The 215,019-nt window shown below is 43.4% G+C and overlaps 10 protein-coding genes across 21 annotated transcripts; 6 read left to right on the forward strand and 4 right to left on the reverse strand.

Moving 5' to 3' along the window:
- Window positions 1-7,802: 7,802 nt before the first annotated feature.
- Window positions 7,803-14,797, forward strand: LOC142499407 (putative transcription factor Ovo-like 1). Its single transcript, XM_075608731.1, has 3 exons — window positions 7,803-7,857; window positions 11,017-11,200; window positions 13,840-14,797. Exons 1-3 carry the CDS (start codon window positions 7,819-7,821, stop codon window positions 14,139-14,141), a joined length of 525 nt encoding a protein of 174 aa, XP_075464846.1. The 5' UTR covers window positions 7,803-7,818; the 3' UTR covers window positions 14,142-14,797.
- Window positions 14,426-17,799, reverse strand: POLR2I (RNA polymerase II subunit I). Its single transcript, XM_075608732.1, has 6 exons — window positions 17,622-17,799; window positions 16,958-17,012; window positions 15,829-15,902; window positions 15,274-15,348; window positions 15,012-15,063; window positions 14,426-14,573 (listed from the first exon to the last, which is right to left on the reverse strand). Exons 1-6 carry the CDS (start codon window positions 17,678-17,680, stop codon window positions 14,511-14,513), a joined length of 378 nt encoding a protein of 125 aa, XP_075464847.1. The 5' UTR covers window positions 17,681-17,799; the 3' UTR covers window positions 14,426-14,510.
- A 13,690-nt stretch (window positions 17,800-31,489) lies between these two features.
- On the reverse strand, window positions 31,490-42,326 carry LOC142499409 (sphingolipid delta(4)-desaturase/C4-monooxygenase DES2-like). 3 transcript variants are annotated; one of them, XM_075608734.1, is made up of 4 exons: window positions 42,220-42,326; window positions 39,649-39,793; window positions 38,037-38,779; window positions 31,490-33,087 (listed from the first exon to the last, which is right to left on the reverse strand). In XM_075608734.1, exons 2-4 carry the CDS (start codon window positions 39,728-39,730, stop codon window positions 32,944-32,946), a joined length of 969 nt encoding a protein of 322 aa, XP_075464849.1. In that variant the 5' UTR covers window positions 39,731-39,793; window positions 42,220-42,326; the 3' UTR covers window positions 31,490-32,943. The 3 variants fall into 3 exon arrangements, with proteins under 3 accessions (XP_075464849.1, XP_075464848.1, XP_075464850.1); XM_075608733.1 differs by lacking the exon at window positions 42,220-42,326 and adding an exon at window positions 40,405-40,503; XM_075608735.1 differs by lacking the exons at window positions 39,649-39,793; window positions 42,220-42,326 and adding an exon at window positions 40,405-40,479.
- Window positions 42,327-42,532: 206 nt separating this feature from the next.
- TBCB (tubulin folding cofactor B) lies at window positions 42,533-49,634 on the forward strand. The gene is made up of 6 exons (XM_075608737.1): window positions 42,533-42,821; window positions 44,493-44,636; window positions 45,140-45,236; window positions 46,459-46,650; window positions 47,183-47,255; window positions 47,443-49,634. The coding sequence occupies exons 1-6, from the start codon at window positions 42,705-42,707 to the stop codon at window positions 47,558-47,560; spliced, it is 741 nt and encodes a 246-aa protein (XP_075464852.1). The 5' UTR covers window positions 42,533-42,704; the 3' UTR covers window positions 47,561-49,634.
- Window positions 49,635-56,049: 6,415 nt separating this feature from the next.
- LOC142499411 (NTPase KAP family P-loop domain-containing protein 1-like) lies at window positions 56,050-64,326 on the forward strand. Its single transcript, XM_075608738.1, has 5 exons — window positions 56,050-56,229; window positions 57,525-57,592; window positions 58,067-58,198; window positions 59,641-61,427; window positions 63,281-64,326. Exons 2-5 carry the CDS (start codon window positions 57,580-57,582, stop codon window positions 63,578-63,580), a joined length of 2,232 nt encoding a protein of 743 aa, XP_075464853.1. The 5' UTR covers window positions 56,050-56,229; window positions 57,525-57,579; the 3' UTR covers window positions 63,581-64,326.
- A 4,865-nt stretch (window positions 64,327-69,191) lies between these two features.
- Window positions 69,192-78,056, reverse strand: BLOC1S3 (biogenesis of lysosomal organelles complex 1 subunit 3). 2 transcript variants are annotated; one of them, XM_075608739.1, is made up of 2 exons: window positions 77,857-78,056; window positions 69,192-69,965 (listed from the first exon to the last, which is right to left on the reverse strand). In XM_075608739.1, the coding sequence occupies exon 2, from the start codon at window positions 69,958-69,960 to the stop codon at window positions 69,403-69,405; it is 558 nt and encodes a 185-aa protein (XP_075464854.1). In that variant the 5' UTR covers window positions 69,961-69,965; window positions 77,857-78,056; the 3' UTR covers window positions 69,192-69,402. The 2 variants fall into 2 exon arrangements, with proteins under 2 accessions (XP_075464854.1, XP_075464855.1); XM_075608740.1 differs by lacking the exon at window positions 77,857-78,056 and adding an exon at window positions 77,595-77,740.
- Window positions 78,056-90,186, forward strand: TRAPPC6A (trafficking protein particle complex subunit 6A). 4 transcript variants are annotated; one of them, XM_075608742.1, is made up of 9 exons: window positions 78,056-78,212; window positions 81,191-81,461; window positions 85,727-85,898; window positions 87,752-87,900; window positions 88,465-88,532; window positions 88,738-88,855; window positions 88,997-89,080; window positions 89,289-89,382; window positions 89,694-90,186. In XM_075608742.1, the coding sequence occupies exons 4-9, from the start codon at window positions 87,820-87,822 to the stop codon at window positions 89,723-89,725; spliced, it is 477 nt and encodes a 158-aa protein (XP_075464857.1). In that variant the 5' UTR covers window positions 78,056-78,212; window positions 81,191-81,461; window positions 85,727-85,898; window positions 87,752-87,819; the 3' UTR covers window positions 89,726-90,186. The 4 variants fall into 4 exon arrangements, with proteins under 4 accessions (XP_075464857.1, XP_075464856.1, XP_075464858.1 ...); XM_075608741.1 differs by having other exon boundaries at window positions 81,191-81,368; XM_075608743.1 differs by lacking the exon at window positions 78,056-78,212 and adding an exon at window positions 78,270-78,292 and having other exon boundaries at window positions 81,191-81,368.
- Window positions 90,187-106,041: 15,855 nt separating this feature from the next.
- CLASRP (CLK4 associating serine/arginine rich protein) lies at window positions 106,042-136,228 on the forward strand. Of its 5 annotated transcripts, none has more exons than XM_075608745.1 (21): window positions 106,042-106,198; window positions 109,182-109,309; window positions 109,984-110,081; window positions 110,234-110,335; window positions 110,998-111,077; window positions 112,298-112,382; window positions 113,656-113,798; window positions 114,273-114,369; window positions 118,010-118,088; window positions 118,668-118,741; window positions 118,854-118,895; window positions 119,876-120,082; window positions 120,975-121,241; window positions 121,563-121,721; window positions 121,997-122,036; window positions 122,670-122,730; window positions 130,979-131,037; window positions 131,420-131,466; window positions 132,362-132,441; window positions 135,330-135,354; window positions 135,617-136,228. In XM_075608745.1, exons 2-21 carry the CDS (start codon window positions 109,193-109,195, stop codon window positions 135,657-135,659), a joined length of 1,905 nt encoding a protein of 634 aa, XP_075464860.1. In that variant the 5' UTR covers window positions 106,042-106,198; window positions 109,182-109,192; the 3' UTR covers window positions 135,660-136,228. The 5 variants fall into 5 exon arrangements, 4 of the variants coding, with proteins under 4 accessions (XP_075464860.1, XP_075464862.1, XP_075464863.1 ...); XM_075608746.1 differs by having other exon boundaries at window positions 106,058-106,198; window positions 109,186-109,309; XR_012802668.1 differs by lacking the exons at window positions 135,330-135,354; window positions 135,617-136,228 and having other exon boundaries at window positions 121,997-122,040.
- An 8,613-nt stretch (window positions 136,229-144,841) lies between these two features.
- Window positions 144,842-175,930, reverse strand: LOC142499416 (galectin-4-like). Of its 2 annotated transcripts, XM_075608750.1 has the most exons (12): window positions 175,824-175,930; window positions 160,782-160,870; window positions 160,332-160,527; window positions 158,708-158,827; window positions 156,850-156,891; window positions 155,761-155,802; window positions 150,768-150,809; window positions 148,497-148,538; window positions 147,006-147,038; window positions 146,475-146,563; window positions 146,045-146,210; window positions 144,842-145,835 (listed from the first exon to the last, which is right to left on the reverse strand). In XM_075608750.1, the coding sequence occupies exons 1-12, from the start codon at window positions 175,851-175,853 to the stop codon at window positions 145,692-145,694; spliced, it is 1,035 nt and encodes a 344-aa protein (XP_075464865.1). In that variant the 5' UTR covers window positions 175,854-175,930; the 3' UTR covers window positions 144,842-145,691. The 2 variants fall into 2 exon arrangements, with proteins under 2 accessions (XP_075464865.1, XP_075464866.1); XM_075608751.1 differs by lacking the exon at window positions 156,850-156,891.
- Window positions 175,931-209,702: 33,772 nt separating this feature from the next.
- On the forward strand, window positions 209,703-215,016 carry NKPD1 (NTPase KAP family P-loop domain containing 1; the record flags this gene model as incomplete). Its single annotated transcript, XM_075610047.1, is given in 6 exon segments — window positions 209,703-210,215; window positions 212,580-212,663; window positions 212,879-213,010; window positions 213,499-213,714; window positions 213,717-213,797; window positions 213,800-215,016. Coding segments are annotated over 5 exon segments (1,668 nt in total), but the record flags the coding sequence as incomplete, so codon positions are not given.
- Window positions 215,017-215,019: the final 3 nt, after the last annotated feature.

Below are 215,019 nucleotides of genomic sequence, written 5' to 3' on the forward strand. Positions count from 1 at the left end.
TTTGTCTATATATTATTCTTATTATATATTATACTAGATATCTCACTGCAATAAATTGAAATGTACGGGATCTGGGACTGTACGCATATAATAATGTGTGGGATTGAGCTGGCCGTAAAGGGTTAATATAATGAGAATCTCAGCTAACAAGCTTTGTTAATCAAATCAGGTGCAGGGAAGAAGTCAGCGGGACATTCAAATGAGGGTAATAGGAACAGCTAATGACATCCCGTTAAAAAAATTCCATTCTGCAGAAAGAATTACACTATATACAGTATGTATAAACTTCTTTTAATTTCCAGAATTAACATCCAATCTGCCAGGTAATAGGGTAACTTAATTTTAAGAGGGTGATGTTACTAAAGTTTATGGAGTATGATTTGTGTAAGATGGTGATCCTATTAAAGGTTATTATTATTATTATTAATAATTATTATTCTATTAAAGTTTTGTAGAGCTTGAGAAAGGGCCAAAATGGCATGAAACATTGTCTCCTACAGGCAGGGTTGCCACCTTCTGCTGAAGACCAACCTGGAGATAACATTTTTTAATTTAGCGCTTATCTTCTTTGGTGGTGTCCCCCAGCATCCTTCGGAACTCCTCCCGGCAACTACCCCTACAAGCTGTCAATATGGCCACACAGTGTCAAATGGTGCTGCGTTGCCATAACAGCCTGGCGTCTAGTTGCCATGACAACGGGACGCCTTATGGCGCAGAGGCATCATGTCATGGCAACGCCGCGTGATTTCATGACGTGTCTCGTTGTCATGGCAACGCGGCCATATTGACAGGAGTTGAAGGAGAAGATGCCGGGAGGACAACGGGAGACGCCGCCGCCACCTGGGGGTTTACTGGATAAACCCGTAGCCTGGAGATACATGGTCAAAACCCGTAGTCTTCGGGCCAAACCCGGAGTGGTGGCAACCCTGTCTACAGGATATGCATACTGCCCTCTGTGGTTCTGCTTTTGTAGTCTTGATGTTTTACTTTTTTATTATTGTTTTCATGACATTTAGATTTTTTTTACATTTAATATGGTTCGGATGGAGGGGGGAGAGAGGGATGGAGGGGGGACAGAGGGATGGAGGGGGGAGAGAGGGATGGAGGGGGAGAGAGGGATGGAGGGTGGAGATGGATAGGGGGATGGGGAGGGGAGGGGAGAGGGAAGGGGGGAGGAGAGAGGGAGGGGGGAGATGTGAGAGGGATGGAGAAATGGAGGGGAAGAGGAGGTAGAGGGAAGGGAGGAGGTAGAGGGAAGAGAGGAGGTGGGAGGGGGTAAAGGGAGGGAGGGAGAGTTAGCTCTACACCATCGCTGTTATAGTGAATCTTTACAAAGAGTCAGTTAGCCAGGATAGTGCCTTGGGCCCAGGGATCGCAAGGGGAATGCAACTAATGCAATTAGAAGGGAAAGCAACAAAAAACACATGGCACTTTCCTGGTGAGGACTAGTCTGGGGAGAGCAGAAGGGTCCTGGCTTTGAAAAGAGGGCACGTAGCTTGTAAATCCAGTGGTGCAGCATCATGGGAGGTTTAACACGCAGCAACCGATTAGGGTTCCCAAAAATACTGGACACAATGGTGAAAAATGCAACGTGCTCAACACACACCTCTCAGCTTCATGCTGTTTACTCCTCTCCTTGGCCCCACCCCCAGGCACCTGAGACGTCGTCCTGATTGGCTGGTGCAGGGTAATGCAGCGAATCAGGATTGAGGAAGCTGCCCAGCCCAATAGCAGCAGCCCTTCTCTGGGAAATACCACGGCCTGTCAAGCCGGTCAGGAGAGGTAATATCAGACACATACACATGTCCAGTATTACCTATAACATTTTACTGGAGAGAGTGTCCAAATACAGGATAGTTCGGTTCAATACTGGACACCTGCCAACCTTAAGCCGGGCTAATGCGGTGTTCTTCAGATTAAGTAATGGTTTGTGTAAGATACTGATCCAATTAAAGTGTATGAGATAATAACGTGTAAGAGGGTGCTCCTATTAAAATGTATGGTATTATAATATGTATAAGCTGATGATCCTATTAAAATGTATGGTATTATGTGTTAGAGAGTGATCCTATTAAAATGTATGGTATTATATTATGTGTTATAGAGTGATCCTATTCAAATGTATAGGGTAATAATGTTAAGAAGTTTATAGGGAAATTATGTAATAGTGTCATGTTAAAGTGTTTGGGGTAATTATGTGTCTAAGGGAGGTAGCCCTATAGGTTAAAAGGATGATCCTACTGCAAGGATGATTCTATTAAAGTTTGTAAGGCAATAATCTATAATAAAGTTTGAGGTCATGATGTGTATAAGAGGGTGATCCTATTAAAAGTTATGTGGTCAGGATTTGTGTAAGAGTCGTTACAACGGATCGGACTAATAATACTAGGGGCCTGCTACATGATCTGATCATACTGATTGTACTTAGTTTACGGCGCATATATTCCCCATAGCAGGCGACGGTACGGCTCTAGCTGCCACCAATCCAGCAAGTTGTTGCAGCAGTAGCTGTATTTCGGTCATTGTCAATTCACTCAGGGTCCCTCAACTGTTGATACCCCTATCACAGAGGTGGACTCCACAGCGCTAGCTGTGCTCTGAGTGGGGATATTTTCCTGTAACTGTAGCCACACGGTTCTGCTGCCAGCAACCTCATCACACGCCATACTTAGAATTTACCCCTTGAGATAAGTGCATATTGTCAGGGCCTCTTTTCTCACTAAGAACTGTCACTTACCTTTTAGTAACTACAGCCTTCTCATCTCTGCATTATTCCCCATTAGACAGTGCCCATTCGATTGAGACTCGTGATTATTTAAAGGGCTATCAAGCTGTTATTTCACATATTGTGTCCCATTGCATTTTTCCATTCTGGGTGGCTCTGCCCATGTACTAATTTTTAATTGAGTGATTTATGTTTTAATTATGTCTTAATAAACGCTATATTTTAGTATAGTGGTGTGTGTATATAAGTGTTTTTCTTTTGTGGGACCTTCTTTAGCCCTCCATCTTTTTCTGTCATGTCACCACAATCATACATTGCACCCACTAATTATATTTAAGAAAGCGCTGTTAGAGCGTGAAACATGTGGGAGGAGAGTTTTGTTTGTTTTGTCCCAGTATGTCCCCAGTTTGTCACTTTTATTTGTAGTTTAATAAAATGTATTTTATTTTTGTTCCTACCCGGTGAGTTGTGAGTGCTTGGGGCTTGTTCAAGTGTCTAACCAATCCTCTACAGTGTTCTCAAGCATACATTGCACCCACTAATTATATTTAAATCAATTGTTTCAATATATCACACCATTTGAGGGACGAAGTTGATCAACTTCATTCCTTGTTTCTGTTATTATGTATGTGAAAGAGTTATTCTGTTGAAGTTTATGGGGTAATAATGTGAATAAGTGGGTGATCCTATTAATGTTTATTATTTGTAGAATCCTATTAATATAATGGTGTTAATGATGTGTGTTAAGAGGGTGATCCCATTCAAAGTTAACCGTCCCCTACACACCCTGTTCCCCTCCCTCTGTGGGATTTGCATGGAGAGGAAGAATCCGTTCTCTCACTATTTGCAAAGAGGGGCTGACCTGAGCTCCCTATGCAAAGTCCCCACTCTCTCCTGCCCCGGACATTCAAATCATCTAAGAAATCAATCCACACGCTACCCATCCCTGCTGTGATTTCCTCCTGAGTAACATCTCCTTGTATCAGAACGGCTATTGGGAATCCCATAGCTGCCCCAACGTACCTTTGCTTGAGTACATCTAGGTGTATTGACTCTATCTTTACCCCTAATGACCGGTTTGATGTAGTAGTGCTGGAGGTTCCCGCTGTGCTATAATACCTTACAACAATTCTGCATGTCTGGTTGGATCTACGCAGTTCTGGATACTGCTCCCCAAATACGTGATCTCCTCATGTTTAGTCAGTCCGGATGCTTCTTGATTTCTCCTTAATCAAAACGGTTCCTTAAATTCAGTTAGTAGTTACCTCCAGAGTAACTGCTTCTGACTACTTGATGTCCAGTAGGATCTCAGTGGTGGACGCCCGTATCTTGATTCCTCTACAGTAACGGAATACATCTCATCTGGACGGATTCTGGACTTTCCACACACCGTGTCACTATTAACAAAACGCGGACGCTCCCCCCCTCTGAGCTGTGATGTCTCCTCATGTCTGGGTCGTGATGCAGACATCCGTAATATAACACTATCCCTCCCCAGTTGTAATGACTGACTGACCTCAGTAATCTAGAACTTCCTCAAAACATCTCCAGAACTTCTCTACATCATCTCCAAAATCACCAGGTGAACCTCCATCTTCACTACATCTATCTTCTGCATCATGCCCCGGTCATTTTTGGTGAAGCGGCAACGCACCATTGTAGGGGTCACCGGCTGGGGGCATCTCACGGACAAGGAGCGGGGGGACTCCTACATCCCAGGTGAGTGGGATTTTATATATTTTGGGGTCCGGCACAGGAGGTCACATCTCCAGAAAGACATTGGTGGAACAGGATAAAGTCTGATAAAAGGGGCCGGGGGATGGGAGTAATATAGACTCTTGAAAACTCCAGTTGTGAGAAGCAGGAAATGGAGGAGTACGATAGAAACATGTAAATACCCCAGGGGTATTAATGAGGAGCAGACGAAAGAGGGGGAGAATGATACAGATTGTTATACACTACATAGAGTAATAATAAGAGCAGGCCAGAAATTATGAGTATCATGAAAGAGAAGGTATATTAGAGGTTTTCAGCAACTGTAGGGGTATTAGTGAGGGACAGGAAACAGAGGGGTTGTAAACTAAACTTTTAGGTACCCCAGGGGTATTCAAAAGTACCAGGTGGAGAAGGGGTTCCCCCTGGGGTATTAGTAAGGGACAGGAGGGAGGGGGTGTATTATGCCCCAGGGGTGCATCAGGAAGATGAAGATCTGACTTTACAGCAGGCAATAATATTGTGCTGATGCAATAAGGTACCGGTGTTAGGTTATTATCGGATACATTTCTCTAAAGTCAGGAAGAGATTGTGTTGCCCTCAGTTCATATCACCCCAAGGTGCAGTACAGAGCCACCACCAGGACAAGACACCACCCAGGAGCTGAGTTACCCTCACAAATATACACCTGAGGTTAAACTATAACTGCTGGGGCAATAAGGTACTTAAGAGCTGCTTTACCACCACGACATATACCATAGGGCATTATAAACTATCAGGGCAATGAGGCACTCAGGAGATGGGATATCTTATCTGATGTAAACCGGATGGTACATTATTACTGATGGGACAATAAGGCACTCAAGAGATATTATCACCAGTAAATATATACAAAGGGGATATATAATGTGACTACCAGAGCAGAGAGGGAGAGAGAGAGAATAGATACTATAACATAGGAAACAATGTAAAAGAATATAAATATAATAATAGTTACAATTACCGGTATCTATAATATACAGTAATATATAATAATCCATATAATAAAATATTATTATAGATAATTGTATAATACATATGTATTATCTTTATATACGTATATGTATAATATTGTATCATATAATATATATTATAGATTACTATATCTATATTTTCGCTTATATAATATATACATGATAATTATTTTATTTTGGAAACTCCTGAATCCTTTTATTCCCTGTAACCCTAAAACATTTGAATATCCCACTAATTTCCATATATTCCTGCCTAACACTGGAAATCCTTTCTGAGCACAGAGAGAACCGGACAAAACAATAACCTCAAATCCCACACTATTCATCCACACAACGGATTTATCCGTTCAGTCTTTTCATCTGTTTGTCCGCTCAGTTCATTCATCTGTTCAAACACAAACTCTTGGTTAACTCCCAGACACCATTATTTTGTATAGTATTCAAATAATTAACGTTCTCTCTCTCTCATCTGAATATCTGTTTATCTATGTGTCTCTCTGTATCTGTCTGCCTCTGTATATAACTTTCTGACTGTTTCTCTCTATCCCCGTCTCTATTTAACCTGTGTGTCTATCTATGCATCAGTCTCTCAATCTCTCTATAGCTCTAGCTGCCTCTCTATGTTTCTGGCTCTGTATCTATCATCTGCGTATCTATCTTTATCTAATTTGTCTGTGTGTCTGTGTATCTGTGTATCTGTCTGCTTCTGCATCTCTCTGTCAAATCTATCTTTGTACAAAAAAAGACAAGAAGATAAGCACAATCTTCTTACTACACCTAGAACACCTAGAATACGTATTGTATGAGCCACAACAGCCCCAATTCTTACTAAAGCTGCGCTTATAGTGCCGGCGACGTCGCCTGAAAAACAAAAGCATTGCCGCCGTCGCAAGCGCTTACAGTAATTTGATTTTTCAGAGGCTGTCGCCAGATGTGACAGCCTGTGAACTAATCAATGGCCAGGTTAACAGCGACGTCACGAAAGTTAAATTATAACTTTTGCGGGTGGCGATGGGTGATGTCACCTGTCGCGTTGCAGTGCGCACTATAAGCGCGCCCTTAGGCTGAGTTCAGACAGGCTGCGATGCGACGTGCGCGCGCACGTTTGTCACTCTTTGAGGCTAGTGGATGACAGTTGTCACACTAGAAACTGCTTGTGGCGGCAAACTACAGCGTTGACGCTGCGACATTTTGCCGCCACAACCCAAATTGAAATTTGGGGCTGCAGTCGCGTCACGTGAGCTGGTTCAGCCAACAAAGGCGAACCAGCTCTGTGACGTGTTCGTTATGCCCCCCCGCCACGCCCCCAAACGCCGCGACCCAACTCCTGCAGTTTCAGCACAGATCGCTGGACTGCAGGAGCGTGCGGCGGAGGCGCGGACGTAGCAGCCAGTCTGAGCCCGGCCTTAGGCCGCGTCCATGCTTATCGCGCAAGCTGTGCCATGAAACACATTAGGTGAATGAGATCGTCTATTGTGTGTGCACGAACCCGAGCGTCGGCAAGAGCAAAACTTGAGGAGACAAAAAAAATTGTCTTTGAACCAGCACCGTGACGGCCACGCCCCCCCTACAGGACTCAAAATCTCTCTTGCTACAGGTGTGCTTGACGCCGCAAGAACACTGACGCGCACGCACTAACCATGGACGCGGCCTAAGGTACTTCAAGCACGTTATGTCAGAAAGAGACAGGTGAGTAATCCACACTATATATTCACTGCTAGGTTCGCTTGGTGGTGCTGTGTTGCGTTAGGGGAGACGTCAGCTACACGTGACGTCAGACGTAGACATACGGTGTGAACCCGGAAGCCGATGGAGAAATGCATGCGGCCACAGGATCTTGCTGTACACCGGCTACTGCAGGACTTCAATAAGTCATCAGTCTTCCAGATTACTCGTTCTACACCCAACCCGGATAGCGGTGAATATATAGTGTGGACTACACACTTGTCCCTTTTCTGACAGAACACGTTTGATATTTGCGTGTCTTCAGGGTAGAGCCGAGGAACCCAGCCTTGGAGAATAAAGCACAAAGACCCTCTTAATATACGAACATTTTTACCTGGAACTTTTGAATAGAGCACTGAATCTCTGTGTTAATCTATCTTTGTATCGATATATATCTCTATCTAATCTATCTGTGTATCTTTCTGTCTCTGTCTCTCTGCCTTTTATATCGATCATCTATGTGGGTATTTATATGTATCAATCTGTGTCTATCCATCTATTTGCCCATCTGTATGTATGTATGTATGTATGTATCTAGATTATATGCTTTTGGGCTCAGTGAATAACCTTATCACTCCCTCCTCCCACTCCTCCCCACCGGCAGACTGTGGCTCTCGGGCATGCATTCCTGACACTGTGGCTATGGAGGAGAGACCAGCGCCTACCCCACCACTTCCCAAAGTAAGAAAATAAATAAGGAATGCAAAGGCATGACCAGAGAGCAGCCATCTTGGATTTATGATGTCACTTCCATCCAGGGCCGCCAACAGGGGTGGGGGGGGGGGTAGCCAGGACTGCTGTCCCAGGCCCGGTGTGTTTAGAGGCCCATCCCCGTGCGCGCACTTTAATTCTCTGCGGGGCGTGAGATGCCGGAAGCACAGAGGGAAAATCCCTTCCTCTGCAGAGCCTCCATATATGGGCTAAGCCTAGGCCAAGAAGTGGGGCCTATGTCACGGGGCGGGGTCTCAAGGAGAGCAGTGTGGGGCTGGAGCTGCAGTCTCAGAGACAGGCTGGGAAAGGTGAGAGGGAAGGGTTAAATCATGGGGATAAACAACAGACATGAAAAGGAAGAGAAAAACACAGAGAAAATAAAGTACAACATAAGAGGGGACAGAAAGACATGAGGGGAGAGAAAAGAGAGACAGACATGAGGGCGAAAGAGTGAGAGGGGGAAAAAAGCTGCTGGGAAAAGATATATCAGATTGTTAGAGAGGATGATGAGGAAAATACATGGGGGATTAAATAAAGAGAATGCCATGTGTGAGAGAAGAGAATAGTGGGGGGAAGAAAAATACACGGGAGACGAGAGAAAGAATAAGATAAATAGTGTAAGAAGAGCGACATGCAGGGGGGTGAGAGACATGCTGCGGGAGGGGGGGGGAAGAAGAGAGACATGCTTGTGGGGGAGAAGAGAGACATGCTGGGGGGGGGAGAAGAGAGACATGCTGGGGGGGAAGAGAAATGCTTGGAGGGGGAAGAGAGATATGCTGGGGGGGTAGAAAGACATTCGTCGGGAAAAAAGAGAAACATGGCAGGAAGGGAGAGCAGAGACACAGAAGCGGAAAAGATGGAATGACAAAGGGTGTGGAGTGTGAGAGAGACTTGAGAGGGAAAAGGAGAGAGCGACAGCCGGGGGGAAAATGAGAAATATATTAGAGGGAGGGGGGAACAAAGAGACATGATGGGGCAAAGTAGACCGAATGTGATTGTCGTAACGTTTACAGAGGCCCCATTCTCCAAGTTTGTCCTGGGCCCCCCAAAATTCTGTTGGCGGAAATGCTTCCATCAGAAACTTTCTAGTAGAAATATATAAGGATATCTGGGAAGTAAGGCACTACTCTTTGTAATTACTAAGCCAGGTGCCACAGATGTGGCAGTGTGTGCATCAATTAATAAAAATAGATCCAGCACTATTGGGTCTTTCATTCAGAAAATATTTAATGTGCTGATCAACGTTTCGGCCCCCATAGGGACCTTTGTGGACTCACAAGATTTGATCTCAACTCCCAGACAGCTACACTGAGTATCACAAGCTTCTCTCAATCAACCTGGTTTCTTATACGAATAATACATTTTGCATTTGTTTAGCCCTCTCTGAGTATGGCTGTGCCTTGGTTCTGTAAGAAGTTCAGAATTAACATTACATTAATATAAGCTTGTGATACTGTCCTTCGGTGTGGCTGTCCGTGACGTTTCCGTGAGGAATTGAATCTTGCTTGTTCAGTGTGGGAGAAAGCATCCAAATTAGACTTGCCTTCACCTGCTAGTAATCATTCAAAAGACATGCCACTTCAGAGATAGTTGTGGAGATGGGACGGGAAGTCTCCAACACGCTGTCCTTCACTATCTGTGGATGTACAGAATCTAATCCTGGGTGTCCCTGGTCTGTCTGCTAGTTACTCCATCCGAGAGACACCAGTACAAAAAAAACAGATGCTGTGTGGTCTGGTTCACATGGAATTAGACATGAATAGTTTGTAATTGTGTATATATTGCTCCAAAATTCTGCAATTACGGTAAAATAAAGACCTAAAATGTTTACATATAGTACAATGAGACAGAGCTAAAGGGAGAGAACAAGGTGGGGGATTGATAGGAGGGAGAAAGAAGGTGGGGATAAGAGGAAAGGGAGAAAGAAGGTGGGGATAAGAGGAAAGGGAGAAAGAAGGTGGGGATAAGAGGAAAGGGAGAAAGAAGGTGGGGATAAGAGGAAAGGGAGAAAGAAGGTGGGGATAAGAGGAAAGGGAGAAAGAAGGTGGGGATAAGAGGAAATGGAGAAAGAAGGTGGGGATAAGAGGAAAGGGAGAAAGAAGGTGGGGATAAGAGGAAAGGGAGAAAGAAGGTGGGGATAAGAGGAAAGGGAGAAAGAAGGTGGGGATAAGAGGAAAGGGAGAAAGAAGGTGGGGATAAGAGGAAAGGGAGAAAGTAGGTGGGGATAAGAGGAAAGGGAGAAAGAAGGTGGGAGTTAGGCGGGGTTTGAAAGTGTGGGGGGATTAGGAGGAGAGGGAGAGATAATGAAGGGGGATAGAGTGAAAGGGGGAATGAAAAAGGAAGGGTTTAGAGAGGGGGAATGAAAGGAAAAACTAGGTGTGGAACAGACCATTTCAACAGCTGCTTCCCCACATGAAACAGCATTGCATTGCTGTGGCTGCAAACAAGACCGCCAACAGAGATTTGTGGGCCCAAAAATGTGAAAAATTATGCCTGCGCAAATGTTATAAAATAATAATACCTTGGTCTACTTTGCCCTCTCATGTCCCGCTCTCCTCTTCCCCCTAAAGTGTCTCTTACACTTATCATGTCAGTTCTTTTCCTGTTGTCTCTGTTGTCCCCTTCCTCGTGTAGTTCTCCTTTACCCCTCATCTTTTACCTTTTCACCCCAGTTTCTCTTTTTTTCCTCCATCTCTCTTTTCTTCCCCTTAACAACTTTTGTGTCTCTATTCCATCACATATTTCTACATGTCTTCTTCATTTTCTGTTATGCCTCTCTTCCTTTCTGTATTTCTTTTCCCCCTTTCATGTCGGATTTTCTGCGCCCCCCACCTTTTTAGTTTCTCCAAGCATGCTCCAGCCCTGCGCTTCTCTCCGAGGCCCTGCCCACCAAATGCTCAGTGGGTGGTACAGAGCGCAGAGCGATTTGCATCTGCAGGGGGCCCATTGCAGATAATAGATGAGCTGCAGGGGGCTGAACTCCTAAAATATACCCCATCTGGGATAGCAGTACCGGCTGACCCACACTGTTGGTGGCCCTGGTTGCAAAACCTAAGAGTGTTATTTCCCTCATCCCACCCACAAAAAGTTCTATAACCACACCGCTCGGTAACCTCTTTCCCCATGCAGAGTTCTGGGTCTCTGGCTCAAGAGAACTTCTCCTGCCGCTCGTGCCGTAAAGTCTTCCCCCTGCAGCGTATGCTGACCCGTCACCTGAAGTGTCACAGCATCCTGAAGAAGCATTTCTGTCCCTGCTGTGCCAAGGGCTTTAATGACACCTTCGACCTAAAACGTCACATGCGCACACATACAGGTGAGAGGGGACAGTTGTGTCGCCCTTAATGGTTACTTTGTTGATATGTCCGAGTTTGGCTTCTTGGCCTAGGGTCTGTCTGCATTTGAATGTGTATAAATATATAGATAGCAACATGAAAATGATCCCCTCTACCCAAGTACCAAGGAATAGGTGCTAGATGACATTCTGCGTTATCACAGCCATTGAACCCTTTCGAAACTGTGATAACCCAGGTTATCAAGATAATAACTACTTTGTGTGTGTAATCTATACACGTTTGTATATATTATGTAGACATGCGTATATAAATACAGACATGTCTATGGATGCCAGGAAAAGAGTAGATATAAATGGCACACCACGGTTTAGAAAAATAAATTTACAGAGTATTCCCTTTTGGTGCTCACCTTCTGCTGATCCCGGCGTCCCAAAACTGGATCCACGTAATAGCAATAAACAAGAATGAGAAGGAGCACACAAAAGACTGTGGAAGAGTAAAAAAACTTCAAAGTGTATTGAATTCATCAGAGCCAATGACAAGATAACGTTTCTGGACAAATGTCCTTTCTTCAGACCAAACAGCTAGCATGTGATAAGTAACAAACATCTATATATACCCCAGCAAGGTAATAAAAATCACCTACCCCCAGCAACATCTTTAGTGAAAGGCTGTGACCATTCTGCAGCCTAATTGAGTCCGCCCTCGGCGTCTGACGTCATCACGTGGCAGAGCGTCATGACGCACGTGATGTCACGACGACGTCACATTGCTAAGCAACACCAGCATAAACAAGAGCACAGAGAAAGGCTGTGTCCCTTCAACAGCCTAGTGGATTCTGCCCCCAACGTCTGACGTCATCACGTGCCGAAACATCATGACGCACGTGACGTCACAACGCAATGACGTCATGTTGCTAAGCAACAACATAAACATGAGCAATAGAACAGAGGAACCAATAGGAACTCGCACACCAAAACTGCTGGGGAGGGAGAAGGGGGAGGAGAGCAGATGACATCATGGTCGTGCACTAATGCACAGGAGATATGAAAAATAGAGCTGGAACCAGTGGTTACTGAAGGTTAGAGTCCTTCCTTAGTACAAAGTCCATGAATATGAGGAATAAAGCTGTAAATGAAATTAATCTTTGTTAAGTCATGATAGACACATAAAAGCTTACTGTATTTTGATCTTAATGAACTTTGTGTAACAAGGTAGACAGCCCACAGGAGAGAAATATCAAGGTAATTGGGCAACACATTAATAAAAGTAACCGGTAACGCAAAGCATAAGGGTGGCAATGTGATATTAGTTTAGGACAACAGATTACAAGGCACCAAAACGTATCTTAAAGAACTTACACAAGACCCTTAGCAGTCCTGGCCCTTTTTGGGACTGGTAACAGCAACCAAGACACTGTAGGAATCATCCGCATAGAATTGAATCTATATTGGAGGCTGACCCTTATCCTAGGAACCAATGAAGTTCCAATCGTTCATTCAGACCCCAGTCCCAAAAAGGGCCAGGACTACAAAGGGTCTTGTGTAAGTTCTTCAAGATACGTTTTGGTGCCTTGTAATCTGTTGTCCTAAACTAATATCACATTGCCACCCTTATGCTTTGCGTTACCGGTTACTTTTATTAATGTGTTGCCCAATTACCTTGATATTTCTCTCCTGTGGGCTGTATCAGTAAGCTTTAATGTGTCTGTATCATGACTTAACAAAGATTAATTTAATTTACAGCTTTATTCCTCATATTCATGGACTTCGTACTAAGGAATGACTCTAAACTGCAGTAACCAGTGGTTCCAGCTCTATTTTTCATATCTCCTGTGTATCAGTGCACAACCATGATGTCATCTGCTCTCCTCCCCCCTGCCCAGCAGTTTTGGTGTTCGAGTTCCTATTGGTTCCTCTATTCTTTTGCTCATGTTTATGTTGTTGCTTAGCAACATGACGTCATCCTGTCATGAAGTTTCATCACGTGATGACGTCAGACGTTGGGGGCAGACTCCACTAGGCTGTTGAAGGAACACAGCCTTTCTCTGTGCTTGTTTATGCTGGTGTTGTTGCTTAGCAATGTGACGTCACGTGCGTCATGACGCTCTGCCACGTGATGACGTCAGACGCCGAGGGCGGACTCAATTAGGCTGCAGAATGGTCACAGCCTTTCACTAAAGATGTTGCTGGGGGTAGGTGATTTTTATTACCTTGCTGTGGTACATATAGATGTTTGTTACTTATCACATGCTAGGTGTTTGGTCTGAAGAAAAGGACATTTGTCCACAAACGTTACCTTGTCATTGGCTCTGATGAATTCAATACACTTTGAAGTTTTTTGACTCTTCCACAGCCTTTTATGTGCTCCTTCTCATTCTTGTTTATTGTTATGTCTATGGATGGCTACTAGTTACGTGAATGTTTGTAGGCATGTGTATAAATATTTCTATTTGCAAGACCTGAATCTGTATTATATGCTTAAATACAAATGTATGTGACCATGTATAACTGTATCCAAACATGTATGGTCCATCAGTAAATATGTCTATATATCATCTTTCTGTACCCATCAGCCCACCATCTTTCTGCCTGCCTGTATTTTCCATCCAACCACATTCCTTGACTCTGAGATTATAAAAGGTCCTGTCCACCCACAGGTATCCGGCCCTACAAATGTTACACGTGTGACAAAGCTTTCACCCAACGCTGCTCGCTGGAGTCCCACCTCAAGAAGATCCACGGGGTTCTGCAGAGCTACGCTTACAGGGAACGCCGCTCCAAAATTTTCGTCTGCGAGGAGTGTGGCTACACATCCCCAAATGGGGAATCCTATTGCCGACATGTGCGAGAAATGCATCCTAACAGCCCCATCCTTTCCAAGTATTTCCGGAAGCAGATTGGCAGCACTCTACATGGCAAACTCGAAATCCTGTTGTACCCCAAAACATACTATGCATAAAATCTTACAGATTTATTTGGCGATGTTCAAATAGGACATTTTAAGTGTTTCAGAGGAAACTTGCAAGTCTGTCTGCCAGCCCTTCCTTCCATTCCCAACCCCCCCCCCCACCTCCAGGGTGACCATGACTCAGACACATGGGAACCGGAATTTTTGCCACACACTACCCTCCCCAGGGTGACAGAGGAGACCTGGGACTCTGTACCATTACACAGGGCAGCCAGTGACAAGGGCGCCTTCCCCTCCCCCCCGCAAAATGACAGGAGAGCTGTAAACCAGACAGATTAAATAAAAACCCATTTATTTCCCTAAAAATAAACTTTACAAAGTGTATAAAATTAAAAGGGGGACCCCGACGATCCTTGTGTTTCACTCTGTCCAGCGATGACCACAATGTGGAGCGGTACAGACATAATACAGCCGCATAGCATCCTGCAAGAGAGCAACAACCCATTTTTACTGGGAGCTTTTAAATATGGCCACCCTCTACTCCTTACACACTATAACCTTAAAGCTGCACAACTGCAGTGTCCAACCCTATAAAGCGCTGACATTGTTATTGGACTCTAATAAGAGCAGTGTGGGGTATTCTTTGGGATTTGTGTTAGGTTTTAATTTGTAGTCACAAATCCTATAAATTGAACCTTGCAAAGTATTAAATATGGACAAACATATACATTTCAAGTAATTTCACTTTAGCAAATGTTATATATAGTACGAAGGTGGGATAGGGAGTTTTTAGAGTAAAGATGTAAGATGATGATCCTATTAAACTTTAATAGGAACACCATTTTACATCTGTGTTCTTATGTTTAATAGTGTGCATCAGAGGGCAATTCTTTAAAGGTTATGGGGTTTCTCAGTACGTACCTCAGCTCGAGCACTGTGAGACTGGAAGAATACGGCTTCTTTGTGTCCACACCTGTCGGGTAAAGAAGAGATTTTGAGGGGGGGGGGGGGTCAACAATTGAGACTGTGTAGAGCGCAACAAGACAAGTGACGGTGTGGGCTTGGGGGGAGGGGCGCAATTAGAAAAATTACAAAAGCGGGAACAGAGAATGGGGTCCAATCCAGAGTCGGCTCCGGGTCAGTGTTCCATTACACTCTGGGACCCTACATGTGCGAAACTCACTTTTGACACGGGTGATCCTCTGTGCGGGGTAAGGTGGGGTCCTGAGAGACGTCTGCTATTATCTGTGTCAGCTCACTGAGGGTGGAGGGAGATTACACAGGAGAGGGATATTTTTATTTTATTTATAAAATATTGTACCAGGAAGTAATACATTGAGAGTTACCTCTCGTTTTCAAGTATGTCCTGGGCACAGAGTAAGACAAATAATACATGGTTACAAATACAGTTACATAAATGAACAGGGTATACATTATATACAAGACATTGCGTGCACAGTTAAAGAAAATATATATTATGGGCGTATGAAACAGTTACAGACCACATTAAAATGTGAGACAGCCTTAAGATTTGAAAGAACTTAAACTGGTGGTGGATGTGCGAGTCTCTGGTAGGTTGTTCCAGTTTTGGGGTGGACGGTAGGAGAAGGAGGAACGGCCGGATATTAGTAAACCTACCATCATAACCCCTTATTCCCCCCCACTTGCCCCACCCTGAAACAGTGTCTTTACCCGTCACCCACCATCACCAACAGTTATAAAATTTCACATCACTTACTCCACTTCATGTGTTATCTTGTTGACATATATACAGCTGTTATCGGCTTCTTGTTGATAATCACAGTTTCGACACTAAAAGAAAATATAAAAAATATATACAACCTGGTATGGGTCCGCAACACTTCAGCATGCACCCGCCCAGCCATGGTCCACACCCCTACAGCACGCATCTCCTCTCCCCCCCCTCTCATGTGTGTCCGCACCAAGTGTTGTACTGGGTCCTGAGGATTGCTGGGTACCGGTTATCAGTTGAAATTTGCAGGATTGGTAACAGGTAGTTTTGGCTTACCTGCAGACGGCAGTGAGGGTGAGGAGGACCGCTGCGGAGAGTGAGGACCACAGCGACATTGTGGGAGCAGTGCAGGCACCCAGGAGGTGGCAGCAGAGGACGCCATTGTTGAGCTGGTGGGAGCAGCGGAACACATCCTATCACAGCTGATGCCGTAGGAGATGAGGAACATGTGACCGGAGCAGGAGCGATACTATTGGACAGCCGGGGAGGCGTTAGCTGTCCAATAGTAACGCTCCTGCTCCGGTCACATGTTCCCAGGCTCCCACCGCCATCAGCTGTGATAGGATGTGTTCCGCTTCTCCCACCTGCTCAACAATGGCGTCCTCTGCTGCCACCTCCTGGATGTCTGCCGCTGCTCCCACAATGTCGCCGTGGTCCTCCTCACCCTCTGCAGTAGGTAAGTGTTCTGATGCTCTCCTCCTGCCGTTCTTCAAGAGGAGGACCGAGGGAGGGAGCAGAGCAGAAAGGAAATTACCAGGAACCGGGTCCAGGCCACTGGTGCCAAGTCCAGGTAATTTCTGGGTAGTTAAAATAGAGCGGGGTACTGTGTAATTTCTAGGTACGCTGTAAATCACTTGTCCGCACCCCTGTATGTGTCCCCTCCCCTACAGTGCACCCAGTCATATGTGTCCCCTTCCCCTACAGCACACCCCTGTATGTGTCCGCACCCTGTACAGTATATGCCCCCACCTCTCCAGCGCACACAATTCTGAAGTCATACATCTAAAAGTGTATATAAAAAACAATTAAACTTCCTAAATAAAACGTATTGAAATATTATATATTTGCATATCTAGTGCGTATATAAACCAAAATATATATATTTTAATGTTACCGCATAGAGCAGGATCCGATTGTCTTTATCTTCTTTAGGATACAACATGTTGTTACTAAAAAATAATCCAGAAATAGGACTATAAATAATAATATGCATCACAACCTGTAGAATACGGAGAATAAGTACTGGTCATAATGGTGATAATCTTAGTTGTAATCATAACCATTATTACGATTAAAATGCCCCCTGTATACCACCCCTCCAAACTCCCTGTACTGTACATAGACGCTACAGGCGGTATACAAGCTCCCACCCTTTACAGAAACTCTGCACAGTATATACGTCACACTCCCCCAGAGATGCAGCAGTGTATATACCCCCAACTCCTTGTACAGGCACTGCACACATATACATATACATAACCCCAACTCCTTGTACAGGCACTGCACACATATACATAACCCCAACCCCTTGTACAGGCACTGCACAGCATATATACATAACCCCAACTCCTTGTACAGGCACTGCACAGTGTGTGTGTGTATGTGTGTGTATATATATATATATATATATATATATATACACCACATTTTGCATATAAAAACAGACCCCACTGTAGTTCCTCTACTTGTATTGGACTGATGTACTTCTAAACATTTCCTATAGAAGTCCTCCCCTAGATACAAATACCGCGCACTGCATACAGTCGCCATCCTCTCACCATTCCTGACAAAACCGAATCCCCACGAAACCCGGCTCGTAAGAACCGTCCACCTCCATTATCCACCAATAAACCGCCTGGCGCTGTGAAGTGACATCACTACCCCCTCCCGTCCTCCGCGCTCAGCTGTGACGTAACCACCACGGAGGTGCGTGCAAATTAGACAACGCCCCTATGTCCTCAGCTTGCATGTGGTCGTGAAATGTAACCACGCCCACACTCCTGAGGCAAGAGACCGCTCACGTTGAATCCCACTTACGTTGTGACCACGCCTACAATAGAGAATACGCTGTGTGCGCCACATCGTAGGCACGCCCATTGACTGTTGCTAGATGCGGTTGCCATGGGACCCGTCTCCTAATGTCTGCCACGCCCACCTTCCCATACCTAGTTTGCACATGACCTGATATCAAAATGGAAGAGAATTCAATGGCATTATATTAATAACAATGAAGCTAGTTTGTTGACCTCAAAGATAATAAGACTTTGGAATATCCATATATAACATCCATAATGATTTAAGAAACTAAAATTAGATACAATTTCACATTCTATATAAAAATATAATACAAATTAATAACAATATAGTATGTTATTAAGGATGTTGTATAACAAATGCAATATAAAATATAAATAATACAATATACTACATAATTTCATACATATCATTATACTAAATGTAATAATATTAATATCAAAATATAACATAATACAGAAACAGTTTGTGATACAATGTAATATACAATAATATAACACGTGTTAATACAATAAAAACGAATTAAGTATAATAAAGTTTAGCCCCCTTGCCATTTTGTTTCTTCAATAAACTTTATTACTGTAAAGAGAGAATAATGTTTTTTTCATAGAACTTTATCAACAAAAGATTATTTTCACTTTGTATTACTTGGTGCTTTGCAAGCCGTGCAAATAGGTACTACTACAATAATGTAAGCGCATTGTGGTGTAAACCAGGGGTTCTCAACTCCAGTGCTGAAGGTCCCCCGTCCCCCAGCAGGTCACGTTTTCAGAATATCTGAGCTTCAGCACAGGTGGCTCAATCAGAGCCTCAGAAGACTGAGCCCCTGATTAAGCCACCTGTGCTAAAGAAGGGAAATCCTTCAAACCTGACCTGTGCTTGCAGCAAGGAAAACAGTGATCGTGAAATGGATAAAGGCTGAGCCCCCCACTCTAGATATTTTAAACGATTTATCTGAATAAATTGATGATGATGATGGACAAATTAGAAGCTGAGACAAAGAACTACGAACCAAGAATTGTTTTTAAAAATGGGAAAAGTTTATTGATACTATGTCACAACAAGATAGGGATTCCATTTTACAGACATTTGAGCATGCCTCTTGGGGTCTCCTTTGACTGATTGCGATGGACCACAGATAATGTCACCCTTGAGTAAAAATATGATATTACAGGGTTGATAGGGGAGATAGTAACTGGGGAATCTTATACAAGATTCTGGTAGGAGGCTGTGTGGTGACAGCTTTGATGTTAACCTTTGAAAATGCTATTATCTGTTTTTTTAAATTATTATTTGTGTTAGTATGTTTAATTTTAAAATGATAAGTAGGATAAGCAATATTCAAATAATTTTGTGTAAAGGTATGTTTTTCTTTGTATCTTTTTTTTCTGTAATGTAATGTTGTAATGATGTTTAATGTTTGAAAACCCAATAAAAAAAACTATTAAAAAAAAAACGTGACTTGTTGAGGGGTCTTGCGGACTGGAGTTGAGAACCCCTTGTTTAAACAAACAAAAGTGGCTGAATCTTCTCCCTTTGTGAGTTTTCAACTGGGAAGAGGGAAATACTGATAAGCCCTATATTTTATTATTATAACTGCAGCTCAAAAACTCTACTACTGACGTCTCTGAGACAAGTCTCCGTTGCGCTAGTGACGTCGCAGTGTCTGACGTCACTGGAACCCTACGCACGTTTTGTTCGTCAGAACTTCGGGACTCTGTGAGGGCTCTAAGGGCCTCATGCAGAGAGCAGCGCTAGCAGGTAAAGCGGCATTTTTTGGCGAAGTATAGCTTGAAAAAGGCAGGTAATGGAGAGTTTATTAAAAAGCGCCATTTTTTTTTTTTCTTTACAAATCTCGCCGCGCGGCTGGAGAGAACCTAAATCTCTCCAGTGTTGAAAACGGCCGTATGCAGAGAGGCGCGAACGCCATCTAGTGGCTGTTCGCGGCAAAAAAATGGCGCGATTTTCAACATTTTGCTTCGCCAGCAAGAAGCTGGAGCTCGGCGGCCGGTGGGGGAGAAGAAAAAAAACGCGATTTTTTTTCCACTAGTTTCAACAGCGCTCATATCGCCGGTTGAAACTCTCCATATGCAGACAGGATTCTAAATGCAGTTTTATGCCCTTTCTGCATATGGAGAAAAAAACTCTCCATTAAAGCTACTTTTTCTTAAACTCTCCAATTTATTCTAGCGCTGCTCTCTGCATAGGCCCCTAATTCTTAAGCAGACTGTCTATTACTCTGGAAGCTGTAACAATGTGTTACCCTTAGTAATATAGTGTTACATATCAGCTGTAGCATTTCACTGACAGCAGCATAAAGTCAGAAGGCGGCACACAATCAAGATTTTTACAGCTGTATAATAGGAGCACAAAATGATTGTCAGTTTAGGGAAGAATCTATACAACAAAAGTCAGAAATGCCCAATGCTACATCCAATGTGACAAAATATATCGTAAAATACTTCAATATTCTCGTGAGTAAGGGTCATTTAGTTAAACCCTTTGGCCAAAGCGTTGTAAGCCTGCAGCCACGTCCCGGCATGACCAGTAAGCAGGTCCTAACACTACCTGTGGAAATTCTCATTCTCCAGCAGCCCCTCCCTTCACCCCACCCCTCTCCCTCCCTTCACCTCACCCCTCTCCCTCCCTTCACCTCACCCCTCTCCCTCCCTTCACCTAACCCCTCTCCCCCTTCACCCCACCCCTCTCTCTCCCTTCACCCCACCCCTCTCTCCCCCTTCACCCCACCCCTCTCTCTCCCCCTTTGCCCCACCCCTCTCCCCCCTTCACCCCATCCCTCTCTCCCTCCCTTCCCACACCACTCTCTCTCTCCCCCCCTTCACCCCACCCCTCTCTCTCCCCCCCTTCACCCCACCCCTCTCTCTCCCCCTTTGCCCCACCCCTCTCCCCCCTTCACCCCATCCCTCTCTCCCTCCCTTCCCACACCACTCTCTCTCTCCCCCCCTTCACCCCACCCCTCTCTCTCCCCCCCTTCACCCCACCCCTCTCTCCCCCCCCTTGTTTTAACCATTGTATTTATTATTTTTGTACATATCAAAGAGAGAGCTAGAAGATCCCTTGTTCCGTACTCTTTCAGATACCTCCAGACTACAGATGATCTAGTAAAACGTCATCTTTTAATCAGGGGCGTAGCTATAGCCCGGGGGCCTGCTCTCCCCCCCCTGTTGGCGGCCCATCTCTTTCTCTTCTCCCCCAGATCGAGGCATGCGGGCTGAGATGATGGTACGCGGCGGCGATTCGCCAGCATTAAGCACAAGAGCAGCCGGCAGAGGAGTTAGGAGTTGCACAGAGGCAGAGCAGGACGGCCGGGGAGGAGCGCGCCCCAGCGGTCTGACCCGGAAGTCTTTCTTACTTCCGGGGTCAATGCAGCTACATTACAGTGAACGAAACACGTGTCGGGTGATGATGACATTACTGTCATCCGTCTTACAGCTTGTTTGTAACAACAGTTGCATTCCGATTTGACCAGATACTTTATAACTCCTAGCTAGCGTAACAAAGATGTGGACCGTGAAGGAATCCACGAGCAGCCAGGTCTGAGTGATACATACATAGCAAAGTACTAACAGGATCAAAAGTATAAAAAGTATAAACTAACAGGATCACACTTAGTATAAACTCACTATTTGTAAAAGTCTTTTATTATAAAATATCACATGAATATCCACAATTTATTTTGACCCACTTACATTATTATACCAACGCCTCAAACATGAAGTACTTAGGCTAACCCCAGGGGGATGTACTAATACATTATGTATTAACTATGGTCGTAATCAACAAATTATTCCTATTTATCTATAGGTCTATTTGTGTCACGCTGTTTGACAACAGGTTTTAATAACTTTTTTTGTGCTAAAATAAAATATATTAGTGGAGATGAACATTCATCTCTTTAAGTAAAAAGAATAAAATAAGATTTCAGTTCTGATATGAGGTAGAGTGCAAGCATTAAAGGGATCCGTCTTCTTTAATAGTAGGTAACCCAGAGAATAGTGTGATGAGGGAACGTTTGTGTAAATACCATGCAGTGTACCTCCCCAAGAGCCCGGCAAGGGATGAGAGTAAGATTTATGTGATTTATATGTTAATAAAGTCTATTTTTGTTCAAAACTACAAAACCCCTGGCATCCATCATTTATCATTTAACACCTGGACAAATGTCCAACCCTCAAGGACTATCAAGTTGGACTAAGGTATGCACCCTGAGATGTTCTATTATCCACATGTTGTAAACTCCCTTATTAGCCGGGCAGGGAGGGTTGCACACATATATCTTTTGTGTATTGGAAACAAGCTATGTACTGTATATTGTTGTTCTTTTGCTCCCATTTGGTAATATAGTTTCGTAGACACCCCAATTAATTTGGTAAAGAGGAAACACCCTCTGGGTCACTCAGAGTTGTTAATTTCCCAAATGTATGATGACAGCTGTTTTCGCCCTTATTCAAATTATTGCACATTATAACAATGTCGTAATATCACCCTGTTGGATCATTTCCTTGGAGTAAAAAAGTACCCTATATCACTCTCAGAGAATGAATCCTGAGTAGTTATATATTTTGAAGAACTGACCAGTTCTGTCAAACAGTTTCATTAATTAGTGAAAATGTAGTTAGATTATAGTGCCACAAGTATTTTCATGGAACCAGATTACTATTGTGGCATCTGATAGTGCCTTCTTTCCAAGCAGTGTAATATAACTAATAATAAAGGCAGTAAAATGATAGTATGTACAGGAAATCAGGGGAGCAGTTGCACCTTAAAATAAAAACAAAATCTACATGGTGTAATAATGTTAACACAGTGAAGTGGTTTCTAAGAAAACTTAGAAAACTAGATAAGGAGGCTATAACACGTATAACCAGCCAGACATAATGGTAAAACCATAGGAGGATCTGAGATCTCAAGTAGAGACAAAAACACAGGGATAAAACAAACACTTTATCCACAAATATAAGAAATGGAGGCTTACAGGATCCAAAAGGATATACAGCATAGGGAGTATGTAATCTTCAGATCACTTCTCATCGCCTTTCACTGCTGCTGCTGCACGCCACCCAGACTGCGTCTCGAACAGCCGTCACGTCACTTCCGGAATTCCGGCCGGTTGGAGATGACGTCACGGGCTCAACGTTCTCTCTCTCTCAGTCTCAGGGTCACACTCAACGCGTTTCGACGCTCTAAAGTGACGTCTTCATCAGGAGTGCTTGTGACCTGCTCTAGGGGTCTTTATATACCCACTGGAACTAACTGTTAACCCCTCCTCCAAAAGGTTAACTATTTAAAACACCATAGCTTTTGGGCAGCTCTCATTTCTATCCCATATGTCTAGGTGAGGTTTTAAGTGCATGAATATTTATATAATTCATAAAATATTCTAATAAAAAGATTCTCTCTTTAAATACATAAGAGAGAAATCATAGTAGGATTAAACATACAATTTTTTATTATTATACACAAATTCAAAAAAATCAATAAAATATTATGTTATTAAAATTAATTATGACTAATTTCTATCTTTAAGGAACGACGATTGATGTATCTTGAAAGATATGAAAGATATGAAACAAAGAGTATTTAGGTGAAGAAACTCAAGGAAACAGGAATCACATAACTCATATACCGAAATACTCAAAAGACTGTATACATATACAGAGCAGATAATAGCAAAATCATTATAAAAATATAAAAATCATTAATAAAAATATATAGTCATTAACATATTTAAAATACTTTTATAATTTTATAAGAAAAACTTTAATTAAAATATTAAAATTCTTATAAAAAGGCACCCAATTCGAAATCAACATTTAAGCCCTGAGGAATTAAAGTTTTCAATGAAAAAATCCAAAAGCTTTCTCTTTTCTTTAGCGCTGTGTTCCTATCCCCACCTCTCCAATGGGGCAGTACATGCTCAAGGACAGTAAACCTCAGGCCAGATGGGTCGCCATTATGTTTTAAAATAAAATGATGAGATAAAAAGTGGGTCGTTACCCCCCTTCTAATATTACCCACATGTTCTAAAACACGTGTCCTTATGGGCCGTGTGGTTTGACCCACATATTGTAGCCCACAAGGACATTGTATCAGATAAATAACATGATCAGATTTACAAGTGGTATGTTGTTTAATTTGAAACTGTTGTTTTGTAATATTAGACATAAAACCAAATTTATCATCTGCTCTGTATTTACATGCTGTGCATGATGTGCATCCAAAAAATCCCTTAATTTGTGGCAGCCACCTGTTAGTATTATTTTTAATCTTAGGTAATGCACTTGGTGCTAGTCTATTTTTTAAGGTATTGGCTTTTTTAAAAATTACCATCGGTTGGTCTGGGACTATGTCACCCAATATTGAGTCATTTTTAATGATATGCCAATATTTCCGAACTATTTTTGTTATCCTCTCTGACTGTCTATTATAGTTCGTTATAAACGTAAAATCAAAGTTCTTTTTAGGCTTCTTATTCACATTTTCAAGCAGTAGATTCTTTCTTTCCAGAACCTCCACCTTTTCTACTGCATCTTTGATGATCCCATTTTCATACTTTTTTTCTTTAAATCTGTCCTGCAGGAAAAGAGACTGTTCATGGAAAGTTTTGTCATCCGAACAGTTTCTTCTAATGCGCCTTAGTTGTCCATATGGCACATTTTTTAACCAGTTTGGATGGTGACAACTATGGGGGGATATATAATTATTGATATCCACCTCCTTAAAGAAGGTCTGAGTACTGATTAATCCACCATCAATGATGACAGTTATATCAAGGAAATTAACCCTTTCCCGACTATATTCGCAGGTGAATTTTAAATTAAGGGTATTATCATTTATCTATTAAGGGTATTATCTCCCTATGCTGTATATCCTTTTGGATCCTGTAAGCCTCCATTTCTTATATTTGTGGATAAAGTGTTTGTTTTATCCCTGTGTTTTTGTCTCTACTTGAGATCTCAGATCCTCCTATGGTTTTACCATTATGTCTGGCTGGTTATACGTGTTATAGCCTCCTTATCTAGTTTTCTAAGTTTTCTTAGAAACCACTTCACTGTGTTAACATTATTACACCATGTAGATTTTGTTTTTATTTTAAGGTGCAACTGCTCCCCTGATTTCCTGTACATACTGTTTCTGGACCTTGAAACAGTCCATCTAAGGGTTTGAGTGTTTTATTTGTACCCCTACTTGCACTTGTTGATTTTTATTTATTATCACATTGCACTTTTGTATATTATACTATTTCACCTTGATTAATTCTAGTATTAGAGCGCCATCTACTGTTTGTTTGCTATAAGTAAAATGATAGTACCATGGTATTTTCATAACGTGGGTAAAAAAACTCTGAATCAGCCGGAGGCTGTTTCCTCTTTACCAAATTAATTGGAGCTTCTACGAAAAAATATAATTAAAAGGGAGCAAAAGAACTACAATATGCATAGCTTGTTTCCAATACACCAAAGATATCTGTGTATATACAGCTGTTCATTTGTAGACTTCGGGGTATATTAGGAGCTTGATGATAAAACTGATTTAAATCTGCCATCTAGCACAGGGCAATCAGTTCACTAGTCTGTACTCCACTGGATCTCTCTAAAAGCGAGTCTCAATACACATTTTCATGGGATGTAACTTTCAACCCAATATGAGATATAGATGAGAGTAATGATCTCATTATATTATAGAGACTGAATTAGATACTTAATACAGCATCCACTAGATCACATGGAGGAATCTAGCAAGCCCATAGCTGTCTCCCATTTAATTTCTGGACATCGAAGCCAGCTAAGTTATACTGTATATGAGTACTGATCGCATAAGGGAATAATTCAAATTATTGGTCTGAGAATACCCCCTCACACTTTTAAGTTATTGTAAAGGTTCAAGCGACGATTTATGTATGTGCCTTTATTTTATATTGATTCATTATCCAAAGATTACGTTTTACTGGATCATCTATAGTCTGGAGGTATTTGAAAGAGTTCGGCACAAGGGATCTTCTAGCTCTCTCTTTGATATTTACATTACACAGATCCTCGCCAACACCTCCTCATCCATTTTACATAGTATATTACACTTCTATATTTGTGAAGCAGGATTATTCCTGCTCTTTCATTTTTATTTTTGAACAGTACAAATATATACATTGAGTAATACCGAACATTGAAACAAAATGTTTACATTTGTACAGATGGTAAATAAATGAGTGAAAAACAAATTGATACCTGCAACTTAAAGCTGCAGATCAAGCAATATCCTACATGTTGTTTTTTTTTGTTTTTTTTTAATAAATCAGTTCTGTACTGTGAGAAAATACTTGCAGCATTTTTTTTTTAAATCTCTGAATTAAATTTTTTGTTTCTATAGCAACCATTTACAAAGTCACATCCACTTCCTCTTCTGAAACAGGCTCTGGCAAACTCCTTTTTGAGCCCTGCCCTCTCTCTAGCAGTGCACCAATTGTATATAGTGACTGCCTGGTCACATGATCTTCCCCACAGAACGATGCATCTTTGGTCCTCTTCTGCTGCACTGACGGCCATTTAGTGAACCCCAGAGCCGAATCTTCCCCGATCGATCAAAGGAGAACGGATCAATCAGCAACTTAGCTAATTACTTATTATTGTGGGGATTGTATTGATGCACATATTAAAGGGGAAAAAAAGGGGGGGGGGGGGGAAACCCGGCAGCATGGACTGCTGCTTTAAAAGAAGACGGATTATGTTACATATGGGGGTTGTGTCTGATAGCTGGACCAATGGGAACATTTTACAGTAATATTAATGGAACATCTCTACAAGTTTAACCAGACACATGGAGCCAAAGTGTCCAGACTCTCTAAAAACTTGCGCAACAAGTCATTAAGGTAAAATGTCAATTTCTCTAGTTCAATAATCTCCCAGATTGTGTTTATTATGAGATAAAGTAGTGGTGTAACCACAGTGCTGCAAAACCCTGCAATGCGGGGGTGGCCCGGGGGTGGGGGAGCACGTGCAAAGGGGGTGAGAACAGGCACGGGGCATAGGGAGATGAGTTTTCGCACCCCTGGCCTAACACTTGGCCACATTATTATCCTCTACTTTTATTGCGTTCTACTTTTTTTTTTAACTACCGAGTTGAGGTTAGAGTGTTGTATGGTGGTCTGGGGATATGTGATCAGCCTCCATCTCGCACTTTGTGCTGAGTACTAGCCTATTGTGAGCCTATTGCCACACTTAGAGGCTGCTAGGCATCCTTGCAGCACTCACTCTGAGCACAGCTTTCCTTCTCCCACTATAAACATTTAATGACTGATCTCTCACACCTTTAACCTCTACAGGTACACCCTGTGACTACCTCCAAATCAGCAGCACTATGGGAGATTGTCATAGTGTATGACCAGTACTAACATATACTGTAGGCTAGTTACCTCTTTCTGCACTATTAAACTTGTATATCACCACACCTACCCTCCTACGTTGGCTGCCATTATAGGCGACACAGTATTACGCTTCCACACATCTACCTGCCTTGCTTTTAATATTTTTTCCTGTTGTTATTACCCTTCCCCATTATTTTATGCATATGTAATAAAAGTTATTTTTTTTAAACTTATTCACTACCTCCCATCTGTCAGACTGGTTATGAGTGCACACAATAGGGGCTTTCTTTTCTTTCTTTCTTTAACTCTATACTTGGGTTATTAATCTAAATACTGTATCAAGTCCCAGATCAGTGTGTTTTGAGGACAATATCACCCAATGTGCAAAAATGTTCTGTTTTGTTCGCAGCGTCTCCAACATAAGTTTGAGAAAGATGTGAGGTTTTGTCAAAGTTTTAATTAAATATTGTGTTTATTGATGACTGTGCTGCTGTCTCTTAGATTTCAGCCCAATGTTTAATATCGAATTCCTGAGCTAGCACTCTTGCCCATAGCAACATGCAGCCATCTTTAGCGTTATCAACAGAAGAGATGAGTAATTGGTAAACTGATTAGGTACTGTAACTCCTCTAATATCAGAGTTATAAAAACATAAGTATTCAAAATGGGTGTTAGAACTCTTAGGAAGAGTAGTTTACAGAAAGTGTCTAAGTTGGATATAGCTCAAAAACTCAGATGTTTGCAATTTAAAATTGCGAGTGGGAAAAAAAATGAATATCTTGTCTGTCAGCTGATCAAAAAACAAAATGAGCACACCTGTTTGTTTTTAGCAGGAGAAAGCTCCTGCGGTGTTACCATGACAAAAATGATGGTTACTAAATAAGTGTCAGAGGAGAAAGAGTGAGAAAGCCCGCTGTTTTACGGAGATCCTATAAATGGCACATATTGTTAGTGATAGGGTGAGTACCTTGTGTGGGTCAACGTCTGTCGCTGTGCCCCTAGTCAGACTGTGGCATTGTGGCTTTCTCCAGTGCAGTGGCACATATTGTTAGTGATAGGGTGAGCAGATATTGTAAGAGGTCTACGTATTTTTAGGTACCCACAAAATGTCCTGTGGTCTTTTTGGTTCGCAGATTGTGGGTTCAATTTCTAGCCATGGTCTTTCCCCAGGATTTGTGTGCAAATAAATCAGCTGGTCAAATTGAGTCACTTTCCACTATTTTGTGATATTCTGAGCTGCCAGGCCACCACAATGAAAAGGTCTCTAGAACTGAACTTAGAACTCAGGTTATTTTTTTGCAGACCCATATTCATTTGTTAAATTAGTCAGATAAGGCAGTTGGCACTCCAATAGGTGCTGGTAAGCCACAGGTGCACGTCCCATATAGAGAATGTAGTTATACGTTACCGTTCCAAGGATTGGTAAACAAGAGACAGCACTCAATGTTGAAGATCAAAGTTAAATTATCAATGGATATATAGAGTAGACAGCACTCTATACATTTAAACAGGATAATAGTGTGATGAAAATGTGGTGCAGCGGGAACATGGGGAGACCCTAACCTAACCCCTGTGGTGCAGCAGGAACATGGGGAGACCCTAACCCAGTGATTCCCAACAAGGGTTCCGTGGAACCCTGGGGCTCCTTGAAGCAGTCGCAGGGGTTCCTCCTATGTACCACAGACCCCCCATCCCCCTGGGGGTGTTGTTTTTTTGGTATGTATTTTGTAGGGTGGATTGAGAGTGAGTGGGGTAATTGACGGAAGGTAGGGGCGAGAGTGAGAGAAGAGAGGGGGGCAGGAGGGAGTGAGTGAGGAAAAGAGGGAGTAAGAGTGAGACGCATGGGATAAATACATGCGAGGCGGGAGGGGGGAGAGTTAGTGAGATGGATGGGAGAGAAATACATGGGTAGAGGGTGGGAAATAGAGGTGGCTCGTGAGGTATGAAATGTAGTGACTGACCCCTGTCGAACCTAATATGTGTCAGCCAGATAGGGGTTCCCTGAGATTTTTCGAAATACTTCAAGGGTTCCTCCAAATAAAAAAGGTTGGAAATCACCGCCCTAACCCCTGTGGTGCAGCGGGAACAGGGGGGGGGACCTTAACCCCTCCAAAGTAATAATAATAACAGTTCCCAGCACTCAATAAGGTAATGGCCTAAAGATAAGCCAAAAGAGAATTTAATGTGAGCACACACGAACAACAGGCACATACTTATACTGATGCAATGTAATTGCACAAGAAGCAATTACTGCAGGTGAAAACAAGAAGACACCTATGGATGAATCTCAAGCTAACCGGATGACAAAAGGTAAGGGAGGGAAAAGGAAAAACAGGGAGGGAGGGGGGGGGGGGGAAACAGGAATTTAGGCAAACGAGGGGGTCAACATTTTGGGGGGTGAACCCCTTCTTCAGGCCCGTTCCCAATGATCTGTGAGATCAAAAGTACTTCCCTTACCTTAAATTGTAGCCTCCTAAAAACACACATGTTCGTGTGCACTCACATGAAATTCTCTTTTGGTTTATTTTTACACCATTACCTTATTGAGTGCTGGGAACTGTTCTTATTGTTATTTGTTAAATTATGTTTGAAATTTATTTCGTAGGTATCGTGATAGGTAAAACAGGGTAATATTAAGAATAGCTTAGGAAGGGTGTTCATTTGTAATGCTGTGATGCAGCTTAGCCACAAGATTTCATATGCTCTCCTATCTAAAAGACTATTAAAGATTTCCTTGAAGAAAGCAAGATCATTGAATTTATGTAGAGTACGATGACATATTTGACATATTTGTAGGACTCAGAACACCATTTAGAGTTAATCTACAATAAATAGTTTGATAGTATTAGGAGGTGGATTGTCTCAGAGATACCGATTGCGTTATTCATTTTTAAAGCTGCAGTTCAAGCAACATCCTATCTGTGTGTTATTTTAATAAATCAGTTCTGTACTATGAAAAAATACTTGTAGCATTTTTTTTAAGCCAACAATTTTTAAAGATATTTTTTTAATGTATTCTAATGTAACAAGCATTTTTGTTTTCTATAGCAAACGTTTACAAAGTCACATCCCCTTCCTCTTCTAAGACTGGCTCTGGCTCTTGAACCCTGCCCTCTCTCTAGCAGTGCACCAATTGTATCTAGTGCCTGCCTGGTCACATGATCTTCCACACAGAACTTTGCATATTGAGTAATTTTCTGCAGCCCTAACAGTGATATAAAGAAACCCCAAGCCGAATCTTCAACGAACAATTACAGGAGAATGGATCGATCAGCAACTTAGCTAATCCCTTGTCACTCTACTTCTTCCTAAATCTGTCTCAGCGTGTCCCCTGCTGAAATCCCTCTCCTGGCTTCCTATCAAATCCCGTATCACACACTCAATTCTCCTCCTCACTTTTAAAGCTTTACTCTCTTCTGCTCACCTTACATCTCAGCCCTAATTTCTCGCTAAACACCATCCCCAGTCTTGCGCTCTGCTCAAGGATGTCTTCTCTCTACCACTCTTGTATCCAAAGCTCTCTCCCGCCTTAAAACCTCTCACTGACTGCTCCACAGCTCTGGAATGCCCTTCCCCTCAATACCCGACTAGCACCCTCTCTATCCACTTTTAAGACCAAAGTTAAAACACACCTGTTTAACGAAGCATACGAGTAGCTCCATGGCTGATAATTTACACCTCATACACAAACCTTGGGCCTTTGCAGACGCATTTACTAGAATGCTATCCTACTGTCTCTGTACGTTCTTCCTACCAACCAATTAGACTGTAAGCTCTTCAGAGCAGGGACTCCTTTTGCTCAATGTTACTTTTATGTCTGAAGCACTTCTTCACATTGTGTTATTTATATGATTGTCAGGTGTATTACTGCTGTAAAGCGCTATATACATTAATGGCGCTATATAAAGACATATATTGATGCACATATTGAATGGAAACATTTTTTATTTTTTTTCCTTTAAAACATCAGCTTGAACTGCAGCTTTAAGTTGGCCAATCTACCCAACATATCAAGCTCTTGGTATAGGATGGATAATGTAATAAGCAGCCTGCTCAATGTTAGTACACTATTATCCACGAATATCACCATTTTATATTTTCACTTGTCTAACATAATTCCAGCGCTCTGTCTGGTGTAATTTACAGAAGACATAGTAGCTGTTAAAGTGACCTCCAGCAGCGGGACTGGGCACCCCTCACCCAAATGTTTAATGAATCAATAATACAATATAGGAAATCTTATTTCTTTATTAGAACACACACTTTATTACAGAAAACAGCAATCCCGTACAATATTTTCATCTATTTATTATACTTTATAATGGAAAACCAACAATTTGTTCAGTGCAAACACTTCATTACATGGAGATATTCCCAAATATGAAATATTAACTTAAATTTGAATCATCATGAATCAATTGCCATACATTCACATTTCACCTATAAAAATCCCAGAACATTATCTTTAGACCCCCCAAATTAGCTGAAAAACCGAGACCATGATGTCAAAGGTGCAGTGAGGTGGCATGGAACAGCATGGAAACTCCTAAATCACTCAACCTCCTGCTCGTATTTCAACCAAACTTTGCACATCAGAATAAACCTTGTGTTCGAATGGAGTCACCAAATGTTAGACTCGTAGTTGCCAGAGGAGAAGAGATATGTTCTCCTTTTTGCACCAAAACATTCTCGTTCTTGGTCATTGCAATCTACAGTATATTAGATCAACAGAGTAACAATATAGGTACCGGTCACCGGAGTATCACTATGTACCGATAGTTTCTATACACGGATAATGAACATGCAGAAGCAATGATGCAGAGTGTACACTGATAATTAATATGCTTTGCTGTATAATGATGATGAGTATCTTCACACACTGATAATGAGCACACTGCACCATTATTATATAAAGCGGTATGACTTCCTATACATCAGATAAACCATATATATTATAAACGTATAGGCTAAATGGATTTAATTTCATTACTTTTGTTGCTTGTGTGGAAGGGAGGTCTGTCCGTGGTGCACAGAAACATGGGTTGGTTGGGTGGGAGGTCTGTTGGCCTTCCAAAGGAGCCATTAGCAAGTGTTAGGGAGGTCCATCACAAGTCTGGAGGAGTGAGTGGATGGTCTGGAGAAATGGGGGATGGTCCGAAGGAGCATAACGTCCATCTGGGAGGGTCGCAGGACTGTCCATCCATTTGGAGGAGCGGGAGGGGGGCCTTTGCGGATCATCCGTCCAGGGAAACAGGAGGTAGTGGGGGCCGCAATTGGTACATGAGGTGGGAGGGTATTATTATAATAGAAATGGTAACTCTTGTCATATTCCTAATAATCCCTTTAGGATAGTGGATTACCAGACCATTAATGTCTTGGGGGGGGGGGCGAGGGTTCAAGTAATAAGGCAAAACTTCTTTACACTTGGCATTAATGGGGAGTTATTGCCCTGTCCTGAGGGGCTTATTATTTAAATATAGATGTGTAACTTCTTATACAAACCACATATATTAGAACACAAAGCAGTGCAACCTTTCATTACATAAAACGTATATATTATAATATAAATTGATGTGACTTCCTATATGCAAAATAAACAGTGTATATTATAATATAAAGTAATGTGACTTCTTAATCAGTTAATAAACCATACATATAATAAATAATCTATTTTGCATAGGTCCTCAGTCTTTTTTCGCAAGTTCACACACTCGTTTGACACGAGAAAAGGGTCCCAGTTCTTTGCAGAATATAAAATCCCATAGTACTCGCCCCCATGATGTGTGGTAAGGGAGGGTATCATAATACTCAGCAGCGATTTGACGCACCTGCAGGACAAGAAGTGAAAAGTTATATGTAATTTCTTATACATCAAAAAAAAAAGGTTAATATCTCTATCTCTATCTCCAATAAAGAATATCACTTGTGAGCACATTCACATGTCTTAGACAGGTCTGCAACCCTGCCTTTCAACCATTATGACCTCGCATATAGTGCTCCCACTGCAGCAAGGGATTCTGGGAAATGACATGCAAATGAGCACACGTGTCACCTTTTGCCTGGAATATCCATTCACATGGAGCTCATTTAAGCTGATGCATCGCCGTTCACACAGCATGGGACTAGCAAAGCAAGTACAAACCACTCACAGACATATTTCAACCTTGATGGGTATCATCAGTGTGAGGTTGGTTTATACTTGCTTTTAAATATTTCTAGGCTGGGTAGGTTTACCATATACATTTTAAAATTTCGCGCTTACCTTCAACGGCAGCGTCTCCCTGGCATCCTCCCAGATCTCCCGTCAATATGTCCACGCGGCGTCACATGGGACCGCGTTGCCATGACAACGTGATGCTAAATCACACTGTGGCAAGTTGCCATAACAACGGGACGCCTTATGGCGCAGAGGTGCCACGTTGTCATGGCAACGGGCATCACGTGATGCTGTGACGTCACATCGCATTCCCATTGACAAGGTGACGCTATTTGACGCCGCGTGGCCATTCTAACAGGAGTTACTTGCAGGGGTGGATGCATGCCGGGAGGACTCCGGGAGATGCTGCCGTCACCACCAAATGACACCACCCGGAGGTTTACTAGGTAAACCCGGAGCCCGGAGATCCGTGGTCAAAACCCGTAGTCTCCGGGTTAAACCCGGAGTGCTGGCAACCCTGTTTATACATAAACACACACACACACATAGTGGTGTGACTTCTTATTCACAAGATAAACTGGATATATATTATAAAATAAAGCTATGTGACACAAGGGGAGTCACAAGAAGTGATGGACATGTCCCTTGTGTCACCCAGGTCCCGTCCCCACAGAGCACACAATACAAAGTCCGGCCTAGTTAACCTACATGAAGCCTGAGCCGCACTTTGCCCTCAGTAAGGAGCCAGACATGTCGCCGCTAGCAACCAGTTAAAGTGTAACCATAAAACTGTGTATTACACATTGCTCCCTATACACAGGGAGGCACCGTGCCTTTTATAAGCTTGTCAGCTCTAACCAATACATGTGTGAGAGATATATCAAATCGATATATCTATTCCTTACACATATATACATAAAAATAATATTCTGTATAAGTTCCATATACTATTATTACAATAATCATAAACATACATATCACTATTCGGCATAGTATTAGCACTACCATTATTTTACATTAGTATTACTACTAATAGTTTATTATAAGCATTGTTAATTTAGATTATCATTATATATATATATATATATATATACATACATATACATATACACACACACATACATATATACATACATACATACAGTGTTCGACAAACCTATACATTTGCACGCCCCGGGCGAGTGGATTTAACATCGTGGCGAGCTCCTATTGGCCCAAGCAGCACACGTGTGGTACTAGGCGGCGAGTAGATTTTTTGGTGATTTGTCGACCACTGTATATACATATACAATTTGCACCATGAATATTAATATACATATTATCATCATTATGCATCTTACTACATTAATAATACAATTATTCACTTATTAATATAATTATGTGCTATTATTAACAGCATTATACATATTTTATTAATAGTATGCATATTAGAATTATTCATGTTATTAAAATGTTATACAGCAGGGCCCCGCTTCTCGGCGCCCCGCTTTTCGGCGATCCGCTGATACGGCGGCACCGAGAAGGGGGCCGCCATCTTTAATTCCGAGTCGCGCTTGCGCAGAACGGGCGGTTGTGCCCGGCGTGCATGCGCAGACCGTTGTCTGCGCGCACAGACCGTAGGCTGTGCATGCGCAGAACGGCGAAAACGCTGTTCTGTGCATGCACAGAACTGAAAATCACCGGATCTGCTTTCTGGCGAATTTCACAATACGGCGGGCCCCTGGAACGGAACCCGCCGTATTCCCGGGGCCCTGCTGTATATTACAATAAGATTATGGATATTATTAATTATGTTATTATGCATAGTATAAGAATACAATTATCAAGCTCTATTATTTATATTGTTATGTATATTATTATTTGCATTCATATCATGATTTTCTATGATAATCTTATCATTAGTATTAGCATTATATTAATGGTGCATATTAGAAATATTAACATCATGATTAATATTCTATATTTTACTGATATACATACATCATTTTATTACCTTAATATTCGTATATTTTTATTCGTAATATTATACATAGTTATATTTATTGATATTACTATTAATATTGTTATATTCATTAGCATGATATACATTTGAATATTTATATTAATATTCTAGCTATTAGTATCAATATGTATATTGTTATTAGCATTCTTATTTTCGATTGTTAAAAAGGCAATCCAAGTATCTTAAAAAAACGGTTTTAATTTTTTTTGTATAAAACAAATGCAATATTTGATTACCTTTATTGAAAACTAATGACCTAAGCTACCGATTGGTTTTCCCGTTATCGATCAGCAAAATCCTGTTTCCCATGGTTCACTAAATGGCTTTCTTTCAGTTTCAAATGAATCCTACAGTCAGTGTAACTCAGCGGCTACAATGTATTCTTACATTAAAACGGTAACATTATCTATTGTTCCAGTTTACAGCTCAAACTGCTGGGAATATTGGCAACAAATTATCACAAACAGGAAATATTTCCCCCTATTATCCCATACATTCTTGGCCACCCTGACCCTATTATTCTATTAATTTACTAAGCAATAGCCCCATTTATACCATAAGAGCTCAGCCTCCTGACCCCATTATCTTATTAATCAGTGTAGCCGAGTCCCCGTCTTTACCTCCAGTGAAAGGGGAACTGTGGTGGTCCGGCCGGAGCTACGCGCAATAGGGAGTGTGGGGGCGGCCATATTGCTAGTTGCGCATGGGCTCCGCACACACAGCGGCGGGACTACATGTCCCAGAATCCTCCGAGGGAGGGACTGCACACATGGGACTGTCCCAGCCAATGGAATTAGAGCTGATGGTGAAACAGGCTATCCTCTGGGACAAGGAGCCAGCGTGCTCAGTGCCGGAGGAGGCAGAAAGACAGCAGGTAGTGTCCAGGGAGCAGTGCCTCCTGGACTAGGCCTAGATCTTGCCCCTTAGCCAACCTAAGTTCAGTGTTATAGGGAAGGCCCCAGATAGGGACTCTCCCCTTGTCCTGGAACAAGATGTATATTTCTGTTTATCCCCCTCCTTAATTCAGCTGCATGTACATTTGCTCTGAAAACACACAGTGCCTGTGGAACTGACACATTTGTTGCATCTGGGCTTTCCAGTTAGCTCATAACCAGGTTGTCTTGGCAACCCCCTTAATCCCCCTGGCTTAGTGGAGTTTCCCTTACTCCCCTGTCTGTATTCACAGATAGTCTCATCCTCAGACTATTCCTGTTCCCAGAAAGCCATATACTGTACTTCCTTTCCACCCAGGACACTGAGTGAGTGAGTACCTTCATGAAATTAGCCCCAGCAAGGCCTTTCTGTTTTTACACACGCCTTACCCGGTGATTCACAGCACTTCTAGAGAAGCACACTCTACCATACTACTCCATCTACAAGAACCCTTTGTTTTCTTGACTTCGCAATAAAACTTAGAAAGACAAAAGGACTTGTTGTGCTTTGGAAGAGGGAAGGCATGAGTTAAGCTAACTGGAGCTATTCATGCATCACACGTGACCCTGGTTCCAGGATACCCCTTTAGTACCAGTGTTACACCAGTGGACAGACTGCCACACACACTGTGGGACCAGGCCGCAGTGCCCCAGAACATTCAGGTGAGACTCTCCGGGTGGAGCTCACCTCACGAGGAGGATCCGTTAGGAGAGAGGGGATTTGTGTTGGAGGACCCGCTGCGTATGACCAGCTCCAACTCACTACACCAAGCAGCACCTGGGTACTGGAGTACCCAGGCAAGTACCCAACGTGCACCTACATCCACAGGGGGTAGCGCTACCTCTCACTTGGGTGGGAATTGCTGGGACAGGACGCCAGGGGTATTGGTGCCACAGCACCCCCAGTACTTTGGGGGAACAACCCCGTTTTGGGTCATTGGGTGTACACTGTGGGTACAGTTATTACCGTTATTGTACAGTAAGTGTGTATGTGTTGGTAGGCGTATACAGTAAACCTTAGTTATATACATAGTGTGGTGTATTATTCTTTACTGTGTATCGGTTCCTGTGATGGGTTATCCCACCAACGCTGGGATCCCTGATGGGTGGAGGCTCTGCACTGCAAGGCTTAGGCCTCCTGTGAGCAACAGGTATAGCAGCACGTGTAGTTGCCACGTAGTTCCCTTAGGCTGCGCTTATAGTGCCGGCAACACCGACGCGACATTGCAGCAAAACAAATGCATTTACGCCGTCGCTTGCGCTTATACTAAGCGCGGTGCAGCGACGGATTGGTTGCAATTGCTGGAAGTCATCTCTGTTTGATTTTCCAGCGACCATAGCCTGACCATTGCATCGCCGGCACTATAAGTGCAGCCTCAGGCATAGGGTAAGGGGGCCACATCAGTAAGCAATTCCCATTCTTATCCAATAAGAGCTCAGCCTCCTGCCCTCATTATTTTATAAATCTGCAAGTGATTACCCCATTTATCCCATAAGAGTTTGGCCTCTCTGACCCTTTTAAAGCTTATATATTGGCAAGTGAGCCACTCCTCAGCCTCCCTGACCCGATTATCTTCTAAATCTGCAAGCAATGTCCCCTCTTGTACTTTAAAGAGCTCAGCTTCCTTGACCCTAAAATTACTAAACAAGGTCCTCCTTTGTTCTCCCCCAACCCCATTATCTTACCAACGGTAGCTTGCTGCCAGGGATGCTAGGAAAGTCATGGTGCTCCATGTGGTAGCCAACATTGAAGGTCAACCAGTTGAGGGGTCCATAGTAGGAATAGGTCTCGTAACCCCGTAAAAACATGTAGTGTTCAGCTATGAAATGACCCGATATGGGGTGGAAACCCATGGAAAGGATGGACCCGGCTAGCAGGTAGACCACAGGCTTCAGACCCCACAAAGAGTAGACCACCAGGTCGAAGGAGAACTGGACTGCAGCATTGATAACCTCAAGGTAGGTGATGGTCTTGGGGTTAACGTAGAGTGGACGAAGGACATAGAGTAAAGGCTGTAGGACAATCCATATGACCTTCCGTGGCGGGTCGCAGAAGAAGCGTCCCTCAAAGTCTGTAGGGATGTCTACGTCAAGACCGTCCCCACCAAGGTACCGGTGGTGGTCAATGTGGTACTTCTTGAAGGACGTGGAGTAAGGCATGCCGATGGGAAGGTTGGCAAACATTCCAAAAAAGCGGTTCCACCGTGCTGCCTTGTTCCCAAAGGCAATGTTGTGGGAGATGTCATGAATGGCCAGGGTCAGCGAGTGGTTGATAACCCCGCCCAAAACATAGGACCAGAAGAGCAACCACTTCCATGGCAAATCGCGGACAAGGAAGCAGGAGAACAGCTGAGTGAGGACCATGCAGGAGACAATCCACTTGAGGTTGGGGTCTGATCCCATCAGGTTCTTGATCTGAGGGTACTTCGCTGGAGTGGAGGGAGGGGGAGAACAGTTATTAGATCGGCCACAGGAACACATTTAGGGGTCAGCAGAGGGGACTGTATGCTGTAATTTGGAATGTTGTATATCCCCACAATTAATGGAAGCTCAGCCACATGAAGACATTTTGTAATCAGATAAGAGCGAGCCTGGCTTACCGTATTATAGGCTAATAGAATCAGGGAGGCTGAGCTCTTATGGAATAAGAGAAGGCATCATTATAAGGTAATGGGTGTCAGGTTGGCCTAGCTCTTCTGGGCTGAGAGGAAGAATCGCTTGCAGATTTATAAGATAAGGTCAGGGAGGCCAAGCTTTTAGAAGTTAAAGGGGTATCCCTAGCTGATTTAGGAGATAATAGTGTCAGGAGCTGGAGCTCTTATGGAATAAGAGGTGTAATCGCTTACTAATTGATGTCAGGGAGGCTGGGAGTCTGTCCCTCCCCTACACAGGAAGACAGTGACATAAAGGGAGCAAGTGAGTTTGTTCCCCTACCCCAAAACTATGCAGCAGCTCCTTTCTCTTGGCAACCGCAAAACCAGTCGGTCTAGTTTTTGTGATGTAGTCTAAATTTTCTAAGCAACCAGTTGACAACTGTGACCCCCACCACATGACAATGACATCCCTGCCCTCAATACGAATATGGAATATCTACTGTATACACTGGGAATTAAGGCAGTCCTACTATAAGATAGTGCCACTCATTACAGGGCAGTCTCACTCACTCAAAAGGATGTCTCATTAGGCTGCAAAACTCTTGCGATCATCTCATAGTGCTGGGGAATTATCTTAAAGAACACCTAACCCCCATAAAAACTGTTTTTTTTTTAAACCTCCATAGACTTCAATCTATACTCACCCAATATCTCTTTTCTCCGTTGTGAGTGGGGCTGGTCGGTGTAAGCCCACTCGAAGTCACCCCGTACGACCCTATTACCCATGATGCTTTTATAGTGTCACCCTGCAGAGTGTATAGGGCCACGTCATACAATTAACAGGGCCACCTGTAAAAAACATTAGGTAATATGTAATTAATGGGAGCTGCTTTAGAATTAGTAGGATAAACCATAACTAAAATGGTCAGGCTTACAATTCACATGGACACCCCTTAGTTTATAGCACTAATACGGTCAGCCGTAGTTAATAAGCTCCTTTTGTCATTTAAAGGGTCAGCTTCAACAGTAACGCAATCTATTGTGGTTAATTGTGTCATCCCGACAATTAATAGGGTCACTTGTAGTTTGTAGGATCACCATTAAAATTATTAGGATTGCCTGTAGTCCTTAGAATAGGGTATCCTGTATTTAATAGGGTTACCAGTAGAATAGGATTCCCCATAGCGTATATAAAAGGTAAATCTTAGAATTATTAGGCGCACTTGCAATAGAAAATGCTACCCTTAGAATGTATAGGATCACCCATATTTAATAGCGCCACAGTTAAAATTAAAAGGACCACCCATACTTAATAGGGTAACAATTACATTAGGATCTTTTGTAGTTAACAGGGTAGCTATTAGAATTTAAAAAGCCCACCCTTTCTTAGGGTCACCCTTAAAATTAAAAGCGCAGGCTGCAATTAAAAGAATTGCCATTACAATTTATGGGTACATCACCTTTAATGTTTATAGGAACCTCTCCAGTGGAACGACAAAGCAAGACAGACAGAGAAACAGAGTGACAAGGTGTGTGACAGCGTAATGGAGAAGGGAGGTGCTATCTCACCTTATAATCAGCACTATTATAGAATACGCCCTCTGTGTAAACTAAAAAAATCCTATAAGAGATAAGGCGTCCATGTGACTATGGGTAGAAGTTGTTAAACCTTTAGAATACGCTGCTAGAGAATGTCACACCCTATAAACGGTTAACCTGTTAAACCTGTTCAGCTACTCCTTGTGTCAAAATCCGAAATACTCAGCAACTGTATGGGGTGAAAGCACTAGCCCATAAAACATCGCCCAACTGTAGTGTGTACTGGGTGATCACAATTTTTAGAGTGATCACAATTTTTAGGGAAATTGTGATTTTTACAGTGTGATGCTATTAAAGTTTATGGGGGTACCTTCTGTGTAATAGGGTGATTTTACTAAAGTTTATGGGTTGGGGTGGTGATGTGTGTAGAAGTTTGATCCTGCTAAAGTCTATGGGACAATTATGTCTCTAAGAGGTCGATCCTATTAATGTTTAGAGGGTAATGCTGTACATAAGAGTACAATTCGATTCACGTTTATGGTAATGTGGGAAAAAAGCAATCCTATTAAAATGTACAAGAGGGCAATCCTATTAAAATGTACAGAGTAGTAGGCCATTTTTTTTAAATCCCCAAGGAAAATATTTTTGTTATGTAAAAATTACAGCTTTATGCCTTTCTGATGCTATAAGCCTTCTGGTGTCATCTATTATCTATTATCCCGTCACTGCTCTTTACGCGTGTAATAAAGTGCGCGTGCGTGCGTCAATTACAATTGGCTGTGGAAGGCTGACGTTGATAAAGTCGAGACGCGCGCACACGGCTATGAGGCTGCGATCCCAGTCATGTCTGTGACACGCGTGCCCGGCACATGCACAGCGCTAACCGCGATCTGAGGGGAGAGGGAGCTTGCGACAGGAGGGGGCGTGGTCGGGGATTTGCCTCCGTCGCAAGGTTTAAACTCAATTTCATTGAGTTTAAAAAAAACTTGCAGCACGGTGCGGCAGCACGGTGCGGCTGCACCTTCAGCGTGAAGGTGCGTACTGGGCCCTTCCCCATTGAGGGGCGGTGCACGCACAGCGCACGGCGTGGCAGTGACTGGGACCGCAGCCTGAGCGATGGCGCGGCAGATCACAGCAAATACATGAAAAATTATATTTTTGCGCTGCTGCTGCATCACGTGACACTGCCAAGCCAATCACAGCGTGACTGTGATGAGGGGGGGGGGGGTTCACTAACCGCCGACGCAGCTTGATTAATTTACCCCTTGGAGGGGGGGAGGTCTGTAAGGGGAGGAAGAGGGTGGTAGGAGTCACTGAGGGAGAAAGGGGGAGAATAGGTTGGTAAAGAGGAGTGGGACTGGTATTGATGTGCAGGTTGAGCTTGTGGTTGTGTGTGAAGCCGGGTGTGACTTTATAGCCACGCCCACCTGTCACGCACAGCAGACCTGTACACACAAAAAGTGTGCTTCACGTGCACGCGCATTAGCGCACGCATGTGTGAACGAACTATAAAACAAGCCTTATTTTGGGTAGCATAAAAAAGAAGTTGGAGAGGAAACAAGAGAATACGATATATAGTATTGAGGTATATAGCTTTAAATTTAAATTATTTCAATTAGTGCTTCCCGCACTAATGTGTGTTCCTCTTTAAATTCTCCTAGTCACGCCTACTCTGTCCGCCATTTCTGTTTGCGTTTCAGGTGACGTCGCAGCGGACAAAACCGCCTATTCCTCACCATTGAGGCTGGCAACAGAAGTGGCGCAGTTTCACCAAGCCTCCTGCCAATTGGCGGAAAGAGGTGACATCCCGCCTCTTATCTCTGTTCTAATTGGCTGCGCCTGGAACCTTGCCCACTTCCCATCTGTAATTGGCCGCGGAAAGGGAGGCTTGGGGGCGCGGATTGGCACTCATCTCTGATTGGTTATCCTGCATTCTGGTATGCCAGCAGCCCACTGTGATTGGCTCTTCGGTAAGGAGATGGCTCTTAGGTCAGTCCCGCCTCTCTACCTTTCCTCCTCTCTAATTGGCTTTACTTTAGCCAATTTGCAGGCATCAGCCAGTGATTGTTTGTCCCGCCTTCAATTACCCTGCCCTAATGTCCAATTGGCTCCGGTCGCACACGTCCTCTCACTGATTGGCCGCTTCGTTCACCCTGTAGCTCGCCTTGTTCACGCTTGTAGCTGAGCTCTCATCAGCCCCGGGTTTGAGATCTGCCTCAAGATGAGCGGTGTTACCGTCAGCTCGGCGCCTACTGTCAACGTACGGATTAGCAGCAGCCTTAACTCCTTCACTGCCGACAAACGACTGAACCGCGGCATCACACTGGCCGAGCTTAAGGTGGGAACAAAAAAGATGGAGGTTCCGTGGCTATATGCAAGGGAGGGGCTTGTCCTGCAATGGGGGTAGAGTATTGGTTTCATGTGAGAGTCAGGTTACCGGGGGACGGGGACGAAAAAGGGGTAGAGAAAACGGGAGAGGGGCTTGGTTATACGGGGATGTTTTTTGGGAGTTGTCGGTGAAGGGGCCTAAATGTAACCCATCCCGAGTTTTAAAGCCGCAGTCCAATCTGTCATTTCCCCCCATTTAATATGCACATCCATCAATACAAGCCACACAAGTAATTGGCTAAATTGTTGATCGATCGGTGAATATTCGGCTTGGGGGTTCACTAAATGGCTGCAGAGGAGTATTGACTCGGTATCTGTGACTTTTGGTAAATGGTTGCTATAGAAATAAAAGACTTGTTACATTAAGTCATTCAGAGTTGCAGTTGAAAAAAAACAAGTATTTTCTCATAGTACAGAAGTAATTTCTTTAAAAAAAAAAGCACACGTGTAGGATATTGCTTGGTCTGCAGCTTGCGGAGAGCCAATAATTCTTCTTGGTCCTATAATGTATCTGGAGGAGTTATAGGAGGGGCTTGTTGGAAAAGACTTCTGGTGGTTACCAGGGGATTGGGCAGTAGCTTGTGGCTTGAAGGTAACATTTTCTGGTGTTCTACATGTAGCCCCCTTTCCCTATGACTAAGTGAACTACGTGTGCTGATATCGGTTTGCTCACAGGAGGCCTAAACCTCTTCCCTCTGGAGCCTGGGGTGAGTTTTCTCCTTTATGGTACAGCGCCTCCATAATGAGGGATCCCAGCGTGGGCGGGATAACCCTATACAGAAACCAATCACAAAAATAGTAATGCACTACCAGGTATAACTGTTTACTGACGCATACAATAACAATATAATTGTAACCCACAGTATGACCACAATAACATGGGTGAGAACCCCCAAAGTACTTGGTGTTCGGTGGCACCAATATCCCAGTGTTAGTCCCACCCAATGTCTGAGGTAGCGCTACCCTGATGAACCGTTGGTCCATTTTATACCTGCCTGGATGCTCCAGGTGCAGCTGGTGAAATAGAGGATCAGTCTGGTCCCACGCTTGTAGGTCCTCCAACAATCCCCTCTCCTTTTATGAGTCCCGATCTGCTGTGTGAGTTTCAGCTGGAGGGTCTCACACAATGTCTGAGGTGGCCTGGTCCCAGACCGCAGGGCACCGTGTCCCCGTCCAGCCACTACAACAGTAATAAGGGGAGGGTCCCTATCTGGGGCCTTCCGTACAATACTGTTTCTGATGTGCCTGTGGGGGAAGTCTGGCCTAGTCCAGGGGCTACTGGCACTGCTCTTGTACCAGGGGATATCCTGTGTCTCCCCTCCTCGAGGCCCTATTGGCTCAGACTGCCCATGTGTGAATCCCCTCCCCCCCCCTAAGGATCCTGGGACTTGTAGTCCTGCAGCACTATCTGCGGAGCCACCTAAGATGGCCGCCGCACAACCTGACTGCACATGCATACCTCTTTGTCTGCGCATGCGCAAGATCCAAAATGGCGGCCCTTGCACTCCCGGCCCGCTCCGGCGGCTCCTTTCACCCCTGCAACCTCCCACCCTGCAACGGAATTAACAGGGGAGCTCGGCTACATCAATAAGATAATGATTTCTTCACCAATCTATTGCAGTGTAAGCTGGAGCTGGTAGTAGGGACTCCGGCTTCATGTATGGATCTACAGCTCTACAATATGGAGAACACCTTCCTCCTCAATCTGGACAGAGATGACTCTCTGTTGGGGTCTTATCCTGTGGACGATGGCTGCAGGATCCATGTGGGTAACATTAACCCTCTAAATACCCCCATAACTCCTCATGATCCCATTTATTAAACCCCAAAACAAGTAAACATGTCTTCTGATCCCATGACTTCCTGACCCATAACTCTTCTGATCCTATATTTAACCTCTTGATCTTATTGAAACAAAAAACATAACTCCTTGTAATCATATGGAATTCGCCCTATGCTGTAGAAATTAATTGTTGGTCACAACCCTAGGAAACCTTATATATTTATCATTATTATTTAAATAGAATCCTATAACACGTTCTGTTTAATATCATTAATTTAGGATAATATATGGTTTAAAATTCCTGGCATTCATTTAATCCTAACTGGGCCAGTTCTGCTGTGGGGGGAGGTTGGAGGTGGAGGGGAGGGGGGGTTTATTAATGGCTAATACCAGCCCTATAACATTAAGATGCCGATCAGTCCTTTAACTCTTTATTAATAAGTTCCTTAACATCCTTTTGCCTATTAATGATTAATTACCTGCAGGTGATAGATAAGAGCGGAGCAAGGATTGGGGAGTACGAGGACCTCTCCAGGGTGGAGAAATATGAGATATCCCAGGAGTCCTATGAGAAAAGACCAGGTATATACCCTGACTAATCCCTCTGCCGGCTCTTTATTGGCATTACATAAAGTAGTCACAGGGCTGAAGATAGTCAAGTGACTCATCAGAGCTGCGCATTGTTTCTACTCTGCTGAGGCCCCAAAAGAAGCCCCAGCACTTGTAATACAAAGCCTAGTAATATTACATAAAGTAGTCTATGCTTCCGTGTGGGAATTGTGTTTGTTGCTGGTGACAGGCAAGTGACTGATCACAGCTGCGCATTATTTCTACCCCATATATTGACTCGCCCAAATGCAGTAACTGCACTCCTAACACAAAGTGTAGTAATGTCACAAAGTAGTACCTAATGTAAAAATAAGACTAAAGGCACTTCAGTGCATATTGAGAGCTCTCTCTCTCTATCTATAATATATATAAATATATATATATATATATATATATATATATATATATATATATATATATATATATATATATATATATATATATATATATATATATATATATATATATATATATATATATTCCAATGCACAGCCGGCACACCATATGCAAGTAAATAAGTTTTGGTGCTTATCCCATAAAGCAATAACAGACCATACGATACCGGTTGCAACACGACATCAAGGGACAGCACGCAGGTAAGTAAATCAAAAATGTTCTATATTTGATAGAAGACACAAAAACCGACGTTTCCGTCCCCCAGTGGGACCTTTCTCAAGGTGGTGCACCACCTTGAGAAAGGTCCCACTGGGGGACGGAAACGTCGGTTTTTGTGTCTTCTATCAAATATAGAACATTTTTGATTTACTTACCTGCGTGCTGTCCCTTGATGTCGTGTTGCAACCGGTATCGTATGGTCTATATATATATATATATATATCTCAAAGTAGTTCTGTGACTCCACATAGGTTTGTGAATCGATAGTGTAGCTGTGCATTAATATTTCTTATTGTAGAAAATGGTTCTGCATATTAACATTTCTATAACGTAAAATAGTTCTGAACTGCTCTGTATTGTTTTCATATCACAAGAAGTACCGTACTTCTGTGTGACTCATATCTATTGCTGAAAGTTGACCCATACAGCTGTGTATATTGATATCAATACACGTAGAACTATTTTCTGTAATAGATGTCTATATTACAGAAAGTAGTTCCTTGTAATTTTTGGTGCCTCTGTGGTGTTTGAATGTGCATTCACCCTCTGGCACCTACACCTTCCCCCTTTTTCCTCCCAGACTCTGTGCGCTCCTTCCTAAAGCGGAACAAGCTGGGGAAGTTCAACGAGGGGGAAGCAGCAGAGAAGGAGACGGAGCATGAGCGCAAGATGGAGGAGGAGAAGGCGGCAGCAGAATCTATCCTTCCAGGGTCGAGGTGTGAGGTGCAAGCAGCTGGACAGCCTTCCAAGCGGGGGACTGTCATGTACGTGGGTAAGTATTGCATGGCGGGTAGGTAGCACATTGTTATTCGTCTGGTTGTGATGACCTCAAACCTTTGTCAGTGGGGGGCATAGTGATAGACATGATGGAGCACTGATACCCTTTGACACTGACACAGCTGGAAAATCGCATTGTGTTCAATACACTGAACAGAATGAATGTAATTGTACATTATTGTAAATAATATCCATCTGTATATTATCAATCCAATTATAACTATAATTTCCACTTGCATTGACCTTTATTAGCAAGTAATTTAAGTAAAGCATTCAATACCCACTATTAATAAAGGAATTCGTTAATAATTGTAGTGAGATTAAACGCCATCATTCTAATTACTATTCATTTTATTACAATCACAATTTTAAAATGGTCAGTTAATTTGAAGTTAGGGGAATCAATGTACATAAGTAGTTGGCTAATTAATGATAATTACAAGAGAGGATAATAGTTATTATTTTAATATGGGTCTCTGGGCATTGATAAGGTCCCTATAGAAATTCTATGCCATGTCCTTTTTCAGGTCTAACTGACTTTAAAGTTGGTTATTGGGTCGGTGTGAAGTATGATGAACCTTTTGGAAAACATGATGGCAGGTAAGTGGTCTTTTCCTCTTTCCCCCTCCCCCCCTCACCCTCACCCCATCCCACAGGGTGATAGTGACAAAGGGGACCTGGGAATCTGTCCCTCTTTCTCCTGCAGGATGACACCGTTACTCACACAGAAGAGACCTGGGAGTTTGCCACTCCCAAGCATGGTGACCTTGTCCTCTCTTCCTTCCAGTGTCAACGGCAAACAATATTTCACATGCCTGCCTAAGTACGGCGCATTCGTCAAGCCTCAGTCCGTCACAGTTGGAGACTACCCAGAAGAAGATTTTGGTCTTGATGATGAGATGTGACCCCTCCCTCTACGCACCATTCATTTCCAACCGGTTGTGCCCCATCCTGCCATTTTCCCCTTCGGCATATTGATAGTGAAAACAAGTAAATCTGTGGGTTGTTAAATGTTTTTTTTTTTTTTTTTTTTTTTGCTCAAAGCTGCAGTCCCACTTGGCCCAAAAAATAAAACGACACAAGGGGACGCAGGTATGATGCAGAGGTGATTTTCATAGCTGCAGTAATCAGGCTGTACAACTGCCTGCTGGGAAATGAGATGTATAATATATATATATTTTTTTTTCTGGTGTGGTGTTAATGGGACTGCAGCTTTACATGCTGTTTTGAGGTGTATAGACTGAAAATGTTTTATATACAGGGGTAAAAGAAACACAAACACACATACACAGACACATAAGGAGATCAATGTTCAAGTCAGCGCTCTGATTAAGATCACTGCAATGAGCAAAACATTCATTACCTATCAAATTTCTAGCGCTATTAGCAAATCCTGTGAGTGCCTGTCTGCCTTTTATACTTCGGGATTGCAGATTGAACTGAAAAAAATCATCTTTTTATTTCTGGTTAAAAGCAAACTGTCACCTCTTCTAGCAGCCCAGCTCTCAAGACAAAGCCAGTACAAGGGGAGTAGTAAGAAAAACTGGTAAATGCATTGTTCAAATGTCTCCCAATTCCCCTTCCCCAGAAACCCACACATCCTTACTTATACTCCAGCTCTAGTGTGTGGGGGTGTGCATTTAAATGGATACACACTGTATATACCGTTTTTCCAGACTAATTTTCCTGATGACCAAATGTATGGTTTTTGTATAATGTATTCCTTGCTCTGTTGGTTAGCTGTGTTTTGTTAACTTGCTGGTTCCCTTGTTTGTTGGCAAACTCGTTGGCTGTTTAGACGGAGTTGTTAGCTGGGCTGTTTAGTGTTGAGTCCATCCCAGCGCTCCACAACTGTCTCGTAATTGTGTCCGCTGTGTGATGAGAGAATTAAAGTCCCCACCAGAGATATAAATACTCAAATGTTTTTGCCATCACATCCTCCTCTCCCCCACTACCCTCTCCCATTCTCTCTCTTTTTTTACAATAGGGTTATGTAATAGGATTTCATACAAAGCCCTATAGCAAAAAAAGTAATGCCTTTGATGCCTAAGGCTAATGTACTGCCAAGGAATGCAGTCAGGCACAGAGTGAGGAAGTATACAATATAAAACTCTACAAATAAAGCGACGCGTATCATCTCTGGGACCTATGTAGTAAACATTGCAAACTGCTTCTTTGGCATAAAAATTGGCTCATGGAAAGCTCATTTTACAGTGCACTTGCGCGCACAGAATAGGATTGCGAGGAATACAGATGTTATTGGTTTGTACTAAAAGGAATGTTTTTGAGCTCAGAGTGGGTAAACCCTGAAGTCTGTATAGTTAAGTTGCTATGCATCCAATTAAAAATGTGTTTTGACTCCACGGACGTTTCATTTATAGGTTAACAAAATGTATTTATTTTGGCTATTGTAAATTATTTTACACTAATTTATATTTACTAACTAGTTCTAGCCAGTTTTGTTTTAACTTCCAGTAAATTATATCAGATTTTCAACATAATGCTATGTGTCAAACTTCATTTCAAGTAATGGATTGTGCATGATATGAAAGCCGCCGCCCCCCCCTCACACACGACGCAAATTTTAGGATGCGTTGTACTACTTTTTAGCACTAGAATTTTGATGCACAAAAAAAAAAAAAAAAAATCTTGGTACCCCTATGTATGCAAATATTAAGCCATTAATAACCCAAGTGGCCATAGATGAGTAAGGTTTGCACCAGCCTGAGGTAGGTGATTAAACATTGGCTTTTTTTCCCCCTGTTTATGGTAGCCTGATATCACCAGATATGAGTTTAGTGAAATAGTATATGAATATTGTAATTATCCAATATTTCATCATTGCCATACATTTGCACATAGTACCATTTAAAGTACTCCTAATATATTGGCATGGAAAAAAGCCCTCATTGTTTCTTTAACACTTGCTATAAGGCTTTTGTGAAATACTGTATGATGAATAAACAAAATGATGTTAAATACTGGTTATACACTTTTTTTTTTATTGGTGGGTGGTGGGGGGGAGGAATCTAGGGGAGCGAAAAGACGACTGCACTCCGGGGGGAAACAAACAAAAACCTGCCTTTGAGGGCCAGCTGCTATGCCAGGTAGACTGGTAGGTTCAGAAGGGGTGTAAGTGCACAAAATATACATTAAATAACGGCACTGACAAGTGTTTTGAAAAATTTAAATTGTTAATTTATTCCAAAGACCACTAAGAATCCCGACTTCAGTCTCCAGAGGGGACCATATATTTAGTATGTAAATATGCAAGGGGCGGTCTATAATGTTTTGGTGCGGCCAACTTGCTGCAGGGGACAGCTAACCCCCGGAAGTTTCACCGCGACGGTAAATAACTAATATTAACCCCTTACCCTAAAAACCCTCAATACCTTACCGATGAAATGGCAGTGCCAAAACGTCCCATTCTGTGCCAGGGAATTGTACGAGAAAAAACACCACCATATGACATTCATATAAGCAGTGCTTGACAAATCACCCAAAAATCTACTCACCGAACCCAAAAAATCTCTCCACCTAGCCCCGTCTTTTTTTAAAAAGAAATTGAATACATTCCTAGAAATAACTAATAACATTCGTTTTTGACATTGCAGTTTATTGTATTACGTTTATTCTTTACTGCAATTAGGTGTGTGTGTGTGTGTGTGTGTCGGATGACCTCACTAATATGGGGAAAAAAAGCCAGATGTGAATGACTAGTTAAGGATGAAATCAGGAAACAGCCGCTCCTCATACAAACTAAGACTCACCAGCAAAGTAGCTAAAAAAAAAGGGGTTTATTTAACTACATAACGGATACTGGATCCACAGACAGAAAAAACAACCTCCTCCCATACGTTTCGAACAAAACTGTTCTTTCTCGAGTATTTTTTTATTCCTGTGAATGACTAGTTTCCTGAACCCCTTAACCAGTGTCAGAATGCCCCCGCTTCACAATTTTCTAAAGCAGCAATCCCGCCTGGGATCTTACTTGATCCGCAGTCCCTCCATGTCCAGGTACCCTCATTCCCGCAATGTTATATATTGGAGGGGAGGTGTTCCCTACCTGTATTCTGGGTTAGGAGGAATTCCAATGTCTCCTGTGTGAAGCTTGAGAGTCAGATCTGGAAGAAAGCAGTGTAGGTATAGAGCAGTTAAGAGATATATATATATATATATATATATATTAAATAAGATATTGAGAGTGTGTGTGTGTGTGTGTGTGTGTGTGTGTGTATGAGACAGGGTGGGTGATACTCTCCCACTTACACACTCCCATACTCTCCCACTTACACACTCTCCCACTTTACAATCACACACACAGACACCAGCCCCCCCCCTCTCCACTCTGCGAGAGAGAGCGCCCACCCTCTCAAATTTCTCTCTCTTCCTCTTATCAGCGGTGCCGATAGGAGATGAAATATAGCAGTGACAGGGCGGCTAATCTTATGGCTGAATCCGGCTCACTGCAGTGGTATGCTGCATCTCCCTCTCTTTCTCCCCCTCCCCTTCTTTCTCCCCTCCCCTTTCTCCCCCCACCCTTCTCTTTCTCCCCCCCCTTATTTCTCCCCCCCCCCCACCCCTCTCTTTCCTGCCATATGTGTGAGAGAATCCCGCCTGGGAGGGCTCCTGTCCGCCTCGCCCATGATACACAGAGGCAGCAGCAACCCGAGCAGCACTTCCTCCAGCCACAGCAACCACACAGCGCTGCTCCGCAGACACATCCACAAGCTCCAGGCCTCTCTCCGCGCCTCTGGTCACGGCATCGTTGCTAGGAGATCCTTTTAGCGTGGGAGGGCGTGCCTGTATGCGCCTGAGTTGCTGTGTCATCAGTTCCGTGCGTAGCGTCACTGCAGTGCCTCCAATGGAGGTCTGGTCTGCGGCTGGGTTATTCTTCCAGTGTCCGCATTGCTAGGTAACCAGCTTGATTGTGTCCCGGCATCCTGAAAAGGGCAGCGGCACTCGACTGGGTAAAATGCACTCGCCCCTGGCAATCGGGCGACTGCATTTGTCGAGCACTGCATATAAGCATAAAGACACATTTGACTCGCTTATCTAAATAGCACCTATCCTACTTTCACTAAAGTGAATAATGGGAAAGAGTGTAAAACAAAATATCAAACTACTATTCCCCAAAGTGATGTGAAACGAACAAGTGAATACAAGTAAGTGATCCCCAACATATATAAAACGAAAGAGGAATCCTTGCTAAAATGAGAAAAAGTTCACAAAAAACATGTTCAAAACTATATACGTTCAGTGTTCAAACAACGTCTGTAGTTATGTCTTGTTACCAACAGCACAAGTAAGAAAGTTAAAGATGTGGAATTCCTCCATATCCTTCAGAATTCCCATTGTTCATTCAGAACCCTCGGATATCTCCAACTCTTCAACATGCGAGGCTTGAAATCCCACCCTGTAATAAGGATATCAAAAGTAAAGGCGAATGTGTGCAATATATATATATATATATATATATATATATATTTTAAATATTAATATAAAAACATGCACTTGTCTTTTTTCTTTAGAGAATGCTGTAGCTTTATGTTTCATCTATCAGACAACCTCATCAAAGGTAGTTCAAAAAAACCAGAATAAAGCTATACTATGGAGCTGGTTGGTCCATGGGGAAATAGATATTCAAATACAGTAAGGAAAAGGTCCCAAAACAAGCAATTGGGTATACCAGAAAGTAGAAGACAATTTATTAGAAAAATAAAGACAGCTTAAAATCACAGGACCCCTAAAGACAGACTTCTGAGCTTTGAATATGATCTCACGCATGCCGGGGTCTGAAGAAAAGTCTAACAGAAGCACCTGTTCTCGCTTATGTCGACCCAGAAAAGCCCTACATTCTCCATGTAGACGCAAGTCTCAACGGCTTTGGTGCCGTCCTGCACCAGAAATACCCAGATGGACTCTGACCAGTAACCTACGTCAGCCATAGTCTGACTCCCAGCACGCTATCTTGTACCCAAGCTGGAATTCCTTGCTCTCAAATGGGCAATCGTGGATTAACTCCATGATTACCTCTATGGCGTCACTTTTGAAGAACGGCGGATAACAATCCGCTCACTTACATATTGACCACCATTAAGTTGGATGCTACCGGCCATTGATGGTTGGCGGCCTTATCAACTACAAATTTACCCTGAAATATAAACCGGGGCCACTGAATATTGGGAGCGTATTCCCTATCCCGAAGACCAGGCCTGAGCACCACTCCCGATGATGACCTCTGGGAGATCCCTGGACCAGGAATGCGAGCCATGTGCCATACCGCGGCGATCATAGAAGATAGAGTGGCCTTCTCAGAGTTAAGGGTTGCGGACTCCTTAGGGTGCCACTCCAAAGCAATCCCCGCTGCATATTGTGACCCTGAAGGGTCAATATCACTCATGATAAGATCTCTAGATGGAAATACATGGTAGAATACCAGATGCGGGACCCTGTGGCAGGCATTTTTCACCAGGCCGTCCAGAGGATCAAGCCTGAACTTCTGAAGCGTGCCCCCAGCGGCATGGTCGCTATACTTATGTGCGAAGCAGACAAATTTAAAATGGATAACTGCCTACTCTATCGGGTGGTACAGTATCACAACCACCCGGATAGAAGACAATTGATGCTGCCAAGGAACCTACAACATATGGTTCTGAAAGCCTTGCATGACGAGCATGGACATCTTGGCATGGAGAAGACCTTTGGGTTGGTTCGAGACCGATTCTTTTGGCCAAAGATGCATGAGTCGGTGGAAAGTCCAGCGCAAGACGCTTCCTACCCGAGCCGCACCAATGGCTCACTTGAAGAGCTCGGGCCCTATGGACTTGGTGTGCATAGATTTCCTGTGCATTGATCCTGATTCCCGAGGTGTCTGTAACGTGGTGGTCATCACGGATCATTACACGCGATATGCCTTCCCCACCAAAGACCAGAAGACCATCACGGTGGTGAAGATACTGTGGAAAAGGTACTTCGTACATTATGGCCTGTCCAATCGCCTTCATTCCAACCAAGGCCGGGATTTTGAGAGCAAGTTGATCCGGGGTAATGCTCTGCGGGAGCGATTCAACAGGACATTGCTGGATATGCTCGGCACATTGAAAGGCGCTCAAAAGTCTGAGTGGAGCCGACATGTGGAAACCTTGGTACACGCTGTGACAAAAGTACCTTTTTGCTATGTACGTTTCGTCCAGGGATCACCACTTTCACACAGTCTTCCAGGTAGGGGAGACAGAGCAGAGGTGAAAAATAAAGCTTTGGCCTGTTTATTTTTCCATTAAGATGTTAGAGCAGAAAGTATAAATATATAAAAACAAACAAAATCCTTGTTCCACCGAGCATTAACTACCCATTTGGTAAGCCCTATCTACCAGGTGGACGGTTTACCCGTTTACCAACCTAATACAGGCCTTTTGCAAGCAAAAAACACAGCTCCCTTAGCACAAGCTTCTTTGAAAATAAAATTGGTCTGTATTGCTCTGCACACCGGCAGATTTTAGCAGCTGCTCCTCTTCATTAGCAGTTGCAGCTGTGTGAGACCAGGGAGAGCTAAAAGTCCCAGTCTGGATTCTACCTGGCAAATCTCCAAAACGTGGAGTGGAGCACTGGCCCACCCTACTCTCCAAGTGCTCCGCCCAGGGACCCAAAACACACCCAATAGGAGTGTAACAATCCAAAATGATACACTGCATCTCCCTGGGGCTTAAATATAGCAGAAACCCTGCAATAATTGAGGGGCAACATATACACACTCCAAAACCATCCCCTTATATCTGTCACAATGCGTACAACTGTACTCGCCACGAGTCCACCGGATTTTCCCCGTACTTTCTCATGTTCGAGCGAGAAGCCAGGCTATCCATGGATGTGCGTCTGAGGATATCAACCGATGGGGTACCCAACCCGACGCATTTCAAATACGTGCAAAGGCTTCAGGAGAGACTGCCATATACACACACCGTAGCCACACATCTCTCAGGGGGTGGGGAAAGTGCGCTACATTTGTAATAAATTGAATTACACTATGGGCGTTCTCTGTGCTTTCCTCTCTCTTTGTATATATATATACACACACACAGTGGTCAACAAATCACCAAAAAATCTACTCGCCGAACAAAAAAATCTACTCGCCACCTAGTACAGTACCACACGTGTGCTGCTTGGGCCAATAGGAGCTTGCCACGATGTTAAATCCACTCGCCCGGGGCGTGCAAATGTATAGTTTTGTCGAACACTGTCATATATATATATATATACACACAAAAACTGAAGCTGGGTGCACACAAGAAAGGAACTATACTTATACAAATTGTAATAAATACTTATCAGAAATCCAGGTGCTGGCAGATAGACAGGAAACACCGGCCAGTCTGTGGGATATACAAAAAAGAATCCGCAGCACACTCAAAATGAAAAGTTGTCCAATCCACGATATACAGCAGGCAATCACAGAAACTCTAGCAGAGCTCTGCTAGAGTTTCTGTGATTGCCTGATGTATATCGTGGATTAAACAACTTTTCATTTTGAGTGTGCTGCGGATTCTATCTTTATATATATAATCAAAAAATAGATAGATGATACCGTTCTGTTTCTAACGAAATGCTTTTATTTGTGCGAGCTTTCGAGATACACTGATCTCTTCTTCCGGCGATGTAACATCGCCGGAAGAAGAGATCAGTGTATCTCGAAAGCTCGCACAAATAAAAGCATTTCGTTAGCCACAGAACGGTATCATCTATTTATTTTTTGATTATTGAAGCTCGGCTAACACGGTACTGATACCTCTACATATATATATATATTTGTATTCACGGCTTTAAAACATTGTTTATTACCTACACACTTGATAGTCGATTAGCGCAGACTACATACACCCTTTTGTTTTTATTTATATAGATAGATACATCTATATATATATATATATATATATATATATATATATATATATATATATATATATATAGATGTATCTATCTATATAAATAAAAACAAAAGGGTGTATGTAGTCTGCGCTAATCGACTATCAAGTGTGTAGGTAATAAACAATGTTTTAAAGCCGTGAATACAAATATATATATATATGTAGAGGTATCAGTACATCAGTATATGTATATATATATATATATATATATATATATATATATATATATATAGTGCAGAATAAACGAGTTCTTCAGTATTCGGTGATACTTTTTTTATTGGACTAACAATTTATGTCATAGGACAAGCTTTCGAGAGTTCTCCTCTCTTCTCCAGGTCAATATATATATATATATATATATATATATATATATACACACACACACACACACACACACACATGCAACACGTAATTCCCTTCTGAATACTGGGTCCTATATCCAAGCCCCTCCCCTTTTAACATTCACCCTTTACTCCCCCTAATCATACATTGTAAGAAACTGGTTAAAGTCCGTCCCTTTCACTGTTGACTTAACGCTGGTCTCAGTCACTTTTCGATTATACCATAAACCTATAGGCAAACAGGGTGAGGCAGATCCTATTTAATGTGGGACAGATAAGGGGGCTTAGTGTCAGTGCGCCGTATACCTGGTAAGTAAAATACCTGGAAAAAGTGTAGCGTATATATATATATATATATATATATATATATATATATATATAGACTTCTCTTTTTAGTCTGTATATCTGTCTATCTTCCTATATATGTATAACTAGCTGAGAGACCCGGCGTTGCCCGGGATGTAAATGCGTAATAGGTAGTATTATTTATAAATCGTGGAACAATAGATGACTATTTGTTGTAAAGGTTGGATAATAATGTTGAAAAGAAAGATGGAAGAAAATGTAATACGATGTTGTTTAAAAATGGTTTATTGTAAACACACCACAGTACAATGTATATTTTGGTGACATAACAGATGTAAAAATGTGAGGCGTGTGTCCTGCTAGGGTGGTGGTGCGTGTGTTGTGAGTGCTGTCTGTATATGAAGGGCAGTGTGTGTGTGTGTGATTACATATGACAATATTTTATATATATATATATATATATATATATATATATATATATATATTTTTTTTATATATATATATCAGTAGCATGTATATATATGTACTGTTGCTATAAATAGGTATATATATATATACATACAATAGATAGATACTGTAGATCGATATATGTATATATACATATGTGTGTGTTTTTAATATACAGAGCATTGTATACCAGTATCTGTGTATATACAGAGCTGAGTGTATATGAGACTGCCTCATATATATGTATATATATATATATATACATACCGGTATATATATAAATAAAACGGAAATAGCCATGGTAGTCCAGTTGCAATAGTGCAGAATAAATGAGTTCTTCAGTATTAGGTGATACTTTTTTATTTTTGGACGAACAATTTATGTCATACAGTAGGACAAGCTTTCGAGAGTTTTCCTCTCTTCCTCAGGTCAAGCAATACTGATATACAAAGGTTTCTGTGTCTTAGACAGGAATTGAAAAAAAAAGAAGAAGAATATAGAACAGAGAGGCACTATATATATATATATATATATATATATATATATATATATATATATATATATATATATATATATATATATATAACATATATATATAACATATATATATAACATATGAATAGACGATACCGTTCTGTGGCTAACAAAATGGTTTTATTTGTGCAAGCTTTCGAGATACACTGATCTCTTCTTCCGGCGGTGTTACAATGGATAAAGCAAGAGAGGTTTTAACTTAAAAACAAAAAGCTTGCTTGAGTAGAAGTGAATGTGACAGAAGCTCTGGTCCTGATGTCACCATAAAGTGACAGTAAGTTGGGATGACCAGCTCTTGTAACATGTCATCTCCACAGGTTCAGCTGACACATTGGTGGTGACCTCTCATGTCACTATTCATCTCATGGTGACATGGTGTGCCCAGGTAAGGTCTCCTTTTGCCCCACCCATTCTCACCTCCTCTTCTCTCTCTGTGCCTCTCCCCCTCTCTGTATATATATAAGGCATTAATCTCATGTTTTTCTATATTTAACACACAATGGGAACCAATGTAGAGACTGTTCATTAATCAATAAATGGGGAATGCACAAAACCTTTGTTTGTACCCATCTGTCTGTCTATACACATGTTTATCTCTCTGTCTATGTATATTTGTCTGTCTATCTATTTACCTACTTGTGTATCTATCTGTCTGTCAGTCCACTTCTGTAACTCTCTGTTCTGTCTGTATCTGTCTCCCTGTCTCTCTCTAGTATGTCTATCCATCATCTCTGTGTCTATCTCTTTCGCACCATCTCCCTTTCCATCTCCCTCACCATTAACTTTCCCTACTCCGCCTCTCTCCCAACCCCTTCGTCCTCCGTCCTGACACATGTTCTGACTTCTCTCCCTACTAAAGGTTTTCAGACCAACGATGATGTATACTGCTTTTCTCTGGCCAAAGCTCTGTACTACGTTCTCACTCCTGTGACAGTTGGGTTCTATGCCCCGTGGGGCCGTTGTAAAGACATCCTCCTTAACAAGGTTGAGAGTGAGTAATTCATGGACCCTATTATTGCATTAGGACAAGTGTCTAATGCGCCACACTTATTCAAAGGGCATTGTGATTGGCCGAGACGGTATATATACTCTATATCTTATCGCTCTCACTGTATCTTTCTTCTTTCTCCCCGTTTTCCTCATCCTCCTTTCTTCATTGCTAGCTCTGCTCCATCCTTTCCGCTTGTCTGTCATCTGCTCCTCTCCCTCCTTTTCTCCTCTTTCTTCTTTCTCTCCCACTCACTTGATCTATCTCCTTTCTTCTTTTCCTCTCATCTGGTGTCGGCCCCCCTTTTTCCCTTCCCTCCCTTACCTGATAACTCTTCTCTTCCTCATTTTCTCCTCACATTCTCTTTTCCCATCTCTCTCCCTCTTACTCTCCTATCTCCCTATCTGTCGCCTGCTCTCTGCCTCCTCCGCCCACTCTCCCTCTCACTTTGCCCCCTTCCTCCACTCTCTCTCTCTTTCTCTCTTCCCTTCTTCCACTCTCTCCCATTTGCCTTTTTTTACACTACCCACTTCTTTCCTCATTACTTTCGTGTCCTTCTCCATCCCTCTACCCCATTCCACCCTCTCTGTTTCTCTCTCTCTTCCACTGTCATTTTCTTTCTCCTCCCCCCTTTCAGTATCCCCCATTCTTTCCTCCCTCTCCATTCTGAATGGTTCAGAAAAATACATATCAGACAGTAAGATTTCTTTCCACTTCTATCACTCACCCTCCATTTCTCCCCACTCTCATTATCTTCTTCACCCCCCTCTCTCTCGATCTCCATTTATCCCCACTCTCATTAACTTCTTCATCCCCTTTCCTCTCCCTCCCTATTTTATTCTCCCCCTCCTTGCATTCTATCTCTCCCTCTCTTCACTCTTCTGCCTGATTCCTTTGACAGGTCCTGTTCTAGGGGAAGAATAGGGATGGTTTTTGCTTTAAAATCACATATTTGATGCGTATCATAGCATCTTTTTTATGAAAGAAGTTAAAAGTTCTAGTAGCCGTAATGGTGCTGGAAAACAGCAGATTTGTTGTAGGTTGTGATACCTTTGAGCGGACCAGCTTTAGCGAAGAGGAGGAAGAGAGATAGAAGAAAGATAAAGAAGGAGAGATCAGGAGACATAGAGAAGAGGAAAAAGGGAGAGGCGAGAGAGAAGGAAAATGTAGGGACAGAAGATATAGCAGATGAGAGAAGGCTGAAGAGAGAGAAATGAATAAAATAAATAAGGGAGAGTAGATTACCAAGCACACAATGGAAAGATAAGATATTCAGAGGCTGAGAGCTGTCACTGTATTGCAACTTTAGTAGCATCAATAAAGTGTGAAGTTGAGTCTTGATGTCACTGGATGCATCGTCTCCGATGCTGACCCCACGTTCGAGACATTTATTGTTATTATGGCTTGAACATTAATCATTTTCCATTCCCTTTGTCTTATGGCAGCGTACTTGTGCGCAGAAACATGGAAGAAGGAGCAGGAGGAATTCCAGAAGACGGGGCAAAGAACGAGAAGAAGCTCTGGAAAGGACCTCCTTACCCTCCTCTTCCTTATGGTTTTCCACCACCCTGTCATCACAGAGAAGCATAAAGAGAGGAAAAACATCCGTTATATCTTTATACGATTCAGCGCATGGGAATATACTGGGAGTGACCAGCTTTGGGCTGGACTGGTCACTACTCTTTGTGATGGTATCGAGAGCTACTTCGGGCTGATGCCCATGAGCGTCTACCGAGTGGTGGGCAGGAAAACCAAAATTATAGAATATCCTCTCAAACAGGAATGGGTCAGTAAGAAGTTCTTATGCATCCCCTTGTGGCTTGCTACCATAGCAGTAATTTTGGTGGGAATCGGTGTTGGTGCCTTGATTTTTATCTTTGGTTTCCCGATTGGTGATGTCTCTGGAGATATGTTGGTGGCCGTGGAAGGCATGGGAGCGGCGGTAGTCGGTATCTCCGCAGCCGGAATAATCAGAGTAGTCATCTTGGTGCTTAGGAACACAATTATCACCCAGAAGGGAAAGGTGGAGCAGAAGATGAACAGGATGGACATGAGCTCACAACTTGGCTTCATGAGCGATATCAAGAAGGAGGTCAAGATCATCACCCGTTACGTCCAACTCATGGAGGTCTTTCAACGGCAGAAGATACGAGTGGTGTTGGAGATCACCAACTTGGACAAGTGCATGCCAGATAAGGTGGTGGGTGTCTTGAATGCCATGAACATCCTTCTCTCCGACCCCAAAGCTCCATTCATTTCAATCCTGGCCGTGGATCCCAGCATCATTGTGGACTGTGTGGAGAGCTCCCGGCTCCTGAAGGGCATGGCTAATAATGGATACCAATTCCTAAACAGGATCATCACCCTGCCCTTCTCCATGCCCAAAATGGACTGTGACACCAAGCTCTTCTTGCTGAGACACATTATCGAGGGCAAAGAGGAGCTGGCCGGAGATATGGAGGAAGGAGACATGACATTAAATCATGAGAAGTTGCCCAATGACAGAGACTCCACCCTGGTTCGATACCGTGCTTCCAGCTGCAACGAATATGGTGACAGTGACATTCCTCTGATGGTCTCAAGTCCTGAGTGGCCAGGTCGACCCAACAACTTGCGATTCGAAAAAGGTCCCAGGACCAAAGCCTTAATCGAGGAAGCCTTCAGCTACCTCTTTGATGACAGCATGAAGGAATACATCACTGACAACGTTGTCCACCTCAGAAGGGTGGTGAATACCATTGCCATCACCATCAGGTTGATGATCAGAAAGGTGCCAAGGGACCAGATAAGCCCTCAGAATGTGACAAAGTGGGTTCTCCTTGCCACCCAATGGCCCTGCCGCCTCAGCTGGGTCCTGCAGTGTATTGAAGATGAGCAGCAGAGAAGGTGTCTGGAGGAATGGGACTCTGAAAGCAGAGGATCACCCTATGCCAAAGCCTTGCTATGGGATATCTTTGAGAAGTCTTTGGAGGAGCTGGATGCCATCAAGACAAACCTCAAGCGCCTTCTGGAGCTAGATGGGGACCCCGAGCTGTTTCACAAGCTGCTACGCAACAGCTTTACAGTGAGCGACGCCAACTCCTTTCTGCCATTCACTGTAAACCTAGACTATTCCTTGAAGAGGCAGATGGAGCTTCTACGGGGTAGTAATAACCTATGGGAAGCCAAGAAGACAAACAGATTGACCATGCTCTCACTGCTAAACATGAGTGTGGCGGAGGTGTGCAAAGAGGTACACATGTCCCATTTCTTGTTACTGTTTTTGCCCCTTGCCTCTCTATCAGGCTGTTCCTACCACTCACCTGATTGAGAAGATTTTCTCGTCTTTCTGAATTTTTTCCCCTCAAGATTTAGTGTCATATTATTTAAGGACATCTCTCTTTCCCTGGGAGATGCTTCCTTAATGCACCTTATTCATAACCCTGGGGTATTTGAAAGTACCTATGATACCTCCTCTCATTAAGATTATGTCTGTTCAAGTCTCTGTCTTCTACACCCCGAATTCACTGTCTTGTTATACCTATATCTTTGCACCCCAACATCCTGCTGCCTTGTTATAGCCTGCTCGATACACCCCAACACCCTGCTGCCCTCCTCACTGCTGTTATACCCCTCTCTATACACCCCAACACCTGCTGTCCTCCCTACTGCCGTAATTGCCCTTCCTATACACCCAACATTCTGCTGCCCTCCTCACTGTCTTCTTTTACCCCTCTTTATATACCACAATACTTTGCTGCCCTCACTACCTTTTTATACCCTACCTACATACCCCAACATCCTTCTGCCTCCTCACTGTTATGCCCCTCCTTTTCTACCCCAACATCCATCTGCCACCTCACTGCCTCGTTGTTGTACCACTCCCTATACACCCCAACAGCCTTCTGCCTCCTCTCTGCCAGTTATGACCCTCCTTTTCTACCCCAACATCATCTACCCCCTCACTGCCTCGTTGATATACCACTCCCTATACACCTCAACATCCAACTGCCGTTATACCCCTACCTGTACCCCCCAACATCTTGCTGCCCTCAGCCTTCCCTATGCACACCAAAATCCTGTTGCTCTCCTCACTCCCATGTTATACTCCTCCCTATACACCCCACCTCCTGCTACCTTCCTTACTGCCCTGTTATACATCTCCCTATACACCACAACATTCTGTTGCCCTTCTCTCTATGGAGTGTATAAAAGGGGAATGCCAAGTGCTTTTCATATCATTTCTATTTCAGTATACTGTATGCAAGACCTATGCTTCCAGTACAAATTAAGTATGTCTCCTTAATATTATGCTTTGGATTTGAATTCAGCTCAGCGTAAGGCCATTGGAAGCACATACATTATTATTGTTTTATTTAGAAAGGCCCACAACCTGCAGTAGAGTACCCAGAATTCTTCTGCTAGAACCACAGAATTTGACAGCAGATAAAAATCACTGGGCCCAGCCATTCTGCCCCTTTTCCTATCTGGTAAAACCTCAGACCATAAGATCCTTATATATTTTTCCCCATCTATTGTAAGAAGTTTTGAATGCTCTTCATATATTAGATTCTACCACCACGGTGTGGAGGCGTTTTCCCAAATCTACCACCCCTTGTGTGAAGGATTTCATCACATTTGCCCCAAGTCTCCAGTTTCAGAGCATAACCTCTTTTTCTAGCATTTCTCTGTCTCTGAAATAAGTTTCCCTCCTGTACGTTGCTGAAACCCTTAATAGTGTGACCCTTTCCATATCCACTCTCTCCCTTCCAAACTGTACATGTTCAGATCGATTAGTCTTTCCTGACAAGTCGTATGAAGTAGGCTATAAACACAATTTTTGGAACCCCTTCTTTGTACAATTTCCAATTTGTTGATGTAATTTGGAAATTAGGTTAGGTCGTTGAAGTCCAGTAATATCACAAAGTGGCAGTCCTTTTAATTTTGGTTTAGGCTTATTTGTTAGGAATCATAGCACACCGTTTGAAAATCAGTGTACAGTATGGAGAAGACAGACCTTGGAAGATGTTGAATTATGAAACAATTACATAATTGCAGAGTCTGGCTACATGGTGACATTTTCAACCAACTTCTTTTTTCTTCTAGATGAGCAAACTTGGTTTCAAAGAGGAGAACCTCCAAGGCTATCGGGAGAAATTGTGGGAGCACAATCTGAATGGCAGAACCCTAGTTTACAGCGATAACAATGAGATTAAAGAGGCCCTGGGTATGGGTCTAGGAGACTGGACACTCTTCAGTGTTTACTTTTTAGGGGTTCTTCCACCACATCCTGCTGCCCCAGTGTTTGGCAGGCAAGATGCCCTCAACGTCAGTGCTGGGTCCAGAGAGAATATCCTACAACAGAGCAAGCTGTCTCTGAACATCTCCAAAGAGAATCTCCAGTAGGGTCGGCTTCCCTAGGTGGCTGTGTCTTGGCGATATAAACCGCAGTGGTGCCTCTGTTGAATCGACTTAATCATCCCTTGCAGTTTCCTGTAAGGTTGTGATGACATCAAAGGAAGTTGAAGCTGATTTTCATGATGCAGTCTTCAATAAGACAGCTATTTCACCACTCATACACAGCTCACCATTGTGATATCATTGATACATAGTATTATTCTCGTACTGTTATTCTCGTACTTTCTAAATAGTACTTCTTTGCCATGAAATATCAGATCAATCACTACTTCCTGTGCATCAGTGATGACATAATTGCTGCCAATTCAGGTCCATCATTGATGTCATCACAGCCCATTTCCTCTACAATGCTCCCCGACCTCTCACACTTCCCTCACTATACTGTATGTTATTGATATCACAGAACAAAACAACTCACTCCATCACTCAGCCACTTCAATGTCAAACAGGCTGCTCAATTTCTGAGTAAGGTCGTCATGATCTGGAGTAAGTAGAGAAAGGGAAGGGTAGAATGAACATAAACACGAAGAACAACAGAATGTGTTCCACGTGAAATTACTCAATCGGAAATATTGTAGGAAGACATACAAAGTCCGAAAATATGAGACGTCAAAACACACAAAATAACTTGTGCAATATTTCTGTACACAAAAATAATATAACCTTTGCACAAATGTCTTGTGTCCTTCAGTCAATTAAATTGGTGATAGTCAATTAAAGGTATTAAGAAATTTCCCTTGATAAGTGTGACCCTATGTGCAGTAGTCGCCAATCATTCAGGGTAACGCTTCCTCTGCAGGGAGTGGGTAGTTAATACAGATTTGGCCGAACATGGGCTACCACTCTGCAGTTCCATGTGCTCAGGGGGAATGGTGGTTAGACACACACTGAGACCTTCTGCAGTCACATGTGCTATGAGTAGCATGGTGGGGGAAAAGTACCAAAGTTGTGATCTTTGCAGCTACCTGTGCAGGGAGTTGGATGGAAAAGGGGGACGAAGGAAAAAAGAGACAGACTAATATTCTCTGTGCAGTTCCCTGTACTGGGAGTGAATGGCAGTTAGACAGACTGAAACCTTCTGCAGTAACCTGCACTGAAAGTGGGAGGGGGAGCAGTACAAAGGACAGACTATCACCCAGTAGCTCCTTGCGGGGGGAGTGGGAAGAAATAGTTTTCTGTGCTTGGATTGGTGGGGAATGGAGCAACATCATAGACACAATCAGATGCTTTATTAGGGCTTGAATATAGTAGGCTCGCGACGGACTGCATGGCGTCGCGCGTGCCTGCGGCAGAGGCGATCCCTGGCCTGTGGGATTTAAAGGTGGAGACGCGACGGGAAGGCGTGCCAATGACATCACGTGAGCGGTTTACCCTCATTGGCTGAACCGCTCACGTGACCCGGAAAAATCAGCCGCTCCGTCACTCTTGTGCACACACACACACGCTCTATGGCCTTTTGTTTGCGGCGCACGCGATGACGCGTTGACTATGGACGCAGCCTAAGGCTACGCTTATAGTGCCGGCTACGAATGACGTCACCTGTCTTCGTAGCCCTTGTGAAAGTTGTAATTTGAGATTTGAAGACGTCTCATGCTTCAAAGGGAGGGACGTCAGGCAAGGGGGGAAGGCAGAGGGGCGGAGACAAGAGCAAGGGGGAAGGCAGAGCGGCGGAGACAAGAGCAAGGGGGAAGGCAGAGCGGCGGAGACAAGAGCAAGGGGGAAGGCAGAGCGGCGGAGACAAGAGCAAGGGGGAAGCAGAGGGGCGGAGACAAGAGCAAGGGGGAAGGCAGAGCGGCGGAGACAAGAGCAAGGGGGAAGCAGAGGGGCGGAGACAAGAGCAAGGGGGAAGGCAGAGGGGCGGAGACAAGAGCAAGGGGGAAGGCAGAGCGGCGGAGACAAGAGCAAGGGGGAAGGCAGAGCGGCGGAGACAAGAGCAAGGGGGAAGCAGAGGGGCGGAGACAAGAGCAAGGGGGAAGCCTGAAACGGAGAGGAGTTGTAATTTCTGTTTGTATGCTGAATTTACTTTACTTTTACTTTAAATTATGGGAGACTTTACTATTTTAAAGTTGTTAATATAGTGTGTTTCACTTGACAGACACACAAACACACAAACACACACACTTCCCCCTCCACACACACACACACACACACACACACTTCACACACACACACACACACACACACGTCCCCCCTCTCTTTGCATCAGAAGCTATCTGATTGGTTTATAGCCTGTCACATGGTGAGACCGTCGCTGTAAAAATCTAATTCTACTGACTACAGAGATATAGGTTGCTCCGTTGCGCCTTCGGCACTATAAGCGCAGCCTAATACAGCACGCTGTGCTACAAGTGGGATGGGGAAAAGAGGGATAATGTGAACACAGACTCATGTTCTCTCTATAGATTCCTGTGCAAGAAGTAGGAGGGATCAAAAATAGCACAACCTAACACAGGGGTGCGCAAACTTTCTGCCCTGCGCCCCCTGCCTGCTCAGCCCTAGTGCTCGCGCCCCCCCCCCCCCCCTTACCTAGGAACCGGCATCAAATTATGCCTCTTGGTCATGACCCCCGTGGCTTCCTTTGATGCTGCGTTGCTTGCCATGGCGACATGTCGCCCGAAGCCAAGGTAAATCAGTTACAGAGGCCTCGCTCGCTCCCCGGCATTTCATTTAAATGGTTTGGAGAAGAGCGTGGAGCCTCTGTAATCTCTCTCCCCCCCCCCCCCCCTGGCTGCACACCCCTGACCTAATACACGCTCTCTGTAGCTCCATGTGCAGGGAAGAGGAAAGGAATGTGTTCTGGATAAAGATGAAAGACCAAATAAAACTTTCTAAATATATTTTTACAGTTCTTAAACCAATAGTTCAGGTATTTGATGTTTCTATAATCTATCCAGAATTGAAATGAGTGTATATCTGAATAGAACTATTCCCAGGTACCTTTCTATCACTGCCCAATTTCCCAGGGAGTTTGTTAATTTGTCACATATCCTGTTTCCTCAAGAGAAGCACGAAATGGTCAAACAGAAAAAAGACAGTGTCATAATGGAGGGGGGTAGGAGGACAGGGCTAGAGAGAGGTAAGTCCCAATGAGAAAAAGGGGGAGGTGGGGGGGGCGCCGAGCACACGCATTTGAAGTGAAACTTCTTTGTCTTTTGTAAGTGTTTTGTCACAGAAATTGTATTTGTGATGGTAATGTTTTTAATTAAAAATCAAAACACAATTTCAGTGACAAAACGCAAAGAAGTTTCATTTAGACCGTGCGTGCTCGGCTCACACCCATTTTAGCTATTTGGACTTCTATATTTATACTAACTGAATTCCTCGTGTCTGTGTGTGTCTCTGTGTGCATGACAGGGTGGGTGACTGACTGGCTGACCAGGTGGGTGTGTGCTTAGTGCTGAGAAGGGAGGAGGCCCACCTATGCAGCAGAGAGTTCGGTGTGAGACAGGCATAGGAAGGGGTCCAGGCGGCTGATCATGTTGCGGCCTACTTCTGGGATCTTGCGCCCGGGCGGGTCTGTGCGGTAACGCGCGATGCGCCGGAGGCCCGAGCATCCTTCGGCGCATGCACGTCTGAGGCCTGCGCACGTGCGATGTGCCGGAGGCCCGAGGATGGTTCTGCGCATGCACGCTGGATGCTTCTGTGCATGAGTGATGTGCCGGAGGGCCGAGAATCCTTCTGCGCTCGCGCCCGTTTCTGCGTCATGACGTCACTTCCGTCATGCGTTTTTGTGACAATGAAGGAAATGTTCCCCATCAAAACCCTGTAGGTGCTGGAAAAGAAGTTTCACTTCCATACAAGGTACAATCACAGTGAAGAGGCATATACAGAAGAAACATGGAACAATGACAGTCGGGGTGAGAAGTGGTAGAGGGAACAGTGATAGAATCAGGAAAGGAACATTCAGAAGGAGCAGAGACGTTAATAATAGGAGAAAATCACAATGAGGAGGGACGGGGACAGTGAAAGGGAGAGGCTGGGGCAGGGAGTGTAAAAGCAGCATAATGGACAGAGACAAAGCTGTGGAGGCTCCTCTCGATTTATGCTATAATTTTCTAGTAATAAATTAATTAGCAACACTCCAAAATATTAGGCAACGCTATGATGTTAAACAAGTTTCAGTGCCCTGGAATTGGTACACAAGCTTTAAACTGGGTTCCCTTCTAAATCTCGAAGATCACAACTCAAATCACTTGGATGTTACTTGTTGGGTCCCCCGAGGCCCTGTTCAGGTGCCCTTACTCTTTTCTTACTTTATAAGTGACCTACCCATAGTTTGTAAGAGCGCCTCAAAGCACATGCATGTTGATGCATCTCTTTCAGGCAGCTCCAGCCTCTCTGATCACAAATATGTACTGCAAACTGTTTTTCTGATTTTTTTTTAAAAGATCCAAAAGTGAATCACACAAATCAAACATTTTTTACACACTGACAAAGCAGTAACTATAGTACTTGGGACTGCGGCTACATTTCTAAATCTTCCAACGACAGAGCTATTGATTACAGCCAACTCACACTAATTTTGACTCAGCCAACACTAATCTAGCTTCAGTTGCTAGCATTACATTGGTTTGCATATTGACATGCTGACATCCAAAATCTATTCCAAATGTGGTGCACTTTAGAGAAATAAATCCTGCCTAAGCCCTTAGTGCGAAAAGTGCCTTGGAGTGCAGATGTTAAGGCCAATTACGGACTATGGGGACGCAGAGTATGGTACAACACCCCACCGCTGCATACTTGACATTCTTTACATCGCAATTTGCCTGTGACAAAGCGCACAAGTCTAAAGAGAATAAGCAGTGGAAGGGTTAAATGAGTTACCAGTGACTGGGAACAAGGTATATATAGGTACTGCTTGCAATGCAGAGACTACAAGCAGCCAGCTACTAATGGTCAATTGATTGCCAACAGAAAGAAAGGATTTAGCGGGGATCAGTACTCTCGGATTCCTACCTGCAAGGAGACAGGCTGCCGAGTCCCCAGAGCGGCTAAGCTAAATAGCAGCAGGGAATGCCACCGTGCCCTTATGTTTATACTTTGTTTTAGTTTAGCACACATTTGCTGTTTGTTTGCTTTGTTAAAACACCTAAAAAGTGTACCCCAGCGTGGTTTTCTCCCAATCATGTGAATAAATAATACTCTTATTGAGAAGCTAGTGCGCTGTTCGACTTCCTGCCCAGTTCCTAAAAGGTCACGCTGTTGCCATTATGTCTCATTATGAAACTACAACACCCATCGCAATATGTTAATAGGATTAAGTTTGCTATACTTTGTACACAGCACTTATCACCTTAGATCTGCTACTAGAAACCTATGTATGGTTCCAATGTTCAATAAAATAATCGAGTCACTCTTCCTTCTTTTAACGTGCATCCCACTTCTGGAACTATTTACCAGAGTCCCTCAAAACTGCCTCCTGTTTAAGATCTTTCAAGACTGTTCCATACTTTAAACAAGTTTGTAACAGTAATATATAATATTCTGTATCCAGGACATACTTTAAAACTAGAGGTAAACCATATATATATATTTTGTCCCTGGTATAAATAAATATTTTATAAATATTTTTTTACTTTTTCAATAATGAGGCATGGAAGATGAGGGAGGGATTTTATTAAAGAATGCCAGAACCACCTGAAATTATAGTTACTATATTGTGCCAGTTACCATTTTCTGCGAAGCACAAAAACAACCAAAATCAATGCTAGAACTATTGATATGGAAGTCAATATTTCTGAATACAATTTTACGTCATAAGCTTTCTTTCGAGGGGAGTAACAACAGCAACTTAAAAGTAGCAATTGATTCTATGCCTTGGAAACCTCGATCCGGATGTCAGGAAGGAGGTTGCAGCTGGTAATAATATCAATTTTTTCTGACACTGCTTTTAAGTCCTCAAGGGCCAGTCGGATGCTGTGGGACGCGTTGATGATCCCGTTCTGGGAGCTGCTGAGCTGGTTGGTTAAGGTTCGAATTTCAGTGGTGGCTGTATGATACACTTGTCTGATGGTGTTGTTGACATCATGGTACAGACGGGCATTGCTCTCTAGAAGTTTTTGCTGCAGCAGTGTGCTGTAACGACCCTGCTGTCGAATGTTGACAGTGGGTTTTTCTTCTATCCCAACTGGAGAACCTTCTCCCTCGTTTCTGATGACAACCAACGGGGGAAAATGCTTTTCCAAGGTTCGGGAAGATGCCTCCATCTTCTCCGCAGACTCTTCTTCTTCGTCTGTCTCTGAGGCTTCGCCTTGGACTTTTAGACCGGACAACGACCCAGGTAGGATGGAGGTCACATATAACTCTTCCTCATCATCACTCTCTGAAGCTTCTCCCTTGACCACCGTTTGGTAACCATGAGAAGACATCTCTCCTAACGTGGGCAAAAAACACAGGACGTTACGCACGAGTAGTAGCACTACTTTTAGTTTCAAACCTAAACTTTCACTTCCTTCTCTCTCTATACCAAATATGTGATTATCTTTTTATAGCCAGACTTAATGAACATTTATTTATTTCTATTACTTTTCATACAAATTTGAAACAGCAGTCTGTGTTGAGTCCTGTTTTTTTTTTTTTGCATTTTATTTTTTACTTACTTGAAGACATCTCTTCGTGCCTTTTCCATAGCTATTTCTATTTTTAATGGTAACCATAGACACTAGAGCATTGATTCCCAACCTTTTTTGTATGGAGGAACCCTTGAAGTTTTTCGAAAAATCTCAGGGAACCCGTTTGATACATATTAGGTTAATTTCACACCTCACGAGCCCCCTCTATTTCCTACCCTCTACCCATGCATTTCTCTCCCCTCTGTCTCACTCACTCTCCCCCCCTCCCGCCTCGCATGTATTTATCTCCCCCGCATCTCACTTACTCCCTCTTTTCCTCCCTCACTCTAGCCCCTCTCTCGCCCCTTCCTTCCGTCAATTACCCCTCTCACTCAATCCCCACAAAATGCATACCAAAAAACCCCACCCCCCTAAAATACATGTAACCCCACCGCGCAATACATAATAAAAATACCCGCCCCCGTCAATACATATTAAAAATGCCCCCGCCACCTCAATACATTTTAAAAAGACCCCACTGCCCCAATACATATTTAAAAAAATTGGGCCGCATGGGTAAAATCATCATATCTCCCCCAGCACCCCTCATCCTCCTCATATACCCACCCCCCTGCATGTCACATCAATCCCCCCTGCATGCCACATCACTCTCCCCCCCCTGCATGTCCCCCCATCCCGCCCGAGCATCCGCCACCACCAGGGATCCTCTCCTCACCTCAGGCGGCAGCAGCAGCGGGCAGGAGGCGAGAAGACTGCACACGCTCTATAGCAGCAGGCACCGGAAGTGTCAGCCTGCTAGAGCGTGCTCCTAGGGAGGAGGAGGAGGGAGAAGGAGGAGGAAGGGCCAGGAAATCCGTTGCCGGGCCGCAGTGAGTGTGGGCGGCATGACGGAACCCCTGGGACTGCTCCATGGAGCCCCAGGGTTCCGCGGAACCCTGGTTGAGAAACACTGCACTAGAGATTAAGAAAATCATTATTTTAAACGTGTTTTTTCTTTTTAAAGAGCAGGACATGCTCAGAGGGCAAAAAGTACAATTATAGCTGTTAAACTCATACAGGCTTCTGGGGGAGGACACCACCACTACCAGCAATGGATCGACAAGGGCTGATGCCAATATATAATGTATATTATGTAACAGTCATATAAAAGTGTATATTTACTCTTTCCTCCATTGCTCTACTGCTAAAACTCTTAACACAGGCCCTCATTCTCTCCCGTCTCAACTATTATAGGAGAGTAGGTGGTGTGGATGGAGCACAGCTTCAGACGCCCTGCAATGTGAAGCAGGGAAAAACAAAACCAGGCCACTCCGTGTAGTATCAAAAAAATGTATTAAGCCAGAAAACACATACAGGGAACAAAAATAGGACAAGTGGAACGCACCTACGCGTTTCGTACAATAGTACTTTATCCACCTACTTGCCTGGTTTTGTTTTTCCCTGCTTCACATTGCAGGGCGTCTGAAGCTGTGCTCCATCCACACCACCTACTCTCCTGGACTTCTCATTGATGGATTGCACGCTACTGATCCGGAGAGTGCCCCCTGGATGAGCAGGTAAAGTGCCAATGTGCCTTATAAAATCCTGCTGCTCAATGGACATAGTTCCTTTTTATTAACTCCTAAGGGTAATCAATGTGTACATCACGGTGGTTGTCCCAACTGACTCCACTTGTCACTCAACCCTACAGTTGTTATTACATTATTGAGGGGGCACTCCTATATCGTCAGACCACCAAGCTTATGGTCTTATCTACAATTATGTGCATGAAGCTACCGGTTCAATTCTGAGCACCACATACACCACGTCCCTCAACTATTATAACCTATTTCCTGCCTCTCACCTGTCTTCCCTACAATCTCAGTAAGGTGAATTAATGGCCCATCGGGATTAACACAGAAGGGGCCCCTTACCTGTGTGTTGCCTTCACGCACAAAAGTGTTTTCCGGAGTCTGGTGGAGGTTCCTGCAACCCTGCATCTCATACAACTGATTCCTCTCGTTCCCTGAACATTTTTGGCGTCTGTCTCATGCTGGGACTGCTACAGCCATACTGTACATCTACTGGTGCTGCAGGGGCGCGAGTAGCGGTCACTACCTATTGTGGATGCCGTTGGATCCTCCCTTACTCCGATTTTCAAAAAAATTATTCTCACAATGCGTATTTACTTCTGTCCATCTTGGAGGATTTAAAAAATTTTGGTACCAATACATTTTTAAACCGGATTTATACTATGTGGTGCACGCGCTCCCTCTCTCTCTCTCTCTCTGGGTTTATCTGGTTACCTCCGGATGTGGCGCATCATCGCTGAAAGCTGCGGAATTACTGCTGAAAATTGGACACCTTGATCTTCATATGAAACTCTGGTTCTTTTCTCACAAGGATCACTGCAGGACTGTTCCTGCATCCATTTTATGTTTTTATTCTTATTGTTACACTGTTTTGCACTTAATTTCACTCTCTGATCATTTACTATTATTGTGTCATTATACTATTTCTCTCACATTTATGTTTCTATAATTACCAGTGATCACATTTCAGTAGCGACATTATATATACATACATACATACTTTTATTTATATAGGGCCAACTGTGTATGCAGCGCTTTACAAAATAGACAATGCAATACAGGAAATTATATTACATTACAATAATTACAACTAACAAAAATCAAACAATAGGACAGAAAATGCATGGCCCGAAAAGTTTACAACCCAATTAATATATTAGGACATTTACAGCAGGTAAATGAGTAAGGGCAGTACAAGGCAGTGCTTGGCCGAAGCGACTGTGGGACAATAGAAATTAGTCCAGGCTACTGAAATGCTCCATTTAAAAGATGTGTTTTAGGCTTGACTTAAAAGGTCAGGAGAGAAGGTGCTTGGCGTATACCGAGTGCGTGGGAGTTCCACAGGTAAGGGGCAGGGAAGGAAGAAGGTTTAAGGCGAGAACAAGCAGTAGAGGTGGAAGGGATGGAATAGATATATTGCAGAAGGGAACACACTTATTTAATTTGCACTGCTGGGTGTCTATTCAAATGCAGGTATTCTAGCTGCACACTGAAATCAGTCTTGTATTTAAAGAAAGGCACACCAGTATTATAATCATCTAAAATCTTGCTTAATTTCAACGTTTCGGTGTATATTTACACTTTCATGAGGACACTTATGAGCAGAGCACCACAGATGAGCAGGAACATAAGGAGAGATCTAAAGCGGACGAGTAGGGAGGAGCAGATAAGTGGAGAGCTTTGATGCTAAGGAGAACTTTGTAGATGTTTTGAAACTTGAAGACCAGGAGAGGGATTAAGGAGATGAACAAAGATTGTTTGGATATAAGGAAATGTTTTTAGCTGCAAGATTTTGGATAGATTGCAAAGAAGAAAGATGCGAGGCAGGGAGGCCTGTTATCAGTTTGTTACAATAATCCAAATGGGAGAAAACAAGTGCAAGCATTAAAGCTTTAGCAGTAAATTGACAGAAGATAGGATAGATCTTGGCAATGTTATGGAGGAAGAAGCAACCAGTGTGTAAATGTGATTGGAGAAGGTAAGGGAAGAAGTCAATGGTCACGCCAAGACAACATGCTTTGGCAACAGGACAGATGGTGGTACTGTTTACAATTATGGAAAAAGGGGAAGCATGTACGTATGTATATTTTTTATTTATAAAGCACCATCTATGTACATAGTACTTCACAGCGGTAATAGGGGGGGGGGAGAGAATGTTAAAAAGGTTGAGGTAGAGCCAATGAGAGCCAAGGCCCGCCCTGTAGTCAGGCAATGAAAGTCAATGACAACCAAGGCCCACCCCACAGTCAGCCAATGGGAGAGCTTGACAGCCAATGAGAGCGAGCACAAACCCACAGACAAACATCCTGACAGACAAACACTTCAGTTTTATATGTATAGATTTCAGCATAACATAAGAAAGAGCAAATTAAAAGGCAAAAACCAATGTTGACATATGGCACATAAACAGAACAGTTATAGACAATACAATTGTGGGAATTTGCATTTGGCCATATTCTATATGCATAGATGTCTAAAGGCAGTTTTGGCGGGCCAAGTTTATAGATACAATATACTAAAGACTAAACCCAATGGGCGCAGAAAGGCAGGAGCAGCTAAGGTAATAGTACAGACTGAAAAAAACCTTAAATGCACACTTGCTAATGCAAGAAGCCTGACAGATAAAATGGGGGAGCTTAAATTAATAGCTGCAAGAGAGCAGTATGATATCATAGGCATTACTGGAACATGGTGGGATGAAACTCATGACTGGGCAGTTAATTTAGAGGGTTATTCTCTTTTTCGGAAGGATCAAGCAAATACAAGAGGAGGTAGTGTACTTACATATTAAACCGGATCTAAAACCTCCACCCCCCCCCCCCTTGTCTCCAGTCACCCAAGTGTCAGTCAGTCATCCCCCACACTTATTAGGAATTAATTCCATTTTTTTAAAGTGGGGGAGGGGCTAGGAGGGGAGTAGATTTTTTTGGTCCGGAGAGTAGATTTTTGGGTGATTTGTCAAACAGTGTGTGTGTGTGTGTGTGTGTGTGTGTATACATATATTTATATTACGTATACACACATATTTATATTATATGTGTGTATGTATACACACACACACACACACACACACACACACACACACACACACAGGGCCGCCAACAGGGGGGTCTGCCGGGGTTGGCGTCCCTGGCCCCGTGAGTCAGGGGGCCCGGCCGCATGGAAAGCAGGGTGTCCGGTCTACTGCCTGTGGGAACGCTTCCCCCCCTCTCACAACGTGGGACGGAGATGAAGCGCCGTGGCGAGCCCGTGCCCGCCAACTCAGATTCTACCGCGCGCCCAGCATCCCAGCCGCGAAATTCGCCCGCCAGTCTCGCGCCCGCCCACAAACACAACATTAGCCAGGCAGCATAAATAAAACCCGCTCTACTTAACCCTGTCAATGTGAAGGGAGTCCTCGGCAGTTTACTGCTGGTCCAGGTCCTCAGTTGCCAGAAAGAATACATAGCAAAATACAATCTAATAGCCCCTAACCCATTAATCACCTTAGCGGTTAATAACCCCTATACAAGTAATTAAGGGGTTAACCCACCCTGCCCTGCTACCTACCTGGGAGGCCTAACCACTCACCCATTGGTACAGTGGGCACATCATGCCCATATAGTATGGGCATGATTTAACACTACAGCAATAAATGGTGAAGCTAAAACAAAACAGGCCCAAAATACAACACATTACATATAAAAATCAACACACAAAAAATCCCAATAAACCAAATGGGGATCACCCGAGGACCCACGGGCACCTGCGGGAAGGAACCGGGGACCACTATGGGGCCCGCAGGGACCACCCGAGGGCCCCCAGATACCCGTTGGAACCACCCAAGGGCCCGCAGACACCAGTGGGGATGACCCGGGGACCCCCAGACTCCCGTGGGACCACCCGTGGACCAGGGATCACCTGGAGGCCCACAGAGCCTAGCCCGCAGACACCCGTGGGGATGACCCGTGGACCCGGAATCACCTGGAGGCCCACAGAGCCTAGCGGGGACCACCCGAGGGCCCCCACACACCCGTGGGAAACCCCCGTGGTGCACTGTGGGGCCTGCGTACACCCGTGGGAAACCCCCGGGGTGCACTGTGGGGCCTGCGTACACCCGTGGGGACCACCCGGGAACCCCGACAGCCTGTGGTATTAATTCTGTGTGTAAAAAAAAAAATGGTTTTATGTGGGGGCACGGGGTGGGTTGTGTTTTGGTGCTTATTAGATATTGTAATGTTTATTGGGGGCCTAGGAGGTGGGTAGTGGGGCTGTTGTGTGTATTTGTGTTTATTGTGGGTAGTGAGGGTGAGAGAAGGGGGTACTAGCCTCTAAGGATGGGTGTTTTGTCTGACCTGGTGGGTAGCGGGAGAGCTTAACCCCTTCATTACAGTAGCGGTATTAACTGCTAAGATAATGAAGGAGTTAAGTCCACCCGCAATCCCCTTCAAGGCCTAAACACCCACCAAGGGCCAAATACCACCTTCACCCATCCCCACTACCCAGAATAAGCATTGCACTGGTGGTTAACACCTTCGTTGCCTTAACGGTTAGCTGCTAAGGTAATGAAGTGGGCTATAAATGCATTTTTCAGGCATCTGATTCATGCCAGTGGTCTCCGGTGCTGATATTAATGGATATCAGCTCCGGAGACCCCGGCATCAATCCAATGCAGAAAATAATGCCTGATTTTATCTACGTCCCTTCTCGCCGATCATTGGCAGCTTCTCACCACCTTCTTGTCAACTTTTTGTGGCAAGGCGATTTGGAGACAAAATCTCCATTCTAGAGCGGCGATCAGCTGATCGGGGCTACTAGAAAACAACGAGTTTGAAAAGTTGGCGATGAGCGGCAAAAAGTGGCTTATTGCCGAGCGGTTGGCGTTTTATTTATTTTTTCGGCAAAAAAACCCCAAAAAAACTCATTTTTGCTTTTATTGTCATCTTATCGGGGCTTACTGAATCGCTTTAGGCTTTTTTTTGCTGATAAGCCGCTTATAGCATGAGGCCCAAAGTGTTCCCCGCACTCCAAATAAAAGGCGAAAGAATCAGTGATTCTTGAAATGCTGATATGTAGTAATGAGCAAAAGTGAAAAACATGAATTGACAATGTGCAAAAAAAACCCACAAAATCACATAAAAGGAACAGGAGGGATGGTGAGGGAAGGGGGAAATGTAATATCACTAAAAAGTGAGGGATATGATAAAGAAATCCCTAACGGGGAAGGAAGTGGGTGCGGTGAGAAGCGGGGGGCAATGTTTTGGGGTCACTTACCTAATTCTACAGGCCCATTCCCATAGTCACCACAAAATCGGGACTACACTACTTCCCGACTCCCTCACAGCAAAATCCTCCCAGTGTAAAAACAAATGCAAGCAGTATTGAATTCAATGAATTATGTCATCTGATATATGCTTGTAGGCCTTGTAGAGCCTAAGAGCAGAGAGCACATAAATAAATGAGAATACTACTATTGAAAATCAATGTTTACAAGTAATGGCAACAGTCACTACCAATGAATCTCTTAGGCTGCGCTTATAGTGCCTGGCAACGTGACGTCGCTCCAAAACAAATACATTGAATCCGTTGCATGCGCTTATAGTAAATGCAACGGAGCGACGTCGCAACCAAAAATGTTGTAGTCAGTGTTATTTTATTTGAGACATGTGACTGTCTGTAAACCAATCACAGAGCGCCTATTGCACTCTGCCCTCCCCTTCGTGATGTCACTGGCCTTGTCGCCAGCAACGTTGCTCAAAACTAAAGTTCAACTTTTGTCAGTGGCGACAGGTGACGTCATCGGCCGCATCGCCATTCGCCATAAACGCGGGCTACGGCAGCGGTGTGCAATCTTTCCAGTGTGCGCCCCCCTTCCCTTACCTGCTCTCCAGCGTCGTGGGGTCACGTTATGTCACATGATGCCGCGTTGCCGAAGGTAAGGTAAGTTGAAGAGGCCTCGCGATCCCCCGGCATTAATTGAAATGCCTTGGGGAAGAGCGCAGGGCCTCTGCAACCGCCGAACCCCGCCCCGCCCCGAACAATCTTGCACCCCCCAGTTTGTGCACCACTGCTCTAAGGCACAAACAGGTAACAGTCCTCAGTGAGAGAAGCCCTGCTAAAGTAGATTTTGCAAAGGAAAAACCTGTTGTCTGGGGGTAATTCTCTAGGGGTCCTGCTCCTTCAGCCAGATGGGTGCTGATGTGTGATCAGCAAGCTGGTTTAAAATGCTCTGCTCCTGGTCACTCGAGTACTTCCTGGTATGCGTGCACAGTCCGTGACATCATCGGCATTTGCATAACAAAACAGGAGACATCTTCTGCCAGTTTAGCATACTTTGAAGCAAGCCCCGCCCACTGTGACGTCACGGACGGTGTGCACGCATACCAGGAAGTACTCGAATAACCAGGAGCAGAGCATTCCAACCGGATGGCTGATCACACATCAGCACCCATCTGGCTGAAGGAGCAGGAGCCCGAGAGAATTACCCCCAGACAACAGGTTTTTCCTTTGCAATATCTACTTTAGCAGGGCTTCTCTCACTGAGGACTGTTACCTGTTTGGGCCTTAGAGATTCATTGGTAGTGATTTTGCCATTACTTGCAAAGATTGATTTTCAATAGTAGTATTCACATTTATGTGCTCTCAGCCTACAAGGGTTTGTCAGGTGTTTAGTGCATCAGTTGAGCATATATCAGATGACATTAATTGAATTCAATACTGCTTGCATCCGCCTGGAGTTTTGTTTTTGCATTTGTTTTTACACTGGGAGGATTTTGCTGTGAGGGAGTCGGGAAATACTGTAGTCCCACTTTGTGGTGACTATGGGAATTAGCCTGTAGAAGGGGTAAGTGACCCTGAAATGTTGCCCCCTGCTTCTCACCGCACCCACTTCCTTCCCCGTTAAGGATTTCTTTATCATATCCTGCATTTTTTAATGATATCACATTTCCCCCATCCCTCCCCCTCCTGTTCATTTGATGTGATTTGCGTTTTTTTTTGCACATTGTCAATTCATGTTTTTCACTTTTGCTCATTAATGCATATCAGCATTTCAAGTATCATTGATTCTTTTGCATTTATTTGGAGTGCGGGGAACACTGTGTGTTCTATAATTGGCCGCATATTATAGTACATTGAATTTAAAGTGCAAGTTAAGACAAACATACTAATTTAATTCATATAAACATCTGTATTGGAGCATATATAAAATATTTAAGGACAACAAGTTACTATCCTAACATTATTACAAACAATAATAAAATGGATTAAACTTTGAAATATAACATTTAAAATGACCTATAAATCAATCATTAACACTTAAAAGAACGGGACAATATCAACATGTTCATTCAGACCATTGGGAACACTTATATGTAAATTATAAATCCATTGCTGTTCTTTCTGCATTAATTTCTTATTGCGGTCACCTCCTCTTATATTATGGTCAGTATTGAAAATGATCTACAAACAGAATACCTAGGAGGCTCCGGATAATTAAAGAACCGACCTATGGTAAGGATAATAATATATTTTTACAAGAATGGCATAGAATACAAGATAACTATTCTTTCCAACTCATGCGATTTATTGATTCAAGGGAGAAGTAAAGATATAGAATCTTTAAAAAAAAAGAAATTAATGATTTAAAATTATTAATAACAGAACATGGAGATGAGGATGTTACATTTACAAAAACTGGATTAAATTATTGATAAAAATATGACAAAATATGAACAGGGAATTATTGAAATAAAACGCTGGGGGGCGCAGCCTGTGCGGCGAAACCTGGGGGCAGAGCAGAGCAGTGGCAGGCAGAATCTCCGTGCTGCTGCTGTTTCCCTGTGCTTGCAGAGGGGGCGGGGCGTCCCTCTGCACACAGACACAAGCCCTCCTCTGTGTGTGTGTGTGTGTGTGTGTGTGTGTGTGTGTGTGTGTGTGTGTGTGTGTGTGTGTGTGTGTGTGTGTGTGTGACAAATCACCAAAAAATCTACTCGCCACACAAAAAAAATCTACTCGCCACCTAGTACCAAACGTGTGCTGCTTGGGCCAATATTTACTCGGCCGGGGGTTAAATCCACTCGCCCGGGGCGAGCAAATGTATAGGTTTGTCGAACACATATATATATATATATATATATATATATATATATATATATATAATGTGATGTGTGTGTAATATATATATATATATATATATATATATATATATATATATATATATAGTGGTGTGTGTGTATGTGTATATATATATGTATGTATGTATGTATGTATGTGATGTGTGTGTGTATATATATATATATATATAGTGATGTGTGTGTGTGTGTGTGTATATATATATATATATATATATGTATAGTGGTGTGTGTGTGTGTGTGTGTGTGTGTGTATCCCAAACTCTATATTTTAACTGGAAAAGTTGGGGGTCGTCTTATACGCCGGAATATACGGTAATCCAATGCACTATAAGATACAGAACACAATAACCAAACCATTGCAATGTCATTAAAAGAGGATCCAATATTGGGTAGTATTGTTGAAAATAAACCAAAAGTCTGTTTTAGAAAAGCTCTGTCCCTCGGGAACATTTTAAGTCCAAGCCTTCTCAAAGAAATTCCCCCAAAAAATAATGGCGTGGGTTGGTTGACCTCAAAACCGTTAGGGAATTATAAATGCAATAACTGTTATGCAAATATATGGATCAAAAAAATGAATTTTTGTTACTATCAGGGAAGGTGGAAAAAATAGAGGCCTTTATAAATTGTAAGTCAAAGTATATAGTTTACAACATTTCTTGTGCCTGTGGCCTTGATTATATAGGCAAAACCAAGAGAGAACTCCATGTTAGAATTAATGAACATGTTACTCATATAATAAATGCACAAAAAACACTTACAACAAAATAAAAAGCTGCATAACCTTCCCAAGCATTTTTTTTTAATGAAAACATGATGATTTAATGGCTTTTAAATTCCTTGGTCTTGAGCAAATCCCCCCCTAATATAAGAGGAGGTGACCGCAATAAGAAATGAATGCAGAAAGAACAGCTATGGATTTATAATGTACATACAAGAGTTCCCAATGGTCTGAACATGTAGATATTGTCCCATTCCTTTAAGTGTTAATAATTTCTAGGTAATTTTATATTTCAAAGTTTAATACATTTTATTATTGTTTGTAATATGTTAGGATATTAACTTGTTGACCTTTAAATATTTTATATATGCTCCAGTACAGATGTTTATATGAATTAAATTAGTAGGTTTGTCGTAACTTGCACTTTAAATGCAATGTACTGTAATATGCAGCTAATTATGTTCATCATTACTGGGGGAATAAAAGTATGAGCAGGAATTACAGCCACTATCCCCTGTCAAAGCTTTAGGAGAAAGCAATACTAGTTGGGTCACTAGGTGGCGCTGTACCATTGTAAACGGAGTCTTGCAGAGACTGAGTTTCTTTTCCTGGCACACGGACAGAACTGAGGCTGTGACGTCAGATGCGAGACGTCAGCTGTGGGAGAAAGTACCCGGAAGATACAAGAGGATCCCAGCGCGGGGAGATCTGCGATTGCAGACGCGGATCCTACCGGGCACCCCTGACAGACGACCACACAGAGGAACAACGGTACATCACGGCAGGCTCCAAACAAGAACGGTATTTACGTGCTATGTTGATGGGACTTTGTTCTATACTGTGGTGAAACTCACCCCTGCATCTCTCTGCTGCTGCACTTCAAATTATTTACCTGTAAGTAAGGATAGGGTCTTGTGGCCTAATATTCATATTTTTTCTTTTTTTTTCTCATCTAAGAGGTCTGTGTTTGTCTTTGTTATATATCTATCTCTCAATATATGGTAATAAGTGTAAAGTTTAAATACACTAATAATATTTTCTTGGTTATTTAGTTAAACCCTTTGGCCAAAGCGTCATAAGCCTGCATACCTACTATAGTTGTTACCTCTAATACAGAGGTAATGGGGAAGGTTCACAGTGTAGTTGTTAGGACCTGCAAATTTGGTTATACCTTGACGTTGGTATGCAGGCTTATGACGCTTTGGCCAAAAGGTTTAACTAAATAACCAAGAAAATATTATTATTTAAGTATTTAAACGTTATACTTATTACCATATAGGTTTTGTCAATTGGATGTAGCATTGGGCTCCCCTGTCTTTTTATTTTTTATTTTTTTAGACTAATCTATAAAGAATACATTGGGATGATTTTATTTATTTATTTATTTATTTTTTGTAGGGAAAAATGTAGAGGACAAATGGGCTGTCTTTATAACATTGTTAAAAAAGCACACCTATCAGTGTATACCCTTAGATAAGTATGAAAGAAAGAAGTCAAAACCAATGTGGCTAAATAAACAGGTAGGGGAGTAAATGAAAAAGAAGAGGCAGGCATTAGATTCTTTAAGTCAGAAGGGACAGAGACATCGTATCAGAATTATAAGGAATGTAACAAAAATTGCAAAAGGGCAATCAAATTATCAAAAATGGATAATGAAAAATGAATTGCAATAGAAAGTAAGATCAACCCTAAAAAGTTCTTTAAAGTACCTTTTTAATAACAAAAAAATCCGAAAAGAAAATACAGTACACTTTCAGTGTGAGATGGGCAGGCAGATTATTGGAGATAAGGAAAAAGGAGAGGTACAGGCATGCCCCGCATTAACGTTCGCTATGGGTCCAGAGCATGTATGTAAAGCGAAAATGTACTTAAAGTGAAGCACTACCTTTTTTCCCCACTTATCGATGCTTCGGTACAGGTAGGGAGCCGGTATTGCTGTTCAGAACGGGCTGACGGGCGCATGAGTGAGCTGCCGTTTACCTATTGGGCGAGGGGAATCAGCGCGTCACTACTATGGCGGTCTGTAGGGCAGAATAAGTGTTTGGTTGCAATAGTTGAGATGGGAGAGAATAAGGGCCTGTGCTAAGAGTTTTAGCAATAGAGCAAAAGAAGAAAGGGCATATCTTTGCAATGTTACAGAGGGAATAAACTACAGGTTTTAGTTACACTGCGATTGTGACAGGAGAATGTAAGGGAGGGGTCAAATGCGACACCATGGCAGCATGCTTGTGATACTGGGTATATGATAGTGTTGCCAACAGTAATGCAGAAGGAGGTAGTAGGGCCAGGCTTGGGAGGAAGTATGAGTAAGTTACGTTTGAGTCGGTGGAAGGCCATCCACGATGATATAGCGGAGAGACATTCAGAGACTTTGGTCTGTACAGCAAGTGTAAGGTCAGGGGTTGAAAAGTAAATTGTCATCAACATAGAGGTGATATTTGAGCCCAAGAGATGTGATAAGGTCACCTAGTGTGTGTGTGTGTGTGTGTGTACAGAGAAAATAGAAGAGGTCCCAGAACAGACCCCTGGGGTACGCCCACAGAGAGAGCGTGACAGAAGAAGAGGTGTTCGCAAATGAGATACTGAAAGTACAATAGGAGAGGCAAGACATCCAGGATAGAGCTCTGTTTCGGATACCTATGTGTATGGAGAATGTGAAGGAGTAGAGGGTGGGCCACAGTATCAAAGGCTGCAGAGAGGTCAAGTAATATGAGCAGTGTGTAATGACGGGTAGGGAGGGCTGTTTCAATGGAGTTAATAGTTTATTGTAGAGGATCTAGGAGAGAACAAAGAGGTAAGAAAATGAAGCAAGAGAATACAAGGCACTCAAGGAGTTTAGAGGCAGGAGGGAGACAGGATGATATTTAGAGGGACAGGCAGGGTCGAGCTTGCTGTTTTTGAGTAAGGCCTCGGGCATGGTGCCCCGGGCCGCTCCTGCTCTGCGTCGCCTGCTCAAACTGGAGCTTTTTTGTGTCCTGGCAGGCGAGGCAGTGAGTGCGCTTTGTGGGCGAGGCGGAGCGGAGGCGTGCCGGGAGGCAGGGCTAGTCCCTCGCTCCCATTGGATGTGAGCGGTCACGTGACCGCTCCTCCGCTTCCCTGAGCAGCAAATTTTACATTTGCCTGTCTGCTGAAATTTTCTGAGCCTCCGCACGCATGCGGAAGCGTGCGGAAGCAGCTGCTAAAGCCGCGCTGATGACAGATGCATGGGGCAAGTGCATCTGCTCAGCGCGGCTCAGCACAGCTTAATCTACTATGTCCCAGGCCTAAGGGTAGAACTGTTGCGTGCTTGAAGGAGGTGGCAAAGGTACCATATTAGGCCAGGTTTAGGAGGAAATATGAGCTCAGTTTTAGACATATTAAGTTTGAGGCATCAGAGCACCATCCACAAGGCTATAGCCAAGAGGCAATCCGAGACTTGGATATGCCCTTGGAAAGAGAATAAACATTTGCTCCTGTTATATTGTGTAATTTTATTTAGCTCAGCTTGCAAAACATATATACCAATTTGTGTATCGAATAACAATTGAATTGCTGGAATGCGAAGTATACGCCCCATGTTGTAAGACCTTGTGAAATCATGCATACACGTCTCTTTGCTAGTTTTTATAAAGTAGATGTTTGAGAATAATGCTGCAGTATTATATTTTATTCAGACCCAGGTGTTTGATAATTTGATGTACTCTTGTTGTAGCTACACTATGTAATTAAAGTCTTCTGACAGGCTGTTACCCTAAAGTACAGAGAGGGGTTTTATTTCTTCCACACAAGCCTATGCTGGTAGCCAAAGGGTGCATGCCATTTACTGCTGTAACTACACCGCACCTGACAACATACTGGACTAGATCAAACAACCACATAAAGGGACTCTCTCTACTTTTCATACCCTGGACCTGCCCAAAGAGAGGGCTTTTTCGAGAGGGTTCCCCTCAAAAGTTCTTCAGCCGCAGTGTGTATGATCAGCAGAGCAGTGTGCATAGGGCTAAGTGGCACTGCCTGTATTTGTCGGCCTTCTAGCCACAAACTTGTATGGCTCTGTATTTCCAGAAGAGATCTCTACCCAGCTGCACCTCACCACACCCTGGGCTGAACTTGCTTACGGCAGCAGATAAAGGGCATCCATTGGGTGCTAGCCGCCTACTGTCATTTGTCTGCCGTTTGTTCCTTCCCAAGCCATTGGAATGTAAAGGAAATTATGGCCATTTCTTCTCTTCACCGTGGCATTCATTTTCCCGGAAAGGGAAATGACTAAAACACTGCCAGCATTCCGCTGCCGGGTACTTCTGCAGGGCAGCTCACCGCTAGACATTTCGTCACGATGACCGCTCCTGTGCCCGACCGAACATGCCATGTCTGCCGCTCTGACAGCTGCATGTTTTAATGTCCCGCGTGGCACCGCTACACGGCCTAGACAGGCTGCTCCGACTCAGCATCTTTAAATGACATTTTAAGGATGGTGTGTCATAGTGGCCTGTCTAGGCACTGCAGCGGTCCTGCTCTGGACATTTAAACATGCAGTTTGGAGCGGGCGGTCGGGCGTGGCAGACCTGGTTTGACGGGTCAGGGAGCGGATATCGCGGCGTAATGCCAACATTTCATGCTCAGTTTACTTTTTATACATTCCCTATCAAATCTCATTATCCATCCCTAATAGTTCTCAACTGCACCCTAACTCTGCAATTTTCTACCACGCACATAATCTCCCCTACCATACATATATTTAAAAGTTCCATAAAGACACACTTTTTCAAGGAGGCCTACCCAACACTCTCCTCTCTTATTTTCTTCCTAGTACAGCACATTCAGTCCTCATTTTGATAGCCAAACCCTTGCTACTAAACTTACTCTTCACTCCTAGATTGTAAACTCCTTGGGGCAGGGTCCCCCTTCATATTGTCTCAGTTTATCTTAACCTATATGTACTCCTTTGTCATATGTGATTGCCCGCCCTCCCACATTGTTCTGCGCTGCAAATTATGTTGGCACTATACAAATAAAAGAATAACTGTGTGTATGCATTGAGTGAACATATGTATATAGTTTTAAAGCATATGCAGTGCGTTTCCTTTGTATGTATGCTCTTATATACAATAAGCGTATAAATAGAACCATTCTAATATGTAAAAAATAATAATATATATTTTATCTATCGCTCCTCATAGGCCTCCCCTGAGCTCAATGTCCGAGGGTACATCGTAGTTTCGGGAACGACCAGCCACTAAGAGCACAGGGAGGAAGGACCGTGACAGTAACTAGGAAGAGCGGCTGATCGTATCCAGGAAGTGATGCTGCAAAGGACGGAAATGGGGCACCTACATCATTCTTTTTTCTGAAGTGCGGCAACTGTTTAAAATTTTAGTCAGAAACGGGGCGGCTATGGAGCAGGAAGTGGGGAATCACAGATAATGGTGGTTGTAAAGACTAAAAAGGGAAATGCTAAATATATTTTTGTTCAATAAAGCTTAACAAACAAAAATACGGGAATAGGGCATGGCTAATACGGATAAGAAAAGGGTAACAAGGAACAGGAAGTGGGGCAAAATGTAACTAAACAGCGATGTTGCGGAAGTGGGGCGGTGTGTAACTAGGGAGAGAGACCAAAGCAGCAGAGACCGTTTGGAGTAGATTAAGAAATAGAAAACAGTTGATATGGAGAAACTGTTGATGAGTGAGTTTTTCAGAGAGACTCCTTAGGCAGCTTATCACAGAGCGAGAGGGAGCGCTGATGAGCTAGAGACATCTCATCAGCTGGCAGACATTTCATAGAGAGTTCTTTAAACAGACTGCTCATCGGATAAAGAGCGACATTATATGAGAGATAGTAAAAAAAAAAAAGTGTTGGGGTGCTGAAACAATTAGATCCTGTGTATCGTGTATATATAAACAGTGAACTCCATGATGGACTATATCCAGTGGTGGGATTCAAAACATTTAGCAACAGGTTCTCTCTCAGGGGTAAGGGGGAGGGGATATATCTCCCAGCCCCCTCACATCTCTCCCAGTCCTCCCCCTCCATGCCTACCTGGGTGGAAACGGGCATGGGGAGGACTCCCCCAGCTTAAATAATTAACTGGTAGTAGAATCTCTTGAGTCAGAGCAGGCGCAGCATGGGGCGAGGAGCGCTCTATAACAGCAGACACCGGAAGTTCCGGGTCAGATTGCTAGATGGCGCACCTCCCCTGTAGTCTGCTCTGACTCTCACGCAAGTGATTCTACTACCGGCTAATACCTTAAGCCAGCCGCATACCATCTCCCACAGCCGCATACCATCTCCCACAGCCTGTTAAAGCTGCAGTTCAAGCGCCTGTTTTTTTTTTTTTTTTTTTTTTTTTTTACTTCAATAGTTTCATGTGGGCAATCTCTACTTACCTAAAGAACTGCATAGCTGCCGGTCAATTCGTTCTCCGTCTATTGATCGGCAAAGTTTGGCGACATCTTTAGATATGGGGAATGTAAATGGTTGCTATAGTAACAAGCATGCTTGTTAAAATATAATACAAGAAAATTGGTCTTTCAAAAGTTGCATTTTTTTAAAATAGAAAATGCTAAAAGTATTTTTTCTTGCTACAGAACTGATTTTTTTTAAAAACCACACATGCAGGATATTGCTTGAACTGCAGCTTTAAGCACCGGTTTGGCGAACTTCACAAATCCTAGGACCAGGTTCGTGCGAACCGGCTGTATCCCACCACTGCCTATATCTTGAAGAATACATTAGTTATATCCAATTCTGTGAAGTCATTCTTAGCAGCAATGTGACATATATCCCCATGAAGGTTCAGAGAAGGTGGGGTGTCCCACACTTACCAGTAGCCTCATTAGGGGTGTCTATAACCTCATAATTCAGGACGGTACTCACTTTTGTTTTGATAAAGTCACATGTCCATATCAGGAAAGGTATTTGTGGCGTGCAAGCCTTTGTAGTAAAATCCAATGAAAAAAAGAAAAAATTGCAGCACAGAGCCAGGGGAGTAGGGTCCAAAAAAAGAAATGTTTATTGAAAAATTGTTTAATAATAAAAAAAAGAGGTACACATTTCTCCATTGAAAATAGTTTAAAAAGGGAAGTACTGTACCTCCTTTTAATGAAGAAATGGTAAAAAAAAAAAAACTTTTTTTTTTTGGTGTTTAACCTTTTGGTGTTTATCCTGGCTGTGCACTGCAATTTTTTATTTTTCTATTTTTCAGTGCTCATGAGAGAGACAGCAGCGAGTGCAGAAAAAACAACTTCTGGCGTAGTAGTAAGGACCTAAGACATGGCGGACGAGACTCTATTTGAACTTTTGCACATGGAGATCGTCTCTCACTTATATAAAAGCGTCGGACAGGAAGAGGAGGTGAGACAGACAGACATAAGTGCATGATTGATCAATCATGATGCACATTCAGATCCTGATCACTCCTGCCGATGGTGGCTTCCATAGTAGGAATATTACACACCCCTCTCATGCTGCTGCCAATAACACGCGGAGTGTCGTATCTTATAAACCTGCACAATTCCCGCTTTTATGTTATAAGAGCTCGGCCTCTTATGTAAATGTAAATCTACAAGCGATTTCCCTCTCCTATCCTGTGAGATCTTGGCCTCCCTGACCCTTTGATCTAAATAATCTCCAAGTAATAACCACTTTTATCCCACTAGTGTTTAGCCACCCTGACACCTATTTTATAAACCTGGAAGAGATTTCCTCTCTTGCCTCAGAAGACCTTGACCACGTTTACCTTATCTTATAAACCTGCAAATGTTTCCTCCTCTACATAAGAGTACCCCCCTATCTCATTTACCTATAGAAGGAGCTGTGTGTATAGTGATAGTATTGCTCAGTACTGGTATACGCTTCATCATGGGGATCAACTTACTAATGTCCATAGAAGTAACACCTTGTCCTAATTCTTTATAGGATCAGGGTAAACATATACGTGTCCTAGAGAGTATGGGTTTTCGTGTGGGTCAAGGACTCATTGAGAGGTAAGAATGGGGGCACACGGGGAACTGGGAGTGTACATCCCCCTGCAGGGTGACAGTGACAGGCAGTGGGTAATTGGGAATCTGTTCCTTAACTACACAGGGTGAGACAGACAGAGGGCATGTGGGAGTGTACCTCCCCATGCAGGGGACCTGGGTGTCTGTCCTTCTCCACGCAAGTTGACATTTTTGTCTTGTCCCCTATAAGGTTGACAAAGGACAGTCCCTCGTTCAAAGATGACTTGGAGGTTGTAAAGTTTGTATGTAAAGATCTCTGGATGAGCGTTTTCAAGAAGCAGATTGATAATCTCAGAACCAACCATCAGGTATTAAAGATCTTGTAAGAGTTTGGCCTCCTTGACACTATTATCTTATAAATCTGAAAGCGATTTGCCCTTTTTATCCCCTAAAAGCACAGCCTCCCTGCCACTATTAATTTATAGAGGCTGCTGTTTTTCTCCATACAGGGTACCTATGTCCTACAAGATAATAGGTTTCTGCTGCTGACGCAGATGTCATGCAGTAAGCAGTATCTAGAAGAAGCCCCAAAGGTAAATCCTATGAGTTTGTAAGGTCAGTGACCTTTCCCTTGTGTGATAAGAGGGTTTTATATACTGCACAACTATTAACCCCTCTCCCTTGTTCTCTCACCCTCTCCCTCTCTCATCCCCCCCCTCTATCTCTCTCCTCTGTCCCCCTCTTACCCCCCCCCCCCATTTCCCTCACTTGCCTCCTGCTGTCTGTCTCTGTCTCTCTCAGTTCCTAGCCTACACCTGTGGTCTCGTTAAAGGTGCCCTTTCTAATTTGGGAATCAGTAGCACGGTCACAGCTGAGGTTCCTATCATGCCAGCCTGTAAGTATTGTCATTATGTAACTGTCACTTTGTTCCTACAGTACATGGGACTGACCCTTTCACCCATCACTGTCATTAAGTCATTTTGGTCTTCATGGGACTGCCCTCTTAACTGGTTAAATACGTCGCTGTCATTAGTTCACATTGTTCTTACCTGGAACTGACCCTTTAATCCATTAAGCATGTAACTGTCAGTAGGTCACTTTCCTCCTCTGTGGAACTGACCCTTTAACCCATTTAACAGGTTACTTAAAAACCTTACCTCTACTGCCCCCTAAATGTTATTTATTTAATAATTTTCCTTCTTGTAGGTAAATTCCAAGTTGTCATTATAAGGTTATAACGGGAAAGAAGATTTGAAGAAAATTCACCATTTCAACTGGAAAAATTACATTTAAAATGTTACTAAACAAGGTCATTTTTAAGGTTTAAACCAGCTATTCCGGCTATGCAAAAGCCACTATTTTTCTACGGATTTTATAATGGATCACCATACAGTTTAGTGGCTAAGAGGTGGAGTCCAAAAATCCTGCGCGTTTTGCTTGGGAAGATCGATCGACATCCGAAATGGAAGGGAAATGGCATCATCAGTGACGGCGCATTCACGTGACTGTAACATGATCGGAGTGCCGAAGGGGGCTGTGGCTCTCTGGCCCTCCGGCAAACAAAGGGTTAACGGAAATAAAAATGGGTATTTTACAGTCCATTTGGGAGAAAAATCTTCATGGAAACGCTTAGATTTTTATTTGTAAAAAGGAAATAAATACTTTTCTTTTTAAATAAATACATCTCTTTTTAAATCAATGGCCAACGTTTTACCTCAGGACTGTGGCTTTAAAGGGGGTTGGGGGAGAGTTGATTTTATTTGACCCCCTCCCTGCAGTGCACACCCCAAAATAATTTAACCCTTAAAATATGCCTTTTAAGTCCCTGATGTCAAGAAATTCTTTTTCACCCCCAAAGAATGACGATGCATTATTATTGTGATTTGATTATAAGAAGATTTGGGGGTTATTCATTAAACCGATTTCTGTGGTAGTTGCCTTCCGATGTCCTGATCAGCACTATCACAGTTTAAGAAATAACCCCCCCCCCCCCTAGTATTAATAAAATAATACTGTTAAAATAGAAATACAACAAAAGACAAAAATACCCAATGCTACAATTCTCCCTCCAGCAGAGGTAACTGAGAATTTTCACAGGTAGTGTTAGGACCTGCATACTGGCTGCAGGCTTATAACACTTTGGCCAAAGGGTTTAACTAATGACCCATACTCATTAGAATACTAACGTTGAAGTATTTAACTATGTATTTTGTCACATTGGATGTAGCATTGGGTATTTTTGTTTCTTGTTGTGCAGTAGGGCCCCGCCTCTTGGGTGTTTCATTGTCGGCGATTCGCCAATATGGCGGTACCGAGAAGGGGGCCGCCATGTCTACGCATGCACAGGAGGATGGCCGATTTCGCGCATGCACAGAAGGGGGAGTGGCAGAGTTTGTGCACGCGCAGTATGGGGCACTGCAAGTCTGTACCTACGCAGAAGGGTAGGAGACTTCGAAAATCTCCGGTTCTGCTTTGCGGTGGTGCCATGGAACCTGCCGTATGAGCGGGGCCCTAATGTATACATTTGGCCACGCTCAGTAGCACTCCTTTTGACATATATCCATAAAGAATATCATTTGAGCACATTCACATGTCTCAGACAGGTCTGCAACTCTGCCTTTCACCATTATCACCTAGCATATAGTGCTTCCACTGCAGCAAGGGATTTCAACTAGCATACAGTGCTTCCACTGCAGCAAGGGATTCTGGGAAATGACATGCAAATGAGCATGCAATGTGTCACCTTTGCATCTAATCCCATGCTGTGCTAAAAGGCTGTGTGAACAGCGGGCATTTGCTTATATGGATTTCAGGCAAAAGGGGACACATTGTGTGCCCATTTGCATGTCCTTTCCCAGAATCCCTTGCTGCAGTGGAAGCACCGTATGCTTCTAGGTGATAATGGTGAAAGGCAGGGTTACAGGCCTGTCTAAGACGTGAATGTGTTCACAAGTGATATTTTTTATTGGTTAACGGTGGAGGTTTTTTGTCGCCTTTTTCACCCACCATAACTTAAAATGTGTGTTATATGTACAAATATATATAAATGAGTTCTTCAGTATTAGGTGATATCTTTTTTTATTTGGACTAGAAATTTATGTCATAGGACAAACTTTCGAGAGTTCTCCTCTTCCTCAGGTCAGGTCAAATAAAAAAAGGAATCATCTAATACTGAAGAACTCATTTATTCTGCACTATTGAAACTGGACAAACACGACTATTTCCGTTTTATGTGTGTGGTGGGTTCTAGGGTTAGAAATCGCTGGGATTGTGTGTTTATTAAAATAGAAATACAATAATAACTTGTTATAATGTTTTGCATTAAGGGTGATTATCATTACAGAATAAAAAATATTAGTGTTAATATTTATTTATATATTTTTAAAACCCGAACAAGTAATGATTAAGATCATGAACTATAAATAGTGATAATTTCTAGTAGGTTTATTATTGTATATTAATTATGTCTAATGACAACAAATAAAACAAATGTTTGTGGTGACTAATATTTAATATTTATACTAAAAATAAAGCGGTTATAATTATTGATAGAAATACAATAATATGAATTATAATTAATGATCCTTAACATTAAAAAAAAATGTTTTGCTATAATGATCAATAATATTAGATTACAATGTATTTTCAATATTCTTATATAGTATATAATAATTACGGATCATAACAATTGTTGGGTTAATGGAAATTTACCACTATTAATAAGTAGACATTTTATATTATTGTGTATTAATTATTGTAATAAAATATACAATGTATAATTGAAATAATTTTTCACAATGCTATTCTTACATATTGATATAATTATTATTAATTCCAATAAAAGTTATAAAAGTATTTCACAAGCAATATTTACTTTATTATATTTATGAACAGCTAGGAGAATCTTAATGGATAATTACGATTATGGCTGTTATATTGTTTACTAAAGAACATTTGACGCTTGATTTTAAAATCCCCTCTGCCACCAGTAATTTTATACATTCAAAACCGGGAAACTGACCCGGACTGCACCAAATGACCGGGAGAAAGGAAAGAACCAAACCCCAGGGGTGGGAAAACGGTGGTTACTTAGGCAACAGGCTGAATGACAGCTCTACTGCAAAGAAGCATAGCAACAGGGGCAGGACTGAAGCAAAAGATACTGTGATACTGTGCAACAGCAGAGAAAACAAGGGGAAATACAAAACGGAATACGGAACACCGATATTCGTCAATATGACTATAAGGGCTCGCTCGGCTTTGTCTCGGGCCTTCAACTATTCCAGCCAGGGCATTATTGGCCAGTAATGCCCTGTTCTGAGGGTATTATTACTTAAGTTATTATTTATGTGCAGTTGGTCAAATTAAATATATATGTATGCATGTCTGGACATATGTAGATATGTATGTTCTGAATTTTCATCAGCCAGCCCTGTGGCTAATATACACGAAGAATGATACTGATCTTGTTTACATTAAAAAGAGTCCAAAGCGCACTCTCATCCAGGTGAGTATAAAATAGAGAACAAAAATAGTGTAATACTGTAATATGAACGGTATAAATCGTAGAAGATATAATACATTTACTCATGTTATGTGAGCAATATAGGCATTTCGGTTGTTCCAAGTAACCAACTTATGTAATGTACTGGGTCATCACTGGAGGGACTGGATACTCCCGGCAAAGCAGAGGACACAAGGATAATGTACAGTGGTTGACAAATCTCCCAAAAATTTACTCGCCACTTAGCCCTGCTTTTTAAAAAAATAAATTGAATAAATTCCTTGTAAGAACATTTGTTTTTGACATAACAGTTTATTTATTGTATTACATTTATACTTTACTACAATTAGTCCTTGTTACATAATTACACGTGTGTGTGTGTGTGTGTGTGTGTATATATATATATATATATATATATATATATATATATATATATATATCTCGGATCTAGAAATAAAAGCCAGGTGTGAATGACTAGTTTCCTGAACCCCTTAACCAGTGCTTGGACGCCCCCGCTTCACAATATCTAAAGCAGCAATCCCGCCTGGGATCTTACCTGATCCACAGTCCCTCAATGTCCAGGTACCTCATTCCCGCAATGTTATACATTGGAAGGGATGTGTTCCCTACCTGTCTTCTGGGTGAGGGGGGATTCCGATGTCTCCCGTGTGAAGCTCGAGAGTTAGATCTGGAAGAAAGGGGTATAAGTTATGTCGGTGTAGTATAGGGCAGTTAAGATATCCAGAGTAAATAAGATATCTAGAGTGTGGGTGAGAGAGAGTGTGTGTGTGTGGGTGCGACAAAGAGGAGAGAGTGTGGGTGATAGAGGGTGGCAGAGACAGAGTGGGTGGGTGTATTCACTCACAGACACACACTCTCAGACACACATACAGGAGACCAGGGATGTCCCACATGAGACAGGTACTGAGGGTTTGATCTCCCCGGGGGCCCCGCTGTAATTACCTGCCCGGGGCTCTCTCTCTCCTGGTCCTCCTCGGCAGCAGCACTTCCACCTATGTCGCCATAATGTTACGCAACCCCCCGCCCCTACTGGTCAATACAGATCAAGTTTTAAACTATATACCATTCCTTCTCATTCCCATTGATGTTCATATCATAAGGTAAGTATTAACACAAATGTGAGTCTATTCAATTATGTAATTATGGGGTATATATAATGACTACATAATCTCATAAAGACCTATGTATATAGTTCATAATAAAATAAATAAGTGCTGTGCAGGCGTGAAACATTTCCTGCAGGCCAGAGATGAAAATTCAAAATTGCATAATGAATTTGTTTTAAAGCTTTTGGACTACACTTTAAGTAACAATTTCTTTCTATTTAACCACACCATATACCAACAAATACAAGGTACCGCCATGGGGACCACCTGTGCTCCCACCTACGCCAATCTTTATCTGGGCTGGTGGGAGGAAACGGTGGTCTTCATGTAGGACAAAGAAAGATTCACTATACATGTGGTTAAGTGGTTGAGATATATCGATGACGTGCTACTGATCTGGGAGGGCACAAGACATTTATATACCATCTCAGACCCCCAGACTGAACCCAGAAAGTCTCGATACCCATGGAGGTTCCTGTGACCGGGGTTACTACTTTGCTGTATAACTGAGGAAGTGGAGTTACTTTATATGCAGTCAGGTCTATGTTACCATATAAATCTCGTGTAGCCATTTATACGAAATATATAGTGTACTATAGACCCTAAGGAGGAGAGTATATGTTATATCAACATTATAGTACACAGAATGGCTACATACAAGTAACAGAAGATTTGACCTTAGACAGCATATTATTTGTTCAGATGCAGTTTCTTGGATTGTATATAAAGAGATAGTATAAGGGTGTAGGTGCAAGACTGTGTACCGATATATACCCCTTATACAAAGTTATATCTACCTTTATTTGAGCTGTCGACATAGAGACAACATTTTCACCTTAGACACACATATTTATGTGGAAAAAGTCTATTTAATATTGGTTGAAAATTCATGTCTATATACTCCAACATGGATTTTAAACAATATACACTGTAAATAAAAGCACAGAGTCACTTATACTGTATTTTGATGTAATAAAATGTTATTGTTTTCATTTTAAATTCTGGGTTTCTGATCTAGCACCAATCATAAGCCAAAGCATATCAATAGTAATATGCTAGAACAATAGATCTAACAGATACTCTTACATAGTAACATAGAGTGCAATTAGTGGAGGATTCTTTCGGATCTTCTTTTTTGATCTGACCCTGTATAATTATTGAACCAGTAATTTCTAAAACTGTGCTGCACTATTTGCCATCTTCTCTTCCTATAAATATGTGGTACCCCGCTCCCTCACTACATCCATCCACTTCAAGCAGTAATTGCCTTCAAAGGATTCTCGACAGTATTACAAATGAACATTTTATTTATGATTGTGTTAATTTGTCCAATTACATTTGAGCCACTGAAATAAGGGGACTGTGTATGAAAATAGTTGCAATTCCTAAACGTTTCATACGATATTTTTGTTCAACCCCTTGAATTAAAGCTGAAAGTCTGCACTTCTACTGCATCTCGGTTGTTTCATTTCAAATCCATTGTGGTGGTGTACAGAATCAAAATTATGAAAATTGTGTCAGTGTCAAATTATCTCCGGACCTAACTACATCAACTGAAAAAAAGTATCTATAGTACTCAGGGCTCTGAAGACTGACTATGACCTCACTATCTGACCCATTGTGACCCTATAGAGTCACAAACTGAGAAGGAGTCTGAGTGGAAGTGCTGCATACAGACCAAACATACAATCAAACAGTGGTTAGAGAAAGTGAAAAAGCAGCACAGTAAGTCAAAGTCTGATAGAATATAAATTGATTCGGTCACCAAATTTGTTTTGGGTAGAACAGTATCCAACAGATGACAAAAATAGTTAAAATCGTGTCCATACTATAGCCAATAGAGACTGATATAAATGTATCATGCGCAAGATACTAAAGCCCAGGAGGGGCACAGAATATTCCCAGCTAAGAGCAAAAAGCAAGGATAAGGAGAATATACTTATCCCTCCAAGTATATGTAGTCTCTTTTCACTACCCTGACGAAGCGTCTTTCCGGTGACGTCATCAGGAAGTGCGGGAGCGTGGAGATCGAGTGATTTGAGACTGAGGAAACCAGGTCGTATGCTAGTATTAACTAGATGACACAAGCTGACAGAAGCTGAATACATTAGCAAAACAATAAGACACTATTGGTATAATGTGTACAATGCCTTCTTTGACTGAACATCGTTCATTGGATAAATAGTCAATAGCGATGTCATAGGATTGCGAGTAACTCGCGTTTATCCAGGGGGATATAGAGACATTGAAGGATTTTAGTATACTAGTGGTAAGCTGAACTTTTAGGCTGTGTATAACACTAAAACGGACAAAAAATATTCTTTATGCTTCTATGGCGACAGAATAGCATTGATCACCCTCATATATATGGCAAAGTGACGTCACTACAGTGTGAAATATTCATGTGTAGGAACTATTATGATGGATGGATCAGCTACTAGTATACTTTGATGTAACAATTAACTAAGGTACATCCTCTACCCCCCCCACCTATACCAATTCTGGGATTATATCCCACGCGTCTTTATTATTATTATTAGAAGTCTCCCACTGTTTTGGTGATTACACTAATACTCCTTCCCCGCAACCCGCTAATTATCCCGTTTTTAGCCAACTAGTGGTTATTTTATTAATTGTTCATTTGTTACATATATGTTCAATAAATATGGTTTTATAAATGTTATGTATGGCTATGGGGGCAACTCCAAGGATTGAATCCTAGCCGAGCATCTGTAAAATAGTGAGTGCAAATAGGATTCTTTTAGGCCACATCTGTGACCTTTCCCCGGACTCCAATATTACCTATTCCCGTATGCACCCTATTTTTCACACACCTTTGCATTTACACATAGTTGGAGAGCGGCAGCCATCTCTTCTATTTGGTCTCTTTTCACTGCCAATATAATTTGTGTGTGTGTGTGTGTGTGTGTGTGTGTGTGTGTGTGTGTGTGTGTGTGTGTGTGTGTGTGTGTGTGTGTGTGTGTGTGTGTGTGTGTGTGTGTGTGTGTGTGTGTGTGTGTGTGCTAATGTGAATGTTATGTAATATTTGTGAAAAGTGTATTTGTAAAACAACAACAGTAGAAAGCACATGTATATGAGGGTAAGTGTATGTTAGTTGTTACGGTTGTTAGTTGTGAAAATGTTAGTGTTGGAAAGTGTTGGTGAAAGATGGTTATGTGAATTTTTGATAGTAGTAATGGTGAAGTGTGTGTTGTTGAAATTAATGTCAAGAAAAGATGAGTGCAGTGAATTCAGTGTGTTTGTGGTTTGTTGAGTGTGTGTTTGTGCGTGTGTGTGCGTGGCTGATGGCATGTGTGCGTGCTGGTTGTGGTAGAAGGGGAGTGTTGGCATGCACGTGGTATTTAGCATTATATTAAGTGTAGTGTGTGTGACCACGGTGAAGGTTGGTTGTGTGTGTGGATGAGGTAGTGTTGTGTTGGTGAGTGGTGTGTGGGTGTTGTGTGTGTGTGGGTGAGATGAGTGTTAGTGCAATAAATGACACAGACGGCTCAATTTTAATTGTGTTCCAAATATATTTTATTTAAAGAAGAGGTGAGTATTGGTGGGAGGTGTGTTTCCAGCGGAGGGGGTGTGTTGGTGTAGACGTACGTTGAAAAATTTTTTTGTTTCAATTTTTTTTATTGTTTTAGAGAGACATAACAAATAATAAGTCTTGGAATACATGTGATGTTTTAACAGTGTCACTTGTCCATACAACAAAGGGCATTAACAGTTCGTCATCATTACTGAAATAAAATAGTTGCTATAACACTGTTTTTGAATAAGTGTGGTCTGTCTTCCTATTTCCGGTTGTGTTAGGGAAGCAGCCGCTTCCGTAGGCGTCTCTCATGGGCTTAACAAAGGAAAGAGAAGAACGTAGAAAAGAAGAAAAAGAAGGGTGGGAGGGGTGGAAGGGGGGGGGGTAGGACGAGCCCATTTGTCTGGTCTTTCTGTATTTATTTCTATGGGGTCCCTAGTTTCCTGGCCATATTTCCCAAATTTTGTGAAATTTGTCAGTTTTCTGGTTCAACTGTGCTGTGAGGAGCTCCATCATCTTTATTTCCCTTAGTCTCCGTAGGACCGTCTGCCTAGAAGGCGCATTCACCTTTTTCCAGGCAGCCGCAATAACACAGCGGGCAGCTGTCATTACATGAGTGATCATCTTACTTTCTGCCGTTCCTAATTCATCTATTGGTTTGGCCAGCACCATGGTCAGCGGTTTCACCTCAACCTCCACCCCTAAGTACTCTCTGATCAATGTTTGTATCATGACCCAGAATACCTGAATTTTTGGGCAACTCCACCAAATATGAACCATATCTCCTTTTTGCCCGCATCCCCTCCAGCACAAATCCGGGGACCCGGGGAAGATCTTAGCCAGCCTGCTCGGGGTTAGGTACCAATGAAATAGAATTTTATAAATATTCTCTTTGATAGTGGTACAGATTGACGTTTTTGCAGCTACCTCCCAAAGGTAAAATCCATCTCTAAATCCTCTGCTGTGTGTATTATATAGTATATGCAAGTGATCCAATGCTAGGTAAAATCCATATTTGAATGCTGTTTTCTGTCTACCCCTAATCAAATTAAGTGTTGCCACCTAGGCAGGGAACACCCTGTGTAGAAAACCATTTGTTTGAATGTGCCTCAGATGTGCTAATTAAACAGACAGAACAACATTGTCAGGTGACTTTTTAGGCCTATATAAACCCAGTCAGAACAGCTAGTCTGCTTGCAGCCCATATCCAAGTAGCCCATTATAAGTGGCATGACTATTGAACAACTGAAGTTTAAAAGGAAGTTCAAAAGAAGTGGACACCCCATCTGGCCCTGATTCCTGCATTTGAACTACGCTGGAAAGGAGGATATCATCAAGACCAGACTGCATCATTACTGCTGTGATGCTGCCTTTACCATTTATATTTGCTGTGACTTCACTTCTTCTCAAATTATGCACTTCTTTTTACCAGCCTCAGTATGTCTCAAACTCTATTCATATATCTCCATCTCTCCTTTCTTCACCACTTCTCAGTTCACATGAACTCCTTTCTTACCTGCGTCCTCTCACACCATACAGCTATATCCCCTGCACTAAAAAACACCCCTACAAATCATCCTCACAAATCCTCTTTCTATCCATGCTTCTCCTCCTTGCTTCTGGGGATATCTCTCCCAATCCTGGTCCCTGTCTTATTTCAACTTGCTCTCGTCCTCGCCTCCCACATGCAACTTCTACTCCTTCTGGTGTCAACCCCTCCAACCTCATACCCATCCCCTGCCACCCTCCCTCCTCTCTCCCTTTCTCCTGTGCCCTTTGGAATGCTCGCTCCCTCTCTAACAAGTTCCTCTCTGTGCATGACTTCTTTCTCTCTCACTCTCTGCTCCTATTTGCTATAACTGAGACCTGGCTCACTCAGTCTGACTCTGCTTTGGAAGCTGCCCTCTCCTATGGTGGCCTTTCCTTCTCCCACACTCCGCGCCCTGATGGCAGGGGTGGAGGCGTGGGGCTCCTGCTCTCCTCTGTCTGCCGTTACCGAACCCTTCCTATTCCCCCCTCTCTTGCTTTTCCCTCCTTTGAGGCTCACACTGTCCAGATCTTCTCTCCTCTCCCTGTTCATGTGGCGGTCATCTATCGCCCACCTACCTCTACTCATCCCCCTTCTGCCTTTCTCTCTCCCTTTGAATCCTGGCTCTCTTTCTTTCTCTCCTCAGACTCCCCTGTTCTTCTCCTTGGGGACTTCAATTGCCACATTGATGACCCCTCTCTCTCTTGGGCTTCCCGCTTTCTTTCTCTTACCTCTTCTTTTGGCCTTCAACAGTGGACTGCAGCCAGCACCCACAAGGATGGCCACTACTTAGACCTGGTTTTCACTAAAAACTTCTCTCTCTCTGATTTCTCCATTTCCCCTTTTCCTCTCTCTGACCATCATCTCATCTCATTCTCTTTATCTCGCTTCTCCCCTTCTCCACCTCCATCTACCCCCCGGTTCTGCAGAAACCTGCGCTCTATTCACTTACCTGACTTTGAGTCCACTTTAAACTCCTCCCTCTCCTCTCTCAGCTCTGCTACAGACCCTGACAACCTTGTCAGAAAGTACAACTCTGTCTTGTCCTCGTCTCTTGATCTACATGCCCCGCTTTCTCTCTGCCGCCCTCGCCCTTCTAACCCTAGACCCTGGCTAAATTCCCACACGCGCATGCTGCATTCCTCCACTCGTTCCTCTGAACGCCTCTGGAGGAAGTCTCACACTCTCGCAGACTTCCTTCACTACAAATTTATGCTATCCTGTTTCAACTCTGCCCTCTCGCAAGCTAAACAAGCCTACTTTTCTGCACTAATCAACATGCATAAGTCTAACCCACGCCGACTGTTCTCTGTCTTTGATACTCTACTCAAACCACCCTCAGCTGCCTCTCCTTCCTCCATCTCCGCTCAGGACTTTGCTGACTATTTTAAGGAAAAGGTGGAATCCATACGGCAGAACATCCCCTCTGTTTCTTCCCCCCATCCTACACCTCTTCCTAACTCTCCTCCTGCCTTCCTTGAGTCTTTTTCCACTGTCTCAGAGGAGGATGTGTCGCTGTTGATCTCCTCTTCTCCCTCTACCACTTGCCCTCTTGACCCCATTCCCTCCCATCTCCTAAAACCTCTAGCTCCTACTATAATCCCTACGCTTACACACATTTTTAACTCCTCCCTCTGCTCTGGAACCTTTCCATCCTCCTTCAAACATGCAACAGTCATACCATTACTCAAAAACAGCAAGCTTGACCCTACCTGTCTTTCTAACTATCGACCTGTCTCCCTCCTGCCTTTTGCCTCTAAACTACTTGAACGTCTTGTATTCTCTCGCTTGCTCCATTTTCTCAACACCTATTCTCTCCTAGACCCTCTACAATCTGGCTTCCGCACTGCTCACTCCACCGAAACAGCCCTCACCAAAATAACTGACGACCTCCATGCTGCCAAAGACAGAGGTCATTACACTCTGCTCATATTACTCGACCTCTCTGCAGCATTTGACACCGTGGACCACCCTCTTCTCCTCCACATTCTCCATACTCTAGGTATTCGGAACAAAGCTCTATCCTGGATCTCATCCTACCTCTCCCATCGTACTTTTAGTGTCTCTTCTGCTAACACCTCCTCCTCCTCTATTGATCTCTCTGTGGGGGTACCCCAGGGCTCTGTCCTGGGACCTCTTCTATTTTCTCTGTACACACTCTCTCTAGGTGACCTAATAACATCTTTTGGGTTTAATTATCACCTCTATGCCGACGACACACAAATATACTTTTCAACACCTGACCTTACACCTGCTGTACAAACCAAAGTTTCTGAATGTCTCTCTGCTATATCATCCTGGATGGCCCTCCGACGCCTTAAACTCAACATGGCTAAAACAGAGCTCCTCATACTTCCTCCCAAACCTGGCCCTACTACCTCCTTCCACATTACTGTTGGAACTACAATCATTCACCCAGTAGCCCAAGCACGCTGCCTAGGGGTCACACTCGACTCCTCTCTCACATTCGCCCCTCACATTCAAAACATTTCTAAAACTTGTCGCTTTTTCCTCCGCAATATAACTAAGATACGCCCTTTCCTCTGTTGTTCGACTGCTAAAACTCTGACTCAGGCCCTCATTCTCTCCCGTCTTGATTACTGTAACCTCCTGCTGTCTGGCCTTCCTGCCTCTCACCTGTCTCCCCTACAATCTATCCTAAATGCTGCTGCCAGAATCACTCTACTCTTTCCTAGATCTGTCTCAGCATCTCCCCTCATGAAATCCCTCTCCTGGCTTCCGATCAAATCCCGCATCTCACACTCCATTCTTCTCCTCACTTTTAAAGCTTTACACTCTTCTGCTCCTCCTTACATCTCAGCCCTAATTTCTCGCTATGCACCATCCCGACTCTTGCGTTCTGCTCAAGGATGTCTACTTTCTACCCCCTTTGTATCTAAAGCCCTCTCCCGCCTTAAACCTTTTTCACTGACTGCCCCACACCTCTGGAATGCCCTTCCCCTCAGTACCCGACTAGCACCCTCTCTATCCACCTTTAAGACCCACCTTAAGACACACTTGCTTAAAGAAGCATATGAATAGCACTGTGGATATTCTGAACACATGATACATAAAGCTTGGCCCCCTGCAGACGCACTTACCAGAACTCCCTCCTACTGTCTCTGTACGTTCTCCCTACCTACCAATTAGAATGTAAGCTCCTCAGGGCAGGGACTCCTCTTCCGAAATGTTACTTTTATGTCTAAAGCACTTATTCCCATGATCTGTTATTTATATTATCTGTTATTTATTTGATTACCACATGTATTACTACTGTGAAGCGCTATGTACACTAATGGCGCTATATAAATAAAGACATACAATACAATACAATACAATGTCCTCCCAGTCTTCTCTATCGATCTCTGTATTCAAATTTTCTGCCCATTTGATCATATAGCTATGTTGGGAACAACCCGCTGATCGCGCCAGGCCCAGATATATCTCCGAAATCAGCCCTTTACAGTAGTATCCTTTCCTACACAGTCTTTCAAAATTTGTTAAATCTTTGAATGCCGAATCTTTGGAGACTGATTGCAGGTAGTGCCTGATTTGGAGGTAACCAAACACTGGTATATTTATGATTTGGTGTTTCTTCTCCAGCGCCTGGAGTGGTAGAATTATACCGTTATCTACAAAGTCGTCAGCTACCATCAGCTTTAACGTCTTAAATTTATTGAGTCTCTGTGGGAGCCAGCCTGGGGGGAATTCAGGGTTATGGAATATAGGGGTTAGTAGTGTTGGACTGGCTGTTAGACCATATTTATCTTTATTTCTAGACCATATCCGCCATGTACATTTCATTGCTCCCAGTTTTAATGTTTCCAAGAAGGTCTCTCCTCCCCTCTCGGTCCACATAGCGGCCGGGAGAGAGAGAGGTCTTGTATAGGTAGACTCAAGTCCCACCCAGCAACTGGTGGCTGGATCATTGTTCCACATTATTGCTTGTTTGAGTTGGGCCGCCAAATAGTATTTAATGATATCCGGGACTGCCAAGCCTCCGCAATCTTTTGGGGCTAGCATAATAGATCTAGCTACCCTGGGTCTTTTATTTTGCCAGATAAATTGGAAAATTCTGTTTTGTATGTTTTTAAGCTCCGGCATTGGAATATCTATAGGAAGAGTCTGGAAATAATACAGGAGCCTTGGTAGGATATTCATTTTGATCGTGGCTATTCTTCCTAACCAAGATATCTGGTATTCGTTCCAGTTCTGGAGGTCCTTTTTTAGCCTCTCAAATAAGGGTGGATAGTTATGTTTGTATAGCGTATTATACTCCCTTGTTATTTGGATTCCTAAGTATTTGATCTTTGTGGAGTTCCACCTATATTTAAAATTTGCTTGTAGTAATTTAACTTCAGAATCCGATAGGGTTAGGTTCAATGCTTCCGACTTATCCATGTTGATTTTATATCCCGATATTTTGCTAAATTTATCTAGTTGTGAATGTAAGTTCGGGAGTGGGGGGACGACGGGGGGGCGGGACAGACGGGACGGGGGGGGACGACGACGACGACGGATGATGTGTCCCCCTTCTGGCCGATCACGGTGGCTGCCTCCCTGCACCTCACAGACCTCAGCTGCGGCCACGTGCGGTGTCCGTTGGTGATGTGAGTATCACACAGCGCTGTTGCCGGGGTGTGTGGGGTTTTGGGGGGGTGTGGGGTTTTTTGGGGGTGTGGGATCAGACAGCGCTGCTGCCTCGGGGGGGGGGGGGTGTGCGGTGTCCGTTGGAGAGGTAAGGATGAGACAGTGAGGTGAAGGGGAGGTGTGTTGGCAGTGTAGGCCGTGATCGCCGGAGGAGCTGCGGCCACGTGCGGTGTCCGTTAGTGATGTGAGTATCACATAGCGCTGTTGCCTCGGGGGGGGGGGTTAATGTTGCCTGGGGGGGGGGGTGCGGTGTCCGTTGGAGAGGTGAGGATGAGACAGTGCGGTGAGGTGGAGGTGTGTTGGCAGTGTAGGCCGTAAGAGGCGGTGTGAGTGTGCGGTGTGTGTGGTGTTGTGTGAGGGTGTGGAATGTTGCAGTGCTGAAAGCAATAAGACTGTGTACCTGATTGTGCAGTTCTGTCGTGGTAGCAGGCGGTCAGGGTTTTCTGGGTTGAGAGCAGTGAGGGTTAGGTGCAAATCTCTCAGAGCAGTGAGGGTTAGGTGCTGGCAAGAGTTCCCAAAGCTCAGTGAGTGAGTGGTGGGAGAGTGTGTCAGTGGTGTAGGTCAGTGAGGGGTGGGAGAGTGTGGCAGTGGTGTTGGCTGCAGGCCAATGAGAGTTGTGCGGGGGCGGACCGCAGACCAATGAGAGGTGTGCGGGGGCGGGCATGGCCTGAGGCGGAGTGACAGGCCAAAGGTGCAATCAGATTGTCCGTAGGGACACAGGAAGATGCAGACAGGCATACAGTGCTTTCACTAATATATAATATAAGAAGATATATATATATATATATATATATATATATATATATATATATACACTTGTAGGGATAAGTATATGTGTGCCGTACGTGACAGCACGTATAAGTATTTCAGGTTGGGCATGGTGGCATCCGGGAGGCTTTCACGGACAAGACGCTTGCCTTGCGTCTACCCCCAGAGACTTCTTATTCTACATTATACTATATCTATATTATTCTGGCATGATTAAAGCTCTTCTAGGTAGGTCTAAAGACAGGCAGAAGAGTTACAGGGTTATTTCTGTCACTGCACTTTTTTTTGGCAATTATAACTTTGTTTTTTTCCTATTGTATGTTTTTTCCTAACCTTATTGGTATACAATTATTGTCTTATAAGTTTACTCACATTACACCTTCCACTGTCATTAACATTGACTCATTTTTAACTAATTCAATTGTTTTCTAGTGTTCAAAATTGTATTTTATTACTGGCCAAAGGTTTTATAGTGCAATCGTGTCTTTTACTTATGTACAGATACTGCATGCCTTACACAGGCAGGCTATATACCTGGGGGTGGCAACCTCCAGTCCCCAAAAGCCACAAACAGGCCAGGGATTTCCTTCCTTCAGCACGGGTGGCTGTCACTTGGACTAAACCACCTGTGAAGGGAAATCCCTAATACCTGTCCTGTTGGTGGCACTTAAGGCTACGGTGACGGCGACGTCAGGCTGCGGTCGGTCGCTGGAAAAATCAAATAGAGATAACTTCCAGCGATTGCGACCAAGCCGTCGCTGCGCGCTTACTATAAGCGCACGCAACGGTGGCAATGCATTTGTTTTGACATGACGTTGCGTTGCTGTCGTCGGCACTATAAGCGCAGCCTAAGGACTGGAGTTGCCCCCCCCCCCCGTGCTATATACACTTACTGTGCGTTATACAGGTACCGCATATGTACACGTACTGTATTACATATACAGGCATTGCATACTATATAGTTAATGTGCATTATATACAGGTACTGCATACTATATAGTTACAGTGTACTACATAGTGTGGGCTCTTCATGCTATATACAAGTGCTACACGTGTCACACTGTCACGTGGACACAACTCCACTAGACTTCCCACCCACTTTAAAACATGTTATAATCTGTCCCCTTCATATTGTTGGCCTTTCCTGCCGAGGTCGCCTGCCCCGGCACACCCGCAGAGGGGCAATGTCTCCCCCTGCAGGCCGTTCTCTAAACCTAACTTTATAACGCTATCACTTTTACACTTGTAACGGAGCAGTCATGGAGAACGTTGATTGGGCTGGATTACGTCACCAGGGTGCGGGTCTGTGGGGCGGGGCTAATGTAGCGGAGCGGCGTGACCCCGGGTATTGGAACCTTTACAAAGGTCGAGGGGGGGGGGTGAACGTGAGGTGAGCTTTTTGGCGTCACTGCGCACGGCGTATATTACTCGACAACGTAGGTGGTGCTGACGCGTTACGTCACCAGAAGGGTGTTGCGTTCTTGGGAAAGGGGTGTGTAGCTGGCGCGCAAAAAAAGCCGACACTCACTGCAGGCGACGTCCCTGGGTGGGCGGGGTTCCGGCGTGTCTGTTCCGGTCCGTGAGAGCAGGAAGCTGGTGAGAGGAGGGCGGGAGTAATATTACATAAATTTCTATAGCGTGTGTATATAGATATATATCTATATACATACTGTGTGTACATCTATATACAGTCTGTATGTATACTTGCAAACGTGTGTGTGTGTATATGTATGTGTATATATATCTATATAATACACTATATTATATATATATATCACTTGTGCGCACATTCACATGTCTGCAACCCTGCTTTTCACCATGATCACCTAGCATACAGTGCTTCCACTGCAGCAAGGGATTCTGGGAAATGACATGCAAATGAGCACACAGTGCCACCTTTTGCCTGAAAACCATTATTACATGGAACCCTTATAAGCTATGCTCGCTGTTCACACAGCTTTTAAGCACAGCATGGGAATCGGATGCAAAGCCAGAGAAACCACTCTTTGACATGTTTCATCTGATTCCCATGCTGTGCTTAAAAGATGTCAACAGTGAGCACTAGCTTATGAGGGTTCTATTTAACAATGGTTTTCAGGCAAAAGTGACACGGTGTGCTCATTTGCATGTTATTTTCCAGAATCCCTTGCAGTGGAAGCACTGTATGCTAGGTGAGAATGGTGAAAGGCAGAGTTGCAGACCTGTGTAAGACATGAACGCGCTCACAAGTGATCTTTTTATATATATGGTGGTGGTTTCTTGTTGCCTTTTACACGCACCATAACTTAAAAATATATATTTATTTGTGCACTCACTATATTTATTGAAGGTACAGTTATGTCTAAATAAATATAAGTAAAATAATATAAACATCACTTGTTCTCCATATGTTTTGTGTATTTAGAAAAATACCTGTCTTCAGACCTTGAAGCTTGTTTAGAATCTCCTGAAGCCCTGTCAGAGTTGTGACATAAGACGCATCATTGACTTTGATGTCATGCTGTGCAATGTCACTACAGCCCCATTTAATGATCTTTATTTTATATAAAATAAACAATTATTTTTCTTTTGCTTATCTGAGCTGCGGGGTCACATATAAAGTGACCCTCAGCCACTGATAATTGAATTCACAGCTAGTAATTTTGGGTGTCCCTTGAGATTGGGGGAACCGCGGACAAGCTCCTGGTTCAGGTGAGCAGGTCTTAAAAAAAACAAACTAAAAAATGAACATTGTATTTATTTAGTACAAACTGCTTTGTGGTGGCTTTGAGCGTGTACTTGAATGGAATGCATATGCATTTCAGGGCTGTCCCTTTTACATCTAGTGTTTAACTAGACCAAGGAAGATATGTTTGGTCTGACAATACTAACAAGCAAAAGTCTATTCCATTTTTTTTTTCTTTCTAAATTTGAGTAAGCATGACAAGTAAAATAAATAACGACCGTTAGGCGGAAATGCTTTAATGGTTATATACTGTTTGTGTATATATTTCTCTCGATACATAAATCTATACCCACTGTATATATGGTTTTGTGTTCGTTTTTTTTTGTTTTGCTCCGTCATCCCCGGTGATCTAAGAGCTACAACTCTTATATGGGTGATATACGGCGCACTGCTTACACACAGCATACTCATTAGAGTACTATCCCTCCACTATGAGGAGTATATAAACGAGGGAAATTCAGCTGCTATTTGCTCAGTGACGCCGATCTGTGAGTCCCTGTGATACAGAGGCTTGTGTGCACATAGCTAGATTAGCCTAGCATACCGCCGAATTACACCATACAGACCTATACCATAGGGTCTATAGGCAGTGTCACTTACATATGGGACCACCGTGATTGTACTGTATATATCCCTACTGCTATATACCCATATACCTCACCGTGTTTGCCGACCTACTCCGTCATCACTTTCTTTAGAGATTTTAGATTACTTTTAAATTAGATAAACAATTTTTGATAGATGTGTACCCATTAGTATTTAATAAATAATTTTTTGTTTTGTATTTTAAACCTCCTGGTACCCATATGGTTTAATATAAATATATATATATATATATATATACCTACACTCAGAGTTATATATTAGTTGAGTGCAAACCTATGGGATCTCCTTTTGTTGGTCACCTTTTGACCAATCCTATCCACTTGTTAACAATCCCATGCACCACTTTTTACCTTAGCATTTGATTATTAAGGTGAGCAGTGTTCATACAATCCTTATCCTGAATTATATATTAAAAAGTATACACAGATGTAGCAGACATGATTGCTCCCATTAATGCAACCCCTTGGTCACAACAAATGGTATTGCGTGCTCAACTTCCTTAACGCACGCGCACTTTCTCGTGCTATTTTGTGCACTGCTGACACATTAACTGGAGCAATAACGTCTGCTACTTCCATATATGCTGTGGCACGCCGGGAGGAGAGAGGCACTGCAGCTGGCAAAGGAAGCAACAATCGGATGCTAGAGAAGGAGATTTTATCTTTAGAGGCTTTATCAAGGCTTGAAGAAGCCACACGCTTGAGTGTGCAATTTATTGTTTGTATACACTATAAAAAAAATATTTTTTAATGCACGAGTAGGGTCTGCTTTCCGCTAATTTCTTAGAGAGATTTTCTCCATCCTTGAGGTCTCGTTGGGAACTGAATTGTCAGTTAAAGAAGGCTTTTTGTACATTTATATGGAGTGCCTGTACAGTTATTTTTATTGTACACACTGCTTTGTGGCTGTTTGTTGTATATGAGCACCAACATCAATTATTTTTACCTATAGGGTTGCCTTGTATCCCATGTGTGTGTATATGTGTACACATCTGCTGGTCTTTGTCTAGCTTGAAAATGTTTTTAGAGGGTTGTAGTGTTGCACCGTTATCTGATTCATTGTTTTATCTATTTATTTATTTATTTATTTAATTCTAGAGGCCTCTGTCCCACTGAGATTGTCATGTAGTGTGTCTATACACGTGTGTAATGGATTATATATACAGACACACGTTCACGTCGTTTCATAGATTTTTATCTCTCTTCCCCCTAACCTCCTTTCTCTCCCCACTCTACACATCTCTCCCAGTCAGGTATCGGATGAAGACCGGCTCAAGCATGTGGCATGAAGCTCGTAAACACGAGCGGAAACTTCGCGGGATGATGGTGGATTATAAGAAGAGGGCAGAGCGTCGGAGGGAATACTACGAGAAGATTGTGAGTGACCCTCCTTTTAAATAGGACATCAGATATGAATTTATAGGGTCCTCCTGTATATTGAATTGCAGAATTGATATCACAGGTTTCTTCTAGGGATGTGACCTCAATTACCGTATCATTGGGTCTAGACTTAAGATATGACATTCCTGTTTTGTTTTTTTTTAAGTCCAAAAACAAACAAATGGATAGAGGCGCTCGCTTTCCCCCCCCTCCCCCCCCCCCCCGGCAATGGAGGATTGGGAAAATCCCCAAAAGGCTCCTAAACTGATGGGCAACATTGGTCTCCACGGCATCTGTGGGCAATAGTCTTTCCAGTGAAATAAACATTTAGAGATTTAATTTTGCAGAGTTATAAAAATATACAGCTTTTCAAGGGTCAGGCGCTGGTGCTAGTACATGTATTTCTGCTAATTAAATTCTCTAAATCGGACCTTAGAGATATGGCATCTCAGATTTCTCCTGTAGAAGGGTCATCGTTATTTGACACTTATAAGGCCACTTCTGGTTATGTGACATGAGATATAGAACCCTGCCGTTGTTTGCCATGGATGTGGCCTCATGGATGTCTTGTACATTCGTTTCCTGAGGATATTCTGTCATTGGTCACTTGTTCTAATGAATCGTCAATCAGCATCCTGAACATACCACTAATTCCTTCTTTCATTTCACAGAAAAAGGATCCTGCTCAGTTCCTACAAGTTCATGGGAGATCCTGTAAGATCCACCTCGATTCTGCTGTAGCCCTGGCTGCCGAAAGCCCTGTTAACATGTGAGTGTACAAATCCCCCTATAAACATCACTATAATATAATGGTGTTCTGTCTATTAGATCAGTAATGAGGGGCCTTGATTACTGACTAAGATAATTGATGTCAGAATTGAGTGTTTTTTTTTTTTGGATAACGCTTTCTATTCCTTGTAGGATGCCATGGCAGGGGGATCCCAATAATATGATTGATCGTTTTGATGTCCGAGCTCACCTGGATTATATTCCGGAGTATAAACCACCTATACTGACGACTATGTAAGTGATACTATCAAAACCCTGTAACCTAAACCCTCTCCCTTAAATCCTAAAATAAGTTTGAGACTACAACTGAGCCATTGATTGAGCCACCTGTGCTGAAGCAGGGATATCCTTATTACCTGGCCTGTTGGTGGCTGTTGAGGACAGTTTTGGTAGCCCCGGTTTATATAGGGTTAATTGCATAAATTCCCCACTAACGAGAACACTATCGGATATTTTCTAGGGTTTATCCTCACGCTTGTATAATTTGAAGGTTTTCGGGATACATTTTAAAGTCCTATTAATATTTTAAACTATAAGACGAACAGCTGGCTGTGCTATTATATGGTCAATTTAAAAAAACAAATCCTATATAGCTCTCCGAATTTCTATATAAATGGGACCAATGATATTGTAAAAAATCAGTTTAATTGGTATTTTCTTTTCATTGAACCTAATTTTATTTTCCCTTAAATTGGTGTCACTAAAAACCTCCCTTTTAACCTAAACCACCTGGCTTTGATTTTAAGGGATTAGAGGGAATTCTTGCAGATTTATAAGATGATAATGGGGTAACGGAAGCCAAACTGTTATAGTATAATTGCCGATGCCAAAATATCTGAGTTAAATAATATTTTGTTGCAGGTTTATTAAATATGTCTGTTTGACTCCTTCCCCAGTTCATCAGAGCAGGAATCTGATGACCGGAAGTGTAATTACGAGCGTTATCGAGGTCTAGTTCAGAACGATTTTGCTGGAAGTGAGTCACCCTTTAAAAACGTACATTTTGTTTGTGTTGTATTTTGTTTGTTTTTTTTGTTTTTAAATATAATTCTGTTCCATATAAGGCAATAAAAAATAATGCGCAAGCCCATATACCAATAAGTGAATCACGTGCTGGTGATAAGGGAAATTGACTTGGACAAACCGTCCCATAAATTATAAACAAAAAAGTTCATACACCAGGTGCTGCCAGATACCTGCAGTTTTCCAACCGCAATGAGACAAGCTGCAATAGACGGGTATCCGCGGCACACACTAGGTGAATCCTTGAGTTATAAATTGTGACCGTATAACTGCAATAAATAATGTAGACCAAATATAGCACTGACCTGCAGCCGTTTCCTCCATGTCATCATAGTGTTGAATCATGTATTCTTGTGTGTAGCAAAACCTCATGCAGAGAGACGCATATAGAGAAACGCAGATGGTATAATAATGTTTTACTATAGGTAACATACAACACAGAGGGGATAGGAAACACTCACATTTTCCCTTACTGTTTGAAAACAGTGAGCGACTTGAGGCGCGCTCCAACCTGGCTCAGGTCGCGTCTCAGCTGCACGTTCTTTGTGCGCACGGCTTCCCCAGTCTGCGTCTCTGTACTCAGAACTGAGGGATTGTAGGGCGTCGTGCAACAGGGCTTCCTATGCTCTCCTCCAGAGTCCCAGGATGTGTATTCTCCTGGTTTAAAGAACCCGTTGCAAGACGTCCTACAATCCCGCTGTTCTGGGGAAAGTTCGAGTGTTTCCTTCCCCTCTGTGTTGTATGACCTATAGTAAAATGTTATTATACCATCTGCGTCTCTGCATGAGGTTTTGCTACACACAAGACTACGTGATTCAACACTATGATGACATGGAGGAAACTGCTGTAGGAGATCAGTGATGTTTGGTCTGCATTATTAATTGCACAGTTATATTGTCACTATTTATAACGCACTGATTCACAGTGTGCGCCGCGGATACCTTTCTATTGCATCTTATTCCATATAAGGTCTCATCTGCGGGGACACTTAAAATGAGGAGAACCTGGATTGGCTCAGGCTGGTGTTGGTCATACACCAAGTGGAGGCCTTTCTTGCTGCTTTATAATATAACTGGGTCAGGGAGGCAGCGCTCTTATGGGATAAGAGGGAACTGCTTGCAGATTTATAAGAATGAGTTTTGTCCTAACTCTATACCATCTTTTCTCCATTAGTTTCTGAAGAGCAGTGTCTGTATCAGATATACATGGATGAGCTTTACGGGGGACTGCAGAGGCCGGGCGAAGATGAGAAAAAGAAGTAAGCATTCCCATGTGCTTGGTGGGTGCGCCATCTTGGATTGACAGCCGTTGGGAGACTGACACTGAGATGCCTCCCCAATTGTTCCTTAACCTTTCTACTTCTTTGAAACACCATGTGGTTGTCCATGATCCTTCTGACTGGTTCCATGTGTTTGCTGAATTGAGAAGATGGGATTCATGAGGAATATTAATGATATCACCTGTGACATCACAAATTCTGTTTTGGATATCTGACCCAAAACCTTTTTTCCTATGCGTGCCTCTCCAGCAAACTCTACATGGTTGTTCCCTGTCGCCCTCTATTTGTTGTACTGTGTTATATGACAGTACAGAGAGGAGAGAGACATGTGGTGTTCCACAAGATGTCAGGTCCCTCTCTAAGGCCCCGCTCCCTCAGTCAGCGCGCCCACACTGCAGACAGGCGGGGCGCTGGCAGATACATACCGCGATTTGCGGTCTGTAGGGAGCGGGAGGGGGGGGCGTGGTTTGAGCGGAGGGACCCGCTACACCCCTCCCCCCCTCCCTCGGGCTCCCGGGCTGCAGGAGGGGGCTGCTGTAAGGTAAGCAGCTCCCCCCCCCTTCTGCCACAAACCACACACACACACAACCCCTACCTTGTGTAGGAAGCTGCCTGACAGCTCCCGCCCCCGCCGCTGATTGGCTCATCAGCGCACCACGTGACGCGTCACCGCTCGGGATCACAATTTTCTTGCATCCCCTGGCGGCTCACACGTCACAGCGCGTAGTGAGCCGTGCAGCGAGGGGGGACTGGGACCGGCTAGGAAAGGATACCCCTGCTGGTGGGGACCGCTCACGCGGCCGCCGTGCGCACCGGGTCCCAGCCCTAAGTATAGCACAGATCCAACATTGCCACCCCACAGCTTCCCGATTTGGGCAGGGGAGCGCAACATTTTTTGGGGGTGGAGGGTGGCGCAGTGCTTACAGAGGCCCTGCGCTCTTCCCCACCACATTTTAAGTAAAATGCTGGGGGACTGCGCGTGGCCTCTGTATGCCACTTACCTGCTCTCTCCGGCGGGTTCTGGCGAAAGTGCAGGCAGCAGAGCACAAACAAGGTTTGCGTACCCCTTGGGATAGGGCTCTGTCTCCTAAACTACCACCCTTTTCTCCTTCTTTTTTTTTTTTTTTTGTTCACCCCCACCTCTCTATCCTCCTCTCCTTCTCTTCTCTCCCTTCCCCCCCCCCCCCCTTTCCACCACCACCCTCTTCACCTCCCTCAATCTCCCGGTTCATTACAATCACCCTCCACCTAGGCTCACCGAGAAAAAGGCTTCTATTGGCTACACCTACGAGGACAGCACGGTTGCTGACCTGGGCAGCTCTTCAGAGAAGGGGGATGAAGATGACTCTGATGACGAAAGCAAATCGGATGAAGATGAGGTCATCCCAGACATCGGTATGACGGCCCCCTGCCACAGCTGAGGCCTCGTGGGTTAAGTGAAGCACTGCAGATTGTGCAGTTGGGTTAGCCATTGGATGACCCTCCTCTGTGGCCTCTATCCGCAAGCCTTTGAAGTGGGACACACCCAACATTGCTTATTTTGAATGCTTAAGAACTTCAATTTCCACTGAGATCTATCGTTTGAGGAAGGGCTTTCTATGTATGAGCTGACACAGTAAGGTACCTGGGTTAATGTCTCCAACTTCTGAAGGACCAAGTCTATTATTACTAAGTACTGACAGTACCCAGAGGGGCCAACTCCTTGCTGTCCAATCGCCATCCTAGTAGACCGGGATTTCCATTGGTAACAAACCGCAAGTGCCTTACTGTCCTGGCCGCAGTGTAGATCAATTGTCCTGATCACTTGTTGCTTTGCAGTGGAGGAAGTATCTTAGTTTTTACATGACTGAACACTTTGTCGTCCCACAGATGTTGAGGTGGACGTGGATGAGATTACAGAGGAGCAGGTGGCTGATCTGAACAAGCAGGCCACCACCTACGGCATGGCCGATGGGGACTTTGTAAGGTGAGGAGCGACCAGCAATAGCAATGGGTGGGAGGTGTGGAGGTGTTCCTCCATTGGGTGAGTCTTGACGTCCCATGCCATCTGCATACATAGCAGTTGTATTTGATATTTGAAGGCGTATATGTCCCTGCCGCGTGCACTTCCTCAATTCGGAGAGTTGGGAGTATAATCTTGTTAATAGGATCACCAGCGTGTTTTAATGAGCGTTCCACAATTGAAATCCAACTGTTTCTCCAAGACAGCGGTGTGCAAACTGGGGGTCGCGATACTGCGGGGGCGCACGGTTTACAGAGGCCCTCGCGCTTCACGAAGGCACTTAAATTAAGTGCCGGGGGAGCTGCAGGGCCTCTGTAAACCTTTACTTACCTTGGCTCCACACGCGCCGTCAAATGACGCCGCGAGGTCATGTGCCGTTACGTTGCTATGGCAAAGTGACGTCATGACGCTGGAGCCGACGCCAGTGGAGGTGAGGGGGGCATGGGGGTGAGGTGACCGCCGGCAGGGGGGCGCAGGGAAAAATGTTTGTGCCCCCCTGCTCCAAGAGATGAAAGACACAGCGCACCAGAGGTGAGAATCGGATTATTATCTTAAAACACACTGTGTATCCAGAACTTACAATTAAAATTCATAAAATGCGCTCTGCACTGCGTTCTGATATGCGTGGGTTCGTAGGTTTAATTCCGATAGGACCTGGTGCACCAGGTTCCCAGACGGCAGCTCAGATCCAGGAGCGGTGAGGCGGCTATGACGTAGCGATACCTCAACACGTTTCGCCCGTACACCGTGCTTCATTAGGGGCTAGCGTTACAGATAAGCTGACTGATTTATACCCACAAAAGGTACTAAATCGATAAAGCAATCAGTCGCACACATCAAATAAGCATGATCATGATAAAAATAAACATTAATCAATTTCAACAGGAGAGCACAATTCTCATGGAATAAATAATTGAAAAATCTAATTCGCAGAAAATCAATAAATACTTGGTTTATAATAAGTGTGTGAATTTATATTTCAGTGTAGAATTAGTAAGTGTAAATCTAATCAGATAATAATTGATGGTGAAGTAAAAGATCTGTCTATTATTCTAAACCGCCATCAAATAAGGCGATTCTAAATACAGTAGCAACTAATTGAAAGAGATAACATAAATGATATAAATTTGACACTGAACTTGATATTGTGTATCCACTGAAAGGGTGCTCTCCCAAAAATGAAATTCATATTCCATGTAATAAACATAAAGACACGAAAACAAATACCAAAATATAACTAATATGAAATAGAACGTGTGTGTGTGTTCACACTATACATATAATATTGTGTACATTCTCAATGGAAAATAACATCCCGCCATTGGAATATTTTGAAACGCGATCCTATTCTTGGCGCCATTCTGCCTCCAAGATACATTTTAGGAAAGCCAGGGATTTTAAGAGCATTTTAGCACCTAGCGTAGTTCAGGGCAATACACATGCATTTCTTCAGACATCTAGGCTTGCTGCTTTTTATAAATGTTCAGGGTGTAACGCGAGTGAATCTGAGACCTGCTAAGCAGTTTAAATCCCATACTCTCAATGAAATCTGTTTCTAATTTCATTAATTGTAATACAAAATGTTATCTACTTATTGCACTGTGATTGTGGCAAACAATACGTAGGGAAAACAATAAGGTGCCTAAAGATTAGGATCTTTGAGCATCTAAAAAATATTAAGAATATCGCTAAACAAATTGGGATAAAGGTAAACCTGTAACGTATCTTTTGGATCATTTTTTTACGGATCCACCAGTGTGACCCTGGAGCATTACATTATTCTGCTATAGAATCTCGGATGATATTAGATCTGGTATTCGGGATCTACCCTTATTACGACAGGCAACAGTACTAGATAAACTCAAAACGAAAAACCAATGGGTCTTAATTATGTGGTATAAATATCACACTTTGTTTTAAAAAAAAAAAAAAAATTAATGAACGTATTCTTGTGATCTTTTTTTTAAACACATTTTATTTTCCATTGAATATTATACACCGTATTATATGGATAGCGAGTTTGTTTACACACACTTCATGTTTGATTTATTTAATATTAATAGTTAGACATGAAAAGAAATACCAAAATATAAGTTGTTTTTTTTTAGTATGTATGTATGTATGTATGTATGTGTGTGTATGTATAAAAACCAAGTTCACCAGATAAAACACTTGCAAAAAGAGACAGCACACCACGTTTATAGTCCAAAAGTATATGTATTAAAACATACCGGCACTGCAACCAACCGACGTTTCGGTCCTATAAAATGGGACCTTCTTCCGGGTATAAAATAAGGCGATTCTAAGGTACCCGGAAGAAGGTTAGTTACTATTTAGAATCCCTATCATTTTATGGAGGTTTATCATATTTGATATATATAAATTTACTCACTTATCAATTCAATTTTTTTTTTTTTTTTTTTTTAGTTCACCATGGATTATCTGATAATCATTAGATTTTCCCTTAATTCTAAACGGATACATATAAATTCACTCCCTTATTATAAAACAAGTATTTATTGATTTAGCATGAATTAATTAGATTTAGTTTTCAAATGTATGTATTCCATGAGAATCGTTCTCTCCTGTTGATCAATTTCATGTTTATTTTTATCATGCTTATTTGATGTATGCACCTCATTAGGCATTGATTGCTTAATTGATGTAGTACCTTTTTTTTGTGGGTATAAATATGTGAGCTGATCTATAACACTACCTCAACCCTGATGCCGCCCACTGTACGTGCAAAAAGCAATGAGGTATCGTCGCTACGTCATAACGTATTGGGTCACATGCTGTGACTTGTACCTGCTCCTGCACCTCTGAGGTACGAGTTGTGGTCCAGGGACCCAGTGCACCAGGTCCTTTCTGAATACCACTTACAGACCCACGCACATTGGAACGCTGTGCGGCGCGCATTTTTAATACAATAACCTGATTATCACCTTGTACGCTGTCTTTTTATATAGTGTGTGTATCTATGCGCACACGCTTAGATTCTCATTGGATGAGAGGTGTAAAGTCATTTTACATTGGATGAGGTTCTCTCCTCTTTCTTAAATCTCAATCATTGGGTAAAGTCCTTTCCTGTTCTATAAATCAAGATGCCTAGTGGTTTAGAGGTACACCGTGCATCCCATAATCTCCTGATAGGCTGAGATATTCAGGAGATTCCATCCCTTCTGCAGATCTAGATACTCATTGGTGTCCATTTCTGAGGTTAATTTCCTTCTACACAAATAGATTCTTATTAGTTGTCATATGGCCCCGCTCCTTGTATTTACCTAGATTATCATTGATTGAGATTTGCACCAGATTCCTCCCTCTTTTTTTAAGCATCTATATGCTGCTGAGGTTCATGAGTCTTTTCATTGCGTGAGAGGATTGCAAAGAACTTTCACCTTCTGCAAAGCTAATTTCTCATTGGCTTGGAGGTGTTGGAGGCCTTTCCTCTTCTGCAGACTGGAGTTTGGTCTCTCTTTGTGCAGGCCTGCAATGATTTCCCTGTCTATTCTTTTGTAAACAGACTTTTGGATCTTGGTGGAGCATTAAAGGGGCAAAGAAGACTTGGCAATAAAAGCAATATTTTTTTTGTATTTTCTAGGATGCTACGTAAAGATAAAGAGGAAACTGAAGCTATCAAACATGCCAAGGCATTGGAAGAGGAGAAGGCCATGTACTCTGTAAGGATCTGCATCCACCGGAGAGCACAAAATGGCAGCTTTAACGTGACCTGAGTGACTACAGCAGTCCTCCTTGAGTCAGAAGTTCTTAATCCGGATTCATCTGATGGCAGTCTGAGCCAATCACACACACTGAGCCTTGTCCCGCCCCTGGAGTGTTCTATTCATACAGTTCACTGGGGAAAACCCTCTTCTCCTACAAGAGCTTATTCTCCCTGATATTCTTATTCTATCAATCTGTGAGCGATTTCCCCCTGTTATCCCATAAGAGCTCGGGCTCCCTGACCCTGTTATTCCATATCAGTAAGATCCCCCCTTTTTTCCCTCCAATGAGCTCGGTTTCCCTGAATGAATGCTATTATCTGATGGGAATCGCTGGTTGATTTAGAAGAGCTTGGCTGTCCGGACCCTACTATTTCTCTCTCCCCCCACCCCCCCTCTCCCTTTAACCCATAAGAATACTGCCTCCCTGACCCCATTATCCTATTAATTAGTAAGTGATTGCCCTTTAATATACCATCATTTAGTTTCACAGATCCTATTGAAGCGTAACCATACTCCATATGGCTTTTGTTTTAGGGCAGACGCTCCCGGCGTCAGCGGAGAGAGTTTAGAGAGAAGCGCCTCAAGGGTCGAAAGATCAGCCCACCCAGGTAAGACCCACAGAATTTAGACTGCTTGTTCACTGCCTTGAGATTTGAGATATAGTAATCTCTATGTAATGCTATTATGTGTATATATTTAATTAACTCTACACCTCCACAGCTACGCCAGACGGGACAGTCCCACATACGACCCTTACAGGAGGTAAGAAAAATAAGCCACTAAAAAGCTTGTTTGTTTGTTTGTTTGTTTGTGTGTGTGTGTGTCTGTCATTTACTTTTCTGTTCTTTGTGACATTGTTTAAATATTTTTGGCTGAAAAAGCTGTAATATGGCATGCATAAGCTTATAGAGGTCTATGTTAAAATGGACAAAAAGTGACACACTTAGAGCATGTTATTACCCAGAACCCCTGGCTGCGGTGGAAGCACTGTATGATGGGGAAAGGCAGGTGGGTATGTTATGGTGGGTACATTGTATGCTAGATGGTGGTGAAAAGCAGGGCTGCAGACCTTTCAGACACGTGAATGTGCTCACAAGTGATATTTTAATTTCCTTCTTTCAAGGCAAACAATTTTCAATTTTTTACATTTATTTATTTTTGAAAATATTGTTATAATTTAAGCTTGTTGCTTATAATTGTATAATTTTATAATTAGAATTATTTACAATTTTGCAATTCTTTAAATTACAATGTAGTTTTTTTTTTTTTTTTTTTTTTAATTATAGTTAATCTTGTAAATGACATTTTTAAAGTAATGTTTATTTTAATATATACATACACATTTTTACTGGGGTTTTTTTTTCCCTCCACCTTCCCCACCCCCCCCCCCCAACACCCCCTCTTATCCTTTTGTTCATTTGCAAACAGTCGTATAAGGCAGCCATTTTGTCTATTCGTAAACACCCATATCCTTTGAAATGTGAAGTGGGGCACTAAATTCCATATCAGTCAGAGGAGATGCTGGGATGGACAAACTTGGCAGTGAAGCAACTTCCTTTCTGGAATGAAGTTGTCTGGCCACCTTTCATAAACCAACTTCAATTCCACTGGTCTCCTGCTTTAGGACCATATTGATTTTAGGCTGGGTGACCGGTTTTGCTCTTCAGCAGCTCTATCCCTCTAGGAATTGTTCGCACGTGTTCGTTCCCTTCTCTAACCCTGCCCCTCTTCTCTTTCCCCAGGTCACAGTCAGAGTCGTCCTCTGTCTCCAGATCGCGCACCCCCAGCCCCGGGCACCAGGAGGCAATCACCTTCATTACTAGCTTCGGGGGCAGCGATGAAGAGTCTGCGCCTGGCCCCACGGCCCAACAGCCCTCCGGCCCCACGAGCAAAAAGGCCACCCACCCACAATCCCCCGGGTCTTCCGCAGGTCGTAAAGAGGCCTCCCGGTCGGTAACTTTCAATTCTCCCCAGCCGTATGTCTTGGTGGGTCGGCCTTAACGGGGGAGGGCGGGAGACCCAGTATCCTCTGCGTTTTCAAGGGCTGGACTCCCCAACCGGTAATTGGAAGGGGGCGGCAGCTCTATATAATTGTAACACTTTAATCTGCATTATGTTGTGATCCTGTGTGTATACAACCCTGAATGACTTTAAGGTCTCAATTAAGATCATTTGTGTTAGCATAGCTAGAGTTGTCTCTAGTTCTAGAGGCCACATCTCCAGAGGGTTCATAGGAAGGTGGTGATGCCACGTTACAGATGACTGGTATGTTCTAAAGGGCACAGGAGATTACCAGTTTTCAGTCTCCATGTGGGACACTTATTCCAGATCATTGGAAAGACCTCTGTCCAGTTCTAAAGTACACATCTCAAGGATATTTAGGTGATGACACCACTTTTCATGTTATAGGTCAAACGTCAATTGACCTATAAAACTGGATATTGATCATGCCTCGGTGTCCACAAGGGGCAAATATTTCAGATCATTTGTCCCATTCTACTGTAGCTATTGCATCTCCAAAGACATAGGAATGTTGTGACCAGTCTTGGAGGTCCCATCGATTAGCCCTCAGTGTTTACGAGATACACCTATTCCGGTCATTGTTGACACCTCCTCTAGAATCCTATGTTCAGCTCTAGAGATCACATGGGTTGTCTCCATGTCCACCAGGGATGCAGATTTCAGATCTATGGTGAGACCTATTTCCAATTCTAGAAGTCACACCTTCAGGAGACACAAGGGTGGCGATGATCCAACAAACTGGTAACTTTTTTCCCCCAGAATCGTTTGACTCCATATCCTGACACATCGTCTTTTTCTCTATCCCCTTACTTTCTTCAGAAGGAGATCTTCGTCCTCTTCCTCCTCAAGCTCTTCCTCATCCTCTTCCTCTTCACGCTCAAGAACATCCTCCAGTTCTCGAGCCAGCTCTAGATCCCGAAGAGGCAGCGTCCGAAACAGATCTAGCTCGCGCTCCCGCTCCCGGAGGTACTCTCGCAGCCCTGTGAGGCGTCACTCGGGGGGAGGAGCAACAAGAGAGAGCAGACGACACTCTAGATCCCTGTCATTGGAACGCAATAGATATTGCGGGGGCAGACGCAGGTCACGGTAAGTGTAGGTGGCAGAAATTGATCGTTCCCTTCGCCCCCAAATGATGATCACAGGGGAGATGTATGAGTCTGACCCTCAGTCGTCCTGTTCTCTCCCTCCCCCCACCTCCTGACGGTGCATTGGACCTGTGACTCTGCCCGTGCAAGATGAGGGGGTTCTGTGATCAGCAAACATGGCTAACAAGTAACTTCCTGTCTGGCAGGAAGTCGCTAGGTGGCCATCTTTTTAATGTGGCCAACTTCTGCTTTTTGGATACTTTCCTCTCCTTCCAAGAGTGGGAGGGGGAGCTCACAGCCTCTTACCCATGTCCTATTGTAGAAGTCGCTCACGGTCAGCTGATCGGTATCGACGCAGTGGGGGTAGTTCCAGGCGCATACGGAGCAGCAGCAGGAGCAGTATGTCCAGAAGCCCCTCCCCAGAAAGAGAAAGGGGGGCGAGACGGGTGATATCCCCCGCATTAGGAGAGAGATTGAAAAGGCGAGTATTGTTTCCATAGTGGGAGTACAGATAAAATAGGAGCGACGCTTGAGCATTATGGGAGGACGCAATGTTAATTGCTAACAGTCTAAATAGATGAAACGATCAGTAAGGTTTTGTTATTTTCTAATGGAGAAGGGAGAGGACAGATGGGAATGGGAGGCTGACAAGGGGATTGAGAAGAGGCAGTGAGGCAGAGAAGGTGAAAGGAGAGACAGAGGGGAGGTCATTCTGTCCCACAGAGCTTACAATCTAACTCCTCTTTCTCTTCCCAGGCCAGAGTTCGCTGTTTGCAAAGAGACCGGATCAACCAAAGTCAGTAAGAATTTACAGCCTCGTTTAACTCACACAGGACTCGGTGTAGTGGTTATAGTGCAGGTCGCGTGCCCCACAGGGAAACTGCAGCTTGTCAGTGTGTGGTAGGGGCATAAGAACTATGGCTGAGCAGGGAAAGTGTGTGTATATATTTGGCATCGTTCTACAACGTAGAATATTTATTTTACATGTATACTCTGCATAATTTTACAGCCTTACATGTTCATTATAAGTGTGTAGCGATACTATCATTCTACAGTGTAGTGTTCATGATTGACGCACAGTGATACTACACATCATTACACAGTGCAGCGCATTTGTTAGTGTTTAGCGATACTCTACATAATTGTGAAACGCATCGTGTAGATACTTGACATTATACAGCGCAGCTTGTTCATTCTACGTGTATAGATGCGCAACATCCTTATACTGTGCTGCACGTTAATTATCAGTATATAGATACTCTGCATCATTATACGCCTTCACACAAGATTGTTCAGTTAACGATTGTTCCCTCCCAGCCTTCCCCCCCCCCCCCCCCCCCGCACAGTGTCTCCTGCTGGATTTCTCTCGCCCCGCGCTGTGCGAGAAGTATACACCCATTTCACACCCCATTTCTTTTCCCCTCTCCAGGCAAAGCTGACCCCACAAGAGAAGCTCAAACTCCGCATGCAGAAAGCCCTAAACAAGCAATGTAAGGCACCCTATTAATCTCTCGCTGAATCTAATAGGTCTTGTATAGGGTATCCATCTGTCCTTTTGTGAGACATCCCAACAATCTTATACAGTAGGATACTCTACCACAGTCTTGTATTAAAAATCCTATCTGAATAGAAGGCATCTTATAGGAATTCAATGTATGGCATTCTATAACTTCCCTGTATAGGCTATTCTATAACTGTCCTACGGTATATTAGAAATCCTACTAGTGATCTCTGTAAGGTATCTCCTAGGAATCTTATGCAAGAAATCCCATAACTTTTTCTATCTACTATAATCTACCATTGACCTGTATTACAAAAATCTTATCAATGTTCTTTGTAAGGTATCTCGTAGGAATTAAATCTCAAAAATGATTGTTATTCTATATAGTCCAAAATAAGTGCACTCACAATACCAGGTAACAAATCGCCACGGGTGCACAGCAACAATGGTCCCGCTGGATGCGTAGCCACAGGTAGATCAAAAATAGAAAGAGGCACTCCACTGTTCTTCCAAAGATTATAAAAATTATTTCACAAGCATCAACATTTCGGTCCGCTTGCGAAACTTTGTCAAGATAAAGTGTAAGTGACAGTGCATGTCTTATATACCCTCTATGTGCGCGGCATATGCAAATCGGCACCAAAAACCTACAATGAACCTAAGCTGCAAAAGGGGTTGTAAAGTGTACAGATTGCCATAAAGTAAGTGATGGTAGTAAAATAACAGTAGCCAAGGCTACTAGACATAAACAAGACCTACATAGAACTGCACTGCAGTGCAGCAACAAGATCTGAAGCTTCTTATGGTATAAATTTGTTTCTCATCAATGGTCTAGATAGCTGAACAAATCTATATACAGCTCAACCCGTTATAGCGCGATCCGATTATTTTAATTTTAAGTATAATGTATAATTTATTAATTATTTTATCATTTATAAATTATATAAAATAATAATTTATAAATTATACCATATACAGGAATCGAGCCCAGGACCTTTCATATGCTAGTACCAATTCTCCACCTGCAAGTCACAGGGTTTGTGTGATGTCAGTCTAAAAACAAACTTAACATATAGTACACAGTGCAGAGAGCTGCAGATGCTGGTAAGTCCTCGTGAGGCAAATTTTATAACGCGGTCTCATTCTGTGGACCCCGAGGAGCGCGTTATTACGGGTTCAGCTGTACTATACAAAAATTGATAGAAAGGAAGAGAGCTGGCAGACCACTACTGTATATCCAGAAAAAAAGTAGAGGGTGCGTATCCCATAAAAAGTTATTTATTGGTCATGGAAAAAAGGGCAAAGGAGAGCGCTACCGTTTCACGCTTCTCGGAGAGCTTTCTCAAGGTATACATATCACAACTTTTATTAATATATATATATATATATATATATATATATATATATATATTAAAGTGACAGAAAATATAGACAGCGCCCTTCACACACTACACCTAAATTGCTGCAGCCCTGATAGATGTGGCAAGAAATTGCACCAGGCAAATATGCCCAATAAACAGTGGTGTGAAAATAACTAAATGTATTATGGCAGGAAAAACTAAAAGTGACTATTGGATAAAAACACAAAAGCAAAAAAGAAGTGTGCATAACATATAAAAATAAAAATAAAAAAAAAGCAATAAAAAAGATATTGCCAATTGATGTGGGTAAAAATGACACTGAGTGTCACTGGGACTTAACTAAAAAATGCAAATATAAAAAATGGGTTCATGTGATAAGCAATGAAAAATTCAATACACGATTATGAACCTATAAATGCAGTGAATATTAAAAATACTTAAGTCCACATGTGTCCATGATAAGTTGATTTGCAAAAGGTCCAGGCTGCTTCTTCTTGGGCTCACCGAACTCCCACAGTACCTATTAGAGAAAAAGAGAAAAGAAGCGCCTGATCCTTGTGTAAAATCAGATGAACAAAGTTTTAATATCTCATGGACAAGACAAATGCACACTTACAATTTGTCTGATAAAATAAAGCATGTTATGGGACCTGCCCATGCACCAACTGAGGACTCCTCGGTCTCTTCTTTGTGTGTGAGTGTCAGTATTGGCTCCAAAAAGGATGTTGCTGTCAGCTGCTGTCTCCAGGGGAGTAATCCTTAGTGTTTGTGAGCACTCAATCTCCACATGCAGCTGCCATTTAGCCTTTCTTCTCACACTTGAAACCGGAAAAAAATCTTCAGGCAAGTCCTTGCCTCCTCACGCTGGTGCTGAGAGCTGCCCTGTCACCGTAGGCTCACTGCCAGATATCCCTACGCGTTTCTTCCGACTGCGGATTTCATCAGGGGAGAAGTGTGAGAAGAAAGGCTAAATGGCAGCTGCATGTGGAGATTGAGTGCTCACAAACACTAAGGATTACTCCCCTGGAGACAGCAGCTGACAGCAACATCCTTTTTGGAGCCAATACTGACACACACACAAAGAAGAGACAGAGGAGTCCTCAGTTGGTGCATGGGCAGGTCCCATAACATGCTTTATTTTATCAGACAAATTGTAAGTGTGCATTTGTCTTGTCCATGAGATATTAAAACTTTGTTCATCTGATTTTACACAAGGATCGGGCGCTTCTTTTCTCTTTTTCTCTAATATATATATATATATATATATATATATATATATATATATATATATATATATATATATATATATATACACACACACACACACACACACACACACACACACACACACACACACACACACACACACACACACACACACACACACACACACACACACGCGATAACATAATCAACCAAAACTCACAGCCCATGTGTGGTCTGCCCTCTCTAATTGCTAATAATCTCCTCTCATATATCTTGTATCTGTGCACAGGGCTGACTACGACTAGCCCCACCCCTAGCTACCAATCCGGAGGCACATGAGGTCTAACAACCCCCAGTGGTACACGCTTGCGCAATAACCAACTAAGGGAAAAGACCTCTGTCAATGGAGGCCACGGAATGCGGGGGAGGTGCGTCATCATAATGCCCTAAGTGCGCACGTCACTGGGGCACAGAGTGCGTGCGCATCCAAACTATCCAGGCAATAATCCCTCCACGCACCCGGAGCAGACAGAGTGAGCCGCACTCCAATGGTCCGGGCTCAGTCTGTCTGCTCCGTGTGTGTGTTGCCCTGCCCTTTTTACCATGACCAATAAATAACTTTTTATGGGATACGCACCCTCCTCTCTACTTTTTTTTCTGGATATACAGTAGTGCTCTGCCAGCTCTCTTCCGTCTCTTCGGACGGAAGCATCTGGGGACCCCTTACCTGTGGATCGCATGGACGTTGCAGCTCTCCGTGAGTTAACCGCTTGCTACATGTTTTCCAGCTCAGGACTTTATTAAGACTGTGGGTACATCCTAGGGTGTGATCATGCTTATCTTTCCTGGTTTCACTGTTTACATTAGCGTCACTTATTAGTGAGCTTATTATCCAGGATTTGCAACCCAGTACCTGTCTCCTATCAAGTTTATATTCAGGGGTCCCCCCACGAATATCTGCCTATTCACTCGTTCACCCATCTCACTGTTGTGGTCTTGAGCATTACGCACTCACATGGTCTATCTATACAAAAAATTGACCTTAAATGGTTAAATGTTGCAGAATGTTTCTACCGGAGTGTACATATAATAAAGTAGGAATGAGCAAGACCTATAAGATACAAATAGCCCTAGACATTATATGGAACAAAGAGACCATATATAAATGTACAAAAGCAGGGTAAAGTGCCAAAACTGAGCATCTAATTCATTACTCGTGTCAAAGGTATAACCCAGCTGAATCTCCATCAAATATTCAAATTGGGAAAGGAGTGGCATGGTGCCTTAAGTCACGCGCTATAAAATACGGACAGGATCAACAGCAGAGTTGCATATAGATGGACTATGACAGATGATGATTAAATAACCCCTAGGCACTATGGCACAGAGAAGATGCCTCAGGGCCAATAAGTGTATGAACATGAATAGTCACAAAGACATACTTCTAACCAGGTCTCATATACATGCCTGAGGATACAAATGAGACGGTGCCATAATAGTTATGCACAGCATCTCTAGAATAGTAGAGGACATATCCATGCACGTTGTTGTCATATAGCTCATACAGTAAATAACTCATAGATTCATGTATAAAAACGTCATTAATAGAGAACCAGCATAAAGGTAAAGTTAACAAAATTCAACGTACGTGGATCATAATTGATGGTCCCAAATTAGAAAGACATTCTCTAAGACCAGTGTAACACATCACACTTCTACTAGACGTCAACGCCTATAGTAGAGTTGTCAGTCCGCTGTTTATCTCATCTGGATCCACCGGAATGGTCTGCAACCCCATAAACCTGTACTAGTATTTAGATGACATTGAGGCCATATGTATCCATATTCGAGGAAACAGCCTAGATTAAGTTCCTCATTATGGCCTCTCTGTACGACAATGTCCAGTTGGAAAATCCATTGGGCTTCTCTTCTCATAATAATTGGATCGTATCACCTCCCCGTACATGTCGGGATACTTGGCCAATGACCCATGTAGCGCAGTGAAGACAATTCCTGTCCATACTCCAGGAAATGTCTGGCAACCGATTTTTAGTGGTTTTGCCCTTCCTGAGCCAGTCGTATGAAATCCTATAACTTCTCTGTATTAGCTATTCTATAACTGTCCTACGGTATATTAGAAATCCTACTAGTGGTGTCTCTAAGGCAGCGGTGCGCAAACTGGGGGGCGCGCCCCCCTGGGGGGGCGCAAGATTGTTTAGGGGGGGCGCAGGAAGCAGCGGCGATTTTGCCAGGAGCAGAGGGAAAAAGCAGTCTGCAGCTGCAATTTTTCTTTTGGCCATTAGGTGGCGCTGTGCTGCGCTGTGCTACAGTACACAGCAGCATCTCGTTGCTTCCTGCATCAGCGTGTGTGACATGGGGAGAGGGGGTGAGTGAGACTGGCACATGGGGGAGTGAGACTGGCACATGGGGGAGTGAGACTGGCACATGGGGGAGTGAGACTGGCACATGGGGGAGTGAGACTGGCACATGGGGGAGTGAGACTGGCACATGGGGGAGTGAGACTGGCACATGGGGGAGTGAGACTGGCACATGGGGGAGTGAGACTGGCACATGGGGGAGTGAGACTGGCACATGGGGGAGTGAGACTGGCACATGGGGGAGTGAGACTGGGACATGGGGGGAGTGAGACTGGGACATGGGGGGAGTGAGACTGGGACATGGGGTGAAGTGAGACTGGGACATGGGGGAGTGAGACTGGCACATGGGGGGAGTGAGACTGGGACATGGGGGGGTGAGACTGGGACATGGGGGAGTGAGACTGGGACATGGGGGGGGGAGTGAGACTGGGACATGGGGGGGAGTGAGACTGGGACATGGGGGGGAGTGAGACTGGGACATGGGGGGGAGTGAGACTGGGACATGGGGGGGAGTGAGACTGGGACATGGGGGGGGTGAGACTGGGACATGGGGGGGGAGTGAGACTGGGACATGGGGGGGGAGTGAGACTGGGACATGGGGGGGGAGTGAGACTGGGACATGGGGGGGGAGTGAGACTGGGACATGGGGGGGAGTGAGACTGGGACATGGGGGGGGAGTGAGACTGGGACATGGGGGGGGAGTGAGACTGGGACATGGGGGGGGAGTGAGACTGGGACATGGGGGGGGAGTGAGACTGGCACATGGGGGGGGAGTGAGACTGGCACATGGGGGGGGAGTGAGACTGGCACATGGGGGGGAGTGAGACTGGCACATGGGGGGGGAGTGAGACTGGCACATGGGGGGGGAGTGAGACTGGCACATGGGGGGGGGGGAGTGAGACTGGCACATGGGGGGGGGAGTGAGACTGGCACATGGGGGGGGGAGTGAGACTGGCACATGGGGGGGGAGTGAGACTGGCACATGGGGGGGGGGGAGCGAGACTGGGACATGGGGGGGAGCGAGACTGGGACATGGGGGGGAGCGAGACTGGGACATGGGGGGGGAGCGAGACTGGGACATGGGGGGGGAGCGATACTGGGACATGGGGGGGGGAGTGAGACTGGGACATGGGGGGGGGGGAGTGAGACTGGGACATGGGGGGGGGAGTGAGACTGGGACATGGGGGGGGGGGAGTGAGACTGGGACATGGGGGGGGGGGGGAGTGAGACTGGGACATGGGGGGGGGAGTGAGACTGGGACATGGGGGGGGGGGAGTGAGACTGGGACATGGGGGGGGGGAGTGAGACTGGGACATGGGGGGGGGAGTGAGACTGGGACATGGGGGGGGGGGAGTGAGACTGGGTCATGGGGTGGGGAGTGAGACTGGGACATGGTGGGGAGTGAGACTGGGACATGGGGGGGGAGTGAGACTAGGACATGGGGTGGGAGTGAGACTGGGACATGGGGGGGGGGAGTGAGACTGGGACATGGGGGGGTGGGAGAGTGAGACTGGGACATGGGGGAGTGTGAGACTGGGACATGGGGGAGTGAGTGTGAGACTGGGACATGGGGGAGTGAGTGTGAGACTGGGGCATGGGGAGGGTGTGAGTGACATGAGGGGGGTGAGAGTGTGAGATGGGTCGGGGGGTGAGAGTGAGTGTGACATGGGGAGGGGGGGTGAAAGAGCTACATGGGGATGGGGATGAGAGAGACATTGGTGGGAGGGAGGGAGACACTGGCAGGAGGGAGAGAGACACACAATGGCTGGAGGGAGAGTGTGAGAGAGACACCGGGTGGAGGGAGAAACAATAGCTGGTTGGAGAGTGCAAGAGAGACACTGGGGGGAGGGAGAGGCAATGGCTGGAAGGAGAGTGAGAGACAATGGAGGGAGGGAGACACTAGGGGGAGGGAGAAAGAGAGAGAGATACACAGGGGGAGGGAAAGAGAGTGGGGGGAGACACTGAGGGGAGGGATAGAGAGGGACTGGAGGGGGAGTGAGAAATACAGGGAGTTGGAGAGACTGGAAGAGGAGTGTGAGACTGGAAGAGGGGAGAGAGTGAGAGACAATGTGGGGAGGGAGAAAGAGACACACACTGGGGGGAGGGAAAGAGAGTGGGGGGGGGGAGGGGGAGACACTGAGGGGAGGAATAGAGAGGGACTGGAGGGGGAGTGAGAAATACAGGGAGAAGACTGGAAGAGGTTAGAGAGGTCCTGAGGTGTTCTAATGTGGTGGGAAGAGAGAGATTAATAATACAGCAGAAATGGGAACGCTATTAGACAAATATTATAATATTTATTTTTAAGTTATGTAATTTGTGCTATAAATACTTTTTTTTGTAGACGCGTGGCGGGGGCGTTACAAAGCTGGTTCGCCCTCAATGGCTGAACCAGCTCACGTGCACTGACGTCATGTGATTTTGATTACATCAGGCAGGGGGGGCCCGAGAAATTTCATGGATGAAAAGGGGGGCTCGGCATAAAAAGTTTGCTCACCCCTGCTCTAAGGTATCTCCTAGGAATCTTTTTATGGAAGAAATCTCATGACTTTTACCATGTACAATAATCTACCACTGACCTATATTACAAAAATCTTATCACTCTTCTTTGTAAGGTCTCGTAGGAATTAATCTCAAAATAATGATATAGATATTCTATATAACATATCCTACAGCTGTCCTTTTAAGATCTGATTGTTGTGCGCTGTAAGCCTTTGCTGCCCTATACTATAGATAAAGCTGTTCTGTGTAGAGTACCCTACAACAATCCTATATAGGATGTCCTAAAGGTGTCTTTATCCTATGACTGTTTTATATAACAAAGCATATAGCTGTCCTATTTAGGATATGCTACAGAGGTCCTAATATAAGGAACGCCACACCTTTTTCTATGTAAGTTACCCCATGACTCATATAATATGATACCCTATAGCTGTCCAAAGTAAAGTATCCTAGAAGCTGGGACCTGTAGGATCATAATGGTTGATGGGATCTTTGTTTTAGAAGCGTTTTTAATATCTTGAAGCTGGGATATCGGGTTTAGGGGCTCCAGAAGCTAGTAGAATCTGTAGACTTTTTGGGTTAATGTGCTCTAGAAGCTGGGATCTGTAAGATCTTATTTTTAATGGGATGTAAAAGCTGGGTTCTTAATGGTTTAAGGGCTTATGGGATCGAAAATCTGTAAGATAGATGTTCTTTATCTCAAACCCTGAGTTTTATGGAATCTATTATTTTCAGATTCTGTAGTGTCACTTTGAGATGAGCGAATGTTCTTGATGTTTCATCTTTTCTCCAGACAAGGCGGATAAGAAGGCAGCTCAAGAGAAGATCATCCAACAGGAACATGATCGTCAGGTAAATTAACCTCCCTCCCCAGTTGCAGTGTAACCGTGACTCGCAGGGGACCTTGGAGTTTGTTCATTCCCATGTGCAGGGTGACCATGACAAAGAGGATGGAGTCCTAGGAATCTCTCACCCCCCCACCTCCTCACCCACAGGGTGAGACTCCTAAGTCTCTGTGTCACACTCGCCCTGTGGGGAAGGGGACAGACTCCTAGACTTTCTGCTCGTCACTGTTCCTCACCCCCACAATGTGACCGTGACATGGGCAGAGGAGGCCCGTTAGTTGCTCCCTCCCCTGCAGGGTGACACTGGCCTTTTTTTTTTTATTTTTGTATTTTTTATTTTTTTGTTCTTTTGAAATAACATCCCATTTCTAACACAATCTCTGGTTTAGGAGCGAGAAGATGAGCTTAGAGCCATGGCACGGAAGATCCGGATGAAGTGAGTAGAAATCTGAACTCTTCCCTTTCTCTTAGCAAGACAGAGCCATAAAATATTTTGTTCTTGGGCCCTTCTTTCCAGAGTGACCACTACCTCCAGAATAATGGGAATTGACCTCAGTTGAGAGACTTGACCTACAGGTTGAGGGGTGGGTGACGATCCTCTAGAATAAGAGGGTTGACATCTGGAATGGGGATATAGCCTTCTAGCATTAGTGGAGATGTAAACTTTGGAATGAGGCCTGAGAGTCATGGTCTACAGAAAAGGGCATGTGACCTCCATTACAACGACAAAACCATCATCTCCAGAATGATCAAGGCATGTAATGTCTAGAATGAGACAAAACATTACCTCTAGAATGAGGTGAGCGGGGACATTATAGCGGTGGTTCACAACCATTTGTACATTGTGAACCCCCTGCTCGCCAAAATATTGCTAACAAAACGGTTTGGTTGATCCTGGGTAGTATATAGTGTCCTGAGCTCATGGAGCTACCACATGGTCCCAAACTGCATTTCGGTGTGTGCAGGTAGTGTGGGTTGTATGTACCACAATACCTTGCAACGGCTGATGCAAGGCACTGTGGGAACCACTGTGGTAGCTCCAACAGTAATGAACAATTCTTAACCCCCCTTTACTACCACCACACCGAGGTGCAGTTTGGGACCTTACTAAGCATGCAGTCCCTCCAAAGGCTAAGGAACCCACAATACCCCACTAATAAAGGTGGTCACCTACTCCAGAATCCTGCAAAAAAAGTGAAAGCGCTCAGTGATGGCTCTCTGCCATGTACCCCCTTCCTTTCCACTAGAGTGAGAGCACTCAGTGACTGCGAGACACTCTTATTGCATTTAGAGATGCTGCTTTCTAACCGACTTCCATGTTTGCCCTGCAGGGAGAGAGAGCGTCGCGAAAGAGAGCGAGACGAGTGGGAAAGACACTACACCCGGAGCCGCTCCTCTTCCCCAAAACACAGTGAGTGCGAAAACACGTAGCTCACTAGCTCCTAGTACATATGTTTGTTGCGCACAACCATAATCCATCCATCCATCCACTGCTGGATGTAGACTTCCCTATTTACCTTCCTGGTGCTGCGATTGCAAGCCTCTCATTTCCACTTTGCTCCAACAAATTTTCTGATGTCATCCTCCCATAATACTTTTGGTTATCATCTTGGTCTTTCAATATCCCTTGGAATCCATTAGAGCAGGCCTGCACAACTCCAGTCCTCGAGGGCCGCAAACAGGCCAGGTTTTAGCATATCCCTACTTAAGCACAATGGCTTAATTAGTGGCTTAGTATGTGTTTGGGTAGAAGGGGGCCAGTCATGCTCAGTATGACTCGAGGACTGGAGTTGTGCAGGCCTGCATTAGAGGATCATCGATGCCATTTGAATTTCTTCACCCTTTATGATGACAGATTTTTTTATTTATTTTTAATTTGCTTTAGAAACCCATCTGAGGGTAATACCCAACCTACATCTCTCCCTACTACTTTGAGTTGTCTGAAGCTTTTGAATTATCTTTGGCTTTAGGGTCCACGTTTCACATCGATACATGAGCAAAGGTAGTATACACTAGTCAAACTTTCCTCTTAAGGCGAAGTGGAGACACCCTTCAAAGATTGTTTTCCAAATGCACACCGTCACCGCTTCATTCTACTATTTATTTAATTCAAAAGATTCCCATCTATTGTTGCTGGCCACGGTAGACCGTCTTGGACGACTTCTTGTTCTATTCCATTTATTTTAATCTTCGCACAGTTGACACGTTTGGACATCCCTTTGGTCTTGTTGAGATTCATATGGAGGCCCTCTTTCTTGCTTTGGTGAGTTCCGATTTGTTGCTGGAGGTCTTCTGCACTTGTGGACAAAATAACAATGTCATCTGCAAATTGTAGGTGACTCCAATATTCAATGTAGCTTTTTTTTTTTTTTTTTTTAAATTTCCATCCCAATTCAATGTCTTGAACAATTTTTCAAGTGTTGCTGTGAAAAGCTTAGACATTGTGTCTCCCTGTTGCACACCTTTTGCTGATCTTTATCTTCATGTTATCTAATGGTTCATGTGGCATTCTCATAAATGTTCCTTAGGCCAGGTCCCTGCTGGCTACTGCAGTGCCCACTGTGGCGGACGCTGCAGGGACAAGAGCCGCCCCACAATGGGGCCGGGCCTGCTGCGAGGGGGGGCCGGGCCTGCTGCGAGGGGGGGCCGGGCCTGCTGCGAGGGGGGGCCGGGCCTGCTGCGAGGGGCGGGCCGCCGCGCTGCGCGGTGAGTTTTTCCAGCCTGCAAGAAAATTGTGAGGGGAACTAGCGATGGAGTGCTAGGCCACGCCCCCCAGCGGTTCAGCCAATGAGGGTGAACTTGCCGGGTGACGTCACGCTCCCTCTCCCCCCCTGTCTTTCCCGCTGCAGCTCTGCAGACCGGTCCCGTAAAGTCAAACACCGAACTGGGTTATCTTTGTCTCTTTTTAACTGTCCTCGATCACGGGCATCTCTCTGAAAAAAGAGACATGCTCCAGAGCACTCCCAAATCGTTCCAGATCACTTATAAATCAAAAATGAAAAATCGTGATCCCAGTGTAGAAAAATGTGAAAAATCTTTATTGCAGCATACAGAAGTAGACCGTTTAAAACCTCCCACGCGTTTCAACCAACAACTGGTCTTTCTCAAAGAGAAAAGACTGCCTGTTCAGTTTTCAATAGTTTGCATTTTTGCAGCTTCAGTGTGTTTGGAGGAAGGTAGGCATCGGTAAGACAAAATTTGGTTTTCCACAAATAATTCAACTCTTCAAGCAACGACATAAATGGAATATAATTGGTTCGGTCTAGCTTGTGTAAGGCTGAGTTTTTATAGTGGGCTCGCGGCACGAACAGCAGACCTCTGAGGCCGCCCATAGTGCCTGTGAGCGATTTTAAGAGCGACAGCACGGCAGATTTTTTGAAAGACAATTGTCTTTTCGCGCAACGCCATGCGCTCCGTTGCGCGCGCTCACTAAAATCTCAGCCTAAGTATCCGCGTTCAGGGTTTGCATCACTCCGTGCAGTCCCACAGGCACACAGCTCTGTGACATCAGCACCTGGCCTCATCTGCCTATAAAAGGCATCAGATTCCTGTGTTTACCTTGCTTCACAATGACGGTGGCATGGGCACATCGCAAGAAGAAATGACCTTCGTTGGACAAAGATTATAGTCTACTGTATTTCCAGTTCTATGAAAAGACAACCAAAATTAAGATAGGAGGATTAAATCAGAAAATTGTGTTGGAGCAATGTGGAGAGGCTTGCAACAGCAGTACCCAGAAGATCATTGTAGCGGTTGTTCATCCAGCAGTGGATCGACGTGTGTGCGTGTGCGTGTGCCCCACAGAACCCACATAGCAGTGGCCTGAGTGCGCCAAGATAGGGACGTTTATTGCAATGCAGAACTGTAGAAACTGGGTAGACACAGGTCTTCAATAATCAGTGATTTATTCATACGGTGGGTATCAGTCTTTCGGTCCCTCACTTGGACCTTTTTATCATTTTAAAATAAAGTGTGGGGATATGTAACATGCATCTCTATCCGTAATAAATACTTAAGTACCAGTCAATCCGTTTCACCCTTAATCATTATTGTACTTCTTGCTAAATAGTTTGCAACTGGCAAATACAACTTGGAAGCACAAAACGCTCCAGATTACATGTTGGTTAAATCGGTAATTTTTCCATAAAACCAGAAACGAAACACTTTAAAAAAAATATATATATTTTTCGTTATTTTTTTTTAGAACAGAATTAGTAATACAGGACAGCATCATTGGTGTATAGCTATACTCTGCATCATTGTACAATATGGCATGATGATTATCTCTCTTCTCCACAGGCCGAGAGTACAGCTCTTCCAGGAGGTAAGACTCTGTCTCTTTCCTTTAACTTGCGGCAGCCATCTTTAAAGTGCGCGCCATATTGTCTATGGACATTTGAGGGGAGGTTCGAATCTGAATATGAAATATGCAAATTAGTCTATGAGCGATGTCATTGGTTACATCCAAAGTGGGTGGGGCTTAAAGGGGCTGATGTCCATCCTAATGAAATGTCATTGGTGATATATTGGAGGCGCCGTGATGTCATGGTTAAAACAAGGCTAATTAAGGGCTTTCTCATTAACAGGAGGTCTCGTTCACATTCCCGGAGCCCCCACCACCGCCATTAACCCTCTGCGTCTTTCCGACATTTTTATTTTACTCAAATCTGAACAAAAGGTGAAGCTCCCTTCCCCCCCCAGGTGTCACTGCTGTACATTCCACAGGACATGGGAGCTGGAGGCAGAATTTTCCAATGATTGGAAGACTGGGGAAGGGCAGTTAATTGTCGTGAGGTAAAAAATAATCTGTTCACTTCCTGTGATGTCACGGCCACACAAAATGGCCATGTAGCACCGCTTGTTGATAAGGCGATGGATGTGTGTTTTGTACTTGGACATCAGACTAGTGTCAGGTGATGTCATGACTCAAAATGGTCCACTAGAATGTGAAATGATGTCATGGCCAACTTTTCACAGGAAGTCAGGCCAAACTAAATTATGACAAATCACTGACACAAAGCCAAAGGGCTAATGAAATCAGGCCCCTCACTTGCTCCTGCCAATGTCGGTGACATCAAAGGGGCCAACAGGAAGCAGATGGGAGGGGTGAGTCGTGTCAATGAAACATGTTGCGATGATTGCTGTGGTTACCGCTGTGAAATTCCTGTCTGTGTAAATAAAATTTGTTTTTAAAACGTCTTGTTTTAATTGCTCAGTCTCCTTGTTAGATCTTAACTACCCCATGAAAGTAGTTACTAATTTGTGGGTCTCACTGTATCGATCTGTAAAATATTTACTCAAATAATGACCTGTACGCTCCTGAATTTGCTTAACTGGTGCAGCTCTCCGCTCTCCAGTCTCCCCTTTACAGCAGGGCTGGTGCTTGCCTTATTTTCATATACATATCACAGATGTAGTCTATGTGGGGCTTTCCTAAGGTGGGTTTATACCTTTTTTAGTAGGGGGTTTTCTCCTTGCTCACGTCTGCACTCTGGCACCTCTGCAGAGGAAGCTTTCTCTTGATTTTTCTCTCCACACTGACCTGGTTAACTTGACCAGGTAGAAACTCCTCGTGTAATACTGGGTAATGTCACTTTCCTATGGTGCAAGTACAGAATTATTTTGAAACTCTGCAAATTTATCACGTTTCTGTCCCATAATCTTCCATTCACTGTAGTTATTGAGCACGTTAGGACTATTTTATAGCTGTGACGTGACCCAGTAGCCTCTGATTCTGCACCAGCAATGATTGCAAGGTTTTTGCTGGGCTGTAGGTTTGCATGCCTAGCCATATTATAGGCATGTGCTTTAGATGATCTAGTTGTGATCTTAATGGGCGTCCTAATAACAAAATTACTCGAGTGGAGGCATGTGCGCAAAAATGTGGCAGAGGCTTGGTGCTGCTGTACTGATCAGCTAATGCTTTTGTTTTCATTTGGACAAACCTCCCTACCAGATCTAAATGTAATTCCATTTTGTTTCAGGAAAGCTATAAACTTTGACCTATGGCCCATTATCTGAGACTATCTGGGCTGGTATGTTGAGTCAAGGAAATCGCGTAAATGGGTAGTCAAAGTCGTGTTTTCTTCTAGGGAAAACAATTTAGAGAAGTGCAATAACTTGCTAAGGCAAGTGTTGATGTCACTGACACATTTAGTAACGCTATGCGCGCGCACACATATTGTTATATAATGTACATTAAATAAGCGCTCACACATATTCATACTGCTAGAGACCGGTTCTCTACGTTCTATGAACTACTCCGTTTCTGAAAACTTTTGGTTCTGTTTATGAAGTGAATTCCATTAAGCCATGTGCTGCTGAGGATTTTTGTCAGAGCAGGATGATTGCATACATCAGTAGGTTCACATGAGCAACATTTAAGAATGTTGATGTTGCATTCAATATACATTAGTAGCCGTCTTGTTCCACTGCACATTGGTATCTTTAAACATTTCCCCTTTATGTTGAAGGATTTTCCTCTGAAATATAGTCTAATTCTAATCCTTGTTTAATTTATGTGACTTTGACTTGGTTGCGCTACAAGCACGTGAGAACAAAAAACGGCTTCCTCCGTTTGATATCTTTATACAGTGTAGTATGATCTGCATCTGGATGTCCTGGTGATTTATAATAAACACACCACTGCTGGGACAAGGTTGCCAGGACTTACTGCGTAAGGCTTTGCGCCTGCAGCCCAGGCGATCCGTGGCCTGTGGGGGCTGGAGGAGGAGACATGGCCAAAAGCAGATCCCATTCAATGTTTGGGGGCGTGCCCGTGACGTCACGTGAGTGGTTCGCCCCCATTAGCTGGATCACACACGTAACATGGCCGTCGCACGGCAAATTAAAACAAATTTGTCTTGGTGCTCTCGTGGACGCATGCCCAGTCTGGCCATGCGCATTGCCTTCCTGCCTTTTTTGTTTTCGGAGCGACGTCGCTCGCGCCGTAGCTTTCACTATGGATGCAGCCTAAGGCTCCAGAACAATTCTACGCATCTACAGTATAATATAGTGAACGTTGCAGGGATATTTCCATTTGAACTGAAGGGTGCCTGGGAATGGGTTTTTCTTGTTTATAATGCAGCAGCAAAAACATTAACTATATACACAATACTGTACACTCCCTACCTAGTGTAGATGATACTATAGAGCCATAGCTGCAACGTCAAAATAACTAGAACTTAATGTATCTTTAGATGGCAGGAAGAGAGGATATGTGGGCACAACGGATTTCCAAATGATCTAATTTATTTAGCCAAACAAACAACGTTTCGACCATAAGGTCTTTTCCAAGTGAGGTATAGTGGCATAGCCACTGAATTACGAGATCCGGGTGGTATCGGATCAATTCCCGGACGAAGGTAAAGGGGCGAAACGTACGTCGGAGCTCGTGTACTCCCACCTTTTAAGAGGACCCGTGGCTGAGTTGATGTGATACCACATAGATCCCTCATAGGTTTTTTCCAGTATCAGGATCTGCGTTTTTGGCGGTTTACCAGCAGCCATTCACCATACAAACAGACTAATTTTATACGTGATAATGCTATTACAGGCATACCCCGCATTAACCTACCCAATGGGACCGGAGCATGTGCGAAAATGTACTTAAAGTGAAGCACTACTTTGTTTTCCCACTTATCGATGCATGTTCTGTAATGCAATCGTCACATACATGCATAACTGATGTAACTAATGCATTTGTAATAGGCTCTATAGTCTCCCCGCTTGAGTACAGCTTCGGTACAGGTAGGGATCTGGTATCGCTGTTCAGAACGTGCTGACAGGCGCATGCGTGAGCTGCTTTTTGCCTATTGGGCGATATATCCTTACTCGTGAGTGTCCTTAAACCGGGGTATGCCTGTATATTAGTGCCAGTAATTTGGGTCACAGGACTTGTATACAATAATTCTCCTTGCTGAGGGGTGTTCCTTCTTAAATGTGCTTGTGGGACGCTTGTATACATTCTTCTTTAGGATATTATATTTCTAAATATCCCAATCTATTTCTTGGTGGATATTATCTTATATGGTTTCCTGTACTGTGATGCTTTTGTAACATGTTTGTACTGATGGTTATCACCTATATGTAGGATCTGTGTGACGGCAGGATAGATTTATTAGGCCAGCCTCACTTGGCATAGGACTTATTTAAGCCCTTTTGTCCAAGATTTATTTACATGCGAGGTTTTGTTATCGGATTATACTTATTTCATGTGTGTGTCTCTCTCATACTCAAGGGTCTTCCCCATTATCACTATATGTATTTTATGTGATGGTTTTTTATTTTTTTCCCCATAATAAATTTTGTACGTTAACTAGTATTCTTGAGTGCTATATATGGGACACTTTCTCTCTTGTGGTTTCATATATTTAGTTCCAAGCACCGCAGGTGGTCATTATATTATAGTTTATCGCACTGATTTTAAGTGCTATGTATTTTTTTGTAGTCTGTAGCAGGCATTCTTTTTTTTGTTGAGATATATATTTATCCTTTCTATGTTTATTACCTACTCTATTAAAGTTATATATATATATTAATTTTACTAATACACACTATACATATCCAATATTGAATTGTTCTCTTTATCCGATTTTGTTTCCTTACACTCTTTTAATATTGTGGATTCCACATTGTGGTAATAATACTATATTATCCGACGTGTGTAGCTAACCACCCAGCGTCTATCTAGAAAACCTTTTATACAGATACCTTCCCGAGCACCCCGGCTCAGTGTTAAAGTAGGAATAGTGCAGAATAAATGAGTACTTCAGTATTAAGTGATACCCTTTTTTATTTGGACTAAACATTTATATTATCATATAATATCAATTAGCTAAAGCAGTCAAATTCCGGGCATTATTGAAATTCCTGCCCTCTGATTGGTTAAAATTCCGGGCATTATCAAATCAGTAATGTACGGAATTTTAGCTGCTTGCAAAGTGTTGATTTCAATATGATTATTTCAAGCCAATCAGCTTTCAAAACAGCTGGGGCAGGGGATTGGTCTAAAAGTAGGAACAGCTCTGAGACAGGGCAGGGGATTGGTTAAGAAGTATCAGCCACGGGTTGACTCTTCCCCCCTTGCTCCGTGTACTGAGCATATTCAGTTGAATTGGGGAGAGGGGGAGAGAGAGAGAGAGATAAATCATGTATTTACCATTTTATTTTAATTAAAAAAAATCTACAGTATATAACTATACAAAAGTGTCTATTATTTATGAAAAAAGCCTACATTTAACCTATAATAGTAATAATCCCCTCAGAACAGGGCATTACTGGCCAATAATGCCCTGGCTTGGTTAAAATCCCTCGGTTTCGCCTCAGGCCTTCAACTCTTCCAGCCAGGGCATTATTGGCCAGTAATGCCCTGTTCTTTGGGGATTATTACTTAATTATTTGTCCAATTAAAAAAGTTACCACATATATTCTGCGATGGACCAACATTACAATTTATTATTAACTGGATCAACAACATTTCTATTTAATTCATAAAGTAGGAATGCAACTGAGCAGAGAATTGTGGTCAGAACACTGAGGTCATCAGTGACATCAGAATAGGAGGGTGTGGCTAAATTGCAGCAGCTACCATTCGCCTGGAGTAGTCATCACTCATTGGTCAAAATACCGTCTGCCTTTAGATAGCTAGAGAGCTGACAACACCATTGTGAGGTCACGTGAGCTCATCGGGACATCATAATACATTGAACATTAGTGAGCTATAAATGCTGAAGCTAGGAGGACTTGGCATTCATTGACAGCATGGTGCAAAGGAGGAGGAGAGTTTCCTTGTACAACATCAATAACATCCCGATGACCAATGGAGTGATGAGTTAAACTCTCTCTATGCTCTCAGGAAATAACACCCTAATGTCGGGTTTCCTGAGCTGATTCAAATGAACTGATTGAACAGGGTTTAAAAGGCAGGAAATAACTGCCTGCCAGGGTTCCTGCTCCAGCAAAAGTGGAGGGACCCAGGAGACTTGACTGTGACCGGCTGGAAGAGGCGGGGAGAGGGGTAATTTTTCCTTCTGTTTGTGCCGTTATATGTAGCATTTTACCTTGAGACTCTTACTCCTTAATATGTTTAGACTTTGTAGCTAGTAGTACGTCTATCGTTATGAGTGTGTACTTTTTATGTTTGTCAGTCCGTTTCTATTATTGATAGGGATACCTTCCACACCTGTGTATGGAACACAATTTCCAGCTTCAGCACAGGTGGCTCAATCAGAGGCTGAGCCTGAGTGAGCCACCTGTGCTGAAGCAGGAACTGATTGTGCCACCTGTGCTGAACTCCAGTCCTCAAAACCCCCCTCCCCTCCCCCCCCCAACAGGTCAGGTTTTCAGGATATCCCAGCTCCAGCACAGGTGGCACAATCAGTCCAGTCAGAATATCCTGAAAACCTGATCTATTGGGGGGACTGGAGGACTGGAGTTGAGCCCCCCTGCCCTACACCACCACTACAAACAACCTGTGAACCTAAGCAATTTGATGATCAGAAACACACTCCCTCCTTAGAAAATGACAGACTACCACAAGGAAGAAAGCCTAGCAACAAAACAAGAACAAGCTGCACACATCGTGTACAAACATAGCCACAGGAGAGACACAATCTGTACACCTCCAAACAGGCCATTCAAAATCCAAGGGACATTTACATTGTAAGACTATGGTAGACTACATCAGATGCAAAATAATGAGAAAACAGAAAACAGTATCGTGTTAATCAATACTATTTTAGGAAAAACTTGAGGTGGATGTATTCACGTAATGGTGAGTATAAAAGAGCCCATCACAAACCGAGGCACGGTGCTGGTAGGTAAAGCGATGCAGATATCTTACAGAGGAATATGCGCAGGTTACAAACACTAATTTAATAACAAAACAAAAGTCCCCTGAATGAACACTTACAATTTGCTCATTCATATAGGGCACATCAAACAAATCCTGAGGGGCGGCGACCTCACCCCCTCTCTGACACCGAACGGGAACGCTGGTGGTTGCTGGCTGGTGATGCCTCCGTGTGCAGCCACCCGGAAACAGTGGTAGCCCTCAGCTAGGTTCCTTCACAATTCCTTCCCAGTCCGGTCAGTCCCTTCTCCTCCTCTGCACTGAACTCTACGCGCTTCGCTTGCATTGTCAAGCTTCGTCAGGATTTTCCATTTCTAAATGGGGGACCTGAACTTGGCCTGAAGCAAGGACTCAATCATGGGCCAGAGCAGGAGAATGCAGAAGAAAGTTGGACAGAGGATCGTTGGCCAGAGGGGTCCATTGCATGTCAGTGCGTGCAGTGGTGAGGTGCCAGAGTGGCGAGGGTTCGTCTTGTGGAGGTTCGGAGGAGTGGAGGCAGGAAACACTGGACTGAAAGTGAGACGCGCTCTGGAGGTTCTTAAAGAAATGGTGTCTGTGTGGTGAGCAGATCCTTCTTAGGTAGGGGGATATTTTTTTTCAGTGAGGTCTGGTGTGTTACCCTTTGGATGCAGTCCTTGGTTAGGGAGGGAAACCTTCAGCAGAGGGGAAGGAGACAATGGTGCCTGCTATTTGTCATACACTTCATTGTCTAGCTCAAGGGTGCGCAAACTTTTGGAGCTGCGCCCCACCTGCTTCCCCTCGCTCTCGCGCCCCCCTTAACTTGTTATGATAATGTGATGTCACGTGACCCCGTTACCATGGAGACTGACATGTGACCTCACTCCGCATGACACCGCGGTTTCATTTGACACTGCGTTGCCATGGCGACGAGTCACAGCAACTCTTCTGAATCCCAGTAAGTGAGATGCAGAGGCCTCATGAGATGCCCCAGGATTTAATTTAAATGCCTCGGGGAAGAGCGTGGGGCCTCTGCAAGTGCCCGTGCCCCCCAAAAAAATCCAGCGTCCCCCCCACTTTGTGCACCACTGGTCTAGGTTCTTCATTCATTACAGCTCTCGAAGAGGAGCTAGGTGTCCCACCGGAGGCAGAAGGGAAGACAATTTGCTGCATGTATCGAAGAGTCTGCAGGATACAGGCCTTCATGATACCACTAGTGATGAGTCACAGAGGGTAATGCCGTCCCCGCTTCCAGGCTACGCTCGAGCGGTGAACCTCCTTCGCTCCTCTACCTAATACCACACCTGTTGCTGATTCCTCTGCCTAAGTATACACATGTGCTGATTCTCTCCAGCCAACCACAGCCAGGCATACTAGTGAGTATGCTCTCCTCTCATTGGACAACCCTCCTTTATATGCTCAGCCAGCCCTCTGGCAAATTGGCTGAGCATAACACTTTCTATGTGCGTAGTGTTCAGTGCAATCCCTGCCTCCTGTTGGAAACCTTGTCTCTCTGCTGTCTTGTCTTGCCTGACCCTGCTTATTCTCTGGACTCCGCTCTTCCATACTCCTGACCCCGGCTTCCAATGACGATCCGTAGCTCTCTAACCTCGACCTCGGTAAAGTACCACGATGATCTGCACCTCTCCAATCCTGACTACGGCGAAAGTACCTGAAACGATCTGCACCTCTCCTACCCCGAACTCGGCAAGTATCCTTGACTATCCTTAACTCTCCAAACCCGACCAGGCTACCTCGACCATCTACACTCCAGATGCGCTCCTGCGGCTGTGGGTGGCGTTATTTATCTATCCCCACCTCGGCCTTGTGGCCCCGCCTTGTTTATGGTGAGCACTCCATTACATGAGTAGTGTTAAGACATCTGTACTTCAGGGGAAAAAAACATTTAGCATAATTTTCTTTACATTTCTTCTTTTCAGGCGCATAATTTATGTCATTGTAAAACCTCAAGTACATTTACATTCTAGGGAAATACTGATGTCAAAAAAAATATATATATATATATATATATATTTCCCAGTATCCCTTGCTGCAGTGGAAGTGCTGTGTGCTGGGTGATAATGGTGAAAGGCGGGGTTGCGTGACAGAGGCTGGGAGCGGCGTGAGTACCAGGACAATGGTAAGCGGGAGAGAGCTGATAACCAGGTTCGGGAACTGGCTCTCGGTGGTGCAGAGCCTTTGTTCACCCAAGACACTGAGGCACCTACACAACAGGTGGTATGGGGCTGGCCAAATGAACCGTTGCCGGGTCTGAGTCCCGTAGGCATGATTCCCATTGGCCAGTTTGAATTTCCCGCTTGCCAGCAGCTCGCTCCTCGAAGGGCGGTCCAGAGTGCCTAAGCCAGCCCCCTCCTCTGATTGGTGCAGCCGGACGAGCCCTCGTCCTTCGATTGGCTGCACCGTCACGATCCGGGCTCTGATTGGTCGGCGGATTCTGCTCCATGAAAAGTATAGGAGATCGAGGGCTATGTAAGGAGCACGGCCGATCAGAGCACCAGATAAACTCTGGAGTTGCTCCAGAGTTGCATTGAACGTGAGACGGAGACTGTGACGTCACGACTGGCGGGTGATTCGAAAGTGCTATTGGTCGAATAGCACTGAGAAGCCAAGGAAGAAGACATTCAGGGCAAGTCTACTGAAACACGCCCCTGCACCTAGTTGAGGCTAGACTCTTGCCCCGCAGGACCCCAAGTGAGTGTTGCATTGTGATTGTGTATTTTGTGTGTTTGCTGGCTTGCCAGAATAAACTTTCGTTTATTCAACTACTGTGTTCTGCCTGGTGATAGTGATCCCGGTGGTGAAGGTGTTAAGAGTTCTGGTCTCCCGTGACAATATTGTTCATGAGAAATGTCCCAAAGGAGTACATTGAACTTTTTGTTTAATAAATCCTCAGTTCGCCGAGACCTGTTAATGTCAGCCAGAGAGTGTGCGTGTATATCGCTACAATGAATATAAATCACTTTATATTTTTACTACATGTATTTATTAAATCATAAAACCACACTTTACTCTTTATTACCATTCATAAAAAATTGAATTAATGGTTAACTATGCAGATATACCTATTAATAAATGGAATTTTCCATTATTTGATGTAATATGCATAGATACTTTCCTTTATCATTTCACTATCATTCTCTAAAATGGAATTGCAGATTCTATTAATTTATGAAAAGTGAATTAAAAGTATTTGTTTTGATTATGTAAAATGTAGTAAAAAGTTTAAGGGTTCAAGAAACAGAATATCTGGGAGAATCGGGTAATGTATTATGGGTTCTAGAAGCTAGAGATCATTATGGATGAAGGTGCATCATTGCGGGATCTATATGGTTGAGATATGTAAGCTCTTAGATATTATTGCATATAGAACATTTGATCTGAAGGACCTGACATTTTAATGGAATCTAGAAGACTAACATCAGGTAATATTGGAAATTGAAGTTGAAATGTGGAGGAGCTGAATTTTTTTTATTGTATCTAGGAGCTTGAAATGTGTAGCGATTTAGGATATAAAGTTTTATTTGATCTGGAAGCTGGAAATAGTCCAGATCTGAGGTTTTATGGTATATAGAATCTAGAATCTGAGGTATGATGGTATTTAGCAGTTGGATATGTTCAGGGACTAAGGCCTAATAGTGTTTAGAAGCTAGAATCTGGAGAATCTGACGTTTTATGTGATGTACAAGCTTGATATTTCCTAGGATGAAAGATTTTATTTGATCTAGGAGCTGGAGATGATCAGGATCTAAGGTTTTAATGTGTCCAGAAGCTAGGATTTGAGGAAGGTGAATCTTTCTAGATCTCTGCTATAATCAACACTGGACAGAAGGTCAGTACTGGACATAAGTTAAGGTCAGATCTCCAGCCACCTCGATCTGGTCGATCTGGTTGGGGGGAATACGGTGAATGTAGGTGAAAATTTTTGCTCCATTAACGTAGACATCAAAAAAGCCTCCCCCGTTCCTGATCTCCATCTGGGGAGAAGCAAGGAGGGATGAGAGGAGACCAGGGAATGGAGAACAGGAGGAGGTACACAGAAAGATAGACAGACGCACACAGTTCCACAGACACACACTGATAGAGCGATCCACATTTAAATAGGCAAGCACAGTTATATACTATATAAACACAGAGCCCACACACACGGACACACACACACGGACACATTGTCAACTCCTCTTACCTGAAAGTTTTGCCCTGGGGTAAATGGCATGTATGACATGTGTCTCTCCTCAGCTCCCCAAGTGTTCCTCTCCTGGGTATTTCTCACCAATGTTCCCTCATTAAAGCGGGGGTTAATATGAAGGTGAATGTTGCCGGTTCTGCTGTTTTTGAGGTTAACCTGGAACCTACAGAGGTGAGAGTGACACAGTGACTCAGAGGGGACCTGGGAGTTTGTCTCTCCACACCAAAAGATGATACAGTGACAGGAGGGGACCTGGGAGTCTGTCCCTCCCCCCGTAGGGTGACACATTGACACAGACAGAGGGGACCTATGAGTCTGTCCCTCCCCCCGGAGTGTGACACAGACAAATGGGACATGTGAATCTGCCCTGCCCTTCCCTTCCCCTTTAGGGTGACAGAAAAAGAACCAGTTTGGACTCCCAACACACCTGTCGGCTCCATAACGCACATTCCCAACTATGATGATATTACGGACCTTGGAGAAATTCCGCTGGAAAGCAGCTTGAAAGGGCACAATCTGGACAAGAAATTTGAATTTGTGAATCAAATTTAAATGGGACGTCTCACTAGTTCACTCGTGTGTGTGTGTGTGTGTGTGTGTGTGTGTGTGTTTCATTTACAAATTAGCTGTTTGTCTGAACACTATTTGATTTTCTTAATAAAATGTTAATCGACTATATTTTGCCTATTAAATATGTTGCTGTCTTAGGTGGGACTAGCCTTTTAAATAAGGGTGTTGAGAAGGGAAGAGGGGACAATGAGAGGGAAAAGAGAGAGAGAGAGAATATATGAATACAGTGACAGAGAGAAGGAGAAGAAGGGGTAGTGTGGGGGAGAAGGGACAGTGACACAGAAAAGGACAGTGACAGAGAAGAGGAGAGGGGAAGCGGAGGCCGTAACAGAGACACAGGGGATAGAGAGGAGAGGGGACAGTGACATGGTATATATTATATACATACCGGATTGTGTATAATGACAGGACGCTTTATGCTCTATTAAATAATACAAAAAGACAATATACAGTATTTGTCAAAATCCCCTGTTTTTCCCAAAAATGTATTCTCAAACACCACGAAGTAAACATTTTCGAGGAGCTCTAAATATTCTCGGGGAGTTTTAAAGATGGCTGCCATGTCGATTTTAGTAGCCAGGCGTGAATAGACGAATACAGGAAAATAAACCTTAATTCTAATGGATCGCAATTATTATCATCTACCCATCTATGCAAATAATTATGAGACAGATAATGGAGGGTCCCTGCTCAACCAATCATGAGTAATACACTATTTCTAAAGAGGTGCTATCAGGGCTAAAGCGTATGATCTACACGAAAAGAGAAAAGAACCCTTGGAGATGCACACTACTTTATTAATACAAAAAATAATGAAATTTTATTGGAATCTGAACTAAACAAAAAACATATAGCAATTAAAAACCAAACTAGAGAGCTCCTAAGTATCGCCAGACTGCTGGAAGTCCCAGGTAAGTACTAGGGAGCAAATATAAATTTAGCCTGTTGGTAGTTCAGGCAAAATGCCCAGTATAATGCGGCCCCTAACGGGTGAGTACAGTACTAGGCCATATGAAGTTATAACGTACAGAGGAAAGAGAATGGTGCTACAGTGGCTGCTGGAAGTTCAAAGTGCTTGTTAGTGAAATGTCAGTGGCCAAAACTGCATGTAGATTGCATGTGACTCACACACCTGATACATACATGTAATGAACACCTGTCTCCGCTGGTATAATGTACAAACAAATTCCTGTACAATAAACTAAGTGTTAACCCAGTGTTGTATTGTGTCATAAACTTACTCGTGCGCTCAATGAACACCAGACTCAAGCTGCAGAGCAGTAAATGCAAGGTGAAACAGCCCTGCAAACAGTATAACCGGCTGTGTATCACCTCTATCCCAGATCAGCAGCGCTGCTGGTAAATAGCCGCTGCCTGTGAGCGATGATTATTGAGCTGAGCCCAGTGTAGTGGTTGCGTGGCTAATCCGCACAGTTGAACGAGAGAAGCCGGTAATGCTACCCTCTCAAGATAACCCCCTTCTTGATGTCTTAGTTGAAAGACTCGGCGGTTACCTCAACACACAGTGATAAATGTTTGCTGTGCCAGTACAACTATGCTGGCCATATATCAGACTCCCTAATTGTAAGGGTAAGATTGCTGACACGCACTGACTCAAATAGTGGATACCTTGGTACGGCCCACAACTTTGTTAGTTTGCTTGCATGCACACAGAATGACCTCGATACTAAGTAATGCTGATAATAAGCTCCCTCAGGACTTCATGCTCAATGACATGCCTGTGACGTCATTACCCGACGCGCGTTTCGTTCTAAGAATATAACTTCTTCGGGGGATGGTAAATGCTGCATGACTCCGCACACACACGGCAGGGGAGCAGACTGTGGCAGCCATGTTGGAAAACGAAGTGTAGACTTACCATGGAGGTCGTATGCATCGGAGCCGTGTACATATTCGGAGCCTGAAACAGGAGGAAGTGACATCATTATGAGTTAATGCGCACGTCGGAGGGCAAAAGGAAGTGACATCATTAAGGTAGCCAGGTGTGAGGAAGTGATATCATCATGAGTTAAAGCATGGCCAAGAGGATGGGATTAAGTGACATTATCAAGATAACCAAGAGTGAGTTGGTGGAAGGAAGTGACTTCATGACATCAATTATAACTAATTTCAATTATCATCATCTACCCGTCTATGCAAATTAGACAAAACGCGTTGGGTTGTTAGATGAAGCACCCATGATCTGTATGCTCTTAACTGTACACTGGCGACACACTTTATTCGAGCTCGGCTAGTCCCACGAATTCGGGTATACTCGGGTGTATTGAGGTTTGTGACTGTTTTCTGCCTGAGTGCATTGCGTTATTTTCCATGCAGGGATTGAAGCATTTTATTCCCGCTGGCTGCAATACTGCACAGTATATATATATATATATATATATATATATATATATATATATATATATATATATATATATATATATATATATATACTGCATTACAATTCATGAATTTATGCCATCTGGTAGACACGCGAAGCATTGCAGCCTATTAAATCCTAATCATTATCATTTAACAGATCAGCCGCCCGTCAGCCAGGCATGAACCCAGGCTGGGAAGGCAAACGCAACGGGGCTTGTCAGAGGTGACTAGTGGCGCATTCCAGGTATCTGCCAGGTACATACTGGGTATTTGCTCGAATAAAGTGTGTCGCAGCAGTATGTCCATATACAGTAATACAGCTTTGAAATATATTAGCTGGTGTGTGCCTATTATTTCTGCATCTTTGCTGGTGAGACCTCAATCTACTGAGACCCTTGATTGAGTTGAGTGGCTAGCCCTGTGCATTCCCCTGTTCAAGGCGCTGTAGCTGCGGAGCTTCTGCGCACCTGCTAGTGCGCATTAATTGGTAAGCAAACGGGAACAGCTGGTAGGAGAGTTGCTGGTGTGCAGACAGCTGACGGAGATGCCATACACTGCAGGCTGCCACATACGGACGTAAGTCAAGTCCCTACCAGGAGAAGACTAAGGACAACAAGGGGAGACGCAACGAAGCAGAACCAGAGTGACACGGAGTGACCTCAAGGTATATTATACCAAGATTACACAGGCGGCTGCATGGATCACTAAATGGAGGTTTGTGACTGAGAAGTGGGTGGTTGAAGGACGACTCGACTTTAACACCTGAGGCGCTGCAGTACCAAAATTAAAGGCACAATATATCTGAAGGCGAGTGTTTGTGGCGTGATGGTCCCATTACCCACTTTTTCCTGAGAGGGTCACACAGAGATAACAAGAGACTCTGAACTTTATTATAAGACACTGAATACCCCACGGCTCATGCGCATTGGAACTCCCCTTGTATAGATACAGAGACATTGCAATTTACCTCATCTCTTCCCTTTGAGCATTTTGAAGAAATTGACTGTTTCACAATACAAAGTGTTTATTTGCTGTTGCAACAAATATACACTGTCCATGCTTAGGCCTTGCCCCCGCTGCCTGCTACAGCGTCCGCCACACTCACGAGAGCCCTCCCCGCAATGGCGCCGGGCCCGCTGCGAGGGGGGGGGCCACAGCGCTCGCGCGAGAGCTACTCCTGCTCTCAATAGAATTGAGAGCAGGAACTCGCGTCGAGCGGCTAGGCACGCCCCCCGGCGGTTCAGCCAATGAGGGCGAACCTGCCGGGTGACGTCATGGCCGCGCCCCCGTCACTCCTCCGCCACGCCCCCCCGGTCTCTGCTCCTGCAGTGAGCTGCAGACCGGGGAATCGCCGGAACGCGCAGCCAAAAGCGCGGGCGCGCATTACAGCGACGTGACCGGGGCCTTAGCCTTACCCTTTAACACACTGGTAAAATCAAAAGTAACCATTTTTTCCTCTAGATTCCTAGTGTTATCTACATAGTCATTAAGAGATCTTGTTAATATTGATTTATTTCTATATTGCGCGAGGTGCATTGTATATCATTTATATTGTGGTTTTTGTGTTAAAACCAGCATTGGGGCTGCTTGCAGACAGTTGGCGGCCAGCCATCTTGAGCCGGGAAAAAGGGAGTCTCCATGATGATGGACGCACAGGTTGGAAACTAGAGCAGAATGGGGCGTTCTGATTGGTAAATGCTGCATGACTCCACACTCGGCAGGGGAGCAGACTGTGGCAGCCATGTTGGAAAACGAAGTGTAGACTTACCATGGACGTCGTATGCATCGGAGCCGTGTACATATTCGGAGCCTGAAACAGGAGGAAGTGACATCATTATGAGTTAATGCGTACGTCGGAGGGCAAAATGAAGTTACATCATTAAGGTAGCCAGGTGTGAGGAAGTGATATCATCATGAGTTAAAGCATGGCCAAGAGGATGGGATTAAGTGACATTATTAAGAAAATCAAGAGTGAGTTGATGGAAGGAAATGACTTCATGACATCAATTATAACTAATTTAAATTATCATCATCTACCCATCTATGCAAATTATTAAATACATTCATTAAATATCTGAAAATTTATATATACACACTTTATTACACAAGTAACATAATATAGTATATATATATGTATATATGTGTGTGTCATATATATATGCCCGGCTTCCTAGGGAGGTTACATTGTGTGACAGAATCCAGGGGAAGGTAATAAATTCCATATATAGGGCTCCCAGGATACTGAACAGTTTCTGTCCTGTTTAGGCTGAACAGTGCAGCCTCATAATACATGCACTCCATCCCACAGTTTGGCAAGTGCTGGAACTGAGGGATGAGCGATCCAGACCAGAGTTTGTCTGCTGCCTGATTTCTGTCACCTGTCCTGCTTGTTAGAAATCAGGTACTTAAGACAGATTTCCCTTTTCCTCTCTCCTCTCCCCCAAGAGCCTGGAGGCAGGAAGGCTGCTGGAAGCAGAGAGGGGAAAAGCCTCTCCCCAAACAGGTTAAAACATTCTGTTCTTTTTGTCTAAAACTGCAAAGTTATTTATTTTGTTGGTGGAAGTGGAAAAGCCACTTCAACCCTGAGTCAGAGAAAACCTAAGTTAAGTTATTGCTCAGATGAGCAGGCTTTTGTTTTGCTGTGTTTCTATTGTATGCACGGTGGCAGTCTCAGTGCCAGGGACTGAATAAACCAGGCATTAGCCTGTTTAAAGGAACAGCACGTGACGCCTCATCATTTAACCTACCCTAAAAGACCGTGTTCTAACAGTCCCGGACAGACAGCGGAGCCCCGGAGTAAGCCGTTTGTCACAATTGCTATGATGTGTAAATGGCTACTCCGTATGGTTTACCCTGACTGGACAGGGTGCTGGCATTCGGGTGGCTGGGTGATGAGGTAGCAAGCTTATGAAATAATGGGTGCAAGGAACTTTTACAGTACAACCATCATTTGTGTCCCCAACTCAGGGACCGCCCAGACATGTCTTGACACATTGTACATAGTTTAATACAAAGAGACACACAAATACTTCTTTTCCATCTGTGCCCACTCTTAACACTTAGATGGAGGTACTCTGACTTAATTGCTTAGGTAGTTGTGGGACCCGACCCCTTGCGTACCTTCAGAACCCTTTAGATATTGATCAAACTATTTGAGGCCCCTACAGGAAATCCTGATAGGTCTCATTGTCCTTGACCCAATACCTTACTGTCTGTATTTGGGAAGTGCCACTTCCACACATACAGATGAGGAACATTAGCACTGATCCAGGGATAGAGCACCCGGGGGCTCTCTTATCTTGAGACCCTTTATGGCGTGCCATATTCCTTTTACTGAAACTGTACATGACTCTTTTTCCATCTTTAGGGGCTCCTGGCCCTATCTGCAACATAACAAATATAGGGGCCTAGTCTATGCTATCACCTTCTTAACATACCCATCTACACTCCCCGAGGCTCCGCTCCTCTGGACCTCTGGAAACCTAACCTTCCAGAACAGTCCCTCCTCCTTAAATACCCCTACTTGACGTGCAGATCGCCATAGCAACCAGGGTGGGGCCCAGCATATACCAGTATTGTTAGTAACTCTTTAGGAGAGGGGGTATTTATATATATTAATAGTTATTAATAATTATTATTTATTAATTATAAATGATACAATATAATAAAAATAAAATAAGGGACATATGGACTGTGTGATGTCACAGACATGTAGAAACAAACTTAACATTTACAGAGTACACTGTGCACTGTGGCAATGCTGTAGAGCAGAGGTGCGGGAGATTGTGCTGGGGGGGCGCGGGCAGTTGCAGAGGCCCCGCGCTCTTCCCTCAGGCATTTAAATTAAATGCCGGGGGATCGCGTGAGGCCCCTGCAACTGTTTACTTACCGGGATTAAGCTGTCTGTGTTGCGTCGCCACGGCAACGCGGCGTCAATAGATGCCGCGGCACAATGTGACCTGACGTCACACGCCCACGCAGCGTCATCTGACGCGGCTGAAGGAAGGCAGGGGGGCGCGGGAGCCGGGGGCAGAGAGAGAGGGGGGCGCAGCACAAAAAGTTTGCGCTCCCCTGCTGTAGAGGATAAATATATTTATAGGGTATGTCTTGTCACACCAAGCCTATGGTGTAGAGGTAAAGCATTGGTACCAGTATATGGAAGGTGTGTATGTGTATTATCTAAAATGTATTAATGTTCAATTCCCACATGGTGTAGGTGTGTGTTTGTGTCCGTTAGTCAAAGCATTGAATTGAAAGTTAAAAAAAAATAAAATTAAAATTACGCTGCGCCCGAGAGCTGACAGATGCAGATGCAGATTGGAGAGCGAGGAGAGCACGTGGACACAGTCCTATGAAGTGAGGAGAGAGCTGACAGCTGCAAAGAGGAGAGAGATCTAGATGCCGGTGAAATTTTAACCCGATCCGGTTATAACGCGGTCCCATTCTGTGGACTCCAAGGACCGCGTTATAACGGGGTTCAGCTGTATATACAGTAGTACTTTTATATGTATTTTTTGACCAACTGCTGATACCAGGGACTCTAATTTAGTATTTTACTATATATTTTATTATTATGCTCTGCCACTATGTCACTGAGATCTACATAGCTCTGTTTTTATCATGCTTATATATATATACTATATCAGGATTAGTGATATGGTCAGTATTTCTATCAGTCTTTCTTTGTATAGGTATTAATTGTCCTCCCCCTCCCTCCGTGAACACAGCTCAATTTTGAATTGAGGAGAGAGAGTGTTTGTGTAGCTGCAAAGTAAGTGGCTGTCTATTTAGTGTGTGTGTGTGTGTGTGTGTGTGTGTGTGTGTGTGTGTGTGTGTGTGTGTGTGTGTGTGTGTGTGTGTGTGTGTGTGTGTGTGTGTGTGTGTGTGTGTGTGTGTGTGTTTCTAGAGGAGAATATCAAGCCATCCATCCGTAAACTGAATTGAAGCAGTTCTATATGGAGGAATTGACCAAAATTCCTCAAAACCGATGTGAGAGACTGACCAGCAGTTTCAGGAAACACTTAGGGCCTCATGCAGAGAACAGCGCTAATAGCAATCTCGCCATTTTCCGGCGAAAATCGCGCTAAAAACAGCCGAAAATGGCGAGATTTGAAAAAAGCGCCATTTTTTTTTCCCTTGAAATTCGCCGCGCGGCTGGAGAGTTTCTAATCTCTCCAGTTTTTTTTCTGCCGTATGCAGAGAGCCGCGATCGCCATCTAGTGGCTGTTCGCGCCAAAAAAATGGCGCGATTGTCAACATTTTTCCTCTCCACCAAGCAGCTGGCGCTCCGCGGCCGGTGGAGGGGAAAAAAAAAAACGCGATTTTTTCCCCACTAGTTTCAACAGCGCTTATAGCGCTTATAGCGCTGGTAGAAACTCTCCATATGCAGAAAGACTTGTAAATGCAGTTTTCTGCCCTTTCTGCATATGGAGAAAAAAACTCTCCAAAAAAGCTTAAATTTTTCCCCCTCTCCAATTCTAAAATTCGCTGCTCTCTGCATGAGGCCCTTAGTTGAAGTCATTGCTGCTCAAGGGGGCGCCACCAGGTTCTGAATCTAAAGGTTCATAGACTTTTTCACACATGGATATTGAATGTTGAATTATTTGTGGATAAATAAATATTGAAAAATTATCATGTTTTTGTGTCATTTGTTTGATCAGGTTATCTTTATCTATTATTAGGACTTGGATTAAGATCTAACAATATTTTAGGTCTGAAATATGTGAAAGCTCTTAGGGGTTCACAAACTTTTTCTCGCGCGCGCGTGTGTGTGTGTGTGTATATGTGTATATGTGTATATATGTATATATATATGTATATATGTATGTATATATGTATGTATGTATGTATATATATATATATATATATATATATATATATGTATATATGTATGTGTATGTATGTATGTATGTATATGTGTGTTCGACAAATCTATACATTTGCACGCCCCGGGCGAGTGGATTTAATATCGTGGCGAGCTCCTATTGGCCCAAGCAGCACACGTGTGGTACTAGGTGGCGAGTAGATTTTTTTGTTCGGCGAGTAGATTTTTTGATGATTTGTTGACCACTATATGTATATATATATGTATATGTATATATATATGTGTGTGTGTGTGTGTGTGTGTGTGTATATGTATATATATATATATATATATATATATATATATATATATATATATATATATATATATATACATACATATATATATATATATATATATATATATATATATATATATATATATATACAGTGTTCGACAAACCTATACATTTGCTCGCCCCGGGCGAGTGGATTTAACCCCCGGGCAAGTAAATATTGGCCCAAGCAGCACACGTTTGGTACTAGGTGGCGAGTAGATTTTTTTTGTGTGGCGAGTAGATTTTTTGGTGATTTGTCAACCACTGTATATATATATGTATATATGTATATATGTATAAATGTATATATATGTATAAATATGTGTATATATATATATATATATATATATATATATATATATATATATATATATATATATACACACACATACATACAGTGTTTTTTAATGTAAATGTAAAACTGCAGGAATTTGGCGGTCAGCCATCTTGAGCTGGGAAAAACAGAGCTCCCGTGATGATGAACATACCAACATAGGTTGGAAGCTAAAGCAGAATGTGGCATTCTGATTGGTAAATGCTGCATGACTCCGCCTATACAGCAGGAGGGCAGACTGTGGGAGCCATGTGGGAGCCATATTGGAAAAGAAAGTGTAGACTTACCATGGAGGCCGCAAGCACCGGAGCCGCAACCATATTTGGAACCTGAAGCAGGAGCAAGTGACATCATTATGAGTTAATGCGCACATGAGAGGACAAAAGGTAATGACAATCAAAGTAGCCAGGCGTGAGGAAGTGATATCACTAGCTAAGGCGTGGCCAAGAGGACAGGATTAAGTGACATCATCAAGATAACTAAGGAAGGAGGGTGACAACATCAGCTTACCTCCTCCTAATACACAGACATATGGGACACATACCGCTCACCTCCTCCTAATACACAGACATCAGAAACACATACCTCGTCCCCCTCCTAATACACAGGCATCAGGGAAGCGTACCTCTCACCCCCTCCAAATACACAGACATGAGGGACACGTACCTCTCTCCTCCCCCTAATGCACAGACATCAGGGTCACATACGTCTCACCCCTCCTAATACTCAGACCCCTACCTCTCATCCACTCCTAATACACAGACATCATGAAACACATACTTCTCACCCACATAATACACAGACATCTGGGACACATAACGCTCATCTCTTTCTAATACAGAGACCCCAGGGACATATATCTCTCATCTCCTAATACACAAACACCAGGGAATGGGTTACATACCTCTCCCCGATTCCTAATACACAGACATCAGGAATAAATACCAATCATGCCCTCCTAACATACAGATATCAGGGACACATACCTCACGTCCTCCAATTACAGAGAGAAAATAACACATATCTCTCTCACTCCTTCCTAATACACAGACCCCAGGAACACATACCTCTTACCTTTTCATAATACAGACATCAAGAACACACACCTCTCACACCCTCCTAATATAGACACCACGAACATATACCTCTCATTCCCTCTTAATACAGAAACACCAGGGACACATACCTCTTAGTTGCTCCTCATACACAGACATCAGGGACACATAAATGGTACCCCCTCCTAATACACAGACATCACAACACATTCCTCTCATCTCCTAATACACAGGCATTAAGGACACATACTTCTCATGCCCACCTAATACAGAGATACAGGGACACAGACCCCTTCTTCATCAGGTATGGGACATACTCACGTAAGTTGGGGTACAGCTATAGGGTGGAGGTGCTTGAAAAGTCTGAAATTGCCATATAAAGAACATGTAGATGAGTTATGGGGTATTCTATAATCCTCTATGGTGTGTGTAAAGTTTGTAATTTAACAGGGTGACTCTGGTATGATGTAAGGGGGGGGAGGGTATTTCAGTTAGGTTTAGGGGTACAGTTTTTATTACGGAAATGTTAGGATTTAAATGACAAGTATTGTCAGGATTGAGGTTATGATTTGGGATTATGTGTAGAGTTAGGGTGAGGATTAAAGTTAGGGTGAGGATTATGTTTAGAGTTATGATTATTAGGGTTATATTTATGTTTTGGGTTAGGGGCAAAGCCACGATTAATGTGTTATATTTAGAGTTATATTTAGGGTTTTGTCAGGTTTAGGATTATGGTTATGTTTAGGATTACAGAATAGTAAACAGTAGAATCAGCACTAACAGCAATCAATGAGTTGATTTAGAAAGTCCGGCTGCACGCTGCTGACCGCTTACCAACCTCTGCAGCCCAGGCGTTACAGTGCAAGAATGGAAGGTCACAGCCCTCCTGGTATGCTGATACTCTCAAGTATAATGTCTTCTTTATTCATACGTAAAAGGGCCATACTGGCCCAAGGCGGCTAGTCCAGGGGTGGCCAACGCCAGTCCTCAAGGGCCACCAACAGGTCAGGTTTTCAGAATATCCTTGCTACCGCACAGGTGGCTCAGTCAATGACTGAGCCCCTGATTGAGCCACCAGTGCTGAAGCAGGGATATTTTGGAAACCTGACCTGTTGGGGGTCCTTGAAGACTGGCGTCGGGTTAGTTTTAAGATTATGGTTAAAATCAGGGTTAGTATTAGGATAGCTAGAATTAGGATCATATTTAATATCTAACTTTAGAGAGTTTATAAGAGGTCTGGAGATGAGTGTCTTGGAATGAGACCTCTAGGACTGGACACTGGTGTCTCATAATGTCCTATCATTTGGGACCATATCACGTGGCAGTGGTTTTCAACCTTTTTTTGGTTAAGGAACCCCAGAATTAGATTATGAAATTATGGGGAACCCCAAACTTCTCCCCGTCTCTTACCCTCCCCCCTCACCCCTCCGTCTCTCGCTCTCCCCCACTCCCCCCATATCTCTCGCCCCCGTCTCTCGTGTCTCACCCCGTCACACTCTCCCCCTCACTCTCCCTTGCGCTCCCACTCCCCTTCACACTCTCTCCCTTACACTCCCTCTTCTCCCCCTCACTCTCTCCCTTATGCTCCCTCTCCCCCTCACACTCTCTCCCTTACGCTCCCTCTACCCCTCTCTCTTCTATACACACTTACTTCCCCACTCTCTCTTCTATACATACACTCTCCCCCTCTCACTGACACACACACACACTTTCTCTCCCCCACTTACACACACACACACACACACACACACACACAGTGTCCCCCACTTACACACACACACACACACACTTACACTCCCCCTGTCAGCCGGAAGTTGACACGACTTCCGGCACCAACAGGAACAGACAGGGAGAGAAAGGATAGCATTGACCAGGTGGCTGCTGTTGCTGAGCTCGGGAGCCACCGGGTAACTACTTCGTGGGGTGCCTCACACTGCCGGGCCTAGGACAGCTGGGAGAGTTGTCCCAGCTCTCCCCCCCTGGCAGCCGCGGAACCCCTGAGTTCCACAGAATGCTTGAAAATCACTGTCATATAGTATCAGCCTCCCTATATCCTTCGGCAGATGATCCCTCTAGGACTGGAGGTCAGACCACATGGCTCTATAAAGTGGTATCACTGTGTCTAGAGATCTGACCTCTAGGAATGGACACTGGTGTTCTAATGTCATTGACGGCTCACCGATTGCCCCGAGAAGGTGACACAGCTGAGGTTGACATCCCCATCGACTTTGAGGGACTGAATGGTGTGGAGGGACACACGGTGACAATATTCCAAAATGTGCTGTCCATTCACAGAGACCTGGAGGGGTGGGGGGTGGGGGGGAGAGAGGAGAGAAGGTGAGAAGACAGAGCGTTGGTAAGAGGGGAAAATAGAGGGAAAGGTAGGAGAGAATCCAGATTAATATTAGGTGAGAGAGAGATGGTATGAAAAATATATTGGAAAGAGAGAGGGGAGAGTGGAAGAGTTAGCGCAAGAGGAGAGATAAATGTTGAAGGAGGAGAGTGTAAAAGAGACAGAAGTGAAGGGGAATGGAGAGGTAAATAGAGGGAGAGAATAATATTGAGGGAAAGTGTAAGAGTAGGAACAAAAGATACAGAAATATTGAAGGTTGGATTTGAGGAGTGATAGAGGGATAGAGACAGGGAGAGATAGGGGAGACATATGTAGATGGATAGTTTACCAAGATGTAGATAAAAAAATGTGCCTATCTACCAATCTAAGTTTTCATTTGATGCAAAAATTGAGTTTTGCACATTTTTTAACCTTTTTTAAAAACATCCATGTTTATCAACAAAAGTTTGGAACGGCTTCAAAACTGGCCAAATATCTAAAATTGAGGGTAAAAAACAAAACAATTTCCCAATAGGAACACTTATGTACCACGTTAGAAAAAGGCCTAATGATTTTTTTAAATAGATTTTCTCGCCAAATTGGATAATATTTGAGATATGTTGGTAGGTTTGCCCATCTCTAGTTAGTAGGGTATCATAGTTTTTACTTCCTGGACAATCTCTGCTCCCATGGTCATGCCTGCAGATCCACCTGGATGCCATAAATGGGACCAGACAATCTCTGCTTCCATAGTCTGATCTAGGGACATATGGGTAGATGTTCTACTACCTCAAAGATTATAGGTTATTGAGATTGTGACAAAATAGGTTCCATAGTTGACGTCTACACTCAAGGATGAATGAGAGGATGTGTAAGGTATTGGGGTTGTGACCCACAGAAAATCTATTTCCAGACCTTGATGTTGGACAGAAGTCCTACCAACACGTAGCGGTATAAGGTTTTGAAGAGCTAAAACATTGGGTTCCCTTTCAGCTCCCATTTTGAGACCTGCAGATCCACCTATATGTCCTAAAAGGACCTAAATGGAACCAGATTAGCAGGGTCGTTAGGACTTTCACCGCTCCCACGGTCAAATGTAAAGACATATGGGTGGATGTTCTACCAGGTCATAGATTAATAAGGTATTGGATTTGTGACACAATGGGTTCTCTCACTAATGATGTCTAGATGGATAAGAAGATAAATAGAGTATTGGGGTTGTGACCCATCGGGCTTATCTATAGCCAGATCTTGATGGTTGACAGAGGTTCTATTTTTAAGATCTGGAGATCTAGTTTTAAAATCTGGAGAGCATCCTGGATGTTTTAAATGTGACCAGATGAGTAGGATAATTGGAACTTTATTTGCTTCCATGGAATGGATCTAGAGATACATTGATGGTTGTCCTACCAGAATCTTGACGTTCTGCGTCAGTGGATCAGTCGTAGAGAGAAACAGACAGAAGTCCTACCTGGATGCAGTGTCCCAGCACATTCAAGGTTATCTCGAAGAAGGTGTTCAGCTGGAATGGCATGTGCTTCTTCCTCTCTTCTGAACCCCAGATGCCATTCTGCATTGTGTTGCATATCAGGACGGATCCTTCATTGAACCGTGGGTTAAAGTGGAATGCAATGTCATTGTTGAAGCAGACGAAGTTCACTGAAAACCTATGAGGGGAAGGGGACATTCTCATAGGTTCCAGGTGTCTGTATTACTGTCAGTTTTCAGGGAAAGACTCACAGGTCGGTCTCCTCTATAAACACCATTGTCTCATTTTGCAGGGACAGGCTGAAAAGTCACTCTGTGTCTGTGTCACTTTGCAGGGACAGACTAACCGCCCCCCTCTGTCTGTGTCACTGTGCTATCCTGCAGATGGGAAGGACAGACTCCTAGGTCCCCTGTTTGTCACTGTGTCACTCACCTCTTGGCATGGCTGTGCACTTGCCCCTGGATAATCACCCTCTTGCCATCACTAATGCCCCCAACAATGGCAGACTGGAAGGGGACGCTCTGCAAAAAGACATCAAGAGAGTCACTGGGAGCACTCGGACATTGAACACCCTTCCGCATATCTAATGACAACTTTGCCCAGGCCTTACAACCTAACTACGAACAGACACAGAGAAGATAAAGTGGGAATTATAACATGGCCTGCATTTGTTAGCATCTTGTTATAGAGTCAGCCCTAAATGAGCTGACAGATCCCTTAACAGGACTCTAAGTGTGTTTGTGTGTGTGTGTGTGTATATATATATATATATATATATATATATATATATATATATATATATATATATATATATATATATATATATATATATATATATATATATATATATATATATATATATATATATATATATATATATATATATATATATATATATATATATATATATATATATATATATATATATATATATATATACATGTCTGTGTGTACATATAATACAAACGTGAAGATCGCGGTTCTCTTTCTGGTAATGTCGTCCTGTTGCCGATGCTAACACAGGGCCGGAGCCGAAATTCAGTGCCTGAGGCAAGTGCAGAGAGCTGCCGCCCCCAAGAGAGAGTGGAGCATCTTACATTGTTCATCCACCCTCCTCCTGTTACGTTGCATCATGTGACATAGAGGATTCGCATGACGTCGTGTTATCATGGCAATGTGACGTCATGTGGTGAAGCGGAGTCATGTGGTGTCATGCTGTCGTGAAAACACGGTCATGTGACGTCACATGGTGCTGTGTTGCCATGGCATTGAGATGCCATGCGACAGCAGGAGGAGATGAAAGAGCTTATAGAGGCACCGATGGCACCGCCATAAAGTCGACCATAGGGCGGCATTTTCTGGGCCAACTTTAATTCTGGTATTATACCAGGAACTAAAAGGGGCACAGAAAATTACGCCTGAGGCTATCACCTCTTTTGCTCACCTGCCCTACTAACAGAATATATGAGATTCCTATTTCATACCTGTTTATAGACAATAGAGGATAGTCTGTTGCTCTCCGTATAGCAACTAGTGACGTTTCCTGGACATTTTCTCTTGTTTTATTATACAGAAGTGATTTACAGACAACATATGTGTCATGATAATATCATGAGATATTAAGAATTTTAATCAATCTGGTGCTTCAGGGGTTAATGTGGTTACCGTTTGTCTTAAAAATACAATTGTATTTATGACTGGTCAAGACCCTTCCTGGGTCTGTACTGATCTAAAAAAGAGCTTAATTGGGGGCTATCACTGATGGCCCACTAAAAGTGAGATATATAAAGGCTAGAAGACAGTGGATGATCGCCAGATCCTGGGATGTCAGCCTCAAAGGACGCTGTAACATTCCTGAGATACCCCTTGTGCATCCCAGAGAGAGGTGACAAACAGGTCACCACCTAGTTGGAGGACTTTATTAAAAATGAGGCTATCGTGTGACAACATCTATTCGGAATACTTACAGGTACATATTTGGCATCATGGCAATTAGACAAATCAAATCATACCACACACAGCATGGTCTAAGAGGTGCCTAAGACAGATAACTGTTTTTCCTGCGAAAATAGACGTTAGGTTGTCAAATTTATGGGGCAGGCGTGCATGTGGAGATGGAAACAAAAGAAACCGCGCACAACGCCAAATAGTGAAGCAAGTAATGCTATGTATTAGTAATTACAGGGTAATAAATCTGCTTACATCAAAACAGTGGAACAGGTGCATTTAGTGTGTTTCACACAAGTTACCACTCAGCAACTGTTGTCAGAAGAGTCTGCAGCTTGCTTCTCTCAGCGGGGGCGCTACGTTGGTTCAGGAGCAGGATTAATGTCCAAAACCCTTCATCCAGCAGTACATCGCTCCCAAGGGGATTTCCCTTTACAGCAACCACGCTTCATATATACACCCTCACTGTGGTTATTGTGATTTATTTCTTGGTCACTTATTTATGTGGTTTAGTCACTGCACTATATTTATATTCTAAATTCTGGGTTAGATAGTAGCGCACAGTATTTTCTGTTTTTTACTGTGCATGTGGAGAGCATGGACGCAACCTTGAAGATGGCGCTTGTCTAAGTATTCTGGAAATTAAGTTATGAGTGTTTCTATAATCAGTCAGACTTTTAAATGTCAGAAGAAAATTTAAAAATTTCCTTAAGTCATAAATGTCAACCCAGTAGCTGATTTACAACACAGGTGGGCTTGTGGTGTTCTCAATGAAGGGAAGTTAGAATAAAAAGCCCTACTTTTTAATTATCAGTTAGAATTCAACAAGATGTGTGTTTTGGGATCAGACGTGAATCTTCATCTTCTACTCCAGTGACCTCTCTGGGAAAGACCTATGACATATGGTAAAATACTGTATAGGGATTTATCTTTAACTATAGAAAATATTACACCGTGAACTCAACCTAAACTGCCCCAGATGAAGTCTTTCACAGACGAAACCGGTAGGGTGAGGGTCTCTGAACAGATCTCCCTGTCTGTCTGAAGTAAGGACATTTTACTCTCCTGCATGTGCTGCAAAGACTTATTCAAGGCTATTGGGACTGTGTAGTTCACTTTCAACCAAAGGAACTTCAGTGATTGTGAACACAGCGTTTAACCTGAGAGGAGTTCCTGACATCACCAGCCTCCCTGCTGCATTGACAGAAAGGATTTTATGCTTACATGTCTGTTTATTTCAGCTACATTTGTAAACTAGATATTTCGAAGACAAGACGGTGAGCGAAGTGATCCAGTGAATGCTGTGCCTGGAATCAACACCAAAGATACCAATCAAGGTCTATCTCCTACAGCCTTGCTGTAAGTAGCTAGTGGCAGGGGAAAGGTGCATTCGTTGCCCTGCGCAATGTTTTTTTGTTGTTGTGTTTTTTCCTCGCAGAATATTCTGACAAAAGGATAGAAACATAAGAATACTCCATATAAAGAAGAGAACGGTGGAAAACAGGACTGTCCTACACTCCATTCTTCAACTGTCCTCACTTCTTTGGCAGGACTGGTATTCTTTATGATATTTGCACCAGGACTTTATTCTTTTTTCTCAGGGATTTATCTTTGTTTTATCTTTTCATTTTAAGAAACTGTTCTGTAATTTAAAGCACTGATATATATATATATATATCTCAGAAAATATCCGTGTTTGTCCAGTTGCGATAGTGCAGAATAAATGAGTTCTTCAGTATTAGGTGATAAATTGTTAGTCCAATAAAAAAGTATGTCATAGGACAAGCTTTCGAGAGTTCTCCTCCCTTCTTCAGGTCAAGCAATACTGGTATACAAAGTAATCAATGGCTAAAACAGTGTAGAGAGTCACCCTGTCACAGTCACCCTGTCACCCTGTCACAGTCACCCTGTCACAGTCACCCTGTCACCCTCCCCTGTCACAGTCACCCTGCCCTGTCACAGTCACCCTGTCACCCTCCCCTGTCACAGTCACCCTGTCACAGTCACCCTCCCCAGTCACAGTCACCCTGTCACCCTCCCCTGTCACAGTCACCCTGTCACAGTCACCTTCCCCTGTCACAGTCACCCTTCCCTGTCACAGTCACCCTGTCACAGTCACCCTGCCACCCTGCCCTTTCACAGTCACCCTGTCAACCTCCCCTGTCACAGTCACCCTCCCCTGTCACAGTCACCCTGTCACCCTCCCCTGTCACAGTCACCCTGTCACCCTCCCCTGTCACAGTCACCCTCCCCTGTCACAGTCACCCTTCCCTGTCACCCTCCCCTGTCACAGTCACCCTGCCTCCCTGCCCTGTCACAGTCACCCTCCCCTGTCACAGTCACCCTGTCACCCTCCACTGTCACAGTCACAGTCACCCTGTCACAGTCACCCTCCCCTGTCACAGTCACCCTTCCCTGTCACAGTCACCCTGTCACAGTCACCCTGCCACCCTGCCCTGTCACAGTCACCCTGTCAATCTCCCGTCACAGTCACCCTCCCCTGTCACAGTCACCCTGTCACCCTCCCGTCACAGTCACCCTGTCACCCTCCCCTGTCACAGTCACCCTGTCACCCTCCCCTGTCACAGTCACCCTGTCACAGTCACCCTCCCCTGTCACAGTCACCCTTCCCTGTCACAGTCACCCTGCCACCCTGCCCTGTCACAGTCACCCTGTCACCCTCCCCTGTCACAGTCACCCTGTCACCCTCCCCTGTCACAGTCACCCTTCCCTGTCACCCTCCCCTGTCACAGTCATCCTGCCTCCCTGCCCTGTCACAGTCACCCTCCCCTGTCACAGTCCCCCTTTCACCCTCCCCTGTCACAGTCACCCTCCCCTGTCACAGTCACCCTGTCACAGTCACCCTCCCCTGTCACAGTCACCCTTCCCTGTCACAGTCACCCTGTCACCCTCCCCTGTCACAGTCACCCTGTCGCCCTCCCCTGTCACAGTCACCCTGTCACCCTTCCCTGTCAGTCACACTGTCACCCTCACCCTGTCACCCACCCCTGTCACAGTCACCCTGTCACCCTCCTTGTCACTCTGTGTCACCTTCTCCCTGTCACCCTCTGTCGCACCCACACTCTCTCTCTCTCTGTCGCTCTTTCGGTCTGTCGCTCTCTCTCTTGGTCTGTCGCTCTCTCTCTCTTGGTCTGCCGCTCTCTCTCTCTCGGTCTGTCGCTCTCTCTCTATCGGTCTGTCGCCCTCTCTCTCTGTCTGTCGCCCTCTCTCGGTCTGTCGCTCTCTCTCTCTCGGTCTGTCGCTCTCTCTCTCTCGGTCTGTCGCTCTCTCTCTCGGTCTGTCGCTCTCTCTCTCGGTCTGTCGCTCTCTCTCTCGGTCTGTCGCTCTCTCTCTCGGTCTGTCGCTCTCTCTCTGTCTGTCGCTCTCTCTCTGTCTGTCGCTCTCTCTCTCTCAGTCTGTCGCTCTCTCTCTCTCAGTCTGTCGCTCTCTCTCTCTCAGTCTGTCGCTCTCTCTCTCTCTGTCGCTCTCTCTCTCTGTCTGTCGCTCTCTCTCTCTGTCTGTCGCTCTCTCTCTCTGTCTGTCGCTCTCTCTCTGTCTGTCGCTCTCTCTCTGTCTGTCGCTCTCTCTCTCTGTCGCGATCTCTGTCGCTCTCTCTCTGTCTGTCGCTCTCTCTCTGTCTGTCGCTCTCTCTCTGTCTGTCGCTCTCTCTCTGTCTGTCGCTCTCTCTCGGTCTGTCGCTCTCTCGGTCTGTCGCTCTCTCTCTGTCTGTCGCTCTCTCTCTGTCTGTCGCTCTCTCTCTGTCTGTCGCTCTCTCTCTGTCTGTCGCTCTCTCTCTTTCTGTCGCTCTCTCTCTGTCTGTCGCTCTCTCTCTGTCTGTCGCTCTCTCTCTGTCTGTCGCTCTCTCTCTGTCTGTCGCTCTCTCTCTGTCTGTCGCTCTCTCTCTGTCTGTCGCTCTCTCTCTGTCTGTCGCTCTCTCTCTGTCTGTCTGTCGCTCTCTCTCTGTCTGTCTGTCGCTCTCTCTGTCTGTCTGTCGCTCTCTCTGTCTGTCTGTCGCTCTCTCTGTCTGTCTGTCGCTCTCTCTCTGTCTGTCTGTCGCTCTCTCTCTGTCTGTCTGTCGCTCTCTCTCTGTCTGTGTCGCTCTCTCTCTGTCTGTCGCTCTCTCTCTGTCTGTCGCTCTCGCTCTGTCTGTCGCTCTCTCTCTGTCTGTCGCTCTCTCTCTCTCTGTCGCTCTCTCTCTCTCTCTCTTTCTCTCTGTCGCACCCTCTCTCTCTCACTCTCTCACTCTCACAACCACATTCTCTCACACTCTGGATTTGGAAATCTTATTTATCATGTATATCTTAACTGTCCTATACTACACCGAAATAACCTATACTGCTTTCTTCCAGATCTAACTCTCGAGCTTCACACGGAAGACATCGGAATCCCCCCTAACCCAGAAGACAGGTAGGGAACACCTCCCCTCCAATGTATAACATTGCGGGAATGTGGGTACCTGGACATTGAGGAACTGCGGATCAGGTAAGATCCCAGGTGGGATTGCTGCTTTAGATATTGTGAAGCGGGGACGTCCAGACACTGGTTAAGGGGTTCAGGAAACTAGTCATTCACACCTGGCTTTTTTTTCTAGATCTGACATTTACACACACACACACACGTAACTATGAAACAAGGACTAATTGTAGTAAAGTATAAATGTAATACAATAAATAAACTGTGTTGTTCTTACTAGGAATTTATTCAATGTCTTTTTTAAAAAGCAGGACTGGGGGTGGAGCTAATGGTGGGCTAGGGGCGGGGCTAATGGTGGGCTGGGGGCGGGGCTAAGTGGCGAGTAGATTTTTGGGTGATTTGTCGACCACTGTATATATATATACATATATATATAATAGATATATATTACCTGTTAGTTAAGATCAATGCCTCTCCTCATTTAATTCCCTCCATTACTTATCTTGAGAAAGGTTCTGGACTAGGACAGGAACGTTGATTTATTAAACCCTTTTATTCATCCCAAGTACCCGTGAGTGCCTCTTTCAACTTTATTTTGATGATCAATTCTCTATTAGTGCATCCAGGCAAGTTACTTGATTGTTACTTGCGTTCTGCCTTACATACACCCAGTGTACAGTCACCCAGGGAATTTTCTGTATTCTACATAATTAATAAAATGTGTTATTTTATCGCTAGTGGAGGTGAGTGCATCATATGGGATCTTTCTCTCTCATTACTAGAAAAGGAAGGAGAAAAACAGAGCACTAATTCCACTGCTTGCTTAAAAAAACACAGAGGTGCGTTCCCATAATAAAAAAGTTTAATGAATCAAAAACAACAAACAAACAGAGCACCTACGCGTTTCAGGCTTGTAGCCCTTTATCAAGGTGGACACTGCGGCTACTCAATTCATGAGTTCCAGTACTGTATGTGAGTTCCAGTACTGTATGTGAGTTCCAGTACTGTATGTGAGTTCCAGTACTGTATGTGAGTTCATTCCACTTTTCTTTCCATCAGTGGCTGCAAGGATTATTATTGTTCATATACCCCATACTATTGCTATGATGTTGATCTGATGCTGGACACTGGCAGGTGTGTATTATCCTTACCTCAGTGCTTGTGGGATTATATGTTCCAGCTATACATCTAAAGTGCTTTTGGGAGTATTATATCCTAGCCTTACTCATTCTTCTTGGAGGGGTGCTCCATCTAAGACTTTAAGCTTGTCATTTTCACACGAGCTGCTTTTTGTTTCAGAGCACCATACAACTTTGTTTTTCTTTTCTCTCATTAATACCCATATTCTTTATCCCAGATAGCACCCCACCAGAAAGTTCAACTTGTTAGCTGAGCAGGACCAGTCTCCCCTCTTCCCTTTCCCTATTGAATTACCCAGGGAATATGCCATATGTAAGCTGCACACTGAGAAAGGGCTGTATTTCCTGGAAAAAAATCCACGTCATTGTTTTGATCATATCAGCATCTTTAAGTAGCACCTGCAGCTAATGGGAGGGGTTTAAACCCAGCCACATGCAGCACAGAGCAGGAGTATTGTTTCTGCTATCTAAGTGACATATAATAAATTACTCTGTGAAAGTGCTTAAAGAGGCAGTTCAAGCAGCACTTAAAATTAATTTTTTTGTGTTCTTTCCCCCCGTATTTATTTTTTGTACCCTTCCCTCCCCATCTTTTATTTTCTCCATTTACCCCTCTTCCGAAAAAATGTAATAAAAACTGTTAAAAAAAAAAAAAAAAGGAAGAGTAAATGTTTTGTTTGTATATACAGTATGCAGCCTTTGATTACCTTAATTGAAAACTAATTACCTAAGGTGCTGATCAATTTGTTCTCCCGTGATCGATCAGCAAAGATCCTGCTTCTCAGGGTTCACTTAATGGCCGCCTTTCAGTTTCAATCAATCCTTCAGTCAGTGTAACTCAACAGCTACAGTGTATCCTCATATTACTAAGGTAACATTATCTATTGTTACTGTTTGAAACTCAAACTGCTGGGAACATTTGCAATAAATTGTCACAAACAGGAAAGTGTTACAAAGATCTTGCACTGCTTTGGAGGTGGGCTAAAACCTGCTATAGAAATCAAAGCATGCTCAGTACATTAAAACTAATTAAAATGGCATTAAGAGTTGAATAATATTTTTGAAGTGAAACTTGTTTGCTGGCACTGGCATCACCAAACATCTGATAGGGAAAAATACTTAGAATGGTCCCGAACATAGTAACGGAAGTGACTGCGCATGTGCAGAATCGTACTCCGCGCATGCGCAGAAGTGTCCGCTGTACACCGCACATGCGCAGAATCGTCCGCCGCACTCCACGCATGCGCAAAAGTGTCCGCAGTACTCCGCGCATGCGCAGAAGCATCTGCGGCCCTCCGCACATGGGCAGAAGCAACCGCCGTACTCCGCACATGCGCAGAAGCTCCCATTGTACTCCACACATGCGCACAAGGCCCTGTTCCACTCTGCCCAGCGCTGCGTCCATATGCAGCAGCCGGTGGCGCGACGTGCATGGGCAGCAGCGGCCAGCACCGTGCGCATAAGTGGTCTGACTCTGAGTATTAATAGTAAACCCAAACACTGTCAAGTGAAACTCACAGTACATTCTTTAATGCCAGATGCATTGAGGGAGGCCTGGATCATTAGGTACAATGGATCACTTATCATTGTATAACCCAGTTGCCTGGCTTGTGCTTTGTTCAGATGGAGAGTCCTGGTGTTATCTATTAGCACTAGGTTCCAGTAAGAGGATTGTACAGGATGCTTGCTGGGCAGAGGCAAAGTATACCCGTTCCTGGGATTTGGGCCAGCATCCACCTCATTTTAGGATGGACTTGGGACATAACGACAACTCCCTCCCAAACAGGCCTGCACTGTACATTTACAATAAGAAACTTTGCATTTAAATCTTGGCACTCACCAGGCAAACCAAAGTCAGTTTATCCTCAGAGTAATAACACCCATATTAGTCAAGTGGAAGCATGGTAGATTTGGGTGATTGTTAAAGTTCATCTATAGTGTCTTAACGTTTATAATGTGCCACGGAACTGGTTCTGTGACCTCTTAATACAAGATCAAATTACTTATACAGGCTTTTTAGGTAAAGGGGGAGTTTGCAAGAAAGTTGTAAGCTTTATGTACCTCCTCATCGAAGCCAGGCAGCACACGCGAGATATTTATCTGCAAACAAACAAAAACGCGCACATGCGCAGGAGCAGCAGCAACCCCTGCCACACCTGGGAGATGTTGACACCACACACAGAGACACAGACACACACACACACAGAGCCACACACACACACACACACACAGACACACAGACACACAGAGAGACACACACACAAGGAATTCAGTTAGTATAAATCTAGAAGTGCAAATACTTAAAACGGGGGGTGGGGGGGTGTCGAGCACGCACGTTCTAAATCAAACTTCTTTGCGTTGTCACTGTAATTGTGTTTTGATTTTTTATTAAAAACAGCACCATCACAAATACAAATTCTGTGACAAAACAGTGACAAAAAACAAAGAAGTTTCACTTAAAATGTGCATGCTCGGCGCACACCCTTTTTAGTTAAATGAATTACTCAATACTACAGAACTGATTTATTAGAAGAAGAAAAAACACAGGATATTGCTTGAACGGCTCATTTAAAAGGCTGGGCAAAGGTATCTGGTAATCATTTTAGAATAGGATTTATTTTGATAAAGATGATAATATAAACTGGGTTAGAGGTTAAAGAGGATGTAGTAAAATAGCAAAGATGGTGTGATGCGTTTTATTGTGCTGTAAAACAAGAAGCCCTGCTCATTTACAACATGTGAACAGTTAAGGCTTGTTATATAGTAGGCGCTGGTGCGCGCGCCCGGCATTGCGCATGCACGTGGCGTGCGCGTTTAGTTGTTTTAATGCAAGCGGTGACGCGCGCGGTTAGGGGGCGTGACTCTGACGTCATAGCGTTAGGCTGCACTGTGATTGGTTCGCGGCGTGGCAGCAGCGCGAAAATACAATTTTATTGTAATTTCCCTGGTCTGCTGCGCCACCGCTCACGGCCGTGCGTCCCTAGTATACAAACGTCTGGCTAACACAACAAACACAAAGATTCCCCAATGAATGCACTCAAAATGATATTGTAAGGATGATTGAAAAATTAAAATAACTGTTTATTAAATATAATCAAATAAAAATATTTTTACAGAGGGATGTGGTGAAATAATCTAAGACCACTCCCTAATGACACACCAATTAAAACTTCCACCCGGAATCCATAAAGAAGAAGAACCTGATACAACACTAGTCTATAGTATGCCTAATAGTATAAAGGCTAACTTGTACAAAAGAGTAAATCTTAAGGAAATAGTATTGATAATAAATATAGCAATACTATTATCTAAAAAACTGATATGGTACCGTAGTACCTAATATCAGTGCTGATTCCAAAAGGAGTTAATCAGAGACAGAAAATATATACCGAAATGGCAGACCTATGATATAGGACTAGTGTGACATAATAGTAGAATTGTATTACGACGTATGGTCACAAAACAAGCACAAACCGGTGAAAAGAAATCACCTACAAATAAGATCATAGCCCGACTGAGTAAATAGACAGCCCTGAGAAAAAGGGACCCTGAGAAGGGCTAGCATAAAATATGCAGTAGTAAAGCCCAGAGGCATGGTTCAAGGACCGTATCCAGTTATAGCCTCCTAAAATAAAGTGAACGGTATGTACTTAATAATAGTGTGTATAGTAAGCAGCATATAATAAATCGTACACTTAGATCGCCATAGATGTATATCTCAGGAAACAGTCAATATCATGGTATGATCTATAGGACAGTAAAAAACACACTAGATAACATATAGTCAAATGTGTATACTGTTAATCCAAATGCTGATATTAATTCGGTTCAAAGATTGAGTATTGCCCACAGCTTATGTAGTATCCTGGGTCTGAACTGTTAATAATCATGAAGACAGCATTGGAAAAAAGCAACAGTAATCGTTACTGTTGCTAATAACAAATGTTTCAAATCAGTAGCACACTCCCTCTTAATACACATATAAATGTGATAGCACACTGTGTTTCGAGAGGAGATACAGAGAAACAAACAACTGCGTGTCGGTATATTGTAGCTGAACTTCCTGCATATAGTAAGGAGCAGCTCCGACTGCAGCGTGGGTGGTAGGTGTATCCACCAGTGCCGCAAAGTGACGTCATCCCGTCGAGTTACCTGACGTACGTTTCGCGCTGGAGCGCACTTTCTCAAAGGTCCAGCGCGAAACGTAAAATTTTTAATCTGCGAAGTGAATAACTTTAAATTATAAAATAAACTAACAATCTATTAATTCAGCATATACTAAAAGCTGATAGCATCTTATCTAAGATCTGTCCATAACTGACATTTCTGACTGAAATATTATAAAGTGACAAATCCCCATCAATCTTCAGCTTCTGAATCCTCTGACTTTATAATGATGGTTTATATTAACTTTACTTTGTTGCAGCGATTTCCTTTTTGACCTTTTGAATACATGATTGAGTATTAGCAGGCCCTATTTCTGCACACCACTCTAGTGATTTTTAGCACTGGAAAAGGATTATTTTACCTTTTTTTTGTACTATCAATAGATGTATGGGATAGAATCTGGTGGAAGATTTGAATTGATTACAACATGATAACATTGTTGCCTATTACCGTCTGAGAGATCAGTCTCATGTATTACTGTTAAGTTTTACACAAGGGGGTTTTAATTCTGTTTTACAAGACATTTTAATTATACAACATTAAACGTTATATTTTAACTATTTATGGGAGGTTTACTGTGGCTGCACATTAGAAGGACTTGCTATTCTTTTTGCTGGTTTAGATATCTGTTTATTGGATAAACAAATAGTTTACATACTGTATATTAGAAGCTATCGAACCTCTCAGGGTTCTTCATCAGGTCTCGCAGAAATATAGAAACCGACCTGGACCTCCCTTCTACTTTCAAGGAAACACAACTTTCCAGCTATACATCTAAAGTGCTTTTGGGAGTATTATATCCTAGCCTTACTCATTCTTCTTGGAGGGGTACTCCATCTAAGACTTTAAGCTTGTCATTTTCATACTAGCTGCTTTTTGTTTCAGAGCACCATACAACTTTGTTTTTCTTTTCTCTCATTAATACCCATATTCTTTATCCCAGATAGCACCCCACCAGAAAGTTCAACTTGTTAGCTGAGCAGGACCAGTCTCCCCTCTTCCCTTTCCCTATTGAATTACCCAGGGAATATGCCATATGTAAGCTGCACACTGAGAAAGGGCTGTATTTCCTGGAAAAAAATCCACGTCATTGTTTTGATCATATCAGCATCTTTAAGTAGCACCTGCAGCTAATGGGAGGGGTTTAAACCCAGCCACATGCAGCACAGAGCAGGAGTATTGTTTCTGCTATCTAAGTGACATATAATAAATTACTCTGTGAACTTCTGCCATATCTGATGAAGAACCCTGAGAGGACATCTTGTAAAATATAAATTATTTATTGGTCCAATAAAAGGTATAATACTACTACTACCTACTGTACTTCTCCCTCCTTTGTTATTTAACACATGGAAGAAACGACCAACACGGCTACTTACCTTTTACAGGATGTAAAGACTTTCGTTGTGTACAGTATGGTCTGTTTGAATAAAGTGCTGTAAACTGAGTACTAATCTACAAGGAATACACTGGGATGATGCTTTTGCAGGGAGAAATGTAGAAGATAAATGGTCAGTCTTTAAAACATTGTTAGAAAAGCACACTTATCAGTGTATACCCTTGGGTAATAAGTATAAAGAAATAAGTCTAAACCAATGTGGCTAAATAAACCGGTAGGGGAGGAAATGGACAAGAAGAGGAAGGCGTTTAGATTCTTTACGTCAGAAGTGACGGAGACATCTTATCAGAATTATAAGGAATGTAACAAAAATTGCAAAAGGGCAATCAGATTAGCAAAAATGTAAAATGAAAAAAGGATTGCATAGAAAGTAAGATCAACCCTAAAAAGTTCTTTAAGTACCTTAATAACAAAAAGATTAGAAAATAAAATATAGGACCCTTTCAGTGTGAGATGGGTAGGCAGATTTTTTTTAGATAAGGAAGAAGCAAAGGTATTAAACAAACTCTTTGCCTATGTATTTACCAGGGAGAAATGAAATGCAAAAATAATGCTACAGGAGGAAACCACAACCTCTATATTAACGAACAATTGTTTAACAGAGGAAAAAGTGCATAGGTGGCTTCATAAAATTAACGTAAATAAAGCACCTGGCCCGATGGCATACATCCTAGAGTTCTTAAGGAGCTAAGTTCAGTAATAGCCAAACCACTACATGTAATATGCAAGTACTCCATTTCCACAGGCTCAGTACCACAAGATTGGCATAAATAAGTAGTGGTGCCTATATTTAAGGAGCTAGATCACAACCATGGAATTACAGACCTGTAAGCTTGACATCAATAGTGGGGAAGCTACTTGAAGGTGTAGTACGGGATAATATTCAGGAATAATGGATAACAAAATGATTAGTAATAGTTAACATGGATTCATGATTGATAGGTAATTTTACTTAAATGCGTTAGCAATGAGTAAATGAAGTGTGAAGGTAAATATATCGAGCTCCTATTAACTTGAGAAAGCACTCGCGAAACGTACGTCGGCAATCTGCGACGTCTATTGCCTATGACGTCACATAGAGAAGCACCTACGGACAAAAACATTATGTTCAGCTTCCGAATCGAAAGTATGCGCTTACAAGCGCTAGATCAGTTTTAAATCTATATTTTTAAATCTATTCTTTCTGTTCTTAGGGAGCATAGAGTAGCAGCAGTGAATATATATATATATATATATATATATATATATATATATATATATATATATATATAATTACCTTTTGACAGTCACCCAACATTTATGGTACTTGGTTGTATTTACACTTCACACAATCTTAACCCTTTATTTTAATTTGGAGTACGTCTCCCAATATCATTTATTTGTGGTTTGAGTGCTCTCACTTGTGGGGTCCTTTTCTCTCGTCTTTGTCTACCAATCAATACCCCTGATTGCAGCACCACCACCACCTCTGCAAATTTCGGTTTTGAGCTGTTGCGAGGATAATCCCATCCCCATTCCCCTAGTATGTATATCCTGAGCAGGTACTGTAACGTTTCAGGGACTCATATGGATGGGCAGGTCTGACGAAGGGGCTGTGTTCCCGAAACGTTACTGTACCTGCTCAGGACATGCATTAAATACAGAGCAAATTTGCAGCAGAAATACCTGTCTGCCTCCGACTATTACTGCTTCATCTCATTGGGCCTGTCACTAACAGCCTGCGGAGCTATTGGTTAACAGAGGGAACCTGGATGGCCACAATATCAGAATATATATATTATTTTATTCATTTTTTACAACCCCGCATACCCCCCCACCCCCCCTAGTGTATATCCATGGAATATTCTGTTTATGACCAGCTCCCTGGCAGAATGAGATAGGCAGAGCGCTTAACCCCTCTCCTGCCAGTGAGAGACCTGCAGAGTTCTTAACCCCTCTCCTACCAGAGACCTGCAAAATGTTTAACCCCTTTCCTGCTAGAGACCTGCAGAGTGCTTAAACCCTCTCCTGCTATTCCTGCAGAGTGCTTAAACCCTCTCCTGCTAGAGACCTGCAGAGTGCTTAAACCCTCTCCTGCTATTCCTGCAGAGTGCTTAAACCCTCTCCTGCTAGAGTCCTGCAGAGTGCTTAACCCTTCTCCTGCTAGAGTCCGGCAGAGTGCTTAACCCCTCTCCTGCTAGAATCCTGCAGAGTGCTTAAACTTGCCCCTTCCAGTAATAGTTCGGAGAGCACTTAACCCCTATCCTGCCAGCAAGAGATTTGCAGAGTGCTTTACACCTCTTATGCCAGAGAAAGAGACCTGCAGAGTAGTACTTAATCCCTCCGATGCCAGATAGAATGATCTGCAGGGTGCTTAACCCCTCCCATGCCAGACAGAGTGATCTGCAGGGGGCTTAAACCCTGACTCACCGGGTTGTATATGGGTGTATAGCTGGCCATGCTGCGTACTGATGTTCTCCTGCTGCTAATGAAAGCTCAGTTTCGTTTCCTTGAAAGTGGAAGAGAGGTCTATAGCTAGAGAGGGGAGGTGCCAGGAAATAACAGGACACATGATGCATACTGTACAATGATATACTTAGATATGCAAAATCAGAACCCATATCCACATCATTATATTATATATTCAATTGTGCCAACTGGAGTGCTACTAGTAAAGCTACTGGTGTGTGTGTGTGTGTGTGTGTGTGTGTGTGTGTGTGTGTGTGTGTGTGTGTGTATGTATATATATATACATACATACATGCATACACACAAGTAATCATTTTATCTGTGTAATTGCATCTCCTCTCTCTCTCTCTCTCTCCTCTCTTCTCTCTCTCTCCTCTCTCTCTCTCTTCCTCTGTAAGGTGCAGGGGGGAGAGTTTAAATTGTATAGCATCTCTTATGTGTCTTTTAAATATCCGCTTTTGAATGAAGCATCCCAGCGTCTCTGCTTATTACGCTAAGGTTGCGGCCAGTGTGGCGCTGAGCGTGTGGGCGCTCATGCGTGGCGGTAGCGCAAGCGGCAAATTCAAATTTGCTCGCTTGGCAAGCAGCTAGGCTCTGCGCATGCTCAGGCACTTGCTCATGCTGGCCACACACATTGCGGCAATGTGTTTCATCGCGGACAGCGTGAGCACGCGCCCGCTCAGCGCCACCCTGGCCGAGGCCTAACCACCTGCCTGCATCTCTCATCAAGTGCGGGGAGAAGGGCTGTAAGCGCACAGAGTCTTTCTGTTGTCCCGGTGGCTCGGCTGCTTCTGCAACTACCCTCTCACATCTCTCCTCGAGTGGAGGCCCCATTTCTGTTCTCTTTATTAATGGAAGCATCTGTTTTATCTAATTTCATCAATCTAAATACATAATCTATGACCATTTCTAGGTTGGTGGCTTGTTAGTAATCCACTGCACCAAAACAACGTTTCTTGCTACCAACAAAATTATTTCAAATAACATTGGGGTTTTTATTGTTGTAGTAATCATTTCTTTTATACTAGCTAAAGTACTTACAAACAACAGAGGCATAAGGTGAAAGTCACGCCAGATCCCTAATGGTTTCTATCAATGTACTTATAATTCGGAAGATTTGATCATTCTAAGGATTCTAACATCCTATCCCACTGTCATAGGAACCTCCTCAGGGAACCAGAGAATAAACTCCACTGCCATAGGAACCTCCCCTGGGAACCAGAGAATAAACTCCACTGTCATAGGAACCTCCCCTGGGAACCAGAGAATAAACTCCACTGTCATAGGAACCTCCTCAGGGAACCAGAGAATAAACTCCACTGCCATAGGAACCTCCTCAGGGAACCAGAGAATAAACTCCACTGCCATAGGAACCTCCTCAGGGAACCAGAGAATAAACTCCACTGCCATAGGAACCTCCCCTGGGAACCAGAGAATAAACTCCACTGTCATAGGAACCTCCCCTGGGAACCAGAGAATAAACTCCACTGTCATAGGAACCTCCTCAGGGAACCAGAGAATAAACTCCACTGTCATAGGAACCTCCTCAGGGAACCAGAGAATAAACTCCACTGCCATAGGAACCTCCTCAGGGAACCAGAGAATAAACTCCACTGCCATAGGAACCTCCCCTGGGAACCAGAGAATAAACTCCACTGTCATAGGAACCTCCTCAGGGAACCAGAGAATAAACTCCACTGCCATAGGAACCTCCTCAGGGAACCAGAGAATAAACTCCACTGCCATAGGAACCTCCCCTGGGAACCAGAGAATAAACTCCACTGTCATAGGGACCTCCTCAGGGAACCAGAGAATAAACTCCACTGTCATAGGAACCTCCTCAGGGAACCAGAGAATAAACTCCACTGTCATAGGAACCTCCTCAGGGAACCAGAGAATAAACTCCACTGCCATAGGAACCTCCCCTGGGAACCAGAGAATAAACTCCACTGTCATAGGGACCTCCTCAGGGAACCAGAGAATAAACTCCACTGTCATAGGAACCTCCTCAGGGAACCAGAGAATAAACTCCACTGTCATAGGAACCTCCTCAGGGAACCAGAGAATAAACTCCACTGTCATAGGAACCTCCTCAGGGAACCAGAGAATAAACTCCACTGTCATAGGAACCTCCTCAGGGAACCAGAGAATAAACTCCACTGTCATAGGAACCTCCTCAGGGAACCAGAGAATAAACTCCACTGTCATAGGAACCTCCTCAGGGAACCAGAGAATAAACTCCACTGTCATAGGAACCTCCTCAGGGAACCAGAGAATAAACTCCACTGTCATAGGAACCTCCTCAGTGAACCAGAGAATAAACTCCACTGTCATAGGGACCTCCTCAGTGAACCAGAGAATAAACTCCACTGTCATAGGAACCTCCTCAGGGAACCAGAGAATAAACTCCACTGTCATAGGAACCTCCTCAGTGAACCAGAGAATAAACTCCACTGTCATAGGAACCTCCTCAGGGAACCAGAGAATAAACTCCACTGTCATAGGAACCTCCTCAGGGAACCAGAGAATAAACTCCACTGTCATAGGAACCTCCTCAGGGAACCAGAGAATAAACTCCACTGTCATAGGAACCTCCTCAGGGAACCAGAGAATAAACTCCACTGTCATAGGGACCTCCTCAGGGAACCAGAGAATAAACTCCACTGTCATAGGAACCTCCTCAGGGAACCAGAGAATAAACTCCACTGTCATAGGAACCTCCTCAGTGAACCAGAGAATAAACTCCACTGTCATAGGGACCTCCTCAGTGAACCAGAGAATAAACTCCACTGTCATAGGAACCTCCTCAGGGAACCAGAGAATAAACTCTACTATATTATAGTGGGTTCACATACTAGCTGAAGAACCCCGCTTTGCGTGGGTTGCAGCACCCTGGAGTCATATTTTCCATTGCAGACTTGAAACTGTGAATCAATTGATAATGGCGCCCTCTTTAACCCAATCAATAATTCCACCCTGCAGTGAGTGAGGCTGCACCTCAACCCCCAGTCACTGAAACTCCCACCTAAAATAATAGTAACATCAAACCTTTTCACTGACACAGTCCCTCAGTGACCGTCCCACTCAGTGGTATTCACCCCCCCCATCAGTGATCTTCCTCTCTTACACCCCCACCTCTTATACTCCCCCCTCTCATCCTCTCCCTTCCCCCATCGATTTCTCTCCCCCCTCTGTCTCTCACTCCCCCTCTCACTCTTGGACATGCCCTCTGGCCAATGACTGTAAGCCCAGGAAGGGGTTAATGTGATTGGGTATTTGGGAGGTTGATGTCACGGGATGAAGAGCCAAGAGATATAGAGAGGGAGGAGGATGAAAGCTGCCGAGACGACAGAGAAGTCCCGGACTCGAGGACTGAGTCGTGCGCTGTCTCTTATTTTTCTTTTCATGTATTCTACAAGGTGCTGAGCCATCTTCATTGACGAACAGCAGACTCTCACACTAAATTGTATGAGGTTACCTATTTTTGATTGGTCAATTCTTCACCTTTTGTACTATACAAGGGTCATTGGGTGCACTTCTATAAGAGAACATACTAATTATGTATTGATTCATTATTATTTTTTTCACTACACAATTTGGTGCGCAGTTTTTTTACTTTTTTTTTCACTTAATAAGTATTATAACTGTATATAGCTAAATGCTGGAACAGAACCCCGCTAGAAATAAAGGAAATGCCAGATAGTATGTCATTATTAAAAAAAACAATGAATTAGTATATAATCTTTAAAATTGGAGGGGTATGAAAAATGCCCTTTGATGGCGATAAGTGTGAAGCCAATAGTGTCCAGTGATGATGGAGTCACTTAAAAACTACAGTAGGATGTTGCAGTAAGAGTATATCGGAGATCGACCAGTTAGAGGCCTACTAGAAGGAAAGGACTCCCTAGTAGAGACCTCTTTTCCACGACCACACTACAATTGCATAATATATAGAGGCTCTGCTTTACCGTGGTGAGAACAGTTATAATGAGCCAGAGCAAGATAACCTGTGGTAGGAACAGATACTGGGGAAGCCATATAGGGACCAAGCACCTAATGTAATGTACTAGGGTGGAACTTGTTCGTTTGAACCAAGGTGAGAAACTGTAGTGGGAACGGTTACGGACAGCCTCAACCTACCAGGGTGCCTGTATTACAAGGAAAAGGCATTAATGGTAGGTATTCCGATCTCTGTTGGCAGCTTGAGTACATTTAATTCAGGGAGAAAGCAATGCAAGAGGCACCATCTGAAATAGAGAATATATGTTAACAGCGGGAACCAAATATTCCTAGTAAAAGTGTCACATGTAAATCAGTGGGCCTATTAATTGTGACAGTGGCAATGCAATTTCTTATAGTGTGACAGCAGTTGTAAGGTAAATTGCTGTCTATCTAATAATACACAGATCGACCTTCAGTCAGTGAAACTCGCTCAGTAATGCAAGTCAAGTTTGCAGAATCCATTGTTTCCTAGGTAAGTAAACAGTAGCTACTGCCAATGTATATATAGTAATTGCGCCTGTACATGTCGGTGTCTTGACTGCCAAAGTAAATACATAGGTAAGTATCTATTCAACATATGCTGCAGCAGAGGTCGACGCGAATCCCCAATCTAGCGTAATCAAATAGTGCGATGGGGGGTCAGCGCCAGTGTGGGTGGTGTAAATCCTCAAGGATAGTAAAATTGAGTTGGTAAAAAGGTATATAATCACTGCATACTGTGGCTACAGTATTCGTCCTTCTGATGAGGCGTGCGTCCCGACGGCCGTTTCGCGTAGGCGCGCTTTGTCAAGGGATGTATCCCACTACCTGCATATATGTTTGAAGGAGCAGATACATTTTTTTTTTATATATCTACAGTACTTTCATTATTCTACCTTTTCGTGTCATTTTAGGATGAGATCATTTCCACAGGTACATTTTTATTGAACAAAGACAACCCCAAAGGGGTCAAGAACAGACCCTTGGATGCTGCAATCGCTACTGTGGAAAATATATATCAATTAACAATGGAGATATGCTGCAACTCAAAATAAAGTAAAAAGAAAACGGCAGGAGCAAGAGATACTTTATGTGTGTAGTGGTGACTAAGTATAATTGATGTGAATGAAGACGTAACCTTTAATTAGTGACTATTATAAAAGAAGTGTCACAATAGGTAATTACTATGTTAAAGTAGTGGTGAGGAAGACAGACTCAGTGCTTCCTTGATCCTCTAATTAGTCATCCGTATTGGAAAGGTTTAATTAATGCAGACAAGGAGGTTGGTAGAAATCCTGTTGTTTACGTCCAACGCAGATATAGTAATGCAAGTCACCAGTGAGTTACTACAATGGTGACCATGGGGTCCACAGACTGTGCACTTGTTGCAATTAAAAAGTTTGTGCAGTTAATCCAAGTACGCAGGACACGCGAAACGGGCGCATCGGGTCTCTATGACGGTTGTTTGGGAGGTCTTTATGACTTTCGTTGGTGAGGTTAGAGATTTGGCGTCCTGCACCCTGTAAATTATTTACCATCCCAACTATTCTAATTGCAACAAGTCCAGGGTCTGTGTGGGCACCATTATTGTCATGATCTCTGTGATGGTGAAGGGGTAACCAGGCCATCAGTAAAGGTATTATGCCCAGCTGGTTACCTCTGAACCATGTTTGTGGGTTTAAAGTGTCAGCTCTTGGACCCATGGGTTGTACATGAAATGTATGTGATTGTCCAACGATAAAGAATGTATGTGTGTTTTACCTTTCCAGGACTGCTAACCAGTGGAGATTCACAGGCTATGAGTTTAGAGGGGAGAGGGGGGGGCAACTAGGCACAGACCCCTGGTCAAAATCCACCCTTGAAAACAGTTACGCCAAGTTCCCTGCTTCAGCCCAGACCAGAAAGGTAAAAGGGGCATAGGGATGTGAGGTGTCCCTGACACAGTCAAGAGGCCCCTAGGTTAAGGGGGATACTCATTTAATTCCCAGGTCACCCAGAAGCTGTATAGGGCATGACACCATTAAGTTCCCTGCTTCAGCACAACCCAGAAAGGTAAATTGGGCATAGGGATGTGAGGTGTCCATGAAACAGTCAAGGGGTCCCTAGTATAAGGAGGGATGCCCAGCTAATGCCCAGATCACCCTGAACCCAGTAGAGGGGTTCAGGGGGTGCTCCAGTTATATATAAGACTGGGGTGTGTGGTTAAATTCTAAAATCTGGTTTTGCAGAGTGTGAGGCATATGGCTAGTGGGACTAAAACATACAAGTTCTCATTCTATCTCACATCACCAAAAAAGACTTAGACATTTTAAAAGTAGGAAGAGAGGTGAAGATGTGTTGCACTGCCTCAATTTCCAACTCCCAATGAGACCGGAAAAAATACAAAGTGAGCACTCAGCTAAACAACAGGTCAGGTTTATTGCAGGGTGGTGCAGCAAGGGGACAGCAAAGCCACACGAACGCACCAAGCGTTTGCTGCACCACCCTGCAATAAACCTGACCTGTTGTTTAGCTGAGTGCTCACTTTGTATTTTTTCCGGTCTCATTGGGAGTTGGAAATTGAGGCACATCTTCACCTCTCTTCCTGCTGGCTATCTACTTGGATGAACTGCACGCCCTGGATATCTGGAAGTCCTGCAAGCACTAAGGTAATAGGGCCAGAGCGCCCCTACATATATGCATATGTTTACCAGTGCCTCTGTTCATTTTATATTGGTTACTAGGGGGGGCTGTTATGGTGTTTCATTTGTGGTGGTCATGTGGACCCCACTAGACTCCTAGCCCGCACCTGATAATTGCCATATCATTCATGGACTTTCCACTGCTATCCAGTATCATTTACATATGTTATTGAGGAACTTTGACCAATTTGGATGCATCACTTTTTTCCTGTTCTCGACATTTTAAAAGTGTAAGGTATATTTTATTAAACTGTGTGTTTTAAAACATATGCTTGTGCACAGAAATGAGCTGGGACTCTCCGAACTAATGCGCTGACAGGCCTCTGGGCTACCAAGTGGTGCCAAGAGGTCTGACAGGACATCTGGGAATTAAAGCCCTGGGGATGTCCAACATGTGACAACCATTTGGACAGGAGGGTGGGACTCAATTATCCACATCCTCAGATCAATGGACGCAATGTGCATGTCCATTTGGCTCCCAGACTGGTCGAGGCCTGTCACCGCGGATGCCATGGAGGGATCTCCCATGCCCCTGGGTTCATTCAGATTTTCAGGTAACCCTGTACGTCCTACCAGCCCTGCTCTGATTAGCTGCTGAGAAATTTCTCAGGCTTTTTGATTGGGCTATAAGGGTTCTGTGAATGAAACTGAGAGGTTTTAAAAACCCTTACGCAGCTCAGATTTTCTGTTTTTTCTTAGGAGTTTGCTAGTTGTTCTCCTAATGCTGCAAAGTTCTGCAGTGTTCTCCAACTATGTCCAGTCCTCTAAGATTCTCAGATGCTAAGTGTCCAGTTTCAAGTCTCCAGCAGAAAAGGGTTGCTTCAGCGGAAAAGCTGCCTGGAATATTTTCTGACTTGTTTTTGCAACTGTTATCAGGGTGAGGATTCCTTGCACTTAGCAGAGTCTAGGCTCTATCCCAAATTCCCAAGTAAGTGTCTTTTTACTGTACATTGTGCAACATTGTGTGTTTGCCTTTTCCTGTGAATACATTTACAATTTATTTCATGAACTCGTTTTGCTCAGTGATATGATCCCGGTATAAAGGTGTAATCGCCTGGTCTCCCGTGACAATCTCCACTTACTGTATGACCTGAAGGGTCATCTACCTAGCCACAAGGATTCGGACAAGGGCTTACCTTCACCTGTATACATACTGTATGTATTTATTCTTTTCACAGTCTCTGGTAATCTTCTTGAGAGTATACACTGTAACTGAGAAGGATATTTATCAGGATACCACTTATGTGACTGTTGCTATTACAACTTAGACAATTACCTTTCATTTTTGTCTCTATTATATATGAATATACACAGAGAAAAACGTTCCTAAACAGTGCTCAGAGTCCACATGTGGTGGGTACAGTTGGTAGAAGTAACCCATGCAGACATGGCTGCAAAATAAGACAAATAACAGAGAAACTCTGGAGGTTCTAGTATTGAAGCAATGTTGTAGACAAATACATGAAACTCCTATTGCAGAGACGCCCTATAAGTGCACTGGTGAGAGGCAATCTGTATAATCACAAAAAGGGATAAGACAAATCCACTTGTGGCAAAGGGAGATCGGTCTGTAGTCTCCTGGAGTAAGCAGCAGTCCTGAATCAAAGTGATATTAAGCTAGCGTGAAACGCGTATGAGTTTCTTCTGCTCTGTGTTTTTTTAACATTTTGCCATCATGATTGAGCATTAAACTTTTTTCAATTGAGCTATCCAGTTGCCATCTCCTTCTTGCTGCGCACCGCCTCTTCACTCCCTCATGGGAGGACTTCCTGTATATGAATATTTATGCATGTATGTATGTCTTTATTTATATAGCGCCATTAATGTACATAGCGCTTCACAGCAGTAATACACTTGACAATCATATAAATAACAAATAACTACAAATAACACATCATGGGAATAAGTGCATCAGACATAAAAGTAACATTTTAGAAGAGGAGTCCCTGCTCCGAAGAGCTTACAATCTAATTGGTAGGGAGAACAGACAGAGACAGGAGGAGGGCATTCTGGTAAGTGCGTTTGCAGGGGGCCAAGCTTTATGTATCGTGTATAGTATTAGCCACAGTGCTACTCATATGCTTCTTTAAGCAAGTGTGTCTTAAGGTGGCTCTTAAAGGTGGCTAGAGAGGGTGCAAGTCTGGTATACAAATATTGTACATTATTTGGGTCTTTGTGACATTTTCATCAAGTGACCCACGCTAGTGAGGCTATGAAACCATCGGCTACTTACCATCTTGTAGCAAGGTTTGACTGTGTTATTTATGCAGGGTTTGTGGTCACCGTGGTCACAATTTCTGTACCACAATCTCCCCTTATTTTATTTGCAATCTAAGCAGCGTCTGTGGGTACTGTGGTCCTAATTTTTATACCACAACCTTTTCTTATGAGCCGCAGGATTCTGGATCTAGGCATCAAGAATAGGATAGAGCAGGTCCAATAAAATTTACCATGAGTGTCCACAACTAGGTCCAATAAAATTTACCATGAACATATGGGCTAAGGTCAAGGCAAAATTCAAACTCACACCAAATGTCTCCCAGCTTGTGCCCCTCTTCGATAACCCAGATTTTCAACCGGGAATCGGCTCAGGTCACTATGACCAGTTTAAAAATAAAAAGTTTAGAACGATAGGAGACCTTCTCTATAAGGGGAAACTATTAAGTCTCCAAGAGCTCAGGCTGAAATACCAAGTCCCGAATTTACCCCTCTTCCAATATTTACAGATAAGACATTTTCTTCTATCCATCTCAAATAAGTTGGAATTTGCGGACCTCTCCAACTTCGAATCTCTGTGCAAAAAAGCAGAACGTAAAAAGGGCCTAATAACGATGATTTATGCAGGGATCGAATCTGCAAGGAATGCCCCGTCCATAGATATATGGTCAAATGGGCCAATGATTTAGGTATAGAAATTGACAGAGAGGAATGGGAAGATATATGGGACAATGTGGCCAAAACTTTCATCTGCACGGTCACAAAAGAAAATATATACAAAATAATCTACCAATGGTATTTCACGCCAATGAGACTGAAGGAGATCTTCCCAGAATCCTCTGATCAATGCTGGAGGGGTTGTGGACAGGTGGACAACATGGTCCATATATGGTGGGACTGCCCGGCAATCCAGACATATTGGGTGATGGGTGATGAAAAGAATAAGTGTGCAGCACAAAAAACAACTTGGATGTGTTAAAGACCAATGTCTGTCAGTGAAAAAACAATATTGTCAACCCCTATATCTTAATTGACTGTGCACACAATAATATACACAACCCTAATGTGAAGAAAAGGTATGGAGAAAAATATATAAATTAAACCATACAAAACTGTAAGGTAACGTGATAGGCGTATGCAGCTATAGTTAAGGAGTGGCTCGGCACCCTCACGAACTAGGGATAAAAGACAAAAAACTGCGCAAAACGCAAATGGTGAAGTATATCAAAACATGTTTAGTATAAAAAGGAGGTAAGTATTCTGCGTACATTAATATAAAAGAACATTCGCATATACGTGTACAATACACGATTTTACCACACAGCTCACGCTGACAGCAGCTTTTGACAAGCATCCAGGGATCCCTGAAGAAGTAGCATTCTACAGCTACGAAACGCGTAGGATTATTCTATGTTTTTATGGTACCTTTTATGCGTCCATAACAGCCCTATAAGGTAGTTATTTGGATAGCACTATCTTGTGTATTTTTATCCTTACGGCACACCGCTTGGGTGTCTATACTGCTGTAGTCACGCCCCCTGTGTGACATCATACGGATGCGCGGACATTGAGAGGTGAATCGTCATTGCCAGTCGCCGGCTATCTTGGTTGAGACGCAAACACCTCCTCGTGTTTCCCTGTTACCGACGTACTGACATACTGCTATAGAGACTTTTCTCCATTACACACATAGTGTGTTCAACTCAGCCGAGGACTCTCTACATCAGTGCAGCACGTGATGTTCGAACCCAGACGACAACTAAGTGTCCTCTACACGTAATCTCCAGGTGATTTGGATGCTTGTCACAAGCTGCTGTCATCGTGAGAGACCCAGACATTACCTGGAGACTGCAGAGGACTATCTACCAGAGGGACCTCCACCCACTGCCCACCCTGATGCCAGCTGTGTGGTAAAATCGTGTATTGTACACATATATGCGAATGTTCTTTTATATTAATGTACGCAGAATACTTACCTCCTTTTTATACTAAACATGTTTTGATATACTTCACCATTTGCGTTTTGCGCTGTTTTTTGTCTTATATTGGGTGATGATCCAGGGAATTATCAGGGAGTCGACGGATCTAACAATCCCCCTTGACCCTCTGGTATACCTATTAGCCAAACCAATAGAGGAAGCAAACTTTTCTATTAAACGCCTGGTTCCGCATATTCTGAAGGCCACCAAGTGTGCAATAGCGGTAGCCTGGAAGAGTCCATTACCTCCTTCCAGATCAGGGGTGGCAAATAGATTTGGGGAAGTGATGCTGATGGAAAGGCTCTCTGCCTTCCATAGGCACACAACCGAAAAATTCCATAAGATATGAGACCCTGACTGGAAACCTAGATAATTTAGGGTTAAGCATTTGGTGAAGGAGTTAGGGAGAGTAGAAGCAATAGATAAAGAGACCAATTCGCTCCTACGGGCCCTTATGGGCCAGGATATTGAAGTGAGTTTAGACATTGAGTTTAGAGTCTAGAGAGAGAGAACAGAAATGGGAGAAAAGGAGAAAGAGGAAAGAGAAATAGGTTTGGGAGATCTGGGTAAACCTGGAACCAACAAGAAAAGATAGATGGTACCTACACCCCCCACCCCCACCCATTTGTTGTCTATTTTATTTTTGTATGTATAAAACCTGTTGAATGTAATTGGCCCCTCAGGGCTCTAATGTAATGTATGTATTCAGAAAAGTTGAAAAATTCAATAAAACTGTACAAAAAAAAAAAAAGATTTAGGATAGAGCCTCTACTTTTTTACCTGTATATATTTTTCTATGGACTCCCATGTCCGCAGTGGACATCAAGTAACTCACCAATGGTGATAATGGATTATAGCTGTGTTGGTCTCTAGGTCCCTAAGTCTAGCACAGCCTTTTTGTTTCCAGATTGGGAAATCGGCGCTATTCAAACCTGGAGCAAAATCGGGATTGTCCCACAAAGGAGTCATCAAAGAGTTCCTGGTAGTCAGGGCGCATCTGAATTTGGTAGTCTTCCAGATTGACGAGTTGATCATTGTGAATAGCGGCGTTTAAACAGATTTAAGTGCTATTTTTGGGTACCAAATAATATTGTTTATCTCCAACGGGGAGCGTACCTCTGTCTCCAATGGCACCCATCTTTTCAATTCTGGGTCTACCTGCCATTTGGAAATTTGATATAATTGTGCTGCTTTAGTAGGACAACAAGCAAACGTCCTTTTTGACCAATTCAATTAATTATCAGCCTGGGAGGTTAGGAGTAAGTTTAATTCAATTTTGGTATCTTTTAGTTCCTTAAGGGTTTCTGGGTTTACGCCCTTTTTATGTTTATTGGAGAGCTCCTTCAGTTTGGCCTGTAGGCTGACTATTTTTGAACTCATCTCACGTTTTCTTTTGGCTGCTATACTGATCAGTGAACCTCTTAGTGTTGCCTTGTGCGCTTCCCATAACGTCGTCTGGGATTCAACGCGGACGTTATTTAATCTAAAACATTGATCTATGTCTTTACTACTTGATTGAAAGATTTCTGTGATTTTCAGGATAGATTAATTGAGTTTCCAGTTTTCTCCAGGTCTGTCTTGGCTAATTTGGGCGCACCTTAGCTCAATTGGCGCATGATCTGACCATGAAATATCATGGATCCCAATGTGGGAGATCTGCGGGACCAGTCTGCTCAAAAAAAAGTAGAGGACCTTATTTTTATTAAAAATATAACTGTTTATTTTTTCGATTTTTCTGGTTAGAGAAAAAAAGAGAAGGGAACATGATATCGCAATAACAATTGGGGGAGCAAAAAATAACATTGATATTGCAATTTCAAAAAACATATCAGATCATAGCAATAGAGAAGGAAGAGAAGAAAGAAAAAGGGAAAGGCCTATCTCCACCCTGAGGTCCCGGCATTGACGGGTAAAATATATGTCCTGCCGTGTGAGCCCTCCCCCAGTGTGCTGATAAATTTCCCACCGCTGTCAAGCTATAGGAGAGCCCTGTCTGTGTTATTGTGCCCCCACCCCTCCGACTCTAACCATTGACTCCATTTGTTCGTAAGCTGTGTGCAGCGTTCCGCAGGAAAGCAGTCGTTTTCTCCATAGTCATTACATTCCAGATTCTGATCTTGAGCGTGTTCAGTGCTGGAGCATTGGTTTTATTCCAACACGTCGCAACACTGCCCTGAGAACATGATTATCAAGTTTGGTCTCAGTTCTGGGAATGGGCAGGGATGGGCAGAACCGCCTCGGGATCAGGCCTCAACGAGGTATTCAGGAAGGAATTAATGTGTACAAACAATTGTATTCAGAATGGAGCTATTATGGGGCAAAACCTTCAGATGTCGAAGACGGAGCCACTGATTGAGCCACCTGTGCTGAAGCAGGGATATACTGAAAATCTGACCTGTTGGTAGCTCTTGAGAACTGGAGTTGGCTACCGGGCTTCAATCTATATGTATTTTTCTTTAACCTTTTTATATCTTTTAATTATTTTTGTTCTTCACACAAAAGACCCCGTTGTGGGAACAGGAAGAGGCTCACCCAGAGTCGCCGGTCCTCGGTTCTCCCTCACCTGCAGGCCTCTTCCTCACTCTGTCCCACTCCGAGCTTCCAACGTTGGAGCGCGACGGGTCTCTCTGATGTCAGTGTGCATGAAATAAGCTTGGTAGAGTAATAGGGAAGCCCCTGCTGCTGCCTCAATGAAAATGAACGGTGAACGGTGCTTTGGGTATACAATGAATGAATAGAGAAGGTAGAGAAGAACCCAGTATAGCACTCAAGTTCACCCTCTGGTGATGAATGTAGGATTTAAAACATAAACTTTATTAAATACAACACATATATAAAATAATGGGTATTAAAACGACGTACTAGAGGTCAATTGATCTTGATACTGACAGCCGTATAGGCTCAGGATCAGGGTAGTATGTGTGTCCTATGTGTATCAGGTATCACACAGGAAACTGAACAAAACAGAGATCCTAGTATGGACCTCTGTAAGAGGTGAATATAGTAGGGTGTGCTCGGATAGGTACTGTGTCTACAGGTCACATAAGGCAGTATCTGCATAAACCGTTTATAGAAGGTGATGTGACTAGTAGTAACTGATGCACATGTGGAGCAAATATATTGTGCACCAGTAGATCTCAGTGTGCAGTCAGCTAAATCCTCCTCTGTGTTCTTAGCTATGTGCTTGGTGCTGTGTAAGGCTGACCTCAGGTAACCTACTGAGGTCCACAGTAGGAGTGTGGTGTCCTATAGTAACCTCCGTGGCAGTATCAGAGGTAATGATCTTAAACACTATGTTGTCAAAAGTGGTAGTAGGCGCCCTTGTCAGGTAGATCATGACACATAGATGAACAATACATATTGAAGAGGAGGTGGCTGCGTAATGTAGAGAAGTAGCCTTAGGTTGCTGTTAACAATATACAACAGCGCAACCCAAAAGGAACATCACTGGGTACTTCAGTAGAGAGCACTATCCCTATCAATACTCTATAAAAAGAGGCTCTTAGTGTCCATCGGGGCACTTGAAGCCTGTATATCACCGCGGGCAGGATACCGCATCAACTCGCGGTGTGAAGCATGATTACGGAAACAATTACAATCCTGCGCGTGCACGTGTGGGAACAGAGCCGACGCGCGCGTTTCGCGAGAGGCTTTCTCAAGGCGAAATGGTAAGTGTTACCAAGGGTACCCTGCAGGTGAGCAGGTACATATAGGGGCCTCCAGAGTGTATCTTTATTGTGCCAGCTCTGCAGTCACACACTGTGGTATACTCACTGTGTCTACCCCGCAGTTCCACGCTCAGTTGGGCACATCACGGGTTAAGTTGTGACGTCATCACTCTGGAGGCCCCTATATGTACCTGCTCACCTGCAGGGTACCTTTGGTAACACTTACCATTTCGCCATGAGAAAGCCTCTCGCGAAACGCGCGCGTCGGCTCTGTTCCCACACGTGCACGCGCAGGATTGTAATTGTTTCCGTAATCATGCTTCACACCGCGAGTTGATGCGGTATCCTGCCCGCGGTGATATACAAGCTTCAAGTGCCCCGATGCACACTAAGAGCCTCTTTTTATAGAGTATTGATAGGGATAGTGCTCTCTACTGAAGTACCCAGTGAAGTTCCTTTTGGGTTGCGCTGTTGTATATTGTTAACAGCAACCTAAGGCTACTTCTCTACATTACGCAGCCACCTCTTCTTCAATATGTATTGTTCATCTATGTGTCATGATCTACCTGACAAGGGCGCCTACTACCACTTTTGACAACATAGTGTTTAAGATCATTACCTTTGATACTGCCACTGAGGTTACTATAGGACACCACACTCCTACTGTGGACCTCAGTAGGTTACCTGAGGTCAGCCTTACACAGCACCAAGCACATAGCTAAGAACACAGAGGAGGATTTAGCTGACTGCACACTGAGATCTACTGGTGCACAATATCTTTGCTCCACATGTGCATCAGTTACTACTAGTCACATCACCTTCTATAAACGGTTTATGCAGATACTGCCTTATGTGACCTGTAGACACAGTACCTATCCGAGCACACCCTACTATATTCACCTCTTACAGAGGTCCATACTAGGATCTCTGTTTTGTTCAGTTTCCTGTGTGATACCTGATACACATAGGACACACATACTGCCCTGATCCTGAGCCTATACGGCTGTCAGTATCAAGATCAATTGACCTCTAGTACGTCGTTTTAATACCCATTATTTTATATATGTGTTGCATTTAATAAAGTTTATGTTTTAAATCATACATTCATCACCAGAGGGTGAACTTGAGCGCTATACTGGGTTCTTCTCTACCTTCTCTATTCATGAAATAAGCTTGGCCCAGCCTCCGGCGTGCGCCGGCATGAGAGGGAGGCCCGGCGCATGCCAGCTTTGGAAGCTCGGCGTGGGACAGAGTGAGGAAGAGGCCTGCAGCTGATGGAGAACTGGGGTTCGACCGTGAGAGGACCGGCAGCCGAGCCCATCCAGGGGTCGGACCCAACTTGGAGCGCCGGTCGGGTGTATTCTTTATATGTATTGGGGGTTGTGGGGGTATTTTTTATATGTATGTGGGAGTGGGGGGTGTATTTTTAGTATGTATTGGGGGTGGGAGGTGTATTTTTAATATGTTTTGTGTGTTGTATTTTTATTATGTATTGGGGTGAGGGTGGTTGTATTTTTATTATGTATTGGGGTGGAGGGTGGTTGTATTTTTATTATGTATTGGGGTGAGGGTGGTTGTATTTTTATTATGTATTGGGGTGGAGGGTGGTTGTATTTTTATTATGTATTGGGGTGGGGTTATATGTATTTAGGGGGGTAGGTTTTTTTGGTATGTATTTTGTGGGCGGGGATTGAGTGTGAGTGAGGTAATTGATGAAAAGTGGGGGCGTGAGAGGAGAGACGGGGAGGGAGTGAGTGAGGAAAAGAGGGAGTACGAGTGAGACGTAGGGGAGAGAATTACATGCGAGGCAGAGGAGGGAAAGAAACAGTGTGAAGAAGGGTGACTGAGTGAGAGTGGGGTAATTGATGGAGCGGGGAGAGTGAGAGGGGGTGAGTGAGGAAGAGGGAGTGAGATGGAGGGGAGAGAAATACATGGGAAGAGAGTGGAAATAGAGGGGGCTCGTGAGGTGTGAAATGGGGGGGGGGAGAATGTCGCGCAACACCGCCGAGGGGGAGGGACCCCAGACGTAACTCTAGTCCTGGGCCCTGGGAAACCTGTCTGCGGCCCTGGGCTCACCAGTCGCAAAACGACAGACACGTGCGATGCAGCAAGAGACGTGTTGTTCAACCTCTCTGATAGGCCGCTCACTGAGAGTGATATTTCTTTACTCAGTAAGGCTATTTCTTTTGTGCCAACCAATCACTTTGATCTTTTTAGTTTTGAAGTTGATCTGTTTAAAATGGAAAGATGACTAAATCTTAAGTACTTTTTTCATCGACTGTCTGATTACTCTAATCCTGAATCATCAAATACTGGAGCGTCTTCGACTGAAGTATCAACACAATGAGCAAAGTTCAAACGCACATAAGGGTTTGTTTCACCTACACGCTGCACATCAGTAAGTAGTATTAACCATCAGTAAGTACCTTCATGAATTTGGTCAGATCAGATATCGCTAAATATAAGGATATCAGGAAAGGGATTTATAACAAATCTATCCCATCAAGAAGTTAAATCCTTAAAACATCTTAAGGCTGACCAAAGTATTATTATCAAAAAAGCTGATAAGGGGGTGGGATTGTGGTTCTCAACTACAGTTCCTATAAAGAGGCCCTTAGACAACTCTCTGTTGAGACGTGCTATAAGAGACTTATATACGATCCCACATACAAATATCAGAGTGGGGCAGAAGCCATATTGGATATGGCACTTAAAACAGATGGATTGATCTTGATATATTTAACTATTTATCTGTAACCCATCCCAGAAAAACAGCTCTCTACTTATTACCCAAGATTCACGTCTTTAATAAACCCACACGGTCGCCCAATTATTTCCGCTAGGGACTCAATGTGCCAACCTCTTGCAATTTAAATGGACTCATTCCTTCAAAAGCAGGTTCAGAACATGCTATTAAAGATACAAATGATTCTCTTGACAAACTTTACAATGTCATTCCGTTTGAGGTTTCCCTAGATGTTACCTCACTATACACTAGCATTCCTCATGAAGACGGACTAGAAATCATTCGGAATACATTGGAGACATCCCATCTAGGACAGCCCCTCACCAATTTTCTAATGTTGCTACTTCCTTTTATTTTACATAAAAACAACTTCAAATTTGAAAATGTTTTCTATTTATAGTTACAAAGTACAGTCACGGGGAGTAATGTGGTGCCATCATACGTGAACCTGTGTATAGAAAGTTTTTAAATAAAATATATGTATGATTCTCACCTCTTTGAACACATACAGTATGCGTATGGTGGCGCTGCATAGATGATGTTTTCCTTATTTGGAAAGGGGGTGTCTCTAAATAATCAACAAATTAAGTCAGTTTAAACAACACACCTACCCCTATACACTTCACGCCGTCATGGAGCAGTACTAACATCTCCTCCTTAGATGTTTCCATAGTGAAAAAGGAGAGGGGGTGGCTCTCGTACATCTTTCGCAAGTCAACTGATAAAAACACTATCTTACATGCGGACAGTCATTACCCACCGAATGTACTCAGCAATCTCCGCTTCTCATAGTTCCTACGGGCTAAATTTATAGTAAAGGACCCTGAGGACTCAGAAAAAGCTGTGCAGGTGATGAGATGTCGGTTTGCTGAACATGGGTATGACAAAGATCTCCTTGACAAACGCACCATCAGGGCCGACACGCATGTAGGTAAAAAGAAGGATAGTGACACTGACCATCGATTAATTTTTCCATTTGAATATAATCTCCTTTCGAAATTTACCAAACACATGATTTTTAAACATTGTCCAATCCTCCAAGCAGATCCAGGCATAGGGACACTCTGCAAAATCAACCCTATGCTGGCATACAGAAGGGATACAAATTTGGGGGAGGGGCGACATTGGTGAAAACTGATGACCAGGAATAATACGCCATTGAGCATTTTTTAAGTTATAAAAAACCTGGCTGCTATAAATGTAAGGGATGTTCGGTTCTCTTATTGTTGGGGATTCTTTCTGCAACCCGATAGATCCAAGGTGGGCAAACCTGTCGCCAATCGCCACAAATGGCGAATTGACCATGAAAGTGTGGCGAATTTGAGTTTGCCAGCTCCCACAGTAAGATAAACTTTTTCCTGATGGCGTGTGCTGGCTTCCGCTTTCTGAATGAGTCATTGACGCAACACAGCCATCCAATACTCCCCTCTGCCTTCAGCTGGAGTCTAGACCCGACCTTGAACTGTTATTTTTTATGGGAGTTAAAATTTGTAGTGACGCAAGTAAACGAAAAGCATGGTGTGGCAATTTTAATTTCTCATTCGCCACCCATGTGGCTACATTGAAAAATAGGTTGCCCACCTCTGCGATAGATGGCCCTAAATGGAAGATTAATCACAGAATTACATGCGATACCACACATGTTATCTACTATCTTAAATGCCCATGTGGGCTGATATATGTTGGGAAAAGTACATGGGCCTTGAAGACCAGATTCATCAAGCACCGCAGCAACATCAAAAGGGGCGAGGGCAATACTACTCTGTTGAAACATTGCAAAGATCACAGACATAATGTCTCATCCATATGTTCCATGGGCAGAGGTGGCGATATTGATAGACTATAGCTACAATGTGAGGCATTTTGGATTTTTTGGGATTTTTTCACAGAAGAGCCTCAAGCCTCATGGACTGAATGATGACTTTGGACTGACCTGTTTTCTACAATATTTTTTCTTTTTTGGTTCAGGACTCCCTAGTTAATTTAAAAAAAAAAATGTATTCATAGCTTTTTATTCAATGTATTTTTAAATATCTTTTCCCGTTATCTCTCTATTTACCTTTTGGTATTACTACTTTTTTCTAGTTTCGATCATATACCTAAGTTCTAATTATGATTAGTGGAACATTTTGATAATTCTCCATTGTTTCACAAATGTTATTCCCATTTTTCCAAGTTTTTTCCTTTGGCTTTTGCTTATTCGATTGGGTCCTTCTCCTGCTGGGGTGGGACTTTTTTTGGTTTGTTTTGTTTCAAAGTACTATTATTGTTTTTCTTTTCTTTTAGCACAAAGCTATGCCTCTGTTTAGCGGCTTGGCACTTAGAGGGACGTCGCTATGGTGATGCCCCTCCCACCTGCTGCTTCCCCGTTGCTGCCTGCACCCTGTTGGTCATGTATTCCAGCCCTCACACGCTGACGTGGTGACATCACCGCACCGGGAGGGACCATAGCACTCTGCTCTGCCTCCGGCTGGGAGATTCGCATCCAGAGGGACATCGCCATGGTGACACCCCTCCACCTGATGCTTCTCCGCTGCTGCTCCTCCACTGCGTCCTCCATGGCTCCATGCGGTGACCTCATCCCAAGGTTGACCTGCGACGTGACGTGACATCACCTGGAGACCATCGCAGCGTTCGGCGGGAACTTCCGTTTGCACTCCGCAGCGGGATATCACATCAGGAGGGAGGTGGGTGGTGGGTTATTCAGTAAGGAAACTATTTAAGGGTGTTGGGTGTCAATATCTGGACCCTGATGAAGGTGCCTGTTTGCACCAAAACGTTGGATGCTGCCATGACTTCTTTAAGCCATTAAATGATATTTTTGTTACCTTTTGACTGCTTTAATATTTTGGTATGCTTGACTGCATTTCTTCATGATATTCTACTTCCTGAAAGTAGAAAAAGCAGGATATTCAGCGCTGGTGCTGTATAGAAATGTGGATAGTCCCTTTGCAGCATGTACATAGAGCGTCTCCCCAGAGGCTCCTACTTCAAGGTGAACCCCCCTGAAAAGGGGGGAGGGCACCCTGAGAAACAAAGTATAAAAAATGCACAGATGCGCACCAGGGATTAATGAAGGGTAATTTATTAAAAATGTACACAAATACTGAGGGGATCCAACCCCACCTCAGAAGAAAGGCTAAGCAGCTAAATAGCTCAGTAACACCAGAGAGAACCTCTAATTGTAACTAAACCCTAAGCTGCACAGCATACAGTTTACAATAAAAATGCATAAGAAATAAAACATGAAAAAAAAAACATGAAAACAACCTATCTAACGATTTATAATGAAACCGCCGTAGGATAGAACAACTGGCAAGGGGAGACGGACACTCACACTGAGACAGGCAGCAGGGTCGCGGTGACTGCAGAGGATCCGGATCTCGGCACCGCGAAGATGGAAAACACAGCTGCTGTCCCCTGTAGGCTCCGTCACAGCTTGCCAGCAAACACGCGCAGGATGACCTGTCGTGACCTCTACGCGTTTCGCACCACGTGCTTCGTCAGGAGGTCACGTACAGCGTCATCCGCGCGCATTTATGGGCGGCAGCTAGTCGAATAGGACGGCCCCCTGAAAAAAACACCCTTTGTATGCCTGATAGCTACGATCTTAGAGTAACCTCTAATGAAGGATACTGGGCAACAGGGTGTAATAATACTCATATAGGGGATGCATGCATCGTATAAAATTCATCATTACATACACCATTATGAGAATATACAAAAATGTGACCTCTAACCCCATGTCTATATACATACTATATTAACAATATTAACAGAACATGGTGATTTATGTATATTAAAAGAGGGAAAAAGAAAAAGAAAAAATTACAAAATGACAAACAAAAATGTGTAAAAACATACAGAAATGCAATGCTAATTCAAATTAATGTTAATAAATTCATTATCTTAAAAAGGGAGTTAATTCAATTAGTTCATTAAAACCATTTGGATGTCTAGTAAGCATTTCATAGATCCAAAATTGCTCACGTTTCAATAAATGATTCTCTCTATTTCCCTGTCTACTACCTAGTGATACACTCTCAATGAACAGCCTGGTTCATTATTATGCACTTCTTTAAAGTGTTTTAAAAGCGGAGTTAGTGGCATACCTTTTGCTATTATTTTTGGTATGTTTTTAACATTTCTCAGGTGTTCTAACATGCGCATTTTAAGGGGTCTTTTGGTCTTACCTATGTACTGTAAATTACAGCTACACTGTAAGACATACACCACATGCGCCGTCTGACAATTAATAAAGCTCTTTATATTGTAGACATTTTTAGTAACTCCTGACGTAACCGTTTTCCCTTGACAGATATGGTTACACGCTTTACACTTTCCGCATTTATAAGTGCCCTTAATTCCCAAACGTGTTTTAATGTCTCCAGATGTGGTGACTTCTCTGGAGACTTGACTCGGGGCCAATATATGTTTAAGGTTAGGTGCACGTTTGAACACTATCCCAGGCTTGGACTTTAATTGGGGACCCAAAATGGGATCTGCTTTTAGTATACCCCAATGTTTTTGCAGAATTTTTCTAACATTATAATGTGTATCACTAAATTGAGTAATGAATGCTGGGATTTGATTTTGTCTCTTATCAATCTTTTTATGATGGTATTTCATCAAAGATTTCCTAGGAATCCTTTCCAGTTTTTTAAGCGAAGAATGTATTAAATCGCTGTCATATTCTTTGTCTAGGAATCTTTTCTTTAGAAAGAAAGATTGTTCTTCAAAATCCACAGCCTTAGAATCATTTCTCTTCAACCTGAGAAATAGATTTACAGTAATGTAATTTACAGTACATTGGTAAGACCAAAAGACCCCTTAAAATGCGCATGTTAGAACACCTGAGAAATGTTAAAAACATACCAAAAATAATAGCAAAAGGTATGCCACTAACTCCGCTTTTAAAACACTTTAAAGAAGTGCATAATAATGAACCAGGCTGTTCATTGAGAGTGTATCACTAGGTAGTAGACAGGGAAATAGAGAGAATCATTTATTGAAACGTGAGCAATTTTGGATCTATGAAATGCTTACTAGACATCCAAATGGTTTTAATGAACTAATTGAATTAACTCCCTTTTTAAGATAATGAATTTATTAACATTAATTTGTATTAGCATTGCATTTCTGTATGTTTTTACACATTTTTGTTTGTCATTTTGTCATTTTTTCTTTTTCTTTTTCCCTCTTTTAATATACATAAATCACCATGTTCTGTTAATATTGTTAATATAGTATGTATATAGACATGGGGTTAGAGGTCACATTTTTGTATATTCTCATTAGGATGTAGGTAATGATGAATTTTATACGATGCATGCATCCCCTATATGAGTATTATTACACCCTGTTGCACAGTATCCTTCATTAGAGGTTACTCTAAGATCGTAGCTATCAGGCATACAAAGGGTGTTTTTTTCAGGGGGCCGTCCTATTCGACTAGCTGCCGCCCATAAATGCGCGCGGATGACGCTGTACGTGACCTCCTGACGAAGCACGTGGTGCGAAACGCGTAGAGGTCACGACAGGTCATCCTGCGCGTGTTTGCTGGCAAGCTGTGACGGAGCCTACAGGGGACAGCAGCTGTGTTTTCCATCTTCGCGGTGCCGAGATCCGGATCCTCTGCAGTCACCGCGACCCTGCTGCCTGTCTCAGTGTGAGTGTCCGTCTCCCCTTGCCAGTTGTTCTATCCTACGGCGGTTTCATTATAAATCGTTAGATAGGTTGTTTTCATGTTTTTTTTTTCATGTTTTATTTCTTATGCATTTTTATTGTAAACTGTATGCTGTGCAGCTTAGGGTTTAGTTACAATTAGAGGTTCTCTCTGGTGTTACTGAGCTATTTAGCTGCTTAGCCTTTCTTCTGAGGTGGGGTTGGATCCCCTCAGTATTTGTGTACATTTTTAATAAATTACCCTTCATTAATCCCTGGTGCGCATCTGTGCATTTTTTATACTTTGTTTCTCAGGGTGCCCTCCCCCCTTTTCAGGGGGGTTCACCTTGAAGTAGGAGCCTCTGGGGAGACGCTCTATGTACATGCTGCAAAGGGACTATCCACATTTCTATACAGCACCAGCGCTGAATATCCTGCTTTTTCTACTTTCAGGAAGTAGAATATCATGAAGAAATGCAGTCAAGCATACCAAAATATTAAAGCAGTCAAAAGGTAACAAAAATATCATTTAATGGCTTAAAGAAGTCATGGCAGCATCCAACGTTTTGGTGCAAACAGGCACCTTCATCAGGGTCCAGATATTGACACCCAACACCCTTCCTGACCTGAGTTTTTTTGTCTTAGCACCCATTCGTTGTTACTTTTAAATTTATTTAGACCCCATGTAGGGGCATCCCAAGTTGCTGGACCTGATGCTTCAATTTTGCAAAAAAACATATGAGACTATAGCAATAGAGAAGGGAGAGGAGAAGAAAAGGGAAAGGCATATCCCCACCCTGATGTCCCGGCATTGACAGGTAAAATATATGTCCCACCGTGTGAGCCCCCCAGTGTACTGACGAAATTCTCACCGCTGTCAAGTTATAGGAGAGCCATCTCTGTTATTATTGTGCCCCCACCCCTCCGACTCTAACCATTGACCCACAGGAAAGCAGTCATTTTTTCCATAGTCATGACATGCCAGATTCTGGTCTTGACCATGTTCAGTGCTGGAGCATTGGGTTTATTCCAACACGTCGCAACACTGCATCTGGCGACCCTGAGAACATGATTATCAAGTTTGGCCCCAGTTCTGGGAAGGACAGGGATGGGCCTACCTAGCAGGACCGCCCCGGGATCAGGCCTCAACAAGGTATTCAGGAAGGAATGAATGAGTACAAACAATTGTCTCCAGAATGGGATATCCTGAAAACCTGAACTGTTGGTAGCTCTTAAGGACTGGAGTTGGCTACCCCTGCTTCAATCTATATGTATTTTTCTTTAACCTTTTTACATATTTTAATTATTTTTTTTCTTCAAACAAATTGCTACCATATACTGTTTTTTTTTTTTGTTTGGTTTTTTTTACATTTCAATTAATTTTTTTCAATTTTAGGATGGCTTTTTGCCAAATAAAAAAATACCTCACTTGAAAAAACATGTTTTTGTATAGCCACAGACGTTGCTACTGTAGATATCATGTCATATTTACAGTAAGTATTTCTGGATCTGTAAGTAATCTTGGTTATTGAACAATGCATTTTTTTTTGATATGTTTATCTCACCGCTTAATGTTGCTTCTCACATTTAATGTGTGACTCGCACTCCTTTTAGTTATGTAAAACCTTAAATGTCCCTTACTCTTACACCTATGAGTCATAGAAAGTTATAACGTGAGTTAGCATGGTGTGAGGGATGTTTTGATCTTGAATGTGTACCATAAGTGGAAGTGTCAGAGACATTGTGGGAAGAAGAACATATTCAAATGATAATTGTCAAAGGATGTTTAGTAATTCATGTTTGTTGTGTGTTTTATGTGATCTTATTTCAGATGACACACACATTCCCAGCAAGCTCAAACCCCAACACCCACCACATCATATACATATCACAGACAGAATGAATAACGGGCGCAGATAAAAATATCAGTAATGAATAAAATAATACACAATGTGTCACGGAAGGTGTTCGGGGTTTTAACCAAGTCCCAATTTTCTTGGTCCTAAAGAGAATAAAAAAAGGGCCACAATAGTGAAGTATGAAACGGCAACTTTTATATAGAAATAGCAAATTGGCTACTTACAACATAGCTGATAAAATCAGGCAGTGTGGGTGTGTGTCACCTCAGACAATCAGTGTACAGATCAGCTGGCTCCCTCTCTGCTTGGAAACCTCTGTATACATCATAATTTGTTGTAATGGTCCTCCATTCCATTGTGCCATCCTATACCTCCTCCCCACCCCCCACCCCCCACCCCCCACCCCCCCACTACTACTGAGCATGGCAAATGTATACAACAAAAGACAGGGGAGTCCAATGCTACATTCAATTAACAAAGCATATATGGTAATACATATAAAGTTAAATACTTCAATAATATTATTTTCTTGGTTATTTAGTTAAACCCTTTGGCCAAAGCGTCATAAGCCTGCACACCAACGTCAAGGTATAACCAAATTTGCAGGTCCTCACACTATGGTAACATGTATTACCATATGTTTTGTCAATTGGATGTAGCATTGGCTCCCCTGTCTCTTGTTGTATATCTTATTTCAGATGCCCAGATTTAGAAGTAATATGGAAACACCGAGACAGGGATTAGAATGTATACCATTTATGATTTAGCTAAGATTACACTGTACGCTTTCAGTGTAGAGTATCTTCTAATTTCCTGAAGCCACTAAAGCTGGCCCCTGCAGTTAGGCTGGGGAATCATGGAGGGTACCCACCCCCTTCTGGTCCACTGTTGTCCTGCCCCCTCCTTCCACTCCTGAACCCACCGGTGAAAGAGTTAAGCCCGAGGGCGGGGGGGGGGGGGTTATTTAGGGGCCACTATGTTGTGGGAGGGGCCATCTACACGCTGCCCCTCCGGATCATCATGATACTAATATATGTTTTCTTGTTATAGGTTTTGTCACGGCTGTTGGCTGGGGTTGTCCCTGGCACGCAGGGAGAGCCCAAGAGGTAGAGGGATACTGGGTATAATAGCGCCCTCATTGGGGCTGGTGGAGTCATTCTGCTAGCCCTTAAATGGGCTCTGAACTACTTGCAGAGGTAAGAAAGAGTTGGTAAACACTGGTTAAGATATAAATAAAGCTGTGGTCTTTTTTTTCCCAAGAACTGTCTCTTTCGTTATTTGGTGGGGCGAATAGTGGGCTGTTAGCTCGCTATAGGTTTCGCTATAGGTTTCTCCACCCTCCAGACCTCGATTAAGGGAATTATTTTCATGTGTACGCCTTGAAAAATTGGTTGGAAATGTGCTATAAGCATTAAAATCACCACAGCAAATCATAAGCTGCCCTTTGGTGAGTGGCAACCTCTGAACATACTGCACAGTTGTAACAGAAAGCAGACATCATGTGGTGGGTGTAATGAAAGCCACAGACAGTGAAGGAGAAACCTGAAGCTGGGGAAGAGCTGGACCCGGCGGCAACTGCTCTGACCGTCCACCGTCCCCCCCCCCAACCCCCCCCGCAGCCACTGTCGCCCCCCTGCAGCCACCGCTCCCTCCCCAATACATAAAAAATACACCCACCCCCCCATACATATAAAAATACATCCACTCTCCTAATACATATAAAAATACCCTACCCCCCAATACATATAAAAATACACCCACTCCCGTATACATATAAAAATACCCTCCCCCCCCAATACATATAAAAATACACCCACTCCCTTATACATATAAAAATACCCTCCCCCTCCACCCCCAATACATATAAAAATGTATTTTTATATGTATTGGGGGGTGTATTTTTATATGTATTGGGAGAGTGGATGTATTTTTATATGTATGGGTGGGGTGGGTGTATTTTTTATATGTATGGGGGTGTGTGTGTATTTTTTTATGTATTGGGGTAATTTTTTTATATATTGGGGGGGTGGGTGTATTTTTTTATATGTATTGGGGGTGGGAGTATTTTTATATGTATTGGGGGTGGGAGTATTTTTATATGTATTGGGGGGGTGTATTTTTATATGTATTGGGGGTGTGTTTTTTATATGTATTGGGGGTGAGTGTATTTTTTATATGTATTTGGGGTGAGTATATTTGTTATATGTATTGGGGTTGTGGGTGTATTTTTTTTATATGTATTGGGGTTGTGGGTGTATTTTTTTATATGTATTGGGGTTGTGGGTGTATTTTTTTTTATATGTACTGGGTGGGTATATTTTTATATGTATTGGGGGGGTGTGTTTTTATATGTATTGGGGGTGAGTGTATTTTTTATATGTATTTGGTGTGGGTGTATTTGTTATATGTATTGGGGGGTGGGTGTATTTTTTTTATATGTATTGGGGTTGTGGGTGTATTTTTTTTTATATGTATTGGGTTGTGGGTGTATTTTTTTATATATGTATTGGGTGGGTGGGTATATTTTCTATATATGTTTTGGGGGAGTGGGTGTATTTTCTATATATGTATTGGGAGGTGTATTTTTTATATGTATTGTGGGTTGGGTGTATTTTTTTTATATGTATTGGGGGAGTGGGTGTATTTTTTTTTATATGTATTGGGGGTGGGTGTATTTGCTATATGTACTGGGGGATGGGTATATTTTTTATATGTATTGGGGTTGTGGATGTATTTTTGTATATATGTATTGGATGGGTGGGTGGTTTTTTATATGTATTGGGCAGGTTGTATTTTTAAAAAATATATGTGTTGGGGAGGAGGTGGTGTATTTTTTTTTATATGTGTTGGGGGTGGTGTATTTTCTATATATGTATTGGGTGGGTGTATTTTTTTTATATGTATTGGGCAGGGTGTATTTAAAAAAAATACGTGTTGGGGAGGAGGTGGTGTATTGTTTTTATATATGTTGGGGTGGTGTATTTTTTATATGTATTGGGGTGGGGAGGGGGGCGGTTGCATCTTTTACTATTCTGTCCAGTATTTTTGGAGAAGCCACCTCGCAACCCTAGGGGTGGGGAACAAGGTGGTGAAAGCAGTTATGGTGGTACAGATGTATCAAACTACAGCGATTTGAAGCTCAAATGTACTACAAAGGCCTGGCATGAGTTATGTCAGTCCCCAAAAGATCTGAACTCTGTACTTTGGCACTCAGGCACAGCAGCTTTAGATGCAGGCTATATCAGCTGCTTTCAGTTGTGTGCTTCTGAGCTCTACAGGGTTAACTGAAGTAGCTGCTGTTGCTGCACATGCTTGTAATAAGATTCTTGGACACACCCCTGAGTGTCCTTTAAAAGGAGACTTTTTCCTGTTTCCTGTTTTTCCGGACCATGTGGTTCAGCCACCTTGTTCCAGTCTTGCTACATGTCTGTTATTGAATTATTTGGCTTGCAGCCTGCTTTGACTTACTGTATGTCCTGATCACAGGTTATATTGTTGGCTGGATCAACGTGGGTTCCTATGGTTCCAGCCTTTCTCTGCCTGGAAGACTCTTCGGTCCCAACATGGTATATCCGAACTCTGTTCCTGTCTTCCGCCTGTGACTGACCATGGCTCATCCTGACATTGATCCCGTATGACGCCTGCGCTGTTGACCTGTTCCTGACTTTGCTTCATCTGCTGCATCATTCTCTTGTACTGTGCTTGTCTGCTTCCCACGGTTCTGCATGTCATCTGCCCTGTTCTAGACTTGTGTTGCAAAGCCAGACAAGCTTCTGCCCTACTCTGGACTGTCCTGTCTGCTCCTACTTTTGAAATACTGACTCCTACTTTGACTCCGTGCTCATCCTTTTCCGGTTCTGAACTCTCATACCGGACCTCAAGTTACTTATGTGTGTGATGTCAAGTTCTGCAAAGTGGCTGAAAGGTTCTTAATTGAATGTAAAGTAGCCTGGAAACCCTTAGGCTACAGGGCACATGACTTAGGCTAAGGCCCCGCTCCCAGAGTCAGCGCGCCCGCACTGCAGACAGGCGGGGCGCTGACATACACAGACCGCGATATGCGGTCTGTAGGGAGCGGGAGCCGGAGCGGGAGGTGGGCGGGAGTGGGAGGCTTGAGCGGGAGGGGGGGCGTGGCTTGAGCGGAGGGACCCGCTACTCTCCCCCCCCTCCCTCCACGGCTCGGGCTGCTGATTAAAGGTAAGTAAAGCAACACACACACACAGACAGAGGCAAGCACTCACGCACTCAGGCACACACATACACACACACAGACAGGCACGCATGCACTCAGACACACACACAGACAGGCACTCACGCTGCTTTCACTCCACACTCCTCCCCGCTCCCCGAAGTCTCTCCTCCTCCCGAAGCCTCCCCTCCCCATTGGCTCACAGCCACACCACGTGACGCGTCAACGCTAGGGAACACCATTCTCTTGTATCCCATAGCGGCTGACGCGCCACAGCGTGTAGTAAGCTGTGCAGCCAGGGGGGACCGGGACCGGCTCCGCAGGATTCCCCTGCTGGTGGGGAACTCGCGTGTGGCCGCCCGCACCACCGAGCGCAGCGGCACCGAGGCCTAAAGGGGCTAGGCTCTCTTTCCCCCCTTCCCCCCCTTGTTTCCCTTATTATGGTGCTGGATTCCCCCCTGTCTGTGTCAGGTGGTGGAGGGGGAGAGGCTGGGGGAATGTTTAAATCCTGTCCTTCCCTTTATTATGCGGTTAAACTGTTATGTAGTATATTGTTATATTGTTATACGATTATACTGTTGATGCTGTGTGTGTTGTATATTATATATATAGTTACATAGTAGATGAGGTTGAAAAAAAACGTACATCCATCAAGTTCAACCTATGCTAAATTTAGACAACAGATACTTTATCCTATATCTATACTTCCTTATTGATCCAGAGGAAGGCAAACAAAAAACCCCAGTGTCATATCATCCAATGATATCTCATAAGGAGAAAAATAAATTCCTTCCTGACTCCCAAGAATTGGCAATCAGATTACTCCCTGGATCAACATCCTTCCCATGTATACTTATTTGGTATATCCCTGCATACCTTTCATTTCTAAAAAGATGTCCAACCTTTTGTTGAACAAATTTATTGTATTTGCCATCACAGTCTCCATTTCCTTTGTTGCTGGTGAAATTTCCTTTCTTCCAACCTTAAGGGATGCCCCCGAGTCCTTAGTACTGCCCGTGGGATGAATAGTTCTTTTGAAAGCTCCTTGTATTGTCCCCGAATATATTTGTATATAATTATCATATCCCCTCTTAGACGCCTCTTTTCTAATGTAAATAAATCTAATTTAGCTAGCCTCTCCTCATAAGTTAGATTGTCCATCCCCTTTATTAATTTGGTGGCTATATATATATATATATAATGAACCCCTGATGAAGTCACAAAGCGTGACGAAACGCGTAGGGACGTGGTGATGTCATCACATGCGGACGTGTGAGAGGAGTTCCTGAGTCTCCAGCAGATCCAGCCAGCTGATCCTCCTGTTGCCGGTACTATACTACAGGCAGAGGAAAACAAGTGAGGCAGTGTAGGAAGCTGTGGGGCAACGCCAGCTCGTGGCAGGAGCAGTATGCGGCCAATCTGATGATCAGGTGCACAGTATCTATATCGGACTATTCCGCCCATGTTGATGACTCCCCCCTAGAGATTTCTCTCCCATGTGTGTGTTTTTTTTAGAATCTTGTAAGTGCATCTGCTTGGGACTGGTTGTTTTAATAAATGTACCCTATTTTTATACAGTTACATGCTATGGAGCCTGTGCTTCTTTTTGTTTTTTATCTGTAGGTTCATTAGTGGGAGGCTATACCACTTTATTGAAGCTGCAAAGTGCTCCTGGGATCCGTTTGTTTGGAACTTTATTTTCTCTGCAAATATCACAAGTGGAACCATTTGGAATTTATCCTTTTTGGACTTTATGATACGCATTCTTATCTTTACACATTTTGGTTTATATATATATATTACTGGTTATTATTATATTTATTAATTATATACACGTCTATATTATTTATTATACCACTTATCACATAACTTTTTAGCGCTACTCTTTGAGTGTGTTAAATATATATACTGTGTGTTACATTATATATATATATATATATATATACATATATATTATGTAGAAAGAAGACTTAATGTCTGTTTATGTTTTCGAGGTGGGCATTTCGGGGCATGTTGTTGCGGGGCTAAATGCACGTTAACCTTGCCAGACGGGGCTCTATGGTTTGCTAAAGCCCTGAGGTGGCAGCGAGTGGGCAGGGGTCATTTGTGCGTGATTTTCTGGGGCCCATTCTCGCTAAATGGCCGGAACGGTGTGGTGCCCGGCTTGGTGGGGTTGCGGACCATGGTTTGAGTACCATGAGCATTTACCCATTGGTAAAGCCCAGTGGTGGCTGGTAGTGGCGAGTGGGCAGGGGTCATTTGTGCGTGACTCCCTGGTGCTTATTCTTGCTAATCGGCCGGGCCCGTGAAGTGCCCGGCATGGTGGATCTTGAAGGGTATTGGTTTGAGTACCATTGGCCTTTACCCGGTGGTTGTGCCCTCTGGCAGGGTTGCCACTTATCATGTTACATTATCTGTTTTATTAACAGCCGGGGCCTTTGTACCTCCACAACTTTGTCGTGTGTTTATATCAGGGGTCGCAAACTCAATCCTCAAGAGCCACAAACAGGCCAGCTTTTATGGGTATCCCTGCTTCAGCACAGGTGGCTCAAATAGTGTCGAAGATTATGTGATTATGTGGGATTCCACACAGACTGTATTAAGGTAAGTCCATTCATCTTTGGTTATTATCTTTCTAATAAGAATAAATTTACCAGGTGACTTACACACGGATCACAGCACAAGGCAGAGTAAGGGATTAAATAAACGGGTTTATTCTGGGAAAAGCCAACAGGGAACATCACAAGCATAGGCACACGGTTAAAACACAGAAAAACACTGTACACCACTCACCGCAATCAGTTACAGCAAATACAGGGTTAACAGGGGACTCCTAACTCACTAGGTGCTGGGCGTCACCAAAACAAGCTTACCAAGGATGTCTCCTGCAAATCCGATCGTTTCTGTGGATCTAAAAGTCTAGGATCGCCGCCTGTCTGGTGAGGGGAGCATGTGGGGACAAGCTTGTGAGGAGGGGAGTATGTGGGGACAAGCTTGTGAGGAGGGGAGTATGTGGGGACAAGCTTGTGAGGAGGGGAGTATGTGGGGACAAGCTTGTGAGGAGGGGAGTATGTGGGGAGAAGCTTGTGAGGAGGGGAGCATGTGGGGACAAGCTGGTGAGGAAGGGAGTATGTGGGGAGAAGCTTGTGAGGAGGGGAGCATGTGGGGAAAAGCTGGTGAGGAGGGGAGTATGTGGGGAGAAGCTTGTGAGGAGGGGCGCATGTGGGGAGAAGCTGGTGAGGAGGGGAGCATGTGGGGACAAGCTGGTGAGGAGGGGAGCATGTGAGGGAGAAGCTGGTGAGGAGGGGAGCATGTGAGGGAGAAGCTGGTGAGGAGGCAGGGCCAGTGCAACCACTAGGCGACCTACGACGGCAACATTTTGGGGGCGGGGAGGGTGAGACGGTGATGTCGGCAGCGCGACTCGCGGGAGGCGGGAGGCTGGAAGCAGAGCCGTCACAGAGCGGAGGAGGAAGTGTGCACTGCAGAGTAGGAGGAGGGCAGCGGCATCTATTGCAGAGGCCACTCCAGCGCTCTGACCTTGCTGACCTCGTTGACCTGACAGAAAGTGAGAACTTTCGGTGCCAGAAAGGACCTCCACATCCAGGTAAGGAATTTTAACTGGCGGGAGAGGGGGTTGAGAGGCTAAGCCTGAGTCCCTTGTGCCGCTGACCGCGCTCATGCTTGGAGAGTGGTGACATCACCAACTCTCCAAGCATGAGCGACAGGTGTCCGTGCTATTTCGCAAGCACGCGCGGAGGGGAGGGGGGGGGGGGTTGCATTGCAGGCAAGCTGAGCGCGGTTCAAGGTCAGATTTTTTTGTTTACGCAAGCGCCAAGTGTGGTTGAGCGCCCGTGCACGAGCACTCGCTTCGCATGAGCGGGGACTTAAAAATCAAAATCGCCAGAAGCATCCCCGCAAAGCACCGCGCGCTCAGCGGCACAGGGGACTCAGCATAAAGAGTGGGCGAGGTGAGGACGAAAGGGCGAGAAAGGATGAAGAGGGTGTGAGAGGATAAACAGGGGAGGGGGAGAGAGAGGATTGTGTCAGGACGGGGCAAGTCCAACCCCATTTATTTTTTTTGGCGGGGGGGGGGGGGTAGAGGAGAGGGCACATGGCTATAGGTTTGCCTAGGGCGCCAAATACCCTTGCACCGTTACTGTGGTAACCCTGACGAGAACGGACAGCAGGAAGGGCTTGACCTTTATTTTTTAGCAGCCTTACTGCTTGTTTCGTCACAGCAATACTCACCCATGTTTTACTTTTCTTGGCACGTACATATTACACTATATACCCTTTGTTTCCCCCCCCCCCCCCCCCTCTCAATGAGCCTATCAATCCCATTGGCAGCGGATTGAAGGAAAGGGGGTTTGAAATATTTGATTTCGATGGGTACATCTGATGACTATTTCTGTTCACTTTTTTCTGTCACACATCATTTTTCACAGCTAATATTTTTTTTAGTAGCTCTTAATTGAAAAAAGCAGAGGGGGGGGGGGGGGGGGGGGAACCGCTTGCTGATTTATGAGATATTAGGGGTGGCGAGACTCTTATGGGATCCGAGGGGGGAAATCACTTGCAGGTTTGTAGAATAATAGGGTCAGTGATCCGGAGGATCATTATATAACATTTACCTTTTAATGTTTGATGTTAGTATACGTAAGAAAATATAAATATCTTTTATGGGTTAATGGAATATACCCCAATAACATTTTTAAAAAAAACAATTTTAATTTATGGGTGGGAGGAACAAGTTCAACAGCTTCTCAACGCTGGGAGCGAGGGAGTGAAAAAGTCAGACGGGCGGAGGGATAACAAAGGGAAGGGAGGTATATAGCGATGAGAGGTATATAAGGAGGGAGTGGAGCTATATAATTGGATCAGGTGTATTAAGGTTTTAGAAGTGTCAGAGATTTGGTGGAGTCTTGCTTCTTGGAAGGCAGGCTCGCTCAGAAGAAGGTAGTCTTGCTTCTTGGAAGGCAGGCTCGCTCAGAAGAAGGTAGTCTTGCTTCTTGGAAGGCAGGCTCGCTCAGAAGAAGGTAGTCTTGCTTCTTGGAAGGCAGGCTCGCTCAGAAGAAGGTAGTCTTGCTTCTTGGAAGGCAGGCTCGCTCAGAAGAAGGTAGTCTTGCTTCTTGGAAGGCAGGCTCGCTCAGAAGAAGGTAGTCTTGCTTCTTGGAAGGCAGGCTCGCTCAGAAGAAGGTAGTCTTGCTTCTTGGAAGGCAGGCTCGCTCAGAAGAAGGTAGTCTTGCTTCTTGGAAGGCAATCTTTGCTCGTAAGAAGACAGTGTTGCTTATTGGAAGGCAGTTCTGCTTATTGAACAGCAGGCTCGCTCATTGGAAGGCAGTCTAAGTCACTGGAAGACAGGCTCTTGGGTACGTACCATTGCAATTCATTGTTGTACATCGCTGACCCTATGAGTTGACAATTCAGATCTCCATGTATTTTAAATCATCATTGTAATGTATTTAATAAGGTTAATGTCTTAATAATAATATTAATCATATGTATATATAAAGATAATGTTTATTGCCAATATGCTAAGCACATTAACTGAAATAATATTACATATATTTATTCATAATACAGTAATATGTGCATAATATAGCATACAAATATATCTATATATATATCTATATATCTGTGAGATATATATATATATAATTAAAAAATAAATAGATGATACCGTTCTGTGGCTAACGAAATGCTTTTATTTGTGCGAGCTTTCGAGATACACTGATCTGTTCTTCCGGCGATGTTACAATGAATGAAGCAAAAGGTATACTTAAAAATAGTGTCTCTTGGAATGTTATCTGTGCTGTTCCTTCCCCCGGTGTGGATGTGTTTTATGGCTAGAGGTGTCAAAAGGTTACTGAAAGCAAGTGAAGAAAGAGTGTGTATGTGTATCAGTGTGAATAAAAATGAATGGAGAGCCCACAGTATATAAATATATATATATAAACTTTATTTATAAAGCTGTTTTCTCCCAATGGGACTCAAAGCACCACAGTTACAAAAGGGGAATAAGAAGAAAACATTTCGGGTTATAAACAAGGCCAGACACCAGGAAAGATACAATACAGGATGGGTCAGTACTCTGGTTAATGGTAGTATATTATAATATTATTCACATTAATAGTAATCATAAGAATTACACATTTTGTATAATATATTAATCATAGCAATACGAATAATATGTTTAAGGTAATCTTGTGTTAATATTATGATAATTATATTATTCATTATTATTACATTCAATATATTTAATAATATATTTCTATGATATAATATACTACAGTGTATACAGTACTAAGATGCGTGTGTGTATATGTGTGTGTGTGTGTGTATATATATATATATATATATATATATATATATATATATATATATATATATATATATATATAATACTAATTATATTAATAGTTAAAGTAGTAACAACATATTTATAATACTAATAATGTTAATAATAATAATAATAATAGAAGGTGTATATTATTGATAATGTTTGTAACTTCCCATATAATTGTTATTATTAATATTATTTCACTAATAATATTATGATGTTAAATTCATTATTATTTTAATCTAGTAATAATAATCAAAATAATATTGCTCATTTTCTAATACTGTATGTATTTAATAGAGAGTCACAATAATAGGTATTTGATAGTAGTAGTAATAATAAATGGTATTAGTAATAATACTAATTAATATAGTGTTCGATAGATAGATGTATATAAGTGTGTATACATTACAGATTTTGCAAATTTTAGGTATATACAGGTTGATACAGATAGTAACAAATGTATTTTTAGCTTTGAATAGAGTGATCCGCCTTTTTAATCCAGAGCGGGAACAATTGGAGGAGCAAGTTAGACAAGTATTATGTTTAAAGCTGGGAAGTTGCACCCGGGAAGTCTCTGTGTATTATCACTTCCTTGTTCTAGAGAGAGAGACTCACACAGGGACAAACAGACAAATGGATACACAGATTGATAGATAATCATTATTATTGGATAGATTTACAGATATATACTGTATATATAGTTAGATAAATTGATGATTATTATTAATAATAATAAATAATAGCATGTTCTTGTATAGCGCTGCTAGTTTTATGTAGCGCTTTACAGAGACATTTTGCAGGCACAGGTCCCTGCCCCGTGGAGCTTACAATCTATTTTTTGGTGCCTGAGGCACAGGGAGATAAAGTGACTTGGCCAGGGTCACACCGAGAATTGAACCAGGCTCCCCTGCTTCTTGTGCTAGTCAGTGTCGTTGCTCACTGAGCCACTCCCTCTCCTCCATTATTATGGAATATAATAATGAAAATACAGATAGATATAGTATGCCTTCATTATTATTAGATAAATATTGAAAGATTGATTACTATGGAATATAATAATACAAATAGATATGGAATATAGTATTAATATTCAGATAATATATTACAATAAATAATGTAATAATAATATATGCAATTATTATATAATATATTAAAAAAATCAATTAATAAATTGTGATGATAATAATTGTGTTATTAAAATAATAGAGAATGAAGTAATAGTATAATAATGAAATAATAAAGCTAATACAAAACACACATATATCGATAATTATAGGGAGAAAGGAACCCTGACTTGTACAGCTTACATTTGAAATAGAATTATATAATATAACTATATAAATGTGTAATTAATAGTTAACTAATATTATTATTTGATTGTTTGTTTTAGACCTAACAAGTTTGGAATGAGCCAATGAGGAGTGATGGTAGCTGTGCTGTTGCAAAGAATTCATGGATAGAATGACATCACAAGGTATATGTCGAGGTCCCTGTCCTCGTGTGAGGGGGAGGGAGAGACTCCCAGGTACCCTCTGTCTGTGTCACTTTGTCACCCTGCGGAGGGGTGGGAAGGGGAATAGACTCCCAGGTCCCATATATCTGTGTCTCCCTGCGGGAGGAATAGAGACAGAGTCCCCGGTCCCCTCTGACTATGTCACTGTGTCACCCTATGTTGTGTTTGTGTCACAGGTAAGCAGACAGAAGATGACATATACTGCGCTTGTCTGTCAAAATCATTATGTCAGATTTCTACACCGGTCACAGTCGGTTTATACGCCCCTTTTGGTGGCCGAGTGTACATGCTGCTGGATCGTATAACCAGTAAGTACTATACAGTTATAATTCCTATAAGGCTAGTTATCCATATGTGTGTATGTGTGTATGTATGTGTGTGTGTGTGTATGTATGTGTGTGTGTGTATGTATGTGTGTGTGTGTATATATATATTTTTTTTAAGTTATGGTGGGTGAAAAAGGCGACAGAAAACCTCCACCGTTAGCATGTATATATACATGTATATATATATTTGTGTGTATGTATGATTATATATACAAATATAATCCATGCCATTTATATACATTTGACTGTGTGTATGTATGTATGTATGTGTGTGTGTGTGTGTGTGTGTGTGTGTGTGTGTGTGTGTGTGTGTGTGTGTGTATATATATATATATATATACACACACATATATATATATATATATATATATATATATATATATATATATATTATATACACACACACACACGTGTATGTATGTAGATAGTCCAGAGCTGACCCTCCATTTATATATTTTACTCTCCCACAGAGTGCATGAGGGAGGAGGCCTTGCGCATAACAGAGAAAGAAGTGACAGACTCAGGACAGGTCCCCAGGAAACCTGAGGGTTTGGGCTTCTTCCGCCTACTCTGGTACCTCCTCTTCTACTGCCCTGTGATCACTCAGCAACACCTGGAACGCAAAAGCACCCAGTTCATCTTTGTGCCCTTTAGTGCCTGGCAGTATGCAGGCAGCGACCGGCTTTGGGCGGCCTGGTTACCACCTTGTGTGACCGTGTCCGGCGACACTTCGGAGCCTTCCCTCAGAGTGTCTTCAATGTCCTCGGATCTCCACCCAAGAGGATCTTGGGATAGATGTCAATGAGTGGATCTTCAAGAAGTCTTTCTGTATCAAGTTAGTGGTCACCCTGCTCGTGCTTTTCATTGGGTTGCTCCTTCTCTTGGTGCCAGTGAGATCCAGGAGCGGGGAGGGCGAGGAGAAGGTCTCAACTGTCTTCGGGGGCCTAGCCACGGTAGTGTCTGGCTCAGGCATCATCATGACGCTCTACAAGCTGGGCAAGAGCATCATGGTCAGCCAGAAGCAGAAGATTGAGCGTTTGGTCAATAGCCAGAAATTTAGCACCCAGATGGGCTTCATGAGCGAGGTTAAGAAGGAGGTGGAATTGATCACCCAGGTGGTACAGTGCATGGAGATCTTCCAGCGACAGAAGATCCGTGTGGTCCTGCACATCACCAGCCTGGAGCTCTGCGCCCCGGACAAGGTAGTAGGGGTGCTGGATGCTATGAACACACTGCTGTCCGACCGCAGGGCTCCCTTCATCTCCATATTAGTGGTGGACCCCAGCATTATCGTCACTTGCCTGGAAAACGCTAGCTCGCTCAAAGGCATGGCTGACAATGGCTACATGTTTCTCAACCGCACCGTGACCCTGCCCTTCTCCGTGCCAGCACTGGGCAAGAAGACCAAGCTACAACTCCTGAAAAAGGCTGTGCAGAGGACAGAAGACCTCATAGACTGGCCCTGCCGGAATGACGCCACCCGCGCCACCAAAACGGGCATCTCCGAGTCCGTGAAGCTGCTGAGGGATGAGCTTTCAGGACAGGAGGAAGAAGAGGAGCAGGAGACACAGATCTCCTTCCAACCGGGGCGCTACATTCAGGAGACCTTCTATGCCCTGTACAGTGAGCGGGAGGTCCTCCACGAATACATCCCCGACAGCATCTCGCAGATGAAGCGAATTGTCAATACCATCCCGGTCACGGTTCACCTGATGATGCTTAGCTACATCCCATTGAACAACATGTCTGCCAAGGCCGTGGCTGCATGGGTCGTCCTCTGCAACCAATGGCCATGCCGACTAAGTTGGGTGCTCCAGTGTCTGGAGGATGAGGAGCAGAGTGGTTCAAAAGAAGGGTTCTGCAGCTGTCTCCTCTGGGAGGTCTTCAAAGAGTACAGCAAGGAGCTCTTCTCCATGAAGGCCGGACTCAAGAACCTCCTGGACCTGGACGCAGACCCGGAAATCTTCCAGAAGTTCTTGTCCCAGGATTTC

This window comes from Ascaphus truei, chromosome 7 (genome assembly GCF_040206685.1).
Source record: "Ascaphus truei isolate aAscTru1 chromosome 7, aAscTru1.hap1, whole genome shotgun sequence".
NCBI lineage: Eukaryota > Metazoa > Chordata > Amphibia > Anura > Ascaphidae > Ascaphus > Ascaphus truei.

Bases quoted from the DNA above. Each gene is read 5' to 3' on its own strand.
- LOC142499407 (XM_075608731.1), top strand. From the start codon at position 7,819: ATGGAGGAGAGACCAGCGCCTACCCCACCACTTCCCAAA. The intron at 7,858-11,016 runs GTAAGAAAATAA...TTCCCCATGCAG, and splicing joins CTACCCCACCACTTCCCAAA to AGTTCTGGGTCTCTGGCTCA. The intron at 11,201-13,839 runs GTGAGAGGGGAC...GTCCACCCACAG, and splicing joins TCACATGCGCACACATACAG to GTATCCGGCCCTACAAATGT.
- POLR2I (XM_075608732.1), bottom strand. From the start codon at position 17,680: ATGGAGGTGGACGGTTCTTACGAGCCGGGTTTCGTGGGGATTCGGTTT. The intron at 17,013-17,621 runs GTGAGAGGATGG...ATTATTTTTTAG, and splicing joins ATTCGGTTTTGTCAGGAATG to TAACAACATGTTGTATCCTA. The intron at 15,903-16,957 runs GTAACATTAAAA...ATTTTCTTTTAG, and splicing joins ATCGGATCCTGCTCTATGCG to TGTCGAAACTGTGATTATCA.
- LOC142499409 (XM_075608734.1), bottom strand. From the start codon at position 39,730: ATGGGTAATAGGGTCGTACGGGGTGACTTCGAGTGGGCTTACACCGAC. The intron at 38,780-39,648 runs GTGAGTATAGAT...CCTCCACTCCAG, and splicing joins ACGGAGAAAAGAGATATTGG to CGAAGTACCCTCAGATCAAG. The intron at 33,088-38,036 runs GTAAGATAATGG...CTTGTCCTGCAG, and splicing joins CTGGCAGCAAGCTACCGTTG to GTGCGTCAAATCGCTGCTGA.
- TBCB (XM_075608737.1), top strand. From the start codon at position 42,705: ATGAGCGGTGTTACCGTCAGCTCGGCGCCTACTGTCAACGTACGGATT. The intron at 44,637-45,139 runs GTGGGTAACATT...AATTACCTGCAG, and splicing joins ACGATGGCTGCAGGATCCAT to GTGATAGATAAGAGCGGAGC. The intron at 45,237-46,458 runs GTATATACCCTG...TTTTCCTCCCAG, and splicing joins GTCCTATGAGAAAAGACCAG to ACTCTGTGCGCTCCTTCCTA.
- LOC142499411 (XM_075608738.1), top strand. The intron at 58,199-59,640 runs GTGAGTAATTCA...GTCTTATGGCAG, and splicing joins CCTCCTTAACAAGGTTGAGA to CGTACTTGTGCGCAGAAACA. The intron at 61,428-63,280 runs GTACACATGTCC...TTTTTCTTCTAG, and splicing joins TGGCGGAGGTGTGCAAAGAG to ATGAGCAAACTTGGTTTCAA.
- BLOC1S3 (XM_075608739.1), bottom strand. From the start codon at position 69,960: ATGTCTTCTCATGGTTACCAAACGGTGGTCAAGGGAGAAGCTTCAGAG.
- TRAPPC6A (XM_075608742.1), top strand. From the start codon at position 87,820: ATGGCGGACGAGACTCTATTTGAACTTTTGCACATGGAGATCGTCTCT. The intron at 89,081-89,288 runs GTAAATCCTATG...TGTCTCTCTCAG, and splicing joins ATCTAGAAGAAGCCCCAAAG to TTCCTAGCCTACACCTGTGG. The intron at 89,383-89,693 runs GTAAGTATTGTC...TCCTTCTTGTAG, and splicing joins GGTTCCTATCATGCCAGCCT to GTAAATTCCAAGTTGTCATT.
- CLASRP (XM_075608745.1), top strand. From the start codon at position 109,193: ATGAAGACCGGCTCAAGCATGTGGCATGAAGCTCGTAAACACGAGCGG. The intron at 110,082-110,233 runs GTGAGTGTACAA...TATTCCTTGTAG, and splicing joins GCCGAAAGCCCTGTTAACAT to GATGCCATGGCAGGGGGATC. The intron at 118,742-118,853 runs GTAAGACCCACA...ACACCTCCACAG, and splicing joins CGAAAGATCAGCCCACCCAG to CTACGCCAGACGGGACAGTC.
- LOC142499416 (XM_075608750.1), bottom strand. From the start codon at position 175,853: ATGGCCAGCTATACACCCATATACAACCCG. The intron at 158,828-160,331 runs GTAGGACTTCTG...CCACCCCTCCAG, and splicing joins TGCTGGGACACTGCATCCAG to GTCTCTGTGAATGGACAGCA. The intron at 156,892-158,707 runs GTGAGCCGTCAA...TGGCAATTTCAG, and splicing joins TCACCTTCTCGGGGCAATCG to ACTTTTCAAGCACCTCCACC.